The sequence below is a fragment of the Vipera berus genome (genome assembly GCF_964194415.1).
Source record: "Vipera berus genome assembly, chromosome: 7".
Classification (NCBI taxonomy): Eukaryota; Metazoa; Chordata; class Lepidosauria; order Squamata; family Viperidae; genus Vipera; species Vipera berus.
The window spans coordinates 61,558,770-61,847,127 of NC_138209.1; the positions used below are offsets into that span (position 1 = coordinate 61,558,770).

Consider the following 288,358-nt stretch of genomic DNA (forward strand, 5'->3'; position numbering starts at 1 on the left):
ACTTTTTACAGTGGAAAATCATAGTTTGACTTCAAATAACATATTATTTGTTATCCTCTCTGCCCCCCCCCCGCCCGAAAAGGGACAGGAACAGGATAAATAGTCAGGTTTTGAAAACTGAATTATTTTTAGCATTCATTCAATAAAGTTGATAAAATTACTTTCTTTCTATTATAAGGAGAAGGGCAATGATAGAGCTATGTTGGGGACTACAAAAAGAATTTTCAAGAACATCCATGGCCCCTAATCTCAAGTTCTGTACACTTTCTCTAAGATCATCAGTTGAAGCTTTATTTTGGGGCAAGCCCCATTTGAAAGTGACTTTAAAAGGGGCAAGAGACTTTCCAACAATGATGGAATGTTATCCTCAAAATTGTTTCCCAGCACAATTTTAGAAATTTATTTTTAATCCTGCCTGTGATATTGTTAGTAACGAATGCTGCTGCTTTACTTGCTTTTCATTCATTATACACTGCTTGTGCATTAAGAAATACAAGGTACTCTACATAACATTCAACAAATGAATAAATTCATGCATTTTAACTTTATGGTATTGTAAAAATAAGCATATTATAATGTTAATGCCAGTTTTCATGTTAACCTAGATTTTTAATGCTTTAGAGCAACTTTAACTACAGGTAGTCCTTGACTTATGACCATAATGATCCCCAAATTTTTGTTGCTAAGTGAGACATTTGTTAAGTAACTTTTGCTCAATTTTATGACATTTCTTGCCACATTTGTTAAATGAATCACTGCAGTTGTTAAGTTAACAACATGGTTGTTAAGTGAACCTGGCTTCCCCATTGACTTTGCTTGTCAGGAGGTTGCAAAAAGTGATCACATGACCCCAGGACACTGCAATGGTCATAAATATGAGTCAGTTGGTAAGTGTCCGAATGTAAATCACATGACTATGAGAATGCTACAATTTTCATAAGTATGAAACATGGTCATAAGTCACTTTTTCCAGTGCTGTTGTAACTTTGAATGGTCACTAAATGAATGTAAGTCAAGAACTACCTTTATTTGATGCTTCTAGGTGTACTAGAATGAAGCATTCGGAATTTCCAGCAATTAATTATTAATTAATAATTAATAATAATATCCAACTAACATCCAATTAATAATATCCAACTAGCAAATAATGAATTAATGCAGTAGTTCCAATGTATGTGAAAGGCACCAGAAGAGTTGACTGACAGTCTTCTCTTCTAACAGGGATAACCCAAGGACAGTATTCCATTTTTTAATTTATGTATTTGAATGGATATAATAATAATAGAACCAATAGCTTAACTACACTCAGAAATATTTATAAAATAGTATGCAAACTGTGGGATTTCTTATTTTCAATATAGTATTATTTGAACTCTGAGGAAAATGGATTTCTATTATGATCTTCCACTTTGCCTATTTAAAAAGGCGTCATTTCTTTGGAAAAGGAAATGTAGATAGAATGCACAAATATCATATTAAAAACAGAAATTGTCAAATGTTCTTATGTGAAAGATGAGGATTGGAAAAGCATTACCGATCCAGCCTAGAGTTCCTGAACATACAGTTAGGTATTTTAGAGAAAGAAGGAAATTGTTTTACAGAACTAATATATTGCTTAGGAATTCATTTTTAACATCTTTTACCTCTTCCTTAACTGGAAATCAGATTTGTCAGTTTTGATAACATTGGCTATTTTTCACTGTCCTTGCATAGTTTATTTATACCATTTCAGCAACAATGCAATTAGATATTATGATTCATATGCATAGTTAGGGCTTTATCTTATATTAGTGTTATCTACCTATCACTGAATAATCAGAAAACTACAGTAGCACAAAATTTGTTCCCCGTTACCAATTCCTATCCCATTTCTCCTATTTGTTTTAAATCCCTGATTTAAATAATCCGATTTGCCTCTAAAGAAATATGACAATGTCTAACAGATTTTTGTATGGCTTGAGGCTGCCCTCGGATGGTGTTCAAGTAATGGCGAAAGTATTATTTTAACATTTACACAGCTAAGAGTGACCTAAGTCTATGTCACTCGTGACCTGGGAATGAGATAAAAGCAGTTTAAGAGGGACACGGAAGGAAAAGGATTTTAGCAGAGCATGTATTTAGGTACAAGGGGACAAGTTCACCAAACATCACTGAAATCCTAAGACAAATTTGTTATTCTGGAATAGTTAATTGCTCATTTATTACATGCACATTTAGAACTGTAACACATTGAAGAAATGTTTTCAGGCAATATATTTAAATGTATGGTTTTTAAAGCAATCTTCTACTGAGGAGACTGCTATAATCACCCTGAATAAAACTCGTACTAATTCCTGTGCATTTAAGACATGGCTTTAGAAAGTAGGTTACATTAAGTTGCTAGGTAACCAGAAAGGAAACCTAGCAACTGCTGCTAAAAATGAAAGTTATCTGTTGGTTATATAAAATCCAGGAAAAGACGCCAATCCGTTTATTATTATTTTTAGTTCTCTGATTTAGGTTTCAGTTCTATGAGTATATTGCTCAGAGTAAGCCCCATTGAATCCAAAGAGCCTTATATGCCAGGACATGCAGAGGATCACATTACAAAAGAATTCTCTATATGAGTATTTCTACATTTTCAGTAGTGTTGCTGATAATAGATATTTGCCTTATAATTTTTTACCTTTTTTCTGTGTTATATAATCCATAAATTCTCAGGGGAATAAATATTACATTTGGGAATAGAAAAAATATTAAATCTGTACAGTTCATTTTGCAATTTAGGGAAAAAGCGATTGGTTTTTTTTTGCTTAAGAAAATGTAAATTGTTATGTTACAGTTCTATCTGGTATATTTCTGTACATTACAGAATTATTCCCATTTAAGAGAAATAGGATGACAACCCTCACTGTTCAGTGTATTTGGAGAATAATAATAATAATAATAATAATAATAATAATAATAATAATAATAATAATAATAATAATAATAATAATAATAATAATAATTGGAAGGGACCTTGGAGGTCATCTAATCCAACCCCCTGCTCAGGCAGGAAACCCTATACCATTTCAGGCAAATGGCTGTCCAATCTCCTCTTAAAAACTTCCAGTGTTGGAGCATTCACCACTTCTGGAGGCAGGTTGTTCCACTGGTTAATTGTTCTAACTGTCAGGAAGTTTCTCCTTAGTTCTAGGTTGCTTCTCTCCTTGAATAGTTTCCATCCATTGTTTCTTGTCCTGCCTTCAGGCGCTTTGGAGAATAGCTTGACTCCCTCTTCTTTGTGGCAGCCCCTGAGATATTGGAACACTGCTATCATGTCACCCCTAGTCCTTCTCTTCATTAAACTAGACCACGGGTCGGGAACCCACGGCTCCGGAGCCGCATGCGGGAGGAAAAGCCAGGACAGCAGAGCCGTCAATACTAGAGGTGGACGGGGGCAGGGCTGGTGCACGTTTTGCCTTGTTCTGCACATGCGCGTGCGTGTACGCATGCATGCGCACATTTTGCGGCTGCCACTTTTTTGTGTGTGTGGTGGAACCAGTTCCGAGTGCCTCTTTTGCTTCTTCAGGTTGCTGACCCCTAACTAAACATACCCAGTTCCAGCAACCGTTCCTTATATGTTTTAGCCTCCAGTCCCCTAATCATCTTTGTTGCTCTTTTCTGTACTCTTTCTAGAGTCTCAACATCTTTTTTTTATTGAAAAGTTTTAAAATACATTTTATCTTTAACAATCTCCCCCTCCCCCTCCCCTCCCTATCCCTCCCTACCCCTCCCCCCCCGACTTCCCAGAGCTAAGTACAGGGTATAACATCTTTTTTACATCGTGATGACCAAAACTGGATGTAGTATTCCAAGTGTGGCCTTATCAAGGCATTGTAAAGTGGTATTAATACTTCACATGATCTTGATTCTATCCCTCTGCTAATGCAGCCTAGCACTGTGTTGGCTTTTTTGGCAGCTGCAGCACACTGCTGGCTCATATTTAAGTGATTGTCTAGTAGGACTCCAAGATCCCTCTCACAGTTACTACTATTGAGCAAGTTACCACCTATACTATACCTGTACATTTGGTTTTTCTTGCCTAAATGTAGAACCTTACCTTACTTTTTTCACCATTGAATTTCATTTTGTTAGATAGTACCCAGTGTTCAAGTCTGTCCAGATCGTCCTGTATCTTAAGCCTATCTTCTGGAGTATTGGCTATTCCTGCCAGCTTGGTGTTGTCTGCAAATTTGATGAGTTCCCCATCTATCCCCTTGTCCAAATCGTTGATGAAGATGTTGAAGAGCACTGGGCTCAGAACAGAGCCCTGGGGCACCCCACTACACACTTCCCTCAATGTAGATGCAGTTCCATTGAGGAACTCACACTGAGTATTTATCTTTTCTTCTTTTGTAAAATGGACTTGAATATTACTCATCTTCTACATATAATGGAATTCATCAAATTGGCAGATGATACTAAACTGGCAGGAATAGCCAATACCCCAGAAGACAAACTCAGGATTCTGACAAAGTGGATCCTGACAAGATCCTGACAAACTGGAACAATTGGCCAAACAAAATGAGTTTTAATGTGGAGAAAAGCAAAGTATTACATTTAGGTAGGAAAAATCAAAGACATAAGTACAGATTAGGTGACACCTGGCTCAAAAACAATAACTGTGAGAGGGACCTTTGAGTCCTAGTGTACGATCACTTGACTATGAACTAGCAATGTGCAGCAGCAGCCAAAAAAGCTAATACAATCCTAGATTGTATAAACAGAGCATAAAATCAAGATCACGTTAGGTATTAGTGCTACTTTATAAAACCCTAGTAAGACCACACCTGGAATACTAGAACCAATTTTGGTCACCATATCATAAGAATGATGTTGAGAGTTTGGAAAAAATACAGAGAAGAGCAACTAAGATGATCCAAGGCCTGGAGACTAAAACATATGAAGAACGGCTGCAGAACTTGAATTTGGCTAGTCTAAAGAAAAGAAGAAATAGGAGAGACATGATAGCAGTATTCCAGTATTTGAGGGGTTGCCACAAAGAAGAGAGGGTAACATTATTCACCAAAGCACCAGAGGTCAGGACAAGAAACAATGGTTGGAAACTGATCAAAGAGAGAAACAAAGTGGAATTAAGGAGAAACTTCCTGACAGTGAGGACAATTAAACAATGGAACAGCTTGCCCCCAGAAATCGTGGACACTCCATCACTAGAGATTTTTAAAAAGAGGCTAGACAGACACTTGTCTGAGATGGTATAGGTTCTCCTGCTTGAGCAGGGGCTAGACTAGAAGACGTCTAAGGTCCCTTCCAGCTTCTATTCTATTCTATTCTATTCTATTCTATTCTATTCTATTCTATTCTATTCTATTCTATTCTATTCTATTCTATTCTATTCTATTCTATTCTATTCTATTCTATTCTATTCTATTCTATTCTATTCTATTCTATTCACACTCATCTGGATAACATTCTTATCCTGTTGGGGGTGGTTGGGTTGTTATTTTGGAATTGGAGCACTTAGTAATGTGGGCTGTTTTTCAATAGATTTGCTATCAGTTTGCTGCCATTTCCTCTGCTGATGAGGATAGTGTGTTGTTTTCTTCTTCCCTCCAGAATTCCCTTCCTTCCTTTGAAGATGCTGTTGATATTTTCATGGCTAGGGTAATGAAACATCTTTAAGCAAATGTCAGAGAGCAGTAAGGACTCCACAGTTTAACCATGAACTGCATATGTTGTCTTTGATTGGTAATATCAATACCAATTTTTAAATATATATTTTCATGTAACTGAATAGCAGAGATGCGTGCTGATACGATTTTAAAGTGATAGTTGATACTAGGCAACCAACATGTGGTTAAGTGGTCATTGCAGAAAATGCTGTCATGAAAAAAGTGCAGTGTTATCATTAGTAGGCAGAGTCTTTTTAAAAAGTCAACAAAAGTGGAAGAAACCTCTCAGACATCTTGTACAGTTAGAATTAATGTTAGCCAAATTTCACTTATAGATTGTGTTCATTATGCCATGAATATCCTTGAGAATGAGCAACTGTATTCATTTCCATTCAAGAGGAAATCATGTTGGAATGCATTTACATTACTAATTGGCACAATTTAATAATAACATTAGTGAAAATATATTTGGTTTAGTCCTGTTTTATGCTAAAGTCTATAACTGAATTTGAGATGACTTTGCAACTCAGTAGCAATTATACTACTACTTTGGCTTCACCATGTGTTTTCTATAAAGAACCAGGTTACCTTGGGTGCTATATGATTGCCTGTCTGGAAGATAAAGACAAGGTGTAAAAGTATTTTTTAAAATTAATTTTCTTCAGAGGCATACCCACAATACGTAAGACTGAGGCCTGTTCTTGTTTGCTATCTGGATGTGAAGAAACTTTACAATGTTTGCACTGTATCTTTATCTTGGAATGCCTTTAATATTGAAAATCCTTTGGTACAAAAGGTAGTATATAAAACATGTTAAAATAGATGTCTGTGAAAGATCTGAATGCAAAGAAAGGTGACGAGGGAGTTAAGAACAATGTGCTTCTGTACACTACAGACCACAGAACAAATCAGCACTATCAAAAATGAACTGTTTAGTTCTTAAGGTACGTTTCCAAGATTGAAATAAAAAAAAGCCTTGATCTGGAAAATAAAATGTTATGAAATAGTGACAAATACTGTGGAACTATGAAATAAAAATACCAGCAGAAATTCTGATAAATACAAAATCCTGGAAAAAATCCTGACATTAGAAAGAGGATTCAGTTTACTATAAAACTTGGACTAAATTTTATCAATGGCTAGATAACCGAATTAGAGAGAAAGGAAGGTGATATGTATTTTTGAATGCATTCTAGTAAGAAAAATATTATGGATTGAAAACAATATATTTTTATTATAATTTACTATATTTATTATTGCTACCAATCATTAACTCTAATATTCTCATTTATATACATGTACCCAGACAATATGCTATTTGCCAAACATTGAATGTTATCGGGGAAACCCCAATCCCTAGCCCAAATTTCCCTGTATTCTAACCCCAATCCCCATCCCCCTTTTTTTCCTCCCCATCCTTATAAAAACCAATAAAACCCTTTAAAAAAAACCCTGACATTAGCTCAATGTTAACATATTTAATGAGCTCAGTATATAGCTCAGAGTTAATACTAAATCTTTTGGGGTAGTTTTTGCGCTAGAGTTATACAGAGTTACTGTTATTACTTCTGAAAACCGTAATTAAAATTAAACCTTTCTGTGAGATAGTTTCATCCCATAGTAGGTGGTGTCTCCTAAACATATCAGCTTCTAGTTATCATATTTTTATTACCTAACAAATAGGTTGTCTGGATGGAAAATAACTTCTGAGTCTCAGATGAAGATCTCAGATGAAGATCACTATAGAGCAATGAACTTCGTCAGTTTCACTCTTAAGCAACTCACCACTACCCCTGCTGCCCTGTTTGTTCTGATCTATTAATATTTATAGACTTTCATATCCAAGATTTTTCTTTACTTTTCCAGATTCTCATTTATTTATTATTTTACATTATATGCCTAATATCTGCAATATATATCACATTGAAATTTTAGAGTATTAGCATAGCAGAAAAGCATGCCATGATTAAGCTGAAAAGTCTTTTCTTATCTTGTATTAGTGGAAAGAACCATCTTCATAAAATTATTTTCAGTGTATTTTAGTCAATTTCAGTGGAGTATTGCATAAACATAATTTTATATACTTTGTAGCTATCTAGCAGAATTTCCCTTTTCTTTCTCCCCAAAATCTAAAAATACAATATAGAGCTTGAAGGAGGAAAGGAAATTTGATCTATTCCTCATACTGATTCCAGCAGTTGGAAGTTAATATAATAATTAAAAAGCAATCCTCACAGAAAGCTTTTAAAAAGGCTTCCATTCAAAAAGGGAACAGGAAGGGTAGACCATTAAAGTGAAACCGTAAGTGTAAAGTACAGGAAATTTTCTCTTGTTTAAAGTTCTATATAGTATTTGGCAAAGCATGACAGGATTTGCCTACCAGCCAAAGACCTGAAGTTCAAGTCTGTGAATGAGCTAATTCATTTTATTTTCAATACACCATTTGTATGACCCCTTCTCTCAGTTTAGATTTTTTTCTGATGAAGTAATTTTTTGTACGCTTATGTAAATATCATTTTACCCATACTTTTTGTCCTCTATGCATCATTCATAAATGCATATGGTATTTCTATTTTTTTCGTTCTTAAAAATATTTAATTCTAACTTTTCAAGAGTGTTACTGATTGAAAGAAAGAGGATGCAAACATTAAAAGACAAATAATAAATAATAAAATAGGAAGAAACTTGAAGAATACCATTGTAAAACTGCAGCAGATATTGATCCAGAAATAGGAGTTTACATGAAGTAAGCATTATGTTAATACATTTTGCCTAATGCACGCACGCACATGTGCAAGCATGGACGTGCACACAAACACACACACTGCAATTTGGAAGTTCTTCAGGGCCAGTCAAAAAAACTTGAAAGAAAAAAATGGAGGAATCATACAGCTGATCAATATAACTCTAGTGTGAATTGTCTTTCCTTGCTCATGTGTGTGGCATGCTCCCTATCCAATCTTCCCAGTGCCCACCTTCCTTGTAGCTAAAGCCTCATACTTGATTGGTTAAACTATCTTATCCCTAATCAGCCCATCTATCCGTCTCCTTTCTTTCATCTTACCTCCCCAATACTGTCAACCATGCAAATGGCCCACCTATCTCAGCAATTTTTCCCCCCTTCCTTCAGCGAAGCCACAATGGCTACTGTTATTACTGACTTTGCATTTCTCTATTCTTCTCATCCCAGAATACCTCTGTCCAGAATACATGTTCTAGATCCTAGCCTGGAAGAAACACATGTTTTGATCTGGATATGAATTAACTAGTGCTGTCTATTCTATGCATAAGTCTTTGTGTCCATTAAGCAAACATATAGTCAAGTTCCATTAAAATCCATTACTACAATAGCATAAAACTCAATTTAAATTACTGGATGACCCAATAGTTCCATGCAGGAGTATGCATTAAATGAACTGAAAATATTTTAGCCAATATGCGATAGGTGCAATCAGAATCTCAAGCACACTTGCTCTGACCATATTCAATTATAGCCTAACGCTTATTTTCACTCTTTTAGCTAATCTATCAATATAAATATATCATGAATAGAGCTGGGTACAATAGATATTAAAGTGGCCTAATCTTTAAGACTTAACACTGAAAATTTACTGGGCTATAAAACATATTAACTCTTACCAGCACTTTTCCTCCTAAGAATAAGGGATAGCAAATTTGACAAAAAGAGTACAGGAAACAGGAGAGAAGCTTTGTGATAAGGATGGAACTTCCTTAAATGCTTTGCAGGAAGTGATTGGGAACCTCTGCAGGCTGGCCTTTGACCATAATAGCAATAGCATGTCTGTAGTTTTATTAAAAAGCAAAAAGTGAAATATCACATTGGCATAAGTATTCAAAAAAAACCCAAAATGACAAAGAGTCATTACCCATTAATTGCAAGACATGCAAAAAGTAAGTAACATTTTATTTTTCTAGTACTGGTCATACACATAGGGTTTCCATCCTTAGTAACAAAAAGGAAATTTAATTGCAATATCATTTTTTTAAAAAAAATATAAATTTAATTCAATTTAAAACTACCAAGAAACAAGAGCTTTTAATCATCAATCAGTCTTTATTATGGTTACAGACCAGAAAATGAGCATTTAATTTTTTGCAAGAAATTAATTTTCACAAGAAATTTGCAGCTGGCTATCGGGGTGATTTTTCCCCCTGAAGTTTAACTACCTATTTATTTATTCTGTGCTGAGATAAGATTCTGTTCTCTGTCTCTCTGTCTCTCTGTCTCTCTCTCTCTTTGTGTGTGTGTGTGTGTGTGTGTGTGTGTGTGTGTAATATGATACAGCAATGTAAAAATAACAATATTTATTGCTTACATTAGCCACTGGGTGTCATCCTAAGAATACATTTTGGGCAGTTTTGAAGCATTACTATAGCAACCCAAGTTCTTTTTGAAAAAATGTATGAACATATCCTGATTTAACAATATAACAACCCTGACACTGTTTATTTTTATGTTATCAGCTTATAGCATTCTGAGATAAATAAATTTTAAATGCATCTCTCACTATCCAAGAGGTTTTAGAAGGAGGAAGAACCAAAGGAAAGGATAATGAACATTCAAATAATTAGACATAGTTTGAAACCTACATAGTTTCATTGGACTGCTGGAACAAAACAGGCCCTGGGTATACTGCGAAATAGTTGGTGTGTGGTAATGTATGCCACCATCAATTGCACTGCCTAACTGCTGAGGATGGTGCTGTTCTTGCAGTTTTGTGTGGGAATTTAAAGAAAGCAATTTCTCTGGCTTTGTTTTGCCTCCCATTAAACATCATCTGTTGGGAAAATCATCCACTGACCAGTCTCAGTACTATGGACTTGAAATAAGAGCAAGTTTTCAAATGCCTGGGGCACCAAATTTTGCTATTTGTCAAAACACATTGGAGGGAGGGAGGAAGTATTGGTCAGGTGAAGTGGGAAGGACTTATTTCACAACAGTCAACTTTTGCCACCTGCCACCTGCCAGCAGCTCCAATCTACTCTACATTTCAGTCCTTGGTCTAGGGCTGCCAGAAAACTTTATATTTGGGAAGCCCCATTCCACCTCTGGCCTTGTAGCAGAACTGCAGGAAGATGAAAGCTTGGCAGTTCCTCTCAAACTTGTCACTCTGAGATACATCTGACAAGTACATCCGGTTTGGTGCAGTGAAATGAAATGACAGAGAGATTTCACATCCAGTTTTGCAGTGCCCGTCAAATCCTTTGGGGTTATTTTTAAATATGGATGTGGTACTATTTGAGAAGAAGACTACACAATTTTTTTTAAAAATAGTTCTAAATACAGTTGACAGGAGCATATGAGACCTCTAGGCCTCCCTTAGGCATGATACAGTAGCCACAGTGTGACTTTGGGCCAGTCATTCTTTTTCAGCTCAAACCATCTCACAGAATTGTTGGGACAAATAGGAGGCAGGAGAATTAGTTTATGTTCAGTTCCTTGAGAATGTAAAAAGGCAGGATAGAAATAAATAATAATTCATTATAGCAGAATCAATTATAGAAGGCTGGCTCAGGCAATAGACTCTATAGTTTCAATGGTATACTATAAAGTTCCATTAGAAGAAAAATGTGAAGGAACATATTATAAAAGAAAGCTTGTTAAAAATATGGCATTTTCTACAAACAAGGATAAATCTGGTGATATCACCTTTAGTGTCACTTAACTTCAACAACAACCATAGTAAGAAAGACTTAATTACATATGCTGTATGAAAGTCAAGGAGCAGAGTGAAAAGATGCCACTATGATTAAATATAAATAAGACCGAACTAATGATAACAGGGACGCGGTGGCTCAGTGGGTTAGGACGCTGAGCTTGTTGATCAGAAGGTCAGCAGTTTGGCGGGTCGAATCCCGAGTGCCGCGTAACAGAGTGAGTGCCTGTTACTCCTCCCAGCTTCTGCCAACCTAGCAGTTCGAAAGCACGTAAAAATGCAAGTAGAAAAATAGGGACAACTACGGTGGGAAGGTAACAGCATTCCATGCGCCTTTGGTGTCTAGTCATGCCGGCCACATGACCACGGAGATGTCCTCGGACAAGCACTGGCTCTTCGGCTTTGAAACGGAGATGAGCACCGCCCCCTAGAGTTGGAAACGACTAGCATGCCTGTGCGGGGGAACCTTTACCTTTACCTTTATTAGTGACCATATAAACTATCTCTAGGAAAAGACATGTGATGAGGAACTATGCTGAGACAATTACAATCTAGTCATACCATGGCTTTCAATGTATTATTATTTTAAACAAATACCCAAGGAGAGTTTGCATGCACAACTGATGTGCAATTCAATCTTCTCATGGGTGTATACTCTTGAACAGCCCCAGGCAACACAGAGTAAAGCTGGTGTATTTTAGTTCAACACCTGGAAAACCAGAGGTTCTCTATTGCTGATTTATAACTATTATAATTCTATGGCTGGGAATAGTTTACTAACCTAAGCTTGTGATAGGCTGAATGGAACTAGACCTTTAGTCTTATACAAAAATGACAAGTCTTTTTTAAGTTGTCAAAGAGTATCTATTAAAATGAGAAATGTATTTTGATCTTCTAGTTCCAGTAGATCAGTTAGATTCTGTGGTCCTGCATGACTTCTGCTTCATTCTTTGATATTGGTTTCATGAAGACTCAATCAGACACAACAGATCAAACAGTACTGAGAGACTGGTAAAACTTTATTCTGTCCTAGACACAGGTCAGATCTAAATGACTGATTTGCTGAAAGCTGTAATTGCTTTGTGCACATTCTGGAGACTTAGCAGCTGTGATTTTAGAGCTGAGTTGTACATCACAGAAGTCTGGCTTCAGGGTGACTTCGAGTCCTCATTTCTCATGCCAGTGGGAAGATGACAACTACCTTTTAACAGAACCACATCCTAGCATGACAGCTAGTTTTTGTTCTTTGCAAATGCTATGCCAACTCACCCCATAATCTTTAACTCACCACAATCACAGCTGTTTGTAGAGATGAAAAAGAATAAAAACAAAATGTTTTTAAATTCTAAGCCACTGAATATGCCAGAGTTTGTATGATTCAACTGTACAAATATTACATTCAGAATCACCTTTTCTGCAAGCAGTCATTTTACAGTTCAATTTATTTTAGGAGTTTCTACCATAGATGTCTGTTATGAATCACAAGGATGCAAAAATGATGAAACATTGTAACATCACACCAAAATACATCAGGGGCATAATATTCATTGTGATATTGTATTACATTTCATCATACACTGTAAGGTCCTGCCTCAGCTAGTACTCCCAAAAAAACAGAACTCTTGAAACTGACATTGTTTCAAAAGGAACTTTTATTGAGAAGTAGTGAAAGCAGAAAGGCAAGGTAAGATCTGAATAATTCCTACGTGAAACGTTACATTAAAACTCCCCTTTCAAACCCCTCCCCAGTGCCCAACTGTCCAGTTTGATTCCAGCCAATCCAGAGGTGTGAAGTTGCTATGGGAACCGGAGCAATAAGGTGCAGTTCTCAGGCATTGCTGTTTCTTCCTGGTCTCTTCCCAGCAGAGTAGGAATAAGGCACATGGCCCCAGGCACATTCTTCCCCATCTTTCACACCCAGAGAGATAAATCAAAGGTGAAGAGAACAAAGTAAAGGAAATACATTCCACAGCCCACAAGACTTCCCCCCTCTCAACAGAGTGAAACCTCCCAACTTTCCTCCTCCCAATAGAGTGAAACCTCCCCACCCAACAGAATGGCAGAGCCCCGAGAATGAGGTTTGAGGGGACCTGACATGCCTTGGTGGAGCAGTGGGCTAATGCCTCCTTAAGTAACACCAGCTACCTGCAATTATTGCAGGTTCGCATCCCACCAGGCTCAAGGTTGACTCAGCCTTCCATCCTTCCGAGGTAGGTAAAATGAGGACCCAGATTGTTGGGGGCAATAAGCTGACTTTGTAATAATGCCGCTTGGGCGGGGCGAAAGCCCTAATAAGCAGGCATATACATAGAATGAAGGCTATTGCTAAGCACATTTGATTTGTGCTTAGATTGTAAGCCGCCCTGAGTCTTCGGAGAAGGGCGGGATATAAATGGGATTAAAATAAAATAAAAAATAAAAATTCAACATCCCTGACATCATCTTGTGGATGCCTATGGACTCTACTTTATTTCACTTGGGTTCTGTCCTCATTGAACCTGAGCCTGAATTTCCCTGGTTTTAGTCAAACTTCTTAACCAATAGGCTACAGTGTACACTGAAATAATAATTTTGTGAGCAAGTTATGAATTCTTCATCTTCTGTTAATTGCCTTTAATGCATACTGAATAATGATGTCAACACTGCAAACATTGGGTGTTTTTGCTCTGACAATATAAGAGGCAGCCTTTTCCTTTAAACTGTTTTGCTTTGAATCAATGAAGCTGGGGTGGGGGAGGAGAATGCTAACCTGGTTGTTTTAATAAGATAAGGAATGGCGGGCTACAGAAAGGAAGTAAAACTTTGCATGTTAAACTAATTGGAGAATGTGATTTATGATGTGTAATTAAGGGAAGGAATTGTGCATGATACGGTGTGTTCAGGGCAGGAGAATTCAGATTCTGGCATCCATCCATGAGTGCCGATGCTTCGTTCTCATTATTATAGACTTTTTAGAAAAACAATGTCTGAATGTTCTTTGATATGTCTTATTAATAGGAACCATGACAAATGAGTCATTAAGTATTGAATGGCTCTTTACTTTTTGCACAGGTCTTGTTACATCAAATGATGAATATCTATTTTTCTTTAAGATTCTAGCAGGCCAAGATCAATATTCCCTGATTTAGCTGAACATAAAGGAAAGTAATGTTTTGGTTTGATATCATCAACGTACCTTTAGGAAACAAATTAAGCAGCTATTGTTAATGGTGAACATTCTTATGGAACACATGTATTAAAATATTTGTACAGGCATGCTGATATGCATGCATGCCCTTAACCCATCTTAAACATAACCTCAATGTAACTGTCAACTTCTGAAATGAACCTGGCTGAAGCCATCTTTGTCATTCTCAGTTGCCACACACATTGGGAGGGGGGAGGAAAGTGAAAGTGTTGCTAGACTAAACACAGAGCAATCCCATGGGAACCAAGGTCATTCTCACAGATGCTGAAAGTTGGAGAGAAGGAGTGTCAAACAGCCCACCAATTGCCCTCATTGGGTAGCGTGATCAATGGCATAGTAGGGGGCTGAGAAGTGTTACATTTAGTTACATTGAATCCATGTAGGAATTTTAGAGTTGGTTTTACTTTTGATTGTGCCGATATTATGCATCCAATAAACATGTTCTTTGAGGAAGCTTCAAGCCTTGGAGTTCTGATTTGTTTGGGTTCTTTAATTGGAACCTTGACATTAAACTAACTTTCAAATCTTTTTTTTTACTTCTCTGAAGTAGAAAGCTATCAAAAAGTTCTCTTTGGGGTCCTGAGCCCTGGCCACCTACCTGATTCTTTTGGGAGGACAGTGAAGACTCAGGGAAGATTCCAGGATGGAGAAGAATGGGAAATGACTATTAGTACTGGTGCAATCCTTGCAGATGGGACAGAGATAGATGCCCAGACTGGAAATGGAGTTCCTCAGATGGGGATCCGACCAAAGGTCTCTGTGGACAGGTCTGACAGGCCAGTGGTATGGAAAGAAATCCTAGCCATCAGGGATCTCTACCAGGCAGAGGAAGACATCCAGTGCAAGAATACCGTCAGGGCCCACTTCAAAACCTCATCCCAAGAAAGCAGGACTCTTGGAACAGTTTCATTCCAAAAGGAACTTTTATTAGGAGAAGCTGATAGCAGGCATAGAAGGCAGGATCTAGGGTTTCCCACTCAGATCAATAGGTTAAAAGAGTCCCAAGCAAACCCTACCCCAATAGTTTATCAGTTCATATGAGCCAGTCCCCAGGTATTAAGTCTGCTGTGGGAATGGAGCTGATAACGGAGTTTGTTCCCATGCCTGTGAAGATGTTGTTGGGTCTTCGCACCTTCCCTTCTGCAGCAAGAGATAAGCCAGATGGCCGGAGGCACAGTCCTTTCTCACCCCAGGTTGACAACAAGGGAGAGACAGTTCAAAGAGCAAGTATATAGAAACAGCAGAGAGGATACATTGTAGCATAACAAAAGGCATCCCTCAGAACCTTCCCCCCTCCCCTCAGGGAAATGGCAGAACCCACAGAAAGTATGAAGAGAAATGAAATAGATCCCCCTCCCCCAGGAAGGAAATGGGTTCTGACAAATACCCCAAAAACTGCCAAGACTGAGTTCCCCTTGATCTCTTCCCATAGCTCTCTGTCTCTAACACCAAAATGGAGAGTAAAGAGGGCAGCAGGGTGGCATGAGATGGGGGAATGGAAGTACCTGATGGTAATCCATAGGCACTCAGTTGAGAGAGGCTGAAGGAGAAATTTGACCAAATGGAAATTAGGAAAACAACCCCAATTGGAAGGCTTGAGGTCCCAAATGGAGCCGAGGCCAGGACAGCCCAACTGCTCGTCACTCGTCAGAGCCCAAGTCCAGAGATGGGATCAACCTCAGCCACAGCCCCAGTACCAGCACCCTGGTTGGCGCCCAGTGAACTGGGCACTTCCACCCCTCCTGGACCCACTGCTAATCAAAGCCACATTTGATGGGGAACCAGATAAGCTATCATTCTTCATTAATCAGGTGTGGGTTCATGTAGACTGCTACGCTCCTACCTACCCTGACGAGAGGGTGATGGTGAATGTGGTGGCAGCCAATCTGGAAGGGGAAGCTGCCGAGTGGATGACCAGTCTTCATGATGAGGATGCACCAGAACTGGGGAATGTAGATCTTTTTCTGGAAGAGCTAAGAGCCAAATTTGAAGATGAGTCTCAAGCCCTGCAAGCCGAGGTGGAGATATGCGACTTAAAACAGAGAGGCCAACTGGTGAAGAAGTTTGTTCAAGAGTTCTGAAGGGTTGCAGGGAGAATGAGACAGTGGCCAGAGAGATTGTTAATCCATTGCTTTAGGGAGGGCTTGGATCATGACCTGTTCCAAGCATGCACCTACAGGGGAATTCCTGAGCAAATCTGTGAGTGGTACCATATGGCAGTGACCGTGGACATTGAGCTCAAGTGTTACAAGAAGTCCAGTGCTCCCAAATTGAAGCCAACACAAAGCCAGGAAAGGTGCCAGTTTGGCTGATGTCCAGCAGCAGCTTCAGTAGCCAGCTCCCCAGCGCTCCTACTGGCCCCCTATCAAGTCTTTTAGGTGCAGTCAGCAGGGCCATCAGGCTGCTGAATGCCTAGCACTGGCTCCCCAGCTAAAGAGCACCCTGACCACCACAACCAGCAGAGAGGTTGAGAGAAGTGGCGCTGGGTATGCCAGAGCCAAGCCATCGAGGTCTCCTCTCTCTTCCATAGTTGAGAGAGGGAACTCCAGTTGAATGCAACCAACTACCAGCTCCCTATGACAGTTCTGACAAAGGCGAGAACAATCTCTTGGTAAGTCAAGCCATCCCTCCCTTCGCCATCCCTGCTAAACTTATTTTTTATTTATTTATTTATTTTAATAATATTTCTATACCGCCCTTCTCCCGCAGGACTCAGGGCGGTGAACAGGGCAAGAATAAAAATACAAATTACAAAAGTTAAAACTAAATTAAATAAATGCCCACATACTAAAATAGATATTTAAAACCTAATAAATAGCCCCCGATCCCCCCATCAGGCCAGGCCAGCTTGTTCAAAAAAGTATGTTTTTAGCTCGCGGCGAAAGGAGCGAAGGTCGGGCGCCGTCCGGAGCTCAACCGGGAGCTGATTCCATAGCTCCGGGGCGCCCACAGAGAAGGATCTCCCCCTGGGGGCCACCAGTCGACATTCTCTGACCGGTGGCACCCTGAGGAGGCCCTCTCTGTGGGAACGCACAGGGCGGAGGGAAGTCGATGCCGGCAGCAGGTGTTCCCTCAGGTACTCCGGCCCCCTGCCATGGAGGGCTTTGAATGAGCCCAGGCAGAAATAGACATCCTAATAGATTCAGGCTGCACCAATGCCTAATCAATCTCCCAATGGTGCTTAAATTAGGGATCCAAGACAAACAATTACCCCTGGCCATGAGGTTTGAGCAAGTCAATGGATCACTAACTGGAGGATCACTTGCTATGCTAACTGAACCAGTGTGACTGGAAATCGGACAGCATTGGGAAATTATGCGGTTTGTGATAATCCTAAAAATGATTGAAACCATCATCCTGGGGATGGCTTGGCTTGACAAGTGCTGCCCTATCATGTGGTGGGAAAATGGGGTGAGAACCATGAGACTAGGAAGGGACCCTCTCCCTCCTACATATAATGGTCAGGAAAGGAAAGCCACATTCACTGAAGCAAAGAATGAGCCAAATAAGCCTTTGAAAATCGCAACAGAGTGGTTGCTGGGGATCCAATGCATTCCAAAGGAATATCAGGATCTGGCCAAGGTTTTCAGTGAGAAGGAATGTGATGTGCTCCCCCCTCACCGTACCACTGATTGTGCAATATAAATTCTGCCAGGAGCAAAATTCCCTAAGCCAAACAGGTATTCCATGACCCCCAGAGAGATGAACGAACTAAGAGAGCTAGGGGTTTCATCTAGCCAGCTAAATCACATGAGGCTGCCCCTGTGTTATTCAAAGAAAAAAAAGATGAGACACTGAGATTGTGCATGGATTTCAAAGGCTTAAACACTGTTTACATGGAAAACATGTATACACTCCCCTTTATGAAGGACATGTTAGCTTGCCTGGCTAAGGGAAAATTTTTCACTAAACTGGACCTGCGGGAAGCTTACCACCAAGTAAGAATTAAGGAAGGAGATGAATGGAAAACTGCCTTTAATTGCCTGATGGGGAGTTTCCAATTCAAAGTGATGCCCTTTGGTCTCCATGGGGCTCCTGCCATGTTTATGCAGTTGATAAATGAGGTGTTACATGACCATCTATACAAAGAGGTTCTAGTTTAGATTTTAGATTTTAGATTTTATTAGATTTATATACCGCCCTTTCCCGAAGGACTCAGGGCGGTTTACAGGGCATTTTAAAATCATACCAATACAAAATACAAAGTTAAAAGACAAATAAAAGATTAAATTATCCCTGAAAATAAAACCCAGTTAAAATTCTCAGCCTGGGTCAGAGAGCTCAAAGAGCCAAGTCTTCAGGTCTCGGCGGAATGAACGTAGGTCAGGGGTAGTCCTGAGCTCCACGGGCAGCTGGTTCCAGAGGGCAGGCGCACCCACAGAAAAGGCCCTCCCCCTGGGTGTTATCCGCCGGCAATCTTTTACCGGCGGCACCCTGAGAAGACCCTCTCTCTGCGAGCGCACTGGACGAAGGGAGCTTGATGCTGGCAGCAGGTGTTCCCTCAAATATCCCAGACCCAAGCCATATAGGGCTTTATAGGTCATTACCAGCACCTTGAATCTCACCCGGAGGGCAACCGGAAGCCAATGCAGCTCACGGAGTAGAGGTGTTACATGGGAGTATAGTTTACCTTGATGACATCCTTATCTTTACTGAAATGATGGAGGAACATGTTAAATTAGTTCATGAAGTGTTCAAAAAAATATTAAAAGCAAATCTTTATGCCAAACTATCCAAATGTGAGTTCCACCAACTACCTTGACTACCTAGAGTATTGAATCTCAAACAAAGGGGTGGAAATGGGCCCAGAGAAAGTCAAAGCCATTCTGGAATGGCAACCCCCTTGGATTCACAAGCAACTGCAGAACGTTTTGGGGTTTGCTAACTTTTACTGGCAGCTTATCCCCCTCCTTTGCAAAAATAGCCCCACTCATTACTGAACTTTTAAAATGGGTAAGGGGGTGTGTGGGCAAAACCCTGTCCCAGTCAGCCTTTAAAATGGACTATGGAATACCAAGCAGCATTTGAACACCTCAAAGGTTGTTTGCAGGAGAGCCAGTTCTTAAACATCCTAACCCCGAAGAGCAGTTTATCATCCAAGCAGATACTAGCATTGTTGTGGTGGGGGCAGGTCTTCTTCAAAAAACCAGCAATGGATACCTACAACCATGTGCATACACCTCTAGAAAATTCACTGACACAGAGCAGCGATGGGCTGTGTGGGAGAAGGAGGCATTTGCCGTTCGATTACTGACCTGGCACCATTTCTTCGAGGGGAGTAAAATAGCATTTGAAGTGTGGACTGACCATAAGAACATTGAGGCACTTAGAGCCCCTTGGAAATTATCCCTGAAGCAGATTCAATGGGCACAATATTTCAATCACTTTAATTTTTTGCTAAACTACATTCCTGGAGGGAAGAACATCTTAGCTGACACCTTATCCAGAATGCCATAGTACAAGAGTAATCACGAGGAAGTAGTCAATGCTATCATCTCCTCACCACAAAAAGCCTCCCAAGTGACCACTAGGCATCAAGCTTGGAGGCAATCCACCAGTCTTGACAGCAGCTTCACCCAGAAACCTAGAACCAAAATGAATTCTTACCCCTGGTTCAGAGACAGCAGATAATTGTTGACATATAGAGATGAATTAACATGGAAAGGTTCCAAATTGTAGCCCCCCTAGCACCCACAGGATCCAAGCCCTGCAACGTAGCCATGATGCGAAGCAAGCCAGTCACTTTAGGTTTCTAAAGATGTTACACCTAGTAAGATGGCAGTTCTGGTGGCCAGGAATGAAAGAATACATTGAAAGCTTATGTTGAGAGCTGTACAATATGTGCAGCCATAAAAAAAGACCACAAACACCCCCTGTACTGTTGCAACAGGTAGTGGAACCATCCCAGCCCTGGGAGGAAATCGCAATGGACTTCATCATCGAGCTACCTGAAGATAGCGGAAATACCATAATTTGGACTGTTATAGACTTTTTCTCAAAGCAGGCTCACTTCATAGCCTGTCCCGGTCTTCCTTCTTCCCAGAAACTGGCAAAACTAGTTTTTAAAACATATCTACCAACTCCATGGAGTGCCAAGAAGGATCATATTGGATTCACAGCAAAATTCTGGAAGAAGTTCATGAAACTGATCAGTTCCACCCAGGGGCTCAGCTCGGTTTTTCATCTGAGTACGAATGGAGCTGCTGAATGAGTGAATGCAATGGTAGAACAATACATAAGATGCTATGTTAACTATCAGCAAATTAACTGGGCAGACCTTCTGCCTTTTGATGCACAGCGTATACTGTGCACAGCAGTACTGGACTTACTCCTTTTAAAGTAGCTACTGGCAGGAAATTCATTCCCATGCCTGAATATCCCCAGGAACCCCCTTCCTCACTAACACTGACCAAGTGGGTAAGCTTGCTGCAAAGTACTTGGGCAAACATAAAACATGCCTTAGCCAAAGCCATAAAGATTCAAAAGGGTCAGGCAGATAAAAGGCGGTTCCCCTAGAAACCATTTCATGTAGGAGAGAAAGTCTATATCTCAATCAAATACCTAAGATTAAAATTACCATGTAAAAAGCTAGGACCTCAATTTATTGCTTCTTTCCCTATAGTAAAAGCCATAAACCCCATTACTGTGGATCTAAAACTCCCACAGCTCTTATTATTTTCCAGGAGCTTCTTTCTTTCTAGGGCAGTCCAACTGTCAACTTCTGAAATGAACCTGACTGAAGCCATTTTTGTGTTCTCAGTTCCACACACATTGGGAGGAGAGGAGGAAGGAAAGCAAAAGTATTGCTAGACTAAACATGGAGTGGTCCTGTGGGAACCAAGGTCATTCCCACAGATGCTGAAAGTCAGAAAGAGCGTCATGTAGCCCACCAATTGCTCTCAATGGGTAGCATGATCAGTGGCATAGTAGGGGGGAGGGAAGTATTACATTTAGTTACATTGAATCTGTGTGGGAATTTTAGAGTTGGTTTCACTTTTGATCATGCTGATATTATGTATCCAATAAACATGTTCTTTGAGGAAGCTTCAAGCCTTGGAGTTCTGATTTGTTTGGTTCATTAGTTGGAACCTTGGCAGCAACATCATTAAACATTCTGATGGAATTATTTAAAAACATTTCATTGATTAGCTAATGTCAATGTTGAAAATTCTTTTCATTTCCTTTTCCTAACAAGTAGAAGATGAAATGTGTTTTTGTGTGGTGTGTGTAAGAGCATGTGTGTTTAAGTATTACATATATTATGTATTAAGAATGAAAATAATATTATAACATTTCTGAAAGTCTGTTTAAAAATCATGTTTTAGTCTTTCCTACATTCTTAACATGTGTTGGAACTCTATTGGCTGTCAGTTCTGGAAACTGCAATCCTGACACATCTGGGGACACCAGTTTGAATGAAGCTAAAATGTTCAACATGAAAATTAAACAGCAATAGGAATCAAGTTCCCTTTATCTGGAAAAACAACTTAGTATCTGATTACCCATAAAGCAGAAAAACTTAAGTATGCTAATCTTGGTTTAAATATAATTGGTGTTTTGCTCATGGATCTTGTCACAGAATCTGCTAATTAAGTGCAACATGATTGCTAAGACACATGTCTGTTCTAAATTACTCCATAAGCTGAAGATGTGGCAGGATTCAGAGATGTTTAAAACCAAAAGTTCTGATCTATACACATAATATTCTCCCATGAATTATGTGGTTTAGGATTGTAATGGTCATATTTAATATTTGTTGATTTCTTAGGTTATGAGAAAGGGAATAATTCCATCTAAAAATCTGGAGGGCACCATCAGTTAATATTAATGTATACTTGTTAAGAGTTTTACAGCTTTCAGCTCTGGGGAACATCAACAACTTTTTACTTGGAGATCAGAAAAACAAACAAAAAGAAGACTAAGACACACCCAGACCTAGGCTGGATCACATGCCTCACACAGCCAATACTGTATCTTAATCAAAAACAGTTCTTATAGGCTAGGAAGCATGGGGGTTTAGCCAGAGTGCAGGATCTTTTGTTAGGGAAAAGGGAGAGGCTATGTGCAAGTGGAATGAGTGAATGAGAGAATTGGATTTGGGCAATCAGTTGGTAAGGCCCTGTAAGCAAAGCTCATCTGTAGGAGGGGCTCATACTAGTGCACAAATCATAGGTCCTCCCAGACTCCTCCTGAGTCTGAAGGAAGTAAGGTAGAAGAAGGCCGTGTACCTGTTGTGGCAGGTCCTCCTTGGACCCCTTTTTGGTCTGTAAAGTGACGGCAAAAGGAAGCGAGCAAGACAAATTTGTGAAGAATGGGCTTTGTTCAGACTTTTGCTGGGAAACCAATTTGGCTAAATAAAGGTAGTTAAAGGGAAAATAAGAAATAGTTATTTTTTTCTCTCTCTCTTTTTATATACAACCACGTGGTGTGTTTAAGATTTGTGCCTTCTCTAACTTGAGTTAACTGAGATTTATGGTGGGAATGACTAGGATGTGTAGAACTAAAAGTTCTGTTTCCTTTTCTGTTCTCTTGTCTTTGTGTGTATATGTGTGTGTCAAAGTCTTTGTGTGTGAGTTTAATGTGACTGTTAACTGTCTCTAATCCAAAGAGAAAATAATTTTAAAATTCTGCTAGAAATTCTGCTTAAATTAAGCCACCAAAAGTAAAATACCCTCACTCTGTTTGTCTGGCCAAAAAACAGAGTGAAGAAAAATGTTTTTTTCTTTCCCCCTTTCTCTCTCTGTACTCTTAAGAACAGCCCAAAGTTAGCAGGAGGGAATGTTTTAAGTTCATCTGCTGGAAAAGTTTCACTCTTGCATTTACTGTATGTGTTGTAAATGGATTTTATCTGTCTATCCTTTTCCTGAAACATGACCAGCATTTTTCAAGTTGCAAGTCCTTAAGTACTTATCATATATGTTCTCTTACTAGAATCCAGCCTTTCTTTTGTCCTCATCTGTGATGCCCTCATTTTATCTGTCTATCTGTTTCTTTAACAAGTGTAGTATGAATGCCTTTTCAAACTCTGCCTGAAAGCTACTCCCCCCCCCACAATTCTACTTCTCCTTTTCTTATCCTCTGTTCACCATGCCTTTGCATCTCCTGGGAGAGTCCACCCAGAAAACGGGGGAAAGATCTTGTTCTCATGTCTTTCAGCCCTACACAGATGACGCCCCCAACCTTTGGAAGCAGAACACACTAACCCAGATGTTGACTCCATCCATTTGAGCCACAGAATTGAGTTTTGAATCCAGCCATTCACAAAAAAGCCACCATGCAACCTGAGTGGAATAGATCCTCCCAAGTCCTACCATTCCCCCAGATTCCTATGAAAGCTGCAGAGGAAGGAAGGAGTCCTAGAGCCATTGGTCCCCACGTGAAGCCTCAGAAGAAAATTAGGAAGACTATGGGGGAAGGGTGGAAACTCATTGTAAAGTTTTCTTTCTTGCCCCATTTGTATTGTAATAAGCCAGTTGAATGTATTTATGGAGTGATGGCATTTGGGAATAATTGGCACAGCAAGTCCTGAACACCTTGGATTTCTGTATTGCCTGTTTGTATTGGTAGCTGCACGCATGCACACGCGCACGCGCGCACACACACACACACACACACACACCATTCATAATCACACTGAATCTTTCCCCTCCACCTACCTTCAGTAAAGTTCCCTAGGCTGGTTTTTGCTCTGTCGCTCCAAAGCTTTGCATGTACAACTTCCTGCAAATTCCAAGCGGGAGGGAACCAGGCCCCCTCAGGCAATTTACAATTCATATGCCCTGACTAGGGAAGTAGCAGGAAAGAGATCTCCAAACCTAAGCCTTGAATATCTTGCACTGGTGAACTCAGATTGGGAGTCCTAGGGCTCACTATTTGCAATTTAAGAAAAGTTAATAACCTGGCTCGCATACTAGCTAACCTCAATTGGACATCACTAACCTGGATAAACTGAACTAAGGCAGGGAACAACCCTTGAAAATGGGCAGCCACTGCTTATGTACTGAGGCAAACCATGGCTGTGAAGAATTTTGGGAAGAATGTGCAAACCTGACTGGAAGCTCAAAGTGACATCCAACATTTGAAAATGATTGGCACAGAATATTGGAAACTATTTTCTTTTCCACCTAACAAAATTTTTGCCCTGACTTTTACAACTTTATGGGTTGGAAGCTCTCCTTTTGGGAGCCACTGCAGGGATCTTTTTCTGCTTGCCTCCATTAGTGTCCATCCATCCATCCATCCATCCATCCATCCATCCATCCATCCATCTATCTATCTATCTATCTATCTATCTATCTATCTATCTATCTATCTATCTATCTATCTATCTATCTATGGCTTAACAGTTTAAAGCTTGTTTACCAAGTCTCCCTGATCAGATCAATTTTAATATTGTGCCAGTAAGTGTGTCATTCACACACTTATGGCACAAGGGGAGGATTTGGGGGAAGTCAGCCCCCCAAAGAAGGAAATATTAAAAGGGCAGAAAAATATATTTCCTCAAAGGATCTTAAAGAGGCAGAAAAGCGTGCCCAGTTTTCTTAATAGCCCCAAGTCTCCCTCTCCCAAGCAGAAACCAGCTCTATACAAATGCAGTTGTAAATAATCCAGGAAGGTTGGAAATAGAAGATTAAGAAGACAGACACCTAAAATCTACATACCCCACCCAAACTTTAAGACAGGACATAATAGGATTAACCCACAGATGCCAAAGGGCACACCCAGAATGAGGTGAGAATATGACACAGGAAGTACAAGGCCTCAAAACAGGAACAGGAAACAAATCCAAACAAAAGGCTCCAGAGGGTGTAAAAACCCACTCCCTACATGTGTTCCCCCCTTTCTTCCAGAGGCATCTTTCTGTGTGGCTCTCCTCTTCAATAAACTGCAATCTTATTTCTAAAGCAGTCGCCATGTTGTTTATCCCTGGCTTGGACTGAACCATGATGAAGACTTTTCCTTCAACACTTGTCTACATTCAAAAACAGCTGAAACGATGGTTCACGTTTCATCAAGAATATTTAGTACCAATAGCACCTTCTGAGATTCAGGAATCTGTATTCCTCACTGTTCTAATTCAGCAAACAGTTTCTGCATGTGGAACAAATGCTCTTCTATGCTCTCATGTGGCAGCAGCCAGGCTCTGTACAATTGCCTCGATAATTGCACTATATTGCATGCTGACTCACTCACATGCACGCTTTTCAACTTCAACCAAACTTCTTTTGCAGTTTTTAAGTCAGCCACATTTAAGAATTGTTCATCTTCTACACTTAAAATGATGTAAGCCAATGCCTTATCATGCCTCTGTTGATCTGCAGCTGCTAATTGCCCCTGGGGTGGATTAATCACAATATCCCAGAGCTACTTAGCCTTCAGGAGACATTCCATTTTTGCAGCCCAAATAAGATATTTCTTTTGTTCCAATCGAGGCAGAGAGCTCTCCTTTAAATCAGCCATCCTGCAAGCCTTCAGCTGAGCAGCCTTTTTCTTTCTTAACTCAGGCAGTCCTTCAGCTTAATTACAGCTCCATGTTGAGCCTCCATCCTTTTTCTTCAGTCTGAACTGTGTGTAAGGGCTGGCTGGGATCTGGGCCCATAACCCGTTAGAGTTTACAGCTTTCCAGTGCAAAAATAAGCCCCCAAAATAAGCACACATTCAAATTGAGCAGGAGGCATAGTTTAGAAAAACTTCATCTATAAAATACATATAAACATGATACATACAGTTTCATTCAGCTCTGGCAAACATCACTAACTTTTAACTTGGAGATCAGAAAAACAACAACAAAAAACAGAAGACTAAGACACGCCCAGTCCAAGGCTGGATCACATGCCTCACATAGCCAATACTGTGTCTTAATCAAAAACAGTTCTCATTGGCTGGTTTGTTGCTATGGCTATTCCAGTTCATAAAATTTCTTACATAGTGACAATACTTTGTATTCCTCATTGTCCAAAGATTACTGGACTTCATTGCATACAGATACAACTGAAAAAAGGGGAAATCATACTACTTAATTCTGAATTTGCTATTCTTCCTTTAGTGCATGCAGAAACAGGGTAATCACGTTAGGAATACATATATAAAATATAAATGTAATACATTCCCCTACATCCTATGGTGTTGAAAAATTGTATTGCAATATCTTTGCATTACAATAGATTTTTAACAATATCTTTAAAAAAGGTGACTGCTGTATGGCTTTAAACCCTTTTCTCTGAGGAACAGTCCATAAATACCCCTAGAGAGCTCTTTCTGTCTCCCTCTCATGTGGACTTTAGGACCAGAGTTTTCCTCTTTTTATCTTTGCATGTGTATGCCTTGGATACTCAGATATTTTATACTGTTCCTACCCTGCAACATCAGTATTAATTTCCATGATGCTCCATTATTCTTCAGCATCACTTTTTAGTCAGGCAATCCTGCCTGTGCAGCGGAAGGAGAGCAGGGCGTCTGTGACAGAACTGTCTTTAAGCTGGGTAGTGTGTTATTTGTCAGTTAAACAGACATTGTGCTAAGTTCTTGAGTCAGGCCTGGCCAACTAGCTCTCTCTCTCTCTCTCTCTCTTTTCTTCATTTTGGATTTTTTACATTTATTTTATTTTTTCAAATAAGTCTGAGAACTTCTGCTCTTGAGTTTTGACCTGCACTCTTTGTGGACAAGATCTAAAAGTCCTTAAAAAGTGTGTAACCCTGATATTCCCATAATTCATCCCTTTTAGTTTCTGTGGGACTGATGGCCACTGTCTAGTATATTATATGAAGTTGACAACACAAAATGCATATGTTTGCTTTCTGCTCTGGTTCAGCCAAAACAACTCTTTTGTTGCACCCTGAAATTTGTGCTAGTTTTTCTTAAGTGAAAAGCATAACTCTAACATATTATGTGGTTCCAGGATGGCACTGACTTTAAGCATTGAACATGCATCCAACATCCTATAATACTCAGAATATCACTTTCCCCCAAGGATATCCAGTGACCACGAATAAAAAGAAATGAAGCCTCCATCTGAATCAGGTAAATGTGGTCTGATTTCATTTTTTTCTTTTAACTGTCAACCGAAAGTGTACACACTTATTCCATACATAGAACAAACACTGTGCCTCGGGGGTTATGCAGAATCAGATAGAACATGCATGTTTTAGTATAGGGGTGCACTAATCAAACCCAGCTGTTGCAAGGTCCAGCCTACAAGGCTATCAGTTCTGGTCTGCAGAAATCCTGATGGCTTCAAAGAACTAAAGTTTTTAGTATAATTTTGAAACATTTTGTGGTATCATAGATTTGGCACCCCTGATAAGGTACTCTTTTATCCTAGATCACTGACATCATATTTAGTAGATTAAAACTTTTAACATGTGTTGCAAAATACGCCTACCCAGCCTGTGGGTGTACTTGGGCTATTTAAGGAAGATTTCTTCCCTTTCCGTAGCAGTTTTCCAGTCCCATGGAACACTTGTCTAAGGTGGGATAATTGGTGGCTAAAGAAATGTATTCTGTACAAACCTACAATTTATCACTTCAGTGCTGGGATGGATGATCTTTATGCTTGTGTAAGCATCTATGGTATAATAAACGTTTGTCTCTATGCCAAAGCTAGCTTTCCCTATAAACCATGAGGATAGCTTATGAGAAATCCAGATTGCACCAAAATAACAAGAAATATATTGTGAAATCTTAATGCAAGATATATCATATTTATATTTCAATATCTCATGTATACACATAAGGAGGAAAATTTGTACCAAAATGTTGCAATAGATTTTGTGATTTGTTTCCTCCATCCCCTGGAGCAGTTTATATCACTAAGATAAACCGACAAAATTATTTGTTTTGCTAGAATGTACTTATTGTTTGATCTCATAACTGTAGAGGATTTGGAACAATTAGTAAGAAGAAAAAAATGTTTCTAATATAAATAACTGATAAAAAATCTATACCAATTTTCTCTTTAGCGGTTGCAGTAAGTAGGAATGAGATTCTGGAGCACATATTTGTAAGAAACTGCCCTTTGCAATATTGAGTTTTTAAAGTTGAATAATTGGACTTATTAAAGTGCATAATTAATTAACTAGAGAAAAAGCTTTCATACAAGCACATGTGAAAAAGAAAGATATTAGGGGTGAATCCAGATTAGATAAAACCTTAGGATTTCATTTTTTTAATAAAAGAAAAGGACATATATATTTATGCATAAGAATTGAGACAAGAACAAAATTAAGATGAAAAAATTAAATGCTGTCAGGTTATTAACTAAAAGTATTCAATGGATCATGTTAAGGTAAACTAAAAATAAAAGACAGAAGGGTTCTTTGAGCTATTCCTATCTTCATTTCATCTATTAGTGTTAGGACCCAACCCAATTCACATCTTAGGAAATAAGGACTCTTGGAGCCGAGTTGTCCAAAAGGAAAAAAATTACTAAAGATAAGATTGGTTGTGGAGATATGAGACAGGATCTGTTCTTGAGTCACATTTCAAATCTATATAAGCATTCCCGGTTCAACCCACTCCCCTCAAAACTCCATTTGGTTAGGATCCCATCAATTTGGTTGTCAGGTCCTTCCATGGGAAGAAAGGAACTTCGTGCATTCCTTTATTGATTGCTTTCTTCCTACAGCCCCAACTGACAGATCACTTCCCCCCCTTTGTTCCCCCAGATCAAAGGTTCTTTGAAAGCAGCAGTACATTGTCAATGTACTGTGGCTGATCATTCCATTGATCACTTGATCACAGGAATGATCACACCAGGTCATGAATCCTCCTGTTCAATTGTATAGTGTCTTTTGTTTGTTTGCTTATTTTTTTGCAGTTTCCAGCCAACAAGGGTTATTAGGTTCTACTTTAATTTATTGTTACTGGCCAATAGCTAAGCATAGATTGGCTGAAACATTTTTGCTTAGTATTGCCAAGGGAGAACACATCTTGATTAGCTATTAGTTCTTGCAGTAAAAGGTCATAGCATAGCAAGAGGTGCCAATAAAGCCCTGCTTATTTTTATAGCAAAAAGAGAGTACTTTGTTTGAATTATGAATTAGAATATTTGATTGATAGGAAACCTTTGCTATCTAGGAGTACCCTAAATGAGTAAAATGAATTTATTCTGGATGTCTTTTTTTTACAAGAAGAAATAGATTGCTAAAATTATGTATTTCAGCCTTATTTCTGACTTAGTAAGTTGCATGAATAGTGATAAAATCAATGAGAGATAAAGTATAGCTTGTTTTGGGGTAATAGGTCACAATTTAAATTGTGTGCATAACAGAACAGAATAACAGAATAATAGAGTTCTAAGCGGCCTTGGAGATCTTTTTCTACTCAACTCAGCTTAATCTGGAAACCCTATACCATTTCAGACAAATGGCTGTCCAGTCTTTTCTTAAAAACCTCCAGTGATGGAGCACCCATAACTTCTGGGGGCAAGTTGTTCCAATTATTAATTGTTCTAACTCTTGTAAAAATAAATTGTACTGATCCATTTTGTCCTCAGTACAGCATAAATGGCATTGAAAAGGTAAATGAATCAATTACAAAATACTTTTAAACGTCATATAGTTTAATTTCATATAAAATTCATCTAGAACTCTTAAATTCACATTAAATGATGCCTTTTATCAATTTTTTTCAGATTTTAATCCTAACATTCTAATCTTTGCAAGCATTACAAAAGCTATTTCAATATACTTGCCACATAACCATCATACCATTAAAATTATGGCACACATGACGACATAATTTTGGAAATGACATTAGTTGTAATTGTGTCATGATAGCATGACTTGTCATTTGGTCCCATGCTTGCATACGCTTGCCTTAGAAATTCACTGCCATGGTTTGCTACTGAAAACATTATCAGGTAACTCCTACTACCAGAAATCCTGAAAGGGACTAATTTGCAGGCCATGGGTGGCTTATTCTTGGGACAGAGTCTATATCCTTAATTTGCTGATGTGCTTTGCAGAAAGAACCTCATAATTCATTGCTATTGAAAAATTCTTCGCTGCAAATAGTCTCATTGATGAACCCTTTTTGCCTTTGCTCTGCTTGGATTTCTAACAATTTTATCTGCTTTGGCTCAGTGTAAGAATCTGGGTATATGCCTTATGCACACTCTGTGTGAAATCACAAAGCTCTCTGCCATAGACTTCAGCAAAAGCAAGGTTAGACTGTGAACCTTCCTGCAGCCAACAGCAACTTTCTTTGAAGGATTATTTTCACAAGGCGAGTGAAAACTAACTGCCAGCTTCCACATCAATAAGGAGTGATTAAATGTTAAAAATATGCAGGAGTCAACTGCAAAGATTTTCTCTGTTAAATCTTTTTGAGTGCACATGTATAACACTCCCTAATTTCAAGACCTTCAAGGTTTTTTTCTGTCTCACTCCCTCCTCTCTTTTCTCTTTTAGAAAAGCCTGGAAATTAATTTGAAGTCTTCCTGCCTTTCAAATCTTACTGGCTGTGTGCTCTAAACTAATGCTTTGTGAGATAGGATTGTCGGAGTCTGGGGAAGCAATAATTTCTCTAGCCAACAGCCTATTGTGAGGAATATTGGCTCTTCAAAAAAGCTGGAAATGAAAGATGAGTTCCATGATTCAATGCTCTCACATTTGTTTACAAGTCTGCTTGTGAATTCTGAAGCAACCAAATAAGGACTGATTCCCAAATGAAGGTTAGTGTTCATGTGAGTCTGTTGCAGCCAGCCCAGTTTCTTGGCAGCTGCTGTGTGACCAGTAGCACTGAAAGGCTGGCCCAAAGATAATTGTATATGTTACAAAACCGCTGAATATTATGGTTGCTCAAGGAAGGCTTGGCACTGGGACAGCAGTAACGTTGCATGTCAGGAGTGATGTGATTTGGCAAGGACATATGGAGAAGTTTACAAAATGTTTGTCCACCCTCTCTTTCATTCACACCAAACAGCTTTCAGTCCCTTCTCTGTCATGAAGCCTGAAATACTCTTTAAAAATATTCAGTACATACTTAAAAATAGATGGAACATATCCCATTTTCCCTTTAGTTTGAAACCAAATAGTTCTGTATGCTGTATATGGGAATGTTTCCCAAGCTAATAAAAGATCCACACTGTTTACCATTCAAATTTCAGTCACTATGTGGTAGAAGCTAAATGGGGCTGGAGAAGAGGGAGAACCTACTTCAGATGATGAAGCACAAAATGTGCAAAGGTGAGAGTTCATTCTACAGCTTTGGAGAAAGTTGGCTGTAAGATTAGAAGGAGAAAGGAGCAACATTGGGAATGTCAAAGAAAGAGGAACAGGACTGAGGAGTCATAGTCTGAGATCACTTCAAATGATACAGTTCATACATACTTAGACTTATATATCACCTCCTAGTGCTTTACAGCCCTCTCTAAGTGGTTTACAGAGTCAGCATATCGCCCCCAGCAATCTGGGTCTCATTCTACCAACCTTGGAAGGCTGGGTCAAACTTGAGCCAGTCAGGATTGAAATCCAGGCAATGAGCAGAGTCAGCCTGCAATATAGCACCAACCACATCTCAAGATAATAGAATTCCAGCTTTGTTTTACAGCTTAATCACAATAAATGTTGTCACTTGTTATTTATAAATATAGCAATCATGGGCACTAATTTTTCAGGATGTTTCTTCAATATGTTGCACATCCTAGATGGAATGTGGAATCTTGTCTGTGAAGCTTGGACCTATTGGAAAACATGATTTCAAGCATGGCATCTAGTTAACATGTCAGAGACTTACAAGACTCATTTTGACTATACTAAATTGAGAACTATTGTATAAAAGCAATATGTTACTAAGGGAATTTCCAGACTCTAATCCCAATTTACTTATGAGTCATCAGGTGGTTTTAAGCAACTTCTGATATATTGCTAGTCAGTTGCTGAAGTTGGGATTCTTTTGGAACTGCTAGGCTAATGCAATCTTGATCTAAACCACAATGCTTATGATGTTGAAAGAAATGCATACCTAGTATTAATTTAGATTAGTCATACTTTAATTGTTTGTAGCTGTCTTCTTATTTGAAAAGAAATTATGTCATAGGAACTTGAGGAAGAGTATGAAAATGTAAATGATACAACACTAGAGCTGATCTATCCCTCTTGTACAGCTTATTCATTTTCTACAAGTTGAAGGATAATTCTGATTGCAGTCTTCAGTTCCATGTTTTTTGAAGCAGCATAATACTTTAAGTTGGCAATTTTGAACATCTGTTTTTCAAGATTGTGGTTCTTTTACTTTTTGTTGTCAGCATGTGCTTTAGTAACTACACTAAAATTCTGTATTTGCTACTTGTCATTCTGTATAGCAAGCAAATATCTTTTTCCCCTTTGAAGTAATTCTGCTCATTTGAATCTTTTGCAACATTGGTAAATAAATATATTGATTGATTGCTGCAGTTGACTTTTTCCTTTCAAAGGAAAAAAAATCCAGGAAATTACAGCATAGCCTCAATACCTGGGAAGATTTCTGGAAAAGATAATCAAACAACGAATCAGCAAGCACCTAGAGGCAAACAAAGTCATTACTAAAAGCCAACATGGGTTTGTCAAAAACAGATCATGCAGGACAAATCTTATTGCATTCTTTGACCAAGTGACAAAATTAGTGAATCAGAGGAATGCTGTGGATATATTTTACTTGGACTTCAGTAAAGCATTTGATAAAGTAGATCACAAACTACTACTTGATAAGATAGAAAAATGTGGGTTAGGCAGCATCACCACCAGATAGATTCGTAGCTGGCTGACTGGCCATACTCAGCGTGTGGACCTCAATGGAACCACATCTACATAGAGGGAAGTGTGTAGTGGGGTGCCCCAGGGCTCTGTTCTGGGCCCAGTACTCTTCATCAATGATTTGGACAAGGGGATAAATGGGGAACTCATCAAATTTGCAGACAACACCAAGCTGGCAGGAACAGCCAACACTCCAGAAGACAGGCTTAAGAAACAGGAGGATCTGGACAGACTTGAACACTGGGCGCTATATAACAAAATGAAATTCAGTGGTGAAAAAAGTAAGATTCTACATTTAGGCAAGAAAAACCAAATGTACAGGTATAGTATAAGGGATACCTTGCTCAATAGTAGTAACTGTGAGAGGGATCTTGGAGTCCTAGTAGACAATCACTTAAATATGAGCCAGCTGTGTGCTGCAGCTGCCAAAAAAGCCAACACAGTGCTAGGCTGCATTAACAGAGGGATAGAATCAAGATAGGTGCCTTGTGTGTCTTATAAGGAACTAAAAATGGAAACAACTCTTATTTCCCAAATAACAATCTGTACAACTGGATGTAGGGCAATTTAGATGAGAATCCCCGGGTGTCATCCAATACTGCACCACAATGAGGAAGCATAGTTGATGGTAGTTGCCTTAATTAATTAAAGCCAAGATTTTAGTATGAGTGCTCTTTTTTAAAAATAAATGTTGTTGTTTCTCTTCATTCTTAAAATGCTTGGTTAGTACCATAAATAGGTTGATCTGATGTTGTGTTCATAAGGAAAAAAGTGTATATAAAATATACTTATAAGTAATTGAGGTCTTGGAACAATTGTTGCTAAAACATTTACAATTACTATTATTGGTCCCATTGGGAAAGTTGCTAGCTTGTTAATAAGCCTCTTGCATCTGATTTATTGCATTTTGTGGATGAAGGAAGTATTTGAATGAATGCTGTTGATTTGGTTATCTTTTCGCAATCAGACAAAGAAAATGGGAAGCAACTCTTTTCTTCTGAAAGGAAGATAATGGAGTGTTTTAAAAACTCTTCTGAGAAAAAAAGTAAGTTACCAAATAATTTATAAAGAAAGAAAATAAAAACAAGTATTTGAAAGTTTCAATATAATCATTAGTTCTTATAAGATGAGCTACTGAAGGCAAAGAATTTGAGCAAATGCTAGACTTTGTCTTGAGTCTGCTACCTATTAAAATTTAATCTAGTTTTGGCAATAATTTAAATACATAGTTTAGATTGGTCTTAGGACCATATCAAAAATAAAAATAAAATACAGAATCTAATCCAGGATAAAATAGATAAAAGTAAATTCAATAACAAAATATATACGTGATAAATACACAGAATCAACAATCAGATAATCACATCTGATTACATCACCTGATTACATCACCTTTACAGGAAACTCAGTCTCAGTCAACCAGTGGAACAGCTTGTCTTCAGAAATCATGGGCACTCCATCACTGAAGATTTTCAAAAAGATACTAGACATTCACCTGTCTGAGATGGTATAGGTTCTTCTGTTTGAGCAGGGGAGTGCACTAGAAGACCTCCAAGGTCCCTTCAAGCTCTATTCTATTCTAATGGTATGAGTTCTTATCTCAACTGCCTTAACTAGAAACTTAGTAGTTCTACTTATAACCAGGGCTTTTTTTTTGTCATAGAACGCTCAGAACAGAGTTCCAGCACCTTTTTGGGATGGAACCTTGTAGGGTAGGCATGGTGGGTTGTATGACATGTGTGAGTTCCAGCACCTTTTTCTTGTAGAAAAAAAAGCACTGCTTATAACATATACATTAGAGGCTACAAGGAAATAGAACAATCTGTGATTCAGATCCCAGTGGACTGTTGTTTCATGTATGGATGTAAAATATCTAATCCTAAAACAGGTATATAGTTGACAGTCAAACAAAACATGAGCAATATCTTCAATGGTTGACATACCATTCTCATGATATAGCAGGTGGTAAAAGTGCCCATATTTGATCATAGAATCCAACAACTCAAATCATACTCTAGAATAGGTCCTTCTTGAGCATTGGGTTAAACTCTTTGACAGATATTTTTCAAATTGAAAAATATTGTCTTTTAGCCAACCAACTTAAAGATCTACTTTTTGGCAATAACTCCATGTCACTTTGAGCTGAAACTTTGTTTAAAAATTTATATTACTTGAGAAACAGCTGGAAGTAAATACTGGATGGAAAACACATGCTGTGAAATAACTGTGGTAAGTTGGCTTACCCAGGAATTGAGCTGAGCCATACTTATCAGTTCTGCTAAATATAATTAGGGTCACCCATCAGAGTCCATTGAATGGATACTATGCCTGTATGTGAAAATTTTAATAATTAATTAGCTACATGTGGAAGGGATACCTGTTTCTGCTCTGACCCCAAGGGCTTACGTGTTCTTCTCAGTTCCCAGTATGCTTCTTAAATGGGTCTGAACTTGTTTAAGTGTGGTAACTTTTGTAAGGCCCCACAATTCTGCACCATAAGTCAGCATTGGGACTATTTTTCCCCTGAATGCTTTCAGTATACAAGTAGGGATCAAAATACATGGGTAGTTATAATTAAACAACTTATATAATCTTTTAGTACTTGCCTCGGTCCTTGCCAAGCAGTTTGGGCAACAGACAAGGCTATTCATTCTGGATAACAATTACATCTAATATTTTGGTCTCCTAGGCAGCTACGCCAGAAACAATATAGCTAGCATTATGCTGAGAACTCAGTGACCATTCATTGACACCCTCAGACAGAGTGTCAGTGGTTAGAATTTGCATCAATTATGCAAATTCCTTGGATAAAAGAATTATGGGATCTGAAGTCAAAAGAGTATAATTTGATGAATTCTAAACCTATCTACAAAGGTGGTTGAAAAGAACCTCCTGTCTCATTAGAAAGCAAAGATTGTCTAGTATCTGTTGAAGCATAAAGATCTTTCCCTTTCAGACTGACCAAGAAGCTCAGGCTGTAACATCATAACTCTCTGGTGGCTGGGAAAAAAAATCACTGGTATCTGTAGTTCCCTGTCTATTAAAAAATAATCAATTTCCTCTATTTTTCATTTCTGTGCCTGCCAGTTTGTTCAGGTGAGAGATGTTGTCTCTTCCTACAACCCACTGTTCAGGTTAGAGTAATTTCAAGTGCCAGAGAGGGTGATTAAACAGACAAGCATATAAAAAATAACTGCCCAATTAAATAGTGAAAGTAAGTACATGAAGTAAAAACAAAAGCCTTAGACATTTATAAATGTCACTTCTTAGCACATTCCCATTACAAAGTATACTGGTCACTGACAGTAAAGAACCACCATCTTAACAGATGGTTATTTTTCAGTGTCACACCAACATTTTGTAGCCACTCAGGGTTACCTTGTGTTGAGATGGGGAGCAACAAACAAACAAACAAACAAACACTATCATTGCAGAGTAACAAGAAAAAAAGTAGAAAGTAGGAGTTTACTTTCTAAACAGTTTTGGTGAGCTTTCATTTTAAGTTTGAGTAAGTCATCATCTTAATTGATTTAGCATAACTTAGAAATTTGCTGAAACGTTTAGATTCTGTTTTGTCTTTTCCAACCACCCTCCACTACCCAATTTCTACCTTTAGAGTAGTGCACAGGTTATTTTTTTTAAAATAACTTGTGATGAAATCCTTGAAACAAGCAGAGCTACAAACTTCTAAGGCATCTACAATTCTAGTCACTGTTATCTAATTTTCGCAAACAAAGAAGCGGTGGCAGATGTGTCAATGCTTTCCCCATTAGATCTTTTTTAACTGAATATGCAAGAAGCTCAAATCAAATAAATTTGTCCTTGAAGTTCATATTGCAAATAGAAATATGCCCTCTTTGAATATCTAATCTGTGAGTCAAATCATATCTGATTCACAAAGTTGGAAGAATAAATTTCACCCTTTCTTACACTAGATTAAATATAATGGGATATATTTAAAAGGAATTGGAAGAGGCACTTTGAACTGATGAGAGAAGAGTGCGGCACCTGTTCATTTACATTTCTTCATACTAATGCATTCCAAAGCAGTTACCCAGAATCATTTTCAAAGTATGAACATCCCTAATAAGGAACTCTCACAATCAAATGATTCAAATTATGTGCTATCTCCCCATTTCCCTTATAACTTATAGTTTATTCTCACTCATATATTGATTTTGCTTAGTATTAGGTTCAATGGATTATTAAAACTAGAGGATCAGGCAGGTTCACATTCTGAACTGAAATTATATTTGTTTTTTTCTAATGCTAGTTTCAGTTATTATCTATGAATAGGAACAAAAAGTATTTTTTCAAGTATGCATAACCATTTTAAGACTTCTTTTATTAGAAATTTTAAAAGAATTATTGTGCAAAATAGAGTGTAATAGGACATGAGAAGGTACTTTTCATTTGTGTAATCAGACATACCTGTTATATTTTATTTTGTTCCAATCTATAATGAAAAAACTTCACTGTAAAATTTGAAAACACTTTTGGAATAAAGCATCAGCCAATGTTCAGGTTCAAAATTAAATCACATATTACACAGGGCTTATTGCTTTGTATGTGTGTGATTTTGGTCAGTTCTGAAGCTAGACAGGAGTCTTTATATGCATGATACTTTCATTGTGGTTAAACTAGGTGAAACCTGGCTTAATCCTAGTATCTGTGAGAGGGATCTTGGAGTCCTAGTGGACAATCACTTAAATATGAGCCAACAATATGCAGTAGAAGCCAAAAAGGCCAATGCAATCCTAGAATCAATATCATGTGAAGTTCTAGTACCACATTACAGTGGTACTAGAGTAACGACGGCCACGAAATCCATTGCCGATTCTCCGGGAAGCTGATTCCTCTGGATGAATCTGAGATGCCAGTAAATTTCAGATTTCTTTGGCATGAAATGCTGGCTCAATTTGCTGATGAGGTTAGCGTAGGGTAGTGCCGTGACAGGATCTGGGATGCATAGCCCAACAGCCACGTCGTACATGGCTGGCCCGCTGATGCATAGCAACGCCGCTGCCTTCGCCTTATTTTCCGTGATTTTGTTCATGAAGAGATACCCCTCGACTTGTCCCAGGTGGGACTCCCATTGTCCCGGGTGACGGACATCAAACTCACGGACGTGTCCGATTTGGGTCATTCTGTCCTGGTCCGGTTACTGCTTTTGCTGGGAAGGAATTTAGTCGGGAGAATTTTCCCTTCCCTCCTTTCCTGCGTTCGCTCGCGCTTCAGCTCTAGTGACTCAGTTAGTGCTTCAGCTCAAAAGCAGTATCCCACCTTCGTCGCCACTGTTACGTATCGTGGGTAGACCGATCAGGAACAGATGACAGGACATCGGGTTAGTGCTCAGCTTTATTGTGGATGGAACAGGCAGACTCTCCACAGCTCAGCTCCTTTAAATACTGTTGCCGGCAAGCCGGCGGCCAATCCACATCCTTAAAGGGTCCCGCCAGAATGGCCTGACCAATAGGATGGGAGTTTGACACCACCTGTTGTTGCCGGGTGTTACACAGCTGATGCCCAGCTGAGCTGTCAGGTTAACATATAACACTAAATATATAACACAACCTTCCATCCCTGTTTATCAGGAAAGCTTTGGAAAGCTTTGCTAACAAGTGCTTGATGGGTTTGATCAAATTCTTGAAGAGGAGACTAGTGAAAGTGGAGAATTAACTACTGTGTTTTCCCAAAATTAAGACCCAGTCTTATATTTTTTTTTGCCTCCAAAAGAGGCACTAGGTCTTAATTTGGGAGAATGTCTTACCTTAGGACCACCACAGCCAGGCCTCCCACACCCTGACACCTGTTGCATTACTGCTTGACTTTTTCTGTGGCTGCTTGCTGGGACTTGTGGCTGGACACCATGTGGTGCATTGCCGGTCCTCCCAGCAAAATGCCACATGGTGCTTTGCACCATTTCTGCTGCTCATGGCAGGATGCTGCTTGGTTATTTGGGCCATTTCTGCAGCAGAAATGGGCTGCAGCACCATGTGGCCTCCTGCCCCAAGCAACAGAAGTGGCTCAAAGCACGCAAGCAACAGAAGCGGCCTGAAGCGTTTGAGCAACAGAAGCGGCCTGAAGCACACGAGCAATGGAAGTGGCCCAAAGCACTGTGCAAGCAGCGGAAGTGAGCAAAAGTGCTGCACAAGCAGTAGAAGCAGCCCAAAGCACCATGTGGCATCTTGCTGGGAGGAGCAGCAATGGCGCAATGTGCCAGATGGCAGCTGGCCACAAGTGGTGACAAGTGGCCACAGAAGAAGTAAAGTAGCGGTGCGACAGGTGTCAGGATGTGGGAGGCCTTACTGCCATGGTCCTACCAATAAGGTAAGTGGGAGCCGGGCACGTGGGGCAGCTTCATCCCCCCTACTCCACCCTAGCTTGATTTTTAGGGGTGTGCCTTGCCCAAAACAAGGGCTTAATTTTAGAGTAGGGTTTATATTAGACCCACCTACCAAAATCAAGCTGGGTTTACTATCAGGCAGGGTCTAACTTTTGTGGAAACACGGTACTTATTTACCTTCAATCTCATGTATCAGCTGATCCATTTATCTGAGTTCCAAAACCTGGGAGCTTTAAAGAAACCCATTGTTGCCTCTTCTCCCAGCATAGGGATGAACTTCTGAGGCTGGGAGTGATGGTAGGAGAAAGGAACAGGAGAGGAACAATCACACCCCAGTTTTAACACCCATGAAATAATACTGCAAGAGTTATTCATGTTGGCCCATCTTAAAAGGGAAAGGGCACGTTTCCACTGTGATCCCACTTAAGCAATCCAGCCTGATTTTATTTTGATTTATAATGTTAAATCTTACCTTTGAAGAATGCCCTAAAGAAAAAAAGATATATTCCTGGAACTCATCCAGATCAACCAGCTTAGCTTCCTATTTTGGTTTTATGGGTTGACCCAGTGAACTAATGAGAAGAGTTAACATCATTGTTACCTCATACTATGTGGTTAGTACACATTCTTTCCATGTCAATGTAGACATAAAAATCCCAACAAAGGAGGCAGTCTGGGGTGGAGTAGGAAATGCCTTTTATTTGAAAGGGATAGATTTTTGGAATGACCTCATCTCTGGCTATATTAATATTCATGTGTCTTGCCTTTTATTATGCCTTTTATTTTGGTAAATTTCATAGAAAGTTTAGCTGCTAAAGGCAATTTCAGATATTCTCTTTTCTTTCTCAGTTTATTCACAGCACAAGCCACAGCTATGGTCAGAATCTAAAGTGGCAGATGTCTAAAGAACATTTTCTTACTCCACCCACTCTCTTCCACTTGATTCACTAACCTTGACTCATGCATCCTGTCTGAGCTAATGTCAGTGCTCTGATTGCAGAACATCTGATGCTTAGTAGACTCCCATTATAAGCCAGAAGAAAATGCTCCTCTGCCACCATAGTATGATTGTTATTTAGCCTCCCTCTTGTAGCAGAATCAAAAAGTCCCATAGAGCTCTTTTGCATGTGTGCATATCTGAGACCACATGGAATGTCCATGGGAATTAAATACCTGCATATCCACTTGCAGCATCAGAACCAACAATCCTTAGAGAGAAGAAAACAGCAAACATTGTCAGCTCTAAATGGTGAGCCACCAAGACCTCAAATTCAGAAACACATTACGTACCTAAATAGTGATAACAATAATTTTGAAGATATTTTATTTTACCTTTATTTAACTTCACTACCCAGAATCAATTAGAAGACTTACTCCCTGCTTTGCATTCCACCTCCCATTGTCTTGTTTTTTATAAGTTTTTATTGATTTTTTAATACAATTCAAAAGTACTTATTCAACAAACGTGTTGTCTGCGTTTATCATTCACTAATACAAATTAAATTCCTAATCCCTTGTTCATTTCTCCAGCCATTGATAAAATAAGTCCCAGTTTGAAAATATTCTGTCTCTTCTTTTTCTTTCAACCTCAGAGTAAGTCTGTCCATTTTCACATAGTCTAATATTTTTTTAATTATTTCTTCCTCTGGTGGTGTTTCTTCATTTTTCCAATATTGTGCAAATATAATTCTTGCTGCTGTTGTCATGTGTAAAATTAAGTATATACTTTGTTTGTCAAGCTTTTCTGTCATCATACCTAATATAAAAAGTTCAGTTTTAAAATCCACATGTTGTCCCAACATCCTTTCTAGCCAAGTATGTATTCTTGTCCAAAATCTTTTTGCTTTAACACATGTCCACCATATATGATAATAAGTACCTGATTTGTGATTACATTTTCAACATCTGTCTGACATATTTTTAAACATTTTTGTTAATCTTGCTGGTGGCAAGTGCCATCTATAAAACATTTTATATAAGTTTTATTTATAAGAAGTTGACATTGTCAATTTATAATTTCTTTCCCACAAGCTTTGCCATTTCTTTAAATCTATATTGTATCCAAAATTCTTTGCCCATATTATCATTGTTATTTTTACTTGTTTATCTTCCATTTTCAAATTCAGTAAAAAGTTATATATTTTCTTAACTTCATCAGAGGTTAATAATATCTGATCAAACAAGGTCTGCTCTCTGTAAAATCCATACAATTTAACATCTTTATCATATCTCATTTGCATTTGTAAATAGACCACCATGATAGATCAATATCCTGATTTTCTATCTCTTGTTTAGATTTTAAGTTTTCTTCAGACTTTAGAATATCTTTATATGTCCATATTTTCTCAAGATTGACTAAATCTGGATGTATAAATGCTTCCATTGTTGAAAACCATCCTGGAATTTTCAAGTATATTTTACATTTTATTTTTCCCCATGTTGGTAAATAATGTATTTCTAATATAGTGGTTTTGAAAATATTTATGAATTTTATTTTTCCTATACCATAAGAAAGTGTGCCAACCAAGCTGTAAGTCATGTCCCTCCAAGTACAATAATCTTTTATTTCTAAGAATTATCCATTCTTTTACCTGTGTTAATACTGATGCTTTATAATATAAGACCCACTCTGGCAAGCCAAAACCTCCATTTCCCTTAGCTTCTTGTAACATTTTCATTCCACCTCCCATTGTCATGTGCCACAACTATTTTCCCTATTGAGTTTATTTATCTATTTATCAACTTTATTTGAGTTAATCTGTAGTTATGCTGAGTATCTTGATTACCACAATGGGTCCCTTAGAGACTCTGGAGAAATGAGAGGTGAGACAGGTATTGCTGCCTAGCAAGGAGCAAAACCAAAAGAACATAAGAAGGAGGAATAACCAAGCATTAATGGGAGAAAATTGTAATAGGGACATTCAAGAATCTTGGCAGGAGTGTCAGTCCTTCAAGATACATCACATTAACTAATAGATATTTCAAGGATTACTAGAATTGTTTTGTTAGAAGATATAAAAACAGAATCTTGAAAGAGTTTTTTTCTGCCTCCTTTTATACAAAACAGAGGCAGGGTTATGTTGAGTTTCTTTCTCACCCCTACTACCTTCCTAGGGCTAAGCTGATGTTTAACTAACAATTTTTGCATTCCTTCAAGGTTATCTCCATGTTCATCTAGAGATAGACTAGATGACTCATACTTCCCAGGACCTCTTCCAACTCTGTCAGAATTACTATCCATTCCCTGTTGCTGCTATCCACCTTTCAGAAACAATCAGAAGTACAGTAACAGCACTGTGAGAAAAGCCAGGATGCCATTTATTTTGTGGTGGGATTTCATCTAGGCTTTCCTAGCTGGTTACTCTAGGATTCACAGGAAAAAGCTGGTTTACATACAGTCGTGATCTGAGTAAGCCACAACTGTTAAGTACATGCTTCAGAATACACTACTTAATATCTCAATGCAACATGTGAAACCTGCTATTCAGAACTGTGTCCTTACTTGCTTTCTCCCCCGCCCCCCCTCCTTTTTTTTCTTCTATGTGCTTTTAGATCATAGGTTTCAGGGCAGAAACTTTATTATTTTATTATTCTGTGAGCCTTCTAACCTGAAAAATAGTATGAAATAAATGATTCTCATAATTATAAATAATTGCATAGAAAGTAGAATTAAAGGTGTACTTCTGTTAACTATTGATTCTTTTTATTACTTCCAAGGAAACTAACAGAAGACTTACTCCCTGCTTTGCATTCCACCGACCATTATCATGTGCCACAACTATTTTCCCTATTGAGTTTGTTTGTTGTCTATCATTAGAAAAATCACCAAGTAAAACGTAATTTGTGTACACCATTTTAGCTCAATACTAAACTCATAAAGTCATTTTCATATGAAAAGTTCACATGAAATCAACTTGATATCTAAGATTACCATATGTTTTATCCATGATTTGGTGAAAAATGCTGAACTATTCTTGACAATTACTGGATTTACATCAGAGAAGACTAAAAATCAAAAGATAAACATTTTATTGTAGCAAATTGTATGCTGAGCAAATTGTATTTGCTCAGTATACAATTTCTGCTATACCAGATGGGGGAAAAAATCTGCATTTTTCTTGTCTTCAAGTTGCTGAAAGATAATGCTTCAATTTTTTTCATGAAGTAGAGGATTTGGGAAAACGTCTCACAGGTAAAATATGGGATTTCAAATCTACAAATATATCGATCACATAATTCTGATAAAGAGTTAGTAAAACTGGGAAGAGGAATGTAGATGCAATAACTATACTTATATCAATTCCATTCATTATATCATTCCTAACTTCCTACTTTCTCAAAGCATCCTTCTATCAAGCTTGTACAGGTAGTCCTCAACTTACAACCACAACTGAGCCCAAATGTTCTGTTGCTAAGCCAGACATTTGTTAAGTGAGTTTTGCCTCATTTTACAACCTTGTTTGTCAAGTGAATCACTACAGTTAAGTGAATCACTACAGTTAGGTGAATCACTACAGTTCTGTAGTTGTGGTTGTTAAGTGAATCTGGCTTCCCCATTGACATTGCTTGTAAGAAGGTCACAAAAGGTGATCACATGACCCCAGGACACTGCTAAGCATCTGAATTTGGAACATGTGACTATGGGGGATGCTCACTTTTTAAAGTGAGAACGAAGATCATAAGTTACCTTTTTCAGTGCCGTTGTAACTTTGAATGGCCGCTAAATGAATGGTTGTAAGTCGAGAACTACCTGTACTCCATTCTATACATTGCTTCCTGTTCTTCAAAGTCATCTCATTCTCTCTCCCACATTCTCCCTCTTTCCCTCCCTCTCCCCCTCCCTCCCTCCCCCCCTTTCTCTCTGAACCATCTTCTTTTTTTCAGTCCCAACTGGTGATAATTCAAAGTTATAACAGTGCTGAATGAATGGTACTTTTAATTACTTTGGATTTTGCAGCATTCTTGTCACAGCATCCCTGTGGTCATGTGATTTCTGGTATTTTGTGCTCATTTCTGGAGGGCCCGGGACAGGGGACATTCCTCTGTCCTAGTCCTATTAGACCTCTCAGCGGCGTTCGATACCATCGACCATGGTATCCTGCTGCGGCGTCTCAGGGGATTGGGAGTGGGAGGCACAGTTTTCCAGTGGTTCTCTTCCTATCTCCTGGGACGTTCGCAGTCGGTGTTGGCAGGGGGGCAGAGGTCGACCTCGAGGCCTCTCGCTTGTGGAGTTCCTCAAGGTTTGGTCCTCTCGCCTCTCCTGTTCAACATCTATATGAAACTGCTGGGTGAGATCATTCGTGGTTTTGGAGTTGGGTATCATCAGTATGCTGATGATACCCAGCTTTTTATTTCGACCCCAAACCACCCCAGTGATGCCCTCAATGTGATGTCCCGTTGCCTGGAAGCGGTTCGGGTCTGGATGGGGAGGAACAGACTTCAACTCAACCCCGACAAGACTGAGTGGCTGTGCATACCGGCATCCCGGGATATTCAGAATATTCCATCTCTTTCTATGGGGGTGAGTTATTACCCCCTGTAGATAGGGCTTGCAACTTGGGAGTCCTCCTAGATTCACGGCTTACTTTGGAAGATCACATGGTGGCCGTGACTAGGGGGGCCTTCACCCAGGTTCGCCTGGTGCGCCAGTTGCGGCCCTATCTAGACCGGGATGCCCTGTGTACGGTCACTCATGCACTCATGACCTCTCATTTGGACTACTGCAACGCTCTCTACATGGGGCTGCCCTTGAGGACCACTCAGAGGCTCGAACTGGTACAGAATGCAGCCGCGAGAGTCGTGTTGGGAATCTCCCGATACTCCCATGTTACACCTCTACTCCGTGAGCTGCATTAGCTCCCAGTTGTCTTCCGAGTGAGATTCAAGGTACTGGTAATGGTGTTCAAGGCCCTACATGGCATGGGTCCGGAGTACCTTAGGGAGCACCTGCTGCCGGCATCAACTTCCCTCCACCCTGTGCGTTCCCACAGAGAGGGCCTCCTCAGGGTGCCACCGATCAGAGAATGTCGATTGGTGGCCCCCAGGGGGAGGTCCTTCTCTGTGGGCGCCCTGGAGTTATGGAATCGGTTGCCAGTTGAGCTCCGGATGGCGCCCAACCTCCGCTCCTTCCGATGCGATCTGAAAACACATTTATTTGACAAGCCAGCTTGGCCTGATGGGGGGTGGGTTGGGTTTTTTATTGTTCTTAATATTTGTATTTATTGTTTTTTACCTTGGGCATTATGTTTAATTCCTTTTAACTTTTGTATTTTTTGTATTTTGTACATTTGCCCTGTTCACCACCCTGAGTCCTTCGGGAGAAGGGCGGTATATAAATAAAATTATTATTATTATTATTATTATTATTATTATTATTATTATTATTATTATTATTATTATTATTATTATTATTATTATTATTATTATTATTATTTCCAACAAGCAAAATTAATTGGAATTAGAATTAGAATAATAGAGTTGGAAGGGACCTTGTAGATCATCTAGTCCAGCCCCCTGCCCAAGCAGGAGACCCTACACCATTTCCGATGCTGTTGGCTCATATTTAATTGATTGTCTACTGAGACTCCAAGATCCCTCTCACAGTTACTACTATTAAGCCTGGTTTCACCCAATCTATATGCGCACTTTTGGTTTTTCTTGCCTAAGTGTAAGACTTTACTTTTCTCTACGTTGAATTTCACTTTGTTAGATAGGGTCCAGTGCTTAAGTCTTTCAAGATCCCTCTGGATCTTGAACCTATCATCTAGGGTGTTGGCTATTCTTGCCAGCTTAAAAGTTTCTTTCAACATATAAATAAGAAAAAAAAAGGAAACAGTCATTCCACTAAAGAGAGAAGAAAAAACAAAGTGATAATCATAAGATACCAATAAGAGAAGGTGATAATAACAATAATATAGCCCTACCTATAGGTAAATATCCTTAGGCATAAAACAGTGCTGAGGGAAATTAGCAGAGTGATGGCATGAGGGAAAAATTGTCTTTGTATCTAGTTGTTTTGGCATGCAAGTAAGATCATAAAGTAAGAATTTTGTAGAAACAGTTACAGTAGATTTAAAACTGAAGTAATAATTATTACTTGAAAAAAATGTCTTACACCATATTCTGAGCCATTTCATGGTTATATATGTATGCCTGAGTAACTAAGTGACCTTACAGTATTATAGCATTCTCATAGTTAATGAGGAAGAAAAGCACTGTTTTCAAAGAGTTGTATATGTTTAAGCATCTTTCGTTATTGACTGAAGACAACAGTAAAACAGTGATATACAGCAAATTATTATTCTTGAATCTTTTCCAAGCAGTGGTTTGCACAAGAAGGAAATACCTAAACAAGTTCAGGTCATTACATTCTGAAATTGTGCAAAAGCAATAATAACATTTTAAGAAGTTACATTTCTATTTAATTAGTCTAATTTTACTAATCATATTTGCATTTGAATTCTGCTGAGACAGGTCTGCTATGGTAGCTTTATTTTATTTACTTATTTGTAAATAAATCTGGGTTGTGTACAAATCAGTTTAAATATAAAGAAATAAAAAAATAAAAATAAAATTAGCAACAAAGCAGTGTGAGGTTGGTGGAGCAGTGGGCTAATGCCTCCTTAAGTAACACCAGCTGCCTGCAATTAGTGCAGGTTCACATCCCACCAGGCTCAAGGTTGACTCAGCCTTCCATTCTTCCGAGGTAGGTAAAATGAGGACCCAGATTGTTGGGGGCAATTAAGCTGACTTTGTAATAATCCCACTTGGGGTGTGTGTGAAAGCCCTAATAAGCAGGCATATACATAGAATGAAGGCTACTGCTAAGCTTGTAAGCCGCCCTGAGTCTTCGGAGAAGGGCGGGATATAAATGGAATTAAAATAAAATAAATAAATAAATAAAATAGTAAAATGACTGGAAAATTGTGCAAAGATGCACAATGCACGCATTATATTAGACTCTCTTAAGAAAAGTCTCTTAAGCTGTTAAGATGACATGCCTTACACAGAATTTCTAGATGAAGATTGATATACCCTGGATCACAACAATCCAAATGGAATAATAGCAAGACATGGATATCTCTGCAAAAATATCATTTAGTTGGTTTATTGTAAGTATTTAATAAAAGGGCCTAAGCCATAGAGGTCATTTGATCCTCTAATATATGTGCTTTATGATTTAAGAGTGTCCCTAAAGTATATAGCTTGTCCCTAAAGTATATAGCTTTGGAAATATGTAATCTCTTTGTAGAAACAGCAGTCAGGCTGAACTACTGTCACAAAGTATATCTTTCTCTTGTTGATTCAAATGTTGTATTAATGATATATTGATCTATCATTAATCTGCTCAAGCACTGCTTCCAAATGTTCTCTACGCCATACCTATTCTTTCAAAATCTGAGGAGCACTAAATTCTCTGCATGTTTATAAATAATAATACTCTATAAGAAATTTTCCTTAAAACTTTAGCCCCAGAATATAAAATTGTTGGGTCTATTCTATCATTGAATACAAAACTTTGCAGCAAGATTTTCAGTTTTTCATAGATTAATAACTTCACCCAAATACTAAAAATTCTTCTGCAAAGAAATGAATCAAAATTAAATTAAAATTGACTGTGAAAGCCAAGATAGTTGGCATTCTACCAGTCAAATACAAACAAAAATAAGATTTGCTTCAATAGTCGTAACAGGTTTGGTGCATATAACAACTAGTTCATACCAGTAAAGAATATAAACGTATCCTGGAAATATAATTATACTTTGTACGAGGGCAATTCGGAAATAAACCTCCACTTGGTTATCAATGACAGACACTCACAGATATAAAACTTTTATTATACACATTAGAAAACTACAACATTACATTACTTTTTGACATAATCGCCATTCAAATTGAGGCACTTATCATAAGTTGTCTTATAAGGTTTGAAATTCCTTAGTAGTAGTCGCTCAGCATCTGGGCTATAATGGGGGTGATCAAAAACATCCCAACAAAACTACTTCAGAAGTTCTTGGATGCATCTAATGGTATGCGGACAAGCATTATCGTGAACCAACACCACACCGGAAGTCACCATGCCCTGATGCTTGTTATGGATGGCTCGTCTGAGTTTTCATAATGTTTCACAGTAGACTTCTGAATTGATGGTCGAACCATGCCCCATGAACTTCACTAGCAGTACTCCTTTGGCATCTTCACATTTGGCATGATTTTCTATGGCACCACTTCCAGTGTGGTGTGGGTTCATGATCATGCTTGCCCGCACACTGCTAGACACATCCAAGAACTTTTGAAGCAGTTCCGTTGGGATGTTTTTCTACACAAGGTCAGTAACTTGATTCTTTTGAAGTTGCTGAATAATATTAAAATCTAAAAAATTGAGGCAACCACAGCTATAAGATTAAAATGAGAAGTGAAATAAAATCAAATGAGAATTGATTTCATTTCACTTGACATGCTTACGACTTCACTTTTCTTGAGAGCCAGTACTGTAGTTCAACTACTAAAGGTAATGTGTTCACAACACAATTAAACAAGAGGAATTTGGATGCCAGCCAATGTCATCCTGTCAAAGAACAATAGAATTAAACTGATGCAAAAATTAGTGTTTTAGCTTAACTTGGTTATGGACCAAACTATTAGGCTTTCCATTGATCTTTTTTTATCTAGAGAGCAGTAACTTTAATATGTTAGACTAGCAAACCTATTAATAAAAGTTTTGTAACATTTTTAGAAAATAATAAATGCTGTGGGACTGGGGAGTCCAGCTGTTCCCCAACTGAAGGAATCCCCATGACATCAGCAGTCAAGAATTAAGTTTCATTTACCATGTTTTTTTTTAAAAAGCCAATATGATCCAGATGGTCGTTCTGGGTATTAAAGTGTGCCTGCTTTGTGATTTTGGTTTGGGACACAAGCTTTCTCTTTACAGTGCTGAAATAATTGATTTCATCCTGCTTTCCACAGAGGTACAATCCCAAGAAAGCAAAAATTGCCCAGTTATTTTTCAAGGCAACTATTTAAATGCCTTCATTGTTCTAAACTTTCACTCTTGAACATTCACTTCAGTATGATGTCATCATCATGTAACTTTTGGAGATGCCGAGATAGTCAAGACTAATTAAATCCATGGTCTCTAGGAAATAATAAATTACTATTTCAAATTGAGGGAGAAATCCTCACTCTCACTTTTTCATACAGTTCTTACTGAAGAACCATTGAAATATATGGGATTTAATGCAGTCATGACAGATTTAATAATTAATTTCAATGGATTCCCTTAAGTACAAATACATTTTGTTCCCATTCATTATTTGAAAATTGCTTGTTTTTTGATTATGTTTATTAATGGCCAGAAAATGGAATACTAAGACTGCCCAGCAGGTGATGCCATCATTTGTAGTTTGACATGGTCCATTCCTTGTATCCTGAGACAGTGCAGTCTGAATTTGAATTGTAGGCACTGTTGTAAAAATGAGCAATAACTGAAGGAGTTACCACTTAATCTGACAAAGAAAATTACTTTCACAAAAGAAAGATAAGAAAGATGCATTGAAATAGCTAACAAAGAGCTGCAGTGCCCCTGTAGTGCTTTAAGCCTTCAGAATATTCTTGATTTCTTAAAGCAGGCATGTCAAACTGCCGGCCCATGGGCCAGATGAGTCATGTTGGCAATAAGGAAAAAGTCCCAATACGTAACGTGACATCATGTGGCATCACGAGTTTGACATGCCTGCCTTAAAGCAACAGTTACCAATTGTAAGATTTCTCTCTAGAAATAATAAAGTTTTGTATGTTTTCGACTCAGCATTTGCTCTCAACTGCCTCCCAGGATAAGGAAATTCTTTAAAAAGAGAATCCTAGATATTAGTACCCAAAGTGACATGGAGTTAGTAGCAAAAATATATCTTTAAATGGGCTAGCTAAGATCGAAACCATTTTTCAATTTGAAAAATGCCTATTAATGAGTCTGACATGATTAATTCTTAAGAAAGGCTTATTTTAGAGCAAGATTTGGGTTGTCATGTTTCATGGCCAAATATGGGGGCATCACCTGCTGTATCACAATATGTATATGCCATGTCCCAGCTATTGAAGACATTGCTTATGTTTTCTTTGACTGTCAACACTATGTCTCTTTTGGGCTTAGATATTTAACATCCAACTGGGGCCTGAATTGCAAATTGTCCTATTTCTTCCTGGGCTCTAAGACTATTGTGAGCAGAACTGCTAACTTTATAGTCAAGGTAGTTCAGTTAAGAACTCATTATACTGAACAGATGGGATAGCATGTAAAGGTGATATATTTATCTGAATGCTACTCTGTATTTATCATATATGTATTTTATTACTGTACTTTCTTTTTACCCATTTTACACTGGAATTAATCTTATCTGGGCTTCAAAAATCCGTATGACCACAAACTGCCATAAAAAAAATTATATAAAAGCCATTAATATAATTTACTAACCAGTAATTTTCCTCAATTTTCTTTTGAAAACCTACTTAAATGCATACACATATCAATACCTACAGGTTTAGGAAAAAAAACATTGCTGCCGTAATGCTGATATAGTCATCTAAACTCAGCTTTAAAAACCTTCTAGGAATGGAGGGGCCACTGTCTTTCATGGCACTGTATTTATTTATTTATTTATTTATATTTAGTAAGAATTTTACATATAATGTCAAATCTAAAGAAGAAAATAGAAATGAAGAAAAAAAAGACAAGAAGAAAGAAACTAAGGTTAGGAGACATGATTTTTCACCTTCTCTTTAACATATATTAACAAACCCACCATCTCCACTTCTGCTTAACTCTTCTAGGCCTCCCTTCAACCCCTTGCCACTGTATTTCACCAGATCACCCATTATCTTTTCCAGAATCTTCCCAGGTATTGATGAGAGGCTGATTGGTCTGTGGTTTCCTGGATCCATTTTTTTCTCCTTTTTTGAAGATGGGGACCACATCTGCTCTTTTCCAGTCCTCTAGTAGTTCCCCAGTGCTCCAGGATCTTTGAAAGATGTGGTTCAATGGTTCTGAGATTATGTCTGCTGGCTGTTTTAGAACTCTGGAATGTAATCCATCGGGTCCTGGTGATTTGAACTCCTCTAGGTTGGAGAGATGTTCTTTTACCATTTTCTTGCCTATTTTAATTTGTATTCCTACTCTGCCTTTCACGATTCTGTTTTGGTAGGTTGTGCTATTTTTGCCTTTTTCATGAAGACAGGTGCAAAGAATGAATTAAGCAGCTCTGTTTTCTTTCTGCTGCTCGTCACTTCCTTGCCATCTTTTCCCATTACTGGACTGATGGTTTCCTTGACTTTTTCTTTTTAAAAGAATTTTTTTATTATTATTTTTGACATTTGTTACAAATCTTAGTTCTTTGTGAGCCTTAGCTTTCCTGCACTCATTGTTGCAGGTTCAGACTATATACTGGTATTCTGCCTTAGTTATGTGTCCCTGTTTCCATTTTTTATACTTATCCTTTTGTTTTTCAGTATATCAGAGAGTTCCTTATGCAGTCATGCTGGTTTCTTCTTGGATTTATTATTTTTATTTTTTAATGGTATTGCATTGGACTGGTTTTTTATAATCACATTTTTCAGAATTTCCCAAGATTCTTGAGTTGTTTCCTCTTTAAGATTTTTATCCATGGAATCCTTCCAAACTCTCTCTAGGTTTGTTGAAATCAGCTTTTTAAAGTCTAAGAAACTGGTTTGGTTTTTATTCTATTGGTTATGTTTGCATTACATTGAATTCTAATAGAATGGAATGGAATGGAATGGAATGGAATGGAATGGAATGGAATGGAAGATTCTTTATTGGCCAAGTGTGATTGGACACACAAGGAATTTGTCTCTCAGTGTACATACAACCAACAAAGTGATAAATCATATATCATAAGATACAATTATAAGTTATAAGATACAACCAACAAAGTGATAATCATAAGATACCAGTAGGAGTAGGTAATAGGAAAGTTAAGAAGGATAATACTAATACAGCCCTACATGAGCCTTGGTGGAGCAGAGGGCTAATGCCTCCTTAAGTAACACCAGCTGCCTGCAATTAGTGCAGGTTCGCATCCCACCAGGCTCAAGGTTGACTCAGCCTTCCATCCTTCCGAGGTAGGTAAAATGAGGACCCAGATTGTTGGGGGCAATAAGCTGACTTTGTAATAATGCCGCTTGGTGTGTGTGTGTGAAAGCCCTAACAAGCAGGCATATACATAGAATGAAGGCTACTGCTAAGCTTGTAAGCCGCCCTGAGTCTTCGGAGAAGGGCGGGATATAAATGTAATTAAAAAAATGGTTAGTTAAGCATAAGACAGTGCTGTGGGAATTAAGTGTTTAGCAGAGTGATGGCATGGGGGAAATGTCTTTGTGTCTAGTTGTTTTGGCATGCAATGCCCTATAACGGCATCTTGAGGTGAGAAGTTGAAACAGTTTATGTCTGTTTCAACTTCTGACAATATGACATGGTTACTCTCCCCCGAAGTTCCTGCAACTTCAGCCCCCTTTATTTATTTCATTTGCCTATTTTATTTGTGCAAGTATCAATTTGAGCCTCAATGGCTTACATAGTAAAACAAATTTAAACCACCCACAATATAAGAGAACCAAAATCGTGTATAGTTAAGATTCTGAACCAGAAGTGGAAAGACTGTGAGGTCCTGACCACCCTTGGCCCAATGTATCATCCCTAAGAAGCAGGCAATGTCTGAAAATCTTTTTTTATTGAAAAGTTTTACAATACATTTTAAGCATAAACTCCTTCCCTCCCCTCCCCCCAGCTTCCCCTCCCTCCCCCTCCCCCCCAAACTTCCCCTCCCTCCCCCTCCCCCCCCCGACTTCCCAGAGCTGAATACAGGGTATTGCCTCTAACAAGCTTAAGCTAAAATATGCTAACCATCTATAATTACACTTTAAATCCTATTACACTTTAACTCCACTTAAACATAACTAAATAATAATACCTTATAATTCTAATACTCATTCATATGCTAAATGAAATTTTTTAGTCCCATATTTATTCTGAATATAATCGATCCATCTGCTCCATTCCTAAATATATCTCTGTTGCGATTGTTCTTTCAAATATGCTGAAATTTTTGCCATTTCTGCCAAGTTTGAAACTTTTAAAGTCCACTCTTCTATAGTAGGCAGTTTCTCCTTCTTCCAGTATTGCGAAACCAAAAGTCTTGCTGCCATTATTAAATTTAACATCAATTTAGTTTCTATAACAGTACAATCTGTAATAATACCCAACAAAAATAACTGTGGAGAAAACCTTATCTTTTTCTTAAATATCTTCTACATATTCCACCAAATTTTAATCCAAAAAGCTTTAACTTTTTTACAAATCCACCATATATGGTAATACGTTGCATCCTCACAACCACACCTCCAACATTTAGGCTGATAATTTGGATACATACATGCTAATTTTTTAGGATCTAAATGCCGTCTATAAAACATTTTATAAAAATTCTCTCTTAAATTTTGTGCCTGAGTAAATCTTACATTCCTGACCCAATTTTTTCCCCAGGTATCCATCGTTATTGGCTCCTGAATATTCTGGGCCCATTTTATCATACAATCTTTAACAAGTTCCATTTCTGAATCTATTTCTATCAGTGCATTATATATCCTTCTTATATGCGCTTGACTTTGATCTTTAATTTGTTTTACCAGATTTTCATCTGTTGTCGAAATACCAATTTTCTGATCTTCTTTCCATCTAACTTGTATCTGGCCATACTGAAACCAAGTTTGTACTATTTTCCCTTCTTTTAAAATATTAAATGGCTTTAATTGCCATACATTCCTTTCCAATCTAAGAATATCTTTATATGTAGTCACATCATGTTTAAATCCCAAACTTATATTTTCTATCGCATGTTTAGGTATTGCCCAAAGTGGTATTTTATAATTTAACTTATATCAATATTTTTTCCAAACTTGCAACAGGGCGTACCTTAATATATGTGTCTTAAAGATATTATCCACCTTTTTATCATACAATAAATATGCATGCCAGCCATATAATAAGTCACATCCCTCAATATTCAATAATCTTCCTTCTGTTAAATTAAACCAGTTGCTAATTGACGATAAAGTCGCAGCCTCATAATATAATTTAAAATTGGGCATTTTAAGACCACCTCTTTCACGTATATCTTGCATTATCTTAAGTTTAACTCTCAGTCCTTTCCCTGCCCAAATAAATTTATTAATACCTTTCTGCCATTCCTCCAAATTTGAATCTTTTTAAAGTATAGGTATCATTTGAAACAAAAATAAAAATTTTGGTAAAACATTCATTTTCACTGCTGCAATTCTTCCCAGTAAAGACAATTGTAATTTTCTCCAATTATCTAACTCTTTTTGTATTTTTAACCATAACAATTCATAATTATTTTTATATAATTTTGCATTTGAAGCTGAAAGATATACCCCCAAATATTTAATCTTTTTAACTATTTCAAATCCTGTTAATTTTTCTAGAACTTCCTTTTGTTCTGCAGTCATATTTTTAGTCAATATTTTAGTTTTTTGCCTATTTACCTTAAATCCAGAAACCTGTCCATATTGCATAATTATTTCCATTAAATCTATTACCGATTGAGTCGGTTCACTCAATGTAATAACCAAGTCATCTGCAAATGCTCTCAGTCTATAATCTTGATCTTTAATTTTAACTCCCTTTATTTATTTGAGTCACGTATCTTAATCAATAATATTTCCAATGTTAAGACAAACAGCAATGGTGACAACGGACATCCCTGTCTTGTACCCTTTTCAATTTTACAAGCTTCTGTTAAACTACCATTAATTATTATTTGAGCTGTTTATTTCTGATATATTGCCCTAATAGGTTGTAAAAACTTATCACCAAACTCCATCCTCTCTAAGACTTTAAATAAAAACTGCCAATTCAATTGATCAAATGCCTTTTCAGCATCCAAAAAAATCAGCGCTGCAGGGACTTGATTATTTCTTTCCAAATATTCTAATAAGTTTACAATATGTCTCACATTATTTTTCATTTGTCTACCACTTATAAATCCTGTTTGATCACTATTAATCATTTGCTGCATAACCTTCATTAATCTATTTGCTAAAATCTTTGCAAATATCTTATAATCAGTATTTAAAAGTGATATAGGTCTGTAATTTTTAGTTTGGGTAAGATCTTGATCTTCCTTTGGAATCAATGTTATGAATGCTGTTTTCCATGATGGAGGCACTTCTCCTCCAGATTGAATTGTTCTAAATAATTATTTTAAAGGTTCCACCAACTCTAATTGTAAATTTTTATAATAAATGGCTGTCAAACCATCTGTTCCAGGTGCCTTACCCACTTTTAATTGTTTAATTGCTAAAATAATTTCTTCAGCAGTTATCAGTTGGTTCATCCCTTCCCTTTGCTCTTGTGTGAGTATAGGGATATTCACTTCTTGTAAATAAAAAACCTAAACCTTGAGTTATATCCCTAGCATATAATTTAGAATAAAATTCAACAAAAGCCTTTTTAATAAGATTTTGCTGAAACACCTCTTTACCCTTATATTTTATCTTATCTATATTACATGATTTTTGTTTTTTCCTTAGCAAATAAGCTAACCATCTACCTGGCTTATTAGCATTGTAAAAAGTATTGTGTTTGACATATCATAAATTAGTTGCCACTTGATCTGCCATCAACATGTCAAACTGCCCTCTTAACAAATTGATTGCTTCTTTCAGCCTCTTATTAGATTGGTTCAAACTAAAAGCCTTCTCTTTTATCTTTATTTCCTCCTCTAATTCATTACGCTTATATTCCAATCTACGTCTATATTTATTATTCAAATATATTAACACTCCTCTCATATAAGCTTTACTTGCATCCCACACCATTTCAATGGGTGTACCCTTATGCATATGTATAATAAAAAATTCTTTCATTTGTTTTTTACATTCTTCCACATTTTTTTCATATCCAAGATCTCCTATCTCCCTTCCCCTTGTCCAATTCCATCCATACTGGACTATGATCTGATAAAGTTCTTGGACATATCTTAATCTTCTTAACCCTAGAAAAAAATCATTAGTAGTTAATACAAAGTCGATCCTGGAAAAAGATTGATGTCTATCAGAAAAAAAAGTAAAATCCCTTTCTTCCACATTTTGTTCTCTCCAGACGTCTCTCAGTTCTAAATCATCTTTCATATAAAAAAAAGATTTAGGCAATCTAGCATGATTTGGAGTGCTTTTAAAACGTCCTTTTTTATCTTTCTGTGTATCCAGCACTCCATTCTAATCTCCCATTAAAATATACGATTTATAATCCCATTGTATTATTTTATTATGTAAAAGTTTCTAAAATTCTCCTTGTTGTTGATTAGGTGCATATAATCCGATTAAAAGTATTTTCTTCCCTTCTATTAAAAGTTCAATTATAATATATCTTCCTTGTTTATCTGCTTCAATTAGGTTGGCTGTTAAAGTCTTCTTCACATAAATAACTACACCATTTTTCTTTTCCAGAGCAGATGCTATAAACTGTATACCCAGTCTGGAATTTATCAAATATTTTTGATCAGATACACGGATATGCGTTTCTGCAAGCATATAACATCATTATTAAATTGTTTCAAATACTGAAATATTTTCTTTCTCTTTTGCGGTGAATTTAAACCATTAGCATTCCATGTTAGAAACTTTGTCGCCATCTTTTGCGACTTGAAGCTTTTGGAGCATATCTTGCAGATCCACAAGTATCTGCTTCTTTGGTCTCGCTCCTCCCATTGCTTCACTATTAGATTCTTGAGTTGTAATTGTAGAATACTGTTTCTGTTGCTGTTGTTGTTGTTCCTTTTGTCTGGTTGCAGCCCGTGTCATTCTTTGACCCCTTGGTTCTTCTGGTATTGCCAGGGGCTGCACGGTTTCCAAAGTTTGCTGTACATCTTTTACAGTCAACGAGGTGATTTCTTCACCTTGCTGTATGCCTTCCACTTGTACCTTTCACGCTCCTTCTTCCTCTCCTCTTTTGAATTCTGGGGGTGGCGATGAACCTGCTTTCAGTACATTACAATAAAAATCTGGTGCCTTCAGAACTGTATTAAGACAATATCTTGTACATGCATAATTCACCACTATCCCAGTTGGTATCTCCCATCTAAACTGGATCTGTCATTTTTTTAATTCATCTGTCAGGAAAACAAATTCTTTCCTTTTCCTTAAAATTCTTGGTGGGATTTCTTTCAAAATTAAAACCTCTTGATCAGCCACTTTAAATCTATTATTATAAAAGGCTTGAATAATCGCATTTCTGATCATTCTCTTTGTAAAATAAACAACCACATCTCTTGGTAATTTTCTTTGCCTAGCAATCCAGGAATTGACACAAAATATTTTGTCTATTTCCAATATAAAATCTTCAACTTGCCAGCCCAAAATAGGCGCCACAGCTTTTGCCAATATCTCTTCCAAATTTTCTTGTGGATTTTCTTTCAAACCTCTTATCCTCAAAGCAAACTCCATGTCTCTATATTGTATCATTACCACCTCATCATCAATTTTATCCATTTTATTCTCAGCTTCACACATTTTAGCCTCCAATATCAAATTATTTTGCTTAACCTCTTCCACGCATTCATCCAGACTCTCAATACAAACTGTCAGTCCCTGAAATGCCAGCAGGATATCCTCTCGTATTTCCTTATTTTTCTCATTAATAAGCTCTGCCATTTGCTCAGATATTTGCTCAGATTGAAGTTTTAAAGCATCTTTTACATCTTTTAGTGTTAATGTGGGTGTAGGTGCTGTGGGGGGGTGGCATCAATGTCTGAAGTCCAGATTGTTGAACTGGAGATGCCCCCGCACTTTTAGAAACAGCAAATCTAGGTGGTTTGGAAGCCATTTTAACACCCAAATAACTTTCGTTTCTCACTTTCACTTTTTTGCCCAAATTGCAACTTTGTTACTTTATTGTTAAATATCCAAATCTTTTCAGTCTCTTTTAAGCCAATTTCAAATGTTTTAAACAGAGTCTTTTACAACTTTAAAAATCCACTTTCTGTCTTGCTCCTTGATCTTTTATATTATTTTCCTTATTCTTTTGTTCTTCCTACTTCCTTCAAAAAATTTATTCCAGCGCCATCTTCCTCCCCTTCTTTTAAGTTAAACCAGAGTTAAAGATCAAATACTTGCTATTTCAATATTCTCCTGCTCAGCTCTGCCTGCGTCCAAGTAATCCAAAGTACAATATTGAGTGCAGGGATGGTTGCAGCTTCCTGCTCTGTTTTAAAGCCTTAAAACAGAGGAGCCCCGAGTCCAGAGTTAATTCAGGCTCCGAGGGAGCTCTCACCCTTCGACCCCCAGATTAATAATTCTGGGGGTCTAGGGGAGCTCTACCTCTACCTGAATGCTCACCCCCCTCTTCTCCCGAGGGCAGGATTCCCAAACCGCAAAACAGCTGATAGTCGCTGTTTTCGTGATTTGAACGGAGCAACGGAGCTGACGGTCAAAAATGACCGCCTTCGATGGAGCCTTGCCACCCGGAAGTCCCAATGTCTGAAAATCTTGTCAAGAAAACTGCAAGGAGGTGTCCAGGCAGCCCCTAAGGTTCAAGATAGCCACCAACTCAAATCAACCTCCCCCCCATACATAATATAAAATTTGAAAATATAAAACAAAATGAGAACAAAAAATAAATAAAGGAGTGTTTTAACTGCTCTCGACAGTTAAAACACTCCTTGGAACAAATGACACCAGTCTGTTCTCTGCAGGGGTTTGTTCCAAAGTATGGGTGCTGCCTGCGAAGAAGAGTGCTTCAACTCTCTTTGTTTCTAAATTGTTGGCTGCTAGTAGCAATTTTTCCTTTGATAAACTATTTCAGCTGGAATTGGTAGTCCTGTAGGTACCTATGTGCTAAATTTCAAAGGGATTTATAGAATGGAGAGCAGGATGATGTGATGTTCATGTGGAAACCTGAAAAAAAGACATGACTGCTTTTAAGAGATGCCCCAGCAAATATCAAAACATCTCTTTTGTTTTTTGAATGTGTTTTAACTGATTTGTCAAATTTTGCTATTTTCTATCCTGACAGTTTAAAATTTATTTCCCCAAATGAAAACCAATATGCTAGCTACTGTTTTGTGCATTATTGAGTGATCATTAAGAATAAATGAATGTCCTAATTTGATAAACTCAAAACATTTCCTGCTAAATACTGAAGTAATATGTAACTCCTTTACTAGTAGCAATTTAATCAGATAGATGAGAATTCAATATAGAATGTTATTAATAGTATAACAACAACCTAGGATCCATACTCCAGCTTTAAAGCATCAGATTAGCAGAAATACATTGAAGATTTTTCTTCTTCACACAAGTTTCAATTTAAGTTGGATTAATTCAATTCATATCCCATGAAAACTCAGTCTGAGTAATCATAGTATTATTGGGCAATAAATGAACAGATTGGCAGAGTTTTGTGTCTGTGTGTCTTTGACCTTTCAAAGCAGTTATTTTTGTCTCTTAACATTTAGCTTAAAATGGTTCAGTGCTGAGGATTTATTTTTTTAAAAAAAATTACAAAGACTTGATCAGGCCACCTTTTCCTTAACTGTGGGGTTTTAAAAAAAATAATTAGGTATAAAGAAGCATCCTTTATTGTTATGTATGGGGTAGGAGCAGCAGCTCTGCAAGAACCACCGGGTGGCACTGTGCTGTGACTAGATTGGCTGAAGGGTTTTTGGTGGGAGATTCGGATGGATGGATTGGCCAGAGTGATACCTGGCTAGGTATATAAGGGGTCCAGGTAACCCCCTTTGTTCAGTAAGCGCCTGCCATGAATAAAGAGCTGACATGCGGTACTCATCTGTCCTTTCATTGCCATGCAGTCCACAACCCACTAAGTTCATACTTACTTTTTTTTCCACTGAAGTGCAGAATAATTTATTCCCAGGTTGTTAGACAGAGAAAGCAAATTGAACATACCTATTTCTCCATAATCTATTACACTTGCACTACTTGAACAAAACCCTGCAGGAGTGTGAATATTAATAACAAAAAAATCAAGGAAACTGTAGGTCCAATAAAGAGAGAAGATGGCAAGGAAGTAATAGGCAGTAGGGAGAAAGCAGAACAGCTTAACTCATTCTTTGCATCAGTCTTCACACAAAAAGAAATTATAGTCCAACATACCAAAAAAAACCTACTGTAAAAGACAAAATAGAAAGAAAAAATAAAATAAGCAAGAAAATGGTAAGAGAACACCTATCCGATCTTGACAAATATAAATCACCGGGACCCGACAGAATACATCCCAGAGTTCTGAAGGAGCTGGCAGATGTTATCTCAGAACCATTACACCATTTCTTTCATAACTCTGGAGCACCAGGGAAGTACTTGAGGTTTGGAAAAGGGCTGATGTGGTTTCCATCTTCAAGAAGGGAAAGAAAACAGACCCAGAAAACTACAGACCAATCAGTAGACCAATCAGTAAAACTACAGACCCAGGTATTGACCAACATCAATACCTGGGAGGATCTTGGAAAAGATATTCAAAAAACAGATCTGCAAACAACTAGAAGCAAACAAAGTTATAACCAGTAGCCAGCATGGGTTTATCAAAAACAGTTCATGCCAAACCAATCTTATTTCATTCTTTGATAAAATGACTAAATTAGTAGACCAGCAAAAAACTGTGGACATAGTATACTTAGACTTCAGTAAGCCATTTGACAAAGAAAACCACAACCTGCTGCTTAGTAAGCTAGAAAAAAGTAGGATAGCTGGCTGACAAACCGTACTCAGCGAGTAGTCTTCAATGGTACTACATCCACATGGAGAGAAGTAAGCAGTGGGGTACCACAAAGCTCCATCTTAGGCCCAGTACTCTTCAATATCTTCATTAGTGACTTAGATGAGGAAATAGAAGGGGAACTCATCAAATTTACAGATGACACCAAACTGGCAGGAATAGCCAACACCCCAGAAGACAAGGTCAGGATCCAAAAAGATCTTGACAAACTGGAACAATGGGCCTAGTGGATGATCACTTGACTATGAACCAGCAGTGTACAGCAGCAGCCAAAAAATCTAATACAATCCTGGGTTGTATAAACAGAGGCATAGAATCAAGATTATGTGAAGTATCAGTACTGCTTTATAAAATCCTAGTAAGACCACACCTGGAATACTGTAACCAATTTTGGTCACCATACTACAAAAAGATGTTGAGACCTTGGAAAAAGTTCAGAGAAGAGCAACTAAAATGATCAAAGGCCTGGAGACTAAAATATATGAAGAATGGCTGCACAACTTGAATTTGACTAGTCTAAAGAAAAGAAGAAATGGGGTGACATGATTCCAGTATTTGAGGGACTGCCACCAAGAAGAGGTGGAAATAGAATACACTGGATTTTTATATGTCAATGTTTTGGGATTTGTCATATATTTCCATTGCTGGTGCACAAAGCTGTGAGATGCTTGCCATTCTTTTTTTCATCAGATTTGGAATTGATCACATTCTAGTTGCTTTTATATTTGTACATTATTTTCTCTTTTTTGGTAGGTCTGTACCATCCATATGCAATTGTTTACCTAGATAAATTTCACTACATCAGCAGTTTGGCAACATGGCTATGACCAATTAGATTTTCCCAGAATATTGTGGTTTCTAGCTTCCTGATAACCGGAGGGAAGTTTCTGTGGGAGTCCTTCCAGTGGCTGATGCAGCTGGCAATGTCTCTCTGGTCTGACATATAATTTTTCATGCCCATGCTTTGAACCTCGCAGCATTTCCTGCTGAATGCCAATTCCTTTCCTTTCATGTGGGAAGACAATTTCACTTCTTTGGTTGATCAGATTCCTGGCTCAGAGCAGTTGCCCTATGCTTTATAAATAAACAGCTCATAATATCAGCAAATTCTGGAACTTTTCCTCAAATCCCACAACACTCTTGAGGTAGAATCTTTGGCTTTTCTAAAGTAGATTGAATCTTTATTCACAACTTCAAAGAATCATTTCTCTCATGCCATTCTTACATACACAGTAGATCAGTGTCCCCCAAGCTAGTCACTATACTTGTATGACCTTTGCTGCAACCTGTTTGTAATTAACATTGGCAAGTTGCTAAGCACGACATTTGTCAAGTGAATTTTGCCCCATTTTACAACCTTTCTTGCCACAGTTAAGTGAATTACCCCAGTTCTGCAATTAACAGTTGTTAGGTGAATCTGGCTTCTCCATTGACTTTGCTTATCAGAAGGTCTCAAAAGGTGATCCCATAACCCCAGGACACTGCAACTCTCATAAATATGAGTCAGTTGCCAAGCATCTGAGTTTTATCATGTGACTATGGAGATGCTGCAATGGTCGTTGTAACTTTGAATGGTCACTAAATGAACTGTTGTAGGTCAAGATTATCTGTACTCTTATTTAGATGACAGCCCACATTCTGAGATAGAACAGAACAGAACAGAACAGAACAGAACAGAACAGAACAGAACAGAACAGAATAGAATAGAATAGAATAGAATAGAATAGAATAGAATAGAATAGAATAGGAAGGGACCTTGGAGGTCTTCTAGTCCAGCCCCCTGCTCAAGCAGGAGAACCTATACCATTTCAGAGAAATGACTGTCCAGTCTCTTCTTGAAAACTTCAGTGATGGAGCACCCACAATTTCTGAAGGCAAGCTGTTCCACTGGTTAATTGTTAATTGAATTTGAAAATGGAAAAGGAACAAGTAAAAGATACAATGATAACATGGGCAATTTTTTTTGGATATAATATAGATGTAGCAAAAAGGCAAAACTTGTGGGAAAGAAATTATAAATTGGCAAGGTCAACCTCTTACAAAGAAAACTTACATAAAATGTTTTATAGATGGCACTTGCTACCAGCAAGATTAGCAAAAAATATTTAAAAATATGTCAGATAGATGTTGGAAATGTAAACACAAGTCAGGTACTTGTGTGGCATTTTAAGAAAAATGTATTTCTGACAAACGAAGCTATAGCTCGAAGGATATAATATGTTCATATTATGTGTTATTTGTATCTTGGAAATCTCACTGCTTTCTGAGCTACATTGTTTGCTTTCAAATGTTTCGTTGCCTGACTAAATGTCTATAGAGATTCTCAGTTAACCACGTCCTGGTCATGATTGTCTCAAAGGTGTTTTTTTAGACGGCAACTGAACTACCTTTGTTTTTATTTGAAGACATTTTGCTCCTCATCCAAGAAGCTTCATTAGTTCTGATGAACTGATAAAGCTTTATGGATGAGAAGTGAAACATCTTCAAATAAAAACAAAGTCCAATTGCCTTGTGAAAATGCACCTTTGAGACATTGTCTGACTAGGTAATAACTTCAGTACTAGGGAGTGTGGAGTTTGCTCTCCATTTATAAACAGTAGCTTGCCTTGCCATTGGGTGTGATTTCCTCCTTGGTAGCTGCTTGCTTAGCGTTATTGCTCTTTGATTAGTTATCTGGTGTTAATCCCTGTTTATCTGGGTATTGGCTGCTGGTGTTTTTGTTTCATTCTTAGCGTTTTTATTGTTTCTTTTGAAGAGTGGGTAAATATGGTTTATTTCTGTGTGTCTCTTCTATTGTGATGTTCAATGTCTCAGTATCTTCTGTGTCTTCTATTGTGATGTTGATAATATACATAGCTGATACCTGTATAATAAACAAAGAAACGTACTGATTATAGATACTAATGCAACAAGGAACATGTCTTAGTAATGTCAACTCTTAAGTTGCACTTTTCATATCAATTTCCCAACTAACAAAAAGACTTTGGAAAATGAGAAGAGCAGCAGCAGAAGAATGAGATGGCAATCTGAGTGGCAAAGGAGCAGGGGGTTCACCTGGTTAGGATGCTGGGTAGGAGCTTAGCAAACTCACATTTAAAACCCAAATGCTGCTGTGCAGTGGGGTGAACTCCCATCCTTCGCTCCAGCTCCTACTGGGGACATGAAAGGAGCTCCTAACTGGGCATCCCCTGGGCAACGGTGATGTCACCAGTTAATCCTTTCAACCCAGAAGCACCACCATGCTTCTGACACAAGTGTGATGCAATCTGACTGGTATCACAAAGAGCACCAATTTGGAAGTTGCCCCACTGTGAGTGTAAGCTGTTAACCATTCTAAAGAGCAGGAGAGCAAACATCATACTTTATTCAGCCCCAGTCTGCTGTTAAGGTGTTTTCCTCTGTCTCTGTTTTCCTGTTTCCTATTTATACTAGCGTTTTCTGGTTTGTGCTAGTTACTATCTGTCTCTAACAGAAAAGAATATATGATGAACTCTGGAGCTTGGTTGTTTAGTTACAGTCATTTTATTATCTATGTTGGTAACATCATCAGTGCTGATACTTTTACTTAGTGAAATAAATGAAACATCTGCAACTAAACAACCAAGTTCAGAGAACACCAAGAACTCCACACTATCTGGCTTACCTATGTTTTACTTCTAGGCAATATCTTGAACTTTGATTGGCCACTGCATACGGTGGCAAGAACACCCCTTCACTCACCTCAATGGTTGCTGTCTTTCATATAGTGAGAAAAAAATCTTCCCTGTGTTTTCATAGGCTTGAATCAGTGATCCTGTTGTAGCTACTAGGAAACCCCATATAAACTTTTACTTTAATTACTACTTTCTTTTCCTTATTATATGGCCCATTTATAAAAAGGGCACCCAAAACCTGCCTGCAACTTATAGGCCTAGTAGCTTGTTAAGCATAACAAGCAAGCTCTGTGCCGAACACTGGATCGATTCATAGCATATATTGTCTAATAAACATTCAAGTCCGTTGCAGTATGCAAGGCTACCATACCAAAGAGATTCTAATTCACAGAAGAGTGAGACAAGGATATATTGTACCTGCTGTGTTATTTGATTTATATATAAACCCATTTGTGGGCAAAATGAATCAATTAGAAAATCACACACACACCAAGTAGCAATCAGCCATATTGCCACTTTGCTGTATGCAGACAACATAGTACTTCTGTCCCATACATTATTTGGATCAAATGATACCTGAATGTCCTGACATTCAGAGCTATTGCACTGAGAAAATATTTGAAATCAACCATAGAAAAATTTTAAACTTGATTTTTGCAAAGAGACCTCCTCCTACCTCCTGGGACGTTTGCAGTCAGTGCTGACAGGAGGGCAGAGGTTGGCCTCGAGGCCTCTCATTTGTGGAGTTCCTCAGGGGTCGGTCCTCTCGCCTCTCCTGTTCAACATCTATATGAAGCCACTGGGTGAGATCATTTCTGGTTTTGGGGTCGGGTATCATCAATATGCTGATGATACCCAGCTCTTCACCTCTACCCCAAACCACCCCAGTGATGCCCTCGATGTGATGTCCCGTTGCCTGGAGGCAGTTCAGGTCTGGATGGGGAGGAACAGGCTTCGGCTCAATCCCGACAAGACTGAGTGGTTGTGTGTGCCGGCATCTCGGGAATTTCAGGCTATTCCATGGGGGGTGAGTTATTACCCCCCCATAGACAGGGCTCGCAACTTGGGTGTCCTCCTGGATTCACAGCTAAATTTGGAAGATCATATAGGAGCTGTGACCAGGGGGGCTTTTGCCCAGGTCCGCCTGGTGCGCCAGTTGCGACCCTACCTGGACCGGGATGCCCTGCGTACAGTCACTCATGCGCTCGTGACCTCTCATATAGACTACTGCAATGCTCTGTACATGGGGCTGCCCTTGAGGACCACTCGGAGGCTTCAACTGGTGCAGAATGCGGCCGCGCGAGTTGTGATGGGAGTCTCCCGATACTCCCATGTAACACCTCTACTCCGCGAGCTGCATTGGCTCCCAGTTGCCCTCCGGGTGAGATTCAAGGTGCTGGTGATGACCTATAAAGCCTTAAATGGCATGGGTCTGGATTACCTTAGGGAGCACCTGCTGCCGGTGTCTACTTCCCTTCGTCCTGTGCGCTCCCAGGACTATGTCATGCAAAATGTAAAAAAAAAAGCAAAAACGAAACAGTGCCCTCAGTCCAATCCTTCTATTACACCAGAGGAACATAGTTGATATCAGCAGCACTGAAGCTATTTTCAGCTAAGGTTCATATACAATTACTTTTTAGTGTCCAGCTAGCTTCTTTTTTCTACTTTATTCCTCTTGAAAGGGTTCAATCCAAATTTCTAAGTTTGGAACTTCCTTCCAAATGCAACGTTAAGGAGAGAGGTAGGGTTGCCTAAACTCGAAACAGATGCATGGCTTTGCACAACAGCACATTGACTGAAATTACTGTTCTTCTCTACAGGTTTGAGCTCTTTCATTATGGAGGATAATTATAAATCAACATGGTTTAAGATTATTTCACAAAAACTCCAACACTATGGACTCTTCGAAGAGAAGTTCCTATTAATGGGCTATGAGTATTCATTCAATATATTTAACCAACATTTTACAGACCAGGAAATCCAACAGTCCTTTCTGCTATACCCAAGAATGTTTTCTGGAGCAGTAAGACTACTTTCCATAAACCAGCAAGACACTTATATAATGGTTTCTAAATTTCCTTTTTTTTGTTGTTGATATATTTTATTGATTTTTTACAATAACAATCTTTAGTATTTGGTAAACAATGTGTTGTCTGGGTTCATATATTTAACAACGATCAATAGTAGTTAATTTCTGTGATTTCATAATCAACATACTAACTAGAAATACCTTTCCTTGATCCTCTCTTCTTCCAATAATATTCTCCTTTTACCAGCATTGAGCAAATACAGTTCTTAGTATTTTCCAATACATATAAATTAAATATAAAGATTTTTCTAGTATTTATATGAATAACAATAACATCAACATGTAGCATCTTTTTAATCAGCTTATTTTACAATTGCATTTGCAAAAAATAATCATATGTAAATCACTAGAGGTCCTGTTTTCAGAGTTCTTATTTAAGCTTAATTTCCTCTCAATAATCAAAACTTTTCTGGTCAGTTATAATTTTCTCAAAATTGATTACATTTAAATATCCAAAACATTTCATACATTTAAATCATGGACGGACATGACTTACAACTCAGTTGGCACACTTTCTTATGGTATGGGAAAAATAAAATTCATAAATATTTTCAAAACCACTATATTAGAAAGGCATTATTACTAATATGGGGAAAAATAAAATGTAAAATATATTTGAAAATTTCAGGATGGCTCTCAACAATGGAAGCATTTGTACATCCAAATTTAGTTAGTTTTGAAAAAATATGGACATAAAAAGATTTTCTAAATTGTGAAGGAAATTTAAAATCTAAAAAAGAGATGAAAAATCAGAGTATTGATTTATCATGGTGGGCATATTTACAAATGCAAGTGAGATATGATAAAGATGTTAAATTGTACAGATTTTACAAAGAGCAGACCTTGTTTGACCAGATATTATTAACCTCTGATGAGAAATTAATTTAGAAAATGTATAACTTTTTACTGAATTTGAAAATGGAAAATGAACAAGTAAAAGATACAATGAAAACATGGGCAAATTTTTTTTGGTTATAATATAGATTTAGAAAAAGGGCAAAACTTGTGGGAAAGAAATTATAAATTGACAATGTCAACCTCTTACAAAGAAAACTTATATAAAATGTTTTATAGATGGCACTTGCTACCAGCAAGATTAGCAAAAATATTTAAAAATATGTCGGATAGATGTTGGAAATGTAAACACAAGTCAGGTACTTATTACCACATATGGTGGACATGTGTCAAGGCAGAGATATTGGACAAAAATGCATACTTGGCTAGAAAAGATGTTGGGAAAACATGTAGATTTTAAACCTGAACTTTTTTTATTAGGTATAATGCCAGAAAAGCTTGACAAACAAAGTATATATTTGATTTTACATATGATAACAGCGGCAATAATCATATTTGCACAATAATGGAAAAATGAAGAAAGACCACCACAGGAAGAAATAATTAAAAAAATACTAGACTGTGCAGAGATGGACAGACTTATTTTGAGTTTGAAAGAAAAAGAACACACAGAATACTTTCAAACTTGGGACTTATTTTATCAATGGCTGGAGAAAGCAATAAGGGATTAGGAATCCAATTTGGATAAGTGAATGATAAACTCAGAAAACACGTCTGTTGAACAAGTACTTTTGAACTGTATGAAAAAAAATTAAAAAATCACTAAAACTTTAAAATATCACAGCTCAGTAAGTGTTTATAATCCAAGAATGTCAGCAGTTTTTATAACAATTGTGTTTCTCATTCTGCAATAGATAGCCCAGTGTATTTTCTATTCCCAGCTGTTCTCTATTTAGCTAAGAGTCACCGAGGATCAAAGGAACAAGTTCTTCTCTGTTTCTGGGTGTCTTGCCAATTTCTGAGGCAGGGCAGCTGTTGTTCTATACTCTGATCCACCACTAGATGTCAGTAGCTATTTATTTTCCAACTTTTAAGATGAAAAAATTATTTTCTTATAGTTTGATCAATATTCTTTCAAATGGAAAATCTTAACAATTTCTATAGTTTTCAGTTTTATCCAGATTATAGCTTTACATTAATGCATTTCAATATATTTCTGTCGCCCATAAAAAATAATTCGCCACTTCCGTCTATGGAAGGGTGGGGTTATAATCCCCTTCCTTCTCACTTCGAGAGGATTTTTTTGCTTCTTGAGGATCTTTTCCAGGAAACCAGTTTCAAAATAGAGAAGAGAAGATCTATATTCTCACCCACTTCCAAACACGCTGTTCACAGTTGTTTTAGTTGTTGCTTTTGGACTTCAGATGCCAGTAGCTTGAGCTAGTCATGGAGTGCAGCTAGCCTTTTTCCTGTTGGGTTGGAGGGCTTCCCCCAGACCAAACAGATTGACTGCCATCTTTCCATGATCGATGAGGGGCCCCTCCTTCTTCGTCACTTCTCTGGGGTGACTTTAAACCGATTTAGGGTCCCCTGGCAGGGTGAAACCAGCCATGGGGTGCAGAGCTCCACAATCCCCTGACAAAGACAAACAGTCTTATCTGAGTCTGAGCTTCAAGCCAAGTTTCCCTTAAGTATAATAAATTGTAGTGACAAATTTTTCCACTAGATTTCGTTGATACCGTCATCCAGCTTTCTAAATCCAAGCTTATTTTGCAAACTTTCAAATATTTTTTCTAAAAAATAGTAGGAATTATAAACATTTACAATTCTGAATATAGTTTGTCTTTTTACTAAGTTATGTGGCATCTTCTTAACTCTTAATTAATTAGACAGCAGTTCTGTATTTTCCCCCTTCATGGATTACCAGCTGGTCATGGCAAAGGGGCTTGCATAACTCAATGAACTATGCCATGCAGGGCCACCCAAAACAGACAGGTCATAGCAGAGAGTTCTGACAAAATGTGATCCACTGGAGAAGGAAATGGCAACCCACTCCAGTATCTTTGCCATGAAAACCCTATGGACAGTACCAAATGGCAAAAATATATGATGCTGGAAGATAAGCCCCTCAGGTTGGAAGGTGTCCAATATGCTACTGGGGAAGAGCAGAGGGCTAGTATTAGTAGCACCAGAAAGAATGAAGCGACTGGGCCAAAGCCGAAAGGAGGCTCAGCTGTGGATGTATCTGGTGGTGAAAGGAAAGTCCAATGTTGTAAAGATCTATTCTCCATAGGAACCTGGAATGTAAGATCCATGAATCAAGGCAAGCTGGATGTGGTCAAACGAGATGACAAGACTGAACATTGACATCTTATGAATCAGCAAACTAAAATGGACAGGAATGGGTGAATTTAACTCAGTGGACCATCAGGTAAGAGTCCCTCATAACAAATGGAGTAGCCTTCATAGTCAATAAAAGAGTAAGAAAAGCAATACTGGGATACAGTCCCCAAAATGACAGAATGATCTCAGTGTGAATCCAAGGCAAACCATTCAATATCACAATAGTCCAAGTCTATGCCCCAACCACTAGTGCTGAAGAGGATGAAACTGACCAGTTTTATGAAGCCCTACAGCACCTTATAGAATCAACACCAAAAAATAATGTCCTTATCATCATGGGGGATTGGAATGCTAAAGTAGGAAGCCAAAAGATAACTGGAATAACAGGCAAGTTTGGCCTTGGAGTACAAAATGAAGCAGGGCACAGGCTGATAGAATTTTGTCAAGAGAATATGATGGTCATAGCAAACACTCTTTTCCAACAACCCAAGAGACGGCTCTACACATGGACATCACCAGACGGTCAACACAGAAATCAGATTGACTATCTGCTCTGCAGCCAAAGATGGAGAAGCTCTATACAGTCAGTAAAAACAAGACCAAGAGCTGACTTTGGCTCAGACCATGAGCTTCCCATTGCAAAATTTAGGCTTAAATTGAAGAAAGTAGGGAAAAACACTAGGCCACTCAGATATGAACTAAATCATATCCCTGACAAATACACAGTAGAGGTGACAAATAGATTTAAGGAATTAGATCTGATAGACACAGTACCTGAAAAACTATGGACAGAGGTTCACAACATTGTACAAGAGGTAGCAACTAAAACCATCCCAAAGAAAAAGAAATGCAAGAAAGCAAAATGGCTTTCTGAGGAAGCTTTGCAAATAGCTGAGGAAAGGAGGGAAGCGAAAGGCAAGGGACAAAAAGAAAGATACGCTCAATTGAATGCAGAATTCCAGAGAATAGCTAGAAGAGATAAGAATGCCTTCTTAAATGAGCAGTTCAAAGAAATAGAAGAAAACTATAGAATAGGGAGGACTAGAGATCTTTTCAAGAAAATTGGAGAGATGAAGGGAACGTTTCATGCAAAAATGGGCAAGCTAAAGGACCAAAATGGCTGGGACCTAACAGAGGCAGAAGAGATTAAGAAGAGGTGGCAAAATTACACAGAAGAACTATACAAGAACGAGCTCAACGTCCCTGATAATCACGATGAGGTGATCACTGACCTCGAGCCAGACATCCTAGAATGTGAAGTGAAATGGGCCTTAGGAAATCTGAGCAACAACAAAGCTAGTGGAGGTGACAGTATTCCAGCTGAGCTAATCAAAATCTTAAAAGACGATGCAGTAAAAGTACTACACTCAATTTGCCAGCAAATTTGGAAAACTCAACAGTGACCACAGGATTGGAAAAAGTCAGTTTACATTCCAATTCCAAATAAAGGCAATTCCAAAGAGTGTTCAAAGTATTGCACCATTGCACTCATTTCACATGCTAGTAAAGTTATGCTTAAAATCCTGCAAGCTAAACTCCAGCATGGATCGAGAACTTCCAGAAGTACAGGCAGGATTTCGAAGAGGCAGAGGAACTAGAGACCAAATTGCCAACATATGCTGGATCATGGAAAAAGCTAGGGAGTTCCAGAAAAACATCTACTTCTGCTTCATTGACCTTTGATTGTGTGGATCACAACAAATTGTGGCAAGTTCTTAAAGAGATGGGGGTACCAGAACATCTTATTTGTCTCTTGAGAAACCTATATGCAGGTCAAGAAGCAACAGTGAGAACTGGACACGGAACCACTGATTGGTTCAAAATTGGGAAAGGAGTCTGGCAGGGCTGTATACTGTCACCCTGCCTATTTAACTTATATGCAGAGCACATCATGAGAAAGGCAGGGCTAGATGATTCAAAAGTTGGAATTAAGATTGCCAGGAGAAATATCAACAGCGTAAGATATGCAGATGATACCACTGTAATGGCAGAAAGTGAAGAGGAACTAAAGAGCCTCTTGTTGCGAGTGAAGAAGGAGAGTGTAAACGTTGGCTTGAAACTAAACATTAAGAAAACCAAGATCATGGCATCTGGCCCTCTCAATTCCTGGCAAATAGATGGGGAAGAAATGGAGGTAGTGACAGATTTTATTTTCCTGGGCTCCAAGATCACCTCAGATGGGGACTGAAGCCAAGAAATTGAAAGATACTTGCACCTGGGGAAGAAAGCTATGGCAAATCTAGACAGCATACAAAAAAGCAGAGACATCGCCCTGCCAACAAAAGTGTGTATAGTCAAGGCTATGGTTTTCCCAGTTGCAATGTATGGCTGTGAAAGCTGGACCATAAGAAAGGCTGAGCACCAAAGAATTGAGGCCTTTGAACTATGGTGCTGGAGAAGACTCCTGTAAGTCCCCTGGACTGCAAGGCGATCAAACCCGTCAGTCCTAGAGGAGATCAACCCTGACTGCTCTTTAAAAGGCCAGATCCTGAAGTTGAAACTCAAATAGTTTGGCCACCTAATGAGAAGGAAGGACTCATTGGAGAAGAGCCTAATGCTGGGAAAGGTTGAGGGCAAGAGAAGAAGGTGACCACAGAGGTGGCTGGATGGAGTAGCTGAAGCAGTAGGTGTGAGCTTAAATGGACTCCAGATGATGGTAGAGGACAGGAAGACCTGGAAGAACGTTGTCCATGGGGTCGTGATGGGCTGGACACGACTTCACAGCTAACAACAACAACACTGTATTCTCAAGTAATTCTGCCGCTTCTAAGAACATTATTCACAATCTGAATACAAAAAGATATGATATATATGGATATAAAAATATATGAAATATATATGACGCATCCAGCAGCACATCCAGGAGCTCCTTAAGCAGAGCATTGTAAGAATGACTACTGTCAGTTAAAATAAAAATTGAACCAGGAGGTCTGGTTCAAATTAAACCAAATTAAATCATTTCATGGACCCATTAATAAGTAATGAGCAAACCAGTGCCCTCCGCTCTCAGTTTTCTCACCTGCAATATGTGGCATAACTATATTGATTTATCTTATTGATTATAACTAAACATTATTGTATTATATACACTGTTATTTAAATTTCTAAAATATAACACAGTATAATATTGTATTAAAATTGTTTCTGCAGCCCCAGCATTAGTCTGTTTTCTTTCTTTATAAGATTTTGGACTAAAGGGTGGGGTATAGATAATAAACAAAAACTGACTTACACATATGTTGTCCTTACAGTGATTAATCAGTTATTCATGGAAACTACTTTAATAGTATAATTAGAACATTGTCCCTGATTATCTATGTCATCTATCTGAGCATTTTTTTTTCCAAATGATTCCCTTTTCCCATTCTGATGCATATATGAAATTTTACTTCAGTAAGCCTTTTGATTTCAAGAATATATAATTTATGCTTTTGGACATAATGTATACATTGTTGCATACAAGAATGTTAAAAATTAATCCTCTTCCTAGCTGTCCATATATCAATCTCTCACTTACGAAAACATATGATAGCTGATATGACTAGTGCAGAATGCATGTCAAATAGATCTATGAAGTCTGTCTGTTCCAGATTGTTTCCATCATTATTTGTGCCAAATGCCTGGCTTCCTTTCAGTTGTTTTATTCTATAATGATTGTATCTTTTTAAGAGTAGAGCTATAAATAACCTGTGTATTTCTGGACATTTCTCCCCCCAAATTTGTTCTACTAAAGTTAAGCAAATTTTGATCATCCATTCTGCAAACAGTAGCTCTAAAGATTGAAAGAGAGAAAGGGAATAAGAGTAAATTCCTGCTGCTAGAGAAGTACAATCTTGGGGGGAAAAAACTGAAGACTGCACACAATACTTTTTAAAGAAAAAGCATCACATTATATGTGGAAACTACCCACAGTGTCCATGGCACATATGTACTTTAAAGTATGGTAATTGCTAATTTCAAAAAAAGAGAGTGGAACATGAATCAATGTTTCAATGAAAAATTTTAACATGCAAATTTGTTCAGCAATTTGTTGCTGCTGTTGCTGCTGTAGTAAAGCTTGAGTAAAGCAGTTCCTCAACTTGCTTCAAAAAGATAAACAAATGAGAAATTATACTTGGCATCTCTGACATCAAACAGAAAATAACATTCCATAGAGGCAAGTAATATCACTGGAAAAAAAATCTGAATTATGGATATCCTTGGTGGTATGCAAAATGGTGTAAATGAAACAGCTTCTTATGTGAGGTGACTAATTTGAAACCCAATCCAGTATTTCTTAAATGTTTTGATCTTGGGCCCTCTTCTTAGGAACACCTGCAGCTTCTATCACCCACATTTCGATTCAGTTTTTTACAATCTGTAAAATTGTTAAGAGTCAAGTCCCATTCCACGTTACATTGGGCCCGTTTCTTTGATCATTGCCCTTGGGAAAGATTGCTTCATGTGGGCAGCAGCAGCTGTAAATACAACTATTAATACTATTGAGATATTGAGTTTCCCATTTAGTTTGTTAGTTAGAAAGCTGTATAGCATTTTCCATATAGCTTGCTTTCAAATTTCTGAACTTTTAAGATAATCTGTTAAATGGATGATCTTGAATACTTTTTAATGATATAGCAACAAAGAAAGACCACATCCATATTTTTTTAATCTAGGAAAATAACTTGGTACTAAATCACTTATATATAGATTCTTACTTAGCTTGAGTCAAAATTCACTACTAATCATTTAAAGGGAATAAATTTATTATCTTAATTAATTCACTACCTATTTTGCACAAAGTTTGTGTTTTCTCTGTTACTTGTTTAGAAACCAGAAATGAAATTCATTTTGTAATTTATTGGGTTAATTAATCTGGTTCTCTACAACTATAAATACTGTATATTGTAATAATACAATTCCTTTATTCCTTTAGAAAGAATTCAGGCTAAATTTCTTAGGAACTTATTGCAAGCTTCTGATTGTATCTCAAACACAAATTCATCACTGTGAAATCTGCATAAGTAGGACTGAGACAATGCTTGGTTACATATTTCAACACACTGGGCTAAATATATATTTTGTTTCTATAGGTTTGACTCCTTGAATTCTTATCAATTTTCTTTCATCCTTTACCAAAGCAATAGACAAAAAATATAAATCTTTGAATTTTCTTTAACACTTCACACTCAGAAAGAAATGTGCAATAGCAACTTTGAGGCAGCAGGTTAAGGATATTCATATCAAATTAGATCAACCATCAAATGCCAAGGATACATTCCTGATTAGCTCCTTCACTCTTCATAGACCTGCTATATATTTAACCAATTCATAATCACCTAAATTTTATGCCTAGCATGAAGATGACAGATTGATATGTCCAGTTAATTTTATGATTTGTGCTTACTTATATAAGTGAAGCCTGTTTTACATTATTGAATATTATTATGTCATTGACCCCAGTAAAATTTTGGTCATTGACGCCAATAAATTTTTTCTCCTTATAAATAAGAAGAATTATATTTCTGAATATGAAGTCTCTGGTGAAGTAGTTTCTTCATGTGTAAAAATATTATTTAAAATTTTCTTAAGAAAACAATAATTTAGATACATATTCATGACTGAAAACTGAGATTTTATTACCATCAACAGCAGTTTTTTCTTTTCTTATGAAATTTTTATTTTCAATGATACAATAAATTTCACTGGAATTGTGAATTTAAAAAAATGCTAGCAATTAGCTAGTACTTATTGAGTAGTATTGTCAGACACCTCAACCTTTCTGTTCTTTTTTACTTTCAGGTTCTCCCATTATGCTGGGAGGGGGGAAGCTGTTTGGCTATGCTGATAGGTGGGGGGAGGTCAGTCACTGTTTTCTCTGCTTTGTTCCTTGTCCCTTTGATGTCGCAGGGTGTGAAAAAGAGAGGAATGTGCTGTGGGCTGTCTGCCTTATTTCCACTTTGATGGGAGGAGGCTGGGAGGAAAGGAAACCCTGAGAATGGTCCCTGGGATCAGCATTTATTACCTCAATTCCCATAACAACTTTACACCTGAGGATTGGATGAATCAAACTGGACATTTGGCCGTTGGGTTGGGGTTCTGAAAGGGATGCTTTAATGTAATGCTTCATGTGGGAAACCGTTAGATCTTGCTTTGCTTTTCTGCTATCAGTAACTCTCAATAAACTTTCCTTTTAAAACAATGCCTGTTTCAAGAGTTCTGCTTTCTTGGAATGATTAGCTGAGGCAGGACTTTACATTAAGCAAGATCTGCAAAAAGGTTAACCTGGAGAGGCAACTGCCCTACTGTGGGGACTGTGCATACTATGTCCCTCCATGGAAGCAAACAGGATGGGGGTGAATGCTGGGGAAAATACATCACCAAGGATCACCCAGAAGAAAGCTCCTCTGGATGGATGGAGGAGATGGTTACCAGGAGAGCTCTATGAAGCTGAGGTGGTCAGTCAGGGTAGGAAAGAGAGAGGAATGGGACAGAAAAGCCCAGTGAGTAACATTCACCAGAGGCAGCTGGAAACAGGGCTGGAAGTGAGAGATGGAGCTGCTCTATGATGATGATGATGATGAGGAAACCGAAGGAGACCAGATCCTGAAGTGAGCTATACAATACATGGTGGAAGCCTTTCAGGACCTCAAGATGAAGTCCAGGCAGCACAAGAGTAGGAACAGGGAGCACCTCAAAGAAGCTGAATGCAGTGGGAGTGAGTCTGTGATGACAGAGGCCACGGGTGGGGAGGTGACTGGCTCCATGGAAACAGCAGCGACCACCCCACCATCACTGCAGTGAGCTGCTCCCAGAGGGACAAATGCTCCACCCCAAGAGAGAGCCCCCACAGAGGAACCCAAACTCGTCCCTTTAGGAGTGAAATTTGATGGAGACCCCCAACAGCTGGGGTTCTTCCTTGCCCATGTTATTGCCTACATGCAAGTCTCCCACAATTCAAAACTTGCAGGACATTTTGGATTTCTAAAAACACTATACCTAATAAAAAGGCAGTTTTTGTGACCGTCACTGAAAAAAGACATAGAAAGCTATGTAGCCAGCTGCCCTACTTGTGCAGTGGCAAAACAAAGGCAAGGAAAAACACCAGGCCATTTGCAGCCAGGAGGAAGCCCTTCAGCACCCTGGACAGAGGTCTCTATGGACTTTATTGTGGAACTGCCAAAGAGTGCAGGAAATACAGTTATTTGGGTTGTGACTGATCTGTTCTGAAAGCAGGTCCCCTTCATTCCATGCCAGAAGATCCCAACTGCCTAGACCCTAGCTAAAAAGTTCCTCCAACACATATATCAATTGCATGGAGCCCCTCAGTGCATAATTGCAGATAGGGGTGTCCAGTTTACCTTAAAGTTCTGGAGGGGCTTTTTGGACCTTTTGGGTATGAACAAGGCTTGAGTTCTAGTCATCATCCTGAAACGAATGGGAGGACAGAATGAATGAATGCAGTTCTGGAGCAGTTCCTCAGATGTTTCATTAACTACCAGCAAGATAATTGGACTGACCTCTTGCCTTTTGCTGAAGTGGCATATAATAATTCTGTCCACTCCATCACAGGATATACCCCCTTTCAAGTAGCTATTGGGCAGATGTTCAAACCAATGCCTGAACTACCAACCATTGAACCCACCATCCCTTTCCATAAGCAGTGGATGAATCAGTTGAAAAACACGTGAAGCCAGGGATGCCTATAAAGCTCAAGCCGATAAGAAAAGAATAAAGCCCAAACCTTTCTGTATTGGGGATAGAGTGAACTTATCCATTAGTTTTCTAAAATCACTACAACCTTCTAAGAAAATAGGGCCAGGTTCATAGGCCCCTTTCCTATTAAACACATCATCAACCCAGTCACTGTAGAATTGGAACTTCCCAAAACTCCATGTTTCATTGTAGCTTGCTGAAAGCAGAAATAACCTCACCTTTATAACCAAAAGCACCACAGCCCATTATGGTAGAGGGTAAACAACATTTTGAGTCAAAGAAATCCTAGATTCACATATACATCAAGGGGCTGTCCAATACTTAGTAGCCTAGAAAGATCTACCAGCTTCTCAGAATGAATGGGTTCACAAAAAGCATTTTAGGGCCCCCCAGACTGCTTAAACACTTCCATGAACATTATCCTGGTAAACCTTGTTGATCACTTGTTCTTCTTTCTTTCATTTTATTGTTTTCACCATATCAGACCCCTCAACCTTTCTATTCTTTTTCACTTTCAGGTTCTGCCATTATGCTGAGAGCAGGAGGCTGTTCAGCTATGCTGATGGGCAGGGGAGGTCGGTCACTGTTTTCTTCACTTTGTTTCTTGCCCCTTTGATATATAAGGGTTAGGAATGTGCTCTGGGCCATCTGCCTTATTTCCATTCTGATGGGAGGAGGCTGGGAGGAAATGAAACCTGAGAAGGGTGCCTAGGATCAGTGTTTATCACCTCGGTTCCCATAATAACTTTGCACCTTTGCAAGATTGGATGAATTAAACTGGACATTTGGCTGTTGGGGTGGGGTTTATTTTTTGTAATATATTTTATTGATTTTTTAAAACATAAATCACTTAATAATTGGTGAACAGTGTGTTGCCTGGGTTTACATTTGTAAAACAATCACAAACAATTGATTTTTATAATCCACATAATGGTTTTAGTTGATTTCCTCTTATCCCCAAAATATCCTCTTTTGCAAATATTGAGTTAATACAATTCTTATTGTTTTGATGGATAACAAATATATATATTTTTCCCAATATTCCTAAAATAATAATCACATCAATATAATATTTCTTCTCTATCCAATCATTCTGATTGCCTTATCATAGATCCTATTACAGTCCTTATTTAAATTTGTTTTTCCCACAAAATTCTAAGTATTCTTACTGGTTAAGATTTTCTCAAAAAATAATTACATTTAAAAATTTAACTCTATTTTTTCCATATGAACCATCTCAGCACTTTTACATTTCTTAAGGAATAGATAAAACAATAAAAAAGAAAGGAGAGCAAGAGTAAAGAAACATAAAAAATAACATACTACTTAAAATATATATCCCTCCTAAGCTAATATATATTTGTTTCCAAGATTCTATTCTTTTTAACCAAAATTAAAAATATATTTAATCTTTAAATATTCCATTTAATATCTAGTCATCTAGTCCTTTAACTCTTATTCAAAACATTTTTATCCATTATAATTTAAATATCTAAAACATTTCCTTTATCTAAGCCATTTCAACTTTTTTATATTACTCATATCAAGAAATAGAATAAAAAAGCTGGGAAAAGCATACTATATTATTTAGGGAATTCATCCCTCTTAGAATGACATATACATTCCAAATCTTTTCTATTTCTTTAACCATTTTCAAACAAATGTTTCTTTTCTAAGTATTCTCTCTGGTAGGTCCCATCATCTATTTTCTTGATTTTCACTTTGGTCTTTTTCCTTTGCCCAGTATCTTTCTTAATCAATGTATTTTGCTGAGTCAAAAGGTTTTTCCATATGTTCGTAAATGTTGCTGTAGATAAAACAAGTAAATCAGATGAAGTGTCGTTGTACAAGGCTTCTCCCTTTCCATGTTTGTTGAAAATCTTTTTCTTTTTCTTTCTCTCCAATTCTCTTATCATTTCCTATCTCTCTGATGTTCCTGACATCTCTACAGTCCATTTTATCCAATCTGTTTTCTTGTCCTCAGAATTATTTTGTAGTCTTAAAGGATAAGTATTTTTTTTCAATTCTTGTGAATTTTTTTCCAAAAGGATTAAATCATGTTTCCTCATTTTGTTAAGTTCCATCTTTAAGTCTCTATTCTCAATTTTGTATCCATTTATCTGTTTTATTTGCGCCTTCTCTGTTGTTGTTTTCTGGGAATTTTTTTGTTGTAGAGTTAACTTGGAAATAGATTGATTTATATTTTCAAAGTTATTTTGGATTTCTTTGTGGTTTAAAGTCATTGTTGTTTGAATTAGATGCAGTATACTATATATCTCCTCCTGTGAAATATTTATGTTTTCTTGATATGTTCTTTCTATGTGTCTCTGATCCATGAGGGCCAAGAATTGGAGCTTTTCTCTTCTTTTCTTTTTTCTCCAAATAGCTTTAGAGTCCCGATTAAATAAATATTTGTAATCCAAATAGTTCAAAAAAGATATTTTTTCTGAAATTTATAATTCTCTCTTTGTCTTTTTTTATCACAGCTGTTCTTTGTTGTTATATATATGTTGCCCTGATACCTCCAATTCTACGTGGGGAAAAAAACCCGAATGACCAATAATTAGTAATATTAGGTGGTACAAAAATAATGCAATCTAAACTGTTATGACCTTGAAACATCTCATTGAAAACAACTTGCAACATTATTTTTGCATACTTAAAAAAAGCAGATATAATTTGTTCATTTTGTTAATATTGTTCAAAATGTATCCCCATTCATTCATTTTTGAATTTAGGAATAGACATTTTGTGGTCATTGCCTTAAATTGACTATAGATATCTAGTACAGTATATGCATTTAAAAAACACAGCTTTAAAAACTCATAAAATGAAATTATTCCAGAAAACTACATCCAACAACTGAAATCACCTTATACAATGCGGAAGCTGAGTTCTGTTAACTTAATCATAAATAAAAAATATTTTACAGATTGGAAAGATTTGTATTTTGTAATTTTCAAATGTATTTCATCATCCTTATACAGCACATATGCATATTCTGCACAGAATGTGTCAGACCCCAGACTTTATCTGCCCGTTTGTTACTTGGATATCATTTAGGAAATTGTTAAAAACAATATGTATTTAATAAAGCAATCTCCATTAAATTCATTTTTTGCTAGCCAAGTTTAGTTTTGAGTTAAACAAAACTAAAGTATGTTGACTGTTATGTACAGTTATATTTCTTCAGCAGATGCAAAGCCCTTCCTGCTCTCAAGAATGTTGAGGATAGTATTTTTAGAAAGCTTTGGAACAACTGCCAACATTCATTCTGATTGAAGCTCTTGGCCTTTAATAACCTGCTTCAGTACACACATAGTTTTGAAGTCTAGACTTTGTATTTTTTAAAATGAATTTCAGACACTCATTTATTATCAACTTTCTAGTTATACCTTTTGTTACTCATAGGCATATCATATAGCACGGTTCCTTTGATATAAAACTGTTTATACAATGGTTCTACCATCTTTGGCTGCAGAACAAAGACTGCACTTCTGAGCTAAAAGCCATGTTAATCTGAAATATATGTCTTCTGTTTTGCTTCTTAACATGAAAATAATTATTGGTGTTATTCTTTCTTTCTTTTTTAAATAAGGTACCCCTTATGTATGTTCATAAGGGACGCGGTGGCTCAGTGGGTTAGGACGCTGAGCTTGTCGATCAGAAGGTCGGTAGTTTGGCGGGTCGAATCCTGAGTGCCGCGTAACAGAGTGAGCGCCTGTTACTCGTCCCAGCTTCTGCCCACCTAGCAGTTCGAAAGCACAAAAATGCAAGTAGAAAAATAGGGACCACTATGGTGGGAAGGTAACAGCGTTCCGTGCGCCTTTGGCGTCTAGTCATGCCGGTCACATGACCACGGAGACGTCCTCGGACAAGCGCTGGCTCTTAGGCTTTGAAACGGAGATGAGCACCGGCCCCTAGAGTCGGAAACGACTAGCACGCATGTGCGGGGGAACCTTTACCTTTACCTATGTATGTTCTCGTTATGCAAAAAAAATGAAGGCAGACCAATTACATTTTTGTACCTTTCTTGTTTCTGTAGAACAATATCTTTCTTGGAATGCATGCAGTAAATTGAGCATGCAGTTCACAAAGTATGTCCACATCAGACTGGGATAGTATCTCTTTTCTATATTTGTTGGATCAATGTTGCACAGGTCCTGGGGAGACTCTGGGATCAGATATAAAGTTGTAACTTGCAATAGTGACAAATATCTGTAGCTCAGGTGTAGAATGAGGGTGAAGGTTCGTTCTCTGAGCTTGTGGGTTGGCTTCTGAAAATTTTGTTACCAGGCTAGGCAACATCTTCAGTGGAGTTTAGGAGATGTCAGTGTTCTTCTGTTTATAAGGGCTTCAGGTGTGGGTATGTCAGGTGAGGGTCTGTGATAGGTCTTGTGATGGGGAGTTTACATCAGGTCAGGGTCCTTGGGAGGGGAACTGCTGGTGAGAGGAAGTTTACACAATTGCTCCTGAATGACCTCTCCTATTTAGCAGAGTTCATTCAATACTTCTTATCAAGAAACAATGATGCCAACATGATAATGTGCATAATGACATAAAATCCTCCTCTTATCTGGTTGCTTCCCAATGCTTCCAAGGAATGGTATTGCACATGCCATGTTAGTTGTCTCCTTTGTCTCCTAGGCATACATTCATTCTTAATTCACACTTGAGCTGAAAGCAATGGAAAAGGTCTAAAGATACCTAAATTATAAATGGAAGAAATTAGAATGAATATAATTAAATACTGGTAGGCTCTCACATTTGCTTTGAGTAAGAGAAATAGTTAAGAGAAGAAATGTTCTACTACAGATAGTCCTCAACTTACTGTCACTCATATAGAGACTGTTTGAAGTTACAGTGGCACTGAAAAAATGATCTATAACTGTTTTTCACACTGCAGCATCCCCATGATCATGTGATAAAAATTTAGGTGTTTGGCAATTGGCTCATATTTATGATGGTTGCAGTATCCTGGATCATGTGATCATCTTTTGTGACCTTCTGACAAGCAAAATGACAGGGAAGCCAGATTCACTTAACAACTTTGTTACTAATTTAACAACAGCAGTGGTTCACTTAACAACTGTGACAATAAAGGTTGTAAAATGAGGTAAAACTCACTTAACAAATGTCTCACTTAGCAATGGAAATTTTGGGCTCAGTTGTGATCGTAAGTTGAGGACTACCTGTATTTATTTATTTGATTTATATCCCATTTTAACTCCCGGTGCTTAAAGTGGCTTATATAGTATTTTTTCATCCAATTTTTATCCTTAACAACATGTATGATATGATTAATCAAAATCACTCAATAAAATTCCATGATTCACATTGGACCTGAAACTGGACCTTTCCATTTCTATTAAAATGCTTTTAACTGCTACACATTAGTTTTATTTACTGCTTTTCCATCAATTAATTGGCATCCAGCATAGTTTATCCAGATGGGCAATTTTGCTGAAGCAAGTTGTGACAGTCTGCAAGCTATTTGAAGATAAAAATTATGTGTTTCCATCACTATACTGCAGATAGTACTGGTGTGTCATTGGATTCAGTCTATACTGTTCTGTTATTTACATTTTGCTTGAATAAGATGTTGTAGACAAGATACTCTGCAAAGTTTGACTTTTGTGTTCTCTTTTGTGGACTGGATCTAGCTGGTTGTGTCCAGATTAAAACTCTTTAAACCAAGGAATTATGGTTGCCACATGCCTCTCTTGGATGCTGTATAATGTCATTCTGCACATAAAAAGGGTGGGGCTTGCAGACTTTCATCAGACGGGCCCCTTGGAAACATACACACAGTCTGCATAAGTTGCTGCAAGGAACTTACCCTATCTCTTCAAAGGAGATGACCTCTTCTAAATAAACCTTTAACAGAATAACAAAGTTGGAGGTCTTCTAGTTCAACTCCTGCTCAGGCTACGACAGAAATGTCATTTATAATACTATAAGTTTGTAATAAAGTTGCAAGAGTAGCTGTTGACAGTGCCTTCACACTCTTATAGACTATGAAAATAGCCTTCAAAATATTTTTTTTTATTTCAAAGATCTATCTACATAATGAACTAAAAGGAAGGAATGTGGGTTTGGAGATCACTGACATGGCATGGTAGTGCTAAAATATTAGGGGCTACTGGAAAAAAGTTCATTGCAATTATTGTTGTAATTTTTAATTCTTGTACAACATGCCTTGATAGCTTTCAAAAAAGGGGAAAAATGTTTACTAGGTTTTCCTGACTGCATCTGCAAGCAGTCTCCCAGCAAAAGATTCCTGGGTGTCCTGAAAAATCTGATATTAAAACTGTAAAAGACTGCTGTAAAAGATTTGCCGTGCCTTTTGAAGATAATATCACCTTTATACTGTCTTGAATGCAGCTTTTGAAACAGATTACATGGAGTATCCAATGCAAAATGTAGGGTCTAATTTCAAGTGGTTAAGCCTGAGGATGTAAATATACCTCTTGTAGTCAAAGCTGGTCAAATATCAAAATATAATAATTTTCTTTTGTACTATGTACCATAGTTTTCTGGATTATTTATAATAGGAAATGGTGAATACATCCTTTTTTGACATAGTAGAATTATTATAATAGTAATATTCTATCCATTTCTGGATGCAGAGTACTTTACAACTATTGCCCAATCACAAACTGACTGGGGAATTCTGGGAACTAAAGTCCACAAATTTTAAAGTTGCTAAGATTGAAAAACACTGAATAGGTCAACTAAGACTGAGTTGGAATGGAATGGAATGTGTGATGGAGGCTACTAGAAAAGGATAAAGAAAAAAAACTATATACATAGATCTCTGTTGGAAAACTCCATTACCTGGAACCTCTACTCATATAAAGTACTGCCATTTCCAACAATCCATGTTAAGCTTGGCGAACTCAAACTGTGAATAGTTACATATAAAAAATGTGTGCTTGGTTTTTGTTTTTAAACAACTATGCCACCTCTTTGGAGCTAAATTCCCATGTACCAGGCAGATTACAATTGCAGCAGGCACATAGCCATATATATGTTTTACTTCTGAAGCAGATGGACTGGCTGCTAGTGCTCCTAGAGCTAGGCCCAAGCCTTAGCTTTATAAGACTTGAATTTGGGATATCTGATGAGTTACCTTTCCTTTCAGACTGAGATTACTGTATCTGAAGGGTCTTTGTGTTCTTGGAGTATTGAATGTCATCTTGTAATCACTGGCAGGTGATTTCTTTGTGAGGTGGCACTCCCAAATTGAATTTTTTTACCCTTATAATTCCTGAGACTGTCTACAGTCTCTTTTCCCAAGCCTCTCTATATCTTTGCTTCTGCTTGTTTCTTCTTTTGTCCCTTATACTTATATTCCTGGCTTCTAGCCCAGTGGCTCAACCATAATACCAATATATTTTTTTCTCATATATAGCTTCTTTCATAATTTCACCAAGCATCTTTTTAATATGTTCATTAGTGTTATCCTACTTTTTTTTGGCTTCTACATTTTTTCCATTCTGTTTCATCTAACTTCCACATCCTCTTTCATTACATATACTGTATTTGCCATTAATTCTGTTGGAAGATTATTCTTGTATACTTTTTCACTGATCTTCTTTCACCAATCTTTCACTTTTACTTTTCCTCTTCCTCCAAGGCCCACTCTTACCACTATTAAAAAAAAATACTCTGCCCTCTTTCAGCTACTGTCATTAAGTATCTTAATCTTTCATCAAAAGTATAAATCTAAAGCAGTGGAAGGAATCTAATGGGGGATTGAAAAGGTTGCTGAGAGATGATATGAGTAAGGGATACAAACTTTAAACACATGATCAAAGAACTCTATGTAGATCAGCAGGTCTTAGGCCTATCTGTCTATATATCTGCAGTATGTACCTCACTATCAGTAACAGTGTTTATTAATATTTGAACAATAAAGTATTACATTTCAGGGCACAATCCATTTTGATTTTCTTTGGACAAGACTATAGCCAAAATGGTACAATCAGATCCCTCCAAGAGCCAGTTTGGTGCAAAGGGTTAAGGGTTTAACCCTCAGGAGACTATGAGTTCTAGTATTGCCTTAGACACAAAATCAGCTATGTTCACCAAATAACCTTGCCTTAGAACCATTTTAATATTATACAACAAGTAATGTTTTCTAAACATCTGAGTTCTGACAGATAAAATGCACACCTAAATACCTGAGTTAGTGCTTCTTGGATTAATAGATTTGCTTCAGTGACCTTGATTTAAGAATTACAAGGGACCAGGTGTTATAAGAACTACACCAGTAATTATAGTACAGGTGGGTTTACACTGTTTAAACTTCACTATTACATCATTACAAGACTGAAAATTAACATAATTATGCCTACTTAAGCTGAAGAAAACCTAGTATTCTCCAAATGCCACAGGCAATATGAAAAACAATGAACTGCATCCCAAGATAACTGGAGATCACCAGATTATGTCCTCCACAAAAGAGTCTGAGTTATTTTTTTTTATTATTGTACTTTTCAGTAATGTTTAAATTATCAAATCCTATTTTTCGTATTTAGCTATCTTATATAGTCAAAATACATATGTATTTCATAAAAATAAAATGTAAAACAGTTTTCCAACATTAACTCAATTTTATAAGCAATGAATTGAAGAAATAATTTTGTCTCTTTTGCAAGGATTTATTATAGTAATTATAATTAACAATTATTGCTACATACTGCTGGCAATGGCAGATGCTTTACTGGTCCTTGCGTTCCATAATTTGACATGTCCTAGAAGTTTGGTTTAATCTTTTAACTGGTGAGATGGGATATACTCTCACAAGACAGCTTATTTGTAGTTGTTTTTATGGATTCCCTCCCCCCCTTCCCAATATGTTCTTGAATGGAATAGGTAGTGCTATTTTAACAATACCGCAATATGTAAACTATGAGAGCTTAAACATCAATTTTGTATTTGTCACTGTGACCACTGTATTTTCAAGAGATCACAGTTCCTTAAATACATTACTCATGTATAAGTAATATCTTGAAAGGACAACTTGTATTAACTATTTTAATTTTAATTAAATTAAATATGTGATATAAATAAAATTACTTTTCTAGACACTGTTTCTTACTATCAAGTTAAACTCTTAACTGCAAGTTTTAACTTTAGTTGTTATAAACTAAGCCAATACAAGCATCAAATGAATACTGTAAAAAAAATCCCAGAAGATAGTTAAGCAGTTATGAATTCTAAAGACAACTAAATGCTCAAAATTTATTACTTAAAAAAATTCATACAGGTAGTCCTTGACTTGTTGTTGTTGTTGTTAGCTGCGAAGTCGTGTCCGACCCATCGCGACCCTATGGACAACATTCCTCCAGGCCTTCCTGTCTTCTACCATCTTCTGGAGTCCATTTAAGCTCACGCCTACTGCTTCAGTGACTCCATCCAGCCACCTCATTCTCTGTCGTCCCCTTCTTCTATTGCCCTCGATCTTTCCCAGCATTAGGCTCTTCTCCAGTGAGTCCTTCCTTCTCATTAGGTGGCCAAAGTATTTGAGTTTTAGCTTCAGGATCTGGCCTTCTAAAGAGCAGTCAGGATTGATCTCCTCTAGGACTGACCGGTTTGATCGCCTTGCAGTCCAAGGGACTCGCAGGAGTCTTCTCCAGCACCATAGTTCGAAGGCCTCAATTCTTTGGCGCTCAGCCTTTCTTATGGTCCAACTTGACTTACAACAGTTCATTTAGTGACCATTCAGTTACAACAGCACTGAAATCTGTGACTTATGAATGTGATCAAAATTCAGATGCTTGGCAACTGGTTAATATTTGTGATTGTTGCTGTGTCCCAAAGTCATGTGATCACCTTTTGCAACCTTCTGACAAGGAAAGTTCTCTTAACAACTGATTAACATCAACTAGAGTTAGCTGTGGTAAGAAAGGTCATAAAATGGGGCAAAACTCACTTAAAGTCTCACTTAACAACATAAATTTTTGGCTTAATTGTGATTGTAAGTCGAGGACTACCTGTATATGTCTTTAACTATTATATTTCTGTTGAAAAACTGAACTGACAAAAGTGTCGACAACTATTTCTTCTTTTGTAAAATGAAGTTCAAGTAATATTATTTCTTTCAACATTGAATGAAGAAAACTTAATATACATACCTCCACAGTTATAACATAAAATGTAAAAGGACATCTTTATAAAGAATACATATATGGCTTGGGTCCAGGATATTTGAGGGAACACCTGCTGCCGGCATCAAGCTCCCTTCGTCCTGTGCGCTCCCACAGGGAGGGTCTTCTCAGGGTGCCGCCGGTCAAAGAATGCCGGCGGGTAACACCCAGGGGGAGGGCCTTCTCAGTGGGTGCGCCTGCCCTCTGGAACCAGCTGCCTGTGGAGCTTAGGACTGCCCCCGACCTTCGATCATTCCGCCGAGACCTGAAGACCTGGCTCTTCGAGCTTTCCGGCTCAGGCTGAGTTTTAATTGGGTTTTAACTGGGGTTTTACATGTTGCAGGGACTTAGTTTAATCTTTTTTAAATTGGTCTTAATTTTTGTATTAATGTTTTAAAAATTATACCCTGTAAACCGCCCTGAGTCCTTCGGGAAAGGGCGGTATATAAATTCAATAAAATTAAAATTAAAAATTATTTGGCAAAAGCACTTTTTATTTTTCCTTAAAACCATTTTTCAATCTCAACTGTTATCAGTATGTTCATCTACATTTCTTAAGAGTGAATACTAAATTCTGATAAAATACACTTGCAGGCAGATATAAATATTTTGATCCATGAATCGTCCATACAATGATCTGTAATCTGTGAAACTTTGTATGATAATAAATTTGATAGGACTTCCGGTTTGCCGGCGTGGCCATTTGGAAGGTGAGCTCCATCTTCCACATCTGATTTTGCACCGCTGGGGGACCCTGGAAAGGGTCAAAAGTCGCCCTGTAGGGTTGACCAGAAAGGAGGGGATCCCTGCTTGATCATGGAAGGGTGGTAGCCCTTCCTCTTGATCTGGGGCAGCCCTCCAAACTGGCGGACCAAAGACCGGACATAGCAATATGGCTCATCACTAGGCTGCAGACAGCCAAAGTCAACCTTACCACCAGGCACCTACAAAGCAGTGCGGATGAGACTGGCTGAGATCCAAACCTCTCTTCAATCCTAAATATTTTTTCCACCTGTATAAGCTGCCCAAAGTATTTCCCCCCCTGTGAGAGAGGGAAGGGAGATTCTATCCCACCCTCTAAAAACAGCGGCAACTGACTATTGCAAGAATAACCTGATTCTGATTGGATCTTTATCTTTCTAAAATTTGTGGACTAAAAGATTTCTTATTCTTATTGAAGATTTGGGTTTTTACTTACAAAAAGAAGTAAAATTGGATAAAGGATTATAAAAAATTTGGACTTTAAAAAAACAACAACCCTAAATGGTATGGGCAACATCTTGTGGTTAAACCTGATATTACAATTTGTTATTGCTTAAAAGAGACTTGGCTTGAAGCCCAGACTATAGATAAGACTGCAACCTTGACAGATATCAGCTGTGAGAAGCCCAGCTGTGTTCTATACTCAGTGACAAAATTATTTTCATTCTCTGATTGTAAAGCTTTTAACTTATTCATTTTGTGATGAATTGGCATAAAGGGAACTGTGGTTATTTAAAACTTGGAAATTATAAATATTAAATGTTAAATTTAAATATTAATGGAAAACTAAAAATTGGGAAAAACTAATTAGGACATTGATAGTTTATAAAATTGAATGTTAAAATAACCAAAATATTATAAACTAAAAATTATTGATAAATGTAAGAAAGTTATTTTTATTTAATTGATATAATAAGAATTGTATTAGTTTAAACATGAGACAGTAAACACTAAGGGGAGAAGAGAGGAAATATTTAATGTAGTAGTTTGAGACTTGTACTAAAGATATTTGTATGTTATTTAATTATTAGGAACTAAAGAACCTCTTGTTGAGAGTGAAGAAGGAGAGTGCAAAAGTTGGGTTGAAACTAAACATTAAGAAAATGATCAAACTGGTCAGTCCTAGAGGAGATCAACCCTGACTGCTCTTTAGAAGGCCAGATCCTGAAGTTGAAACTGAAATACTTTGGCCACCTAATGAGAAGGAAGGACTCACTGGAAAAGAGCCTAATGCTGGGAAAGGTTGAGGGCAAGAGAAGAAGGGGACGACAGAGAATGAGGTGGCTGGATGGAGTCACTGAAGCAGTAGGCGTGAGCCTAAATGGACTCCAGAAGATGGTAAAGGACAGGAAGGCCTGGAAGAGCGTTGTCCATGGGGTCATGAAGGGTCGGACACGACTTCGCAACTAACAAAAAATTTAATTATCAATTAACTCAGCCGCCACATTGCTTTTAAATATTTAAATGCAAAACTAGAAAATCAACAAAACCTTTTTTTAAAAAAAGATCACCCACATGTGCTCCAGATAGCTGGTTCTTATGAGGTGACTATGAGACAGAGATTTTCCATGGGCTTGAGCATCAGAAGACAAGATCTTGCTTGCAATGTGGCTCAGCCTTTTCAAGGACACTAAGTATGAATATCTCACTTACTACTCATTTTTAGAAATTGCCTATTAATTTTCTTAAAGGTATTAAAGATCTTGGAAGGACCAAAAAATTGATAGCCTTAAAAGTTCTACAAGCTTATCTTCTTTATTGTTACTGCAAGAAATTAATATGGTTACCCTCTGAGGAGTAAAAGAATAATGTAGTAGTTTTATTAGCAAGTAAAATAACACAGCATCTTTTTAGAAAATTTGACTAGCATACAGCCTGCAACTCTGTTTCATGCTAAAAGGTTGGTGCTTAGAGTGCTAAGCGAATAGAAAAGGGCAGCCTCACATTTATTTCATTTTAAAGCATTTTAATATTGATAGATATGCCAGACATCTGGAAATATTGGTTAGGATCCATATGAATCTGAATAGGATGCAATGGGCTTTAAATCAAACAAAAAAAAGTCTGAGTGGCTTTGGTTATTTGGGTCTTCTGCTGATAATGTTTTCCAGCATTGGTTCTGGAGTGGTGGCACTGTCCCAGAACACCTTGGGCAAAACCTGGGGGTATTCTTGGACTCATGTTTCTTGCTAGAAGAGCAGGTGACTTTTGCACACCTGTTCCTGGACAGGGAGGTTTTGCTCACACTCACTCATGCCTTTATGACATCTTGTCTGGATTAGTGCAATGTGCTCTAAATGGGGCTGCTCTTCAACGTTTGGAAGCTTTAACTGGTCCAGAGTATGGATGCATGGATAGTACATAGTGTTGGATATTCAACACATATAACATCACTGCTACATGAATTTTACTGGCTACTAGGGTGCTTCCAGGTGCAATTCAAGGTGCTGATTGTCACCTTTAAAGCTCTTCACATCATGGGATTGGATTTCCTAATGGACCATCTTCTATCCATCCAATTTGGTCTAGCGATTTGGCTATGACACAGGTCCCATTAGCCAAAGAATATTGGCTGGTGGGGATTAGGAGACATGTCTACTCACAGATTACAATGAAGGCCAAGTAGACCTGGTTATGTGCTTCGGCCTGCTTCGGACATATGTTAAATGTCCCATTTCTTGAATATATTAACATCTATTGCACTGGTTATACTATATATACTATCTATCTATCTATCTATCTATCTATCTATCTATCTATCTATCTCTCTCTCTCTCTCTCTATCTATCTATCTATCTATATAAATATCTATATCTACAGTATATATATCTATATCTATATATCTATATATCTATATATTTAGATAGATAGATAGATAGATATAGATATAGATATAGATATAGATATAGATATAGATATATAGTTTTCTGAGGTTTTCGTGGGTGTTTGTATGTAGATCTTTGGTCATTCAGGTTTTTCCCCACGTAGAATTGGAGGTATCAGGGCAACATATGTGTATATATATATATATATATATATATATATATATATATATATATATATATATATATATATATATATATATGATGTATATATATGTATATGTATACAGTATGTATATGTACTGTATGTATGTTTTCATTGTTAAACATTTTATGATCTATCCAGCCCAGATACACTTGTTTAGATAATGTGCAGAGATAAAAAGCTTCTGATACTTTTTATATTTTATGATATAGACTCAAAATGTGGGACAAAAAGCAAATAAGGCATACTGCAGTGTTTCTTATATAAGCAGTATGGGACCTCCCTCAAAAGGATACTGAGAGACGAGACAGCCCTGCAAACAAAAAAGGTGCACTGATATTTATACATTTTAGGAAACTAGGGAAAATGATCCGTAAGTAATAGATAATATAAACATACATATTCATAAGTTATAGATGGCTGGTGACTTCTTGTCCTTCTATTGCTATTTTCGAAGAGAACAAATGTCTTACTAAAAGGAGGGAGCTCATGAGTTGCCATGGAAACGTTCTGCTAAAACTTACAATAGGCTCTGATGGGAGTCAACTCCCAAGGCTAAATTCCGTTTGGTATAATCTGTCCTATTCATTTGAAAATTCACTTTCCCTATTGAGAACTCTTTCCCCACAGTGACATAATGCATCTGAATATTGTCATCTTGGAACTTGATCATCCATGATATATTAACCTAAAAAGAGGTAATCTTTTATACTTTTTTTTTATAGCTGTTGTGAAAAGGAAGAAACAAGAAGCTAATGTGGGCTGATGTGTGTTGGCAAAAAGTGAAGAGTCAATAGTTAAATAAGATTTGTGGTGAAGAGAAAGAATGGATCATAAACCATATTAGGTTAAGAGCTTTGCACCTGGTGAAAACTCACTAGTTCCAGAGATGCCAAAATCACTTAAGCATTTTATGGGTAGGCGAGGACAAGAGCACCAAAGGTAGGTGGAGAGACTATCTACTGTGGATCCTGATCGAGAAAGAGATGGTCTGCTTTGAGGGATCATGTTGTGCTAAACATGAATGGTAATATATTACCTAAAAACTGCTATGTACTGTATATAACTAGGTAGACTTTATCAGAAGCAGAAGCTTTGGGACACATAAGCCTGTTTTATTGCTTGCAGGAAGGTGGAGGAAAAACAAGAAAAGATTATTTTAATGCCTTAGCATGGTCACTGCTTGACCTAAAGGGAAGCATAAAGTGGCTCTATTTGGCTTTGAGTTCATATGGCAGTCAGTGGCCCAAGAAATTTTGTTTAGGTGATAGAATGGATTCAATTGAATATGAATACGAATATTAGAAGCTAATGTTCAAGGCAGGAGAAATCAAAGCTAAAAGAATTTAGATATTTCAGCAAAAAAATGATACTTAATGTGTCTCAGAAAAATTCTAAGAAAGCTAAACGTTTTGGAAGGTTTTCCAAAAGCTCAGTTAAAATGTTATTGAAAATCTGTGGGAAGATTTTACACATGGTCTCCATGCAAGGAAACCTAAGAATATTTCTAAGCTAGAAAGGTTTGGTAAGAAAGAACTGGCCATAGGAAGTTTAGGACAATATTTCTGAAAATGGGGTGTTACAAAATACTGACTGAAAGGGTCCAAGTTTCTACACCTGTCATATTTACTATTAATTTATTGTGAATCTGTACACAACTGTACAGAATTAGCAGGTATGCAACAACATTTGCAGGAAGGTGTCATGTTTAACTTTTTCTCATGCTGAAGTTGTTTCAACTTCTATTCATTAGGCATTTAATAAAATATACAATTTAACCAGAAGTGCCTAAATGTTTGCATGCAGCTGTTCATATATTTCCTGTAGCAACTGAAATGGAACAAATTGGATTGCTAGATAGCATATGCCACAGGATAAAAAACTATACTTTTTTAAATTAAATGTCATTACCTTTCATGGGTAGATATGGATAGTGAGTTCTTTCTATCCCAATAATTATAGTTATTTTGTGAATTACATAAATCCAAACAGTAAAAGGAAACAGGCATTCACACAAAACAACACTAGACAATTTAGAAGTATTTTACAAGCAAAATATTTTACTGCTTCTTCCCTTCTTGGTCAAGAGAATAAATGTACTGGTTTATATATAAACTGTACATACTGTAAGCAAAACCACATTTCAAAAATTATACTGTACATCATTAAAATCCTGGAAACCATGTGCCTTATGAGGAAGCAATTGTCAACAATATTAAAATCCTTATGCCTGTAGCAATAAATATGTGCATATTTTAATCAACCCATTATATAATTTGGTGACAAGACCCCCACTATGTTGGAATTTATGATTTTTTCATGAAGATACCTGCTTCTCAATCTATCATAGGTCACATATAAAAACTATATTTCTGCAAAAAATAATTTTGCCAGAATGTAGATGGTACAGATATGTAACCCATTCAAGCCAGTGCAAAGAGGGCTGACAGCTATCCTCCAATGAGTATTCTGATGCTTATCAGATTTATGCCAGTAATATCTCATCCAACAAATGGTATTTATTTTCTTATTTATGCATGCTGAAGCCTGCTTCTATGCTCACAGGCATTCTCTCTAGATCAAGGCACTAGAATATAAAAAGAGTTAAAACAACTATTATGTTCCTTCTTATCCCAGCATCACGAATCTACTTACTTACAATTGTAAAGTCAGAATGATATTTTCATCTGCTTTATTTTTCTATGTGCACATGCACCACTACATTCTTTGAATTATACAACCAGTAATTCTTATCCTCTTCCTGTAACATTGACTCAGGGTTTTACAGGACAAAAATACAATTTTTCTAGATTGTAAATACAAAGAAAATTAAATACCTTTGGTAAAAAATAGATATATTTAACAAGATTAGAAAAGCAAATTGTTATGCCATAAAAAAAGAGTATAAAAATGTACACAACAAAAATATAAACAAACAAAAAAAACTTTGAAGGCACTAGTCAGAGGAATAAAGATACTTCATTGGTTTCAATCTTCTCCTCCCTGCTCACATATACTGACCAGGCATTTTTGCTAAATGACAGGAACCTGACTCAGAAAAAGCATAGAAAAGTGTTTAGTCTGTTTCACATCTATAAGTGAAAATTTTAAGTTTAACTCAGAATAACACAGTTTTTAAGCAATTAACACTTTAATTTAGGATTGTTTAGGAGTTGCTGCAATAAGTGAAGTAAGATTCCAGATGTTTAGAATGGTAAGCCAGAAGGAAGGCTATTAGAAGAGTTCAGGCTTTGAGCATTTCTAAACTTAAATCTTTTAAAATTCAGAATGAGCAAGAGAGATGATATTATATGTTTATATCAAGGTGGAGGAAAAAAAATCCTCATTAATGCCTTCTGCCCGTAGTTTTAATGGGCTTTCATGTGCTGTTACATTGCATGCATAATCTCAGTTTCATTTCTTCTCTCTTCATTTCCCCAAAACCATCAAGCTTGAACACAGAAGATTTTCAAAGGAAATAACTGAGATTATACAAGGAGATTAATGCACAAGGCCCAGAACATAATAAGCCTCTAATTCAATGTGCTGTAGAAGAAAGAAGTTCCTTTTATCCTTCTGTATTCCCTTTACAGATGCAGTTACACTCCTCATGATGATCCAAAGGGACATCTGTCAGAGATTTATGCAATCCTCTTACACCAGTTCTGGGCTTCAGTTGCAGGACCTGCAAAGGAACAGTTCAGCTGTCATTTTAAATATTATTAAAATAAGCAAATTATTATATAAAAATTATTATATTAGAAATCAGTTGTCTGTGACAGATACATATTCATTCATGATTTATATATATCTTGGCTCATAAAATAGTTTACCAAAGAAGGCTTTCACTTCTTTGTTCCAACATTTGCAAATATAAATCAATATAATAACTGAAAAATTCTGATTCTCATAAATTGGAGTTCCCAATTAGTATTTAATAATGAAATAAGCTACAAGCAAAAGCTTATCCTAGTTCAGGTTACAGAAGTTAAGATGGGTAGCCATCAATCAAATCCTTATAGATGAGGACCGTAATTGCTTCTACTTGTTATTTCCCTAACAAACTAGCAGTTGGAAGCAACAGTAGTTAGAAAGATAAAGAACTTATTAAAGTGTCAGCTTGCCAAGACAAGAAAAGTCTGCCTCAAAAAATGATTTATAAGTTGAAATCTCAAATACTGCCATCCAAGCTGACAGTTTGCTAATTGTATTATTATACTTTTCTTTGGCCCCATTTTTTTAAATACTATACCTCATGATACTTTTTGGTGACTTTGGTAGGGACACATTGGCATTCACTGCAAGAATGTTGACAACAGGCGCAATTTCCACCGCAGCGTTTAACCAGCAGACAAAGTGGCCAAAAAATGGTGTCTGTTCGTTTCAATTCCTCTCGTACTGACACTGAGAAGTTGCGTGGAGTACAGCTATACATTCTTACTTCCTCCTTCAGCAGGTTCAAATCTACAACTGAACAACAAGCCAACATTTATTGTATTTTGCTCATTAAATTCTTTCAGAAAAACAATGTAGAAACAAGAGCTATGCAAATATTTTTAAGAGACACCTACCATGCCAATAGGTTTTTCTATGGTTTAGTGAACTTGTGAGTTTCAAGATATAACTTATACAGTTGAAATATTTTTCTGAGTTAGGAACCTATCAATAAAATTAATATGTCTATGGCTGACAGTAAGTATCTATTTACCTTCTGATATTTATGTAGATAGGTATTTATATTGGAAAGATGGAACTTCAAGATTACTGATGGCCAGTCAAGAATGAATGTTCCTTTCTCTTTTCCTTTTTTTAGATGACCTAATCTGATGCCCTCCAGATATGGTGGACTTTGGTTTCAATAACTTAAGCCCATAAGAAGGAAATACACAAATTTGTAGATTTTAACTGCAGTATATATCATGTTTCGAAATACATTTTAAAAAGTGGGGTTCTAGAAAAAAAATTTGCCCCTGGATCAGTAGAATGCATTTTTTTCCCTGTAGGTAAAGGACAAGCTAACAGACATCTTAGTTTTAATCTCATGATTCTATGTGGTTTGGGTCATATTGTGGCCTATTTTAATTTTACTTTTTAAATTAGTTTTTTTAGGAATATAAATTTATTAAAAGACAAGAACCTCAAAATCTAACTCTATTATTGATTCTATATTAAAATATCTGGATTAGCCAACTGGATTTTATGCTTCATCAAAATGTATTATACTGCAATATATAATTGCAGCACTTTACTTCATATGGGATTGACCAGCAGTTTCACAAAGTGCTTGAACAAGTCTCTGAGGTGAAGAAGTGGGGAAAAAAACATTTATCCTTCTGATCTTTCTGATATGTGTCTTTTAAGAATTTGCAGGGCATAATGCTAGCTTTGTGTATTAGTAAATGTTTATATTCCTGTAAATATTTACTTGACCAGAGAAAAAGTTAATAGATCTATGAAAGAAACTCAACTGAAAACTCTATTATTCTGAAAAAAATTGAACTGGTTCTCATTCATTCACCAAGTTTAATATGCTAGTCAAATAATTTAAAAAGGGGAGGGGGGCTTGTTTGCAATGGCAATTAACTTTATGATTTAGAACTATTACCTGAAAACTAATTCCAACCCAAACAGAGTAATGTTCATACTAGGTAGATTAAAAAAATGTTTCTCACAAACTTTGAAGACTACAAACAGAACTCTTTACTGGAGTGAGGATAAATTTGCTGGACATGCACCAGTATTTCAAGTTTTGTAATTAACCCTGAAGGGATTGGGGAGAAACGGAAGTAATTAAAATTGCTATTGGACCAGAGTTGCTTTACTGAGGTGATGGGCAGCATATTAAATACATACATACATACATACATACATACATACATACATACATACTGCTTTGTATACCATGGATACTACTTACAATTAATTTTCATATAAATGAAGTATAACAAGTTGCTTTTTTACTGATACTCAATTTTTCTGCTTAAATGCATGCAGCTGATTTTGGATGAAACTTTCATATTAGTATAAATTCTGCTTTCATTTCAAGAATAAAACTTTCATTTTATAATAAAAGGAAAGAACTGCTTCCCACACTAAGAGCGATAGTTAAAGTTGAAAACAGGCACTGATTAAATCCTGACAAATAGGAAAAATAAAAAGCATGGCTTTTTAACTATGAAATATTAAGGACACTTGTATTTTCTTCTAAAATATATTTCAAGAAAGGACACATTCATTTAATTTGGCCATTTCATTTTTAGATCTCATCAAACAGAGCCTTGGTGGAGCAGTGGGCTAATGCCTCCTTAAGTAACACCAGCTGCCTGCAATTAGTGCAGGTTCGCATCCCACCAGGCTCAAGGTTGACTCAGCCTTCCATCCTTCCGAGGTAGGTAAAATGAGGACCCAGATTGTTGGGGACAATTAAGCTGACTTTGTAATAATGCTGCTTGGGGGGGGGGTGAAAGCCCTAATAAGCAGGCATATACATAGAATGAAGGCTACTGCTAAGCTTGTAAGCCGCTCCGAGTCTTCGGAGAAGGGCGGGATATAAATGGGATTAAAAAAAACAACAAAAAAAAAAACTCCAGACAACCCAATTTGAAAACATGCAAAATATTAACTTGGTGTCTCAGAAAGTATATTATTACTTATTTCTCTATCATACAGTGCATCTACAACATTTCATAGAAAATGAAATAGCTACTTTTGATTTTTTTTATTTTGAATAAAAACACTAGTATATCTATTTTTTAAAGTATGGAAATCTTTAATTTTAACAGTTGAAAAGTTGGATTTTTTTTACAGATATTATTATCAGCAAGATCCAGTTTGGTATAGTGGTGAAGGTTTCAGATAGGGAAAGTTTGAGTTCTAAGTCCTGCCCTGAGCACAAAGCCAGCTAGGTGACCTTGGGCCCCTCACTTTCTCTTAGCCCTGGGGTGGAAGCACTGGCAAGCCACTTCTGAAAAATGTTGCCAAGAAAACTGCAACAGTCTCCAAGAATCTGACACGACTGAATGGAAGAAAAGAAATGTAGGGTCATAACATTTATAAAAATGTAAAATATTTATAATGAATACACAACCATGTTAAGAACACACTCTTACCAAAATCTACTATTCAGTCTGTTTCATATTGCTTAAACAAGAATTGCTAAGAGGTTATACACCAAATAACTTTCAGTATTAAAACTGGCGTTAAAGTTGTACTTTCTTAGAAATCAATATTTTTAAGCCCCAGGAACTATGGCTTTCAATGTAATTTTTTAAAAGGTAGTAAACAATTAAAAAGAGCCCAAACCCTTCATTTCTGCAATAATTCTGCATGTCATCAGTGAATACCATGTCATCTCAATGGGGCACATTTTCTGCTTTAGGCTATATTACATTACAGACTTGGTAATGCAGTTTGAGGGTGGTCCTTTAATATGTCTGTCACAATTCTGTGATATGTTTATTCAATGGCAAATCTACTTTAGTGTCTTATTCAAATATTTTTAAAGATTAGTTCAATATTGTTTTCTTTTGGAAGTTGTTGATGGGAAAATCATTACTTTGTCATATTGGCCTTTTTAAATGGAATGCCCATGCTTCATTTGGCAAGAATGCAAAGTGTCTCCCCACATAAAAACATACATAATAACATTAACAGTCATATTCCATAAAAGTGATACTTTAATCAGAAAGACATCACATATGTATTTTAAAATAAATATGTTCAAGTACAGCAGTACTTCACTGAAGAAATTAAAAAACAAGATGCAACTAAAATATGACAGCTATATCTTTATTCTGTTTCAGACTAGTCAAACATCTAAAAGTGAGTTTAGAGAAATTTGTTTATTCATCATTCTAGGTAATACTTTAAGTTTATTGTGATTTTAAATTTCATTTAAATACATTTCCCCCCCACAGAACATTGTGTGTGTTTCCTGTTTCACTTACTGTAATTATCAAATACATTAAGGCAGTGTTTTTGAATTCACACCAAAAAGCAAGCCTCTGGAGCAAAGTGAGATCTACTTCTAAACAGACATTCACAGGTCTTCTTATAAGTATGCAGCAGTATTGCAGCATATAAAGGGAATTTTAAAGGCAACCAAAAGGAAACTATTTTATGGTGCACAATGCAGATAAGGGACATGTTTTAACATGAATCTGTCCCACTGATTCTACAGTGTACCTTGTCTAATGTTTTGAATGACATGAATCCTGTGCTGAAAAAAATGGAAGACAAACAGGTAGAACAAATCTGCCCTGAAGGGTCATTGCAGCTGTGCCTCATGTTCCATCGCTTAGATTAGAAAGATTATTTTACTAGTCAGGGGAATAGTTTTGTTTTTAATTATGTTTAAGAGTATAAAGAAATAACTGCTGGGTTGGACTTAGAATCTCTCAGTCCACAGTAGCTTCTACTTAGCTTACACTCTATAGCTTTAGATGGATTAATTTCTGGGTAAGGGCCACAGGTTTGCAGTTCAAAACATGTATACTCCATGGATTTATGAAATCCTAAAACACATAAAGAAGTCAGTAGAGAAACAGGTTAGACAAGGAGTGTCAGGATAGAAATCTATTAACTGGCAGTTTGAACAAACAGGGACTTTGCACTGAAAAAATATTTCAGTCCTCTTTTCTACTGGCTAAAGCACTGTCATTAAAAGGTATGGGTAACCATGACAATCACTATCAATTACAGTGCTAGAGCACACAGAGCATATAGTCATCTTTCCCAATCCTTGAAATGAGGATAAACATATTTATCATATTTATATAGTTGCCCATCCCATGCCTATTATTGTGGCTGGACTACAATAAAAACAGACCAAAAGCAAACATTAAAATTATATAATAAAAACATCAATATTAATTTTTAAAAACTAGGAGAGAGCATCTTGAGATATACAGTGTGGGCATCTCAGCAATTCTCTGTTTTCCTGAGATCCCCAAGGCTGCTGACACTGAAACAAACTTAGTTATCCTCTGAGCTGGTAAATAAATTCATTAACATTTATTAGACATTTCTAGAGAGTCTTATTCTACATTCTGAAAGTAAATGTAAACAGCTTTAAATAATCATTTTACATACATATGCCATCAATTCATGGTTTCAGACATGTAAGATTTGGTTTTATCAAGGGCTTTGGATGTTCCATTAAAAGAAAGAAGAAAAAGCAAGAGAAAAATATTAGGAACATTACCTCTTGATTTTCTGCCATGAATGTAGGCTTTCCCGAGACGGTGCCAACCTGGTTTGTATAGGTCTTCCAAATCTAACTGCCACCTGTCCGGCTCAAGGTACCTGATAAGTTCTTCTATGGTACTAAATGCAGCAACAGCATTGTTTAGCAACTCTAATGGTAAAGCTGATGGTGGTAACACTGTTGGACTGACTGATTCCATATGAAGCTACAATGATAAAAAAATAAATAATAATCTCTATATGGTGTAAGATACCTATCTGCAAAATATTATAAAAGCAAACATAAGAAAAATAAATTGCTGCACATTTATTTAGCATCCAGTAATAAAAATACTAGAAACTGGCTGTTCTGTACATCATCCAGAAATTAAAGACCTCGTACTCTCACCTCCAAAAGCAATTGAAACATCATCCTATTGTTGGATAAACTACTCCAGATTAAAGCTAAATGTTATACTTCTACAATGCATACAGTGTTGACCAACAGCTGACTGATGGGAAAGAAATTTATTAAATGGGGGTTAGAATGGAAAATCCTGCCTGTTAGGCCAGCTACTGCAGCTTTAATTGTAGAAATGTATAAGACTATTTCAGAAAAATATTAGCAGAATTATAAAGAACTCTGTAGAGAACATTGTATTAGTCATGAGTGGAGAAGAAAAGAAACTCCAGGTTTTGTGGCAGTTAACTAGCAAATACAAATTATCTACCATGACAGCAGAATTCCAAGCAACACTACAGGTTTGACCTATTCATATTTTCTACCAAACATCACTTGTAAACTGCAAAGAGCAAATCAAAATGTGAAAATCAAGGAGATAAATACTGATGTTATGCTGGGACTGGAAGGAAAAAAAATCCCATATTTATGATGATAAAGAGAGGCAAAAACAGTGGCAGGAATCCAAAAGTTTGAAAGTAAAATAATAATAAATGTTCACATCTGGAAATGGAGAATGATACAGTTAAAGTAAGACCATTGCCATTTTACCTCTCATGTCATATATTTACCAAAAATATTCAAATATTTGAATATCTCATTTTTTAAAAAAATATAGAATGCTATATATATTTATTTTACTATGTAAAACACATTTAAGTATTAGATAGCTCAAAATAATTTATGTCAGTCATAATACTATGTGTGAATAGGATAGGAACTAACTCACATGTAAATATGCTAAGTTAACAACTCCTTGTAGTGAAGCCAAAAATGACAATTAGTGTTGGATTAAGTGGAATTTCCTGTTCTGCTATTTATAAAATATTTTCCTGCATACATTTGAAGCTATCAAAATAGAGCTGGATTCAATACACAACAAACTTTTTTTCCGCAGGACCTTTGTGCTTTCACTAAAATCAATAAAATTTATACTCTGAAAGCCTAAATAGATTATCTGGACCCGTACCAATCGGGTTTCAGGCCCGGACACAGCACGGAGACGGCATTGGTCGCGCTGGTGAATGATCTCTGGAGGGCAAGGGACAGGGGTTGCTCCTCTGTCCTGGTCCTATTAGATCTCTCAGCGGCTTTCGATACCATCGACCATGGTATCCTGCTGCAGCGTCTCAGGGGGTTGGGAGTGGGAGGCACCGTTTTACGGTGGTTCTCCTCCTACCTCCAGGGCCGCTCGCAGTCGGTGTTGACAGGAGGGCAGAGATCCGCCCCGAGGCCTCTCATTTGTGGAGTCCCTCAGGGGTCGGTTCTCTCGCCTCTCCTGTTCAACATCTATATGAAGCCGCTGGGCGAGATCATTCGTGGCTTCGGGGTGGGGTATCACCAGTACGCTGATGATACCCAACTTTTTCTTTCCACCCCGAACCAACCCAGCGATGCCCTCTCTGTGATGTCCCGGTGCCTGGAGGCGGTTCAGGTCTGGATGGGGAGAAACAGGCTTCGTCTCAATCCCGCCAAGACTGAGTGGCTGTGCATATCGGCATCTCGGGTTAACCAAGTTATTCCACCTCTAGCGATGGGGGGTGAGGTGTTACCCCCCGTTGATAGGGCTCGCAACTTGGGCGTCCTCCTGGACTCACGGCTCAATTTTGAAGATCACATTGAAGCCGTGACCAGGGGGGCTTTTGCACAGGTTCGCCTGGTGCGCCAGTTGCATCCCTATCTGGACCGAGACACCCTACGCACAGTTACTCATGCGCTTGTGACCTCCCGTTTGGACTACTGTAACGCTCTCTACATGGGGCTGCCCTTGAAGACCACTCGGAGGCTTCAACTGGTGCAGAATGCGGCCGCGCGAGTTGTAATGGGGGTCTCCCGATACTCCCATGTAACACCTCTACTCCGCGAGCTGCATTGGCTTCCGGTTGCCCTCCGGGTGAAATTCAAGGTGCTGGTTATCACCTATAAAGCCCTACATGGCCTGGGTCCGGGGTATTTGAGGGAACACCTGCTGCCGTCATCAAACGCCCTTCACCCAGTGCGCTCCCACAGGGAGGGTCTGCTCAGGGTCCCGCCGGTAAGAGATTGCCGGCGGGTGACACCCAGGGATAGGGCCTTCTCAGTGGGGGCGCCTGCCCTCTGGAACCAGCTGCCGGTGGAGCTGAGGACTGCTCCCGACCTCCGATCATTCCGCCGGGGCCTGAAGACCTGGCTCTTCGAGATCTCGGGCCCAGACTGAGGAGAAATTTTAATTTGGGGTTCTTTTTAATCGACTACAGGGTCAATTTAATATTTTTTAATTTGGTTCTTAATTTTTGTATTTTGGATTTTTAATTCCCTGTAAACCGCCCTGAGTCCTCAGGGAATAGGGCGGTATATAAATATAACTAAATAAATAAAAATAAATAAATAAATAAACACAAATATTAAAATAAAGATTGCTATGAGATAAAGAAACATAGAATATGAAGAAAACACATGTCATAAATTTAGATAAAAAATCAATATTTCATTAATTAGTTTTCAATAACCATACCCACCCCTTCATGGATTACTGCCTTGTCGTGGCGAAGGGGCTTGCGTAATTCAATGAAGCTATGAGCTAGGCCATGCAGGGCCACCCAAGACGGAAAGGTCATAGCAGAGAGTTCTGACAAAACGTGATCCACTGGAGAAGGAAATGGCAACCCACTCCAGTATCTTTGCCATGAAAATCCTATGGACAGTACCAAAAGGCAAAACGATATGATGCTGGAAGATTAGCCCATCAGGTCGGAAGGCGTCCAATGTGCTACTGGGGAAGAGCAGAGGGCTAGTACTAGTAGCACCAGAAAGAATGAAGCAACTGGGCCAAAGCCGAAAGGACGCTCAGCTGTGGATGTGTCTGGTGGTGAAAGGAAAGTCCGATGCTGTAAAGATTTTTTCTCCATAGGAACCTGGAATGTAAGATCCATGAATCAAGGAAAGCTGGACGTGGTCAAACAAGAGATGACAAGACTGAACATCGACATCTTAGGAATCAGAGAACTAAAATGGACAGGAATGGGTGAATTTAATTCAGATGACCATCAGGTATACTACTGCGGACAAGAATCCCTCAGAAGAAATGGAGTAGCCTTCATAGTCAATAAAAGAGTAGGTAAAGCAATACTGGGATACAATCCTCAAAATGACAGAATGATCTCAGTTCGAATCCAAGGCAAACCATTCAATATCACAATAGTCCAAGTCTATGTCCCAACCACCAGTGCTGAAAAGGATGAAATTGACTGGTTCTATGAAGCCCTACAGCACCTTATAGAACTAACACCAAAAATTGATGTCCTTATTATCATGGGGGATTGGAATGCTAAAGTAGGAAGCCAAAAGATAACCGGAATAACAGGCAAGTTTGGCCTTGGACTACAAAATGAAGCAGGGCACAGGCTGATATAATTTTGACAAGAGAATATGATAATCATAGCAAACACTCTTTTCCAACAACCCAAGAGACGGCTCTACACGTGGACATCACCAGACGGTCAACACAGAAATCAGATTGACTATATACTCTGCAGCCAAAGATGGAGAAGCTCTATACAGTCAGTAAAAACAAGACCAGGAGCTGACTGTGGCTCAGACCATGAGCTTCCCATTGCAAAGTTTAGGCTTAAACTGAAGAAAGTAAGGAAAAGCACTAGGCCACTCAGGTATGAATTAAATCATATCCCTGTTGAATATACAGTAGAGGTGACAAATAGATTTAAGGTATTAGATCTGATAAACAGAGTGCCTGAAGAACTATGGACAGAGGTTTGCAACATTGTAGAACAGGTAGCAACCAAAACCATCCCAAAGAAAAAGAAATGCAAGAAAGCAAAATGGCTGTCTGAGGAAGCTTTACAAATAGCTGAGGAAAGGAGGGAAGCAAAAGGCAAGGGAGAAAAAGAAAGATACGCCCAATTGAATGCAGAATTCCAAAGAATAGCTAGAAGACATAAGGATGCCTCCTTAAATGAACAGTGCAAAGAAATAGAATTAAACAATAGAATAGGAAGGACCAGAGATCTTTTCAAGAAAATTGGAGAGATGAAGGGTACGTTTCATGCAAAAATGGGCATGATAAAGGACCAAAATGGCAGGGACATAACAGAGGCAGAAGAGATTAAGAAGAGGTGGCAAAATTACACAGAAGAACTATACAAGAATGAGCTTAACATCCCTGATAATCACAATGAGATGGTCACTGACCTCGAGCCACACATCCTAGAATGTGAAGTGAAGTGGGCCTTAGAAAAGCTGAGCAACAACAAAGCTAGTGGAGGTGACAGTATTCCAGCTGAGCTATTCAAAATCTTAAAAGATGATGCAGTAAAAGTGCTACACTCAATTTGCCAGCAAATTTGGAAAATTCAACAGTGGCCACAGGATTGGAAAAGATCAGTTTACATTCCAAATCCAAAGAAAGGCAGTGCCAAAGAATGTTCAAACTATCGCACCATTGCACTCATTTCTCATGCTAGTAAAGTTATGCTTAAAATCCTACAAGCTAGATCGAGAACTTCCAGAAGTACAGGAAGGATTTCGAAGAGGCAGAGGAACTAGAGATCAAATTGCCAACATACGTTGGATCATGGAGAAAGCTAGGGAGTTCCAGAAAAACATCTACTTCTGCTTCATTGACTTTGCTAAAACCTTTGATTGTGTGGATCATAACAAACTGTGGCAAGTTCTTAAAGAGATGGGCGTACCAGACCATCTTATTTGTCTCTTGAGAAACCTATATGTGGGCCAAGAAGCAACAGTGAGAACTGGACACGGAACCACTGATTGGTTCAAAATTGGGAAAGGAGTCCGGAAAGGCTGTGTACTGTCGCCCTGCCTATTTAACCTATATGCAGAGCACATCATGACAAAAGCAGGGCTAGATGAATCAAAAGTTGGAATTAAGATTGCCGGAAGAAATATCAACAACCTAAGATATGCAGATGATACCACTCTAATGGCAGAAAGTGAAGAAGAACTAAAGAGCCTCTTGTTGCGGGTGAAGAAGGAAAGTGCAAAACTTGGGTTGAAACTTAACATTAAGAAAACCAAGATCATGGCATCTGGCCCTCTCAATTCCTGGCAAATAGATGGGGAAGAAATGGAGGTAGTGACAGATTTTATTTTCCTGGGCTCCAAGATCACTGCAGATGGGGACTGTAGCCAAGAAATTAAAAGACGCTTGCTCCTCGGGAGCAAGGAAAGCCATGGCAAATCTAGACAGCACACTAAAAAGCAGAGCTATCACCCTGTCAACAAAAGTGCGTATAGTCAAGGCTATGGTCTTCCCAGTTGCAATGTATGGCAGTGAAAGTTGGACCATAAAAAAGGCTGAGCGCCAAAGAATTGAGGCCTTTGAACTGTGGTGCTGGAGAAGACTCCTGCAAGTCCCTTGGACTAAAAGGTGATCAAACCGGTTGGTCCTAGAGGAGATCAACCCTGACTGCTCTTTGGAAGGCCAGATCCTGAAGCTAAAACTCAAATACTTTGGCCACCTAATGAGAAGGAAGGACTCACTGGAGAAGAGCCTAATGCTGGGAAAGATTGAGGGCAGTAGAAGAAGGGGACGACAGAGAATGAGGTGGCTGGATGGAGTCACTGAAGCAGTAGGCGTGAGCTTAAATGGACTCCAGAAGATGGTAGAGGACAGGAAGGCCTGGAGGAACTTTGTCCATAGGGTTGCGATGGGTCAGACACGACTTCGCAGCTAACAAGAACAACAACAAACCATACCCACGCCTCACAAAAAGTTTTTTACAATAATCTTATCAATACCACTGAATACATGGTTCCCAATCTATACATTATTATTTATATTATATTTCAATAAGAACTTGTCCAATCTTGAAAGCTAAGCAAAGTTAGCTTTAATTAGGATTCATTCATTCATGTATTTGTTTTTCACATTTTTGTGAAATTTTTGAATTGCCCATCTCCCAGTGTGTCTGTGCGTGTGTGCTACTTGGAATCTCCAGGGCTAGGCTGAAAAAAGTCACAGAAACATCACCGAAGAAGGCTATGGCAGACAACTGCTATAACATTTCCAAATGCAAGCAAGAGTTGAGTTCAAGTGAAGACATTTAATCTTGTCAAATAACTATCTTTGATTTCTAAAGGAACTTAGTGTTTACTTTATAATGTTTTGTTTTTCCAGAAGTCTTTGGGACTTGCTCCAGAGTCAAAGGCACCTATTTGTATTTGTGTTTCTGTGTGAGTGAATGTATGTATGTGAATACAGACACATTCTTACACAAACAAATACAATGACTTAGGTATAGCTCCGCTGTTTCTGGCTCCAGACTCTATTAGATACGTGGTTACACCTGCCAGGTATCTTAGTCAGTTAGAGTCAGTAAACCACCGGAAAGCATTCTCGCTTGCACGGTGCCACGCATTTCCATCGGCCGTCCTGTACGGCAAGTACAAAAAGACTGAAAGACTCTGTTCCTGTGGCTTAGGAGAGGTGGAGACTATTGGACACACACTCCTTCAATGTTTCTTCTACCGAGCCATTCGGAAAAACCATATCCTCCCCATAATTGATAGCTATCCTGGTCGTTCGGAAAGTATTTATCTCCAATGGCTGCTTAAGGATGAGCAGGCAGAGATCACGGCACAGGTGGCCAGATTCTGTGCAGCAGCATTGGGGATTCGCCAGAAACATAAATAATCATTTTAGATCTTTTTAATAATCTTTTATAATTGATTTTCTTACGTTTTATCCATTTAGACTATACTCATTGTATTTTTATTGTCAGGTCAGTATGATTCAGTCTTTTGAAAATAGCTTGTTTCTGATACTGTATACTGCCTGTAAAACTAGGCAGAACTTTGGTCACCCATTGATTACATCATTGATTGTGATGTACTGCTAAGTCCTCTTGTGACGGTTCTGTTTAGTTTTCTTTTATTTGGATGTTTGATTTATGTGTGGCCTTTGGCTGTAATAATAAAATTGATGATGAAACACATACAATGTATATATTATTGGATATCACTTGTTATATTTTCATTATTGCAACTTTAAAATGTATTATTATTCTTACTATTTTCAAATTTGTCTGAAATGGTACAGGACAGGTTCTCCTGCTTGAGCAGGGGGCTGGACTAGAAGACCTCCAAGGTCCCTTCCAGCTCTATTCTATTCTATTCTATTCTATTCTATTCTATTCTATTCTATTCTATTCTATTCTATTCTATTCTATTCTATTCTATTCTATTCTATTCTATTCTAGGTAAAGGTAAAGGTTCCCCCGCACATGTGTGCTAGTCGTTTCCGACTCTAGGGGCCGGTGCTCATCTCTGTTTCAAAGCCGAAGAGCCAGCGCTTGTCCGAGGACGTCTCCGTGGTCATGTGGCCGGCATGACTAGACGCCAAAGGCACACGGTACGCTGTTACCTTCCCACCGCAGTGGTCCCTATTTTTCTACTTGCATTTTTACGTGCTTTCGAACTGCTAGGTTGGCAGAAGCTGGGACGAGTAACAGGCGCTCACTCTGCTACAGGGCACTCGGGATTCGACCCGCCAAACTGCCGACCTTCTGATCGACAAGCTCAGCGTCCTAACCCACTGAGCCACCGCGTCCCGTATTCTATTCTATTCTATTCTATTCTATTCTATTCTATTCTAAATTTTTAAATTGCTAAGGATGAGGATTGAGGTAGTAGATAAATTGCATGCATGCATATATGCAAGAATAATTAATAAATAAATAAAAGAAACAATTCAGAAACATTCATATTGCAGGGGCTTCAGTGAAGGAATAAATATTGATTGTAAGCAAAAGTCAATTGAACTGTAGGACTGAATTCATAAAGACATGTCTAGGGTATTTTGCTTTTAGGCCTTTTATGGTCAAAATATATTTCAACAATAGAAATGGCTAATATTAAGTATGTAAAGTATTGTAATTAAATATTGATTATATTGATGATTCCGAATAAGTCTAAAGCTTTTATTTCCAGTCTGATTTTCAATTCAGTATTGTTTAATCTTTGAAACTAAAATTAGACTGAACTTTACTTTTTTAAGGAAACCAATATTATTCTGTAGGAAATGAAATTGACTGTTTTAATAACTCATAATTAAGATTGTTTGTTTGATCCTGATGCCAAGCTGCAATTAACTGAATAAGAAACAAATACTTCAGATATCTCTCTCTCTCTCTCTCTCTCTCTCTCTCTCTCTCTCTCTCTCTCTCTATATATATATATATATATATATATATATATATATATATATATATATATATATATATATATATATATATATATATATATATATATATATATATATATATATATATACATACATACATACATACATACATACATACATACATACAGTCATGGCCAAAATTGTTGGCACCCCAGAAATTTTTCAAGAAAATCAAGTATTTCTCACAGAAAAGTATTGCAGGAACACATGTTTTGCTATACACAGGTTTATTCCCTTTGTGTGTATTGGAACACAACAAAAAAAGGGAGGAAAAAAAGCAAATTGGACATAATGTCAAACAAAATTCCAAAAATGGGCCGGACAAAATTATTGGCACCCTTAACTTAATATTTGGTTGCACACCCTTTGGAAAAAATAACTGAAATCAGTCGCTTCCTATAACCATCAATAAGCTTCTTACACCTCTCACCCGGAATTTTGGACCACTCTTCCTTTGCAAACTGCTCCAGCTCTTTCTTATTGGAAGGGCACCTTTTCCCAACAGCAATTTTAAGATCTCTCCACAGGTGTTCAATGGGATTCAGATCTGGACTCATTGCTGGCCACTTCAGAACTCTCCAGCACTTTCTTGCCATCCATTTCTGGGTGCTTTTTGATGTATGTTTGGGGTCATTGTCCTGCTGGAAGACCCAAGATCTCAGATGCAAACCCAGCTTTCTGACACTGGGCTCTACAGTGCGACCCAAAATCCTTTGGTAATCCTCAGATTTCATGATGCCTTGCACACATTCAAGGCACCCAGTGCCAGAGGCAGCAAAACAACCCCAAAACATCATTGAACCTCCACCACATTTCACTGTAGGTACTGTGTTCTTTTCTTTGTAGGCCTCATTTCATTTTCGGTAAACAGTAGAATGATGTGCTTTACCAAAAAGCTCTAGCTTGGTCTCATCTGTCCACAAGACGTTTTCCCAGAAGGATTTTGGCTTACTCAAGTACATTTTGGCAAACTGTAATCTTGCTTTTTTATGTCTCTGTGTCAGCAGTGGGGTCCTCCTGGGTCTCCTGCCATAGCGTTTCATTTCATTTAAATGTCGACGGATAGTTTGCGCTGACACTGATGCTCCCTGAGCCTGCAGGACAGCTTGCATTCCTTTGGAACTTGTTTGGGGCTGCTTATCCACCATCCGGACTATCCTGCGTTGCAACCTTTCATCAATTTTTCTCTTCTGTCCATGACCAGGGAGATTCGCTACAGTGCCATGGGTTGCAAACTTCTTGATAATGTTGCGCACTGTGGACAAAGGCAAATCTAGATCTCTGGAGATGGACTTGTAACCTTGAGATTGTTGATATTTGTCCACAATTTTGGTTCTCAAGTCCTCAGACAGTTCTCTTCTCCTCTTTCTGTTATCCATGCTTAGCGTGGCACACACAGACACACAATGCAAAGACTAAGTGAACTTCTCTCCTTTTTATCTGCTTTCAGGTGTGATTTTTATATTGCCCACACCTTTTACTTGCCCCAGGTGAGTTTAAAGGAGCATCACGTGCTTGAAACAATCTTGTTTACCCACAATTTTGAAAGGGTGCCAATAATTTTGTCCGGCCCATTTTTGGAGTTTTGTTTGACATTATGTCCAATTTGCTTTTTTTCCTCCCTTTTTTGTTGTGTTCCAATACACACAAAGGGAATAAACCTGTGTATAGCAAAACCTGTGTTCCTGCAATACTTTTCTGTGAGAAATACTTGATTTTCTGGAAACATTTCTGGGGTGCCAACAATTTCGGCCATGACTGTATATATATACACACACACACACATATATATACAGTATATATATATATATATGTGTGTATGTGTGTATGTGTGTGTGTGTGTTAAATGTTTGTTAAGTATTTAGAATGCACTTGCTTAAGTCCCAAACATGGGACAAATCTTATTTCCTGTTTCAGCCTAAACCAAGGCCATCTACAGGCAGTAGCCACAGCAGTGGCAGCTCATATTTGTGTAAATTTTTTTTTTGGCTTGCTAACAAAGAATAAAGGGAGACCGTCTTAAGCAGTTGTTTTAACCCCTAGGCCACAGGCTCTCTCTCTCTCTTTGTTAGCTGAGAAGCAAGGGAGATAAGTGTTAAATGTTTGTTAAGTATTTAGAATGCACTCAGCTGTGTGAGCCTGAAAGCTTGGATGAAGATGATTCACAGCTGGCTTTGTTCAAGGATGCTCGAAGCAGGAGGCAGACAAGCAGGAGTGAACAAAGAAGGGCAATGAGGCACCTCGGGAGGAGGCAAAGAGAAGCCACGCCTTGAAACTGTGTTTAATTTAATTTAATTTAATTTAATAATTTTATTTGTATACCGCCCTTCTCCCGAAGGACTCAGAGCGGTGAACTGGGCAATACATGTTAAAAAACAAGAATACAAAAGTTAAAAGAGATTAAACAAGATGCCCCAAAAACTATAACAATAAGTTAAAATACATAAAAAACAATAAAACCCAAACCCATCACCCATCAGGCCACGCCGGCTTGTTCGAACAGGTAAGTCTTTACATCGCGCCGGAAGGAGCGAAGGTCGGGCGCCATCCAGACCTCAACCGGAAGATGGTTCCATAAATCCAGCGCGCCCACAGAGAACGCCCTCCCCCTGGGGGCCACCAGTCGACACTGGTGTGGGAATGTGTGGGAGGTGCTGGTTGCTGAAGGCAACTGTTTGAACAGCTTCTGATTTAGTCGTGGTTAGTATTTGTTTTGCTCTGTTTTGGATCTGTTTCGTTTTATTTGTGTAAATAAATTTGGTTGGCTTACTTTCAGCCTATTGACTTTTGAAAAGGGGTTGTCCCTGACATTTCTGCAGGGCCGGTAGTAGGCTGGAACAGAACACGCGGTGGCTCAGTGGGTTAGGACGCTGAGCTTGTCGATCAGAAGGTTGGCAGTTTGGCGGGTCGAATCCCGAGTGCCGCGTAACAGAGTGAGCACCTGTTACTCGTCCCAGCTTCTGCCAACCTAGCAGTTCGAAAGCACGTAAAAATGCAAGTAGAAAAATAGGGACCACTACGGTGGGAAGGTAACAGTGTTCCGTGCGCCTTTGGCGTCTAGTCATGCTGGCCAGATGACCACGGAGACGTCCTCGGACAAGCGCTGGCTCTTCGGCTTTGAAATGGAGATATATATATAACAAAACACATAGTTAAGATCTATGCATGTAGTATTAAACCAGTTGAATATTATAGTAAATTATAATCAGCCAACTTTGTGTACTTTATTAAAAAACTCATGTTTTTTAATTTCTTGCTGTTAATACTTGATATATTACTAATTGCAATATTAACTTCTAGTAAGTATGTAGCCATTAGTTCTTTTCTTGCCACATTAGTTCCTTTCTTGATTTTTAAAGTATATCATTCATGGGTTTTTCACTAATCTTGGCACTTTTAACTGCCAATGCAAATTTACTTTTTATGTCTTCACACTCCCTCCACTCCCTTTTTTCTGCATTTCAACTTTTTCCATTTTTGTTTTTATTTGTATTTTATCTTATAATAAACTTTAATAAAGTATCAAAAAGAGAGAAAAATGCATGAAACATATTCTTTTTCAAGGATTTGACACGGAACATTTGAAACTTAAGAACAGACTTTTCAACATGCCTATTCTTATAGATTACACATGAGTGAGTCTAGTAAGAAAGAAATGGTCAACCATAATTAAAGGATGCCTAGTTGGCACTTTTAAAATAACTCATATAAATGTTCTAAAGGTGCTTTTTCAAGAAGCAACGGGATTTCCTTGTTTTTTTTCTTTGAAGATGTATTGCTTCTCATCCAAGAAGATTCTTCAGCTCTGACTGAAGTGGGGTATGGAAGTGAGACATGTGCAGATCTGTACACTGGGGAAACAAAACAACTACTTCATAAACACATGGCACAACATAGGAGAACAAACCCAGCAGGACAAGATTCAGCAGGACAAGACAAAGGTGACTCTTTTGAATACAGCAAAGTCCATATTTTGGACAGAGAGGACCACAGGTTTGAAAGAGGGGTCAAGGAGGACATCTATGTCAGAATTAAATGGCCCTCTTTTAACAGAAAGGGAGGGATCATCTATCTCCAGTCTAAAACACAGTTCCAAGAAGGCTCCACACCCATTTGCACTACTCAGGTGACCCTGACGACACAGATAAACCTCCAAGTGGCCTCAACAACTCTCTAAAAGAATATAAATGACCAGCTGTCTTCAAGGAATATAAATCCTTTCATTCCCCACCATCCAATCAGAGCTGAATAAGCTTCTTGGATGAGAAGCAAAACATCTTCAAAGAAAAAACAGTTGCCTCTTGAAAAAGCACCTTTGGGACAACCATGACCTGGGTGAGAATCTCCATAGACAGTTATTCATATAAATCAAAATATGGGAAATCTTATCAAAATTAAATGAAACTAAGTGGTTGACCACAATGTGCTGGAGTTTAAGAACATGTTTGTTTTCTCAGATTTCTTACAGCAGCCTACTTGTGAACTGTGTATTTTGGTCATTCCCACGATAGTATGGCGTTACCACATATCACAGGAAGGATGCAGTGGTCCTGAAAAAAATGTGCATTGAAATATAAAATGAGAAAAGATTAATTTGACATATATAAATCTAAAAAAGATACTGTGTCTATGATACAGCTAATATTTTTGAAGCGCAGGAAACTATTCAAGAGAATAAACAACAAAAAGAAAATAAAAGTAAATGATATTTTGCATTGTCATATTCTAATTACCGTAGTTTCCGGCGTATAAGACTACTTTTTAACCCATGAAAATCTTCTCAAAAGTCAGGGGTCGTCTTATACGCCGGGTGCTGAAAATTTAGGGACAGGGCTGGCTGGAAAACCTGGAGCGGATCTCCCATTTAGTCTGCGCAGGGAAAGCGGGACCAATTGGAGAAGAAGCTGCAGTCTGTGATTTTTTACAGGCTGGGGTCTGGGCATCTTTCTTTCTAAAGTTGAAGAGCAGCTGTAGTATATCCCAACTTGAAAGGCAGGTGGGGAAGGCAGCCGCCAGAGCAGCAGCTTAGCTCTAAGGACACATTTGACTCAGGAACTGGGCGGGCTGGCTGGAAAACCTGGAGCGGATCTCCCATTTGGTCTTTTTTTAAAAAAAATCCCATTTATATCCTGCCCTTCTCCGAAGACTCAGGGTGGCTTACAATTTAAAGCACAAATCAATGTACTTAGCAATAGCCTTCATTCTGTGTATATGCCTGTTTATTAGGGCTTTCACCCCCCCCCCAACAGCATTATTACAAAGTCAGCTTATTGCCCCCAACAATCTGGGTCCTCATTTTACCTACCTTGGAAGGATGGAAAGCTGAGTCAACCTTGACCCTGGTGGGATGCGAACCTGCACTAATTGCAGGCAACTGGTTTTACGTAAGGCTCTGCGCAGGGAAAGCTTTAGAGTGAATTAGGAAAAGTGAAAAAGTGAATTAGGAAAATAGGGAACGATTGCTGGAATTGGGTATGTGTAGTTTAAAGAAGAGAAGGGTGACATGATAGCAGTGACCCAATATCTCAGGGGCTGCCACAAAGAAGAGGGAGCCAAGCTATTCTCCAAAGCACCTGAAAGCAGGACAAGAAGCAATGGATGGAAACTAGTCAAGGAGAGAAGCAACCTAGAACTAAGGAGAAACTTCCTGACAGTTAGAACAATTAACCAGTGGAACAACCTGCCTCCAGAAGTGGTGAATGCTCCAACACTGGAAGTTTTTAAGAAGAGACTGGACAGCCATTTGTCTGAAATGGTATAGGGTTTCCTGCCTTAGCAGGGGGTTGGACTAGATGACCTCCAAGGTCCCCTCCAACTACTACTACTTCTTCTTCTTCTTCTTCTTCTTCTTCTTCTTCTTCTTCTTCTTCTTCTTCTTCTTCTTCTTCTTCTTCTTCTTCTTCTTCTTCTTCTTCTTCTTCTTCTTCTTGTTATTGTTATTATTGTTATTATTATAGTTTAATCCACTTGCACTGTTTTATGTTTACATGTTTGATGACAAACAGCCTTATGTTTATAAGTGACAGTTTTCCTACTAAGCACCTGCATGTCATAAGCATTTGAATTAAAATTACCATATTAAAATCAAATCTGATGTTTTTTAATTTTTATTTGGTGTGCGTTGGAAGAGGGGTAGTCTTATACGGCGAGTATAGCCCAAACCCTATAATTTAACAGGAAATGTAGGGGGTCGTCTTATACGCCCAGTCGTCTTATACACCGGAAAATACAGTATACTATTTTAAAACATTCCTTTGCATATAAAGAGTAAATTCCAAATTTATTTGCAATGAATTGCATAATTAATTGCATTTTGTCTTGAAACTATTTCTTAGCTTAGTTTCTGGCTGGACACAAATCAAACGTATCAGTATGCTAGCTTCCTTGTTTTTTTACAATAGGTAGCATAATATATTTGGATTACATTTTCCAATGTGATACTCAATTGCTATGGTTAAGAGAACAGGTATTGTACCGCTTCCAAGTTCCAAGGTTGCAAGGCTGAAGCATTAGTGTAACAGCTGGCATTCAATATTACATTGCTGTTTCCATTCATATTTTATATATTTATCAACCTGTAATAACAAATAGCATTTTGAAAAACTTTCTGAATGAAATGCAGATTATATTCAGAAAAACAAGAAGCAACCAATATTTTGCTTATTATTTCTCTATCACTAGTAACTTTGCAATCTGATTCTGTTTTAAATAAAGTGACAGCAGTGTGCATTCAATGTTGGCTGATTTTTCTTCTGGTCTTGATTGTTCTGCACAGAACTGACATATGCCAATTATGTTTGTTGTGGGTGCTGTTGTTTCTTGGAACCAGAGAGAGAATTCTTTGAACATTTTGACAGATCTAATTGTTTGAGGTGTTTGGGTAGGTCTTACATGGGGGAGGAGGTGGGAAAGAGGGAGGGAGAGAAAGTCTAAATAAAAATGTGATTAAGTAAAAAATGAAAGGCACTCAAGCCGCTGCAGGAGGCACACTAGAATTCAGAAACTGGTATACAAGGAAAGCATATGAAGAATCAGCCATTCATTATGCAAAATCAAAAGATGCAAAGAAGAAAAAAAAGGGGGGAGGAACGAAGGCCTATACTTTTCTACTATTCAGCTATTTCTCAAACCCACAGAACAGTTAAGTTTTAAAAGGATATGGTAACTGCTAATAAAGCTGAAAGGAAATACATGAAGTACTTTTGCTTAAAAGATTAATTTGAATGTCACTGTGATTGCTTTCCTATGCATGAGAAGAAAAAATGATTTAGGGACCTTGAGCAATAAGGTTATAATTCATGATTATTTTATTTGCAACATTACTATTGGGGAGGAAGCAACATTTTGATGAGAAATAAAAACTGAAATTTCTAAATTTCTAAGTAAAAGGCATTCAAAATGCCTTTTTAGAAATGTACTGTTCTAATGATTTGCTACAATTGTGTTGCAGTTGTATCTCTTACCATGACTATTTTTGAAAAAACTTGTAAATAAAATAACGTATGTAATATTGGTGAATATCAATCAGAATGGAGCCGGAAGGGACCTTGGAGTTCTCTTTGAGTAAGGTTTGTCGGCCAGTTACAAATCCATCTGGTTTTTTCACAGATTGTACCACTTTTAGGACATGACAATATTTGAGTACCACCAGTGCTTAGCAAAGTGTCAAAAATTTGATGACTAAAAAAGAGGGGGGGATTTTGGGTTTTACTGATTAGATTCATTTGTTGTTATAGAAATGGGTTAGTTTATAATATTATAGAAAAGTAAAAAGTTGAGGTTCAATGCTAATGCTTCCTTCTACTGCAACAGAGGAAGTGTGTTCTTTTTCCCTACTCCCCCTCATTTCCCCCCCCCTTTTCCTCCCCACTGTGTTCTAATATTTGCTTTTGTATTTTTATATTTTATTCTATAATCTAATAAACTATTACAAACTGTAGGAAAAAAAGGAAAAAAGTACCAGTTTTAATTTCTTTGGTGGCTGTTCGTTTGCTGAATCACTTTTCCTTTGCACTGACAAATGTATGATGAATTTATCCATGTTTATTAATATGCACCACTACCAGCTAGTTCAGGAATCTTCAAACTTGGCACTTTTAAGACTTGTGGACTTCAACTCCCAGAATTCCTCAGCCCTCATGGCTGGTTGAGGAATTCTGGGAGTTGAAGGCCACAGGTCTTAAAGTTTCTAAGTTTGTAGATTCCTGAGCCATCTGGTTGGCCCTTCTGAGCTCTTCCACACTGTAGTAAGAATCCACCCCCCAATCCCTCCCCTGTACCCTTAAAGACACAGTAATCAAGTGCAAATGCTGATGCGGCCTGCAATGAAATGTAGTTTGACACCCCTGCTCTAGCATTAGCAGTGTATGCTAATGCCTTGGGAAGGAAGGCTAGGGCTACTAAGGAAAGGAAAGCCAAGAATTTTGCTAGCACCTCAGGGAAAGACGTCTGCTTTGTGGTCCAGCAATACAGCGACCTGTCCTCCTTCCTCTTGAGCCCTGGAGATCTTGGAAAGATAAGTGAGCAATTGGGGGTGAAGATGGGTAAGGAGGAGACCCAAACAGCTGTTGAGACCCCAAGTGGTGGGAACCAGAACATGGCATATCTTGGCAACCCACTCCTTAGGCACTCCGTATTCCACCTAATGACCTACATATTCCTTTAACAAATTCACTGGAGAGAGCAGGGATGGGGGCTTGTTCACTTAATGTAATTCATTTAACATCCTCCTGATTTTGACCGTAATGGGTAGGCTCCATTACAATCATAACTTGAAGACTATCTGTATCAAACTTTTAAACATAATGTACATATATAACAATTACAAATAAGTCTTTAAAATGTGTTGTGAGAAATATGTTGTATGTTAACTATAATAAAATTAAAATCAACTATTGTATTTCTCTGAAAGGAACATAACCCCAAATTTAAGACAATCCTAATGCAAAAAGATGATATCAGTTCAGGAAAAACTAGTTTCTCTGCATTGTCAACCATGGTTTTCAACTCCTATTCAAAATAATTAAATAGTTCTCAAGAAGAAAGTGAAATGGTATCACCCTACTCTTATTTTACACTTGTTATTTTTAATTAATCCACAACTATATTACAATATAAGAAATTTATCTGATTAAGCTCAAATACTGGTTGAGATCAAAACTAACAGATATAAGTGTGCACCAAGATTTACATACTGACACAAACATTTGATATAAGTCATTATTTATGGTGACACCAGACATACCTACATACATATACTGTACATACACTCACATAAACATAATGTATTTATATGTGTGGATGAATGCATTTGTGTTTGTGTTGTATGCTGTATTGCTTTCATTTTTTAAGGTTCCCCCACACATGTGTGCTAGTCATTTCCGACTCTAGGGGCCGGTGCTCATCTCTGTTTCAAAGCTGAAGAGCCAGCGCTTGTCTGAGGACGTCTCCGTGGTCATGTGGCCGGCATGACTAGATGCCAAAGGCGCACGGAATGCTGTTACCTTCCCACCATAGTGGTCCCTATTTTTCTACTTGCATTTTTACGTGCTTTCGAACTGCTAGGTTGGCAGAAGCTGGGACGAGTAACAGGCGCTCACTCTGTTACGCGGCACTCGGGATTCGACCCGCCAAACTGTCAACCTTCTGATCGACAAGCTCAGCGTCCTAACCCACTGAGCCACCACGTCCCTGCCAATACACTTACTCAGTACCTATTCTAATTCCTCTAAATTGACCATGCTCCCTAAAAAGAACTCCATAAATTACCAAAACTAAAACTCTAACCCAGCATAATTCTACAATTTATTAGATACCAACATTTTTATCCATTAGACATTCTATAGCCTAATTAAGTGTCCAGCAACATTCTTACCCTGACCTACTTAGAATGATAATGCTAATATTTTAAACAGTTTTGAAAGAAGAGAAATTGACTTTGATGTTCTACAACTACTTGGTTGTGATAAATGTAAGTGGTTAATTTTATGCAATTGCCTGAAGTTAAGAAGTGTTAAGCCAATAATAATTACCCACTACAAAATTATTGTCTCACTGAATGAGTACCTAATACATACAGAAAGGTAAAATGATCTGACAAAAAACATTTAAAATTAGTGTAGCCATTTGGAAGCTTCTTGGATTTCCACACTCCATCTCAGCTTCCATGTAAAAGGCTAAGCAGAATTTCTGTAAATACGTTTTGGCATAATCTTGTTGAATGACAAATAACATACTACCAGGTGCCAAGATAGGCAGGGAATATAGTCACCCCCTCCTTCAGCCTTAACTGGAGTAGCTTTGTTCTCAGTGCCCTGAATAATTAATAACTCCTTTGGCAATCAGTCATGCATTCCTTAATGGCACCTAAGGCATCAAGTATCCAATTCACCAGCTCCCCCACAAGTAACAATAGCTGTTACTACCCTGAGTGTTGGATACCAAGCTGTAAATGACATAATTTAAACTAAACAAGTCACTAGATCGAATATTACCCAGACTCAAAATGGAATGTTTTATTAGGTTTGTTTACATAATATATAGTTGCTGTGTAAACCTGATAAGTATTTGAGATAGATTTGAGATAGACTTTCTCAACATGATTTTTGCCAAGTTACAGTACTTCCCTTTTTGCAAAGAATTTTAGCATTAAAATACATTTTTTGAAGATAAAACACTTGAGCAGGCAACAATATTTGTAGAATTTATAATAATATATTCTAATGATCCAAGACTATGTTTCTGAAGAAATACAATAATATCTGATATCTGTATATGATTTAAGGTATTTGTCATTTTCACAATATTACTGTATACAGATGTATCAAATCTCCTCTGAATTTGGTGTTAAACAGATAACCATGTATGCATTGTACCTGCATATAGGTAAAAACAAAAATATAATTTTACAAATGGACACATTTCTTTTAATAATCAAAGCTTTGGTAATTTATTTTATTGAAGCAAATATCATGACTTAGGAATATCTTTCCTACATGAAACATAAAACTGTTTAGAACAATTAACTATGTTACAGAATTAAAACAAAATCACTTCTGACTTCTTTTCTGTGTGGGGCTGCTAATAATAAATACAATCCTGCCCTGTTTTATTTCCTGTTTATCATCTTTCCGTCCGGCTGATGCATCTAGATTTTCTTCTTCTTGAAATAGCATTTTTCATAGCATAGAGGTATTTTTCATGGTTTAAAACTAACTAATGAAAATGTACAGATAAGATTATTATAAAAAAACCTTTTATCTCTGTGATTTTTAATTTTTTTTATTGAAATCAAAACTTGAAACTTTCATTGTATTCAGTGAAATTTAAGCATTTGAGTTCATAACAAACTAAAATTTAATAACTGTTTATCTTCTCTGACATTATAGTCATAGAAAAGTATATATACTATTCACAGAACAGTACTTGACCAGATGGTTCTACCTATCAACGAAGAGAATAGATTCTCAATAACATATTTTGTTTATTTATTCAACTTGTATAGCCGCCCAAAGGTGTGCAAAAATAATTTAATGTCAGCAACAGACACTGCTGGAACCTCCATCACTAAGCAAGGTGATCATGTGATTTTTTTCTGTTAATGACTGCTTTGCTTAGCAACGGACTAGGCATTCCTAATTAGGGTTGTTAAGTGAGGACTACCTGTACTTCAAACAAATCCAAAATGTATAGCTTTGAATCAATTTTAGAATTACACTTTCCTACTTTCATGACTTGGATCCCAACTTCTGACAAAACAAAATGTTTAATTTCCAAAAAGATATCTAGTTAATTAAGAAACAGAACAGAAAGGTTAATTAAGATAGCAAAATCCATCTTACATAAATCAATCAGGAATAAAAGAAAACTAAACATGGAAGAAATGCTTAATAACTTTCCAGCTCTTGTTTTAAGTAGCCTATTATGCTATCCATTTATTTATACTTTAGTAGTACATGTAGAAGTGCAATAAAAAAACCTAATGAGCCTCCTTTACATCAATCAAATTACACCTCCTATTTAGTTTTCATTTAAGGGATTACTTCAAAGTCCTCATTTAACAACCACAATTGGGACTGGCAACTTAGTCGTTAAGCAAAATGACCCTGCTTATGATATTCCTTTATTTTTACTTTCCTTTACAGACCTGCAAAGGTCATGAATGCAAGCACTGGTCACAAAGTAACTTTTTTAAAAAACTATTGTAACTGCACATAGTTGTTTCCTGAGTCAGTCACTACACGACAACTACTTGTATTGACATTTGTCAGGCATACTTCAGTTGGATTCCTGCAATGAATCAGAGACTTTCCCAATCTATAATTCCACTAATTAATCTTTAATCTTTAACATTTATGCTTTGAGAATCAGGTACTTACTGTTGTGAGAAGATTATAATGAATACAGAAACCAGGTTCAGAAGGAAAATACTCATCAGAAACAAATCTTATCCTGATCTGGTTTCCTTTAGAGATCTGTTTGCCTGGAACAGTAGCAGAACCACACCACCGTCCTAAGATGGCGCCATCGCTAGGGTCTTCCACTTCTACGAAGTCATACCTACAGTAAAATATATATTTATATATATATACATAGATGTATATTTAATCATTGTTATATGCATACGGGAATATTTATGAATAAGAGAAACCTGCAAAAACAAAACTCATGTATATTTAAATAAATAGCGAAGTATTTTAAATAAACAAAAACACAGAAAAAGGAAGCAACAAAAACATATATAACACACTGAAAAGTTCTCCTTCTTGCTGTGTCCCATGCAGAGTAAATCCATAATTCTTTTATAGGAGATAAATTGCAATGTTTTTTTTCCACAATTCAAATGCACATTCATATCTTCTGCTGTGCTGATATTTCTACCAACCAATGAATACTAAGTAATTTTTTTTTTGCAATAGTTCATATTATATACGTACTTATTCATTATATTCAGCATAATGAGATTGACATAAAAGTTAAACCTATTAAGAACATTTTCCAGAATATCAATAGATGTGAAAAAATATTTTGTTGAATTAATTTTGGTATCATAATAACTTAAGGTTATTAATAATTAATTGATTATATTAATAAATTTATTAATAAATTATACTAATAAACCAAATCTTTAATTCAAAAATGTTATAAATAACAAATATTTTATTTCTTTCTCATTTTGATTAATAAGCCTTTGTCTGTATATTTAAAGAAAGGTCTGCCAAAAATATGTCTTTGAGATGCTAGTTGAGAAAAAAATCAAAATCAAATCATGTTTTAATTGAAATATTGCCATTTCACAATTTCAAGCGTCTAGATTCCTCTTGAAGTAATGTTTTAGAACTTATTTGACAAGAAACCAAAATATTAATGATCCCGTTTAAACTTAATTAAAAAATATTTGCAATTTTCAAAATGGAATTCTCTCACAATATGAACTGGCTATGTAAGGGTTACATAGCCTTACATACAATAATACTACTGACTCAATATCTTCCAATTGTGATTCTACAGTAAATACACCAGAATCATTGCTAAAACAGGGCCAAGCCCCAGACAGAATATCAGAGGAGTCACATAATAACTTTCTAATTTTACTACCCCCAGATGTGTGAAACAGGTTACTTGCTGAAATAGTTACTTGCTGAAATAGGTCCTTATCTGTTTGCCAGACAGGTGCCTTAGGTCAGGGGTTTTCAACCAGTGATACAGGTACCACCTGTGGTACATTGGCACCTGGCAGGTGGTACACAACTATCCTAGAAAAGTAGCGGGGGAGGGGAATAAGCTGAACTGGTGGCAGCACCGCACAAAACTGAGCAAGAGACGGCTGGAGCTGCAGGGCTGTCAGGAATCTGTGGAAGTGCCAGGATCAGCGCCAGGCTCCAGCTGGAGCTCGGCACTGATCCTGGCGCTTCTGACCAAGAAGAAGTGCCAATCAGCTGGAATGTTGCAGCATCTCCAGGGTCTTGTGATTTACATTCAGATGCTTGGCAACTGATTCATATTTATGACGGTCACAGTGTCCCAGGGTCATGTGAAGTGACCAAAACCTGCTGCAACCACCCAGCAGACGAGGGGAATAAAAATCAAGGATCCCCCCACCCTATCCCCGTTGCTAATCCTCAACAGAAATGCTCACAACAATGAAAACCTCGGACAGGAGGAAAAGTGCCACTGGGAGGGCAGGCAGGTGTCTTGCTTGGCTGTGGCTTGGGGGGCACTTTTTTCAGTGCCACTGTAACTTTGAACAATCACTAAGTGAACTGCTGTAAGTCGAGGACTACCTGTACTTCATCACTTTTTTCCTTTTTTTTGGTCATCAAGGTTTTTTTTATACAAGTTTTATTGATTTTTTAATATTTACATATACATGTATTTGTGAAGCAATATGGTGGTTGGGTAGTCAAAATAACAAATAACAAGTTGTAAATAGTTCAGGTTGCAGGGATTCCCTCTCTAATTCCCTTAGTTATCACATAGTCAAAATAGTCAAGTCAATACACTTCTAGCTGTAACCTAATCAATTAATAAAATTTTCAATATATTTTCACTAATATCAATATCCTGTTTTTAAATTTTATCTAATTGCAATAGAATATTCTAGAATATTCTAGAATATTCAGGGACGCGGTGGCTCAGTGGGTTAGGACGCTGAGCTTGTCGATCAGAAGGTCGGCAGTTTGGCGGGTCGAATCCCGAGTGCCGCGTAGCAGAGTGAGCGCCTGCTACTCGTCCTAGCTTCTGCCAACCTAGCAGTTCGAAAGCACGTAAAAATGCAAGTAGAAAAATAGGGACCACTCCGGTGGGAAGGTAACAGCGTTCCGTGCGCCTTTGGCGTCTAGTCATGCCGGCCACATGACCACGGAGACATCCTCGGATGAGCGCTGGCTCTTCGGCTTTGAAACGGAGATGAGCACCGGCCCCTAGAGTTGGAAACGACTAGCACGCACGTGCGGGGGAACCTTTACCTTTACCTTTTATTCTAGAATAGCCTATAATATACAAAAGAAAGCTTAATTTTTGGATAACCCACAATTCCCTATTTCAATAAAGAATAATTCTCTTGTCTACAAAACTTACATTGTTCATTACAAAACATTCTTATGTTTTACCATTAAAGTCTAGTTTTCATCTTAACAAATCATCAATTATTAAAAAGATATTTTTTGTCTTAACCGTTCAACAATTATTAAAATACTATCTTTTATCTATAAAATTTTAGATTCTATAATAAAGTTCAAAAGTACCAACTAATATATTCTATAAGTCGTCTTAACTGTACATCAATTGTTAAAATACTATCTTTTGATATATCATTCCAAATTCTATAATATTGTTCAGAATTATATTCTAAAAGCTTACTTTTGTTTTCCCTTACAAATCTAAAACCTAAATGTAAAATCAGTTATATTTTTTTGACATTCCCCTTAATCCATTGAAAAGTATTTTTATAGTCTATCTTTAGGAACCCCAAAAAAGAAACAAGTTCAGTTTTTTAAATCTAACTCTTGCCTTCCTTTTGTGCCAATCAGGCTTCCCTTTTGGCATCTTTAAATTCTTAAATATATCTCCCTTTCTTCCTATACCCCTTATTTGAATCCAGGGAGCGTATCCAAATGTCAATTTTGCAAGGAAAGTGTCCCCTTTGTAACCATTATAGTTTTGCTTTGATAATTCAGTTTTTGATGATTGATGTAATATAGTTGTCATTAGATCAGTCAAGTCTTTTTCTTCTTCCAATTCTATCTGGGTTAGGTAGAAAGTAGTAGCTGGTGTTATGGTTGTCATTTGATTAGTTGAATTCTCAATATAGTGTATTTGAAGGCCTTTAGTGTCTTCACTTTTAGTATTGCTTTCTTCAGGTGCTGTTGCTTTTTGAGCTGTAAGTTTTGTAGTTGCCATTGAAGTTTGGACTTTAAGGTTTTCTGTAGGTTGCATTTGTTGTTCTTTGAAATCTCCGATTTTAGTGTTAGTTTCCACTATTTGGTTTTGGGTTATCTTTTCCTGATTTAAAGTCAACATTTGATTTGGTGGCTTTAAGTTGTCAGATTTTTCTTGCAGTTTAGCTTTAATTTTCTCTGTCATTGCCAAAATCGTGTCCAGTATCAGTTTATAGTCAAGTGGTAGGATATATTCATCCATTTCATTGTTCTTTGCAGCTAAATCTTCCATGGAGGCTATTTTAATAAGAATCAAAGATTATCCACCTCCAAAACAGTTGTTTTCAGTGCCAGGTGTCCCCACACTAACCTTTGAAAATAATGTCAAGGACAGCTCTGTTATTCAGTCAGCTCTCACAACAAAAAAAAGAAATTTACTTGCTGTACCAAGTTTCACCACAAGATGTCATCAATAGCATATCAAATGCAATGTAAAAACTTGCCTTTTTTTCCAAATTAATATAGAACTTTTGTAGCATTAGTCCAATTTTTTTCCTTAATTCACAGCTTAGAGAGAAAATAGGATAGTGGATCCCCAGCAAAAAAATAGGAGCTTTTTAGTAAATACAGATGAAATTGTTTAATTTCTTTGCTGAATTACTTGAGTTTCTTTTAAAGCTTTAAGGCTTTAAGATTTGTTCCCAAAGTAGATATTCGCTGTTTTTTCAAAAAATGGGGAAAAAGATTTTCAGGAAAGTCCCACAGGAAGATGGTTAAGGGAATAGGAAAGGTAAAGGCTCACCCAGGTTCCCCAGATTGCTTCTTAGTGCTAGGTAGTGCTTTTGGCTTTCAGCAGGGAGCGGCTTAGTGAACAGCGATCTTTATGGCCAGTCTCTTCTTCGGGCCAAAGGAGATTGTCCCGGATTCAAGCAGAGGGCTGCCGCCCTTCCACGATCGCAGGGAAGGCCTCCTTATGGTAATCGCCCCTCCAGGGCAATTTTTGACCCTTTTCAGGGTCCTCCAAAAAAGAAAGAAACAGATGGCAGGAAGTAGACTGTTCCTGCGCATCTGGAAGCACCCCGCGCGCAAACTGAAAGCCTTCATCAAGTTTTTGATAACTTGCTAGGTGACTGGTGGTACTTGGATGTTGCCATATCCTAAAAAAAAGTGGTACAATGGGTGAAAAACTTGAAAGGCCCTGCCTTAGGTCTTCCAACAAAAATTTGTAAGTGGATTCTTCAATATAGATATATTTAAACATTGCTTCAAAAAAAAGGTTGGTTTTTCAAGCAGTCATTGACAGTTCTACTAGTAATTGAAAACAGTAATAGCATCAACATTTCAATCCCAAAATAATCTAGTTTAAATAATAGGGAATTGGAAAGTATACTGTTATTGGAAAAGAATGTTAGCATTGTCATATACCTATCAAATTAAATTTCAACATATAAACTTAAAATACATCACATATGTACAAATTACACTCATATGGAGCAGGTGAACATTAGAATAAATTAATTCATTTGATTTTATTTGCAATGATTTAAGTTTCTGACATTTAAAACATGAACATCTAAAAGGCTGCTTTCTCAAAATCTCAGGTGTTCATTATGCTATCATTTTTTATTCTTTCCCGTAGTCTTTGGTTCTTTTTTGTACTATTTGGCATTAATTCATTTTTTTAAAAAAAAATACATTAGATGAATTATTTGTTCTACTCTTAAACAGAATTTGCAATGCTGCTAATATGAAAGGGAAAGTAAAAAATGTGGAAAAGTTCTAGTCCATAAATATGTTAACTCACGCTTGCAAAACAAGAATTGAGATGCAAGCCATGGTTCAATCTACAAACAAAATAGATGTATTATTTAGTTAATGGGGCTGCTCACAGTTAAACATTAAACCATTTGTTTCAAATTACTAATACTTCTTTAGATTATCTGCATCAATCCCCAAATGTAGTCATTTGTTTAAATCCAAGAAACACACAAACCTGACTCCTTGCTGATTAATCTCAGTCTCTTGAGTCCAAATCCTTTTCATATTATTTTTATCTTTTGTTTGCAATATTGTGTATTTTATTTAATTAAATGTTCAATAATTAAACAATTTTGATTGCCTGCATATTCTTTTTGAAATGACATGTGGAGATCAAACAGGCAAATCAATGACATTCTTGAAATGCTGAAAATGATATAAAACGTGACACAAGAAGTGAAACAATCACTGACAACCAGAACTCCATGTCTCTAGGTGATCATTATAATCCCTGTAATAGAATCACAGCTATTGTATTGCACTGTCCAAATCAGTATTTAAAGGGATTTACTAAGCCTGCTTTTATTGTCCAATGAAATGTAGGTTTCTCTCAGCAACATGATACAGAGCACACTTGATACCTAAAGCAGTTTTATAATGACCACATCTCTTCTCAGACATCCTTAGGGACTTTCCTTTCATGCTTTCCAAAAACAAGCCTGTTTTTGTAGACACAATGCCTGTTGGTGTAATAAAAGTCAAAAATAGAGGGTGGGTGTATTGCAGTAAGCTTGGCTTCCAGAATGTAAAATATTTCAGCTACTTCAAATAAAAGTAATGAAAGCATGTAGTGAGGAAGTCTCAGTGGCAACTTTCCAACTCTGGCTTTTTTCCTTATGAGTTCTAAATATACTCTTAACTGCCTAATAGAATTACTGGAGTTTTTTTCCTCAATGTTTTCAAGTAGATGTTTCATTTAATTATAAGAAAAAATGAACTAAGCCATAAATTTACTTTTATCAATGGAACCTATTGCATACAGAATTGGACACAGTTCAAGTGCCCTATGCACTGAGTTCTATCTACATACTCCATATAAAATCTAGTCATAGAAACTATTGTTCAGCATCTAAAACCCTGTCTCCCTGTTAATTCAATGTAGGTAAAATACTCTTGTGAGTTAAACTAAACTAGACACAATATTAAATAAATCTTTGTAGTTACTATACAAGACTTGGAAAATTGTAAAGAGCCTCAATTATAAGGATTATGGCAACAATCAGATGGAATTTAACAGAGTTTTTTTGTTTCAACTCAATTCTCATGGAATAATCATAACTTGAAGCTATAACAGAAGCTCCAGGGTAAGGTTTTATTCTGGAACTTTCCTACAGAACTGCAGCTTTTTTCCATTTATATTACTGTCTATTTCAAAGAAGTGATGAGAGAATAAGTACAGAAATAATAATAATTATAAATTAATCAATCAAAAGCAACAGAATTGTGACAGCGGAGAGATCCTGACGTAGAAATTATACTATTCCAGGTAGCAGGTACTGTTCTAAATGCTTTCTGGGCATCTCAGAGTCCAAGTTGAAAACTATAAGTGAAACTAAATAACTCAGATCATGTTGTTTGATGAGTGAAAAGAAGGAACTGGATTTCTTTCATCTCCACTTTAATCTGTCTAATTAATTCTGATCTCAGAATCTTCCATATGAAAAAAATCACTCATTTTTTCCACAATAGGTTACAAGTAACTGATTTCCCTCATATTACTAGAAGATTCTCTGAGTTTTTAAGATGATATTAGCTATTTAAACAATTAAAGAGGAAAAAGAACTGCATTGAACAAGTACAAAAATAGCACATACCAGAGTAACAGTTCCATCCCAATATTTATTATTGGAAACACAAAGATTGAATAGAATTAGAATGTTAGCTATTGAATGAATAATGTTGAATTAGAAGCAAGCCAAAATAAAGTTACATGAGAGACACTAAAAAGCTAAGATTCTGTAATATTTGGAATGTTTCCATGATTTAGGTGACATCATGGATACAGGAATACAACTATCTGAACAATAGACAGCAACTGATGTTTTTTGATTCTTGTTTCTAGTAGGTGTAAATTCTAATAGTTCTATTAGAATAATTCTAATATTATATTAATTCTAATAATTAAATATAATTATTAACTTTGACCCCTTCATGGATTACTGCCTTGTTGTGGTGAAGGGGCTTGCGTAATTCAATGAAGCTATGAGCTATGCCGTGCAGGGCCACCCAAGACGGAAAGGTCATAGCAGAGAGTTCTGACAAAACGTGATCCACTGGAGAAGGAAATGGCAACCCACTCCAGTATCTTTGCCATGAAAACCCTATGGACAGTTCCAAAAGGCAAAACGATATGACGCTGGAAGATGAGCCCCTCAGGTCAGAAGTCGTCCAATATGCTACTGGGGAAGAGCAGAGGGCTAGTACTAGTAGTGCCAGAAAGAATGAAGCAACTGGGCCAAAGCCGAAAGGACACTCAGCTGTGGATGTATCTGGTGGTGAAAGGAAAGTCCGATGCTGTAAAGATTTTTTCTCCACTCCGGCCCCAGACAGCACCTCTGCCCTGTGAGGCTGCCTCGCTCATGCCCGTGATCGGCCTCCATGCTGTCACTGCCATAGTCCCACCTGGCTCTGCTGCTGCCTTGCCACTGCCCCGCTCCAGCCCTGGGCAGCACCTCTGCCCTGCGTAGCTGCTCTGCTCGTTCCTGCTCTGAACCTACACATCACTACCACTGCTGCAGGATGGTGCAGATGTTGCCCAACGGGGGTGTGTATCTGGGCTTTGTGGGGCAGGACCCCAGTGCCCTGAGTCCTCCTGTGATGGGGCCCTGCTAATCGCCAGGATGAGGGCTAGCGGGGGACAGGCACAGCGCTGTCCACAGGGGAAATCTGATGAGTCCCAGCCTGGAGAGGGGGAGGCCGAGGGAGCCATCCCGGCATGCCCAGCGACAGGCTGGAGAGCGCTGGAGAGCGGCAGCTGCCCCAGGACAAGCGGTAGGTGGGGTGGGCGGTCCCAATGTCCGCGGAGGAAGAAGCGGCAAGGAGGCACCAGGCCCAGCCCAGTCCAGCCTAGCCCCAGCATGGCAAGTGAGGCAGCAGCCTCACGTGCATCCCCGAGCATGAGTGCGCCCCGCCCTCCCAGGCAAGCAGAGCTGCAGCATCTGTGGCAGAAGAGCACAGGCGGGCAATGGAAGGCTCCAATCCCAGCACAACCCCTCCCCACTATCTTCCTCCCCTCATTGGAAGAGCTTTGGGGCTCAGGAGCCTCCCCCACGCCCCCCATCCCCCTAGGGTGGTGTCACAAGACATTCTTCTGTTTTAACTTTTTTCCTGGAGTTTTCGTCCTGCTTTCGTGAGACAGCAGCATTTGGGAGGGGGTGTATCTGCCCCCTTCCCCCCCAAGCCATCAGCTGAGCAAGACGCTTTCCTGCCCACTGGCCCACCAACCAGAGCGCCCCTGGATCTCCCCCAATCCTGCCCAGCCCCCACAGGTATCCCTCCCCAACATTGAGCTGGCCACGGCCACTCTGGCCATGCCCACCATCTGCTATGCCCACCCAGCAGGCCACGCCCACATAGTGATACATAAGTGGATTTTGGGTTGCAGTTTGTGCACTTGGTCTCTAAATGGTTCGCCACCACTGACATATACCAAATATATGTATCATTTGTTTCTCTACCCCCAAAAAGATTTGATTGCCCCTCCTGATTAACAAATGCTTTTCACTTTTCCTAAAATACTTATGACTGGTGCTCTTGGGAGGAGCAAAAAACCCTTTTTGCAATAGTTAGCATTTTCTTTCTCAAAATCAAGGCAGGTTTTTATTAGCCTCATGCCAAATTTGGATCCTGAGTTTCAAGGCAATGGGAGTACCACTTACTGAACAGCCATGAAGGCCCTGGAAAAGATATTCAAATGTGTTTAACCTATGAAGATCAGAATCATGCAAATAATGGTATTCCCTGTTATGCTCAATTGAAATAAAATTTGAACTCTGAAAAAGCAGGGTAGGAAGAGTATTGATAATTTTCAATGTTAGTGTTGGATAAGATATGGAGATACCATGGACAACTAATAAAACAAATCAGTGGATCATCAAACAAATCATTTTCAGAGTTCTCACTCAAGTAACAAATGACCAGCCTTACATTATCCTACTTCTGACACATTATCTAAAGACCTAGCTCTCTGGAAAGGCTCTAATGCTTGGTTCTGTGTACAAAGTGATACTCAATTGATTATCATGCACAAACTGGACTTTAATATTAAATTTCTCCGAATGAAAATGTATGATTCACATTTTATCTACTGAAAAAACAATGGAATAATGACTCTATGGTATGTGCAGTTAATACTCTCTAGAGAGCCAAACAGTTTCTGGTAGGTACTTCCATTTATTCAGGGATAGAAACAAAACATCCCGTTCTTAAAATTCACTTCACGAAAGTAAAAAAATAAATTACAAAACAAACAACCAATGACCAAATGATTATTTTGCCCTCAGAAGAAAACAGAGCTGTTTTGCATTTCTCTTCTCTCAACTGTTACACTTGCCAACTAACTGCCAGTAAGGGAATATGAAAGAAGATTCTCAGATACTTACTTGAATGAGGAAAGCATTAGGAGAACATATATTTAGCTCTGGTGGCACAGTGATTAGAAGGCAGTATTGCAGGCAGTCTCTGCCCACAGCCTGGAGTTTGATCCTGACAGGGCTGAAAATTGACTCAGCTTTCCATCTTTCGAGGTTGGTAAAATAAAGACCCAGATTGTTGGAGGCAATATGCTGACATTGTAAATTGTCCAGGGAATATTGTAAAGCACTATGGGGCAGTATATAAGTCTAAGTGCTATTTCTATTACTATATATTTAAGTTGATTACTCAAACTTCTAATTAGTATCTCAAATAGGCAACTACTATAAACATCTAGCACTCGGTGTCTTTGTTTTGAGTTGCTTAGGGCATTTATTTATGTAGCGATATCATTAATAAATTCAATCAATACTGAGATGGTAGATTCTTTCCACCAGCCCAGTAAAAGGAAATTATTTCCAAAAACAGTATTATTAGGCTGTTGCAGTACAAACGAGAGAGTATTGTAGCACCTATAATACACGTTATCCTTGAGTTATGAGCAGAATTGAGCCCAATTTTTTTGTTGCTAAGCAAGGTATTTGTTAAGTGAGTTTTGCCCCACTTATAACCTTTCTTGCAACAGTTGTTAAGTGAATCACTGCAGTTGTTAAGTTAGTAACATGCCTGTTAAGTGAATCTGTCTTGCCCATTGATTTTGCTTATCAGAAGGTCACAAGAGGTGATCCCATGAACCCGGGACACTGCAACCATCATAAATATGACTCAGTTGCCAGGCATCTGAATTTTGATCACTTGACCATGGGAATGCTGCAACGGTCGTAAGTGTGAAAAATGGTCATAGGTCACTTTTTCCAGTATGTTTTAACTTCAAACTGTCATTAAACAAATGATTGAGGACTACCTATAAAACAACAAGTTCTTATTATGCATCAATAGATACAAACTATTCCCATTTTATCTGATGCATGAAGTATTCTTTCGAAAAGAACATTTGGAAGAAAACAGAGTAAACAGAAACAAATTGTCAGAATTACAAACATGGTACTTCTACTGTACATTAATATCCATATCAGGGTGTTTATATTAAACCAATTAACTTGTACATGACATATAATTCTATGTGCATATAAAAAGGTAAAGGTAAAGGTTCCCCCGCACATGCGTGCTAGTTGTTTCCAACTCTAGGGGCCGGTGCTCATCTCCGTTTCAAAGCCGAAGAGCCAGCGCTTGTCCGAGGACGTCTCCGTGGTCATGTGGCCGGCATGATTAGACGCCAAAGGCGCACAGAATGCTGTTACCTTCCCACCGTAGTGGTCCCTATTTTTCTACTTGCATTTTTACATGCTTTCGAACTGCTAGGTTGGCAGAAGCTAGGACGAATAACAGGCGCTCACTCTGTTATGCGGCACTCGGGATTCGACCCGCCAAAGTGCCGACCTGATCGACAAGCTCAGCATCCTAACCCACTGAGCCACCGCGTCCCTTCTTGTGCATATACCCATTCAGAAATAAGTCAAATTCATACAGCACTTCTCAGGAAATTATAGGATGTATGAGCACTCACCATAATTTTTCATTCAGTATGAATACTTTTTTTTTTGCTACAGTGTAGGTAGAGAAAACATACTCCTGAATAGTTTGGTGACAGACATTTTATAAAGTGCATTTTATAATATGAACTTGAAACAGATTTCTTATAGGAATTTTTGTTCTAAAAAGACTTAATATAAGCAAATATTTTCTCCCTTAAACTGTGTTTAGGTGTGATTACCATAAGAGGACTAAGTTACAGTCATACTTAATTTTATCATAAAATGAGCTTTCCTTACAGTAATGAATTTCCCTGCAAGATCTCCATCATCTGCATTAATTTTCATCATTTTTATTTATTTAAAAGATTTGTATGGCCAGCCTTCATAAAAATTCTGGGCAGCTTACAAAAACCAGTGATGTCATTTATGTGCATGCAACTGACATTCACTAACACAAATGTCCCTGATAATTCTTGATAACTTCATGCAAAATGAAGTATATTGATGCAGAAGATTTAGCAGATAGCATGTGATAACATCTTCAAAGGATATAAGTGTACATAATGCTATACTCTTCACTCAATAATGATACCCTTCACAATCAGTTCATTAAAATGAGGTTCAGTCTATTTTTACATTATTTAATTACAGAAAATGTACCATGTTGTCACGTCCCTATCGATCCCTGTCGGGACACTGCCATCCTGATGGGAGGGGGACCTTTGGGGCTCTCTTGTGATGTGTTTATTTTTGCTTTCTTTACTCAGTTCCTCTGCGCTTTGATGTACCTTTCTGGAATGTTAGTGGGGAGGGAAGTGCCTGAGGCCCTTGGCTTCTCCTCACCAAGGAAGATCTACTTATCGCAGTTTCCATCCGGAGTTCTCACATCTTAGCACCTCTGGATTGGCTCCTATGGACTGGGCAGTTGGGAGGGGTTTTGAACAATGGATTTTAGCCTAATGATTTCATGCAGGAACTTCAGATTCTGCCTGCTTTCTCTTGCTTTCAGTAACTGTCAATAAAAGGTCCTTTTGAAATGATGCCAGTTTCAAGAGTTCTGCTTTCTTGAGAGATTCAGCTGAGGCAGGGCCTTACATTAGACAGAATCTGCAAAGTGGTCAAACCAGCCCTACCATGGGGACCCAACAAATGATGTCTAACCCAGGCAGCAAACATGGAGAAGCTGAAAGCTGAGGAGAGACCTCTACAAAAACCTCATCCCAACATGAACTCCAGTGAATGGATGGAGGAAACTGCTACCCTGGAGGATCCTGAGAAGCCGAGATGGTACGTGGGTATGGAGGATTGGGAAGGAAAAGCCAAAGGAATCACCCTTACGCGTGCTATCTGACATCATTGCTAGAAAGGCGAAATGAAGAAAGTGCTCTATGAGAATGACGAATCAGATGAAGAGCCAGACCATGCCAATCGCCTCATGAAGCAAGCCATAAGCTTTATAATGGAAACATTCCAAAACCTAAAAACGTGAGGAACCTCAGCCCACCTGGAAAAATTGAATAAGAAACGCAAGAAGCATGATGAGGAATGCAAGGGAGACCTGCAAAAGGTTGGAGAATCCCCCCTTCCCAAGGTGGCTACATGGACCGCTGAATTGGCCGAGAGGGTGATCTCCAGACCAGCCAACCCTCCCCAGAGGAACAAAAAGCACCCCCCTTGGTGTCAAATTTGGCAGAGATCCTCAGCAACTGGGGTTCTTCTTCACTCATATCCTCACCTATATGCAAGTATATGGGTGAGACATCCCCACCAAGGCCAGGGTGAAAGTGGTCACCCTAGCCCTAGAGGGAGCTGTGGTCTGCTGGATGGTGACTGTCCACAATGCTAATGCTCCAGAGCTTGGGTATTTTAACTATTTTATGACAGTGCAGAGAGGACCCCCTGGCTGACCAGAAAGCCAGAGATCACATCAAAATGGTGAGACAGGGCCATCGCCCAGTAGCCAAATACACTGAGGAGTTCCTGGACTTAGCCTGTTGCCTCAACTGGCTGGACGGCATCCTGGTGAGCTGCTTCAAAGACAGGCTCAATGACCTGTACAACGCTTCAATCACCAGAGGAGCCCTGGATCACCTCCATGACTGGTCTATCCTAGCCAAAGAGGTAGAGATCGACCAAGCGCAAAATCAGTACAGATCACACAGAGTGTGGAGGCGATCTGTACCCGAGAAGAGAGGGTAATGGCCAAACCCCAGACAACATCACCGTGTTCAACTGCCTGCTTCAAATGTGGCAAAGAGGGTCACAGGAGGAACACCCTTGCAAAGGAAGGAGATCGACTCCCAGGTAAAGCCCTCGCCGTGCACCAAAGATGGAGCTCTAAAGAGCACCAAAGTCATGGAGTTCCGCTCCCCTTCAAAACCAGGAGAGGGAACTCCAACGCCATTGGAAGAAGACCTGGGACCCTCCAACAGCAATTATGATGACCCCCTGGTAAGTGTGCCAATCGCGCTAGTAACCATGTCCGTATAACTGTTAATCCCAAGCTTGGGAAAGAAGGTGGCCCTAAAGGCTTTGTTAGACTCGGGGTGCACCAGATGCTTAATAAGCCCAACCTTAGTAGGAAAATTGGGGATGCACCTGAGGACATTAGATGGGTCAGTTGCTGGGGACATCCCAGCCACTTTTGCCACCGAACCCCTGGACCTAACCATGATCACCCACTCAGATACCATCCCAGAATGGAATGGTCCCTAGACCTAGAGCTGACCTGGCTCAAGAAATGGAATCCACAAATCAATTGGAGGAAGTGGGGGTGCTGTCTATCTCACATTTTTCTAGCTTGCTAAGAAGTAGGTCATGGTCTATTTCATCAAATGTTTTACTGAAATCTATGTATACCATATTTCCCTGAAAATAAGATCTACCCCCAAAATAAGCCCTAGTTTGATTTTTTGGGGGTGGGCCTGATATAAGCTCTATCCCAAAAGTAAGCCTGAGCATTGTGGTTGCCCGGGGGGGGCGAGAGGGTGGTGTAACCAGCTGGACAACACTCGTGTTGGACATGAGGGAGCCTGGGTGGGGCTGGGTGGGAAGGATAGGAACTACGGAGTTTTGCACGGTACAAATGAGATAGAAGATACTGTTACCGCACTAAAGTCATTTAGTTCGAGATGACCAGTGAATGTGGTTTCAACTTTTATACTGTCCCTTGACTAGAAAGGCTAATTCAGGGATTGTTCCCCTTTTCCTTCGGCATGGCCCAAACTCCCCACTCCTCATTTACCTATTTCTACCCACGAGGGGCAGGATTTCTTTTTTGTTGCTTGTTCTTCTCTGGGACTGTTTTTTTGCATGGTTTGAAGTAGCAGCTGGGTGAGTTTCAATTGCCAGGCATGGTATCTTGATGCTGTGGATTCGCTGTGCTGCAAAGGTTTTGCTCACTTACTTTCTCAGCAGCAGAACATGCCCCACTCTGAAAGGAGAGGGGAGCACCGCCTATTGGTTTTTGGCTTAAGTACCTTAGCTGCTGCTTTTATAAAGTAAGAAAGACTGGGACAAAGAAATATATTCCACAAAGTATGCTGAACAGTCCTATAAAATCAAAGACAGTTTTAAAGCTCTTCTCTTGCAGATCTTAATATTTTCCTTAAAGAACCTGACTATACTTAATATAACTTAAGAATGTCTCTTTTCTGTCATGTAAAAACTAATTCAAAAATTGACTGTTCTTAAGAAGTGTCTTAAGGTTTTAAATTTGATATAGATTATACATGATATTGGATTTTTGTGGACAGGTTTGGTTTCTAGGAAACTATACTTAATCAGAATATGTTTAATTTAAATTCATATAATTTGAAACAGGGTACGAATTCTTGTAAATGCTTTAATAATTCCTTTTCCAAAATTATAAAATAAAATCTCCTATTCCTATATCCTATATGAAGAGTAAAATCTCACAAATATCTGAGAGAGATTTATTCCATGAACAAAAATGTTATAACACTATCTTATTTCATCATTAAAACATTCTTGTGATCAGGACAATTTCATTCATAATTAGTATAATTTATAACTAATATTTTAATAGTTACTAGCTTTTAGTACTAATCCATGGGTAAAGTAATCATTCTTTGGCATCATTTCAGAATCTGAAAGGTGCAATATGTTACTCCATAATCTTTTATGGCAAAATGTATTTTTGTGTCTTCATTCTTTGTTCTAAGAATATCCTGTAATAGCCTTTATTTCTCATATATAATGTGTGACTATTAAACTACTTTTTTTTCAAAAAAAGGAAAAAAATGGATTCAGGAAACTACAGACCTATCAGCCTGACCTCAATACCTGGGAAGATTCTGAAAAAGATAATCAAGCAACGAATCAGCAAACACCTAGAAGCAAACAAAGTCATTACTAAAAGTCAACATGGGTTTGTCAAAAACAGAACATGTGAGACAAATTTTACTGCATTCTTTGACCAGGTGACAAAATTAGTGGACCAGAGGAATGCTATGGATATAATTTACGTGGACTTCAGTAAGGCATTTTATAAAGTAGACCGCAACCCACTACTTGATAAGATAGAAAAATGTGGGTTAGATAGCATCACCACCAGATGGATTCGTAGCTGGCTGACTGGCCATACTCAGCGTGTGGTCCTCAATGGAACTGCATCTACATGGAGGGAAGTGTGTAGTGGCGTGCCCCAGGGTACTGTTCTGGGCCCAGTGCTCTTCAACGTCTTCATCAATGGTTTGGATGAGGGGATAGATGGGGAACTCATCAAATTTGCAAATGACACCAAGCTGGCAAGAATAGCCAACATTCCAGAAGATAGGCTTAAGATACAGAAGGATCTTGAGAGACTTGAACATTTGGCACTATCTATAAAAATGAAATTCAATGATGAAAAAAGTAAGGTTCTACATTTAGGCAAGAAAACCCAAATGCACAGGTATAGTATAGGTGGTACCTTGCTCAATAGTAGTAACTGTGAAAGGGATCTTGGAGTCTTAATGGACAATCACTTAAATATGAGCCAGCAGTGTGCTGCAGCTGCCAAAAAAAGCCAACACAGTGCTAGGCTGCATTAACAGAGGGATAAAATCAAGATCACGTGAAGTGTTAATATTACTTTACAATGCCTTGGTAAGGCCACATTTGGAATACTGCATCCAGTTTTGGTCACCATGATGAAAAAAAAAAGATGTTGAGACTCTAGAAAGAGTACAGAGAAGGGCAACAAAGGGGACTGTAGGCTAAAAGATATAAGGAATGGTTGCTGGAATTGAGTATGTCTAGTTTAATGAAGAGAAGGACTAGGGGTGACATGATAGCAGTGTTCCAATATCTCAGGGGCTGCCACAGAGAAGAGGGAGTCAAAGTATTCTCCAAAGCACCTGAAGGCAGGACAAGAAGCAACAGATGGAAACTAATCAAAGAGAGAAGCAACCTAGAACTAAGGAAAAATTTCCTGACAGAACAATTAATCAGTGGAGGAACGTGCCTCCAGAAGTTGTGAATGCTCCAACATTGGAAGTTTTTAAGAAGAGACTGGACAGCCATTTTCTGAAATGGTATAGGGCAGGGGTAGGCAACCTCAGCTCTTTTATGACTCATGGACTTCAACTCCCAGAATTCCTGAGTCAGCATAGCAGTTGAGTTTTAGCATAGCTGACTCAGGAATTCTGGGAGTTGAAGTCCATGAGTCATAAAAGAGCCAAGGTTGCCTACCCCTGGTATAGGGTTTCCTGCCTGAGCAGGGGGTTGGACTAGATGACCTCCAAGGTCCCTTCCATCCTCCTCCTCTTCCTCCTCCTCCTCCTCCTCATTATTATTAAACAATGTGCTAAGCACATTGATTTGTGCTTCTTAGATTGTAAGCCACCCTGAGTCTTCGGAGAAGGGCGGGATATAAATGGGATTAAAAAAAACACCTGGAATAACAGTACTTTCTCCCAGATGAGAAACGTAGAAACATGACCACCACAACCAACAAAAATATTTATAATATGCTTACAATTGGGGTACAATCCAGCCACTATTAAAATTCATTAAAATCCAATGATTAAGCATGTATTTGATAATATGAGGGGGCAATGAATAAAAGTATGTATCTAAACAATGCATTCAGGAGCCCTGTTGCTAGAGTGGTTAAAAGTGCATTATTGCAGGCACTCTGCCCACAACCTGAAGTATAATGTTGAGTGGCTTAAGGTTGACTCAGCCTTCCATCATTCCACGGCTGGTAAAATGAGGACCCAGATTGTTAGGTGCAATATGCAAATAATGCTTACATTACAATCTGTTCAGAGAGTGCTGTAAACCACTAATGTGTGGTATATAAGTCAAATGCTATTGCTATTGTTATTCAATTTGGCACTAGTGAGTCTTTAGGATAATTTTTAGTTCATTTAACTTGGAGATCAGAAAATATCTATTGAAACATAAATTGGTTTACTGAACAACACTGAAGACAAAGTCAGTTCTGAAGAAGGAAGCACAGTCTCTCTTTTTGGACTAAGGTAAATTAGTGTATATGTTTGATGAGGACAGCAGCAATGTATTTGATCGGATACGGCTCACCATTAATCTAGTGATGTCAACGAGGAAATTACAGCATTATTACAAGATAATAGGGCTGTAGTACAACGACAAAGGGGGTCTGAAGAAACAAAGATGTAATATTTCATGAGTATAGTTTCTTTGTCTCAGACTGTCCTTGTTTTCCATACTTTTTTCGCATTCTAGTATCTTTTCCCAGCCAGCATTCCTTGGCTTTCTAAATTTTTATGGTTGAGCTTGACAGTTTAGTTTCCTGGGAAACTGTATTTTGGGAAGCACATTTTTATTTTCCTAATTTGATGCCATATGCTTGATCTAGCCTTTTTGATTTTACATGGGAAGATTTATTTGGACTAAGGGCTTTTTCCAAAATTCTCCATCCAGACTTTATTTAAAACTATTAAAATGTATTATGCTCCTCTACGTGATCTCGCAGTCATAAAACATCAACACAAAGTTGTAATTAACAATGTGGTGTTATTAACTAACCTGATGTTGGGTGTTTTTATGTTTATTCCCTTACCACAATCAATTTATTGCTGACTTTTTCTGAAAAAAATCATTTTCAGACTTCTAAATGTATTAATGGTATGTTGCAGTGGCTTACGTCAGCTATTTTTATTTAACAATGGCATAGTTAAAATAGTCAAACTACTACTTCATAAAACTATATAAATTATGTCATTAAATGGGAAATATTTAATATTAACTCCAGTGATAGAGAATATTTGTAGCTCAGGGTTGAAATGAGGGGTCCTTGGTGCTCTCTGAACTTGCTTGTTTTCTTGCAGAAACTGAGCGATTAACTCCATTGCCAACCGCCTCATTTGCAAGCAGACGAAGCTTCCAGTCTCCATCATTTTTCCATCCGGGCAAAATGTGTTTGGGTACCTATGGGAAACCAAATGAAACCTACATTCCTGTGAACACCAATAGAATACAACTAGACAACCAGATCAGACAACAAGAGAATGCTCAGTTACCTCATGAAGAAAGGCCAAATTACCAAAGAAGAACAGTAGCAGATCAGAAACAGCAGACCTATCCTCTCACGCTTCTATGGACACCCCAAAATACACAAACCTGGTATACCCTTCCACCCAATCATATCTCTACCAGGGACCCCTACATACAACATTGCAAAAGAACTAACAAAAAAACGTGGGCATCTCACAAGAGGCATCTCATATTCCATTAACTCTCCACTACAGTGTCTTCAAATGATCAGGGATGTGACTATAGATGAGGACGAAATCATGGTCTCATTTGATGTCATAGCCCTGTTCACATTTAAAGATCCAGAATTAGCCAAAGAATCCATGACTGCACTTCTTTACAGTACACCTGACTTAATACATGATTAAAACAACCAGGATTATGGATCTTATAAACCTTTGCTTAACTACATACTTTGAATTTGATGACCAAATTTACCAACAAATTAAAGGGACACTATGGCTTCACCTGTTTCAGGACTTATAGTGGAGGTTGTCATGCAAAATCTAGAAGCCATAGCACTTCCACAAATACAACTGAAAATATGGATCAGATATGCAGATGACACCTTCACCATTACAAAAAAGGACCAATTAGAGAACACCCACAGAACCATCAATAACATTTTTAAAGGAATCCAATCTAGTGAGAAGAAGAAAACAACTTGCTACCCTTCCTAGACATCCTGATCAGCAGAGATCACAATGGCAAACTAGAAATGCAAGTCTACAGAAAAAACACCCATACTAACCATGTGCTCCACTACCAAAGCAACAACCCAACCTCCCACAAGAGAATTTGTATAAGGACTTCATTTAAACGGGCCCAAACCCACTGCAGAAACTCAGAACAACAGAAAAAGCAAATGGAACATCTATTCATCACATTCCAACAAAATGGATACCTGTGCAACTTCATCAAAAGTCCCTGACCACTCAGCTCAATCCAGCACAACCAACACAAAACCTAAAAAGATTTACACTGCCATACATCAAGAATATCTCAGAAACCACAAATAGACTACTACAACCACATGGAATCAGCATAGCACACAAGCCAACTAAAGCTCTTCAAAACATCCTAAGTTAACCCAAGACCCAGCAACCCCAGAAGAAAAAACAGGAGTCATCTACAATATACAATGTAAGAACTGCAACAACCACTATGTAGGACAAACAGGCAGAAGACTGGCAGAACACATCCATGAACACCAACAGGCAGTCAAAAAGCATGACAAAAATTCTTTAATTTTACAACATATAGACAGATTTAACCATAGTTTCAATTGGGGAAATGTGACAATCCTAAGGTAAAGGTAAAGGTTCCCCCGCACGTGTGTGCTAGTCGTTTCCGACTCTAGGGGCTGGTGCTCATCTCCGTTTCAAAGCCGAAGAGCCAGCGCTTGTCCGAGGACGTCTCCGTGGTCATGTGGCCGGCATGACTAGACGCCAAAGGCGCACGGAACGCTGTTACCTTCCCACCGTAGTGGTCCCTATTTTTCTACTTGCATTTTTACGTGCTTTCGAACTGCTAGGTTGGCAGAAGCTGGGACGAGTAACAGGCGCTCACTCTGCTACGCGGCACTCGGGATTCGACCCGCCAAACTGCCGACCTTCTGATCGACAAGCTCAGCGTCCTAACCCACTGAGCCACCGCGTCCCTGTGACAATCCTAGACCAGGCCAAATCCAAAAATGCCAGGGAATTTCTAGAAGCTTGGCACTCTGACCAATCAGCCATCAACAGACACATAGACATTTAACAACATCTGTAGAATATGCAAAAGAGACAATCAACTATCCACAAAGAGAAAAAGACTCCAGCACCTCTCCACCAGTAATCAGCACTCAGATCAGCATAAATTAGCTCCAGACAAACAATCCAGTAAGCAATACCCCAATCAAGGAACTGCCACACAGCCATTAGTAAACAGCCCAGCCAAAGAATCCCTAAGACAGGCAATACACCAGAATATAAACTGAGAGCAAACAGCACTCCTTACTAGCACTGATGATGTTACCTAGTTTAGGGTAATAAAATGTCTGCAAGAAAACAAGCAAGCTCAGAGAGCACTAAGGACCCCCATTCTATTCTTAGCCCAAAATCTTTAAAAAAAATTATTCTGGAATATTGAGGATTTTCAATTTTTGCTTTTAAGTTACATTCTGATTTTTGAGAGTCTAGAGCAGACATGTCAAACACAAGGCCCAGGGGCCAGATCCGGCCCGCGAAGTGGTTTCATGTGGCCTGCGAAGCCATCCTGGAAACAGTGAGGGAACGGCCCCCACTGCCTTGGCCCTGGCCCAGAGACCCTCCTTCTGCCAGAAACCCTCAGATCTGTCCCACTCCTGCCCAGGCCCCCACAGGCACCCTTGATGCGAACGATGTAGAGCTGGCCATGTCCACCCAGTAGGCCATACACACTCTAGCCACGCCCACCCAGTAGGCCACGCCCACCCAGGCCATATCCACCTGGCCCCCTGAGGGCAACCGCAATGCTGATGCGGCCCTCCATGCAATTGAGTTTGACACCCCTGGTCTAGAGTTTAGTTCTTTATAGTCTATACCTTTTTCCCTGAATAAATGTAAATGCCACATTTGGTATGGTGGTAAGTCATTAACGTTTCCTATCTCACAACAATATCACTTACTTAACATTTTAATCAAGCTTTATAGTTCACAGTCTAATTTTTAAAAAGTAAGAAGAGAACATGATATAACACAAATGTATCAAGGTGTAGCCTCATTTTTATTTTTGTAAGAGGAAGAGGGGTAAAACCATCTCACTCACTTAGCAGCCACAAATACCTCACCACATACTTAGCTAAACCCCAAACATATACTAGTTCCCTCATCCTTTTTCTGAAAAGCATATTGCATTCAGCCATGGCTGCTCACAATGTTAAGAGAAAAGCCATAATAGGGACTTCTGAAGGTTGTATTTTAGTGAACGTAAAGGATGCCACACATCCTGGAGAAGCTGTATAAATAAATAGGCAACCCCTATCTACAGTTAATAAGAAAAGAGAAAAATCAGCTTTCTAATTTAAGATTCTGTTGAGATGTTTAGCTGTACCAATATATTCAACATGAAAGGCTTAGCTCATATATCTTTTATAATTCTTTGTTAAATGAACCTTCAGCTATCCAAATGTTTAATCTATTTATAATGTTTATCATAACTCATCACTTTATAGTACTTGCTTGATGAATTCAACAGCAAATAATTTTCCACTGCATAAGTATGTACTTCAAAAAGAAAGCAACATTTTTACTGTTATAAACAGTAACTATAATGAGTAAAATGGGTTATATAGAATTCAGCAATTCTATTTATGAGCTGTGGCGCAGTGGTGAGAATGCAGCATTGCAAGCTAATTCTGCTGACTGCAAGCAGTTTGATTCTCACTGGCTCAAGATTGAATTAGCCTTCCATCCTTCTGAGGTTGGTAAAATGAGGACCCAGATTGTTGGCGGAAATATACTGATTCTGTAAACTGCTTAAGAGGGCTGTAAAGCACTATGAAGTGATATATAAATCTAAGTGCTATTGCTATTGCTACTCCATTTTCCTCATAGCCTATATACATAGCTTTTAGAAACAGTAAATGTAAGAAATTGTGTGGAGATATTATAAACAATGTTATAAACAATGCTAAGCAATCTCAGTCATGTGGGTCAAGCTCAGACATGGCTGCTGAGAGTAGTACAAGTTAGCTGCATTTGGCTATATAATATACAGTAGTAAACACCATAAAGGATTACAGCTTTAAATGTTGAGAAAGACATTGTTGATTTACCATTTTATACATTATTTACTGTATCTGGACATACATTCTGTTTTTTTTATGCTGTGAGCTAGTGCAGAAGCAGCTGGAGTCCTAATCAAGTGAGTGAGTGAGTGAGTGAGTGAGTGAGTAAATGAATGAATGAATGAATCAATAAATGAATGAATGAATGAATGAATAGGATGACCAGATAAAATGGATAGGGATATGAATTAATCAAGAAACAGACAATATGAAGAATCAGTAATCAAGAAGCATTGTAGTATTGTGACTCAGTTAAAACCACTATACTTTAAATAGTTGCTACAACTAATGGATAAGTATTAGCAAAAACTCAAAAGCCAAATCACCTAGTATATTATCGATCTAATTTCTAAGTCACACTGAATCTATTAGCTGAATTCCCTGACAAAGGGTTTATGATGAGGTTTCTACCATAAATCACAGGGCAATTTATAATGACTGTATTTAAGTTTATTATTAAATACTCATTTAGTGAAATATTTATTCAAGTAGCTTTCATTCAAAATAAACTGAATATCTAAAGTATCTACAACATTGTTTCTCCTTGGTAGAATATACAATTTGAGTAGTATATAATGACTGGATTTAAAATACTTAAGAAAATAAGTATTCAAAGCATAGTTCAATTGGATTCAATTGATCATATTTATGCAGTGCAGGTAGTTCTCGATTTATGGCCAAAGTAGGACCAGAATTTCCATATTAAGCAAGACAGTTATTAAGTGAGCCCAATTTTAAGTCCTTTTTTGCTACGATTCTTAAGCTAATCACTGTAATTATTAAGTTAATCATCAGTCAAGCAAACACAGCTTCCCCCATTGACTTTGCTTGTAGAAAGCCATCCTAGAAGGTCGACATGATGATCACAAGACTCTGGGATCCTGCAATTATTATAAATACAAGCCAGTTGCAAAGTGTCCAAATTCTGATCATGTGACTCTGCAACAGTCAGATGCTGAAACAATCATAAGTGTGAGGACCGATTGTAAGTCACTTTTTCCAGTTCTGCTGTAACTTCCTTTTTAATTTTGTAATATTTTATTAGATTACAGAATAAAATACAAAAATACAAAGCAAATAATAGGAGACAATGGGGAGGGGAAAGGGAAAGAAAAGTGACGGGGAGAAGGGAAAAAGAAAAGAAAAGGTATTGACTTCCGACTTCCTCCTTTGCAGTAGAATCAAACCTCAACTTTTTACTTTTCCACAGTAATATAAACTAGCCGTTTCTATAACAACAAATCAATCTAATCAATAAAACCCAAAATCAAAGTTTTACTTTTTTCCACTTCAAGTACAAAATTCAGAAGCGGTCTCCATGTAGAAACAAAACTATTTATATTCTTTTCTTTAATCAAAACAGTCAATTTAGCCATTGCTGCCAACTCCATCAACTTCATTCATCCATAGTGGGAATCGAAATATCCTTCCATTTTTGTGCATACAATAGTCCTGCTGCTGTCAACATATATAAGATCAAAGTTCCAATTTGTTTTCCAAGTCTTTTTCCATTAAACCAAGAAGAAAAGTTTTTGGTTTCATCTTTATCTTTACTTTAAGAATTTTCTGTATTAAAATATGAATCCTACTCCAATATTTCTTTGTTTTACCGCATGTCCACCCTAATTGATAAAAGGTCCCTTCTTCACACTTACATTTCCAACATTCATTTGAAACACCTTTATACATTCTAGATAACTTATCTGGTGTTAAATACTAGGGGTATATCATCTTATAAAAACGTTCTTTTAAATTGTAATTTAATGTGAATTTTAAGCTTTTCATCCACATATTCTCCTATTGTTCCAGTATCACATTATATCTAAAGTTCCTTGCCCACTAAATCATACAATGTTTTACGTGTTCACTTTCCAAATTCAGTTTCAATAATATTTTAGCGGTAATATAAGATAAGATAATCTTTATTGTCATTATTTTACTGTGGGCACATTGGCACACATTAAAAATGAAATTTAGTTGCTTGCTCTCAAAAGTGTACACATACATAACACAGATTTAAACATGCTATATACGATATATGTATAAACCTTCACCGTTACATATTTATTTATTTATTTATTTTATTACATTTATATACCGCCCTTTCCCGAAGGACTCAGGGCGGTTTACAGGGTAATTAAAAACCAAAATACAAAAGTTAAAAACAAGTTTAAAAAAATTACATTTGTCCCTGTATAAATAAAACCCCAGTTAAAATAAGATTAATCCTCAGCCTGGGCCAGAGAGCTCGAAGAGCCAGGTCTTCAGGTCCCGGCGGAATGAACGGAGGTCGGGGGCAGTCCTCAGCTCCACTGGCAGCTGGTTCCAAAGGGCAGGCGCCCCCACTGAGAAGGCCCTATCCCTGGGTGTCGTCCGCCGGCAATCTCTTACCGGTGGCACCCTGAGAAGACCCTCCCTGTGGGAGCGCACTAGACGAAGGGAACTTGATGCCGGCAGCAGGTGTTCCCTCAGATATCCCGGACCCAAGCCATGTAGGGCTTTATAGGTCATCACCAGCACCTTGAATCTCACCCGGAGGGCAACCGGAAGCCAATGCAGCTCGCGGAGTAGAGGTGTTACATGGGAGTATCGGGAGACCCCCATCACAACTCGCGCGGCCGCATTTTGCACCAGCAAAATATAAATATATAATATATAAATATTAATATATAAATATTAATATATAAATATTAATCACTGAACATCTTGAATACGTTACATAAAGAAGTTTTAGAGTTCATCACTACCATACAATACGTTTTCCAATTTATTTTTTAACAAAGTTAAACCCATAACTCTTTTTATCTAGTTTAAATCTTTTTTTCAGTTGTTGATATGTAAACCAGTGACAAACATAGCCGTCTAACAAAGTGATTGTTAAAATCAACATTATGTCACGGTTCCAATAGATGAAACCCTTCATAAGAACTTCGAGGCATTGTTTTCCTTAAAGAAAATAATAATAATAATAATAATAATAATAATAATAATAATAATAATAATAATAATAATAATAATAATAATAATAATATTATAAATAAAAAATAAAAAAGTTGGAAGGGACCTTACAGGTCATTTAGTCCAACCCCCTGCTCAGGCAGAAAACCCTATACCATTTCAGACAAATGGCTGTCCAGTCTCTTCTTAAAAACATCCAGTGTTGGAGCATTCACCGCTTATGGAGGCAGTTTTGTACCACTGGTTAATTGTTCTAACTGTCAGGAAGTTTCTCCTTAGTTCTAGGTTGCTTCTCACCTTGACTAGTTTCCATCCGTTACTTCTTGTCCTGCCTTCAGGTGCTTTGGAGAATAGCTTGACTCCCTCTTCTTTGTGGCAGCCCCTGAGATATTGGAACAGTGCCATCATGTCACCCCTCGCCCTTCTCTTCATTAAACTACACATACCCAATTCAGGAAACAAAGTATCAGCTCTACATACAGTAGTTGAACTGAAAAACTAAATTCCCTTTCCCGTGATACAAAGTAACAAAGTGCAATTCCCACCCTCAATAAATTGTCATAAATCACATTCCCCAATTAGCTTAAAGTGCGGGCTTTCCCCTTAACTCCACAGCCCGCCAAACTGTTATCAGCTTGTCCTTGGTTCCCACCACAGCGATATGTTATGGCTAGTTAAGCTTATATTCCAATCCCCCCTCCCTTGCTGCACCTGATTTCTAAAGCAAAAAAAGCATTGTAAAAGAATAGAGAAAATGGCTGCATTTTCATCAGTTGTCAAAGCGGGACCATCCAATGTTAGCAGCATTGACACATTAACTTTATCATACCATAAATAACCATGATAATTAATTCATGACGCTCTAAATCAAGTAGCCTCTTATTCTGGAGGTTCACTCACTCTTTTAGCCAGGCCAGACAGCATGTATCAAAGTACAATTTCAACTCTGGTAAACCCAAACCTCGTCTTTCCTTAGCATCTTGCAATAGCTTATATCTAATTCTTGATTTTTTCCCCTTGCCATATGAACTTGGAAATATCCCTTTGCCATTGTTTAAATGGAGCATCAGTTGCGAGCACTGGTAATGTCTGGAACAGAAAAAGCATCTTTGCTAAAACATTCACCTTAATTACAGAGATTCTACCCAATAGTGATAAATGCAGTTTGTCTCATCTTTGTAAGTCCTTTTTAATATCATTCCAAAGAGGCACATAGTTATTTTGAAACAATTTTATATTTGTATTTGTCAACATAACCCCCAAATATTTCAGCTTTTTCTCTACCTTAAAGCCCAACTTTTTAGTCAATATATCATTATTCTGAGATGACATATCCTTAGTCAGCATTGTTGTTTTCTGTTTATTTATTATAAAACTTGCTAAAGCCCCAAACTCATTTAATTTCCTCATCAAATATTTTATATTATGTTTGGATCTTGCAGCAATTTAACCAGATCATCAGCAAATGCCCTCAGTTTATAAGCTTCTTTGGTTTTTAAACCTATTATTTTCTCATCTTGCCTAATATCTCTATTCAGAGATCATGGCCACCGGAAGCTTCCATTCTGGGGGGTGGGGGGCAGTGCTTGTTTTGTTTGCTTGCCTATGCGGGAAAGGGTGGAATCAGAGTTGGCTGGGCGTAGGAACCAATGCCATTCATGGCACATGTATGCTGCTTGCTCACGTGCACCAGCCTGAGTTGGAAGGCAGGAACGAATCCTTCAACTGTATGGGGAGGCATTGTGGGATGAGTCCCCTTGCACCTGCATCCAAGCTGCTGATGGTGGCAGCGGCAGCAGCCAGTTGAGCAGCCACAATCTTCCCTCCCCAGCCAGCCACCCAGCCCACCTGACCTACTCCTTGCCTGACTGGCCGGTAGCACAAATCCTGACCGTTCGTCACCTTGTTGTCCTCCCAACTCAAGCAGTGGCAGCGGCTTGAATTTCTCTGCTCTGTCTGAAAGGAAGAAACTGGAGGCGCAGAGCAGGATTGCTCTCAAGAAGACACGGGTGCGGTGCTCGCTTGCATGCACCGGCCTTATTGAGAGCAATCCTGCTCTGTGCCTCCGGTTTCTTCCATTTGGATGGAGCAGAGAAACTCAAGCTACTGCTGCTGAAACACTTTTTAACTGAATGGAGACCTAACAGAGATTGGAAGCTCTGTGTGATTGCCAATGGAGCACTTCAGAAACAGATAGGAATGCTTCGTTTCAGAAGCACCCCATTAGCAGTCACACGGAGCTTCCAATATCTGTCAGGTCTCCATTCGGGTAAAAAGTGTTTCAGTGTCTATGGGGCAATTCAAAACATAGCGATTTATAACACCTCATAACAGCTTTACTAGCATCCCACACAGTTCTTAAACTTGTCCTGCTACCTAAATTATTATCAAGGTACTCAATTTCTTTTTACTGTCAGGACCCAACCCAATCCACATCTTAGGAAATAAGGACTCTTGGAGCCGAGTTGTCCAAAAGGAAAAAGTTTACTAGGATAGGATTGGTTGTGGAGAAGCAGCTACAGATAGACTGAATAAACAATCTCCCCCCTCCTTCCACAAGTATGGCAGAATCCCGGTAGGCACAATATTTTAATCATACATTTATGAATGTGATATCAATGGATTCTGACATTTATAATCTTTTACGATCATTTCCTTTTGCAGGATAGATTCATTTAGTCTCCTCTAAATATTCTTAGCCTTCCTCTAAGTATCAAAAGCAGAGAAAGATTTAGGTAGAGTACCAACTTTTAAAATTATATTTGGAAGATTTTTAGAAATCCATATCATATCAATCCTTGAAAAAGATTTACCGGTATGTCTTTCTGAGAAAAAAGTATACTCTCTAGCGCTGCCATTTTTATGTCTCCATGAGTCTATTAGTACTAAATTGTCCATCATCTTGGAAAAGGTCTTTGGTAATTTATCTTGGGAGGGTTTAAGCCCCTTAATAGATGTTCTGTCCAGAGCTGTTATAGTCACTCCATTCTAATCCCCAACATAAGTCAATTTGCGTACCCAAAAAGGTAGTAATTGATCCATAAGATATTCAAAGAATTTAATTTTATCATCATTTGCCCTGTACACACCAACCACTATTGATTTTGTTCCACTGAGTTCAATTTCCACTACTATGAATCTACCATATTCATTCAGTTTCAAAAGGTTGGCATTGAAGAAGAAGACCCAGCTAAGATATCTGCACAGGAACGTACTACTTTGCCTAAAGATGGAGATTAAGTTTATTACATGGAATATTAATGGGGCAAATGCCCCACCTAAGCATAAAATCTATTTCATTACCTGAGAAAACTGAATGTTGACATAATCTGCATTCAAGAAACATATTACGATACAAGCTAAGAAATACCTAACAAATAAACGATTAGGGGAGGAATTTACATCCGGTGGTTTAAAAAAAAATCAATGGAGTTGTTTTATATATTAAAACCTCAACTTAAACCTAAGTTACTTTTAGCAGTTCTGCTGTAACTTTCGACAGTCGCGAAACAAATAGTTGTAGGAGGACAACAAATACCGCATTTTAGTAATATGATTGCAATGGTAATTTGGTTCAATGTAATGTAGAGTGCTCTACTGAAACAGCAAAATGTAAATGAGACTTCATAAAACAAAATAATAACTATGTTAAATTAGCTTGAAAATAGGAATATGCATAATATTTGATAAACTATCTAAAATACAGCATATTTTTACACCACATTAAAAATACCTTTTTCTATTCTTTTTAGCATGATACTAGGCCTTGCTTTATATCAACTTAGTGAATACGTATCCTTTTAATACAGAAATTTTCAGGATTTTTGAAAGAAATACCTGGAGGTCCTGAATCATGCAAAATACACCAGCACTGAGTCCCTGATTATTAAGCCTAGATGCGGTGAAGTGATATATGATCAGAATGGATGACTGTATGCTAGGCCGATTGCTCTGTGGAATGATGGAGACTGGGCAGAGACCTCAAGATGTTCCACGCATGTTCCACAAAGACACTGTGAAGGAAACTCTACACCACTGTGACATCCAACCAAAGGAACTAAAGCTGCAACTGCTGAAGGAACCTGCTGTTGAGCCCTGTGCTATAAAACCTCGATTGGCTTTCAAGATAGGCAGCACCAAAAAGTGATAGAAAACCTGAGCAGCATCACATAATAATAGTGTCCCCATTGTGCTAGGCAATACGCTTCCAGACTGAAACTGCACAGCCATCTTCAGGTCCACAGATGAAACAGCATTTGAGCCCAAAGAACATCTAGTCTTAAGTTGTTTGAAGTTTATGCAAGCTATGCTGTATATGATGTACTGTCTTTTTAAATTAAATTTACACACATTCAGAAATTGATACTTACTTGCATATATCATCTTCTGGGTCCTCAAGCCCAAACCTTTCATCAAAAGTAAGTTGTATCAACATATTCTCTTCAGCTGCAACTAATCGCCACACAAGTACTGTGTTGCGGGGATAAGTGTAAGGAAACTTAGGGCTGTGAATACTTCCATTAGCAGACACAGTAATAATCTTCTCATGATGTGGCTCTTGCACTCCTGTAAAGGAAATATACACACACAAAAGAATAATCAATCAATTGCACAATCAACTTATACTGAACAATATAATTCAATTCTAAAGATCTTTGATATTTCTAATCTAGTATTGTAGTTTATTTATTTGAATGGTAACTTGCCATGCCATACCACAAATTTTCTCAAGAGGAATTCTCTCAAAAGAGTTGTTGGAATTATCTCAATACAGTGTTCATGTATTTTGTACATGAGCAGTATTCAGTAAGATAAATAGATAGGTAGGCAGATAGATAGATAGACAGACAGATAGACAGACAGACATTCTTCAACCAGTAGATGGCAGTGTTTATAAGTTTGTACTTGAATCTATGGGAGAGGTCCCCCAACCCCCAATTCATGGACTGGCACCAGTCTGTGGTATGCCAGAAACCGGGCTGCGCAAATAAGTGAACCCCCTCCATGGGATACAGGCAGCAGTCCATGAAAAAACCTGTATAGAACTGGTCTCTGATACACAAAAGTTTTGTGGCTGCTGATCTATGGTGTACTCTATGTCTTCTCTCTGAATGAAGTTTCCTGCTTCCTTGTCGCAGTTAAGCAGAAAAGCACGTGGACTGTAATTGTCTATGCTGTAGGGCTATATACAGAATTTCTAACAATAGTATATGTGTGTGTGTGGGGGGGGAAGGGAATAATAAACCACAAATATACATGGGAATAAAATAAAGGTAAAAGTTTGTCCTGTCTAGTTGTGTGACTCTAGGGAGTGGTGCTCATCTCTGTTTCTTATCTGAGGCATTGTCCAAAGATATTTTCGTGGTCATGTGGCTAGAAGCATGAGTATATGCTGAGGCACACAGAAATCTGTTACCTTCCTAGCGAAGTGGTATCTACTTATCTACTCACAATGGCATGCTTCAAACTGCTAGGTGGGCAAGAGCTGGGACAGGTAACAGGAACCCACCCGATTTTGTGACACTCAGGTTTTCTATCACTTTTTGGTGTTGCCTATCTTGAAAGCCAATTGAGGTTTTATAGCTTGTGAGCTGGTTTCAGAAAGTTCTATTACCGGGCCAGATAACACCTTCAGCGGAATTTAGGGGATGTCAGTGTCAATGTTCTTCTGCTTATAAGGGATTTGTGTGGTCAGTAGGTCTTGTGATGGTAAGGTCATGTCAGATAAGGGTCACGTTAGGTCAGGGTCTTGTGATGGATCTTTGATGGGTCAGGTGTGGGTTGTGTCGAGTGAGGGTCTTGTGATTGGGAGGTCACATCAGGAGAGGGTCATTGGGAGGTGAAGTGTTGGTTGGAGGGGGTTGCGTGATTGCTTGAGGGTCGGTGCTGTCTCTGGGTAGCTGTGCAGTTGATTTGGATTCTGTGGGGTTTGTAAGCTGGTTGTAGGTCAATGTGTCTGTTGATGGAATTGCCTGTGGAATGCCAGGCTTCAATAAACTTGCGAGCATGGTAGGTGGTAGCATGGCCAAAGATTCCTGTATTGCTCCAATCGAATTGGTGCTGTTTGGTGTCAGTGTGGATAGAGGGATTTGGGATTGTGGCGATTGACTGCCAGCTGATGTTTGTGGATATGGGTTTTCAGTTAACGTGATGTTTGTGCTATGTAGAATTGATTGCAATTGTTATAGTTGATTTTGCAAATTACATTGTTTCTTTCATCCTTCTGTAACTTGTCCTTGGTTCTGGATAATTCCTGGGGAGTGTGGCTGTGGGTTTGTGGGCTATTGCTATTCCTAGAGGTTGGAGAATTGTGGTTTTTGTTTCTGACACCCCTTTTGTATATGGTGGGGTTAGTTTTTGCCTATTCGTTGGCTGTGTGATACATTGTGGTTTGAGTGCTGTGTGTCATAATACAATTTTTTTTGGATAGCCATTGTGGAGAAAGTCATCAAGCAGTCATTTGTCTTCTGCTTTTCTTAGTGCTGTGCTGCTGCAATGTGTCCTGGCCCTTCTGAAGAGGGTCTGGACACAGCTTCTTTTGTGTGCAGTGGGGAGGTTGCTTGCAAAGCTGAGGATTTGGTCCGTGCAAGTGGGTTTGTGATAGACGCAGGTTTCCAGTTTTCTGTTGTCTAGTCTCCTTATGTCATGTCAAGGAATGGGAGTCTTTTGCCTTTTCCTCTTCACATGTGAATTTGATACCAGGGCACATGTTATTTAGTAAGTGGTGTGTTTCTTCTTTGTGAGCATTTGATGATGATGAAGGTATCATCCATGTAGCATATCCAAAATTTTGGTTGGCTAGTGAGTAGAGGTATGGATTCAAGTTGTTGCATGATTGCTTCTGCTATTAGGCCTAATACAGGTAATACCACTGGGGTACCTTGTACTTGCTTATAGATTTTCCCATTGAACTTGAAGCATGTGTTGAGGCATAGATCCAGAAGTTTCATGATGACGTCTGTGGATGTGGAGTGTCCTGTGGTGGCATCATCTTTGTGGGTATGGTGTTTAGTGAGGAGGTGGTGTATGGTTTGTTTAACCAGGTCGATGTCAATTGAGGTGAAGAGTTCAGTGACATTGAAGGAGACCATGATTACTTCCTTCTTGAACGTGGTGTGCTTGAAGAGTTGGAGAAACTGTTCTGGGAGTTTACTGAGTGGGTTGAGTCATTGACCAGGTGTCTGAGTTTCCTCTGCAGGGTTTTTGTTAGTTTGTACATTGGAGTTCTGGGTAGAGACAAATGGAATAAGGGGATCCCATTCTTGTGTATTTTGGAGAGTCCACAGCACCTGGGTGTGAGGGAGTCTTTTGGTTGCATGTGCTTTCTCTCTAGTGGTTTTAGCTGTTTTTCTTTTTTCCACTTTCCTTAGGGTTTCTTTTATTTTGTTCTCTAGTGTTATGAATTGTTTGATAGGTGTTGGTGTCGTTTAATTGGTTTTTGGCTTTGCTGATGTAGTCATTTTGTCCACTACTACAGTCAGTCTCCTTTTGTCTGCCAGTATGATGATGATTCTTTCATCTTGTTTCAGTTTCTTTAGTGCTCTCTTCTCCTTTAGGCTGAGTATTTTGTTGTGTCTGTTGCATTGGATGTTGAGGATGATTCTTTGCCTGATGTCTTCTTGTGTTTCTTGGTCCAGGTGATTCATTTTTAGAATGGATTCGAGATTGGCTTAGGAATTTAATGGGGTCGGTGTCTTTGTGGTTGAAATTGTGGTCGTGAGTCACAAGACCCATCACAAGACCCTCACTATGATCCACACCTGACGAATCACAAGACCCTTGCTTGACACAAACTATTACAAGACCTATCACAAGACCCATCACAAGATCCTGACATGACATGACCCTCATCTGAAGTGACTTCACTATCACAAGAACTACTAATCTCAGAAAGCCCTTGTAAGCAGTAGGACACTGACACTGACATCCCCTAAATTCCACTGAAGATACTACCTAGCCTGGTAATGAAACATTCGGAAACCAACCCACAAGCTTGGAGAATGAACCTCCACCCTCATCCTACACCCAAGCTACAGATATTAGCCTCTATCACAAACAGTTAAACTTTTCTTCTATGTAAGTTGAAGGGGTTGAAGTTGTATATTGGGGCTTTTGCTACTGACAAAGAGTTGCCAATGAGCTATGCCAATAAGCATGGCAGTCTAGAAAGGCAGATGAATCAGAATGTTCTTTATATCATGGGTCCCCAACCCCCAGTCCATGGACTGGCACCGGTCCACGGCATGCCAGAAACTGGTCCATGCAAACAAGTGAAACACCATCTGCGGGATGTAGGCAACACGTGAAACCATGGCCCCCTCTGGTCCACACAAAAACGTCTCTCCACGGAAGCGGTCCCTGGTGCCCAAAAGGTTGGGCGCCACTGCTTTATCTTTGGTAAAACCTTATATCTTTGGTAAAAGCTTTTATAAAACTGTCTTTCCTTTCTTTATCCTTCTAACTCATTTTGTTTTTTTAAAAAAAATATTGCAGTGAAATCCTGGCATCTATTTGTTTGATACTTGGCAATATTTATGTCCTCTAATAGGTCTATTATTGACCCTATTTTAATTTGATTTATTAATGGAACAGCTGGAGGCATTTTGATGATTCTGTTATGGTCCATGAATAAATAATTTATTAAACTGAATTTATAATATCTTTAAATTTACACTTCTCTTAAAATAGAACACAGCTACATTTGAACCTTAAATTTAATCGATCTTGGTCGATTCACACACACCTTCTATATATGTATGTATAATTTCTCTATTTCTCTGATCATCTGTAGACAGCATTCCACTTAATATCACTGATCAGTAGATAACAAATAAACACATGGACTGTCAACCCTTTCGTGTATCGCAAACTATGAATGCAGAACATCACAGATAAGCATTTATATAATCGAAGCAAATAAGGGAATTACACGTGAAATCTTAGCCATAACCATCAACTGCAAAACGTAACACATTTCAACTTTATGAGAAGAATTAGGATGAGACAACAAGAATGAATCAGCCTGTAGTAACACAAGCATCTACAAGACATCTTCTGTTTACATAATCTGTGGTGGCATAGCATGAAAGAATTCTGAGCATTTCAAAACATTTAAGAACAAATCTTAAACAATTATTAAACTGTATACATACTTGAACAAATATGCACACACAGAAACAATATCACAATAATGGAGAGAAAAAAAGGATTAAAAAATATATAGCAGCTGTTTAAAACAGGAGGCTTCAAGAAGGGATGATAATACAATATGTCACATTAAGGAAAGCACATCAAAGCATAGCTGTCAGAAAGAAATATGAAAGTGTTTTGTTAAATATACTCTGTCTGTAGCATAAATTGGAGCATAGGAACAAAGCAGCTTGTAAAAAGTATGACAGCACACATGTATATGCACATAATATTGGAATAATATGGGAAAAAAGGCTTGAGAGAAAAAGTACAAGTAGTCCTTGACTTACAACAGTTCATTTAGTGATCGTTCAATGTTACAACAGCATTGAAAAAAGTGATTTATGACTGTTTTTCACAGTTACGACCATTGCAGCATCCCCATAATCATGTCATCAAAATTCAGATGCTTGGCAACTGGTTCATATTTATGATCGTTGCTGTGTACCAAGATTCAGTGATAACCAACCTTTTGTGACCTTTTGACAAGCAAAGGCAATTGAGGAAACCAGATTCACTTTAACAATCGGCTTACTAATCATAAGTTGAACACGAGACAATAATGCAAAACTGCTAAAAGGACAAATAGTCTTTGGGGATGTATTAACCGCAACATGGAGCCCAGATGAAATTAGCTATGGATCCATTTAATTGTCATTCCTCTTATATCTATTCTGCTAATCAGCATTTATTTATTTATTTATTTTATTTTAATTCCATTTATATCCCGCCCTTCTCCGAAGACTCAGGGCGGCTTACAAGCTTAGCAGTAGCCTTCATTCTATGTATATGCCTGCTTATTAGGGCTTTCACACACACACACCCAAGCGGCATTATTACAAAGTCAGCTCAATTGCCCCCAACAATCTGGGTCCTCATTTTACCTACCTCGGAAGGATGGAAGGCTGAGTCAACCTTGACATATAATATTTTGTCAGCATGACATATAATATTTTGTCAAATGTTTTCCCAAAAGCAAGATATAATGTCTTTCAGCATTTTTCCAATCCAGTAAGGAAGCATCTTTATTCTGTAATGTCATGCTGGCTTCTGGTCATTATGCATTATTTTACTGTCTACTTTATAATCTTCTCAGATATCTAACAGACTGACTTGTCTGCATTTTGCTGAGCTGCCTTTATTCCCCTTTTTGACAAATGAACAATATTTGTTTTGTCCAATTACTTAGCATTTCTAGGATTTATCAAAACATAACATAAAAGTTTGGCTGGTTCATCAACTACAAGTTTGGCTGGTTCATCAATTAGTTCTTTTGGTACATAGGAAAGAATTATTCTGAGCTTGGAGATTAAAAATCATTTAAAGTAAAGAGATACCTCCCTCAGTGTGTTTTTTCATTCCCATCTTTTTACAATTTCCTGCTGAAACTGATAGCTCTTGAATAAGATGTTCAGCAGTGTTGCCTTTTCTTTGAAAGCTATTACCAACTTATCTTCCTCACCGACAAAATGGCATACCGTTTCTTTTCATTTTATTCTCAATATATCTAAAAAGACATATTTTGCTATTCTTAACAGACGTTTATCGCTTCAGCTGATTTTAAGCTTTCACTTTCCATATGCTAGCAGGTTTATACTTTTCATTTGCAACATGGTCCTCCTTCTAGCCATGCATCTGTCTTTTGTTTTGATATCTTTAGCAAGCCTTTTTGGTAGTTGTTCTCCATTTGTTTTCTCTTTATCAGAATTTTTTGTGAGTGCAACTTTAGTATATTTTCCTTTAGGAATTCCTAGTCTCCTTGAGACTCTTTTCATCTAAGTTCCTTTACACCACTGCAGTGAGTTTATTAAAATCATTTTTAGCCCAAATTGTATATTTATGTCAGAACTTTTCCTTCAATAAAGGGAAGTATAACATAGTCAATTTTCCCCTGCTAATTCCACTTCTTCAGCTAAGAAGCTTCTCTATGAATTAACTTCAAGTTAAGAACATCAACTGTTCTTGTACATTTCTTCAAACGGGGCAAGAGAAACCTACCAACACAAGTCCAATTTCCTAGAAGCATCATGGTTAGACAAATTACTTTCTTACTGGATTTCAGTGTACAGGTCATCCTTGACTTACAACAGTTTGTTTCGTGACCAAAGTTACAATGACACTGGAAAAAGTCCAGTGAGTCACTTAACAACTTTCTTCTGTGGCAAGAAGGGCTGTAAAATGAGGCAAAACTCACTTAACAACTATCTCACTTAACAAAAAAAATGTTGGGCTCAATTGGTTGAAAGTCAAGGACTCTCTGTAATTAAAGTTCCACATCAATGAAACTTCATGTCTCTTTGAAAGATATGCAGTCATGCATATTTTCCTTTCTGCTACTATTATTATTTAATTTCTGTGCTACTTTTTCCACATGTCATACAATTTAATTATATTTTTGCTTTTTGCTTTGAGGCTTTGAACTTGGAAAACTGTTAGTTATTGATACAATTAACATTTCTGTCTTTAATTCCCACAGTAGAAAATACAGGTTTTCTTGTAAGGACCATTGGTTTAGTTGTAATTATTATATGAGAATATAGTATTACTCTTTCTTTTGATAAAGACTCTTGATTTAATGGTATAACATATAGCAGCTTTAAATATTGTACAGAAAAGTATTTGCCGTATCTTAAAATGGCATGGCTGGTTTAAAACCTAAGCCAGGGGCTCCCAACTGGGGGTGCTCGCACCCCCTGGGGGTGCAAAGCAATATTCCAGGGGGTGCAAAAACTTGGGTTTTCAAAATTATAGTGTATATGCATAATTCGCTGCCGTTATTACAAACTTTTGTAAGGGGTGCGAGAATATATCAGAAGCATTCTAGGGGTGCAAGGTATAGAAAAGGTTGGGAGCCACTGACCTAAGCAAAAGATCACTTTTATTAACTCTACAAGATCAGCCTTCTTAAACTTCCTAATATCCAGAGATGTTGAAGTATAATCTCTACTTTATTTCACCTAGGAAGATATGTCCTATGAATCTATCCACATACTACTCTTCATAGAAGGCTCCAATCTATTTTGCACATGAGTGTGAGATATATTACAGGACAATTATTACTCTGTTATAGAATTTTTGTTCAAAAATTTTTGTCTCATATGACACGTTTCTCTTTACTGAATTCCTATAAAATAAAAATTACTTTCATTAATGATTTCTACATTCTTTCATTTGAATCAAGGATTCTTCTTATGATTTCTCCTGTACACTTATTTCTATTACTTTTTTAATTATTCAAAATGATTCTGATGTGGGGCCTCTGGGAAAAACAGATACAAATAAAACCAAATGCTAATATTTCATTGAATGGGAAAATCACAATTTAAATATCCAGACCTTACAGTTCCAAGTGTTTCAAATTATAGACTGATCTGAACAGAACAGAACTTAAGGAATTCATGAAAAAAAGCTTAGTCTTACACTTGTTATTAAAAAAATAAATAATTAAGAAAATAATAGTTTTAGTCTTCAAAGTCACCTCCCCATCAATACCTGAATGTTTAGGCTAGCTCTGGAAGTTTGATGACATAATTTACTGGAATCCCTCTCATCTGCTATTTATTTCTTTTATTCCATTTACAATACAGCTGGTGCTCTGAATGCATTCCAGATGTTGTATAAAACACAGCTGCAAAAAAACTAGACCAGTATCTGTTCTAAATTTCAAGCGTACTCTTCAGCGAGAGAGCAATTTAATTCTATATATGGTAAATTTGATTCAAACTAATAATTCGGTCACATTAATAATGACATACAAGTTCTGTTTAAATGTCCGATTAGTACACTAATGTGCACATGCACTTTAATCACATTTCTGTATCAGCTGAATTTGCTTTATGAAGGAAGAAATGCAACCATTTAGTTCAAATTTGTAAGTGTAACTTTCAAAATTGTTAAATGAAAATTACTATGTCTATAGCTTGAATTTTCTAAGAGGATAGAATTCAGTAGGATCAATCCGCATACGGTTGTTACTGTTTGTTGATAGTTACAATTTTTTTTCTTTTAATCCCTTACATCGGGTGGAGTTGGGGTGACTGAATGGAACTTAGCATTTACTGGCCAGATGCCCTTCCAGATGCCTATGGGGAGCTCACAGCAGATATCTTCTCTTTAGGCTCAAAGAGAGAAATATCTGCCACTACCCTAGGTTAAACTCACAGCCTCCTGAATATGAGACAGCTCAACATCTAGGCACCACGCTGCTCTTGTTGGTAGTTACAATGCCTCTTGGAAATCTGATGGTGCATGTGAAGATCATATAGCTTGTGCCTGGAACAGATACATTTTTTGTATGTTTAAAGCAAAATTAAAAATACAGGTTGAACAGTGAGGATAAAGAAGCCTCTTAGAATACGAATATGTTTCTTAGAATAAATCTCTGTAGAATCCACCAATTAAAAACATATGAAGGAATTTTATGGAGAATAACAGAGAGAAATGAAATAAACATAAATGTCTACACACGACACACAGTGCCCATGTCAACAAATAGAGATAGGATATTCCATGTGCCAAAGGGACATCCAGTTGTGAGATTGCTATTGTCTATAAAATCAGACACTATTAATACAAAATCATCTACCCTGTACAGAAAACAACAAAATCCTAGAGAGGAAACCAAGAAACATTTTCCATAAGAGCTACAGAATGTATATTATAGTAATATAGCTACTTTATATACAATTTAAAAATCAGTAAGAAGCTTTATTATTATTAAAGTCTTATTTTCTGTTTTTCATCTTGAAATGTATTCATCTAGAAATTTCACACACTTCGTTTCTAGTATTTTACATAATACAGCTGCTGGGAAGATATATTAGTGATCGAATTGGATTCCTAATCCATATTCCAAATTTTGAACTTGATTATCGTATACAGGTATTGTACTAACTTTATTTTCTTCCATTCAATCATGACTGATTCTCAGAGTCTGGACGAGTCCCTGCAGATTTCTTGGCAAGGTTTTCCAAAAGTGGTTTGCCATCATCTCCTTTCTAGGAGTTAAAGGGGGTGCTGGCCCAAGTTCATCCAGCTGGCTTTGTGCCTAAGGTAGGATAGAACTCATGATTTCCTGGTTTCTAGCCTGAGGCCTTAACCACTACACCATCCTGGGTCTCACAGATATTAATCATAATGATAATCATAACAGTAAAGTTGGAAGGGACATTGGAGGTCATCTAGTCCAACCCCCTGCTCAGGCAGGAAACCCTATACCATTTCAGACAAATGGCTGTCCAGTCTCTTTTTAAAAACTTCCAATGTTGCAGCATTCACAACTTCTGCAGGCAGGGTGTTGCACTGGTTAATTGTTCTAACTGTCAGAAAGTTTCTCCTTAGTTCTAGGTTGCTTCTCTCCTTGATTAGTTTCCATTCATTGCTTTTTGTCCTGCCTTCAGGTGCTTTGGAGAATAGCTTGACTCCCTCTTCTCTGTGGCAGCCCCTGAGATATTGGAACACTATCATTTCACCCCTAGTCCTTTTCTTCATTAAACTACACATACCCAATTCCAGCAGCCGTTCCTTATATGTTTTAGCCTCCAGTCCCCTAATCATTTTTGTTGCTCTTCTCTGTACTCTTTCTCAACATCTTTTTTACATTGTGGTGACCAAAACTGGATGCAGTATTCCAAGTGTGGCCTTACTAAGGCATTGTAAAGTGGTATTAATACTTCACGTGATCTTGATTCTATCCCTCTGTTAGTGCAGCCTAGCACTGTGCTGGCTTTTTTGGCAGCTGCAGCACACATATTAACTACTGCTGCCTATGTGGCAAGTTCTTAAAGAGATGGAAGTACCAGACCATCTTATTTGTCTCTTGAGAAACCTATATGCGGGCCAAGAAGCAACAGTGAGAACTGGACATGGAACCACTGATTGGTTCAAAATTGGGAAAGGAGTCTGGCAAGGCTGTATACTGTCGCCCTGCCTATTTAACTTATATGAGCACATCATGAGAAAGGCAGGGCTAGATGAATCAAAAGTTGGAATTAGGATTGCCGGAAGAAATATCAACAACCTAAGATATGCAGATGATACCACTCTAATGGCAGAAAGTGAAGAGGAACTAAAGAGCCTCTTGTTGCAGGTGAAGAAGGAGAGTGCAAAACTTGGGTTGAAACTTAACATTAAGAAAACCAAGATCATGGCATCCGGCCCTCTCAATTCCTGGCAAATAGATGGGGAAGAAATGGAGGTAGTGACAGATTTTATTTTCCTGGGCTCCAAGATCACTGCAGATGGGGACTGTAGCCAAGAAAGTAAAAGATGCTTGTTCCTCGTGAGGAAAGCCATGGCAAATCTAGACAGCACACTAAAAAGCAGAGACATCACCCTGTCAACAAAAGTGCGTATAGTCAAGGCTATGGTCTTCCCAGTTGCAATGTATGGTAGTGAAAAATGGACCATAAAAAAGGCTGAGCACCAAAGAATTGTGGCCTTTGAACTCTGGTGCTGGAGAAGACTCCTGTGAGTCCCTTGGACTGCAAGGCGATCAAACCGGTCAGTCCTAGAGGAGATCAACCCTGACTGCTCTTTAGAAGGCCAGATCCTGAAGTTAAAACTCAAATACTTTGGCCACCTAATGAGAAGGAAGGACTCACTGGAGAAGAACCTAATGCTGGGAAATATTGAGGGCACTAGAAGAAGGGGACGACAGAGGATGAGGTGGCTGGATGGAGTCACTGAAGCAGTAGGCGTGAGCTTAAATGGACTCCAGAAGATGGTAGAGGACAGGAAGGCCTGGAGGAACGTTGTCCATAGGGTCGCAATGGGTTGGACATGACTTTGCAGCTAACAACAACAACAACAACAACAACCTATGTAATTATTTTGGACTATATGTAATTATTTAACTCTACTTTTGAATTTGTATTCTTTATTACTTAATTTAGAGTGGAACTTTATTAAAAAGTACATCCAAAGGCACATCCTATTAACCAAGGGCTTTCAAAGCTAGAATTCAAAAGGCAAAATCTTGGGGGACGCGGGGAAATAAACAACACAAGCACAGCAACTTTTGACTACATGTGCCAGCTGCCTTGCAATGTCCTGGCTGAAACTAGGATATAATTTCAATTAAGTTAGGTTTCAGATGTTATTATGGCTCTACCAGCATAACCACTGACCTGTAAAAAATATTAAAGTACCCAGTAATTATAGACACCAAACTTTTGTATCTCATGTATCGTTTTGATCAGTAGCAAAGAAAAAATAGTTATTGTTTTATTGTATATGGGACAGGATGAATTGCAATGTTTTTAAGGAGTAGGTTTTTGTTTTTTTAAAAAATATGTTGTGCTTATTTCTCTGCTTTTATAGAATCTGCAACTTGTATCCAGGAGCTTAGTTCAAGGTCAATCATTCTCTTGTTGGGAAAAGTTAAAGGGAAGGCATTCCTGCAAGCTCCTATGACACATTTGCAAGAAGCTTTTTTGCAGATAAAATTTGTTTACATTCACTTACAGCTGCACTCCACCTGGTCAGGGTCTAGTATAGCTGAACTAAAGGAGATGCTTTCAAAAGCTAAATGCTTATCTAGCTAAATCACCTAAAATAATCTAAGGAATTTCCATGTAGAACAGTAGAACAGTTCTATGGGTTGTCTAATAGAGACTAAATTTTTTCTTCATATAATTCTGTACTACAGAATTAAACTGTATTAAATACACAACTATACACAGTATAGTCTTAATTTAAAACTGAACAGAATCTCATTTTACATTGTTTGCAGAACTTACACAAATATACATTTGATTCATAATACTTGTAATAATTATAAGCTAGCAAATGTATCTATTATCCTGCAACTGTAAATTTTAATAACATTACTACTTCTCCAAATCTGCTTGAAAAAGGCACAATAGGCTCCATATTGTCCTGTCCTGCCACCAAATTTCTCATATTGGTAAAGGTGGAAATAAAAAGCAATAGAAAGTTCCTTCCAAAATAATAATAACTTTATTAACTTTGTGACTTAATTAATAGCATAAAGCTTGTTGAATCCATATCCACAAAATATAGTACTGCAGTGGACTTTCAGGACTCTTCTCTGGCTTGACAGTGTTTGGCACATCTGTACAACATTACTGTTATTTTCCTGGCCCCATTTTTTTTTATCCAAATGCTTTCAGGTGAACCCCATGGTCAATACATGTGTGCAGCTCCTTCACGTAGAATTCTACAGCACTTATCCTCACTGCATTATTCTACTCATATCTTTTATCCTGACAGATTTTAGTAATGTCTACTAAATTCTATTTATTGCTATTTGTTTCTGTAAAAACAGTAACGGTGAGAGGGACCTTGGAGTCCTAGTGGACGATCACTTGACTTTGAGCCAGCAATGTGCAGGAGCAACCAAAAAAGCTAATACAATCCTGGGTTGTATAAACAAAGGCATAGAATCAAGATCACACAAAGTATTATTACTGCTTTATAAAATCCTAGTAAGACCACAGCTGGAATACTGCAGCCAATTTTGGTCACCATATTATAAAAAAGATGTAGAGAGTTGGGGAAAAAACCAGAGAAGAGCAACTAAGATGATCAAAGGCCTGGAGACTAAAACATACGAAGAAAAGCCATGGGACTTCGGTTTGGCTAGTCCAAAGAAAAGAAGAAATAGGGGAGACATAATAGCAGTGTTACAGTATTTGAAGGGCTGCCACAGGGCAGAGGGGGCCAGGTTGTTCACCAAAGCACTAGAGAGAAGGACAAAAAACAATGGTTGGAAACTGATCAAAGAGAGAAGCAACCTGGAACTAAGGAGAAGCTTCCTGACAGAGAGGACAATCAACCAGTGGAACAGCTTACCCTCTGAAATCGTGGATGCTCCATCACTGCAGATTTTTAAGAGGAGACTGGACATTCACCTGTCTGAGACAGTGTAGGTTCTCCTGCTTGAGCAGGTGGCTGGACTAGAAGACCTCCAGGGTCCCTTCCAGCTCTATTCTATTCTAAATAACAAGGAAAAAGTCAAGGAAATAGTCGGTCCACTAAAGAGAGTAGATGTAACAGGCAGAGAGAAAGCAGAGCTGCTTAACTCATTCTTTGCATCAATCTTCACACAAAAAGAAACTATAGCCCAAACTACCAAAAACATAACTGTAAAAAAAGAGAATAGAAATAAAAATTAAAATAAGCAAGAAAATGGTAAGAGTATACCTGTCTGACCTTGATGAATATAAATCACCGGGACCTGATGGATTACATCTCAGAGTTCTGAAGGATCTGGCAGATGTTATCTCAGAACCATTGTATCATATCTTTAAAAAATCTTGGAACATTGGGGAACTGCCAGAGGATTGGAAAGAGCTGATATGTTTCCAATCTTCAAGAAAGGAAAAAAACAGACCCAGGAAACTACAGACCAATCAGCCTAACATCAATACTTGGAAAGATACTGGAAAAAATAATCAAAAAACAGATCTGTAAACATCTAGAAACAAATAAAGTTATAACTAGTACCCAGCATGGTTTTGTTAAAAACAGATCATGTCAAACCAATCTTATTTCACTCTTTGACAAAGTAACTAAATTAGTAGACCAGTGAAATGCTGTGGACATAGTATATTTAGACTTCAGCAAGGCATTTCACAAAGTAAACCACAACCTACTTCTTGGTAAGCTAGAAAAATGTGGGATAGACAGCATCACCACCAGATGGATTTGTAACCGGCTGATAAACTGTACTCAACAAGTAGTCCTTAATGATACTATATGGAGAGAGGTTAGCAGTGGGGTACCACAAGGTTCTGTCTTAGGCCCAGTAGTTTTCAATAAATGACTTAGATGAGGAATAGCCAACATCCCAGAAGAGAAGCTCAGAATCCAAAAGTATCTTGATAGACTTGAACAATGGGCCCTATCCAACAAAATGATATTTAATGTGGAGAAAAGCAAGGTTTTAAACCTGGGCAGGAAAAACCAAAGGTACAAGTACAAATTAGGTGAAACCTAGCTCAAAAACAGTAACTGTGAGAGGGACCTTGAAGTCCTAGTGGACGATCACTTAAACATGAGTCAGCAGTTTGGGGTGGCAGCCAAAAAAGCTAATAAAGTCCTTGGTTGTATAAACAGAGGCATAAAATCAAAATCATATGAAGTATTAGTACCGCTTTATAAAACCCAAGTAAGGCCACATCTGGAATACTGCATCTAGTTTTGTCACCACATTACAAAAAAGATGTAGAGACTTTGGAAATAATGCAAAGAAGCGCAACTAAGATGATTAAAGGCCTGGAGACAAAAAATATATATGAAAACAGTTGCAGGATTTGCAAATGGCCAGTCTAGAGAAAAGAAGGACTGGGGGGGGGGGACATGATAGCAGTCTTCCAGTATTTGAGAGGCTGCCACAAGGAGGAGGGGGTAAATTTATTTTCCAAAGCACCAGGAGGCAAGACAAGAAACAATGGAGGGAACCTAATTAAGGAGAGAAGCACCCTGGGATAAGGAGAAACTTCCTAACAGTGAGGACAATTAACCAATGAAACAGCTTGCCTTCAGAAATCATGGCCGCCCCATCACTGGTAGTTTTTAAGAAGAGACTAGACAATCACTTGTCTGAAATGGTAAAGGTTCTCCTGCTTGAGCAGGGGGCTGGACTAGAAGACCTCCAAGGACCATTCCAGCTCTATTCTGATTGATTCTGATTGATTGAAAATGTTATATGATAAAACCTTTTAATGTGGGAATTAAATACTATTAGAAAAAACTTGTGCAATTTTCTAATATTTATTGAAGTATTTATATCACAGGAAAACTTTTAACTGTAATATAAGGTTTGCATATTGGCTTGTGGTCTACAACTGTCAGAGTAAAGAAGTTTTGATATCTATTTTGGGAGTTTAAACTCAGTTTGACTCTTCCCCTGTCTAATATAGTTCACAGAACAAGCAATTTCTTTCAGGAAACCCGAATAATAGCAAAAATACTATCTAATTAATTATGCTGCAGAAATATATGGTAAAGTATCCCCTCAGTATATCACCTCGTATAGAAATTTGCATATTGATACACTTGTTCAGCGGCTCTTAACATTCTACATTTTTGTTGTTGTTGTTAGTTGTGAAGTCGTGTCCGACCCCTCACGAGCCTATGGACAACATTCCTCCAGGCCTTCCTGTCCTCTACCATCTTCTGGAGTCCATTTAAGTTCACGCCTACTGCTTCAGTGACTCCATCCAGCCACCTCATTCTCTGTCGTCCCCTTCTTCTATTGCCCTCAATCTTTCCCAGCGTTAGGCTCTTCTCCAGTGAGTTCTTCCTTCTCATTAGGTGGCCAAAGTATTTGAGTTTTAGCTTCAGGATCTGGCCTTCCAAAGAGCAGTCAGGGTTGATCTCCTCTAGTACTGACCTGTTTGATCGCCTTGCAGTCCAAGGGACTCACAGGAGTCTTCTCCAGCACCAGAGTTCAAAGGCCTCAATTCTTCAGTGCTCAGCCTTTTTTATGGTCCAACTTTCACTGCCATACATTGCAACTGGGAAGACCATAGCCTTGACTATACACACTTTTGTTGACAGGGTGATGTCTCTGCTTTTTAGTGTGCTGTCTAGATTTGCCATGGCTTTCCTCATGAGGAACAAGCATCTTTTAATTTCTTGGCTACAATCCCCATCTGCAGTGATCTTGAAGCCCAGGAAAATAAAATCTGTCACTACCTCCATTTCTTCCCCATCTATTTGCCAGGAATTGAGAGGGCCGGATGCCATGATCTTGGTTTTCTTAATGTTAAGTTTCAACCCAAGTTTTGCACTCTCCTTCTTCACTCGCAACAAGAGGCTCTTTAGTTCTTCTTCACTTTCTGCCATTAGAGTGGTATCATCTGCATATCTTAGGTTGTTGATATTTCTTGCAGTAATCTTAATTCCAACTTTTGATTCATCTAGCCCTGCCTTTCTCATGATGTGCTCTGCATATAAGTTAAATAGGCAGGGTGACAGTATACAGCCTTGCCGGACCGCTTTCCCAATTTTGAACCAATCAGTGGTTCCGTGTCCAGTACTCACTGTTGCTTCTTGGCCCGCATATAGGTTTCTCAAGAGACAAATAAGATGGTCTGGTACACCCATCTCTTTAAGAACTTGCCACAGTTTGTTATGATCCACACAATCAAAGGCTTTAGCATAGTCAATGAAGCAGAAGTAGATGTTTTTCTGGAACTCTCTAGCTTTCTCCATGATCCAGCGTATGTTGGCAATTTGATCTCTAGTTCCTCTGCCTCTTCAAAATCCTACCTGTACTTCTGGTAGTTCTCGATCCACATACTGCTGAAGTCTAGCTTGTAGGATTTTAAGCATAACTTGACTAGCATGAGAAATGAGTGCAATGGTGCGATAGTTTGAACATTCTTTGGCACTGCCTTTCTTTGGAATTGGAATGTAAACTGATCTTTTCCAATCCTGTGTCCACTGTTGAGTTTTCCAAATTTGCTGGCAAATTGAGAGTAGCACTTTTACTGCATCATCTTTTAAGATTTTGAATAGCTCAGCTGGAATACTGTCACCTCCACTAGCTTTGTTGTTGCTCAGCTTTTCTAAGGCCCACTTCACTTCACATTCTAGAATGCCTGGCTCAAGGTCAGTGACCACCTCATTGTGATTATCAGGGACGTTAAGCTCATTCTTGTATAGTTCTTCTGTGTAATTGTGCCACCTCTTCTTAATCTCTTCTGCCTCTGTTAGGTCCCTGCCATTTTGGTCCTTTATCATGCCCATTTTTGCATGAAACGTTCCCTTTATCTCTCCAATTTTCTTGAAAAGATCTCTGGTCCTCCCTATTCTATTGTTTTCTTCTATTTCTTTGCACTGGTCATTTAAGAAGGCATTCTTATCTCTTCTAGCTATTCTCTGGAATTTTGCATTTAATTGGGCATATCTTTCTTTTTCTCCCTTGCCTTTCGCTTCCCTCCTTTCCTCAGCTATTTGTAAAGCTTCCTCAGACAGCCATTTTGCTTTCTTGCATTTCTTTTTCTTTGGGATGGTTTTGGTTGCTACCTGTTGTACAATGTTGTGAACCTCTATCCATAGTTCTTCAGGCACTCTGTCTATCAGATCTAATTCCTTAAATCTATTTGTCACCTCTACTGTACAGTATATTCAAAAGAGATATGATTTAATTCATACCTGACTGGCCTGGTGCTTTTCCCTACTTTCTTCAGTTTAAGCCTAAACTTTGCAACGAGAAGCTCATGGTCTGAGCCACAGTCAGCTCCTGGTCTTGTTTTTACTGACTGTATAGAGCTTCTCCATCTTTGGCTGCAGAGCATATAGTCAATCTGATTTCTGTGTTGACCGTCTGGTGATGTCCATGTGTAGAGCCGTCTCTTGGGTTGTTGGAAAAGTGTTTGCTATGACCATCGTATTCTCTTGACAAAATTCTATCAGCCTGTACCCTGCTTCATTTTGTATTCCAAGGCCAAACTTGCCTGTTATTCCGGTTATCTTTTGGCTTCCTACTTTAGCATTCCAATCCCCCATGATGATAAGGACATCATTTTTTGGTGTTACTTCTATAAGGTGCTGTAGGGCTTCATAGAACTGGTCAATTTCATCCTCTTCAGCACCGGTGGTTGAGGCATAGACTTGGACTACTGTGATATTGAATGGTTTGCCTTGGATTCAAACTGAGATCATTCTGTCATTTTGAGGACTGTATCCCAGTATTTCTTTTCCTACTCTTTTATTGACTATGAAGGCTACTCCATTTCTTCTGAGGGATTCTTGCCCGCAGTAGTATACCTGATGGTCATATGAATTAAATTCACCCATTCCTGTCCATTTTAGTTCGCTGATACCTAAGATGTCAATGTTCAGTCTTGTCATCTCTTGTTTGACCACGTCCAGCTTGCCTTGATTCATGGATCTTACATTCCAGGTTCCTATGAAGAAAAAATCTTTACAGCATCGGACTTTCCTTTCACCACCAGACACATCCACAGCTGAGCGTCCTTTCGGCTTTGGCCCAGTCACTTCATTCTTTCTGGCGCTACTAGTACTAGCCCTCTGCTCTTCCCCAGTAGCACATTGGACGCCTTCCGACCTGAGGGGCTCATCTTCCAGCATCATATCATTTTGCCTTTTGGTACTGTCCATAGGGTTTTCATGGCAAAGATACTGGAGTGGGTTACCATTTCCTTCTCCAGTGGATCACGTTTTGTCAGAACTCTCTGCTATGACCTTTCTATCTTGGGCGGCCCTGCACGGCATAGCTCATAGCTTCATTGTATTACGCAAGCCCCTTCGCCATGACAAGGCAGTAATCCATGAAGGGGACATTCTACATACATAAATGCAAACAATAAAGTAGTAAAAAATGTTAGGAATAAAAATAGTTTAGGCTATTTCTTTTCCTTCTCTCTGTCTCTCTCTCTTTATTTTGCACTTATTTCTAAATATCCTCTCCAAATAAAAATTTGACCATTTTGCTAGGTCTTGGTTTATTGCACGTATCAGCAAAATTGGGATAGGAGGTACTAACATCTCTAAAAATGCTGCCTATGTCTATATACACATATGTACTGGTGAAATCTTATATGATTTCAAAATCTTAAAAATCAACTGATCCTGCAACTTTTTACAAATTTGAACAGTTTTTATACTGTAAGATTGTCAAAACTATTGTGAAGGATTTTTTTGTCAAGATTCAAAGAAATCTATTTTGCTTCTGCCATAGTTGTCTTTGACTTGCCAAAAGTAGCAGGGCAGAGGGGGATGTTTAGAGTACTTGAAGCACCTATGAACCGGCCAGCTTGGGAACCAAGGTCATTGGAGGAACCTTTGGCTGAGAACCAAGATAGGGACAATTCCCATAACAAATGTCTGAAAAGTAATTTGGGAATGTGACTTGTACTGTGAGGGAAAGGGTAGTTTCTACTCTTTCAATTTACTGTCCTGGTGCCTTTTTCACCACAGCGGTTTTTTCCTTTCATCCGTGCCAATATGATGTATTCAATAAAGTTTTGCATTAGAGCTTGGACCGTCTCATCTGTGCTCACTTTGTTAGGATCATTAGTTGGAACCTTGACATTTTCAGGATAAAGTCACTAAAATATCACATGATTTATCAATCTTGGAAAAGTTGGAATTATTTTACTGCCTTTCCAAGCAATGTTGTAAGAACATGCTCAAAAGCTCGAAATATTGCTTACAAATAGATTACTAAAAAAAATTGCACAATTTTTTATACAGATTATGTCACCAGCTGAATTTATATAACTTGATAAAGCTAAATAGCAATGTTAACTTGTTGCAGCAAAACTGAACACATTTGCACAGCTTCTTACAGGACATGTAAGGATCTGCCTCAGCTAGATCTCCCAAGAAAGCAGAACTCTTGAAACAAGCATTGCTTCAAAAGGAACTTTTATTAAGAGTTAGCAGCAGCAGTAGAGCAAAGCAAGGTCTGAAGAATTCGTACATCATAATGCCCAGGCAAAACTGTTCCCTCCAGTGTCCAACTGTCTGGTTGAAATCCAGCCAATCCATAGGTGCTATGTTGTTTTGAAAACCTGGTGATTTAGCGCCCCTCTCAAGGTCTCTCTCGGTTTCATTCCCAATGGTCCCAGGCTACACTGTCTGGAGATAAGGCAGATGTCTTCAGGTTACATTCCTTTCTCACGGAGGGAGGCAATTTCACAGAGGAAAGAGCAGAACAAAGCAGAGCAAGACAAATACATTCCCCAAACCCCCTCCCACCAGAATGACAGACCCCAAAACAGAGTACATAATAATGAAAGGCATGTAAGCAAATTAGAGGGGTCTGACAGGACGTATCTAAGATGTTGCAAAACCTTTGTTCTATATTCTTGTTTAGTGATTCATGACGTGACTACTTCATTTACACATTTCTTCCCCATTAAAAGAAATGTATTGCTGCCCTCCATCTTTTTACATTAACTTTTACAATGATTGAATAAAACATGATAGAATTATACCAACTGAGAAAATGGACTGAGAAAATGATAGACTGTACATTGTCAGTTCAGATAAGGACCACCTGCCACTGTTGTCATCAAAAGGGCACTGTCCCTAGACTGATAAACATATTTATCAAATGCTGACAGCTGGAAGAGACTGGACAGCCATTTGCCTGAAATGGTATAGGGTTTCCTGCCTGAGCAGGGGGTTGGACTAGATGATCTCCAAGGTCCCCTCCTCCTCCTCCTCCTCCTCCTCCTCCTCCTCCTCCTCCTCATTATTATTATTATTATTATTATTATTATTATTATTATTATTATTATTATTATTATTATTATTATTATTTAAAATGTTTCAATTGTTGCACAACCTGTACAAATATTTCCATCTAATGGTAAGTTACTCTACACGCAAAGTTAATAAAGTTGTTTTATAATGATAAAATCTGTAAATGTCTAAGCATCTGTGTCGGTAGTACCTTTCTATCAATTTTTCAATCATAACTTTACCATAATTTCAATTTGGCAATATGAATGAATGAATGAATAAACGAACCTTTATTGTCAAAATACAACCTGTACACATTGAGATTGGCTGAGCCTCCCTTCGTGCCCCCCCACAACTCACAGTGACAACAAACCCACCATCTTGTTACACCATGTGAGCTAATTGCACAACACACCGGCCTCGCAAGTCAATCATACTATAATGAAGTACTTTTCCTGTTTAAAATGTTTCCTTATATTTTGTTCTTCATTTATATTGGAACTTTCAAATAAGAGATTCTTAACTACTACTTTTCAATCTAGTCCAAAAAACCACATATGTGGATTAAAAAAACACACTTTACAAGTAAGCCTCCACTGAAGAACAAATGAGAAAAATTTTGTAAGAACCTGCTTCAAAACCTCATCCCAAGAAAGCAGGATTCTTGGAACATTTCCATTCCAAAAGGAAATTTTATTAGGAGAAGCTGAAAGCAGGCATGATAGGCAGGATCTGAGGGTTTCCCACTCAGATCAATAGGTTAAAAGAGCATCAAACAAACCCCACCCCAACAGTTCATCCGGTTAGTTCAAACAAGCCAATCCCTAGGTGTTAGATCCGCTGTGGGAACGGAGCTGATAACGGAGTCCGTTCCCATGCCTGTGAAGAAGTTGTTGGGTCTTCGCACCTTTCTCTTCTGCAGCGAGATATAAGCCAGATGGCTGGAGGCACATTCCTTTCTCACCCTAGGTTGACATCAAAGGGAAACAGTTCAAAGAGCAAGCAGGTAGGAAAGGCAGAGAGGATACATTGTAGCTAAGCAAAAAGGAGAAAAGATACGTTCCCTGGAGCCTCCCCCCCCAGGAGAATGACAGAACCCACAGAAAGAAACCGAAAGGAACAGAACTAACCCCCCCAACAAAAAAATGGGTTCTGTCTTATTTTATGTACATTGATTCATTCAGCGAAGTGTTTTTCTATTTTTTTGAGTGGACTGCTGAACAAAAAGTGCCCAAAATAATAAATATTGTTGGTCACTCTACATCTCTTACAATAAGGCAGATTTCACAGTATTTTAAAAAGCACTGGTTTTATCCTATTCACTAATATACTAAAATTCTGTAACAGAGAATACAAAGAATAAATTAATGTGATCAAGCTAAACAAAATGAATTACAGGAAATTATAAAGTTGTGGGTTACTTCATAATGAACCAACAACTATGCAAGCTAGACAAAACATTATGGCTAAGCCATTTAATGTCAGCAACCATGCCCCATTAAACATGTGATAAAATAAGAATTCCTCAGTTTCACCTACATTTTATTTCCTGAAATCCAATTAGTGGTTAAACACAATGGTCAGTACAATATATTACTTTATCCATGGACACGAACAACTTCAAAATTCAAACTATTGTTCTGACATCCATCTATGACTCACACTTGCAATTTTCTTCCATTATTACTGTTATTGTTACAGCTACTAGCCAAGCATTCAGTTGTTAGACTGACTACTGGTTATTATTTAAGAACATTAGTTAATGATTCATCAAGAGAAGCCAAAGGTTAGCAAATACTCTTCTTTTAAATAGGATAGAGTCTTTTGGTATAGTTAAATATCCATATATTCAGAATTTGCAAAAGGTACTTTTGATATGTGTCCAGCTGAAAAAGAGAGTATGGAAAGGGAGTATGGAATTATGTATAATAAGAATGGCAGTCACAGACGTTGACTGGGTTATTCTACCTTGAAGAATCATGTGTTTATTGAAAATCTATATTTATTTTCCTGAAAATTCAAAAGATAAACAGAGTGTTACTTCTAATATTAAAGTGCATTAATGGCAAGAAGCAAAAATCAAACTCCCCCTGACCACTGATCTTGGTGCCCTCCTTCCAACATGCCAATAATCACATGCATGTGCAAAGTGAGATTGACTACTGCAAAGCCACCATATTTTTGGCTGAAATTAGCCACCAATGACTAATGGCCAAGTGTGTGTTAGGAATCACAGGGTAGAAACTGGGAGAAATTAAGCCCACAACTAAAGCATTAAACCAGTTGGGTGACTTTGGGTCAGTCACCCTCTCTCAGTTCTAACAAACAAGCAATAGCTAACAATTTTTTAAGTAATTTTATTAAAAATTATAATTACACTAGCAAAAAATGAATACAAAGTAAAAGAAAGACAAAAAGTTAGAAACAGTGCAAAAAAGAAAAGTAAAAGCCAGATGAAAGAGTAGAAATAAAAAAGAGAAACTGGAAATTAAATGTACAGTAGTAAAGAGAAAAATATATATAAAGAAGTGATTCCCAATCTTTATCACAAAGCATAAATGATTTTAGAAGCTTTTTATCTTATCATAAATTACAACAAATTATCTTCTTTTTTCTTATTCTATGTTTTATCTATATACAAATCCATAAAGGATTGTCCTTTTAGTCAGTCCATTAAGTTACCAGAAGTCTATTAAGAAATAACAACATATCTAACCTTGATCAAATTAACAAACTTTATATTCTTTCCTTTTATTTCTGACAATTTTGATCTATATTCCATTCAAATGATGTTGCATAACTTAATTTCTTTTCATTTATTCTTTAATCTTTCTCAAGAAATTCTTCAAAGTTTTAAGAAATCTCATTTGTAAGCTCAATACAACTAATCCTTGATTTATAACCACCATTGGGCCCAGAATTTTGATCGTAAGTCATTGCTTGAAACAAAATCATTTTCTTTAATCAAGAGTCCATTGGAGTAAGAAATCTATAGTAAATCTGAATAAATAAATATAAAAGTCCTACTAAATACATACTAGCAAATTTCAGATACTTAAACAAGTGTTTATTCGTTAATTCGCCCTATTAAACAAGTTTTTCTGCAAAAGCTACAGAATCACCTAAGCCAAAATTTAACTTGAAAAGGATCAAGGTTTAAGAAGCTCTTTGGAAACACCCCCTAGGGCAGGCAATATAGCTTATTATTTAACCCATTCTCATTATCAAACTCTATAGATCAGTGGTCTGCAAATATGCAAAATTCTCAGACTTAAAATAATAGTTATACCTTATCTACTAAGAAGTATTTATTTATTTATTTACTTATTTACTACTTATTGATTTATTTATATCCTGCTTTTATTATTTTTAGAAATAACTCAGAGCAGCAAGCATACTCAACAAACCTTCTTCCTCCTGTTTTACCCACAACAACACTGTGAAATGAGTTCGGCTGAGAAAGAGTGACTAGTCTAAGGTCAACCAGCTGGCTTTCATAGTTAAGGCAGAACTTGAACTCACCGTCTCCTGCTTTCTAGCCTGGTGCCTTAACCACTAGATCAAACTGGCTCTTAAGATTGTTTATATGTAGATAAAGCAAACAGAAATAAAAGACACACAGATATATTGATGAAACATCTCATTCTAGCATCCCCTTACATTATTTATTAGTTAAAATGTTACCAGAGCTACTAACTTTTTAATCATACCGCAACTTCCCAAATGTAACTTTAAAAAAGTAGTTCTTAAAAATAGTTGTTAAATAAAAACAATTACACACACATTGAGAAAGACTTGCACACACACACACACACACACACACACACACACACACACACACACACATATATATATATATATATATATATATATGTTTTCGTAGATTCTCGCGGGTGTCTGTATGTGTAGATCTAGAGTCTCGGGTTTCTTCCCGCGTTCCTTTCATCTTCAGAAAGTTGTGGCGACGTTTCGACGAAATCCCATCCGTCATCATCAGGCCGGAGTGTTTCTCCTGCTGCTACCAGGAGCAATGCGTGGTCTGGCTGTTCCTTTCTTTCCAACTGCCGGTGGGGCTGTGTTCTGACTGGGAGGAGGCGTGGCTGCTTTCTGATTGGGTGGGGGTGTCCTCCGGCTGGGTGGTGGCGTGGTTGTCTTCTGATTGAGTGGAGGCGTGGCTGTCTTCTGATTGGGTGGATGCGTGGCTGTCCCGATTGGTTGGAGGCGTGGCCGTCCTCCGACTGGGTGGGGTGTGTTCCGAATGGGTGGGGTTCTTTGTTGTGTTGTAATATCCTGAGTGTTGTGATTTGGTGTCCTGAGGAGTGGGCTGTGTAGTGGCCTCTAGAGTTTTGGTTTGGCTCCGAGTTCGAGGACCTGCTATGTATCTCTGGTATGGGTGAGTCAGGTTCATGTGTGCGTTCTTCTGCATGGGAGATGGCCCTTTTGCTTGACTTGTTCTGTCTTCTGTGTGGGAGAGTTTTTGTTCTGGGTGTGGATGAGTCTTGCTGGGGCTGGTGGCATTTGGGGTTGTTTGTTGGTTTTTTAAATCCTTATTTGCTGAAATTCGTTTCTCTATCAATGCTGGTTTCCAAATGGCATGTAGGCGGGAGGTGTCGTCTCGCTTGTTCATACTGTCTGGGTGTTTTTCTATTTCAATGGCTTCTCTGATTATTCTGCTATTGAGATGTTCTATTTTGGCAATTGTTTTGGTACCTTCAAAATTGATGTTGTGTCCCGTAGTGTTTATGTGTTGTACTAGTGAGGATGTGTGATCTTTCTTCCGTACTGAGTTCTTATGTTCTTCTACATGTACCTCTATTCTTCTGTTAGTCTGTCCGATGTATGTTGCTGGACAGGAAGCGCATGGGATTTGGTATATGCCCTGGTTTTCCAGTTCTATTTTGTCTTTGGGATTTCTCAGGATGGTTGATATCTTTCTGTCAGTGTTAAATGCGGTTTTGATGTTATGTTTGCGTAGTACTTTACTGATTCTGTCGGTTGTTCCTTTTATGTAGGGCAAGATGGCTCGTCCGTTGTTCTGTTCTTCTTCTTGGATGTTTTTCTGTTTCGGAGTCCCCTGCTGAATCATGTTGGTGATTTTGTTTTTTTGGAACTTGTTTGCTGTCAATATGTCTGTCAGGGTGTGTAGTTCTGTTTGTATATGTGTTTCATCTGCAAGGCGTCTGGTTCTTGTTATTAGTGTTTTGGCTACTGAATTTATTTGTGCTGGGTGATGATATGATTGCGCATTGAGGTAACGGTTGGTGTGTGTTTTCTTTCGGTAGACTGTGTGTCCTAGGGTGCCGTTTTGTTTTTTGTATATAAGTACATCCAGGAAAGGTAACTGGTTGTTTGTTTCAATCTCCATGGTGAATTTTATTTTGGGATGTAGGCTATTCAGGTGTGTTAGGAAGTTTTCTAGCTCTTTTCTTCCGTGGGGCCAGATCACGAAGGTGTCATCCACATATCTGAGCCACAGTTTTGGTTTGTTTGTAGTCTTTTCCAGAGCGTTAGTTTCAAATTCTTCCATGAAAAGGTTGGCGATAACTGGTGATAGAGGGGATCCCATTGGTGCGCCTTCTATTTGTTTGTATCTCTGGCCTCTGTGTATGAAGTATGTGTTTGATAAGCAGTGTTCTGCTAGTTCTATAATATGGTTTGGTGGTTGGTATTTGCTTCTTATTGTTGATAGAGCTTCTTGGACTGGCACCTGGGTGAATAGTGATACCACATCGAAGCTGACTAGCAAGTCTTTTTGGTCTATCTGTAGATTTTTCACTAATTCTATAAAGTGGTATGAGTTTTGGACATATGAAGCTGCCATTTCTGCATGAGGTTGTAATTGTTTTGCTAGGTATTTAGCTAAGTTCTGTAGTGGTGAGCCTATAGAACTTACTATGGGTCTTAGTGGGATTCCATCTTTGTGTATTTTGGGGAGGCCATATAGTTTTGGGCATCTGGATGACTTCTCCCTAGGAATGATTGTTTGTTGGGTTTCTTGGCTTATAGAAGTTGATTTTATCTTTTTCTTGGTGGTCTTTTCTAGATAGGTTGTGGGATCTGTATCTATAGGTTTGTATGTAGTTTCTTTGAGTAAGTTGGACAGTTTCTCTTCATAGTCTGATGTGTCCATTACCACTGTAGCATTGCCTTTATCTGCTGGTAGTATGATTATGCTGTTGTCTTTTCTTAGGTTTTGCAATGCTACTTGTTCTTCTTTTGTTAGGTTGCTTTTGGGTGGTTTGCTTGTGCATAGGATGTGGGTGACTTCATGTCTGACTTGGTCTGCTTCATCTGCATTGAGTTTAGTTAAGCTGGTTTCAACTCCACATATGATGGTTTCTGTGGGAATTTTCTTTGGTGCAACAGCGAAGTTGAAACCTTTTGCTAGGACGTTTGTTTCTGCTGTTGTTAGTCTTCTGTGGGAGATGTTATGCACTACTTGTTGTAGATGTTGTTGTGATGTGGTTGTTTGGTTGTTGTAGTTCTCTAATTGTTTGAGTTTCTTTGAATGTCTGTTGTTTTTATAGATGGTTTCTGTTTCTGCTCTCCAAACCGCCAGTTGTTTCACTTTGTACTTATTGTCAATATACTGATCTTGATATTTAGGAGAGAACAACTTGGAGCTTTCCAGATACTACTGATCTTTAGCTTCCAACAGTTTAATGAAGGATATGTAGCTAAAATAATAAATTAATAAAATCATACAAGCACACAGTAAGATCCATAATTGCTAAGTTTTAAATGTATGCATTTCATCTACCCTTATATTTTAGATCAGGGGTGTCAAACTGCCGGCTCACGGGCCAGATGCATCGAGCAATACCGCACCTACCCCATTGCCAGCAATGGCAAAAAAGTCATGACATGTCGCAACACGTCACGTGACGTCGCAAGTTTGATGCCCCTGTTTTAGATGGTTATATTTCTCATTCTCTATTTACGTTTCAATTGATGTGAGTCATACTTAAGAGAAGCAGAAGTTCTTGACTTGCACATTTTTTTGTGCTATAACTCATAGTTACACTTTTAGCAAAAGATTTTGGTCAGTAATTTAAACTGTAATACATACTTATAAAAGCACTGTATTCATTAAATGTCCTTGGCTTCAAAAACAGAAAGAAACAAAGACTTTCAAGTTAGACACAATGTTCATAAATTATTTGATAAACCATGACATTACTTACATCCCTTCTCATTAAGATAAAATCCATAAAATTGACTCTTTCATTGTCCTTTCCCCTTATACAGTAACACATTTTACTGAATACAACTTTTTATAAAGAAGATTCATCTAAATGTGATTCATACTATATTTTAAAGTTATAATATATCCAGCTAAATTAACTTTATTTAACATATTAATGTAACTTTCCCTAATCCTCTCTCAGTCTTTGGGTGTCTGCAGTGAAAGAAAAATATAGTCTATTTTTTTTAAAAAAATCCAATTTATATTCTTTCCTTTCAAGGAGCAACATTGCATATAGGTTTTTCTTGCTGCCGCAAACTGGGAGGGTATAGGACTGCCTTTGAAAACTGCCAATAGGGAAACTGCAGTTGGTTCAGGCTGCAGAGATAGTTTGGGGCAACATATAACACAGTTGTTCCAGGAACTGCAGTGACTTCAGTAAACTTCCATGTGCAGTTCAAGGTGCTGGTTATCTCCTATAAAAGCCCTACATAGCATACTGTAGGGCCGTGGTGGTGAACCTATGGCACAGGTGCCACAGGTGGCATGCAGAACCCTCTCTGTGGGCATGTGCATCATCGTCCCAGTCCTAGGCCTTCAGCTAGGTTTTATAAAACCTTTTCGCTTTAGGGCTCCACTGCCATGTGCAAAAAAAAAAAGGTTCAATTTCAACTTCTTGCGGGGGAAAAAAAAAGTTCTTGTTAAGTTTTAATAGATTGATTGAACTTTTTAGTCCCACCCAGTCTGCCTTTACCACTGAAGCCATGCTCACCCAATGGACCATGCCCACCAATTGGCCACACCCACCCAATGGGCCACACCCACCCAATGGGCCACACCCACCCACCCGATGATACATAAGTGGGTTTTGGGTTGCAGTTTGGGCACTCGGTCTCTAAAAGGTTCGCCATCACTGCTGAAGGGCTAGGCTATTTGCAAGATCACTTCTCTTCTATTATCTCTGCTGAGCCCACCAGATCTAGCAAAGAGGGCATACTCCGGGTCCCTTTCATCACAATGTCATCTTCTTGGACCTCAAAGTGATGCATTATCTTTGGTGGCACCTGTCCTGTAGAATGCATTCCCCAAGAGAGCCACGTGGCCCAAACCCTATTAATCTCTCACAAAGTGCTGAAGACCTTGTTATTTTCCTTGGTATTTGGCCCAAAAGCTTAGGTGAGTTCCGCTGTTGCCATTGTTCTTTGAGATTATGTTTTAACTTGGGCAGCATGCATTATACGTTGTGATTTCTGTTTTGTGTACACTTCCCAGAATTACTGTTGTGAGATGGCTGGTTGTAATTTAAATAAAATAATTTAAATAAAATAAATTGTCATCTCACAACAACATTATAGAGTTGTAACAATGAGAACAGTTAGCTTTTTAAAGTTTACTTCACTGCATTATGGCTTAATTCATATTTGTCACCACTAACTATACAGAACTTGCTTCTCCATAGTAAAAACTTATACTGAAAAAGTGGAAGAACTAGCAGGATAAGAAAAAGGAAACTGATTTTGTAATTTTACCCAGCCATTTAAAAGAACAGCAAATTTTGCTGCAAAGGATCCATGTAATCCATGATTTAAAGAATCGAGAGATAACACCTGCAACATAGAAATGCATATTTTATTACTTACTAATTTTGTTTGGTTACATATTTTCATAACTGAAAGGATTAGTTATTATTTAACATGTTGATTAATTAGTTACTTTTCTTTTCTTTGGAACACAGCAATAGCCATTACCAGGTAACATTCTACCTTGGATACAGAGTGAGAATGTAGCATTTTGCTACTTGCCTATATTAAGAAAAAGAAATGTGACTTCCAGTTTTGCACCTGTAGCGCATGGCCATGCGAGAGCAGACCTCCGCTCCCCATGGCTACTTTCGTCCTGCCAGGGGGACCCTAGATGGGTCCGTAGTCGCCCCAAAGAGGTGACTATGAAGGAGGGGCACCCCGTTGATTACGAAGCAATGGCAATCACTTTGTTTGATCCAGGGGAAGCCCTCTGAACCTGACAGGAGAAAGGCTAGCCGTATGCCAGCGTCTAGCCCAAGCTACCTGCAGCCGAAGTCCAAGAGCACTAACCAGAACAACAGTGAACAGCGTGCTTGGAATTGGTGAGAGTATTTGATCTTCTCTCCCTTATTTTGCAACTAAGTCCCTGGGTAAGATCCCCAAAGCAAAAAACCTCAAAAAGTGAGGGGAGGGGACTACATTCCCATTCCCCCATAGATGGAAGCAGCAAATTAACCTTTAAGGTTAAACTAAAACAAACTGCTAACATTATATTCTAAAGGATTTTGATGAAATTATAGAAAAAAGAAAAATAATAAGAACTTCTTGTCTGAAAGAGCTGGAAAACAAATATTTGCTGACATCTACTGGACAATTAGAATATAGCACATTAAAGACAACGCCCAGAAACAAAAAATAATCTGTTCCCATGAACTCTAATAACCTTTAAGAAGATAGTTGCTAGGGAACAAAGAAGAGATTTTATACTGGGCCAGCTATAAGTTTGGAAAATGTTTGGAGGAAAAGAAATATTTTGATTGTGGTCTAAATTTTGAACTGTTTAAAAACTTTGATCTATCAATTTGGATACTTGGGAAAAGATTTGGGTGAGAAATGTAAAATTTACGCAAGCTCAAAACTTAAGAGAGAACTTTTACAAAATGTTTTATAGGTGGCACTTAGATCCTAAAAAATTAGCAAGTATGTATCCGAACTGCCAGCCTAAATGTTGGAGGTGTGGTGGTGAAGATGCAACGTATTTTCATATATGGTGGACCTGTAAAAAGGTTAAAGCTTTTTGGATTAAAATCTGGTGGAATATGCAAAAGATATTTAAGAAAAGGATAGAGTTTTGTCTGCAATTGTTTTTACTGGGCATTATTACTGATACTACTGTTGTGGACACTAAGTTGATGTTGAATTTAATTACGGCAGCAAGACTTTTAGTAGGGCAATATTGGAAGAAGGAAGAACTGCCGACTATAGAAGAATGGACTTTAAAAGTTTCCAACCTGGCGGAAATGGCAAAGATCTCAGCGTACTTGAAAGACCATTCGCAGCAGAGATATATTGTGGAGTGGAAAAAATGGATTGATTATATCCAGAATAAATATGGGACTAAAAAGTTTCACCTAGCATTTGAATAAGTATTGATGTGATATTTACATTGCTTGTAGTTATTTTATAAGAGTTAAAGTGCGATAAATTTAATAGTTTATTGTTGTTTGCATAAGGTATATTATGATTGTTTGTATTTTTATACCCTGTATTTAGCTCTGGGAAGTCGGGGAGGGGGGAGGGGGAAGGGAGGGAGGTGTTGGGGAGGGTTGGGGAGAGGGGAGGGGGCTGGGAGGGGTTTTGTTTTGTTAAAAAAATGTATTGTAAAACTTTTCAATAAAAAAAAAACTTTGATCTATGACTAATTTTTGAGAGGGAAAGTTACAGGAAGGATTTAAGATGGCTAAATATATTGAATTGCAATTCTGACTGGTTGACAATTGATTCCTGAAAGAAAGAACTGTTACAAAATATTGATTTTACTGAAACCTTGACAACTGAAAATTACAGTGGATTATAAAAATTATATATAAAGACAAGAAATATACAAAATTGGACTGTTTGGATTTTGAGTTTTTGGCTATCTTGACAAGGCTAATTACAGGGACTATGGCAGTTATGATGGATTACTCAAAAGGGGGAGATAACATAGATATTACATATTCATCAAAAAATGATAGAAAACCACATTTAATATCTACTCTTGATATTGATTCATCCGGAAAGATCAAAGACCTCTAGAAGAAACATTTCAAGACAAGACAAATACTTTCCAAGAAGAAATTTATTCAATGCTATGACAGATACAAGTCACAATAGTTCTAAACCACGAGGAGATTAAACGTAACTTTGATAACATAAATGAATACCCTTCTAACTTAAATTTACAATAAAAAAACATCCAAAGAATGATGGTAAAGAATGAACAAACAAATCAGATAACAGAATGTGAACTAGAAAAAAAATGACTTAATTGGCAAAGGCACAAATGAAGGGAATTATAACTTAATACAAACAGGAAAAAACTCACAAGTTTTTGATACAACAATAAATATGGAAAAGATATCTTATGCATTAGAATGTCAAAATAAACCTGAGAAGAAAGAAGACTTAACAAAATGGACACTACTAGGAGATTCACTGTTTGGGAGACAAAATGCATACATCTTACGTATTATGTATCCTCTACTCCTAACAACAACTACAAAAATACAAGAACTGTTTGACAAGTCAAAAATATTAATTTGGAAAACAATTTGGCAAAGGAAGAAGATTAGAGACGGGCTTAAGAGACTTGACTTGCTCTACCAGATGTAATATTATACGAGCAAACACTTGTTTGAATATGGCTAAATAAAAATATATCTTTGGCTATAAGGGGGCTTTAGAATAACTGGGATAAAAGATATAAGTAATATAGTATTTTTTGATAAGATACAATATGTAAAAATATTGGGATGATGAAAGTGAAGGAAAAGTCTGAACTTTAAAGACAAATTAAGTTGGAAAAGATTTAGGATTAAGGAATGATTGAAATATTGAGGGGAAATTAGGCTTAATAAGAACTTTGAAAAAATAATATATAGTGATTCAATCAATTTTTACAAATAAAGTGAAGTATAAATTGATTAGAAAAGATGTTATAGGTAGATGTTATGATAGATAAGTAGTATAGTATTTCTATAATATATGAAATATGAAAATACTGGGATGATATATTTAAGTGGAAAATTGGGATGTTAATTACTGAGAAAATTATGATTGATAAGTATTGTTTGAATATTATGGAGAAATTGAGCTTAAACAAGATTTAGGAAAATATGATATATGGTGAATGAATAAGATGACTTTTATGAAAATAACATAAGTAGATATGAAAAAATGCTATATATGGATGCTATTATTGTTGGTATAAATATAGAAGAAAATATTTTTATTTAATCATTTATATATGGAAAATATCAAATATCAAAAATTATATTTGAGAATAGTATTGGGAGAAGAGAGGATCGAGGAAATATATTATCAGTTGATATACTAATTACGGAAATATGAAAATTAATTAATATTGACTGTTAATTATTACTGATTGTATATTTTTTTTTAAAAAAAATCATGAACCAAGACAACATGCTGTACACCAGGCACTAAGGTTGTTATTGTAAAATATCAATAAAACTTTTACAAAAAAGAAAGAAAAAGAAATGTAACCAGATACAATTACCATAGAAACTATAATAAAGCAATACTGTTGGAAAAAGAAGCATCACAGAGACAAATTATCTGAATTACTGCAGAGAATACTAGCCTTACATAGACTTAGAAAACTAACTGCGCTCAGCAGTAAATGTTTATCTGGAGAATTTCTGATTTATTGCAGAGATTAAATAAGTCACTTAAGGAACATTCAGTCATTTTTGCTCAGGGGAGGCCAAAATTTGGATTGCCTGTGGTGGGTCTCTGGTGTTGGGGAGAAGAGAACAAAATGTTGATATTACAGGCAGAAGAGATGAGTCAAAAATAAAGCCAGAACCTTCTACAAGTCTGAACTACTGAACTGCTTTCCAACAAATTAATGAAAGATAACAAAGGCTCTGAATTTATATTTGTGATGCATTCTAAAAAAAAATGCTAAATAGCTACATTAAGATTGTGACATCCTGAGAACGAGAGAGTTAGTGTGGTACTGGTTAATGTTATGGATCAGAGCTGGAGAAACTGGGGTTCAATACCATATTGTGACACAGCAGTTTAGTAAGTGACTTTGGGCCAGTTACTTTCTCTCGGCCTAACTTACCTGCTGTTGGAATAAAATTAAACTCTATGTAAACCATCTTGATCTCTTGCAGGAAAGCCAAGATGTAAATCTAAGCAAATAAACATACCAGTTTAGTTTAAATTCCTCTGTGATCCTAAAGAACAGCTACAGGTCCTGCCTGATAGTCACTGTGTCATTAGACACATTCGCTTCAGGCTAAAGCAGCAAGAAAAACAGAAATGGTTTTTCCTCTTTATTATGTACTCGCTTGTTAAATAATCATTCTAATGTGCGAAAATACAATTTTATGCAAAAATAAGCTGGAAGGATTTATTGCAGGTGGGCATTAGGAAGCAGAGGCAAGCGGGCCATGGGTGGGCAAAGGAATGAAGTGGCCATGTGCAAAGGTCTCATATTCTGTAGAAGGGATCCTTGGGAGAAAAAGTGGCAGGACCTAGGGGGAACCTTTCCTGACAGCTTTCCATTGGCTTTGCTTATAAGAACCTGTCAAGGAAGGTCACAAATGGTGAACACACGACTGTGGGGTGTTAAATACAAGCCAATGGCTAAGCCCCCAAATCCCAATCATGTAACAACGGAATATTGCAACAGCTGGAACTTCAAGGACCAGTACTGTATTAAATACCGCTCATTCAGCACTGTTGTAACAATTTAATTTAATTTCTATCCCATCTTATTTTTATAAATAACTCAAGGCAGAAAACATATCAAATACACCTTCCTCCTCCTATTTTCCCCACATCAACCCTTGAGATGGGTTGGACTGAAAAGGAGTGACTGGCCCAAGTCACTCAGCTGGCTTTCATGGCTAAGGTGGGAATTGAACTCATGGTCAAAAAGAGGACTATCTGCAGTAGGAAAATATATGTGAAAGTAACTTTTGTGGTAGGTGGGTGGATGGGAATCCAGTGTTCCCATCCAAAAATGGTTGTTGGCCCATACCAGTGATAGCAAACCTATGACATATATGTCGACGGTGACAGGACATGACATTTTCGGTGACAGGCCAATGTTCACCAATCCTGAAAACAACTATCCTCAAAAAAAATGGATCCAGGAAACTACAGATCTATCAGCCTGACCTCAATACCTGAGAAGATTCTGGAAAAGATAATCAAGCAATGAATCACTGAACACCTAGAGGCAAACAAAGTCATTATCAAAAGCCAACATGGGTTTGTCAAAAACAGATCATGCCAGACAAATCTTATTGCATTCTTTGACCAGGTGACAAAATTAGTGGACCAGAGGAATGCTATGGATATAATTTACTTGGACTTCTGTAAGACATTTGATAAAGTAGGCCACAACCTAGATCGTACCTGGCTCACCGGCCATATTCAGCGTGTGGTCCTCAATGGAACTACATCTAAATAGAGGGAAGTGTGTAGTGGGGTGCCCCAGGGCTCTATTCTGGGCCCAGTGCTCTTCAACAATTTCATCAATGACTTGAATTAGGGGATAGATGGGAAACTCATCAAATTTGCAGACAACACTGAGCTGGCAGGAATAGCTCACTCCAGAAGATAGACTTAAGATACAGGAGGATTTTGACACACTTGAACATTGGGCATTATCTAACAAAATGATATTCAGTGATGAAAAAAGTAAGGTTCTACATTTAGGCAAGAAAAACCAAATACACAGGTTTAGTTATAGGTGGTACCTTGCTCAACAGTAGTAACTGTGAGAGGGATCTTGGAGTCCTAGTGGACAATCACTTAAATATGAGTCAGCAGTGTGCTGCAGCTGCCAAAAAGTGTCAACAGTGCTAGGCTTCATTAACAGAGGGATAGAATCAAGATCACATGAAGTGTTAATATGACTTTATAATGCCTTGGTAAAGCCACACTTGGAATACTGCATCCAGTTTTGGTCACCACGATGTAAAAAAGATGTTGAGACTCTAGAAAGAGTACACAAAAGAGCAACAAAACATATAAAGAACAGTTGCTGGAATTGGGCATGTCTAGTTTATTGAAGAGAGGGAATCAAGCTATTCTCCAAAGCATCTGAAGGCAGGACAAGAAGAAATGGATAGAAACTAATCAAAGAGAGACGCAACCTAGAACTAAGGAGAAATTTCCTGATAGAACAATTAATCAGTGGAATAACCTGTCTCCAGAAGTGGTGGGTGTTCCAACACTGGAAGTTTTTAAGAAAAGACTGGAGAACCTGGTATAGGGTTTCCTGCCTGAACAGGGGGTTGGACTAGAACAGAGGTCCCCAACCTTTTGGGCAGCAGAGACTGGTTCCATAGAGAGAGGTTTTTCTGCAGACCGGAGGGTGCTTGGTTTTGTATGCTGCCTGCGTCCCGCAGATAGGGCTTTGCTTGTCTGTGCAGACCAGTTGCTGGCATGCCACAGCCCAATACCGGTTCACGACCAAGGGGTGGGGACCCCTGGACTAGAAGACCTCCAAGGTCCCTTCCAACTCTATTGTTATTGTTGTTGTGAAACTGTGCCCTGTTCTTGTGTGGGTTTTGGAGGCCATGGTGGCCACATAAGAATGGGATATGCTCTCATGTACCCTCCAGACAGTCTTGAAATTGCAGAAGAGGGACATATTCTCACAGGTCTCTAGAACCCTTTAAAAATTGCAGGAGAACAGGTATGCTTTTGCATGATTTTTGGAGGCTGCAGAGGCCATGGAGAAGCATTCTCCAAAGCTGCTTCAAGAACAAAAGCCTTCTCTGACCCAGAGAAGTTTCAGGGGCCTGATAAAAGAAAGACCACCTGAAGGTAAGCAGCATGTGGCAGATGCTGGGCAGGGCTATGCCTTGGGAAACAACATGACCTTTCTGATTGGGAACCAAGATGCTAGTTGATTAGAGATAAGAATTGTTTTTGTCTTGTTGAGATTTGTGTGCATGTATGACATGCCAGCAAAGTCAACTTAGGCATTTTCTGATTTTTTTGACATGCCAAGCCCAAAGGTTTTGCCATTACTGGCCTTTAGTGATACAAGGTATCCTAGCAGGGTGAATAAGTCCTAAGAAACTCAGGTTAATTTGAATGTTTCATTTTTTTCCCACAAAAAAGGGAACTGACAAGTCATTCTATGTGTTCATTTCCAACTTAACATTTAAAATTTGCCCAGGATAATCTACCAAATCCACTGAGATAATGCCAAAAGAAAAACTTAAAAGATTATGTCATTTTGCCCCTTATCAGTGTTTTGCCCATAAGTGAAGAATTTTCTTTTTAAATAAACATTTCGCTATGATATTGGTTAATCTTGATGAGACAAGGTTTATGTTTGTTGTTGCTCAGGCTTAGTGGCGCTACTTTTTGCTTGGTATATATTACACATTCTTGTTTTGGGATGTGTAATGGAATAAAAAGAGTGGGGAAAAGAAGTTGTAAATAAATGCAAGTGCCATATGTAAAAAAATAATAGAACACTAAATGAATTCCATTTGAATAAATAAAATTTCCCTTGCTTTTCTGCCTTCTATATCCCATCCTGAATATGAAACCCAATTCAAAGTATTCTTAAATCCTCAGAACTTAGAAACTGTCAGAGTAGGGGGAATTCATTCTCCTGAGGGAAAAATCCAGATCCTGAGGGTTCTGCAATTTCATTCTGCAAGTTACAATTGTACATATATCATAAATGAATTTCACCTAAGCAATGTAACTTCAATGATACTAAAATGTAGACAGATGTTTAAATGATTTTACATAATCTAATCTATTTCTCTATTTTTCCTTCATTCAATACAAAGTGTGGATTATAACTTCCAAAATTCCTAGTTGGCAGAACCATCTTGCCTATACTCTGACAGCATTAAACAGCTTATTGTAATCAATGTAAGTTGTAATATTGATACATCACACTACTATTTGAATAGCAGGCCTTCAAATATGCATAATAAAACCACTTTCTTCCTTTATAGTTTTATTCATAATTTTAAAAAAATCAATCTATCCCAGGGGTAGTCAACTTTGGCTCTTTTATGACTCGTGGACTTCAACTGCCAGAATTCCTCAGCCAGCATGGCTGGCTCAGGAATTCTGGGGGTTGAAGTCCACGAGTCATAAAAGAGCCAAGGTTGCCTACCCCTGATCTATCCTATTATTTTTTTTGGTATAAAATAAAACATGATAATCTATAGCAGGGGTGTCAAACTGCTGGCCCATGGGCCGGTTGCATCATACAGAAGCTGCACCCACCCCAGCTCCAGCAATACAAAAAAAGTTACGATATGCCATGACATATCACATGATGTGGCGAGTTTGATACCCATGATCTATAGGTAAACAATTCCTAATAAACTGATTTTTTTACTTTGTCATCCAGTACAGTAGATGAAAAAAACTAAGATACAAGAAATGTAAAGCACTTATGTATATTAAGATAACACTATTTTTACCCAAATCACCTTTGCATGGGCATTAGACCAAATTAAACTGAAAAATATGAACCTCAGTATAGTTTAAGGTGCCTATTAAAATGATTTAATGCAAAGAGGAAAGGCATTATTTTATATTGGTACTTGTATTCTCTGTTGTTGCCTGCATTTTTAAAACATTTTGAACTGTTGAAATATAATTCCATGTTAAAAAGAAAAAGACAATATTAATCTCTTGACTAATTCTAACTGGTAAATGTTTGCTTCTATATTTAGATTTAGATACCACTAACCATAAGCTTTGATTTAAAAAAATCATCAAAAAATTACAATATCTATTGCAATATGTTGCTACTATCCAGGAAGAATTTTAAAAGCTTTCTACAATTTCGCACACCTAATGTAAGAAAGTATATGAATGTAGTTTAAAAATAAGGATATAGAAAAAATATCTGAAGTGCTATTTTATCTAGCTGTATTTGATCATGTTGTAAAATCTTAGAAGTATGTGATAAAGTAAAATCTTAGAGGTCAGAGCCATAAATGACTTCATCATACCTTATCTTATTGAAATACAAGCTATCTATCCTGACATGAGTAATCAGTACTATAGAATTAAACCTGCTGACTTGAATCAGTTATCTACATTAGTGAAAACAAATTAAAAATCTCTTGCTGTTTACAGGTTTTCCATTTAAAAATGATAGGGAAGATCACAAAGATTACTAAAATCTTTTCAACTTTAGCTTTGATGTAATGTTCTGACTTTGGTTTTGTTTGGTTTCATTCTTGTTTAGAAAAAGTAGCTTAACAAAGTAGATATCTTCACAACAATGTTTAATCTTCTGCAGTCTGATTTAAGTAAACCCATGATTATTTGAGTACTAGGTATGATCAGTTCCAATCACATCCACTAAAAAGATTTCAGGGAGACCTGTAAACTACAAATAAATATTCTGAAACTTTATCAGATAAATTGATTTATTTATTCATTTTAATTTATTAAACAATTTAAAGTCATGCATCAAAAAGAAGAAAATATTAAAATAAAAATATCCAGAATGACACCTAAGCACAGAAGAGGCTAAACAGGTTCAGACCTAACTGTTTCTGATTGCCATTGCTATGGCACAAAATCTGGTCACATTCTTAAGAGATTTCACTGTCTTGATCATTTATAAGGATGCACACAACTGCTTGTTGGGATCCATGCAAGTAATCATAATTCACCAGGAATTATAGGATGTTTCAAAAATACATGAACAACTGTCTCAATTTCAGTGTCTGAATATATACATAATCATTCCAGATAGACAATATTATCAACCAGTAACTACCACAAGGTTAACTTGTCTAAGGATATAAATGTATATCCTGCTATGTGAGGATACAAGTATTTAGGTACAGCAAGAGCTATATACATAAGTTCATGGTAGCAGAATCATGAGATGTTTATATCAATCATTTCTAGCATATCATACAACACTATGATATATACAAGACTAGGTAGGTGATAGCTTTGAAAATATTAACATTTTTGTTTCCCCTATGGCTTGTATATTTAGTATTTACAAGCTTTTGATACACAAAGAGTAAGATTTTAAGAAGAAATCAGTCAAAATATTGGACAAGCATGTATTTGCATATTGGTTTTTAAACCAATACAGAAAAAAGTATGTAAGTTCTTTATGCATGACTGATTAACCATGTACTGTATTACGGATTAATTTCCTCAAGCCCAAGAGTATACATATTAGTTTCCTGTAGAAATTTCTGTTTTTCCTGTACTGTGGTCATAGTTCTAAGAAGTTAATACCTTTGAAATTTCAGAGAGGCAGGTAAAGATAATAAAGATAATATCTATTTGTAAGCTGTATCAAGGCACTAGGGCAGGGATAGGCAACTTTGGCTCTTTTATGACTCATGGACTTCAACTCCCAGAATTCCTGAGTCACTCAGGAATTCTGGGAGTTGGAGTCCATGAGTCATAAAGAGCCGAGGTTGCCTACCCCTGCACAAGGGAATAGAAGTCATGCACAATTCTATGCAAAGGCTTCATAAAAATCTTTTTTATTTTGCATATTAAATGTAGCCAATCCAAAAATAAATAAAAACTGTCCTATGATCCAATTCCAGCATACCAAATATCTAAAATCAGCTCTTTCAAAAAGACATACAGTGACATTCTAGAGAAGGCCCTACTAAAGAATTCAGATAACAGGTGAATTATAATATTTATCTTGTACAAAGTCAGAGTTTTGAAGCACAACTGTTGTGATAATTTCAGAGTAATATGAAGAATCATACTAATTTCTCCATATTTCCCAAACTGTCAAAATGAACTAGAATGGAATTAAATACAAATTAAATATCATAAATATTATGAAGACTAAATATTCTGTTTAAATGGGGCAATTCTGTTCCCAGTTTCGGCAAATTATAATAGGTTCAAGGCTAATATGGATTCATTTCTTCCTAGCAAAAAGATTCTTTATTTATCTGAAAAATTTCTTACTTTAATAGTTTTGAAATATGCAACATAAATGATGAATTATGACTAGTAAATATTCAGTGATTAGCCAAATACCAAAATACTAGCTTTGTAATATAATTTAGGTAAATGCTACCATATAATATCAGTGTCAACTCTACAACGAACCTGGCTGCAGCCATCTTGCTCATTCTAGGCTGCCACATGAATGGGAGAGGGTGCGGAATAGATTTGCTAGTTTAAACAATTCTGTGTCCCATGGGAATCATGGTCATTCTACCAGTTATGTTAGAGGGTTGGGCGTTTTGTTAGAAAGTCCACCAAGCTATTCTATTGGGGCACGTGGATGCTACCATAGCACTGGGGTGGGAAGTTTGACTTTGTAATAGTGTAACTCTTTGGAGGGAATTTCAGACTTGGTTCCACTTTTGATCGTGCTGGTATTTTGTATCCAATAAACATGTTCTTTGAGGAACTATATAATATCAGCATATAACTGTATTTTTATTCTTAAAGAGACACCCTTTCCTAAAAAAGTTATATCATAAGTTGTAAAAGGAATTAAAATAAACTAAGACATATGAAGCATTTAAAGGGGGTTCCCAGCAACACCTGAGCGCATGAACAAAGTTCACCTTCCCTAATGAGTAATCTCATCATAGGTTGCTTAAAAGCCATTCCTGATATCCCAGCAGCATGTGCTCAGTCAGCCACTTCAATTTGTTTCCCTTTGTGAAGTGGAACTGCTGTACATTTGAATTATAGATGCAAAATGTCATAAATTCCAACAGAAATATTTCTATAGAAATAAGTATTACAGAAATGCATATACAGGGAGTGCAGAATTATTAGGCAAGTTGTATTTTTGAGGATTAATTTTATTATTGAACAACAACCATGTTCTCAATGAACCCAAAAAACTCATTAATATCAAAGCTGAATATTTTTGGAAGTAGTTTTTAGTTTGTTTTTAGTTATAGCTATTTTAGGGGGATATCTGTGTGTGCAGGTGACTATTACTGTGCATAATTATTAGGCAACTTAACAAAAAACAAATATATACCCATTTCAATTATTTATTTTTACCAGTGAAACCAATATAACATCTCAACATTCACAAATATACATTTCTGTCATTCAAAAACATAACAAAAACAAATCAGTGACCAATATAGCCACCTTTCTTTGCAAGGACACTCAAAAGCCTGCCATCCATGGATTCTGTCAGTGTTTTGATCTGTTCACCATCAACATTGCGTGCAGCAGCAACCACAGCCTCCCAGACACTGTTCAGAGAGGTGTACTGTTTTCCCTCCTTGTAAATCTCACATTTGATGATGGACCACAGGTTCTCAATGGGGTTCAGATCAGGTGAACAAGGAGGCCATGTCATTAGATTTCCTTCTTTTATACCCTTTCTTGCCAGCCACGCTGTGGAGTACTTGGACGCGTGTGATGGAGCATTGTCCTGCATGAAAATCATATTTCTCTTGAAGGATGCAGACTTCTTCCTGTACCACTGCTTGAAGAAGGTGTCTTCCAGAAACTGGCAGTAGGACTTGGAGTTGAGCTTGACTCCATCCTCAACCCGAAAAGGCCCCACAAGCTCATCTTTGATGATACCAGCCCAAACCAGTACTCCACCTCCACCTTGCTGGCGTCTGAGTCGGACTGGAGCTCTCTGCCCTTTACCAATCCAGCCACGGGCCCATCCATCTGGCCCATCAAGACTCACTCTCATTTCATCAGTCCATAAAACCTTAGAAAAATCAGTCTTGAGATATTTCTTGGCCCAGTCTTGACGTTTCAGCTTGTGTGTCTTGTTCAGTGGTGGTCGTCTTTCAGCCTTTCTTACCTTGGCCATGTCTCTGAGTATTGCACACCTTGTGCTTTTGGGCACTCCAGTGATGTTGCAGCTCTGAAATATGGCCAAACTGGTGGCAAGTGGCATCTTGGCAGCTGCACGCTTGACTTTTCTCAGTTCATGGGCAGTTATTTTGCGCCTTGGTTTCTCCACACGCTTCTTGCGACCCTGTTGACTATTTTGAATGAAACGCTTGATTGTTCGATGATCACGCTTCAGAAGCTTTGCAATTTTAAGAGTGCTGCATCCCTCTGCAAGATATCTCACTACAGTATTTTTGACTTTTCTGAGCCTGTCAAGTCCTTCTTTTGACCCATTTTGCCAAAGGAAAGGAAGTTGCCTAATAATTATGCACACCTGATACAGGGTGTTGATGTCATCAGATCACACCCCTTCTCATTACAGAGATGCACATCACCTAATATGCTTACTTGGTAGTAGGCTTTCGAGCCTATACAGCTTGGAGTAAGACAACATGCATAAAGAGGATGATGTGGTCAAAATACTCATTTGCCTAATAATTCTGCACTCCCTGTAAATGCACATAAATAATGATAAATATAAAAGTCTTGAAGCTTCTATCATTAAAGCAAATTGAACAGTAAAAAGCATTGCAAAATTCAACTGAAATATACTGTATATATACTTGTTAGTGCAGGATATAAATAAGTTTCAGAAGAAAACTGGTTCCAAAAACACCCTTTCAAAAGAAAATTGGTTCCGAAAACACCCTTCCCAAATCCCTTTAATTCTTTTTTTCTGAATCCTTGACCAGTTCCTAATAGAGAATCATGATGAAACATTGTTATGAAAAGAACCATTTCATAGTTCATGAAGGGCATGCTTGATAAATTGATAAAAGGACATAATACATAAATAAAATGTTATGCATGAACTTCCATTCTCATTTTTTCTTTATTTTCTTTACTGATAAAAATGACATAATACATAAATAAAACGTTATGCGTGAACTTCCATTCTCACTTTTTTCTTTATTTTCTTTATTAACCTACATTTTGTGTAGCTGTAGGAAGTTCTGGTTGCGGAGAAAAAGAACTGCTGAATAAAACAATTCTACTTTTCCTGATATAGAGCTTTATTAAACTTCCAGCCTCTATGCTTTTCTTTCCCAGCAACCTTCTGTAGCAGCATATTTACCACTACTCTACATTTTCCTGATCTGTTTTAAAGTCCAGCAATTTAGGTAATATTAACTGTATCTCACCAAACGTGTTAAGGGAACAAGCCCACCAGAATGATACTTTGTTATGTAACAGATTTTTTTCATCCAAGTCATCTAAATTAAGTAATAGTTTTAAAAAATGTGATTTTTTTTTCAACGTGTACAAAGTAACCAAAGAAAAGGCAGATTTGACACTGAAATGGTTTCAATTTTCTATCTATCCAGCAATTAGATTTTGCACTACCAATAACATCAGGATTTCCTGTAGCTGACATGCATCACAACTGTAGTTTCTTTTCTACTGCTTACCACTTTCTTAAACAAGTAATGATGTATACAGCTTTCTTATTAGACAGATGGGTGATTTCTACATCATAGCAGTTAAGATGCTGGGCTTATTGACCAGAAGGTTGGCACTTTGAGACCTAAGCACCGCATGGCAGGGTGAGCTCCTGCCTACCTAGCAGTTTGAAACCATGCAAATGCAAGTAGATAAATAAATACCACTTTGGTGGGAAGGTAACAGTACAGGTAGTTCTTGACTTACAACAGTTTGCTTAGTGACTGTTCGAAGTTATAACTGCCCTGAAAAAAGTGACTTGTGACCATTGCAGCATCCCCATGGTCACGTGATCAAAATTCAGATGGATGGTTGCAGTGTGCCAGGATCATGTGATCCTCTTTTGCGACCTCCTAACAAGCAAAGTCAATGGGGAAACCAGACTCACTTAACAACCGTGTTATTAATACAACAACTGCAGTGATTCACCTAACAAATGTGGCAAAGGAGTCAGAAATAACAAGACAGGGGAAATCTTTACCTTTTTTTTCTTTATAGTAGTTTTAATAGCCTTCCACAATAAAATGCAAAATATCATTTAATGAGATGAAACATGGGTACTTTTCAAATATTGTTGGTTTACTGAATGAGTCTAACCAATCATTTTTCTGTTTTATTCTTGATTCGATGAATCGGGAACTGAGAAACTGAAGTAGTAGGCTACAAAAATAGCATGGTATATAGCTACATAATCTTAAATATTTTTATTTCCATCAATAAATTTTGGGTACACCAAAAATAAAAACCATGACAATGGATATGTTTAGAATCTAAAAGCCTTTCTTCAGTAATAACAACAATTTTGATCTTAGATGAAGGAGGTGGTAAAATTCTGTCTATATATTAGTAGATGAAACAAACTAATTGAGATGACTTCTTCACATGTGTCCCCAGATACCTCTCCAGTTGTCAGTTCAGAGGAGATGAACCAGTCCCAGGCTCATTAGGATGGGACTTGGTCAATGGCTCTAAGCAGCCGGCTGACTGGGATTTGGCTGAAGCACAGCTGTAGCAGGACAGCCCTGAGGCTTCAGGTAGGGAAACCACACAGCTGCAGTCAGTTAGTGATGAGAAGGAGGAACTGCCTTCTGCACCTGATCTGAGAACTCATAGGGCAGAGAAAAAGCAGGAGCAGGGAAGGACAGCCTGATTATTCATGAGGAGGCAGCCTCATCTCTCTTGATGGGCTGCACTAGAAGCTGGCTATTTAGCACAGCAGACAGATGGAGACGATGCTGGGAACAATGTTCATTTCCTAGCTATGTGTTTCCTGGTCGATGTGATCGCTGCTTTACTTTGGATTCACACCATGTCTTGACTTTGGATCATGCAGTATGAACTCTGGACTTTCTTGCATTGTAAATCCTCTTGTATTGTGGAATTAATTTTGCCTAACGGGTTTGTCTTGATTGGGAAACTTTCAAGCACCTTGTGGACTTATTGACCATTGATCTATGGACTAGCATTGGTCTATTTAATTGGGACAGTTCTGGGTTTTTAGTGAAGGGAATTGCTGGGGAACATTAATAAACCTACTAAACCACCATTATATGTGCATGCAAGATCACACTAATAGAGTGATCTTCCCAAACCTGTATTTATACTCGTTCTGTAGGCTTTAAGCTTCCTTCTAAAGTATTTGTCCTGCTAGAAATTAAGGGGTTTCTCTTGACTGTGAAATGTCTCAAATCCTATGTACACTGACTCTGGATCTCTAAACAATATTCTGAATTATTCTCTTAGCAAGATTTGTTCACAGATGAACAAACCCAAGCTCCAGTCCTGGTGACTTGGTGTACATGTTCATTTATTTTTTTAGGCATTAATAACTGACGTGATCTTTCACTGCCACTTTTCTCTACTTTCTAAGTTAACCTGCAGCCCTGGTATCTCCTTATAGTTTCCTATCAAATTTAACTCTGGTCAGCTGTGCAAAACTAAACAGATGCTGCTGCTGCTGCTGCTGCTGCTCTGACGGGAGGTTGAACAACTGGTTCCGTAGTGTAGCCGGAACCATCTGGAGCTGAACATGCTTAAAAATGTAGAGATGAGAGTGGATTTTAGGAGGAGCCCTCCTACTCTACCACCTCTTACTATATTTGACAGTACGGTATCTACAGTAGAATCCTTCAGGTTTTGAGATTCTATAATCTCTCAGGACTTGAAATGGACACCTAACATTAGCACCATTATCAAAAGAAATTTCTTCCTATGTCAACTTAGGAAGTTCAGACTGCCCAGGAGCTGTTGATGCTGTTCTACAGAGGTATTGTTGAATCTGTCATTTGTACTTCTGTAAGTATCTGATTTGGTTCAGCAATTAAACAGGACAAGTACAGACTCCAATGGATAGTTAGGACTACAGAAAAAAAAACAACTGCAACCAGCTTGCCTTCCATAGAAGACATGTATATCAGGGCTTCTGAACCAGCGGTACGGGTACCACCTGTGGTACATTGGCACCTGGCAGGTGGTAAGCGACCATCCTAGAAAAGTGGTAGTGGGGGAGGGGAATGAGCTGAACCAGTGGTAGCACCGCACAAGCCTGAGCGAGAGATGGCTGGAGCTGCAGGGCTGTCAGGGCTCAGCGGAACCACCAGGATCAGCGCTTCTTCGTGACTGTCAGGGTGACAGGATCAGCGCCAGGCTCCAGCTGGAGCTTGGCACTGATCCTGGTGCTTCTGCTGAGCCTAAAAGAAGCGCTGATCAGCTGGAATGTTGCAGTATCCCAGGGTCTTATAATTTACATTCAGATGCTTGGCAACTGATTCATATTTATGACAGTCACAGTGTCCCAGGGTCATGTGAAGTGACCAAAATCTGCTGCAACCACCCAGCAGAGGGGGGGGAATAAAAACCAAATACCTCCCCCACCCCCACTGCCAATCCTCAACAGAAATACTCACAACAATGAAAACCTTGGATAGGAGGAAGAGCGCCACTGGGTGGGCAGGCAGGTTCTTGCTCAGCTGTGGCTTGGGCGGCACTTTTTTCAGTGCCATTGTAACTTTGAACAGTCACCAAGCAAACTGTTGTAAGTCGAGGACTACCTGTACTTCATCACATTTTTCCTTTTTTGGGGGGTCATCAAGTTTTTGACACCTTGCTAGGTGACTGGTGGTACTCGGATGTTGCCATAAAAGTGGTACAATGGGTGAAAAGGTTGAAAAGCCCTGCTATATATTACACAAATCAGAAGGAGGGCTAAGAAAATAACTACAGATCGCTCACATCCTGGATATAAACTGTTTCAACTCCTTCCCTTGGCACTCTGTTATACAGAATTACATGCCAAAACAACTAGACATAGGAACAGTTTTCCCACATGCCATCACTCTGTTAAACACTTAATCCTCACAATACTGTCATATGTCTAAGTATATTCACCCATGTTGTATGGCTTTAGTACTATTATTATCCTTCTCATCTTCTCAACTACTCCTCTTATTGGAGGTGGTGGTGATGGTGGCTTTTCTAATCCAAAAGAACAGAGAGGGGCACCTGCAGCCATGCACTTTCACCTACAGAAAGCTAAATGACACCAAGAGGCAGTGGGCAGTATGGGGAAAGGAAGCCTTTGCCATGCAGTGGGCATTACTGACATGGAGACAGTTCCTAGACAGAATTAAAATCACCTTCGAAGTGTGGAGTGATCACAAAAATCTAGAGGCATTGAGGATTCCCTGAAAACTTTCCCATAAGCAAGTCCGATGGGATCAATTCTTCAGCCAGTTTGACTTCATCTTTAAATACATTCCGGGTGGGAAACACTTCCTGGATGATGTACTGTCCCACATGCCCCAGTACAAAAGTACCTGAGAAGAAGTGGTAAACCCTATTATCCCCACGAAGCAGCTGGCAGCACAGGTGACCACCAGACAGTAAGCTAAGAAATAAAGACCCCTCCCTGGTGACACGTTTACACAGCAGATGAAAAAAGAACTACAAACCAATGCATGGTTCAGAGCCCACAGAGGGGAGCTAATGTGGAAGGGGGAACTAGCTTAGAAGGGCAGCAAACTGTATGTCCCTGACAGCCTTCAACTACAAGTGCTGCAAAGGAATCATGATGCCAGTTCTGATAGTCAGGGATGAAAAAGGACATACAAGGCTATGTGAGAAGCTGTGCCATATATATAGCCATGAAGCTGAGACCAGGAAAGAGTCCAGGATTGCTGCAGCAGATGGCTGACCTAACCCAGCCATGGGAAGAAAAAGCCATGGACTTTATAGTTGAGCTTCCAGAAAGTGGAAGGAACACCATGATATGGACAGTGGTGGACCTATTCTCAAAGCAGACCTACTTCAGAGCATGTTCCAGCCTCCCATCAGCCCAGAGACTGGCTAAGATGTTCCTGTAACAAATTTACTGACTGCACAGAGTGCATAAATGCATAATTTTGGGCCAAGGAGTCCAATTTACTTCCAAATTTTGGCGTGAATTTATAAAGCTGATAGGGTATATCAAGGTCTTACTTCAGCTTTTCATCCGAGTACGAATGGGGCCGCAGAATGAGCCAGTGCAATGGTAGAAAAATACCTGCATTGTTATGTCAACTACCAACAATCTAACTGAGCAGAGCTCCTGCCATTTGCTGAAGTGGCATACAACAATGTGATATACAGTAGCACAGGGCTTACCCCCTTTAAGATAGTTACAGGAGTGGAGTTTGTGCCAATTCCAGAATTTCTGAGGGAAACCCCCTCATCAGTAACACTGACTGAATGAGTGGATTCTTTCAAAAGCACCTGGGGCATTGTGAAAAAAACACTAGCCAAAGCAACAAAGAGTCAAAAGAAACAGGCAGATAGGAAGCGAGCTCCACAAGGAACATTTCATGTAAAAGATAAAATGAATCTATTCACCAAATACCTAAAGTTGAGGATTCCCTGCAAGAAGCTAGGTCCCAAATACGTAAGGCCTTTCCCAATAGTGAAAATTATTGAGTTACAGTAGAACTGAAATTGCTCAGAATATTAGGTAAAGTGCACCCAGAATTTCACTGCAGTTTGTTAAATCCTTAAGACCAGTTGATAAGGAAGCCCCCGCTCCAATAATAGTGGAAGGCAAAAGACATTACGAGGTCAAGTGAATCTTAGACTCTAGGATCCATAAGGGGAAATTACAGTATTTAGTACAGTGGAGAGGTTATCCAATAGCAGAAGCAAAATGGATCAAACCCCACCACATTAAACATCAAATGTTTAATAAGTAGATTTCATGCAAAGTATCCCCAGAAACCAGGGGGCCCTTAAGTAGGAAACAAGAGTAAAGTACCAGCCTTAATATGTGTTTACTATTTTTTAGGCTCCTTCCCATTTTTAGGAGGGTCTGCCTGTCCAGTTTGAAGCACATTTTGTTGGTCTGACAATTACTGCTTCTCAGCTTGCCAATGAACCTGGGGAGAGGGGGAGGGATTGTAAGGCAGACTTCAAGAGATTAAGAAAGCAGACCATGAGAACCAAGGACCATGAGTTCATCATGAGTCTGGCCAGACCTAGAGACATGTTCTCATAACAATATTATCCCACCTAATTGGGCAACATGACCGGATAAAGAAGGGGGAGGGGAAATTCTATTCTTTTACTATATGGGATTGGGTGGGGTTTTGCCACAGCTGGTTTTTGCTTGCATGAATGCTGAAATGATGTACTCAATAAAGCTTTACATTAAGAGCTCAGAAAGCCTCGAAGGTGTTTACTTGGTTGGGTTCATCAGTCGGAATCTTGACACATATTTTCTTTACTGCCCAGAGTCACACTGCGAATGAGATGAGTGGTTTTCAAAATTGATATATAAATATTAAAACAGGTTCTTCATACGTACATTTTAGTTATCTTTTGAAGGAATGCCTTGACCCATCACTAAAAAAAGAGAATGGCACTCTGGTTCATTTAAACTGGAAACGAGAGCCATATTCTATCTGTTTTTGTTCCTGTTGCAAATAAGTACATTTATGATGCTTCTGTAACAAGAGACTTTTACTAGCATTATTACTTGCAGTGTTTAGGATACATTTGAAATGAAATTGACAAGAATCTGCATGGAATGAATTGGACAATACAAACTTTCAGTCTTTAAATTGCTCAACATTAAAATTGTAAAACATACCAGTTGCTAGTCACAATATTAAGTATGAGAAAAGCACATCTTCCTTCCCCTGTCCTTACCACTTTCTATGGAGGGATGATTGAGATCATCCTGTCATATTACTTTACAGCAGGGGTGTCAAATTCAATTTCATTGAAGGCCGCATCAGCATTGTGGTTGCCCTCAGGGGGGCGGGTGGGTGTGGCCTGGGTGGGTGTGGCCTACTGGTGGGCATGGCTAAAGTGCATATGGCCTACTGGGTGGGCATGGCCAGCTCTACATCGTTCGCATCAAGGGTGCCTATGGGGGCCTGGGCAGGAGTGGGACAGATCTGAGGGTCTCTGGCAGAAGGAGGGTCTCTGGGCCAGGGCCAAGGCAGTGGGGGCCGTTCCCTCACTGTTTCCAGGATGGCTTCGCATGAAACCACTTCACGGGCCAGATCTGGCCCCCGGGCCTTGTGTTTGACATGTCTGCTTTACAGTCTGGTTTGGAAGCATTACTGCTTCAGACAGGAAGGCAGTGCAGAGAGTGGTGAGGATGGCAGAAAAGATTATTGGTAGTTCCCTCCCTTCCATCCAGGACATAGCATATAAGTGTTGCTTGAGCAGGGTCCGTAAGACTGTCTGGGACATTACACATCCACTTCATGACCTGTTTTCCTTGTTACCTTTCTGGAAGGAGGCTTTGTGGTATCTGAAGCAGAACACCCAGATTCAGTCACAGTTTTGTTCCATACAGTATTAACATTCTCCATTATTCCTTTGGGGAAATATTCCTTTTTAATATTCCCCAAAATACTTCTTTTTCTGGGGAGGGAGGGTTCTGTCCTCTTACAGTACATTGGAAATATAATTGTAAAGAAAGAACTTTTTATCATCTTTGGTGAACTTGTGATAAAGCAAAGAAATATTGGGATTCATATTTTAATGCAGAAGAGCTTTAAAATGAATATTATTATTATTATTTATTTATTAAATTTATATACCGCCCTTCTCCCGGAGGACTCAGGGCGGTGAACAGGGCATATAAATAGAAATACAAAAGTTAAAAAAGGATTAAATAATTGCCCAATTAAAACAATCACAATATAAAACCCATTAAAACCCTAACGTTCCCCCATCAGGCCAGGCCAGCTTGTTCAAATAAATGGGTCTTTCGCCCGCGCCGGAAGGAGCGAAGATCCGGTGCCGTCCGGAGCTCAACCGGCAGTTGGTTCCATAAAGCCGGGGCGCCCACAGAGAAGGCCCTCCCCCTGGGGGCCACCAGCCGGCATTCTCTGACCGGAGGCACCCTGAGGAGGCCTTCCTTCCTTCAATATAAATTGAAACCAGAGGACAGGGAACTTGAAAAAAATGTATATGCTGGCTGCACAGAAATTCTTTATGCACAAAAATGGAAGATATGTCAATTCCCACAAAGGACAAATAAAAGAAAAATTAATGGCATTAGCAGAGATGGCAAAATTAACAGTTTTAATCAGAGAAAAGAACGTCTAGTTTTGTTTCTACCTGGAAACAGCTTCTAAACTTTGTGCTCAAGACAGAAAAATATGTAATTTTGACTTTCGGATTTTTTGATTAAAGTAGTTTGTTGTTAAATAAATGGCTAGTATTTACTAAGAATATAAAGGTAAAAAGTTGAGGCTGTACTTTTAATTTGTATTCTACTGCGCTGAAGCAATTTAGAAGTCAATGCTGGTTTTTTCTTTATCCTACACTTCTCCTTCACCTGTCTTTATTTTCATTTGTACTTTATATTATAATACTAATTAAAAATATAAAATACAGTTGAACTAAAATGACATTGATACTAAATATAAATTAGAGAGTTTTCTAAACCAATTTCTCTTCAGAGACCAAGTTGAATCAAATGACATCCTTTTGATCCCAGAAGCTACGTCTAAAGCACTGGACCACATCTTGAAGAAACTGTGCAATCTCTATCTTTTATCATTTCTACCTAATAGTCTCCTAGAAGCTATTTGTTTTTTCAACATAACCTCCAACCATATTGTGCAAAAGATAGTTTGGCAATTCAAAATTCCCGATTCTGGAAATCTCTTGCGTCTCTTTCTTGTAAAGGGGGAAAATGAGGCAGATTATAGTAAGAAAAGACACAATTACAGATAGGCATCTGCAGAGATTGAGAAATTTTGAAAGGTCCCTTCTTAAGAAGAAGCAGAATAGATAATAACTAGAATCTCTAGAAGTAGAGATTGTTCTTGTTTTCCAGAGCTGGAGAATAGAACAAGGGTTTCTTAGTTGAGGTAAATGGGAAACTACGCATGAATAATATAAAGATATGCTCCATTGTACTTTTTACTCCATTTTGTACAACTTTAAACCTATGATATTTGAATCAATGCAGCAGGAGCTGATTCATCAATAATATCAATGTGATTGTAAAAGTCAGGCTGCCTATTATTGATTATTTATTGTTTTAATTGATTTTTTTCTTCTAAATAATTGGCAGTCAATGTAAATTATTTTAATCAATAAAAAACAAAATATTTATTTCGCCTTTCTCAACAATCTGCAAATAGTTCATAATACAGCCAGATAATATTGAACATGAAATACCCTATAGGAGCTTTCTGATGGGGCAAAGCAATATAAATTAATTCAGTATTCAAAGCATTAAAATTATGAGTTAACTTAACTAAATTTCCTAGAATCAAGAACATATTCTGTCCATTCCCTTCTTCCCTACTAATTTATATGATCTCATTGCATCCATTCCTTCCCAGCATCTACAATTGTTTCCTTTGGTCAGAAAGTAAACAACAGCTTTCTTCTAAAATATGTTCATCATATTATTATTTTTTATTTTACAAAACATAAATGCATATTATAAAGTCAGTAAACATAGCATTATAAACAAATATTATATCTGAGATGTCATTATTAGCTATAAATTATTTATATCTGAAATAATTATCTCACTTCTCTCTTTAATAAGCTGAAAAACATGTCAAGGTTTCCTTTTTCCCCCCACAACACATCAAAGTTGGAACCGAAACATAGACATTTCTCACTATTTCCTTCTTGTTCTTGAATGTCTTTAAAATATTATTTAATTAAAAAAGCAAGAAACCAAAACTCTAATAACTACAGGATTTTCCAATTAATCACTTCCAGCTACTTTCAGTACATTTTCAGTTATGAACCTCCACTTCTTTCTAAAGACTAATCCTTAAAGCTTCTCATGAAGGCCTTTGGTCAGTTTATTTTTCCATCAACTAATATTCTTGTTTACATTTGATGATGTCAACGGGACACAGTTTCAGACATTTTTAATCTCTGAGCCAGACTTCATTAGATAAACAAATTGCTTCAGCCTAACTGATTCACTAATTTATATATGGTCTTTCATTTATAATATTTCAAAGAGAAGGACAATCATACTACATAATTAATAAAAGATAAAAACAAATATACTTTTTTGTACCTTTGGATCAATTTTTGACTGCTGGCACCTGCCTGTACCAGTGCTTTCAATTTTAATACAATGAAATAATGTCAATAAAATAATAATGTAAAGATACCTTATTAGCCAATAATAAAGGGATTAACATGCCAAAAGATGACAAGAATTATGGACAAAACTGAACATCATAAAATGCTATTTTATAATATTGGTAAAGTTTATTAGCAGATAATTGGAATTATGGATGATAACAATTGAATAATGGTTAAGAGCAGCACAGACTAAAAATACCAGAGATAGAATTACATGTTATATTCCAAAGCATAAGAATTACATGAAATTAAATACCTTGCCTAATTGCAAAAAGATAGCAGAACAGGTGTAAAACAAAACTTTCTCATGATAATATTCCCTATAGTAGGGGAACCACTAAGTATAGTTTCAAAAAAGTGACAAAAAAGGAAAATGTAGGAGATGACCATGCTGAGCTCTAGGGAGGGGTCAAATACTTCATAAGTCACGAGTACCTGTGCTCCTGCAAGAGATCTAAGTCCATCCTACCTTGAATGCCTCTCATATCTCCCGCTCATTTCCTTTAATCACCAGTTGGTCAGACGCTCGTAGAGAGCTTAAGCTTGCAGTAAATCTTTATACTCATTTGAACTGCCTGAATCTTCTGATTTCCCCAGCACTTGACATTAATCTAACCAAATGGCAATTAAGGGAAATGAGCAAATCAGAAAGACATTCAATGTGAGCTGGACTTAGATCTCTAGCAGGGACTTGTGACTTATGACGTATCTGACCCTTACCTCAGGCTCAGCCTGGTCATCGCCTATAGCAGGGGTCCCCAACCTCCGGTCCGTGGACTGGCACCAGTTTGCAGCATGTCAACGAGCGGGATGCACAAACAAGCAAAGCTCTATTCTCGGGTTTGCAGGCAGTATTCAAAACCACACCCCCTCTGGTCCATGGAAAAACCTTTCTCCATGGAACCGGTCCCTGGTGCCCAAAAGGTTGGGGATCTCTGTCCTACAGGAACTTTTCAAATTGTACTCAAATTGTCCTTTGCTGGTCTGTAAAGCAAAGGAAAGCTGAAGAATGTTAATAGTTATAGCAATTGCTTAGCTTAACAGTTGTGCAGCTGATCCTAATTGTGATGGCTAAATGAGGACTATCTCTATACAATATTGATCAGTAACATCCAGTGTTCTACCTACCATATTATGGTAAAATTTCTGAACCCAGTCCATCTTCCAAGAGTATTTATTTCTACAATCCATTGCAGCAATCTATATGAGAAGTTATAATGACATGCATTTCTTAACTTTGATATTTCTGCCTTTGTAAAGTAATGAGGGGTGCATCTAAACTGAACTAAGAAAGGGAACCTCAAAGATACGGAGGAAGTCACATTTCCATTGGCAAAGCTGTATATACCAGCTAGCCAAAGCCATGAACTGATTCCTTGGAAGCACTTACAAAAAATGCTGAATTAACACCTATTAACAGTACCTCTATTGCTCCTATACCAAGTTTTAGTTTGTCAGCAAAGAACTGATTAAGCTCTTCCATTTCTTCACTTCGATTTGATAAAAAAACAAAAATGCAATTTTGTGCTATTAGCACACCCTTGCATTCACATAAGTAATTAGGTCACATAAGTAATTAAAAAAGCAACTTTATAGAATCTCTAAGGATCTACTTGCAACGCAGTTGAGTACAAATCCCTCTTTAGATTTTTGAGATTTCCTCTAAGTACCACAGCAAAGTGACATTTTGCTGAATTTCACTGGTTAGCAAGACATTGAGGAGAATGGCCCCTAGATGCTGGATCCAAGCTAGCATAATCTCTCAGGAACAAAGGAGAGATCATTGACATTATCCACATGGTTTTGGACAGTCCTGAGTACAGTAGACCATAGAAATTGCCATTTTTATGGTGAGTTTATGAGTGTAGTAGCTGAGAGTTGGGACTATATCAAGCTCACACTTGCAAAGCAGCCTCTACATATACTAAGTTCAACTAGCCTTATATCTTAATCCCTTATTTTATTTTATTTTATTTTTCACATAACAGAGAGATTAAGACGCTTTGGACTGGCAAGGTTTTACTTTATTCATCAGGTGAGTTTCCACCTCCTTAAAAGACAATAATATAAATTTGATTTTGAAAGTTTTAAATATATATATTTATTATAATAATTATATTATAAAAAATATTATTATTTTTATTATAATAGATAAATATATAATCCTTTGCTCCAATGACAGAGTGAAGGATTTTAGAAATGAACCACTGGCTTAAAAACTGGTGTCATCAAGAGAACTTCAGTTCCCTAAACCATCATCTGCATTATCTAGATGAAGGGCTACTGTCAAGGAATGGAGTGAAACAATTGGCTCATCTTATCAAAAGGGCTTTAAAACAAAATTGAGGGGAGAGGGCGGCCAATCTTCAAGACCTTTAGAATCTAATTTCAAGCAAAAACCACTAGATAACCAATCATACAAAGAGATAGGGAGTAAAGAGAAAGAAGAAAAAAAGGAGAAACACAATGAAGTAGAGAGTGATGGAAACAATAGAAAACCCAGTTACAAAGTAGGATATATAAGAAACATATCCAAGGCCCATAAAGGACTCAAATGCCTATACATCAACACTCAAAGTTTAAGGAACAAGCAAGGTAAACTGGAAGTACTAGTACATCAAGGTAAATGTGATATAGTTGCCATTACTGAAACATGGTGGGATGAAACTCATGACTGGAATGTACTGATGGAAGGATACAAACTATTAAAAAAAACAGATCTAACAAAAGAGTATGTGGGGTTGCATTGTATATAAAAGCACAAATTATTAAAACTACATCTCTATAGAAATCCACAAAACCAAGGATGAAAACCTTTTAGAATCCATATGGGTCAATATAAAGGGGAAAAAATAACAACATTGCTATAGGCATATACTACAGGCCACCCAACCAGGCAGAAGAAATAGATGAATCTTTGACTAACCAACAAATAAATGTATGTAGGAAATATTCTACAGTAGTAACAGGAGACTTTAACTACCCTGATATCAACTGGGAGACAAATCTACAGCAAGTGGGAGGTCAAACAGATTCCTAACCAATCTAGCTGACACCTTTGTCATCCAAAAAGTAGGGAAGGCAACTAGAGGAAAGCTATACTGGACCTAATTCTTACTAATAGAGAAGAAGTCATAGAGGGAGTTGAAGTTGTCGGAACTTCGGGTGAGAATGACCACGTCATATTGGAATTCAACATAATGCAAATGCAAGCAATAGAACATAATCTAGCCAGTGTCTTAAATTTTAAAAGAGCTGATTTAAACAAACTCAGAGACAGTCTAAGAAAAATTCCATGGATGAAAATCCTAAAGGGGAAAACAACTCAGGAAGTGTGGGAAACTCTGAAAAATATGATCATAAAAGCCCACTCCAACACAATACCACTGAAAAACAAAAACAAAAATTCAAAGAAGAAACCAGCATGGTTACACAAAGATTTCTCTGATAAACTGATAAACAAAAAGGATAAGTACAAAAAATGGAAAGAGGGACATATACCGTAACTAAGGCAGAGTATCAACAGCTAGCCTGAATCTGCAAAGATGAAGACAGGAAAGCAAAAGTCAAAGATAATAAAAAAAAACTTTCTTTCAACATATAAATAACAAGGGAACAGTAGGTCCACTTAAGGGAGAAGATGGCAAGGAAGTAAAAGGCAGCAAACAAAAAGCAGAGCTGCTTAACTCATACTTTGCATCAGTCTTCATGCAAAAGGAAACTACAGCCCAACCTACCAAAAACCTAACTGTAAAAGATAAGACTATAAATAAGAATTAAAGAATTAAAATAAGCAAGAAAATAGTTAAGAGAATGCCTATTTGATCTTGATGAATATAAATTACTGGGACCTGATTGTGGTAGTGCAGTGGTTAGAATGCAGTACACTGTACTCCAGGCTACTTCGGTAAACAGCTTAGAGAGGGCTGCAAAGCACTGTGAAGTGGTATATAAGTGGTACTGCTATTACATCCTAGAGTTCTGAAGGAACTGGCAGAAGTTATCTTAGAACCATTGTACCATATCTTTCAAAAATCCTGGAATTGGATTTGAAATAAAATTGGAAAAGGATTGGAAAAGAGATGATGTGGTTCCCATTTAAAAAAAGGGGGGGAGGGGAGACCCTGGAAACTACAGACCAATCAGCCTAACATCAATACCTGGGAAATTACTGGAAAAGATAATCAAAAAACAGATCTGTGAACATCTAGAAACAAATAAAGTTATAAATAAAAGCCAGCATGGGTTTGTTAAAAACAGAACATGACAAACGAATCTTATTTCATTCTTTGACCAAGTAACTAAATTAGTAGACCAGCAAAATGCTGTGAAATAGTATACTTAGACCAGGGCTTTTCAACCGGTGGTATGTGACCACCTGTGGTACTTTGACACATGGCAGGTGGTACATGACCATTCTAGAGAAGTGTAGCAGGGGAGGGGAATGAGCCAAAGTGACCCAAGCCTGAGGGAGAGGCAACTGCACCTGCAGGATCTGTCGGGGCTCAGAAGAAGCCCCAGAAGCCAGCAGGGCTCCAGCTGATTAGCTCCAGCTGATTGGTGCTTCTAGAAGCAGCACAGAGTTGGAGGTGAACTGAAGAAAAAGGGGGGGAGGAGATGATATAAAAGGAGGTGGTTTGGGTGGGGGGGAAAAAGACAACAGGGAAAGAGAAGGGGATGAAGAAGAAACTGTGGAAGGAGAGATCGGCAGGCAGGGAGGAAACGGACAGGGAAGAAGCTGATGAAATGAAAAGCTGGGAAACGAGCATGTGGGAAAGGAGGTGGGTTTATTTAGTTCTGGATCAGCTGGCAGCTTGATTGGGTTACCATAAAGATTTTTGTGCAGTTTTTACAGCATTTTGTAATTCAGAAGCTCAGTTTGCGTGCTTTGATTATTGGAATATTTTACTCTGTATTTTAGGCTAGCAATGAGTCCAAAGTGTTGACTTCCATATGTTTAATCCCTTTAAACAAATGTAATTAGTTTTACCCACTTATCTTGAGTCTGTCTATGGCCTTTAGAAAGTTTTATTTGAAGGTAAATAGGCTTAAATTAAGGCTAAAGCTTTTCACAATTGCTGGAGTCTTTCAGTCTTGGATTGCAACATTGTGACATGTTGACATGCCTGAGGCAGCTTAAACAAAAAAAAACCCGGTAGTTTATGTGTTTCTTTATTCTGGGAGGCTTTTGTGAGCCTTTCCTGCTTTGCACTTGATTCCTCTGTCTTTAAGGGTACAGGGAAGGGGTGGGGGGGCATTCTTACTACACTGTGGAAGGAGAGTTCAGAAGGCAGGTAGGAAGAAGAAGAGAGGGAGGTAGAAGGGCCAACCAGCTAGCTCAGGGCTCTATAAACTTAGCAACTTTAAGACCTGTGGACTTCAACTCCCAGAATTCTTCAACCATGATGGCTGAGGAATTCTGGGAGTTGATGTCCACAAGTCTTAAAAGTGCCACGTTTGAAGACCCCTGAGCTAGCTGGTAGTGGTGCATATTAATAAACATGGATAAATTCATCATACATTTGTCAGTGCAAAGGAAAAATGATTCAGCAAAGTAACAGCCACCAAAGAAATTAAAACTGGTAGTTTTTTCCTTTTTTCTACAGTTTGTAATATTTTATTAGATTATAGAATAAAATACAAAAGCAAATAGTAGGACACAGTGGGGAGGAAAAAGGGGGAGAAAGTGAGGGGGAGAAGGGAAAAAGAACAGACGTCTTCTGTTGCACTAGAAAAAAGCATTAACATTGAACTTCAACTTTTTACTTTTCCATAATATTATAAACTACCCATTTCTATAACAACAAATGAAGCTAATCAGTAAAACCCAAAATTCCCCCCTTTTTTGTCATCACGTTTTTGACACCTTGATAAGCACTGGTGGTTACTCAGATATTGTCATGTCCTAAAAGTGATACAATCTGTGAAAAGGTTGAAAAGCCCTGACTTAGACTTCAGCAAGGCATTCAACAAAGTAGACAACAACCCACTTCTTGATAAGCTAGAAAAATGTGGGATAGACAGCATCACCATCTGTTCTGTACCAGCCTGCTACCGGCCCTGCAGAAAAGGCAGGGACAACCCCTTTTACAAGAAGGCAAGAGGCTGGAACTAAGCCTGCCAAATTTATGGACACAAAAGCAAACAGAACAAGACACAAACCATGAAACAGGAGCTATTCAACGGTTGCCTTCAGCAAACCAGCCCTCCCACGCATTCCCCTTTTATACAGTTCAGGGCGTGGCTTCCCTCTGCCTCCTTCCGAGGTGCCCCATTGCCTTCCTCTGTTTACTCCTGATTGACTGCCTCCTGCATCGGGCGTCCTTGAACAGGGCCAGCTGTGGGTCATCTACATCCACGCTGTCAGGCTCACACAGCTGGGTCTGCGTCATGACCAGGTGGGAGGGGCCTGGCTGAGGGCTCTCATCAGCAAGCTCTCCAACCCCCTCAGCAACCTCTCCAACACCCCGCTCCTCCTCCTCTGAATCATCCGACCCAAATGCCGAACCCACAGGCTGACCCTGAATCACAACACCATCAGATGGATTTGTAACTGGCTGACAACCATACTCAACGAGTCATCCTTAATGGTACTACATCTACATGGAGGAAAGTAAGCAGTCGGGTACCACAAGTTCTGTCTTAGGCCCAGTACTCTTCAATATCTTCAAAAATGAATTAGATGAGGGAATATAAGGGGATCTCATCAAATTTGCAGGTGACACTAAGCTGGCAGGAATAGCTAACACCCAGAAGACAAGATCTTGACAGACACGAATAATGGGCCCAATCCAACAAAATGAAATTTAATGTGGAGAAAAGCAAGGTTTTACACTTAGGAAAAATCAAATGTACAAGTACAGATTGGGCAAGACCTGGCAAACAGTAACGGTGAGAAGGACCTTGGAGTCCTAGTGGACGATCACTTGACTTTGAGCCAGCAATGTGCAGCAGCAATCAAAAAAACTAATACAATCCTGGGTTGTATAAACAGAGGCATAACATCAAGATCATATGAAGTATTAGTACTGCTTTATAAAACCGTAGTGAGACCACACCTGGAATGCTGCAGCCACTTTTGGTCACCATACCACAAAAAAGATGTTGAGCGTTTGGAAAAAATACAGAGAAGAGCAACTAAGATGATCAAAGGCCTGGAGACTAAAACATACGAAGAACGGCTGCAGGACTTGGGTCTGGCTAGTCTAAAGAAAATAAAAAATAAGGGTGACATGATAGCAGTATCCCAATACTTGAGGGGCTGCCACAAAGAAGAGGGGTTCACGTTATTCACCAAAGCACTAGAGGAAAGGATGAGAAACAATGTTGGAAACTGATCAAAGAGAGAAGCAATCTGCAATTAAGGAGAAACTTCCTGACAGTGAGGACAATTAACCAGTGGAACAGGTTGCCTCCAGAAATCATGGGCGCTCCATCACTGGAGATTTTTAAGAAGAGACTAGACAGACACTTGTCTGAGATGGTATAGGTTCTCATGCTTTAGCGGGGGGCTGGACTAGAAGGCCTCCAAGGTCTCTTCCATCTCTCTCCTATTCTAATTCTAATATAATCCTTGGTTGTATAAACAGAGGCATAGAATCAAAATCACATGAAGTATTAGTACTGCTTTATAAAGCCTTATTAAGGTCATACCTGGAATGCCGCATCCAGGTTTGGTCATCATATTACAAAAAAGATGCTGAGACTTTGGGAAAAGTGTAAAGAAGAACCACTAAGTTGACTGAAGGCTTGGAGACTAAAATGTATGAAAAATGTTTGCAGGATTTGGGTTTGGTTAGTCTGTGGGGGACATGATAGCAGCATTCCAGTATTTGAGAGGTTGTCACAAAGATGAGGGTCATCTTATTTTCCAAAGCACCAGAAGGCAGGACAAGAAACAATGGGTGGAAACTAATCAAGGAGAGAAGCCACCTGGAATTAAGGAGTAGCTTAATGAACCAGTGGAACAGCTTGCCATCAGAGGTTGTGGGTGCTTCATCACTGGAGGTTTTTAAGAAGAGACTGGACAGCCACTTGTCTGAAATGGTACAGGGTCTCCTGCTTGAACAGGGGGTTGTACTAACTAGAAGACCTCCAAGGTCCCTTCCAGCTCTATTCTTATTGATGAGATTTTTGCACTATGCAGCAAAAGTGTCCTTAGTATACAGATTTTGGAATAATGAATTAAGGACCAGAGGGATTTAGAATTATAATTTTGAATTACTTAGAAGAAATTTTCTCAGGTCCCTCTTTAAGGGGATCTTAAAGGCTGGCACTAGAGCCAAAGAATAAAGAAAATGGAACAAAAATCCTTACTGCAAAACTTTCAATCAACCAAATACTTTTCAGTCACATGGATGTCTATGAAATTAATTTGAAGGGGGATTTAAATGTAATACAAATGGATCTGATGAATGACTCCTTCCCCAAAGGACATAAACGAATATTAAACCACATCTTATCTATCTATCCATCCATTCATCCATCCATCCATCCATCCATCCATACACATACACATACACACACACACACACACACACACACACACATATTACTTTGAAACACAGTTGAGCAGCAAACCATCTCTTTTGAAGGGGTTAGGGTTAATTTTAAAAAATCAGGTATGATTTATAACATCAGTCTGTTCAATCACAGTTAAAGAAGAAAATAGTTAGCTGGTTGCCCTTACTGGACTTTTGCTGACAAAGACTGATTAATATAGCATTTGGATCATATTTACATTTACATAGAGAAGTGAGATTATTTAGAGACAGTGAAAAGTTATTAAAAGTTTTTATCTGCTGGGTTGAATGGAGATGTTACTTCTTTCTTCTTCTGTTTCCCCTTTTTTCTGTATCACACTCCTCTTTTTATTCTTTTTTATTTTTCTGTTGTTATATTTTTTTGTAAATGTATTGAGTTTTATTGTTTATTTACATGAAAAAACCAATCCCTCTTAGAATTTTAAATGTAACATATAACATTTAATCAACAACAACAACTTTATTGATTAGCCTTTGGGCCAGATCAAAGTGCAAAGTTCCAGCAACAAATTGTTACTAAAATTTTAACATTTAATCTAACTAATGTATTTTGTCTAAAGAATGCCAAGCATGATGGAACTGAAAGCTGCTGAGAAGTATGAAAGAACAAATAAGGTTGCATAGTACATTCTGTCCCTCATCCAGCCTAGAACATCCCATAAGGTAATTGTGACAGTATTCAATTACCTAACTGAAAAGAGGATTTCAGTACCTATTCCATAATCACTAGCATCTTGCTCAGGAAAGGGTTATAAACCACTAACATAATTATGCATATCTTCAGGATCAAACAATATTTGTCTGGATACTTACTACATTAATAAACTGCAAAGAAAATAGTTTTACTAAGCACTTTGCATTCACAAAAATGCCATTATTTTGGAGAATCTCACTAGATTTCCAAGTGTATTTAGATCGCAATTCTCCTATACAGTTCTTTAGAGAAAATCAGATCCAAATTATAATTTATTTATTTATTTATATTTGGTGTTGCTCAACTGCAAGGCAACTCTGGAGAGATGATTCACAACATGCAGAACATAATAAAATAAGATAATAAGAGAAAAGATAGAACAAAAACAAAGAAACAAAGAAGCTGGCAGAGAACCCAAAATATATCCCATCCATCTCTGACGCCCAGTCAGATCTTTATGGCTCTCTCAAACACCAGCATGTTGGTGATCAATCCAGAATCTCATTCTAGAGAGTAGACACTATAACAGAGAAACATGCTTCCTTCAACCTGTTAAAATACATTGCTTAATTGAAGGACCCCGGAGCATACCAATGCTGTTCAGCATAATTTCAAATCAGCTGGACAGTCATTACAGGAGAGAACAGCATCCTATGTGCCTTTGTAAAATGATAAATTCCATATAGAATCCTACGATATAGTATTTTTAAACTCATAGCAAGCCAGGTTTAACCCTCTGCATTGTAATAAACAAAGATGATTAAATGGTTAAATGTTTTTCAGCAAGGCTGCTTGAGAAGAATCCTCCACATCTCATATCATGACCACGTTCACTCATGAAGAGGTATTACAAAGATCAGATTTAGAGCACCTATCGAGAACTGTGAATGAATGTCTCATGCAGCTTATTGACCATATCTTATGTATTCTTAAAGACTGGAATCCAAAAATTGCATTACATTGGATACTTCCTGGAGGAAAAAGAAGACGAGGCCCGTCTTGAAAAACATGGTACCAACACTTAAGGAAGATTTTAAGATTATTAACGTCTCTTGGAACGATGCTGAAGATGCTGTGAATGATCGAAATCACTGGAAAATACTTGCTCCCCAAAGTGCTCTGCACAGTACCTTATAAAGATTATAACATTATAATAAGATGAAATAATCTATAGTTGAATAAAAATGTAAATAAAAACCTTAAAACTTTTCACAACTAGAAAGGTGTTCAGGTTTTGCTGCGTTCCTTTAGATCAGAGGTCACCAAGCTTTGTCAGTTGGCCGAATGGAGGAAAAGGGAGGGGGAAGCAATTTTACATGCATGCATGTGCACGCACAGGACCGCGAGCACATGTGTGCCGCAAATGGGGCTAGCGCCTGCATGATACTAGCCCCACCCCATTCTTGCATGGTGCAGCACCTTGTTTCTGCACCCCATGGTGCGGTGGCGGCCCGTTTTTGCACCCTGAGGCATAGCAGCAGCACCCATTTTCATGCCCCAAGGTGCAGCAGCATCCCGTTTTAGTGCCCCGAGGTGCGGCAGTGGCCCATTTTTGCACCCAGCTGCTGTGCTAGTGCAAGTGAGGGGTTGTGCACAGATACTGGCCAGCCTGTCCCATGGCCAGGTGGCCAGCAGGCCATGGCCCATTACTGGGCCATGGCCCACGGTTTGGGGATCCCTGCTTTAGATCACAGAAAACCATCTGAGATTTAAATTAGTGGCCAGGTAGTGGCTAGTCTGTAATATATTTTAAGATTAATATTACAAATTAAAGTTGGAACTGCCAATTACTCCATCTCCCCAAAGAACCTCCAGCCCAAATTGAGAATCTTACCAATAGTTAAAAACTACATATAAACAATGTTCAATTAAGGTAACTAACAGAAAGAGTAATTTAGATCTAAGTTGTAATTTAAGGATTTAATGTCACAATACCAAATTTTAGCACAATTCCAGAATAACAGAGTTAGAAGGGATCTTGGAGATCTTCTAGTCTAGTCCAACCCCCTGGTCTGGCAGGAATCTCTATATCATTTCAGACAAATGGTTCTCCAATCTCTTCTTTAAAACTTCCAGTGTTGGAGCATTCATAACTTCTGAAGGCAAGTTTTCTAGATTATTTGTTCTGTCAGGAAATTTCTGTTTAATTCTAAGTTGCTTCTCCCCTTGATTACTTTCCATCCATTGCTTCTTGCCTGCCTTCAGGTGCTTTAGATAATAGATTGACTCTATTCTTTGTGGCAACCCCTTAGATATTGGAACACTGCTATCATGATACCTTTAGTCCTTCTTTTCATTAAACTAGACATACCTAATTCCATTCTTTATATGTTTTAGGCTCCAGTCTAATCAACTTTGTTGCTCTTCTCTGCACTCTTTCTAGAGTCTCAACATCTTTTTTACATCATGGTGACCAAAACTGGATGCAGTATTCCAAGTGTGGTCTTACCAAGGCATTATAAAGTGGTATTAACACTTCACGTGATCTTGATTCTATCCTAGGACTGCATTGGATTTTTTGGCAGCTGCAGCACACTGCTGGCTCATATTTAAGTGACTAGGACTCCAAGATTTCAGAATTTCATAGTGATGTTTTTATCTTTCTTATTTAAACAAGTTAACCAAAAGGAAATTATTCTATATTTTATTATATGGATGACCCTATTTGCTTCTCTTTCCTGTAACTATAGGAAATGATAGTTTTCTATAAAGAGGTTATTCCATCCAATTCCTTCATTACGTTTTACACTAATTGAATAAGGTCCATAACTACAAACTGAACTACCTTTTTGTCTTGATCAAAATGGACTTGTGCTAATTCATCACAACTGGTGAAATTTCCGGAACAATATTTACAGACCAAACATACCTTACAATCTGATAGCAATATTTATTGTTATGCAAAGAATGTGTAATAGAGAGTACAATGAATACTACTTTCTGCTGAAATAGTGTGACAAAGTTTCAAAGAAGCATGTGGATAAGGAAGCTTTTTAGCTTCTCCCTTTAATGGAATTCAGTGGCCCCAATTAAAGCTACTCAAAGGTCAGGGAGCCCCCCCCACCCCAGAGCAGCATTCCATTAGTCTCAATAGACTGCCAAAAAGGAAAAAGTTGGTACCCTGCCCCCAGCCAGGCATACATCCCAGATTTTTCTATACTCCAGCCTCTGAGAATGCAATCCATACCAATTTATTAACTTTTACACTCCAATCTTTTACCTTCAGACAGATTAATATTGGGCTAAGGAATCAATAAATCACATTGGAGTTGTCTCTTTCTACACCGAAAAATGAGTTGTTATGATTCTCTTGGCTAAGGTCTAAAATAGCAAGTTTTACATTTGCATTTATATATCCAACATCTTTTTGCCAATGGTTCTGGTAAATCAATTTCAACTGAACCCCAAATATATGAAAATGGCTTAAAAAGACCTGAGCAACCATAAAACCATAAATTACCCATTCATCTTTAACACTTTAGTTTACATTCCTTTAGTTTTATCAAAAATGAAAACAGTACAGATAAAAAAGACGGCATGGAGGAAAAAAACATACTATTACCTCATTTTCTTGAATTGGATTCCTACATAAGGTTAACATTTCAAATGGTAATCTACTCTGTAAGAGCATCTATATTTTTACTTGAAAGCAAACAATTTGATTTTATCTGGCTAGAAAGGGTTATGACATTAAAATTCAAGGTGAACCTATACATTCAGAAGTGCACACTAATGAATTCTAATGAATAAGCGGACCTTATTCTAAAACAGGTAGGCAACCTCGGCTCTTTTATGACTCATGGACTTCAACTCCCAGAGTTCCTGAGTCAGCTGACTCAGGAATTCTGGGAGTTGAAGTCTATGAGTCATAAAAGCGCCGAAGTTGCCTACCCCTGTTCTAAAACATATGTGGCAAAAATATAGGTAGCCCACTAAAAACCTTCAGTCGTTAAGAGGACACTATCTTCATACTTTAAAAGTGGGGGTTTTGATATTTGTAATAAATTTTCATGGAAAACTAAATATGTGTTTCACCCAATCAAAATTCATATTTTACTATAGTTTCAGGCTTATATTAGAAGATGCTAATGTGAGTGGCGAGGTGACGAGTGGTGAAGAGGCTCGTCTCCTACTCAGAAGGTTGAGAGTTCAATCCTAGATAGCAGCAGATGCTTCTCTCTCAGGGCCCAAAGAAAAAATATCTGCTGAGAATTCCATGTAGGCCTCAGGAAAGGCATCTGGCCAGTAAATGTTGTAGGTCCATCCAGTTGTCTCCAACTCTACCCCAACTTAAGGGATTACAGGATCGAAAAAAGGAAGTTTTATTAGAAGATGCTAATATAATGCTTCTCCTGAAAGGGTCACTTCTATCCCTTTCCCAGGTGATCAGCCCAACCTGGCCGAGGGACCCCAACACATCTTGGAAGTAGTTATTGGCTTCAATTAAAAATAATGGCTATAAAAATAAAGTTCAAATTAAGTATTCAAGTATTACAAGCATAAAATGTCCCATAAACTATGCTTGGTGGAGCAGTGGGCTAATGCCTCCTTAAGTAACACCAGCTGCCTGCAATTAGTGCAGGTTCGCATCCCACCAGGCTCAAGGTTGACTCAGCCTTCCATCCTTCCGAGGTAGGTAAAATGAGGACCCAAATTGTTGGGGGCAATTAAGCTGACTTTGTAATAATGCCGCTTGGGGGGTGCGTGAAAGCCCTAATAAGCAGGCATATACATAGAATGAAGGCTACTGCTAAGCTTGTAAGCCGCCCTGAGTCTTCGGAGAAGGGCGGGATATAAATGGAATTAAAATAAATAAAATAAAAATAAACATGTCCTCTGCAGGCCCCAGTCAGAGCCCTATGAAGTCTTCATTTTGCGGCAGCCACGCTACAGTCTCTAGGCTGAGACATAAATGTTCTCTCTTTCTTGGGGGGCAAGCTCTCTCTTTCCAAAGGAATGCAGCTTGTTTTCCGCATGCAGCTTTATTCTTTTTTTATTCCCTCTCAAGTCCTTTTTTTCCTCAGCTCTCCAATCCTACTCCTCAGCTTCTCCAATCCTACTCCCCAGCCCTCTGATTTTTCTCTCCCTGCTGTGGACTACATTTCCCAGAAATCTCCACTAGGGCCCCTTATTTCAGGGGCCAGGCCCCAATCAGCTAGCCAACCAGGGTATGCTGCTAATGGAGTAAACTACACTAATATAAATAATTTTAATAAATATGTGAGTGGAGAAGAGGATACGATACATGAAATTAATTGTAAGGACAGAGTAAAAAAGAAATTCTTTATTTATTAATATGAATTATATAAATTATATAAATTCATCAATTAAGTATTGTGTAAATAAATGTTGTTCTATTCTGCTCAAATATTAGCTTGAAGACCTTAACCATTAATCATGGGTAATGATTACGACCAATGATGAAATTACAATAACTAATTATGATACAACTACATAGCACAGTACAAGATTACAAATTCCAGGAAGCCTGTACAAAATTCAGAAGCAGGTGCTTGACCAACAATCTTACAAAACCAAATTGGGTGATGCTAGCCCATTTTTGCTTGCCAAGTCAACTTTTGTGTAATGCTCATCATAACTATCCAATTCTAACCTACTGAGAAACTATTCCTGGAATAAATCAAAAAGAGAAGGCATGGAAAAATATCACATCAAAATTTGAGCTTCATCACTGGGGCACATTAATTTTTTTACAGTACCATGCACTTCATTACAAATCCAAATACACTTTACCTTCTGAATCTGACATAGAGTGCAACAGTTTAATACCAAGAGTCACATCTGAGGGTTACTTTGAACAATATGCCATAAAATAAATGTGGTCAGGAAAAGAAACAAATCTTATTTTTCATTTGAATTTAATTAAAACAAACTGCAAATGAATACATTTTGTAATTTTTAAATATTAATATTTTTAATATTAAAAGTTGCCATTTGTTGACAATTTGGGGAGAGCTCTACTTGCTACAAAAAGGGTTTTCGGGATCTGCAAGCAGTCTTTGGACATCAGCTTTTGCTACCACCACCTGTCATCCCCATGGCCTTTGTACACACTGTATATGTGTATAATACCTGTACACAAGTGGGCTAATGTTTTTCATAATGCCTTCGTAATGTATTAGCATAGTAGCATGCTAGTTTTCATGCTTGCTTAAATATCTCCTCTAAAAAGGCTTCAGCTGCATAGGTAAATAAAACATTGTTTGGGTAGAATAACCACTATTATTACTATACAACATGAGCAGGGTTTTTAATGCATTTGTTTTGTAAAAATCTATACAAAAGCAATGAACATGCACTTTATTATTATTATTTAGCATATGAACATGACAGAAGACAAGTAAACATATGCACGCAGTCTTCATGCAAATATTCCAGGGAACCAGAAAACACATGTTGTGGGAATCTTGTACAATATATTTAATAGTTTACATATCAGCACCACAATCACAAGAGGACTATTTCCATCCCCACTGATACAGGGCAAAGGCACTTCCAGTATCACTCCTAATTCTGTTCAATTTTGACCAGACAAAGTGAGGCAGGTCAAAACCAGTGGTTTGGTAGAGGGTTCACTAATGGTCAGGCCACAAGAAGGTACCTTGGGCCATTCCTTGCTGGCCTACGGGATTTCAAGCTGGTGACGGGCTGTGCATTGACTTGGTGAACAGGGAGGGCCTTGTTGTTCAGCATCCTTGACCATAGCGTAATGAGAGCTTGTTTTCTTCTGATGTGAGACAGTATGATATTTCTAAGTACTGGTAACCAGTGCCTAAAAGTGGGATGCAATGTGCCAGAGATGATACGCATTGATGGACATCGACCATTTGGGCATGGGCACTGTAAAGCTATACGCTGGCAGAATATTCAGCTGTGGAATAAACCAAAGCCACCTTTGTAAGGTGTTATCATCAGCACCCCAGGATGTTCTAGTGCAGGGGTGTCAAACTGCCGCCCCACGGGCCGGACGCATCATGACAAAACTGTGCCCACCCCATTGCCGGCAACGGGGAAAAAGCTCCAATACGTGGCGCGACGTCACTTGACGTTGCGAGTTTGACACCCCTGTTCTAGTGAGTCTGTTCAATAAATTGTTGCGGCTTTTCAATTTTGCAGCTGTTTTTTTCAGGTATTGTTAGATGATTAGTGATCTCTCCAGTGTTACCCCCAGTACCTTGTAAAATACGGTTCTGGAACTTCATTGGTAATTTGCATACCTATTGCTGAGATGGATTGTAGCTATTTCTGTTTTTGTTAGGCTTGGTTGGAGACACCATATTTGGAAGTAGTCATCCAGCTTCTGGAGATCTTGAGAGACAATGAAGTTGGTTCTTAGGGCTGTGAGATTGATATCATCAGCATAGATAATTTCCCAAGAAACAGTTTCAGGCAGGTCATGGATGTACAAGTTAAAAAGAGCAGGGGATCATTGATCCTTGTGGTAGTCCATTATTCAACTTATGATATTTGCTTCTATTGAATTCTGTCAAAACTTGAAATAACTTGTTACTCAACATGCTGTCAATCAAGGCAATGGTGTTACAACAACTTGATTAGTTTGAAGAGAAAACCTACTCTCCAGATAGTATCATAGGATGCCAAGAGATCAAGAAAAACAAACATTTTTCATTTTCCTTTGAAATCCATTCTCCAGGTAGGAAGTTAATGCAAGGACTTGATTGCTACAATCATGTTTGTGGCAAAATCCAGCTTGTTCTACTTGGACTACAGATTTTACTGCTAGGGCTATTCTGTAACACAAGTTTCTCTAAAAGTTTGTTGGTTGCACAGAGAAAAGCAGTTGGCATGTAACTTTGGGAGCAAAAGCTGCCACATCCATCTTAGCTTTCCTTCAGCTACACATTTCCTGGGTGGTGCTAAATGGGTGACGATGACCAAATGCAGCTGTACTGCCCTCCTGGGCCTCACAGCCATGACAAAGAGAAGTGCATAAAATCAAATAACATGTACAGATAATCCTTACAACCATTTGTTTAGCAACTGTTCGAAGTTAATACAGAGCTGAAAAAGTGACTTACAACCAGTCCTCACACTTATGACTATCACAGCATCCCCATGATCCCATGGTCAAAATTTGATTGCTTGGCAACCAGTATGTATTTACAATGGTTGCAGTGTCCTGGGTTCATGAGATCATCATTCGCAACTTTCCCAGCTGGCATCTGATAAACAAAGTCAATGGAGGAAGTCAGATTCGCTTAACGACCGCATGATTCACTTCACAACTGCAGCGATTTGATTAGCAATCAATGCAAAAAACATCATAAAATTGGGCAAGACTTAGCAACAGTCTTGCTTAGGCACGGAATTCTGGTCCCAATTGTGATTGACAGGAATAGCCAACACTCCAAAAGACAGGCTTAAGATACAGAAGGATCTGGACAGACTTGAACACTGGGTGCTATCTAACAAAATGAAATTCAATGGTGAAAAAAGTAAGGTTCTACATTTAGGCAAGAAAAACCAAATGTACAGGTTTTTCTTGCTCAACAGTAGCAACTGTGAAAGGGATCTTGGAGTCCTAGTGGACAATCACTTAAATATGAGCCAGCAATGTGTAGCAGCTGCCAAAAAAGCCAACACAGTGTTAGGCTGCATTAAGAGAGGGATAGAATCAAGATCACATGAAGTATTAATACCACTTTACAATGCCTTGGTAAGGCCACACTTGGAATACTGCATCCAGTTTTGATCACCACAATGTAAAAAGATGTTGAGATTCTAGAAAGAGTACAGAGAAGAGCAACAAAGATGATTAGGGGACTGGAGGCTAAAACATATAAGGAACGTCTGCTGGAATTGGGTATGTCTAGTTTGATGAAGAGAAGGATGAGGGGGGACATGATAAGCAGTGTTCCAATATCTCAGGAGCTTCCACAAAGAAGAGGGAGTCAAGCTATTCTCCAAAGCGCCCGAAGGCAGGACAAGAAGCAACGGATGGAAACTAGTCAAGGAGAGAAGCAACCTAGAACTAAGGAGAAACTTCCTCACAGTTAGAACAATTAACCAGTGGAACAACCTGCCTCCAGAAGCGGTGAATGCTCCAACACTGGAAGTTGTTGTTGTTGTTATTACTATTACTATTATAGGACTACTGTACCTAAATGGCAATTATACACAAAACATCAAATGTGTTTCAGTCTGCTTCTGAACAGCAGAATTATCACAGTTTAACAGCAAAGCACATATTTTACATATAAAAATCACATTTAATTCTTGACATTTCCAAGTAATGATAAAGTCATTGAACTAACTAGATCATTGCTGTGGCAAATACTTGTGTTCCCGTATAATAAAGTGTAATACATCTTTTAGATAATATTTTATCTATAATTGGAGTGTATTCCCCACAAAAGCAATAGAGGCAGTTCTCACTTACCAATTACAATTGGGATCAGCAACTCCATGATTAAGCAATGCAGTGATAATGTGAATAGCATGTGATCATGGTGACTTACAAAATCAGTTCTGCTATAATCATTACGTGAATTCACATGGTCATTAAGTGTATTGTCACATGACTGTGAGGCCAGACTTCTTGCCAGCTTCTCTGGCTGTGAAGGTCACAAATGGCAATCACATAACCAAAGGATGCTGCAATCATCATAAATGTGCACTGGTTACTAAGTGCATCTATCAAAATCATATAATTGTGGGGATGCTGTGATGGATGCCACTTTGAGGACCGGCTGTAGGTCTCCTTCATTTAGCATTGCCGTAACTTTGGTCACTGAACAAGTGGTCACTAAGCAATGACTACCTATATTACAGATAGTCCTTGCTTAACAAAAATAATTTGGACTGGAATTTCATCACTAATCAATGCAGTCATAAAGCACATCATGTGATTGTTAACCAAGGACTATTTGTATAGAAATCCTGATATGAATTTCTCACTCAGTTAACTCACTGAGAAGCCTTATGAATTCTACCTTTTCTCATGTGACCAATATTTATAGTCATAAATCTGATACACAAAGAAATCTGATATAATTTTACTTAAATATTAACATTTTCACTGCATTACTAAGCATAGCACTCAGTTTGAACCAAATGAAATTAGCTGGCCTGCTGATCTCATAGAGATGTAACAACAAAAAATACTGAGGACAGAAAACTCAGAATTAAAAAACCTAATTGTGTATCATCAATTCCTCTTTTTATATGACATAATTCAAAGTACCATTTACTTATCTTTACAAATACAAAAAAGTTTGCCACCCACTATGAGTCACTGAATTTGCTGGCAAGATATACATTTACAGTGCTTAAAAATGTTCTCAGTTGACATTCAACTTTCAACAGCCACATTCCTAACATTTTTGCTGCATTACGTTTCCTGAAATATGCATCGATATGATACTTACAAAATGCTTGTATAGACTTCATCTTTCTGTGCTCTGAAATTAAATTCAGACCTCCAACACTAATGTTTTTTAATGCTAGAATGGTTACCATGAATCTCACACTCCCTCTGGAGGAATAAAAGTTGTCATTAAATGGAGCATAATAACATATGTTTTATTTATATTCATAGACTGTTCTAGCAATATATCTTATTCAACTCTAAAGATACAGCCATTCTGGCTAGATGTATCCACTGAATTTCGTCAACATACCTTTTCAATTTCATATCAGAGGCCATTTGATTTTCTGTTTGTAATTTTTGCACAGGTCAGAAACAGACTACTGAAAATGGAAGTAATATACTTTTTGTTTAATGTTGCCAAAATTGCTTTTACTGCTGCAATTAGATATAGTTATAGTTGGATGTATCCTTTTTATCTTTAAATGCCAAAAACCCCTGAATGAGAGCAGGAAACTGAACTGAAATGAAGAGGGAGATAATATGTTATCATATTTAGACTAAAGACATCTATTTCATTCCATCCCATTATTTATGGGATGGATCCACAGAACACAGTAAAGTTTAAGCCAACTTTTATAAATCACAATCATCTGACATATAGATATGCTAAGCTAAAGTATGCCACCGCGTCCCTTTTGCCCTGTTATGCAATGCTAAACTTACAGGCAATAAAAAAACTATGAGGGGGAAAAAAAGATTTGCCAGAAAACCTTTGACTCAGTATGATAAATTTAATACGGGATTTTAGAAATTCTTAAAATGAAAATGATTCCAAGAACAGAAGCTATAATCGTTAACAGTAAATAAACAATACTTTTTATTACTCAGAATAAAGTAATGCTATTGGAAATGGCTACTGCAGATCCATCAGTCTCAGAAATCAAAGTTCTAGCATTTTTTTAAGAATCATTACCAAAAGTTGAATTCTAATATGAACAAGAAAGTGACCCGATCTAATACAGGCACATAGTATTCAGATACTATTGGGTGTCTTTGTTTACGACCAGTCTTCCTCAGATCCTAATATAATCCAGCCACAATGTATCAATTTATTGAATTGGCTATTAAAAGGCTGAGAAGATGTGTGACAGAGCCACAGTTTACAAACCAGGCAATATTTTCATACTTGGGAATTGCTCTTTTAGTATCATACTGCTGTTCTATAAACAATGGATTATTAACATTAATAACATTCTCTTAACATATCAGAATTTCTGTGATTACATTTTTCCAGACTTTGCCAGTAAAATCTGTTGCTCACCCAAGTTTGCAAGAAACTTTAGTGCCCATATATTCCTTTCCAAAAAAAAAAACTTGCCTACCTATTTCAATTTGCAAACAGGAGTTAGAATAACAGATACTTTATGAACACTTCCTTTTATTAGTTCTCCCATTACTCCTCCAACTATTATCTACAACAGACATGTCAAACTTGTGATGTCATGTGACGTCACGCAATGTATTGGGACAGTTTTGCCATTGCTGGCAATGGGGTGGGCGTGGCTTCCGGATGATGCGTCCGGCCCATGGGCCGGGAGTTTGACACCCCTGATCTACAGAGTTACAAATACTTGAGTTATTCCTTGGACAGCAAAGATAACTACAAAGGTTACTAACAAGCAGTCCTGAAGCATATAATACCAGACATGTCACTAGAAGGCAAAATCACGAAACTTTGGCCATATCGTGTGGAGTAATTTACTGGAAAAAGCAATACATTTGGAAGAGTTAGCAGTAAAAGGAAACCAGGTCATCAAAGAACATAGTGGCTGGACACCACCAAAGCTGACACCAGCCAGAGCACAAAAAAACCTCTAAGAAATAGTGCAACATGTAGGGAGACCTGGCCCACAGAATTGGCAAGTCAGACTTGACTGAATGGACAACATCATCATCATCATTATCATCTAGGGTTATATTTTTCCAAGAGCATGGAAAAGATGATGAGCCTCTGTTAGTAGCAAATGTTCATAAACATGCTTGCGATATGTTTATTGCATAAAAATCTATATGCTGCCTTTGTCCTTTTTCCTAAGGACTTTTAATATATTTAATCTAGTTCAACTTCACTAATTGATGTTATCCCAAAATAAATCTTGGTTTTTACTCTACCTTCTTTTTGCCATTTCAGGATTATTAAGTTATCATGACATTTTTATAGTTAGGATTCTTAAATCCCTAAAACGTCAGTGAGGTTTAACCACACTATTGCCTGCAAAACTGAGTCTTATTTGTTAATATTATGCAAAACAAGGAATTAATCCATTATGATGTAAACAACATAACAGTTTTAAATGTGGACTTTCTCAAGCCAACTATCCTTTCAGTATCTTTATAAAACAGAATACTTCTGATATTCTCAACTTCAAGTTCAATACTTCTGTTTTAACCCAGCAACACTGTAGCTTGCAAAATGTCTTAAATTACAACTCCAAGAATTCCAAGGTAATAGATTTCTGGAGGACAAGAAGTTGGAAATACTATTTTAAGCAGCACCACAAAATCACCCTACCCAAGGGATTTATGCTCCATTCCTTAAGGGCCAGTAAATAGAAGCAAGTTTTAAAGACTTGCTTAAACAAGCCAGGGTAGAGATTGCACAAATTTTGGAAGGAAAGCTGTTCTAGAGGGCAGAAGCCATGACAGGGAGGCCTGCTTTCTGGAACCCATTAGGTGACATTTTTAATTAGTCGGGCCTGGATCCTATAGTTAAGATCTGGCTCTGTAGCTTTCATTCTGGGCATACTTTCTCCAGAAAAAATGCCACAACTCAGTAGAGTGTGCTTCCAAGTAAATAAGGCAATAACTGAACTAGAGGACCCTGAACAAATAAATAAGCAAATCTGACATGACTATGATTATATAACTATATACATAAATGTGTTTCCCCACAGAGCACCTTTTCACTGGCAATTACATCCTGTTTATCCTGTTACTGATTCACACACAAAAATGGTTAATACTGTATGCAGCAGAGCAAAAACATCATTCTAATTATAGCAGGTTAAAACTAGCTCAGCCAGGATGAATGAAATTCCATACATATTTATTTTATATCCCACTTTTCATTTAGGAATTTAAGGCAGTGTATGGAGCACTCAAAACAGTCCCGTAAACTTGCATGGCTGAGTGGATTTAGAAACTGGCTCTTCCAGCTCTTAGTCCAGCATCTTAATCATCTCACCACACTATCTCTTATGTATCTCATATTCAATAAATAATTTTTATTTCAATTTTAAATCAAAATATGTGCCTATGTGACAAATAGGGATGTGCAGCACTTCAGATATAAAGCATAAAAAGGGCTTTGAAGGGTTGTGGGGATGCATACCACACCTGTCACATAGTAGCCCTGTGTTCCCATATCCCTTACTATATCTGGGATTAAGGAAGCACCAGCAGATTGCACCAAGATATTTCAGAGTGGACATTTACACTTTCAGCACCTCCTTATCCTAAACAGTACATATTTCATGAGAGTCCATTCATACCATATGTGACCAGGAAAAGATGGAGGTTTTTTTAAGAAAATGCCAATGGATATACTATGTCCACATCTCTTCAAAGCACATTTTGTGCTTGGACTATAGCACTGCACATCACTAGTGAAGAAAAAAAGAACCATAATAAAAGCAATACGCAATGCAGGTAAACAACCTGACTGGCAAGCAGTATAATTATAAAATGGGATTGTTGTTTTTTATTATTTACCTTAAAATTTAAGAAAATCCTGCCAAACCTCTGGTAAAATAATTGCATTCCCATATTTAATTATACAAGCAGAATTTGTCCATGAACAAAATTAAATTCCTATTAACTGAAAATCACTATCCAGAGCAATACCATTCTAATTTTATTTTTATTTTTATTTTAATTCCATTTATATCCCGCCCTTCTCCGAAGACTCAGGGCGGCTTACAAGCTTAGCAGTAGCCTTCATTCTATGTATATGCCTGCTTATTAGGGCTTTCACACACACACCCCAAGCGGCATTATTACAAAGTCAGCTTATTGCCCCCAACAATCTGGGTCCTCATTTTACCTACCTCGGAAGGATGGAAGGCTGAGTCAACCTTGAGCCTGGTGGGATGCGAACCTGCACTAATTGCAGGCAGCTGGTGTTACTTAAGGAGGCATTAGCCCACTGCTCCACCAAGGCTGGCAGTTTGTTAAAACTGGATGAATTAAAAAGTAATTGAGTGATCTGTGGCTTAATCCATCGTGTAAAGCAAATCAGTGAGGTTAATTTATACTATAATGTGAAGTGCAATCAGATTTAGTAAATTATAGATAAATTAACTGTAGATTAGCAGTACTGCACAAAATTCATACAATTGGCTGCTAGGTTCACACAAAACACTAAATCACTATTCACAATTTACAAATCACACAGTGGCTGTTCCATAAAGAGCAAAACCACATTATGACTCAATGTTTGTTTATATCTAGCCTAATATATTTACTAATGTATTTAGCCCACAATAGTTCTTTAAATAGTTTTATCATTCCTCCACTCCTGATAAGCACTTGTATGTGACACAACAGCATACTGTAAGTAACCACATACAAAAAGTTTTTGTAGATTTCTTATGGAATTACAGACTTCAAATTAAACCAACAATAATCCCTGTTTTGTGTAAAATGTGAAAGCAAGGGTAAAATACAGGTGACAATGGGAATTCAGTCCAAGAATTGCACCAACTTCAATTAGTAGGATTAGATTTTCAGGCATGTATTTCAGTAATGATTTATAACACACATATGATGAAACTCTAATCTTCATTCCCCAAAAACAAACTACTTCCCTCTACCAAATTTAACAGATGAAAGAAGAGCAGAAGATAGGTACCTTCCTCTGATTAAGGACAGATATTACACTGTGGTCAATTTTCAATAGATATAGATGTCAGTTCCTGATTCTTTTCATCTGTTTCCCCAAACCTCTGCAATACACTAGCTAGGGACTGAACTGGTTTTTGACCAATAGTCTCTTGATGCCTGCAGGTGCCATCTGCTAATAATATGAAACTCTTTTACTTCCATCAAGAGGGGCAGTATATTTCTCTTTCTCTGCCAGAAAATATTTACTATATATCAGGGAAGATTTTTTTTCCAGAAAATACAGGGCTCTAATGTGTTCAAAGCAGACCTTCATTCAGTACTGTGTTCATTTTTTCCTACTGTAATTTTAAGATTTATTTATTTATTTTTGCCTTTTATTTTTGCCTGTTTGGCTAGTTTGTGCAGAGATGAAATCACATCTTTCTAGCTCAGAAGGAAACTACTAAAACATTTTTTCCCCTTACATTAGCATCCACCACTGGAAAACAGGGTGTTTGATAGCCTAAATTAGGCTTATTCATGATGTGTTTTCATGTGGCATATAATATTCCTGTTTGCAAAGTGTTCCTTTAAATGACTTTGTAACACAAGATCAAAGAGAAAAGTCTTTAAAAAAATCTAAATAATGTAAATCATATGACATTCAGAGGCTAAGCAAATTACACACCCAGACATGAAAGGAGTCTTTCTCCAAGACTGCCCAACCCACCCCAAGGGAGCCTAATTTGAGAGTTTTCTAAACATTTCAGGTACACTTGAAATCTTTTTTGAAGTGATTCACACTTCCTATGCATATCGGCTTGTTTCCAGCTTGTTGAAAACAGAACTCACCCTCCATTAGCCTACGCTGCACAGACCAAACTTATGGAGGCGACAAAATGGGTGATTAGATCAGACACAACATAACCCCCCCACATGCAAAAACTCAGAATGAGGGAAGGGGAGAAAGAAAGAGACCTAATCTATTCCTATTTCTGACTTCTTAATTGGTGCCCTTTCAGCTTTATCCTGTTTCAGTTTACGAGACTGACAAGTTTCCCGGAGTGACAAAAACACAACGTGAAGCCCGGACCTGCCAAGTCCCATTCATTTTCGCTTCAATCTTTTAAGGCTCATTTCTGGTGAAAGGAACGATCTGATCCCTCCCAGGTTGCGCGTTGCAAGGGAGATCTTTACAGAACTGCCAGCCCGGGGCTGACACAGGCTGGGGTTTCTCAGGCTGAAAGCCCAGAGGCACTTTTAAAAATCACCCCAGAAGCTCCACCAAACAGCCCAACCCCTGAGGCTCTGTAAAAAGCAGGAGAGAAGGAAAATCCTTCCTCTCTCAGCGACTCCTCCTTCCCCGGCACGGATTGCTCCGACTCTTTTGTGTACCTTTGAGACAGCACAAAACGCACAAACCCCCGCCGAAAAAGACGCCTTACCGTTTTGCTCTTTAGCACTGGAGAGCTGGAACTTGCTGCTTAGATTGGATTCGGCGTGGACCGCCGGCCTTTGGCTGACCAGAACAAGTGTCAGCGAGATGATCCCGAAGAGGAACATTTGGGTAGGCTGGGGTGAAAACTCTCTAACGCACAACACACGCGCCCAGTCCTTGCAGACAGCTCAAGTACTCCCCCCGCGTCGTCGTTTTCACCACCTCCACCAGCCCGCGAAGACTGCACCGCTGGTGAGAAACCAGCAGCAGCAGCGAGCCTGCTCGGGCAGCGGAGAAGAGCTGGGTAGTTTCCACATAATCCCATCCAAAACTTTTTCCTCGGCTACAGTCTTTCTCTCCTCCGTCTCCAGGGTTTTCTCCCTCCTCCTCCTCCTCCTCCTCCTCCTCCTCCTCCTCTCCTAAGGTTCAAAGCATGATCAGCTTCCCAAGGGCGCCACAATCCTCACGAAAGCGGGGGGGGGGGAGAGAGAGAGGGAGAGAAGCGGCGGGCTCGAAGGAGCACCTGTCAGCTTCGGAGACGAGAGACTCCCCCACGGACCCAGGGGAAGGGGTGGAGAAAAGGAGCCCCCTTCGGGAGGAAACCGCCACCTTCTTCTCCTCGGCTTTGCGCTCTCCTGTTCCTCGGCAGCCGCGCCGCCAAGCCTCTACTGGCTGGAACTCCGCGTTGGTTTGGTTCGGTGTTTTGTTTTGTTTTTTTTTTTACTTCTCGCCTTCACGTGTTTCTGCCGTACCTCCTCGGCGCTCCCGGGAACGGGGCGGGCGGAAGAAGGCTCGGCTAGGCAAAGAAAAGCCGCGCGCTTAAGATCGCAGGCAGGCCGGGGAAGGGGGTGAAGAAGAGGAAGGGGATCGGGAGAGAGGAAACGCCAAGCTTGTCCTCGCCTCTCCCAAGGACCTCCTGCGCCACCTCACAGGAACACCTGGTGTCAGATTTACGCCGCAAAAGTTTTTTTTTCCTCTCTCTCTCTCTCTCTCTCGCCTCAGAGGAGAGAGGAAAAAACAACAACTACGGAGCTCTCGGGAATCCCTTGCCTTTAAAGCACCATGTACCTCGGTGCTTATTTCCTAATGCCTTCCCCCCACCCACCACCCACCCCGTGTTTTCTGCTCCACCCCGAATTCGCCTCCCTTCCACTCTCCTTACGTAGCCATCTATGGTCTTAATACAGCCCCTAAGTCTGTCTCGCTTTCAACTCCCCCTTAAAATTCTTCATTCAGAGTCGACGGTCCGACATAACTTCCCTCCTCTTGCTGTGCCGAGTCTCTAGGTCGGATGAGAAAGAAAGAATCTCTCCCGCCCGTGTCCCTTCCTTTCCCCCCCCCCCACTTCAAGCGACAACAGGAGGTTGCCGACGCTTAAGTCAGCCGGTGCAGGAAGCCCTGGAGCGGCCAGTCCGGGGCGCCTGGTTGCAGTGCTGGATGTCTTTTGCTCCTCCTAGAAAGCGGTGGCGGCACCGCCGGCAACAGAAAGAAGTCGTTCAAAGTTCAAGCTAGCTACTGGACGCCTATTCGCACTTTCTTTCTTTCTTTCTTTCTTTCTTTTTTTTTTGAGTACTTGTCTGCCAACCCGCCCCATTATAAATGGCGCTGTAAAAGAAAAAGTCCTCCGCCCAAGCGTAACTTGCATGGCGTTTTCACAATGTGGCTGTGCTGAAGTGCATTCAGTCAGAGCACAAGCAGGCTGCGGCTTAGTTCAGACATTGTGGTACTCGTGGAATTTGCTTAACTGTGATGAAAGAAACCACAGATCACATAATGTTCTAAACCAAGACCAAGAAATTATACTTCAGGCCCTATCCTCGCTTGCACCTAACCAGAACACAAGGATGCCTTGACCATATACATCTCTAGGGCTTGTTGAAGGAAAAATCTTCATCAGGGTCCAGTCCAAGCTGGGAATAGAAAACATGGAGACTGCTTTAGAAAGAAGGTTGTAGTTTATTGAAGAGGAGAGCCAAACAGAAAGATGGCTCTGGAAAAAGAAGAGTGACCACATGTAGCGGGGAGTGGGTTTTTATACCTTCTGGGGCTCTTGAGGTTGTTTATTGTTCCTGTTTGAAGCTTTCTATTTCCTGTGTCATGTACTTTGACCCGAGTCTGAGTGTGCCTTTCTGGTATTCTGATGGTTGTGGGTTAATCCTGTTAGGTTTCCTGTCCTTAGAATTTGAGTGGGGTGTGTGGATTTTAAGGGTCTTTGTCTTCCTATTATGTTTCTTCAGTTTCTAGCTGGAAGGCTCCAGCCTTACTGAATGGATTATTACATCTGCATTTCTAAAAGCTGGTTTCTGCTGAGTTGTCTGGCTGGGAGTGCGTGTGGAGAGGTTTCTGCCTTTTTAAAGATCTTCTCCATTATTCCTTTGAGGAAATATATTCTGCCTTTTTAATATACTCCAAAATATTTCTTTCTCTGGATTCTTCCCACAATCCCCCCCTTTGTGCCATAAGAGGGTCAGTGACACATTGTTACTGCCACAAAATTAAAAATTGATCTGGTCAGGGAGACTTGATAAACAAGCTTTTAAACTCTTAATGCAAAAAGGGAAGGCACTAATAGAGGCAGCAGAAAAAGATCCCTGCATTGGCTCCCAAAAGGGGAGCTTTTCAACCCATAAAGGTCTAAAAGGTCAGGGCAAATGTTCTGTTAGGTGGAAAAGAAAATTATAGTGTCCAATATTCTGTGCCAATTATTTTAGATATTGGATGTCACCTTGAGCTTTTAGTCAGGTTTGCACATTCCTCCAAAATTCTTCACAACCCTGGTTTGCCTCAGTGCATAACCCCTGGCTGCCCATTTTCAAGAGTTGCTTTCTGAGCCTGCCTTAGCTCTTAGTTCAGTGCATACGGGTTTCTGATGTCCAACTGAGGTTAGCCAGTATGCAAGCCAGGCTATTAAATTGCATACAGTAAGCCCTAGGACTCCCACTTTGAGTCCACCAGTGCAACATATTCAGGGCTTGGGTTTGGAGATCTTTTTCCTGCTACCTCCTCAGTGAGAGCATATGAATTGCAAATTGCCTGAGGGGGCCTGATTCCCTCCCCCTTGGAATTTGCAGCAAGTTGTCCATGCAAAGCTTTAATGCCATGGGGCAAGAATCAGGCTGGAGCTTTACTGAAGGTAGGTGAAGGGTGAAGGGTGAAGCCTTAGTGTGATTCTGAATGGTGTGTGTGTGTGTGCGCGCACATGTGTGCACGTGCATGCAGCTACTTCTACAAGACAGTCAATACAAACATTCTGGACAAATTTTCCTTCCCACCAGAAGGTCCAAGATCCATTTGACTGGCTTATTACAACACAAATGAGGCAAGAAAGAAAATCTTACAATGAGTTTCCACCCTCCCCCATAGTCTTCCTAGTTTTCTTCTGAGGCTTCATGTGGGGACCAATGGCTCCAGTACTCCTTCCTTCCTCTGCAGATTTCGCAGGCATCTGGGTAGGACTTGGGATGATTTGTTCCATTCAGGTTACATGGTGGCTTTTTAGTGGATGGCTGGATTCAAACCCAATTCCATGGTTCAAATGAATGGAGGCAGCATCTGGGTCAGTGTGCTCTGCTTCCAAGGGTTGCAGGGGTCATCTATGCAGGGCTGAAAGACATGAGAACAAGGTCCCCTCCCCCCTTTCTGGGTAGACTCTCCCAGGAGAGGCTTTGCTGATCAAACAAAGGCATGGAGAACAGAAGATAAGAAATGGAGAAGTAGATGGGTGGGTGGGGTTAGCTTGCAGGCAGAGTTTGAAAGGGCATTAATACTGCAGTTGCTAAAGGAACAGATAAGACCAGTCACAATAAAATGGGGACACCACAGATGAGGACAAAAGAGAGCTGGATTCTGGTAAGAGAACAAAAATGAAAGGTCTCACTTCTGAAATTGAACATTTGCAACAAGTTAGAGAGGACTCAAGGACTTGCAACTTGAAAATGCTGAACAGCTTGAGAATGCTGAAAGCTCCATATAATTTTAAAAGCCTAATATTTTAAGGTGTGCAATTTGCCAGGGGCAGGAGAATCTACCTTTAACATTAATTCTAAAATAGACCACATTATTTTAGAGATTAAAAAATGCTTATATGTTCTAGGATTAGTTTCATAGTAGTTTCACTGATTAGTGATAGGATAAGAAAAGTAACTTAAGAAGAAGAAGAAGGTTATTTCCCTACACAAGCAAACTTGAGCTTCATAAGGCTCTTGTAGCTAGACCAGGGGTAGGCAACCTCAGCTCTTTTATGACTCATGGACAGCTGACTCAGGAATTCTGGGAGTTGAAGTCCATGAGTCATAAAAGAGCTGAGGTTGCCTACCCCTGAGCTAGACATACCTCATCTTTCAGGAAAAGGATAGATAAAACCAATTTACAACACATACAGAAAATGCACAAACAAATAAAATTTTCCTTCTAAATGAGCTTAAAACATTCCCTCCTAACAAGGGAAGGCAAAAGAGAACTCAGTTATCTTAAGTCTGTTTTCTGGCCAGGCAAACAGGCTGAAGGTGTTTTGGTGGCTTATTTTAAGCAGAATTTCTAGCAGAATTTTAAAATTCTTTTCTCTTTGGATTAGAGACAATTAACAGTCACATTTACCTCACACACAAAGACAAGGAAAAGAGAACAGAAAAGAGAAACAGAAGTCTTTGTTTTACACACCCTGGCCATTCCCACCATAAATCTTAGTTAACTCAAATTAGGGAAGACACAAACCTTAAACATATCACGTGGTTGCATAGAAAGAGAGAAAATCACTATTCTTATATTTTAATTTCCTTTTAAGTACCTTTATTTAGCTGAATTGGTTTCCCAGCAAAGCCCCTTTTTTTGCATAATTCCTCTACCTGTCTCTTTTTCATACCTGTCTGAACGGGTAGCCGATTCTATCCCAGGCTTCAAGCAAATCTTTCACAGGGAAGCCTACATTGACCCTCGAACTAGAACATCCCATGATTCCCCTATTTCTCATGTAGGGGTTCACTTCGGCTCTGTTGAATCCTGACATATCGAAGCTTCCTAATGAGACTTTGGCCTACCACCACAGTTTTCATACCAAAAAAAGGGATCCAGGAGGACTCTGGTCCCTAACAGAGTATGGGACGCTCCGTTAGGGATTCTACCACCAAGGTTTCAGACCAAAAAGGGGTCTGCGACAACTCTTCTGCTCCCCGCAGAGAGTATGGGACGCTCTTTTACCAGCCTTACTTTCACTTTTCACCACCACAGTTTGCTGACTTCCAATGTCCGGGAGGACCTCTGCTTGCTTTCCCAAGGTAAGAGACGCTTCTAGCCCGGGGCTTAATTTTCTGACACAGGGCTTTGCTTACAGGGCCTTACCAGCTGGTTGCCCAAATCCAATTCTCTCATTCACTCATTTCATTCCATTTTCACACAGCCTCTCCCTTTTCCCTAACAAAAGGTCCTGTGCTCTGGCCAAACCCCCATGTTTTCCAGAGTCTGTTGCTTGGACTGATCTTTTGGCAGTTAGGAAAGACCAGAGGAAGTAAGATCCAACTGTGATTGGGATACAGACATTTCTCTCACTCCTCTGGGCTTTAAAGTTAAAATTTAGAGCTACTCACCTTCACCTTCTTTCCAAAGCAGCTCTTAAGCTCAAACTCAAAACTCCCAATACTATCCTCACTCCACATGGACAGGGCCTGGGAAACCCATTCACAGACACAAGGGGTCTGCTGCTGGCAAGATGGGGCTTACCAATCTCAGTCCACTGGAGAGGTTAGCTTAGAGTCCCATGTGGGGTGCCAAATTGTTGAAGGAAAAATCTTCATCAGGGTCTACTCCAAGCCGGGAACAGAAAACATGGAGACTGCTTTAGAAAGAAGGTTGTAATTTATTGAAGAGGAGAGCCAGACAGAAAGATGGCTGTGGAAAAAGAAGAGTGTGTCAGAACCCATTCCTATTTCATTTCTATCTATACCCTCTAAGCCAAAAGCAAATATCACCTTTCCCTGGGTTCTGCCATACTCCCAAGGAGGAGGGGGATGTGCCCGCGGGTTTATTGCCTCTGCTTCCTCTATCTGCTACAATGTAACCTTTTGCTTTCATTTATTGCTTTTGCTTCCTATATCCACTACAGTGTAACATCTTGGTCCCCTGTGCTATATCTCTCTCTGAACTTATCTCCCTAAACTGTCCGTAAGAACAAGGGAAGGAATAAAGAATGTAACCTGGGGATTGGTCACGCCACACTGGCCGGATGGACTATGGTGTGGGGTCTTGCTTGGGGATACCTTAACCTATTGTTCTGTGGATGTAATAACAGAAAAGAGCTGCAAATTGATTCGTTATTCTTGTCTTTAGCAGCAATAACTACGTTCTTTGATGACTTTGCTAGCAATCTGCTGGCTGTGAACTTTCCTTTCCCCCTTGAGGAAAGAATTCAGGAGTGCTAAATTTATTTTTTCTGCTAATTACAGTATACCTTGTTGGTTTTTTAAGGAGCTTATGAGAAAAATAGATGTATCTGAAAATTAAAGGATGTATGGATTGAGTTGTGAGACAGGAAAGGGAAGTACATGGACTTATGTATTTCCAATTGCTGACAGGTGTGCTACTAATATTCTGACTTGACACCTGAATGCTCTCAGGGCCCAAAGATTATCTTCATTCTTCATAGGGTAGTATTGTGGATTAACTAATTTTTTTCGGGTTCTGATTTTAAGGTGAGTGTCCTGAGCTACGGAGGCCTTTGATCTTCTTCTTAAATACATAATAATAAAATAATGAGAACTAAAGGCTCAAAGGGAAGGCAGATTAGAAAGAACGAGACCTTTTGGGGTCTTCAATTCCCTTCCTTAATAAGGTTTGCTCTTCCTTCCTAACATCATAATGGTGTTTTTTCCAGAAAATATGTGAAGATCTGTAGTTAGTGATTTAACTATGTTTTCTTTTTGGCTGTGTTTTAATTTACATAAAATGTATGTTTAATCGAGGAGGGCTTGTAGAGGTAGAAGTAGCCAATATGGAGGCTGCCCCTTGCCCTCCAGATCTCTGTCTCCCCTGCAGATCTCTGTAGAGGAGGAGGGGGTGGCAGGAGAGCTGTATGAGGGAAGGCTGTCCCAACAAGCCAGCATCCTTACTACACAACATTGAAAATGCGGATTCCCTTTCGAGAAGGGCCAACCTCCCTTGTGTAGGACCTAGGAACACTGCTCCTCTGCCGCCGTCTCTTGCTTTCCAGAGATCTGTCCAGACAGAAATTGGACCCAGAGGTAACTACTTCCTGCAAACATCCTCTACCTCCTGCTTTGCCAGGAGGGGGCACCAGACAGGGAAACACCAATGATGTCCGGGATTGGGAAAAGAATATCTCTTTAGCGTGCTATCCTCTCCCCCCCCACACACACACATACATTCCAAGCTTGGAGACTTGTATCCACATCTGAGCTAGCAAATTGCCAATCATGCCTGGGCTTGGGAAGAAGGCCCTCTCCTTCCTCTGTAGATAAAAGTCCCCAAACCTGGAATGCGGTATGTGTGCGTGTGGATGTGGATGTGCATGTGCTTGGCTGCTAGCACTTTGGGGAGGCGAGGAGTTTGTGGGGCATCGAGTTGTCCCCACATCAGATTAGTTGGTGCAACTTGTTCCATTTCAACCCAGCTGTCTTGAGTCAGTTGTGTCCAGTGAGTGGTGTCCAGCAGGCCACGCCCACCTGCTAGGTGACTGGTGGTACTCGAATACTGCCATATCCTAAAAGTGGTACAATCTCTGAGAAGGTTGAAAAGCCCTGTTCTAGTCCAACCCCCTACTTGAGCAGGAGACCCTACATCATTTCAGACAAATAGTTGTTCAGTTTCTTTTTGAAAGCCTTCAGTGATGGAGCAATTTCTTTAGGTTGGCATCAACAAATGTGATGTGCTTATTGAACGTTTGGACGAGAGAGTGGAAGAACTTAGTCAAAATAATATCAGATTAGATGCTAAAATGATGGATGCTGAAACTGTGATGGATAAGATTGACGACGATTTAACCATGGTGCAGTACCATGAGATGGAGTTTGCTGTGAGAATTAGGGGCTTAAAAGAGGATTCTAAGGAAAATTTGAAAAAAGTAGTTTCAGAAGCCCTGGAAAGCGTTTTGGGGCGTTCAGCAGAAAATATTATGGTGGATATAGACAAAATATTTCATGTTAATTCATGGATTGCAAGACAAAGGAAATTACTTAGAGATGTGGTGGTTTATTTTACAAAGAGAGCAATTAGAAACGAGGTTATTCAAGCTTTTTATAATAGTAAATTTGCAATTGCAGAGCAAGAAGTTTTGATTTTAAAAGAGATCCCTCCAAAAATTTTAAGAAGAAGAAAGGAGTTTGCTTTTTTGGTAGAAGAATTAAGAAGACGGGATATCCAGTTCAGATGGGAGATTCCAGTGGGTATGGTGGTGATGTATGCAGGCACGAGACATCGTCTTCTTACAGTGTTACAGGCACGTGACTTCTACGCCAATGTTTTAAAGGCAGTCCCTATACCACTTTTGGAATCTAAAAAGAAGAATGGTGAGGGAGAGCGTCAACCACAAAGTAAGAATGCACAAGGTGCTGAAGGAGTTATGCAGTTGAAAGATGGAGAATTCCAGAAAGTTACAGGAGTGGATCAAATTTCAGTATCATCGGAGGAGGTTAGAGACCAAAGAATGACACGTGCTGCTGCTAGACGAATGAGACAAGAGCAAGAACAGCAGAGAGTTATGACGGCACCTCAAAAACTTACTTACAGTGAAGCAGTGGGAGGAGCGTGACCAAAGAGAGTGCAGGTGATTTTGGAAGAGGCGCTCCAAAAGCTTCAGGTCGCAAAAGATGGCGACAAAGCTTCTAACCTGGAATGTTAATGGTCTAAATTCACCACATAAGAGAAAGAAAGTATTTCAATATCTAAAGCAATTTAAGAACGAAGTTATTTGTTTACAAGAAACACATATTAGAGCTATGGATCAAAAGTATTTGTTAAACTCGAGGTTGGGTACACAGTTTATTGCTTCTGCGACTGACAAGAAAAATGGAGTGGTTATGTTAAGAATACTTTGACAGCGACTTTAATTGAAGCAGATAAACAAGGAAGATATGTTATGATTGAACTATTAATAGAAGGCAAGAAAACGCTTTTGGTTGGATTATATGCTCCTAATCAACAACAAGGAGATTTTTACAGTTTATTACATAGCAAGATCATCCAGTGGGATTATAAATCTTGTATTTTTATGGGAGATTGGAATGGTGTTTTGAATGTACAAATGGACAAGGGAGGTCTTTTTAAAAGCATCCCAAGTCATGCTAAACTGCCTAAATCTTTTTTTGAAATGAAGGATGACCTGGAACTGAGAGATGTTTGGAGAGAAAGGAATTTGCAAGAAAAAGACTTTACTTTTTTTTCTGATAGGCATCAATCTTTTTCTAGGATTGATTTTGTATTAATTACTAATGATTTTTTTCTAGGATTAAGAAGATCAAGATTTGTCCAAGAACTATATCTGATCATAGTCCAGTATGGTTAGAGATAGAAAAAGATGATAGAGATAGACGGTCTTGGCGTTTAAATAAAAATTTGTTTAGATACCAGGAAAATGTGGAAGAAAGTAAAAAACAGATGAAGGAATTTTTTAAAATTAACATGCATAAAGGTATTTCTATTGAGATGGTTTGGGATGCAAGTAAAGCTTATATGAGAGGTGTATTAATATATTTGAACAATAAACATAGACGTAAATTGGAATTTAGGAGGAAAGAATTAGAGGATGAAATTAAGGAAAAAGAAAAGGCTTTAATTCTGAATCCATCTGATGGGAAGATTAAAGAGGTATTTACTTTATTAAGGGGTCAGTTTGATAAGTTGATAGCAGATCAAGACATAATACTTTTTGTAATGCTAATAAACCAGGTAGATGGCTAGCTTATTTGTTAAGGAAGAAGCAAAGGGCTTCTAATATAGATAGAATAGAGTATAAGGGTAAAGTAGTGTACCAGCAGAGTCTTATTAAAAAGACTTTTGTTGATTTTTATTCTAAGTTGTATGCTAGAGATAAGATTAGAGATGTAGATATAGATGACTATTTGATAAAAGCTAGGATTCCTGTTCTTACGCAAGAACAAAAAGAAGGGATGAATCAATTGATAACTGATGAAGAAATTCTTTTAGCAATCAAACAATTAAAAGTGGGTAAAGCCCCGGGTACTGACGGTTTGACTGCCGTGTATTATAAAAATTTACAGTTAGAAATGGTGAAACCTTTAAGGGAATTGTTTAAGACAATTCAAATGGGAGGAGGGGTACCTCCATCTTGGAAGACTGCTTTTATTTCATTGATTCCGAAGGAAGATCAGGATGCTACTCAAGCTAAAAATTATAGGCCAATATCGCTTTTGAATACTGATTATAAGATATTTGCAAAAATTTTAGCTAATAGATTAATGAGGGTATTACAACAAGTGATTCATGGTGATCAAACTGGATTTATAAGTGGTAGACAAATGAAGAATAACGTGAGACATATTGTAGATTTATTGGAATTTTTGGAAAGAAACAATCAGATCCCCGCAGCTTTGATCTTTTTGGATGCTGAAAAAGCCTTTGATCAATTGGATTGGCAATTTTTGATCAAAGTACTAGAGAAAATGGAATTTTGGGATAAATTTCTACAACCAATTAGGGCAATATATCAAAAGCAAACAGCCCGTATAATAGTCAATAATAGTTTGACTGAACTATGTAATATTGAAAAGGGCACAAGGCAGGGGTGCCCGTTGTCACCTCTATTATTTGTTTTAACATTGGAAATATTACTGATTAAAATACATGACTCGGGAAAAATTAGGGGAATCCAAATAAGAGATCAGGATTATAGATTGAGGGCGTTTGCAGATGATTTGGTTGTTACAGTAACTCAGCCGGATTATTCAGTTGTAGAATTGATGGAGATAATAATGCTATATGGGAAAGTTTCTGGATTTAAGATCAACATACAAAAAACTAAAATATTGTCTAAAAATATGACAGTATCACAAAAGGCTGTTTTAGAAGAGCTAACGGTATTTGAAATAGTTAAAAAGATTAAATATTTGGGGATATATTTGTCAGCCTCAAATGTGAAGTTATATAAAAATAATTATGAAATGTTATGGGGAAAAATACAAAAAGAATTAGATAGTTGGAAAAAATTACAATTATCCTTATTGGGAAGAATTGCAGCAGTGAATTTATTTCAAATGATACCTATACTCAAAAAGGACTTAAATCTGGAGGAATGGCAAAAAGGAATTAATAAATTTGTCTGGGCAGGGAAAAAGCCACGAGTTAAATTTAAGATAATGCAAGATACGCGTGAAAGAGGTGGTCTTAAAATGCCTAATTTTAAATTATATTATGAGGCTGCTGCTTTGTCAGCGATAAGTGACTGGTTTACTTTAACGCAAGGGAGATTATTAAATCTTGAGGGTCATGATTTGTTATTTAGTTGGCATGCATATTTATTGTATGATAAGAAGGTGAATAATGTGTTTAAGATACATATTTTAAGGTATGCTCTGTTGCGGGTTTGGAAAAAGTATAGACATAAGTTAAATTATAAGATACCCATTTGGGCAATACCTAAACATGCAATAGAAAATATAAATGTGGGATTTAAACATGATATGACTACATATAAGGAAATTTTAAGTTTAGAGAGGAATGTATGGAAACTAAAGTCATATAAAATTTTAAAAGAAGAAAAAATTGTACAAACTTGGTTTCAGTATGGGCAATTACAGGCTAGATGGAAAGAGGACTAGAAAGTTGGTTTTTCGATGACTGATGAAAATTTGGTAAAACAAATTAGAGATCAAGGTCAAGCACATATAAAAAGGATATATAATGCATTGATAGAAATTGATTCAGAAACCGAACTTGTTAAAGACCGTATGATAAAGTGGGCCCAGAACTTTCAGGAGGTTATAACAATGGATACTTGGGAAAAGATCTGGGTTAGAAATGTAAAATTTACACAAGCCCAAAATTTAAGAGAGAATTTTTATAAAATGTTTTATAGGTGGCACCTAGACCCTAAAAAATTAGCAAGTATGTATCCAAATTGCCAGCCCAAATGTTGGAGGTGTGGTTGTGAGGATGCAACATATTTTCATATATGGTGGACTTGTAAAAAGGTTAAAGCTTTTTGGATTAAAATTTGGTGGAATATGCAAAAGATATTTAAGAAAAGGATAAAGTTTTCTCCGCAATTGTTTTTATTGGGTATTATTACAGATACTACTGTTATAGATGTTAAGTTGATGTTGAATTTAATTACGGCAGCAAGACTTTTAGTAGCTCAATATTGGAAGAAGGAAGAACTGCCGACTATAGAAGAATGCACTTTAAAAGTTTCTAACTTGGCGGAAATGGCAAAGATTTCAGCATATTTGAAAGATCAATCGCAACAGAGATACATTGTGGAATGGAGGAGATGGATTGAATATATTCAGAATAAATATGGGACTAAAAAGTTTCATTTAGCATTTGAATAAGTAGTGGATCTATATGATGTATAATTAGTTAATAGTTATTTTATTAATAATTTGACGATGGAGAGTTAAAGTGCGATAGAACTTAATGTTTTATTGTTGTTAGCATATTTTAGATTATGTTTGTTTGTATTTTTATACCCTGTATTCAGCTCTGGGAAGTTGGGGAGGGGGGAGGGGAGGGAAGGGAGGGGTTGGGGAGAGGGAAAGGGGAGGAGGGGGGGTTGTATTTAAAAATGTATTGTAAAACTTTCAATAAAAAACAACAAATGTGATGTGCTTTTCCTTACTTACTCTAAAGCACCTGCTGCTTCCTAGCAAACTAATAAATAAATTGAATGTGTTCTGAAACATTTGGAACTGTATCAAATATACACTATTTCTATTTTAGTAAAGTTAACCATATGTAAGTATACAAACTTGCATTGTGCATTCCAGCCACAATTTGTTTCAATCTAATGAATAATTTATATAACATCTCCACCTCCTATTGGTACTAATCTGTCAAAACCTTTTAAAAAGGAATGTATTATTCCTGGGTTGTTGTTTTTTAGAGTAACAGATGTAAGTAAATAAACTGCTACAGTAAAAAAACTAAAACTTGAGACATCTTAGATTTGATATGATTTCTCTTCATTACTATATTGATACATTATTAGTAATCTAGACATGTAGAATAGAAATACAGATATGTACTGTAGTTCTACATTTATATGTGTGTATATGAGTAGTTTCTATCAGCGGTTGTAACAGTTTGCATTATTTGATAATTTGAACCATCTGGATCAGCTTCTACAAACTATGCAAAGGTTAGAAATCCTTACTTTTATATGCATGTGTATAATTTATGTATAATTTATATGTGCGTAGTTATGTATAATATGAATATAACATAATATAAAACACTGGTTTCATATGTGAAAGAAAACCAACCACAAAATGTATAAGATTACTGGTAAATAAGCTATGCTCTTTTGACATGGGACAGGAAATTCTACAATTAACCTAATATCACCTAGTTTTTTTTTCTTTTAATATATATTTCAAGTCAAATCTTTATGTAGGTTTGCTTTGTTTATTTTAAAAAAACTACCAAAATTAAAAATAAACCTTTTTATACTTAAAAAAATGGCTATTACTAATAAACAGGTGCTGTACATTAATGTACAATCAAGAATATACTTTATTAATCATCTTTAAATTAATTGTCTTTAAACTTCACTTACCAAGTTGCCTCAGTTTCTAATAGTTCAGGCTGCTTACTTCAGGACTTTGTTTCTTATAATTTTAGACAATATCAAAGCAGGTTGAGATGTTTATTGACAATTCCATGCAATAAATTTATTTTTGACAGACAAGCCTGTACTTGTCTGCTCTATTTTTTTTTCATGCAGGAATAGTATGTCCTAAGTAAATTGATTGCAATATTCTTAAGAAAACCAAGTAGTCATTTTTAGAGATTTGGTATTCAGCTTTAGCCTGTATAAGGAAAAATGAATTAATTTTCATACAATGCCTCTATCAAAAAAAGAGACAAAGTGATCCCAGATTTTTAAATTATAGACTAATTTCTTTTGCTCTAAATACTCTAAGAACCACCTCAACCAGATATAACTATTCAACTACAAGGAACATTCTGCTATTTGACAAAAGTTCTGTTTCCCAAGCACATGTTGATAATCCCCCGTTAATAAACTAATTGTTGTATAGGAAATTTACCAAGCTCATTTCATCCTGAGTTAATGATTTGGACTGCAATTCCCACTTACTAGGAAGAGATTCTATAGTCATCTGAGGAATTTCACTATGTGCCCTTCAGACCATGCTACTAATAAAATGTGTTAATTTTTAGAGTAAATTAAAGATTAGTTGTTGATAGATTTATATTTTAGAGCTGTTTCATCTGGCCCACTGTGATTCAATTATCATAAGCATTTTTAAGATAAGATAACCTTTATTGTAATTTTTTACTGTGAGCACATTGGCCCACATTAAAAATAAAATTATGTTGCCTGCTCTCAAAAGAAAGTATACAGTCATGCTCAAAATTGTTGGCACCCCAGAAATTTTCCCAGAAAATCAAGTATTTCTCACAAAAAAGTATTGCAGGAACACATGTTTTGCTATACACAGGTTTATTCCCTTTGTGTGTATTGGAACACAACAAAAAAAAGGGAGGAAAAAAAGCAAATTGGACATAATGTCAAACAAAACTCCAAAAATGGGCCGGACAAAATTATTGGCACCCTTAACTTAATATTTGGTTGCACACCCTTTGGAAAAAATAACTGAAATGAGTCGCTTCCTATAACCATCAATAAGCTTCTTACACCTCTCACCCGGAATTTTGGACCACTCTTCCTTTGCAAACTGCTCCAGGTCTCTCTTATTGGAAGGACGCCTTTTCCCAACAGCAATTTTACGATCTCTCCACAGGTGTTCAATGGGATTCAGATCTGGACTCATTGCTGGCCACTTCAGAACTCTCCAGCGCTTTCTTGCCATCCATTTCTGGGTGCTTTTGACGTATGTTTGGGGTCATTGTCCTGCTGGAAGACCCAGGATCTCGGACGCAAACCCAGCTTTCTGACACTGGCCTCTACAGTGCGACCCAAAATCCTTTGGTAATCCTCAGATTTCATGATCCCTTGCACACATTCAAGGCACCCAGTGCCAGAGGCAGCAAAACAACCCCAAAACATCATTGAACCTCCACCACATTTCACTGTAGGTACTGTGTTCTTTTCTTTGTAGGCCTCATTTCATTTTCGGTAAACAGTAGAATGATGTGCTTTACCAAAAAGCTCTATCTTGGTCTCATCTGTCCACAAGACGTTTTCCCAGAAGGATTTTGGCTTACTCAAGTACATTTTAGCAAACTCTAATCTTGCTTTTTTATGTCTCTGTGTCAGCAGTGGGCTCCTCCTGGGTCTCCTGCCATAGCGTTTCATTTCATTTAAATGTCAACGGATAGTTTGCGCCGACACTGATGCTCCCTGAGCCTGCAGGAAAGCTTGCATTCCTTTGGAACTTGTTTGGGGCTGCTTATCCACCATCCGGACTATCCTGCGTTGCAACCTTTCATCAATTTTTCTCTTCTGTCCACGACCAGGGAGATTCGCTACAGTGCCATGGGTTGCAAACTTCTTGATAATGTTGCGCACTGTGGACAAAGGCAAATCTAGATCTCTGGAGATGGACTTGTAACCTTGAGATTGTTGATATTTGTCCACAATTTTGGTTCTCAAGTCCTCAGACAGTTCTCTTCTCCTCTTTCTGTTATCCATGCTTAGCGTGGCACACACAGACACACAATGCAAAGACTAAGTGAACTTCTCTCCTTTTTATCTGCTTTCAGGTGTGATTTTTATATTGCCCACACCTGTTACTTGCCCCAGGTGAGTTTAAAGGAGCATCACATGCTTGAAACAATTTTATTTACCCACAATTTTGAAAGGGTGCCAATAATTTTGTCAGGCCCATTTTTGGAGTTTTGTTTGACATTATGTCCAATTTGCTTTTTTTCCTCCCTTTTTTGTTGTGTTCCAATACACACAAAGGGAATAAACCTGTGTATAGCAAAACATGTGTTCCTGCAATACTTTTCTGTGCGAAATACTTGATTTTCTGGAAAAATTTCTGGGGTGCCAACAATTTCGAGCATGACTGTATATCTACCCATACATATACATAACACACACACACACATACACACATTAATATTAATCACTGTCCATTATGAACACATAGCAGAAAGATGAAACTTGAGAGTTCACAAGGTTGATGCTATATGAAACAAAACTGTGGCTGAATCTAAATACCTCCTCCCAGAAGGTAACAAGGAAAACATGTTTTTTTTTATTGAAAAGTTTTAACATACAATTTTTCCCTTAGAAAATCCCCCCTTCCCCACCCTTCTCCCTCCCCCCCTTCCTCCCCCCCTCCCCCCCTCCCCCCCGACTTCCCAGAGCTAAATACAAGGTATGTATAAAAAAAAACAATCATAAACAACCATATATTAACAACCATAAACTCTAAAATCTATCACTCTCTAGCTTATATAGGATAAAACAAACCTTAGTAATATTAAATATATATAAAAAAAAACTAATATAGAAAAAGAAACAAAGAAAAAAGCCTTATTCAAATATAAAACTTCTTAACCCTATACTTATTCTGGATAAACTCAAACCATTCTCTCCCTTCCATAATATAGCGTTCCTGCAAGTAATCTTGCAAATAGGCTGAAATCTTCGTCATTTCAACCAAATCGGAAACCTCTAAAGCCCACTCTTCTATGGTCGGCAGTTCCTCTTTCCAGTACTAACCTATCAAAAGTCTTGCTGCCGTAATTAAATTCAACATCAACTTAGTATGTTCCACCAAACTTTTATCCAAAAAGCCTTAACCTTTTTACAAGTCCACCATATATGAAAATATATTACGTCTTCATCACCGCACCTCCAACATTTAGGCTAATGATTCAGATACATACTTAGCTTTTTAAAATCTAAATACCATCTATAAAACATTTTGTAAAAATTCTCTCTTAGATTTCAAACTTGTTTAAATTTTACATTCCTCACCCAAATCTTTTCCCACCTCCCACTACTTGGCTGTAAGTAATTTGTGAAAGTTCCATAGACTTCTGCTGTTCTTGTTCTTTTATCTTTTTTGATCGTTTTAAAGCAGCACGCGTCACCCTCTGTTCTCTAGGATCATCCAAAGGTGTTATAACTTGATCTCCTCCAGCACCATTCTCCTCTGTCTGTCCATCTTCAGCCTCTTGATGTTCTCCTTCTCCAGATCCCTTTGCAGCTTCCAGAAGTGTTAATGGGGTTGCTTTTAAAACATTATTGTAAAAATCACGCGCTTGCATCACAGTAACCAGACGGTACCTTTTACCTTCATGCATCACCATCAACCCAGCTGGGATCTCCCATCTGAACCTTATATCTCGTTGCTTGAGCTCTTGCACAAGAAATGTAAAATCCTTCCTTCTCCTTAAAATCTTTGGAGGAATTTCTTTTAGAACCAGAACTTCTTGATCAGCAATCACGACTTTAGTGTCATAGGCAGCTTGTATAACTTCATCTCTAATTTCCCTTTTTGCAAAATAAACCACCACATCTCTAGGCAACTTTCTCTGTCTAGCAATCCATGAATTCACACGAAACACTTTATCCATGCCTCCTTTTATTTCGGATGCTGGCTGATTCAATACCACTTCAAGAGCCTCAGAAACCAGCTGCTTTAGATCTTCCTTAATATTCTCCTTTAAACCTCTGATTCTAATGGCAAACTGCATCTGGAAATATTGAGCAAGACTCAATTCTCTATCCATTTTATCTCTTAAATCTTCATTCTCCAGTACTTTTGCTTCTAATATGGCATTCTTTTGAGTCAAATCTTCCACTTTTTCATCCAAATCTTCCACACATTCAGCCACTTTATACACTGAAGACAAAATGTCTACCTTCATCACCCTGAACTTCTGTTCCATCCTCTCCTCCATTCTCTCCTCCAACTTCTTCAATTTCTCCTCCATCTGTGCAAATTTATCACCAATTGATTGATTAATTGATTCCAAAAGTACCTGGGCATGTTTATCCAAGGCATCTCGTAAATCCTTCAGTGTCAATACATCAGGAGGGTGCAACGCCTGTAATGATGATTGTTGCACCGGAGAAGATCCACCACTCCGAAGAGTTTTAGGGGGAGGTTTAGCCGCCATCTTTAACTTTCAATTGTGACACACTTTCACTTAAAGTTTAAAAAAGTCCATCAAGCTCGAGAGTAAAAAAAAAATAATCCTCTTCACCTTTTCCTCTTGTACCGCTCTGCCTGCTCCTTTTAATCCATAGTCCTTCCTTCAGGCAGGGGTGGTCGCAGACGCCTGGCTCTGCTCCATGAAATCAGGAGCAGAGGCGCTGGCCAGCTGGGAGCGACCCAGGCTACGGGGGAGTTCGATCCTTCAGCCGCCCAAGCTGCAAGCTCAGACGGCCCCGGAAAACTCGACCCCTACCTGGGGCCTCACCCCCTCCTCTTCTCCCGAGGAGGGGGCTTCAAATTCGCCCGAACAGCTGATCGGCGCTGTTTCGGGCGAAAATCACTCAGCTGAGCCGCGGGCAGCCCGGGAAGGCTGTCTCCGGCGCCACGGAGCCACCGGAAGTCAACATGTTGTGAAGAGGATGTATAGATTACTGCTGTTTACTTTGCAACATTCCTCTACATTACCTACCTGTCAAGCCTCAAAAAAGTTAGATTTGCCCAGAACCTCTTAATCAGATTTAATGGAAGGAAAAAAAGATTGGGTTCCAAAATCTTGAAAACTAGGCAAGTATATTCTAGGTCTCATTTATTAGTAAGTAGATTAAAGGGGATTTCTATATCCTCATTTTCACCAAGTTCTTAATAGACAGGCTAATGTGTTGCTTAAGATATGAGACTGGAATATCCATTTGATCCTCATCTGCCATGTTTTGGAAACATTTGTTTCCCAGACATAGAGAATTCTATTAAGCTAACTGTAAGGTCCTGCCTCAACTACTCCTCCCAAGAAAGCAAAACTCTTGAAACAGGCATTGTCTCAAAAGGAACTTTTATTGAGAGATAGTGATGACAAGAGAGAGAAGCAAAATCTAAAGTTTTCCTGTGCAAATTACTACATTAAAATTTTTGTTTCACAAAACCCCACCCCAGAGCCCAACTGTCCAGTTTGTGTCCAGCCAATCCATAGGTGCAAAGTTGTTATGGGAACTGGAGCTGATAAGGGACAGTTCCCAGGCACTTCACCGGATCTTGTAATGGAGTGGAGATAAGGCAGATGGCCCTTGGCACATTCCCTTCCCCATTTCACACCCAAAGAGGTACATCAAAGAGCAAAGTAGAGGAAATAACATCCACAAGCCCCCCTTCCAGCCGAGAAAAACATCCCCCCTCCTGCTAGAATGGCAGAGCCCTGAAAAGAAACATTGAAGGGGTTTCTGACATGCTGCCCCCCTTAAAAGAAGAATTCCACCTATAGAAACAAAAATAATAAAATAGGAAAAAGAATAATAGATTAATTAGGTTTATCTGAGTAATTAGCATGAAAATGTTTGAATAATCTAGAGGTTCTAATATGTTTCTTATGTACCTACTCATTTTGGGAGGCTAGAAGGTCTTTCCAAGCCACCAGCTATTGGACAGCCCCATGGTACCTATGGGAATCTAGGATTTCTTTGATTTCAATCATAATTGGTTGTGGTGTAGGAGGAGTTTTTGGCCTTAAAGACAAGGTTATTTCTGGTTTTAATAAACTACAATGGGGCATGGGGTGGATTTACCTTAAGGCAGGGGTGTCAAACTGCCAGTCCACAGGCCGGACGTGTCATCCCAAAACTGCGCCCACCCCATTGTCAGCAATGGAGAAAAAGCTCTGATACGTTGTGCGATGTCACATGACATCACGAGTTTGCCATGTCTGCCTTAAGGGTTTGGGGAGTTCTAACTCCACAGTGACTGGGTTTATGATACATTTGATGGGAAAGGGCCCTACAAATTTGGGGCCCAGCTTCTTTGAATGTTGAAGTGACTTCAAGAATGTAATGGATAGGTAAACCCTGTCCTCAGTGTGGAAAGGTTTGGGTTCTTTTCTTATCTGCTTGAGCTTTGTAGACATCCCTGGCTTCATCCAAAGCTTTCCTTACTATCAGTCAGGTGTTTTGTAACTGATTCATCCATTCCTTAAGGGAAAGGATGGTGGGTTCATTAATAGGCAGCTGACATTGGTTTAAATACCTGCCCTGTAGCTACTTGAAAGGAAGTGTATCCAGTACTGGAATGGATAGCATTGTTGTATGCCATTTCAGCAAATGGCAGGAGGTAAGTCCAATTGTTCTGTGATAGTTGATAAAAAATCTAAGGTATTGTTCTAGAACTGAGTTTGTTCGTTCTGTTCCCCCCCATTAGTTTGAGGATGCTGACTAGAGCTCAAGCTCTGTTCTGTCCCCAAAAGGTCCAAAAAGGCCTTCCAGAACTTTGAAGTAAATTGGACACCACTGTCTGAAATTATGTATTGAGGGGCTCCATGTAATTGGTAGATATGTTGGAGGAACATTTTAGCTAACGTTCTGGCAGTTGGGATCTTCTGGCATGGGATGAAGTGGACCTGTTTCGAGAATAAATCAGTCATGACCCAAATAACTGTGTTTCCTGCATTGTCTGGCAGTTCCACAATAAAGTTCATAGAGATTTCTCTCCAGGATGTTGAAGGGTTTACTACCAGCTGTAAAAGGCCAGGCCTTTTTCCTTGCCTCCGTTTCGCTGCAGCACAAATAAGGCAGCTGACTGGGTTTGCTGCCACGACCGCCGCAGATGTTGGAAGGCAAGCTCCAGCTTCCACGTCCAATTTTGCACCACTGGGAGACCCTGGAAAGGGTTGAAAGTCACCCTGTAGGGGCAACAAGCAAAGAAAGGACCTCCACTTGATCATGGGAGGGCAGTAGCCCTTCCACTCAATCCAGGGCAGCCCTCCAAACCGGCAGACAGAAGTCGGCCGTAGAAATATGGCCCATCACTAGGCTGAAGTCAAACTTACCACCAGGCACCTATAAAGCAGCGCAGATGAGACTAAGTGAGATCTGAACCTTTCTTCAATCCTAACTATTTTTTCTACTGTATAAGCTGCCCAAAGTATCTTCCCCCTTGTGGAGAGAGGGAAGGGAAATTCTATCTCACCCTCTAAAAACAGTGGTGACTGACTATCCAGGAAAGTTTAAAATACTGAAAGAATAACCTGATTTTAATTGGATTTCTATCTTTCTAAAATTCGAGGACTAAAAGATTTCTTATTCTTATTGAAGATTTGTTTTTTTACCTACAAAAAAGAAGTAAAATTGGAAAAAGTATTATAAACATTTTGGACTTTAAAAAAACCTTAAATGGTATGGGTGACATCTTGTGGCTATACCTGATGTTACAACTTGATATTGCCTAAAAGAGACTTGACTTGAAGCCCAGACTATAGATAAGACTTTTGCAACCTTGGCAGATATCAGCTGTGAGAAGCCCAGCTGTGTTCTATACTCAGTGAGAAAATTATTTTCATTCTTTGATTGTGAAGCTTTTAATTTAACACCACTAAGAGAACATGGATGAAGATCAGGAACTGATGTAAGATGGTGAGAAATAGAATATGTTCAAATAGATAAGACGTGTATCCTGAATATTAGACTTTGTGATGTATTGTGATAAAAGGAACTTTGGTTACTTAAAACTTGGAAATTATAAATATTAATGGGCCCACCATGCTTGTTTGGGAGACAACTTCCTAAGTGTCTTTAGAACTTCTAAAAAATCAAATATGCAAAAAAGGCAATATATGAAAGTGTTTGGAAATGGGAAAAGCAAGAATGGTGTGTACAGATAAAAGAGCATGTAGAAATGCAGTGAATAATGTTGGTGTAAACTGGATTTTGTTAGCTTTCTATTTTTTCTTTATTCTGTTTGGTACTATTTCTTATACAGCTTTATGTATTTTATGTAAGATTTCTGGATATCTGAATATCTAAAACATATACGTATAGTAGTGCATATTTCTGTTTCTTAAATCAGTTTTAATATTGTGGGTAAAGTTTTTATCATTTAAATACAAATATTTAATTCTTCTTTAGAGATAAAATGCACATTCAAATTTTAATGTAAAATATTTAAATAACAAAAAATAAATACTGTAAATATTTAGAAGCAAATGTACTGGTTTTATTTTTTAAAAACTCTACTTTGGAATAAAGGTCCAATGTCCAATTTTCTCATTAATTTTCATACATTACTATAAAAATCATGGAAAGCAAACTTTTTCCAACTGGATTAGGCATGATAAAAAATCTTTGCAAAGATCTGCATGCAAAGCAAAATTGAGCCATGGTAAGATATTTTAGTATATATACGTTGGAGAGCTCAGTGGGTTTTTAATGTTATATGTTGGGGATGGAAGAATAATGGCATGTTTGATTTTTTTTCTTTTAAGAATAGAGAGAGATGTAACAGTGAAATGATCTATTTTGCTTTGTTAACCACAAGCATTCCATCATTACTTAGTTTCACTTACCCTTTTCTAGTCTGCATTCTCAGCACAGAGGAGAGAGCATGTGGAAAAGAAGACAAGACAAACAATACCTTATGGGAGCTTAAAATAACATGTTCATAAATTGGAAATGATTTGTGACATTAGCAGGAAATGACTAGGAGTATGTAGCGACCACCCAGTCGGCTTCCATGGCTGAACTGGAGCTTCAGAAATAGTCTGACAGACTCCAGGAGAACTATAGTCTGATGAGAATATGTTCTCAAATCTGGAATAAGATTCAAAAAACAGATCTTATAAGAGCTTAGCATGGGTAACCCATACATTGATATATATTGAGGATAAGGAATTAAATTTTATAACACTAGTATAAAATTGTCATACAGATTATATGAAAGATGGATCATGCTAATTATAAAAGAATCAATGCTAAGATTTGCAAGATTCACACCTTTAAACACTGTTATTGCTTTTAGTGCCCCCAATTTAACAGACTGAGGACATTTTATAATACTTAATATAATACATTTTATATATTACATTTATTATATGTATTTTATATTATACATTTATAATAATTTATAAATGTACTCACAGTCCACAAATTTATTTTGTGGAAATACCCTTGGTGAAATTTAGACAGATATACTGTGGGAAAGTATTAAAAAGGGAAGGCTTTTTCATATAGAATACACTCTTCTCTGAATATGCTGAAGTTGATTCTTAAAAGTTGAAACAGAATTACAAGAGGTTTACTAATCAGTGATTTCTATAAAATAAGGTAGTTGCTGTAACAAGTCAGCTAAGCAAATATCTAAAAAATGAGAAGCTTGGTAACAATGAAAAAAGCTGAGGAATGATTGGCAGAACTGAATCTCTATCCTCAAACCATATTTCCCAATCTTATCACCTGGCTTAAGACAATTATGGTGTTTTTAGGATTCCTGTGATTTAAAGGCTCACTTGTCAGCTGCTGGATCCAAATTTCAATTCCTTTTTCTCTCCACCAAGGTTTTTTTCTCTTCCACTTGCAGTAGCCACAGAGCAGCTATTTGCAACACCTCTCGAAAATATTTTGATTACAGCACATATTCATGAACTCATCCACTTAACCTTGGAACAATGGAACAATGAAAATCTATTTCAAAATTCACTATTCTGCTATTGCACTTAGGTTTCAGCTAAATCTCATGCCTAGAATTTATTAGATCAATATATTTTTGTTGAATTTCTGAAGAAAAAAATTAAGCTTTAAGCTTATGCTGGTGAGAATATTTGCCTTTACTCACCAAGCATTGGACGCTAAGGAAGGGATAGAGGTAGAACTCTTTATTTCTAATGAATAATTAGAAATAAATAAACATTTGAGAGGGTTTCTGATTAGAGAAAAAAGACAATATTCAGGTTCAGAAACAATAAAAGTGTAATTCCATTGCTATTTGTACATTTTAAATCAGAGTGCCTCAGCTGAGATTTACACATTTCAAAGATTAAACTTGAAAGAATACCAATATTTGAAATAGGCTGAAAGAAGGACTGAAATTGTTCCTTTCTCATTCAGATTTGTATTAATGTGCTAATTTTGTAACATGCCAGACAGCTTCACTGAGAGAGGATGCTGTAGGTCAGGATGTGACTGGAATTAAAGAGGCTTAATTGAGCAGTACCAGTTTTGTATTTTGTTATCCCACCTTTATTATTTATATAAATAACCAGTGCTTTTTTTGTAAAAGAAAAAAGTGCCGGAACTCACACGTCATACAGCCTGCCTTGCTACCCTACAAGGTTCCATCCAAAAAAAGGTGCCGGAACTCCGTTCTGAGCGTTCTATAAGAAAAAAAGCCCTGTAAATAACTCAAGGAGGCAAACATTCTAATACTCCTTCCTCCTATTTTTTCCCTCAACACAGTGGTGGATTCAGCCGGTTCGCACCACTTCGGCAGAAACGGTAGCTAATTTTTTTGTGGCCCAGAATGGACTTCCAGAAGTGGCATCCACACAGAGAACCAGTTGTTCACATATTTGAATCCCATCACTGCCTCATCAACAACCCTTTGAGATAAGTTGGGCTGAATGAGAATGACTGGACCAAAGTATCCAGCCTAACACAGGACTTTAAATAAAAATTTAAATGAAAGTATGTCCCAAGGAAAAGAAAAAGTATAACACAAAACTGGTTAAGTGTACGACTTTACTTGAGGAAGCAATTTGTAACTAACAAGTTATTTGTATTTAAAATGACCCATTTTCTTCTCCTTGATAGTTTTGCATTAAGATCAAGACATATGTTTTCTCATGGCATGTATGTTTGGAAAGTTTTGTTTCAGCTTTTTGGGGTTTTGTGTTTTTTATTTTTTATTCTTTACATACATATGTTAATTTTCCAAACAACGTATGAACTGGGTTCATAATCCATTAATACATATACAAATTTCACTCTTTGGTTCTTTTTTCCAACCATTTATAAAATAAATTCCAGCTTTCATAATATTCTGTTTCTTCTTTGTCTTTTAGTCTCATAGTTAGTCTGTCCATCTCTGCGCATTCCAATATCTTCTTTATTAGCTCTTCTTCTGATGGTACTCGTTCATTTTTCCAGCATTGTGCATAGCTTATTCTTGCTGCGGTTATGATATGTAGAACCAAGTATGTATTTTGTTTATCAGTCTTTTCTGGTAATATACCTAATAAAAATATTTCGGGATTCCCAAACAGTTATCAAAGCATTTCTAATACAGTGGTTTTGAAAATATCTATGAATTTGGTTTTCCCCAGACCATAGAAACGTGTGCCATCACAACTGTAAATCATGTCCCTCCAAGCATAACAACCTTTTATTCCTAAGCATTATCCATTCTTTCACCCATGTGAAAGATGCTTGATAATACAAAGTCCACTCAGGTAGACCAAAACCCCCATTTTCTTTAGTATCTTGCAAAGTTTTCTTTTTTATTCTAGCTTTTTCCCCCTGCCATATAAACTTCAAAACTAAGGAGTCCAACTCTTTAAAAAAAAGTCCCCCAAGTTTTATTGGGATTGTCTGAAATAAAAATAAAATCTTAGGCAATATACGTATTCATTTTAATTGTAGCTATCCTTCCTAGTAAAGACAATTTTAAATTCTTCCATTTTTCCAGGTCTAACTTTATTTGTTTCAATAGTCTTATATAGTTGTCTTCTTTTAATGTTGAGCATTTAGCTGATAAATATATACCCAAATATTTTACCTTTTTCACTATCTGTACTTCTATCACCTCTGATATTCGATTTTTTGCTTATCCATAACATTTTTCACTATTATTTTAGTTTTTTCCTTATTAATTTTTAATCCCGCTACTTCACCATATTGTTCCAATTTCTTCCACAATTTTGGAATCATCTTCAAAGGATCTTCCAAAATGAATACCAAATCATCAGCAAATGCTTGTAATTTATATGTTTCACCTTTTAACTCCAAACCTCTAATTTCTATATCTTGTCTTATATTTTGATTTAAATCTTCCAAAGTAAAAATGAATAGCAGAGGGGACAGAGGACATCCTTGCCTTGTGCCTTTCCTTATTTCAAAACTTTCAGTGCAATCTCCATTCACAGTCACTTTGGCAGTTTGTTTACTATATATTGTTTTTACCATTTTTATGAAATTCTGTCCAAAATCCATTGCTTGTAGTTGATAAATTAAAAACTGCCATGAAAGATTATCAAATGCCTTTTGAGCATCTACTGTAAAAATACTAATGCCATTTGTTTCCCTGGATGCAATTCATAGTATTCCAGTATACCTATTATCATTCTTAAGATGTTTTTAATTTGTCTCTTTGGTAAAAAGCCGTTTTGATCCGGGTGTTTAAATTCAACCAAATATTTTTTCAATCTCTCTGCCATTATTGAAGTAAACTTTTATAATCCACATTAAGTAGTGAAATCGGTCTGTAATTCTTAATCTGGGTCAGATCTGAATCGTCTTTTGGTATTAAGGAAATATTTGCTTCAATCCACGTCACTGGCATTTTAGATTTTATTAGATTTATATACCGCCCTTTCCCGAAGGACTCAGGGTGGTTTACAGGGCATTTTAAAATCATATCAATATAAAATACAAAGTTAAAAGAGAATTAAAAGATTAAATTATCCCTGAAAATAAAACCCCAGTTAAAATTCTCAGCCTGGGTAAGAGAGCTCAAAGAGCCAAGTCTTCAGGTCCCGGCGGAATGAGCGTAGGTCAGGGGCAGTCCTGAGCTCCACAGGCAGCTGGTTCCAGATGGTAGGCACACCTACAGAAAAGGCCCTCTCCCTGGGTGTTATCCGCCAGCAATCTTTTACCCGCGGCAACCTGAGAAGACCCTCCCTCTGTGAGCGCACTGGACAAAGGGAACTTGATGCTGGCAGCAGGTGTTCCCTCAAATATCCTGGACCCAAGCCATTTAGGGCTTTATAGGTCATCACCAGCACTTTGAATCTCACCCGGAGGGCAACCAGAAGCCAATGCAGCTCACGGAGTAGAGGTGTTACATGGGAGTATCGGGAAACCCCCATCAAAACTCGCGCGGCCGCATTCTGCACCAGTTGTAGTCTTCTATTAAAAGTCCATTACAAACATCTTTCAACGGATCGCTTAGTATCTCTTGCAAACTTTTGTATAGTTCTGCTGGAAGTCCATCTGGACCAGGAGCTTTACCAATTTTTTTGCCTCTTTATAGCCTCTGTTATTTCCATCATTGTAACTCCTTCATCTAACATTTTTAAAATGTCTCTGAGATCTTCGGGAGGTTACTGTTTTCTAAGTATTTTACACTTTTCTCTCTTGGAATCTCCTTCTTGTCATACAAGTCTTTATAAAATTTTTAACTACCGGTATCTTTTTTATTTCTTCATTTTTATATTGTAAATAACCTTTCCCATCCAGCAAATTGTATATCATTTTTTTTTCTGTTTTTTAAGTTTATAAGCTAACCATCTTCCTGGTTTGTTGGCGTTTTCAAAAAATTCTGCTTCACTCTTTTTATCTGTTCTGCCATTTTTTCTGAGTCTAACAAGTTTAATTTATGTTTTATCATGTCCACATCTCTTTTTAAAGTCTTTTTTTGCGGATTCTTTTGCAATTCTAATTCTAACTTTCCAAATTCTTCTCTTAGTGATGTATATTGCTGTTTTCTCTGTTTGTTTTTCTTTGCCATATACGATATTGCTATACCTCTGAAATATGCTTTAGCTGTGTCCCATAGGTTTTGTGTCTTAGTATCTTCTTTTTTGTTTTCTTTAAAAAAAAGTTCCATTTCTTTTTTTGTTAATTCTATAAATTCTTTTTCTTTTAATATAGAACAATTTAAAGTCCATCTTGGCCTTTTTTTGTATCTCTTTCCAAGTCATTTTCAAAGGGTTATGATCTGCCCATGTACCTATTTCTATTTCAATGTCCTGCACATTCATTCTCAGATCCACGGTCATCCAAATCATATCAATTCTTGACCAGAATTTCTGGCTATTTGAGTTAAAAAGTATATTGTAACTTGTGGATTTATTTCCCTCCAAACATCTTGAATTCCAATTTCCTCCGCCATATCAAAAAATGTTAGGTAGTCTTCCTCTACCATTTTTCTTTGTTTTGTTACTTTTATAATCAATTTTTCCATCTGTTATTGCATTAAAGTCTCCTAATAAACAAATTTTTTGATACTCCATTTCTATTATTTTTCTATGTAGGTTTTTTAAAAATTTGTCCTGATTGCTATTTGGTGCATATATTGCCACTAATAATATTTGTTTTTGATGCAGATAAATCTCTACCATTAATATTCTTCCTTCTTCATCTGAGTATACCATTTTCAAATTTATTGTCTCTTTAATATATAGAGCTACTCCTCTTTTTTGTGTGCAGATGCATAATAAAGTTTTCAAATTTTTGGATATTCCAATAGTTTATAATGTTGTGCTTTTATATGTGTTTCTTGCAAACAAATTATATCCAAATTTAGTTTCCATAATTTCCTAAAAGTCTAGCTTCTTTTAATTGGAGAGTTCAGTCCATTTATATTTACTGAAAAAATTCCACTTTCTTTATCCATTTCCATTACTTATATTTTGGTCTAACCGATCTGGTAGTTCTTTGTTCTCTAGCAGGTCTTTCATCTTCCCCCTTTTGAAGACCTTCCTCTTTCTGTTCTTTTGTTTGTGCGGTTGCTCCTTGGATCTCCTCCTCTGTTTGTTTCTGTTCTTTACTTTCCTCTTGACCTCTTCTTACTCCTTCATCCAAAATTGACCTATTCTTCTCTTCAAAGTCTTCTGCTTTCTAAATTGAATCAAGTCTGTATCTTGTATTGTTCAAATTTATTAAGATGCCTTCTGGTATCAGCCATCTAAAATCTATGCCATTAGCCATACGTTTCATAGTCAAAAAATGGTACTGTCTTCGTGAATCTCTAACTCTCTTAGGTATCTGTTTTAAGACCACAATTTCTTTATTTTTATATTGTATTGGTTCATCTTTTACTTTCTGCAATATTTCATCTCTTGTTGACTTCCTTACAAACTGTACATGTACTTCTCTTGGTAATTTATTTCTTCTTGCATAACTTGAATTGAAACGAAAAGCCCCATCCAGCTCAAGTTGGATTTCCGATTTGTCTGTTTTCAGAGCCTCCTCCAGGATATCAATAATCACCTCTTCTATGTTTTCTGCTCTATCTTCAGGAATATTTTGGAATCTCAAATAATGTTCCTCATTTGCCATCTCCAAAATCTTAATTTCATTGTCTAATTTTTCATTTTCTTGCAGTAAAATTTCTATCTTTTTGTCATTATCACCTGTTTTTTCTTCAATCTTATATATCTTCTGTTGGTTTTGTAATATCATTTGATTTTGAGTTTCCAATTTTCCCTTTATATCCATCATTTCTTGATTTAACTTCTCCAATGTTGCTTGCATAATTTTATGATTTCCTTGTGTCTCCAAGTGATGTTTTTCCACCGTCTCTTGATTCTTCAACATAAGATCCTGAAGAAATTTTAATGAGGTCTGTGTTTCACTTTGAACTGTGGTCTTTTCCCTTTGCGACATAGCTTCAATGGATTTCTGTGTTGTAGGACTGGATTGACCAACTGAGGGTGCAGAGGAGGTTTTTTTCGTAAGTCTAGTAATATTAGATGAAGTCATTTTGAAGTTTACAGTCTGTAGCAAAAACAGTGTCTGTTTAAACTTATTCAAGTTCAATAAAAGTCGCTTTAAGTCTCAGTCTCATAACAAAGCAACTTTATCTTATTGCAGCTGTTCTTTCCAAGGTCAAGTTTCAATCAACAGAGGGAATTACAAAGATTTCATTCTTCTTCTTCTTTTCCACCACTAGATGTCCTCCTTGGCTTATTTATCAATGTCCAATATTTTAAACAAAAAATCTCTTCTACCCCAAGTAATTACCCGCCGCTCGTAAATCTTCTGGGGGTCTTTGCCTTCCAGCTCTTATCATCAGGGATTCAACATTAATAATCTTCTAAGAGAAGGAAAGGAAACAATCTGCTCACCCAGATTCAACACACTGTTGGAATTCCTCTGATTTATGATTCTCTGCTTCCTGCTGGAGACGTCTATGGCTGATGATAAAAAACAGCCTTTTACCTTCGTTTTGCAGAGGGTCTTACAGTTCGCTCTGATCGGGTGCCCCCTGATCTGAGCTCCTGAAGTGTCCCTCCTCCTTCACTGCCTCTCCAAGGCAACGTTCGACCCTTTAAGGGTCGTTAGACAAAGAAAAAATCAAGCTGGAAAGCTGAGCACTGACTTTTCCAACTTGTCTCGATGCTGCCAAACAGGAAGTTCCCTTGTTTCAGCTTTTTGATGTAAACTCTATCCATCCTCTGCCAATAATCTATACAGAGAACAAATGCCACCTTAGAATAATATTTTCACTGCAACATAGCTAAACTAGAGAAAAATTTGGCTTGATTTTTCTTGCATATTGGCCTATGATAACATGGGTGTCACCATTTCACACTATCTACTGTTATCAGTTATCATGCTGCTTTCTGCCAAATGCCTCCTAGTCCTCCTCTGTTAAGAAGCCTCTTATTTTCTTCTGGAATATCCATCTCCTCAGAACCTCCTTAAGGATTGACTGGACCATACCAAAATAGTACCTCTCACTGTCAAATATGATGCCTAACTTTCTACCAGTTTTTCCCTCCCACAGGACATCTTAAGAAGCTGGATATTTCATTTACTGAATTACTACTGTCATAATGTAGATCTTTGTCTAGCAGCTTCCAGCCATACTGAAAATGCTTTTCACCATAAGATGAGATATATTTTGGACTCTAAACACAGGAGTCACAGAACAAAACATTTGATTCATTGGAAAAGGACACAAATGTTGAACATACTTGGTGATTAAAAAAAAACAGAAGAAGGGAGTCTAAGGTCAGGAGTTGGTGATGGCAACTTGCAGTTCCTAATCTACAGGAAACCATGATGAAAATATATTCCAGCTGTTTCCCAAGACCCTCAAGAGACCAGCCAATCATCTGTAATAGAAAAATCAACACTGAACAATATAAAGGCCCTAATTTCTATATACAACATCTCTCTTCAGTAAAGAGTTCAGTGTAGCAGGATTACATATGGGAGTCTTCTCCAGAGTAATATTTACTGAATACATAATGTATGTTTGGAGAACCAAAATTTACCATTGTTTCTCAGTGGACAGTGAAATGTCTCAAGAACAGGAGACACAACTCTCATGTACTATGTTCCCTGTCAGCTGACGTTTGAAGGTGTGCTTTCTTCACCCACAAAAAAACAACAACCCAGTGATTCTTTAATTAATAGTCTTTGAGTGAGTTGATTTTTAGGACTCTCTTTAAAAGTCATCAAAGTAAATCAGCTTGTGTTATTATGCTAATGAATTCCACAACTTAACGTGTGTGTTCTCCTTTTCGATCAATTTTGTATTTCCTTTGATTGTGTGACATTGTGTCTTTTTCTGGTTGACATTTAGGGTTTGTAGCAGATGTTTTGTGATCCTTTTCTATGTTCCCTTTGATATTTTAAACTGCTGGTAATACATTTCCTTATACTTGAATAATTTACTCTGACCCATGTCCTCCATTCCTTCTTTGTCTCAGAATTTATGGTCAGTACATCTCAAGGTTCTTTCTAAGGTCTGAACCTTATTCAGTACTAGCTGCAGAATAACAGACTTGAAAGGGACCTTGGAGGTCTCCTAGTCCAATTCCTTGCTCAGGCAGGAAACCCTATACTATATCAGATAAATAGTATAGTTATTCACCTCCTTCTCAACTATGTTGAGAAACAAAAGGGTAAAACTTAAGATATGCTCTAAAAAGCTTTTGAGTGGAAATATTTCTGAGTTTTTATAGAAATGTGAATGGATATTACCCAACTGTAAGATTCACCAGGTTTTATTTTTTAATATTGTATTAGTATGATAACTATGATGAAAGAATTAAGCAGGATTCTCCCATCTCATTCTATTTTTTGTATAGATTTTATTAGTTAGGAATAAGATGGTGTCAGGGTTAGGGTTAGGAATAAGATGGTGTCAGGGTTAGGGTTGGGATTTGGGTTGGGGTTTTTCCAAATAACATTCTTAATATTTAGCAAACAGCATAATGTCTGGGTTCATGTGTTTAACCAACAATAATAGATAATAGTTAATTATCATAATATGTTAATTAATCACTCAATAGCCTTCTTCTTGATAAATATACATATCACATTCCTTTCTCTCTAACTCATTTTTCTAGCCATTGATAAAAATTATCCCATGTTCTAAAATACACTGAATCTTCTTTCTCTTTTATCTTCATGCTATACATTTCTGCACACTCTAAAATTTTCTTAACTAGTATTTCTTCAGCTGGTAAATTTTCATTTTTCCAATGTTGGGCAAATTCAATTCTTGCTGCCTAGTTTGAGTTGACTCGATAGATCTGGTTTATTTCTCCTTCCATTTGCTGTTTCCCAGTTCCTAATACATCTGCCAATAATTCCGTTATCAAGACCAGGAGATCATTATATTTTGAAATTATAAAAAATATGAGGCTCTTTCCATCTCCATCCCAGCTATCGAGTCTTCTAGTTCTTCATTTATTTGGATCAACTTCTGATTTTCATCTTTTAAAACTTCTAGTTTCTGGTCAACCTCAGTTGATTAATCTTCTATTTCTTGAACTCTTTGTTGATTATCTGTGATCATCTGTTTAAAATTTTCAGATTGAGAATCCATAGTGTTAATTTTTCATTCATTTTATCAAAATCACTTTTCAACTCCTCATGGCTTCTCATTGTGACTGCCATGTGAGTAGTGATTGCCTCTTGAATTGCTTGTAGGATCACTTGAGTATCCTTTTGGAAGGTATTAGCCTTTTCTTGTTGAAGCATTGTATCAATTGATCTCTGATAGCCTGGACTTGCAGAAGCTGAAGAGGGAGCAGAAGATCCTTTTCGCCCCCAACTTTAGATAAGTTAGGAGTGCCCATCTTTAAATTTAAATCATACCTTGTAATCCACCGTAAGTCAAAATTTATAATCCAATAGGCTCCTAACAAATACGAGAGGTAAATAATAAAAATAGTAAATGGTAAAAAAGAGCAAAAGAGAAAAAAGAAGAAAAATACCAAAATTTGTAATCCAAAGTATTCTGTTTGAAGGAATTCTTGTTATTCACTCTTTCAAAACAGCTTGTAAAAAATCCAGGTCAAGCTGTATTTGTAATCCAATGACTTCAAACACAGTTTTTATTTATAATTGTAATCCATCTTGTAGGACAGGGCAATCCAAAAAGAGTCTTTCTTTTTCAGCCACAATCTTCAGGACTTTAAATTCCAAGGACACCAAAATGTTTAAACTATAAGCTATGTCTGGGCACACAGCCAAGTTTTGCTCCAATCAGAGCAACTCAGTAAAATGAGGACCCAGATTGTTGGGGGCAATAAGCTGACTTTGTAATAATGCTGCTTGGGGGGGGGGGAAGCCCTAATAAGCAGGCATATACATAGAATGAAGGCTATTGCTAAGCACATTGATTTGTGCTTAGAGTGTAAGCCGCCCTGAGTCTTCGGAGAAGGGTGGGAAATAAATGGGATAAAATAAAATAAAATAAAATAAAATAAAATAAAATAAAATAAAATAAAATAAAATAAAATAAATAAAATAAAATAAAATAAAATAAAATAAAATAAAATAAAATAAAATAAAATAAAATAATAAAATAAAATAAAATAAAATAAAATAAAATAAAATAAAATAAAATAATAAAATAAAATAATAAAATAAAATAAAATAAAATAATAAAATAATAAAATAAAATAAAATAAAATAAAATAAAATAAAATAAAATAAAATAAAATATAAAATAATAAAATAAAATAAAATAAAATAAAATAAAATAAAATAAAGACAAGGAAAAAGAAAAGCAATGTTGCATATAGTTCTCAGTTTTGCCACTAGATGTCATTAGATGTCGGTTCCCACCATACTTTAAAAAAAGTTTAAGAAGTTAAAACTGTATGGTTTCCAAACAAGGAATAAACAAAAAAAGATTTATAAATCCAAGTTTTCCAAGTTATTCTTCTTTTATGCCTCAGTCATCTTCACAATATTGTTATAAGTCAGTTTTAATTTCCCCAAAGCTTAAACCGCCGCTTATAGTTCAGGACGGGGGGGGGGTAAGGGAAAAATCCCCCCTGCCTCCCTGGAGATTGAGGATTTTGCTTTTGAATGCTGTTTCCCAAAACTGTTATTTTCACTTGTAGAGAGATAAGGAAAGTAGTCTCACCCAGATCAGCTATTTTGCCTTCTGCTTTAAAATTCGTTGTCTCCGACAATCAGCTGCTTCTGGCAGACTGCACGGGTGCAGTCAGCCTTTCTTCCTGCCAGTCCCGAGGGCTCCTTTGGATCAAGCGGGTCAGCTACTGTTGGCCCGCAATCTGCAAAGTTTCACCCTTTAGCTAGCCGCCTCTACAGGGCGACTTTCGGTCTTATTGCTCCCCAGCTGGTAGAAATTGGGCTTGGGGAAGGGAGATTCATTCCCCAGCGTCCCATCTCATTCTAGAGAAGTCCCATATTTATGTCCTTTATCACTGGAGTTATCTTATTCCAATTAAGACACCAAAGAATAAAACAACCCACCAATCCCCATCAGGCTAGGCCGGCTTGTACAAACAGAAACGTCTTGAGATCGCGACGAAAGGAGCGAAGATCGGGCGCCATCCGGAGCTCTACCGGTAGCTGATTCCACAGCTCCGGAGCGCCCACAGAGAAGGATCTCCCCCTGGGGGCCACCAATCGACATTCTCTGATCGGTGGCACCCTGAGGAGGCCCTCTCTGTGGGAACGCACAGGGCGCAGGGAGCTTGATGCCGGCAGCAGATGTTCCCTAAGGTACTCCGGCCCCATGCCATGGAGGGCTTTGAACACCGTTACCAGTACCTTGAATCTCACCCGGAAGACAACTGGCAACCAATGCAGCTCACGGAGCAGAGGTGTAACGTGGGAGTATCGGGAGACTCCCAACACAACTCTCGCGGCTGCATTCTGTACCAGTTGGAGCTTCCGGGTGGTCCCCAAGGGCAGCCCCATGTAGAGAGCGTTGCAGTAGTCCAGACGAGAGGACACGAGCGCATGAGTGACCGTGCACAAATCATCCCGGCTAAGATAGGGCCGCAACTGGCGCACCAGGCGAACCTGGGCGAAGGCCCCCCTAGTCACAGCTCCTATATGGTCTTCCAAGGTGAGCCGTGAATCTAGGAGGACTCCCAAGTTGCGAGCCCTATCTACGGGGGGTAATAGTTCACCCCCCATAGCCAGAGGTGGAATGTCCGAATAAACCCGGGATGAAGGTATGCAAAGCCACTCGGTCTTGTCGGGGTTGAGTTGAAGTCTGTTCCTCCCCATCCAGACCCGAACCGCCTCCAGGCAACGGGACATCACGTTGAGGGAATCACTGGGGTGGTTTGGGGTCGAAAGAAAAAGCTGGGTATCATCAGCATATTGATGATACCCAACTCCAAAGCCACGAATGATCTCACCCAGCGGTTTCATATAGATGTTGAACAGGAGAGGCGAGAGGACCGACCCCTGAGGAACTCCACAAATGAGAGACCTCGCGGTCGACCTCTGCCCTCCTGCCAACACCGACTGCGAACGTCCCTGGAGATAGGAGGAGAACCACTGTAAGACTGTGCCTCCCACTCCCAGTCCCCTGAGACGCCGCAGCAAGATACCATGGTCGATGGTATCGAAAGCCGCCGAGAGGTCTAATAGGACTAGAACAGAGGAATATCCCCTGTCCCGAGCCCTCCAGAGATCATTCACCAGCGCGACCAATGCCGTCTCCGTGCTGTGCCCGGGCCTGAAACCCGATTGGTACGGGTCTAGATAATCCGCTTCATCCAGGACCAGAGGGAGCTGATGCGCCACCACACTCTCAACAACCTTCGCAAGAAAGCGAAGGTTGGAGACAGGACGAAAGTTGTTCAATACAGCTGGGTCCAAGGCAGGCTTCTTGAGGAGAGGCCTCACCACCGCCTCCTTCAAGACGGCGGGGAAGCTACCCTCACTCAGAGAAGCCGATATAACTGCCTGGAACCAGCTGCGTGTCCTCTCCCGGGCTGCATAGACCAGCCAGGAAGGGCACGGGTCCAATAAACATGTGGTGGTGCTCAGCCTCCCCATGATCCTGTCCACTTCCTCCGGAGTCACAGAATCAAACTCCTCCCAGGTGATATCGACAAGACCGCCCGCGTCCTGAACGTCAGACTCTGCCCAGTCAGAGTCCAGACCGGTCCGAATCCGAGCGATTTTGTCCGACAGATGTTGGTTAAACTCCTCGGCACGACCCTGCAAGGGATCCTCCCTCACCTCCTGATTTAGGAGGGAGCGAGTCACCCTAAACAGGGCGGCCGGGCGATTATCTGCGGACGCGATAAGGGTGGCGAAGTGGTTAGACCTCGCCTCCCTTATCGCAGCGAGATAAGACCTAATGTAGGCTCTTAGTCGCAATCGGTCGGATTCGGATCGGCTGGACCTCCAACCGCTCTCTAGGCCCCGTCTCCGACGCTTCATCTCCCGGAGCTCCGCAGAGAACCATGGAGCTCGACGGGATCTGCACCGGGTCAGGGGCCGCAGGGGTACAACTCGGTCAAGAGCCTCAGTGGCCGTCCTTTCCCAGGCTTCCACTAAGGCATCTGCCGAGCTGTGAGCAAGGGAGGCAGGTGGGGACCCCAGCGCCGCCTGGAACCTCTGGGGATCCATTAAGCGTCTGGGGCAGTACCATTTAATTGGTTCCAAACACCCACGGCGGGGGGTGGCAAAACGGAAGACCAGCCGCAGGAGATGATGATCGGTCCATGAGAGGGGCATAATAATTGGAGAGCCCCCACCAAGATCATCTAACCACCGTCCAGATAAGAAAACTAGGTCAAGGGTGTGGCCTCCCTCATGAGTCGGTCCCGAAATTACTTGCGTCAGGTCCATGGCCGTCATGGAAGCCATGAACTCCCGAGCCAACTCAGATGATCCTCCCAGCGATGGTAGGTTGAAGTCCCCCAAAACTATAAGTTTCGGGAACTCAACCACCAACCCAGAGAGGACATCGAGAAGCTCAGGCAGGGCTGCTGCTGCGTGACTAGGCGAAAGGTACACCAGCAGCAAGCCCAACTGCGCACCAGGACCGCATCTCACAAAGAGAGACTCACACCCGACTATCTGGGGAACGGTGGCCTCCCGTGGACACAAGGTCTCCCTCATAACAACAGCCACTCCCCCACCCCTACCCTGAGCCCGAGGCCGGTGCAGCACCCGGAAACCTGGTGGGCAAAGATCAGCCAGAGGAACGCCGCCCTCTGGGCCCAACCAAGTTTCCGTAATGCAAGCCAGGTCCGCCTGCTCACCCTCGACCAAGTCACGGACGAGAGGAGCTTTGTTGGCGACCGACCTGGCATTCAAGTACACCAGCCGGAGCTCAGGAGGCTGCACATCCTCACTCATGATAGCAGTGTTCCAATATCTCAGGGGCTGCCACAAAGAAGAGGGAGTCAAACTATTCTCCAAAGCACCTGAAGGCAGGACAAGAAGTAACGGATAAAAACTAGTCAAGGTGAGAAGCAACCTAGAACTAAGGAGAAACTTCCTGACAGTTAGAACAACTTGCCTCCAGAAGTTGTGAATGCTCCAGTACTGGAAGTTTTTAAGAAGAAATTGGGCAACCATTTGTCTGAAATGGTATAGGCTTTCCTGCCTGAGCAGGGATTGGACTAGAAGATCTCCAAGGTCCCTTCCAATTTTATTCTATAATTATCTGAGTTTTTTTTTAAAAAATGCCAAGATCTGCTTGCCTAAATACCACATTGAGCTATGAATAGCTTCCATTTTATTGGAATTCACATCTCCAAACTCCAGATAATTTTTACTGCTGGGTTAAAGAAACCCTGCCAGCACTAAATATTTGTGGAAATTCAGTTCATAAGGCCAGGATAGCTTCCTTTCTAAGCAGAACTGGAAAAGGTGTACATACTTTCAGGAAGTTGCATTAGAAACATTAAACCTTTCAGCAATTTATGCAAAGCTCCAATTGTAACTTTACATTGAAGATCCAAAATGATAATTCAAGTGACATTAATGCATTTTTATTAGTTGGAGAGAACAGAGCATACAGTGTATAACAGAAGCTGGAAAGGTAAAAATAACTTGACTGAAATAAAACATCACTGTGAAGGAATGCAGAAAACATTAACTTCAAACATGTGGAATTAATAAAAATGAGAATAAGATAGATGTTCTCTGTGTTAGGTCAGGTCCATATGGGTTTAATTTAAGGGATTGTGCACACTTTCTTGGTGTTTCAGATCCATGCTGTCCAGAAGTACTGGTTTTGGTTTTGGTTTTCATTCTTAATTGATCATTCAAGGAAGGGAGCTAAGAAGAAGCATATAATGGGCAATTCTCATTGCTGAATCTCCCAGAATAAACATGGATGTGTCTTAATAATCCATTTTCTTGTTCCTTAACAACACCTAGAGTACTATCCAATTAAGTCTTAACGGTACAATAGAGGGAAACTCTGACAGCAAGTCTTCACATCTCAGATCATATTTTTATTCTGATCACTGCATTTGCAGAGATGACCCTTGTGAGGGAAATCTTCAAAGGTTGCACGGAGACCTATTTTAAAACAAAATCTATATACCCTGTCTGATTAGAAATAGGCATAATTTAATACCTGATCTACTAAATAATAACTGGTCCAATAAATTGCCACCATTCGTCTCTAAAATTATTGTGGCTGCCTTGCGATTGTCACTACCTTTCTCTGTGAACATTGATAATAGGCCAATCTAGCAGCAGATTGTCCAATATAAGTTTAATTGGTTAACATTTTCAGTATATAGATTATATAGGTAACAACTATGTTTTTCTTAGATTGGACTTAAATTGATACATAATAAACATAATTTTAAATAGCAGTATAAGAATATAGCAATATAACAGTGGCCTTAGCCACTATTTATGCTCCATAACTTCTTTTCTCCAATATTATGCACTAATAATGTTGTAAAAGTACAGACACTACATGCATAGTGCCCTCTCCTGGCTCTCGCCTTTAGTATCTACATCTTATTAATTTTTCAAACAAAATTGTTTTCAAAATATTAAGTGTCCCTGCTTGAAAAACACATTAAAGTGATATTTTATGCTTTTTTGAAAGAGAGAGAGAGAGAAGAAAAAGAAAAAGACAGGAACATGATTTAAGATGCAATTGTAGGTACTTTTTCTTAGCTAATTGTCTAATTAAATATTTTAAAATACACAAGGGTATTTTAGTTTCTGATATAATTTTCATAATTTGTCTGACACAATTTATGGCTCAAAATATTTTGAACATTTTTAATCTCTTAAAATATTGTTTAAATGTCTGAAGGTTCCCAGAAATTTGGAATGCTGTCTTTTAGTATCCACATGGGATGCATACATTATTCTGGGTACACAATTTCAAATCATAATTGGTGGTTTGAAAACACTAACGATTTCTTAATTTGGAAGTGTGTATGTTATAAAATGCTGCTCAACGATTTTAATTCTGCAATATTTCAATGTTTGTTTTCAAGCATAATAATACCTGTAGTATAGACTCCTGTAGCTAATGTTCTGGCTGATACATGATGTCTTTTCTTTCCATGCAGCTACCTCATCCAAATTTCCTATTTCTTTTGTGACAAGAAATACTTATGCCATCTTTACAAAGTCTCTTGGATGCAAATTTCATTGTGTTCAATTACTAGAATTTAATGATATAGGAAAGTGACTTTTGCTTTGTATGTGGTGCTTGGAAATGAACTCTATTAATTTAAACAACTACTAAGAGAATTGTGTCTTTGCTCACTTTGCAAGTTCTTAAAATATAAATATTGCAATAAATTGCTGTATGCCTGTTCTGGTTTGTTCTTATCCCATTCTGAATAGTTGCCACTATCTCTACAATGAAATCATCTTGGAAGTTGTTGCAGAACAATTGAGCAATTGGCTTCCTTACCAAAATAACTGCAACTTCTGAAAACCTGACAGAGTGACTAAGAAGGGTGGTAAACAGCATAATCCAATGCGCAGTAATATGGAAAAGGGGGGGGGTCACTGAATTTGCAGAAGTTTTGACTATAACCAAGAATCTTTTAAATACAATCTGTCTGGTTCCCTCCTCTCAGGCACCGTTTGTGGTTAGCAAATGCAACATGAGTAACTGCACAGAAACAGACTGAACTGAACATTAAAACTAGTCTATATGTTTGTAGTTTTCTATACTGTATCAATTTTATTAAAAGTATCATTTTCTTCCTGTTACTTTTTTCATCAACAAAAGAGAGGCAGACATATTTTTTTAAAATTGGGAGTAAATAGGGTCCTTATGGGAAGTAAATATGTTGATAATTATATACATATTTGACATACTGAATAATTGTATTTTATGATTTTATGATGAATGTATTTTATGTTGTTTATGATCATGATTTTTATAGAATAAAATAGAGCTGGAAGGTACCTTGGAGGTCTTCAGCCCCCGCTCTAGCAGGAGAACCTATGCCATCTCAGACAAGTGACTGTCTATTCTCTTCTTTAAAATCTCCAGTGATGGAGCGCCCACGATTTCTGGAGGCAAGCTGTTCCACTGGTTAATTGTCCTCACTGCCAGGACGTTTCTTTTTAATTCTAGGTTTCTTCACTCTTTATTCAGTTTCCAACCATTTTCTTGTCCTACCCTCTGGTGCTTTGGTGAATAACATGACCCCCTCTTCTTTGTGGCAGCCCCTCAAGTATTAGAATACTGCTATCATGTCTCCCCTATTTCTTCTTTTCTTTAGACTACCAGACCCAAGGTCTGCAGCCGTTCTTCATATGTTTTAATCTCCAGGCCTTGATCATCTTAGATGCTCTTCTCTGTATTTTTTCCAAACTCTCAATATCTTTTTTGTGATATGGTGACCAAAACTGGTTGCAGTATTCTAGGTGTGGTCTTACTAGGGTTTTATAAAGTGATACTAATACTGAAGTGGCTGACAGACCACTCAGAGACAGCAAGCTAACATTAACTGGTTTATTAGGGAATTGGACAAACAGGTATTCGGGGTTCGTACTTTTATAGCCGGCTGCAGGCCGGCTAGTCCAATCAGCGGTCGTTCTTCTCCCGCCGGGATTCTGGAGCCAATCCGCTGTCAGCTGTGTTTGACAGCTCCTTCGTCCGCGTGGCTGGGCGGTTCCACGTTGTATTGACAGCCGAGAGCTGTCAACTGGCTGCGCCTTTGCTGGGGAGGTTTTGACAGCTGTCAAAACTCCCGCGTGTTCGGCTGTCATGGTGTTTACCTCACGACTAATATAACTGTTTAACTCGTAACGATAACGATCTTACATATAATACAAATACTATGCATGATCCTGATTCTATGCCTCTGTCAGGGCCCACTTCAAAACCTCATCCCAAGAAAGCAGGATTCTTGGTACTGTTTCATTCCAAAAGGAACTTTTATTAGGAGAAGCTGATAGCAGGCATAGAAGGCAGAATCTGAGGGTTTCCTGCTCAGATGATCCAGACTATAGGGAATGGTCCGAGGTATTTTGGTCCCAATTTTTGCTAGGTAGCTTAAGTCTGAGATACTTTATAAAAAGATAAACTTTTTCTCCCACACGGAATGATTTTTGAGGTGCTCTTTTCTTATCAGCTTGTTTTTTGTAAATCTCTTGAGTCTTTTGTCAAAGCTTTCTTTGTATTGTCCCTAAAACTCCTCCAAGCAGACACCCACTGTTCTAATGTTTGAGAGGTGGGGGGTCCTGGGGGTATTCTGACATTGGAATAAAATCCCTTCCACTGGCTACCTTAAATGGTGTGAGTCCATTGCTGCTATGTACTGTGTTATAAGCAAAAGGGAGATCAGTTCAATTCGTCTGCTGGTAATCTACATAGCATCTAAGATACTGCCACACCATTACATTTGCTTTTTCAGCAGCTCCATTTATAGAAGGATGAAAAGCAAAAGACAGTCCTTCTGTAGAACCAATCAGCTTGAGAAAATCGCTCCAAAATCTGGCCATAAATTGAACTACCCTGTCTCAAATTATTCATTTTGGTGTACCATGCAGCCAGTAAATATGCTTAAGGAATAACCTGGCTAATTTCTGGGCAGAGGGGAGACCAGAGCATCCTATAAAGTGAGCTTGCTTTGAAAAGAGGTCAATTACAGTCCATATTACTGTATTTCCTCTACTCTCTGGCAATTCAACAATAAGGTCCATAGCGATCTCTTCCCATGGCTGACAAGGATCTGCAACAGGCTGTAATAGTCCAGGGAGTTTTCCTGGGATTCTTTTCATGGTAGCACAGACTGCACAGCTTTTTACATAGTTCTCCACATCTTTCTTTAAGCCTGGTCACCAGAATTGCCTCCAAATTAAATGTAATATCTTTAAATATCCAAAGTGACCAGCTTGTTTAATGTCGTGGCTATGTTGGAGCGCTTGGATTCTGAGTGATTCAGGCAAATACAATTTTCCCCCTTTCCAAGCTAGTCCATCCCTATGTGTCAGGATGGTTTGATTTTCCTTGAGCCATTGGTTATTTTCCAGTTATTGCTTTAATTTCTTTATCAATGGGTCATCTAGGCTAGGGGTCTTTATGTGTCATTGTTTTCCAGGGGTTATTTGAGAAATGACTTGAGGCAGTGGCATAATAGAGTCCATGATCTGTTCTTGTTGGCTTTTATACTGAGGCAGTCTAGAGAAGGCATCAGCTAAAAAATTCCTTCCACCCGGTATATATTTCAAGGTAAAGTTAAAGCGATTAAAATATTGTGCCTAGCATACTTGTTTGGGAGACAATTTACGGGGAGTTTTCAGTGCCTCTAAATTTTTGTGATCAGTCCATACTTCAAAAGGCACCTTGCTTTCCTCTAGGAAATGACGCCAAGTCAATAAGGCCCATTTGATTGCAAAGGCTTCTTTCTCCCAAACAGTCACCTCTGTTCCATGTCAGTGAGGTTTTTTTTGAAGAGTAAGCACAAGGTTGTAATTCTTCTTTATGGTTCTTTTGTAATAGAACTGCCCCCACAGCCACATCGCTGGCATCAGCTTGAATAACAAATGTCTCCTCAAGATGAGGGTGTTTGAGAATTGGTTCTACAGCAAACGGTCTTTTTAAATTCTCAAAAGCAGCTTGACACTCTAACAACAAGGTTTACCTGGTCATGGCGTACCCCCATCTTTGCCAGGTTTTAATAGTTCTGTAAGGGATAAAGCAGTCTCAGCAAATGAGGGGATAAGTTGGCAGTAGAAATTAGCAAATCCCAAAAAATTTTGGAGCTGTTTCCAAGTTCGTGGGAGCTACCATTTAATCATGGCTTTTACTTTAGCTGGATCCATTTCAATGCCCTCACTGAAAATTCTTTTTTTAAAAAACAAGTTTTATTGGTTTTTCAGTTAAAATCTACATATTTAGAAAGCATCATGATGACTGGGTAATCAGAGATTCAGTAACAGAGTTTTCAGTATATAATTCAGGTTACATTATCAAAACATCCTTCTCAATTTCCCTTAACATTTCATACAACTTCCAGGTGGCTCTTCAGCGGCGCGGACAATCGGGATCGACCACCAGTCCCCCGATCTCGTTAAAGCTGCAGAGCAGCGATGATCAGCTGTTCTGCGGCTTGAAAACCCTTCCCCTCAGGCGAAGAGGAGAAGGGGAGCGTTCTGGGTAGGGGTAGAGCTCCCCTAGAGCCCTAGAATATTTATTCTGGGGCTTGAAGGGTGAGAGCTCCTCCAAAGCCCAGAGATACTCCAGATTGGAGGACATCTCTGCTTTTAAGCAGAGCAAGATGCTAAATCCACTCCTGCTGAATTTGATTGTTATCTTGAGCAACTGAAGCAGGCAGAGTGGATGCAGGAGCTGTATAATTAGCAAGTATAAGACTTTAACTCTGGAATCTCAACTTTCTTTCTGTTTAAACGATCATCTTAAAAGGAAGGGGAAGATGGCGCCTGAGTGATTCTTTGTAATAAGAATTGAAAGTGCTTGGCTGGTGAGAGGCGAAAGTTAATTGGGTGTTAAAATGGCTTCTAAACCACCCAGAGTTTCTACTTTGAGAAGTGCGGGCACATCACCAACTCAGCAACAGTCTGTATTACAGACTTTAATGCCACCCCCCGCAGCACCCACACCTGTATTGACATTAAAAGATCTACAAGATGCTTTGCAAGATGCTTTAAAAAGTCAATCTGAGCAAATAACTAAGCAAATGGCAGAGCTTATTGATGAAAAAAATAAGGAAATACGAGAGGACATTTTATTGGTGTTTCAGGGGCTGGCAGCTTGTATTGCGCGTCTGGATGAATGTGTGGAAGAAGTAAATCAAAATAACTCGAGATTGGAGGCTAAAATGTCTGAAACAGAATAAAATGGATAAGATTGACGATGATGTGGTAATGATACAATACAGAGACATGGAGTTTGCCCTGAGGAAAAGAGGTTTGAAAGAGGATTCAAAGGAAAATTTGAAGGAGATTTTAGCAGAAGCTTTGGAACCAATTTTGTGGTGTCAAGCTAAAGATATTATGCTGGATATAGATAAAATATTTCGTGTTAACTCCTGGATTGCCAGGCAAAGAAAATTACCAAGAGATGTGGTAGTTTATTTTACAAAGAGATCAATTAGAAATGTGATTGTTCAAGCTTTTTACAATAACAGATTTAAAGTGGCTGGTCAAGAGGTTTTGATTCTGAAAGAAATTCCTCCAAGAATTTTAAGGAAAAGGAAAGAGTTTGCTTTTTTGGCAGATGAATTAAAGAAGAGGCAGCTCCAGTTTAGATGGGAGATACCAAATGGATTGATGGTGAACTACGTAGGTACAAGATATTGTCTTAATATAGTTTTGAAGGCACGAGATTTTTATTGCAATGTACTGAAAGCAGGTTCTCCTTCATCCCCAGAATTTAAAAGAAGGAAGGAAGAAGGAGTGAGACAGGCACAAATGGAGAATATACAGGGAGATGCAGAAATTATTTCATTGATTGCAAAAGAAGCTCAGCAAACTTTGGAAACTGCGCAGGCCAGGGATTGTTAGAAGAATTTAAGACTCAAAGAGTGAAACAGGCTGCAGCTAGACGAAAGCAACAAGAACAAGAACAACAGAAATCTATAACTACAACTCAAGAATTTACTTATAGTGAAGCAGTGGGAGTTGCGCGACCAAAGAGGCAGGTGCGTGAGGATCTGCAAGACGTGCTCCATAAGCTTCATGTCGCAAAAGATGGCGACAAAGTTTCTAACTTGGAATGTTAATGGTTTAAATTCACAGCAAAAGACAAAGAAAATATTTCAGTATTTGAAACAATTTAAAAATGATGTTATATGTTTGCAAGAGACGCATATTCATGTATCTGATCAAAAATATTTGATAAATTCTAGATTGGGTACTCAGTTTATTGCATCTGCTTCAGAAAAGAAGTAGTGGAGTAGTTATCTATGTGAAGAAGGATTTATCACCTAATTTAATTGAAGCAGATAACCAAGGAAGATATATTATAATTGAACTTTTAACAGAAGGGCAGAAAATACTTTTAATTGGACTATATGCACCTAATCAACAGCAAGGAGAATTTTATAAATTTTTACATAATAAAATAATTCAATGGGATTATAAATCGTGTATTTTGATGGGAGACTGGAATGGAGTGCTGGATACGCAGAAAGATAAAAAAGGACCTTTTAAAAGCACACCAAATCATGCTAGATTGCCTAAATCTTTTTTTGATATGAAAGGTGATTTGGAATTGAGAGATGTCTGGAGAGAACAAAATGTGGATGAAAAGGATTTTACTTTTTTTTCTGATAGACATCAATCCTTTTCCAGGATTGATTTTATATTGACTACTAATGATTTTTTTCCAGGGTTAAGAAGATTAAGATATGTCCAAGAACTTTATCAGACCATAGCCCAGTATGGATGGAGTTGGACAAGGGAAAGGGAGATAGGAGGTCTTGGAGGATAAATGAAAATTTGTTTAGATATGAAGAAAATGTGGAAGAATGTAAAAAATATATGAAAGAATTTTTTATAACAAATATGCATAAAGGTACTTCTATTGAAATGGTTTGGGATGCAAGTAAAGCTTATATGAGAGGAGTGTTAATATATTTGAATAATAAATATAGACGTAAATTGGAATATAAGCGTAAAGAGCTAGAGGAGGAAATAAAGATGAAAGAGAAGGCTTTTATTTTGAACCCATCTAATAAGAGGGTGAAAGAAGCAATTAATCTGTTAAGAGGGCAGTTTAATATGTTGATGGCAGAACAAGTGGCAACTAATTTACGGTATGCTAAACATAATTTTTTTTGCAATGCTAATAAGCCAGGTAGGTGGTTAGCTTTACTGTTAAGGAAAAAACAAAAGTTACATAATATAGATAAGATAGAATATAAGGGTAAAGAGGTGTTTCAGCAAAATTTTATTAAAAAGGCTTTTGTTGAATTTTATTCTCAATTATATGTTAGGGATGTAACTCAAGGTCTAGATATAGATAGATATTTACAAGGTGTGAATATCCCTGTACTTACACAAGAGCAAAGGGAAGGAATGAATCAATTGATAACTGCTGAAGAAATTATTTTACAACTAAACAACTAAAAGTGGATAAGGTACCTGGAACAGATGGTTTGACAGCGATTTATTATAAAAACTTACAAATAGAAATGGTGGAACCTCTAAAAGGATTATTTAGAACAATTCAGTCTGGAGGAGAAGTTCCTCCTTCGTGGAAAACAGCTTTTATAACGTTAATTCCAAAGGAAGATCAAGATCTTACTCAAACTAAAAATTACAGACCAATATCACTTTTAAATACTGATTATAAGATATTTGCTAAAATCTTAGCAAGTAGATTAATGAAGGTTATGCAGCAAAAGATTCATAGTGATCAAACAGGATTTATAAGTGGTAGACAAATGAAAAATAATGTGAGACATATTGTAAATGTATTTGAATTTTTGGAAAAAAATAATCAAGTCCCCGCAGCGCTGATTTTTTTGGATGCTGAAAAGGCCTTTGATCAATTGAATTGGCAATTTTTATTTAAAGTATTGGAGAAGATGGAGTTTGGGGATAGGTTTTTACAACCTATTAGGGCAATATATCAGAAACCAACAGCTCAAATAATAATTAATGGTAGTTTAACAGAGGCTTGTAAAATTGAAAAGGGTACAAGACAGGGATGTCCATTGTCACCTTTGTTGTTTGTTTTAAAATTGGAAATATTACTGATCAAGATACGTGACTCAAATAAGATAAAGGGAATTAAAATAAAAGATCAAGATTATAGATTAAGGGCATTTGCCGATGACTTGGTTATTACATTAACTCAACCGACTTTGTCGGTTGTTGACTTGATGGAGATAATTTTGCAATATGGAAAAGTTTCTGGATTTAAGATAAATAGGCAAAAAACTAAAATACTGTCTAAAAATATGACTATAGAACAAAAGGAAGTCCTAGAAAAATTAACAGGATTTGAAATTGTTAAAAAGATTAAATATTTAGGGGTATATATTTCAGTTTCAAATGTGAAATTATATAAAAATAATTATGAATTGTTATGGTTAAAAATACAAAAAGAGTTAGTTGGAGAAAATTACAATTGTCTTTATTGGGAAGAATTGCAGCAGTGAAAATGAATGTCTTACCAAAAATTTTATTTTTGTTTCAAATTATACCTATACTTAAAAAAGATTCAAATTTGGATGAATGGCAGAAAGGTATTAATAAATTTGTTTGGGCAGGGAAAAACAGAGAGTAAAACTTAAGATAATGCAAGATATACGTGAAAGAGGTGGTCTTAAAATGCCCAGTTTTAAATTATATTATGAGGCTGCGGTTTTAAGGAAATGGCAACCCACTCCAGTATCTTTGCCATGAAAACCCCATGGACAGTACCAAAAGGCAAAAAGATATGATGCTGGAAGATGAGCCCCTCCGGTTAGAAGGCATCCAATATGCTACTGGGGAAGAGCAGAGGGCTAGTACTAGTAGTGCCAGAAAGAATGAAGCAACTGGGCCAAAGCCGAAAGGCCTCTCAGCTGTGGATGTATCTGGTGGTGAAAGGAAAGTCCGATGCTGTAAAGACTTTTTCTCCATAGGAAACTGGAATGTAAGATCCATGAATCAAGACAAGCTGGACGTGGTCTTGTTGGTATCAAACCCCTCCCCCCTTGTTGTTGTTAGCTGCGAAGTCGTGTCCGACCCATCGCGACCCTATGGACAATGTTCCTCCAGGCCTTCCTGTCTTCTACCATCTTCTGGAGTCCATTTAAGCTCACGCCTACTGCTTCAGTGACTCCATCCAGCCACCTCATTCTCTGTCGTCCCCTTCTTCTCTTGCCCTCGATCTTTCCCAGCATTAGGCTCTTCTCCAGTGAGTCCTTCCTTCTCATTAGATGGCCAAAGTATTTGAGCTTTAGCTTCAGGATCTGGCCTTCTAAAGAGCAGTCAGGATTGATCTCCTCTAGGACTGACCGGTTTGATCGCCTTGCAGTCCAAGGAACTCGTACCTAAGATGTCGATGTTCAGTCTTGTCATCTCTTGTTTGACCACGTCCAGCTTTCCTTGATTCATGGATCTTACATTCCAGGTTCCTATGGAGAAAAAATCTTTACAGCATCGGACTTTCCTTTCACCACCAGACACATCCACAGCTGAGCGTCCTTTCGGCTTTGGCCCAGTCGCTTCATTCTTTCTGGCGCTACTAGTACTAGCCCTCTGCTCTTCCCCAGTAGCATATTGGACGCCTTCCGACCTGAGGGGCTCATCTTCCAGCGTCATATCGTTTTGCCTTTTGGTACTGTCCATAGGGTTTTCATGGCAAAGATACTGGAGTGGGTTGCCATTTCCTTCTCCAGTGGATCACGTTTTGTCAGAACTCTCAGCTATGACCTGTCCGTCTTGGGTGGCCCTGCACAGCATAGCTCATAGCTTCATTGAATTACGCAAGCCCCTTCGCCACGACAAGGCAGTAATCCATGAAGGGGCCTCCCCCCTTATCCTTTCTTATTAAAATCTGAGTTTAGCAGCTTCCTCTCTCCACACAGTCTCTCTTGCCTCTGCTTGGGATATTCCCCCCCCCTTGTGAAAGAAAGCAGTAAAATTCCACCCTCTCACTCTTTCTCACTGCCACCTCCTTCACAGAAAAGAACCAGTTTAAAACCTCCAACCCCTCTTTGCCTTCACTGGCCTCTCTCCAACAAGCAGCAACAACCTCCCCTCTGTCCTTTCTTTCCTTCCTTATCTTTCTTTCCTCCTAGTCCACGGCCAAAACTGGCAGCAGCTGCCCAAGCCTCTCTCAATCCCGGCCAAGCTCCTGTAAAGAATTTCAGCCAGCCCCACTACACACTCCCTCCACCTAAGCAGTTTCTTTGGTCCCCCAAAGAATAGAGAACTTTCTGCTAGGCAGAAAGGGGGCGAAAATCACTCTCTCTCTCTATGCTATGGCCTGGGGCATCATATGCTAGTCTCTTCCCTGGGCGTATCACCCGCCTTGGTCTCTGCACTTTAGGCTCAGCAGTATCATGGGTGCTGTCCCCTAGTAACTCGCCACCCCTGGAGGTACCTGGGACTGGCAACTCCTCCTCTAATGCTGGTCATCACGGACCATGTGAAGTAACCTGATCCACCTCTAACAACTCCCCTAGCTCTGTGATCTCCAGGGTCAACAGCCCCTCCTGTCTGGATAATCCCCCAGGCTGATCTCCTGCCTCAAATCTCTGAGGAGTCCTCTCCCTTTCACAAGCTCTAGGCGTGGGTACCAAAACGTCAGGCCAAGGCTGTTCTAATTGCACCTCACTACCCACGGGGGGGGGTTATGATCCTAATATCCCCTGATGATTACAACCAACCTATATAACTTCCTTCTTCTTCAGAGTCTTCCGTTTCCCTTCCTACGGACAAGTCAGGCTTTGCCCTATTTCCTAATCTTCTTCCCGCTACACAGGGCTCATCTATGGGGACTGGCTGGGTAAATCGTACTGCCTCATTCAAGGGCAATAAATGGTTCTGATGCCATACTTTCAAAGGAGCTGACCTTCCCTCTGGTCGTATCCGATACACTGGTAGTCCTGGCAGTTTCTCAATAACAACATACAACTGGGAACCCCACTGATTTGCCAGTTTGTGCTTCCCAGAGGGACCCAAATTTCTTAATAGCACCTGATCCCCAGACTGCAAATCCTGGACTCTTACTTTCAAATCATAATTTCTCTTATTTTGCCATTCCTGAACCCCACTCCTGGCCCTAAGGGCCATCCTACCGACAACTCAGCTGTCACCTCCTTAGCCTCCTCCACTACCTCAGTTGCCCGCACTCTCCTTATAAGGTCGTGAAACCCCCAAGCACTCCCTCTAGCTTTGACCTTTATTTGGCTCCAGACAGGGTCCGAAGCCAAAGCACCCTGGGAGAGTTGTTCTATCCTGGCCTGTTCCACCTTGGCTGGGTCCAATCCCCCCTTCTCCACTACATGATATAATAATCTATTCAGGTGCCTTATATATTCAGACAGCTTCTCACCCCTCTTCTGATACATATGTTCCAACTGGAACAGTAAACTAGAGACCATCTCAGCAGACCCAAACTCATCATGCAACAAAGAGAGATAGTCACACACAGTAAACTGTCCCTGACTCAATGTTAGACTTCTAATAGCTTCTGCAGCAAGGCCCTTTAAACTCTCTCTAACTCATTGTCTTTTCTGGGTGTCCAATATATCACATTCTTCAACTGCTTGTATTGCCTGTTCCATCCAAGCTTCATACTCCTCTTCCCCTTCTGGCACTGGTTACATCCCCGAAAAAGTACGTAATTTCCTATATCCAGCCCCTACACAATAACCCCCCATCAGGTTTTGGATGGAAGTCAAACTTCCCCCCGCCTGTGTGAACCCTACTGCTGCTATCCCTGCAGGTGGGGAAGTGCGCTTCTCTTTCTTCTGGCCAAGTGGTTTGGTCAAAGGTGTGCTCCATGCAATAGGAAGAATCACCCCCACTCTGACATCTTCTGTCAGTTGCAAACTTTTAATCTGAAAGCACTCTGGAATGCTCTTTTTCCATTCCAGCAGTACATAAAAATGGGGGGAATCCCGATCCACCCTTGTATCTATCACATATAGCCTCTGATATGGGACAAAACCCCTCAATGTCTATAAAATTCGCTCCTCTGACCAGACATCACCAGCTCTTCGCACCACCTGGTAGCCACATTAGTCCATTTTGTTGTCCTGACTCATATCCCTACACAATACTAACCCTTCCTTACTAAGGGGAGGGGCCAGGAAGGGAATCCCGGATGAGCCCCTATGTGTAGCGTTACCTCCTCAGAGGCCACCAAAGCCCAGTCCCTCCCAGCCCCATTCCCTTCCGTCAAGCTCTGCAGCTGTGCTCTCTGGATGTTAACAAACTGTCTCTTCTGGCAGAAGCTTACATGAAGTGAGCAGGTGGAAGACTTGTCATCAAAGGGGCCTTCCAGGAACAGGGATGGCTCACCCCCAGCCCCAATAGTCAATGTTGTGGTATCTAACAGCCCCAGGCGATCATAGGAGCAATAGTCAATGGAAACAAGTGGGGTGGGGAAAAGCCCTGACTCCAGGCAGCAATAGAAACACGAACAAAGGCAGTCTCTCTCCACAAGCAGCAACAACCTCCCCTCTGTCCTTTCTTTCCTTCCTTTTTTCCTTCCTCCTAGTTCATGCCTGCCACGCCCAAAACCAGCAGTAGCTGTCCAAGCCTCTCTCTCCCTGGTCAAGCTCCTGCAAAGACTTTCAGCCCACCCCGCTATACTTCCTTCCTTCCTTCCTTCCTTCCTTCCTTCCTTCCTTCCTTCCTTCCTTCCTTCCTTCCTTCCTTCCTTCCTTCCTTCTGAAATGGAAAATCAAATAATTTTCACTTTCTAAACTTATATGTCAATGATTTTTACTATTTAATTTTTTCTTAAGCACTTATCTAATATAGAAATTTATATAATTTGTTTACAAATGTGCATATATTATATATAGACATAAATTGTGAACATTTTCATCCATGCATTTAGATTATGAAGAAACAGAATAAAAGTCATTTGACAGGAAAAACAAAAGTTTTACCCATTTTTAAATTTAATGTTAACAACAATAGCTCTTTACATACTTAAATTTCTTGACTAACAAAGCATAGGATGTCAGTATAACATGCATGTACAAAAACATTATCAGTGATAGAAATCTCATATTATTCAGTCTTTCTTTTAAATTTGTCAATTTTAAACATTTATCTGAGCAAGTATAAATTGAATTCAACGTGTTTCTAACTTCTGATTATACTCAGGGAATATAACAAAGAAAGACATCTAACATATAAATATATAACAAAAAAGCCATATTGGCCTAAGGGAAAAAATCATATTAAGACAATACTATTTATAGATCAATTAAAGCAACGAAATGATATACAATATTTTAAATCCATTCACTAGATGGTAAACAATTGTATGCAAAGTACTTTGAGTGTAAACAAAAGTGGTTTGGAGAGAACCAATGTCAACGTAAACTAGCAGATGTTGGTGTGCCAAATTCATATGTTTGCTAATGATTTTCTTTAGAGAGAAAGAGGTAGGGCAACGATATATGCCATTCTACTCCAATAGCCGATATCTCCAGATGTTGCCACCTAGGGGAATGTCCTCTACTTGGTTTTCATGGATTTATTTGAACAGCAATTATCTATGCATGGTAAGGAATATAATAATGGTCTTCTTAATCAACATAAGTAGAGAACTTTGACATTCTCTGCACTTTAATATTCTTCAAAATAAACCTCTAACATCTAGAAGTAGTCATGCTGAATCACTTTCTGCCTTTGTAATGTTAATTATATTTATATTCTAGAAAAATTCCAGGAGAAGATAAATTCCAAGGAATGACTTTGACAACCCAAACTCATACTGGAGTATATACCAGTTGAAGTGCTTGGTGCTAAGCATGCATTCATGCTTGACAACATAGTAACCCAAGACTAAATAGGAACAGGATCGGCAAATATGATCTCCCCTGTAGAAAGATGTTTAAGGTTATGCAATAGCTCATTCAAGGTTACATAAAGGAAGAGAGAGCTGGGTAATTCATGTCAAGGTAAAAATCACCTTTGTAGAGGGCGACGGACCGTGCTTCAGAGAATGCATGATGTGCATGCAGGAAGGCAAGAAAAACACGACGCATAATCTTACTAAATACCTTTTACTTACAAAAATATAAAAACTAAATATATATTATACAGAGCTAGCTGGGCTACATCCTAACGTAACAGTCAGTAACAGCAAAGAGAAGAAAACAATACAGATAACAACTCAGAACTTTCTCTAGACATGCGCAGTAAACAGACTGAAACCATAACATAGCTAGTCATATGGGATTCACTATGGTTACCAGATAAGTTATCACAACAGGTGCAGAGAACAGGGGAAATGTACAGTTAGAAATGAACTTTTCTGACGAACAAAAAAAACGTGCAGTGACATTCCCCTTCTTTCGTCAGCAAAGTGAAGACTCAAGTAAGGCACATCTTCTCACGCAGATACTCATGCTGGGCTGTAGGAAGTGGTTTGTTCAGCATATCAGCAATTTGATCACGTGTAGGCACATACTGTAATGTCACAAAACCTTGTTTAACCAGTTGCCTTATGTTTTGATATCGGATGTCAATGTGTCTGGACCTTGAACCTGTAAAACGTGTTTCAGAAATATAAACCAGGTTAAAGAATTGCATGCATCAGACACACAAGCATACTCAGCTTCTGTAGAGGAACAAGAAACAAAATTCTGTTTACGCACATGCCAGTAAACAGGACATCCATTTAAAAACATCATGTAACCTGATGTACTTTTCCGTGACTTCTTATCACTCGCCCAATCTGAATCTGCAAAACAACATAACTCTGCATAGTCAGTATGTGTGGGTTCCAACAACAACTTCATGTTTTTGGTGTGTTTTAGATACCTCAATAACTTCTTAACACATGTCCAATGAAACTGTTTTGCCTTGCCTACGTGTCGTGATAAAAGATTAACACTAAGTGCAATGTCGGGTCTAGTCCAACTACTAATATACAGCAGCGACCCAATGACTGAGCGATATAGTGTTTGATCTTCGAACTCAGGACTTGGTTCATGTGCCAAAATGTGAAAGTCAGTTTGCATGGGTATACTCACAGGCTTAGCGTCCTCCATGTTACAGTGATGTAACAGTTGTTCAATCTTCTCTTCTTGTGTAAGACTGAACCCCTTCTGAGTTTTGGCAATTTGAACACCTAAATAAGTGTTAATACACCCTAAAGACTTCAACGTGAAAAACTTTTGTAAAGCTTTAGCAAAAACCTCACTCATCTGCTTATTTGGACCAATATAAACAATATCATCGACATAAACAAGAATTATCTCATACCTATTACCGGATCTTTTAGTAAACACGCATTCATCTGTTTCGGACTTAATAAAGCCCATTGAATTTAGTTTGTCAGAAAGACATAAGTACCACATTAAACCAGACTGTTTCAGACCATAAAGACTTTTGTGTAGAAACCAGGTATCCCCTTCTTGCTGTCGGAAACCTGGAGGACCTTTGACGTAGATGTCCTCGTCAAGATTAGCGTGTAGATAAGCCGTTTCAACGTCGAACTGGAAAACCTCTAGGCCAAGGATAGTTGCAGTGGCTAATGCAATTTTCACACTTTCAGTCCGCACTGTGGGTGAGTATGTATTTGTATAGTCCTCAGGATAACGTTGAGCGAAACCCTGGGCTACGAGTCTGGCCTTGTACAACGACTCACCATTCGGCTTCTTTTTGATCCTGTAGACCCATCGAGTACCAATAACTTTCTTGTTTGCTGGAGGGCTTGCAGGCGTAAACACTTGAAGTTTCTTTAGACTGTCCATTTCAGCCTGCATTGCCTCAAACCATTTATCTTGTTCTGATTCAGGAAGATGTTTGATCTGTGTGAACTTCTCAGGTGGAAGTGTAACATTACAAATCAAAGGTACAGGTGTTTTTGTTACTTGCCACGAATACCGTTTTGGAGGGATTCCCTTTGTGGTCCTCTTGGAACGTCTCGGGCCAACCGTCCATTCTTCTTCCGTGTCGTCCTCGTCTTCATCATCGTCGCCAGCAGCAACATCAGCGGCTTGCGAAGACGGAACAGTAGGTTGAGAAGAACTTGTGGAAGGAACATTCGCCTGTGAATCTTGATCAGGTTGCATGGCATCAGCAACATCATCTCTAGGAAAATAAACTCCAGGATCGTTAGAATGAATCCTGGACCAGTCAGCATCTTCCTCAAAAGTAGCAGATTGTGAAACCACAATAACATGATGAGAGTCAATGTATTTGCTCCATTTTGAATTATCATCAATGCCCATAAATCTCATCCTTTTTGCTGCAGGACCCCCTTTCTTTCTTTGGGCTAAAGGAATATTGACCATAGCATAGGAACCAAAAATATGGAGATGTGAGAGATCAGGCTTGTGTCCATACAACATGAAATAAGGGGTCTGATTTATCACACTACTCCAAGTACGGTTGATGATATGGTTATCATATTTGATAGCTTCACCCCAGTATGGAAGACTGAGGTTAGCATCTTCAAGGAGGCAACGCATCATGGTTTGCAAAACTCCATTTCTGCGTTCTGCCACCCCATTTTCAGCTGGAGTATAAGGAGCGGATGTCTGATGTACTATCCCATTCTCACGCATCCAGTCCTGGAAACGCTGAGACATGAATTCAGCACCGCGATCACTCTGGATTCTGGCAATGTTGACCTCGAATTGGGTATAGACAAGACTAGCAAAGTCTTTAAAGATCTGAAAGGTCTCAGATTTTTCTTTCATAGGATATACATATCCATATCTGGAATAATTATCAACGATTGTCAAGAAATATCTTTTACCACCAAGTGTTGGTGCAAAAGGACCAACTATGTCAGTGTGTACCAAATCAAAAATGCGTGTTGACAGGCGTGTAGCGCGTTTTGGAATTGCTGCTGCCTTGGATTTGGCTTTCTTGCAGACAGCACAGTCCAAAAACACCTTACACCCCTTTAGATCCAAACCTCTTGCGAACTCTGGCATCTTCTTCAGAACACGGAAACTGGCAT

General features: G+C 38.2%; 1 protein-coding gene across 1 annotated transcript; it reads right to left on the reverse strand.

Annotated features, from left to right (window-relative positions):
* Positions 1-93,980: 93,980 nt before the first annotated feature.
* PDGFC (platelet derived growth factor C) lies at positions 93,981-232,286 on the reverse strand. Its single transcript, XM_081332123.1, has 6 exons — positions 232,075-232,286; positions 152,268-152,463; positions 122,161-122,341; positions 101,143-101,350; positions 96,193-96,410; positions 93,981-95,625 (listed from the first exon to the last, which is right to left on the reverse strand). Exons 1-6 carry the CDS (start codon positions 232,190-232,192, stop codon positions 95,509-95,511), a joined length of 1,038 nt encoding a protein of 345 aa, XP_081188249.1. The 5' UTR covers positions 232,193-232,286; the 3' UTR covers positions 93,981-95,508.
* Positions 232,287-288,358: the final 56,072 nt, after the last annotated feature.

Excerpts from the sequence above, each read along its gene's own strand:
- PDGFC (XM_081332123.1), bottom strand. The coding sequence starts at position 232,192 with ATGTTCCTCTTCGGGATCATCTCGCTGACACTTGTTCTGGTCAGCCAA. Across the intron at positions 122,342-152,267 it reads CCAGAAGATGATATATGCAA|GTATGACTTCGTAGAAGTGG; the intron begins GTAAGTATCAAT and ends ATTTTACTGTAG. Across the intron at positions 96,411-101,142 it reads TCATGGCAGAAAATCAAGAG|TTGTAGATTTGAACCTGCTG; the intron begins GTAATGTTCCTA and ends CTTGTTGTTCAG.